This window comes from Cydia pomonella, chromosome 22 (genome assembly GCF_033807575.1).
Source record: "Cydia pomonella isolate Wapato2018A chromosome 22, ilCydPomo1, whole genome shotgun sequence".
NCBI classification, from domain to species: domain Eukaryota; kingdom Metazoa; phylum Arthropoda; class Insecta; order Lepidoptera; family Tortricidae; genus Cydia; species Cydia pomonella.
In genome coordinates this window covers 2,129,980-2,357,689 of record NC_084724.1, presented here as the reverse complement: position 1 = coordinate 2,357,689, position 227,710 = coordinate 2,129,980, and the positions used below count along the sequence as shown (strand labels likewise).

At 38.4% G+C, this 227,710-nt stretch overlaps 7 protein-coding genes and 1 long non-coding RNA gene across 22 annotated transcripts in view; 5 read left to right on the top strand and 3 right to left on the bottom strand.

The window, feature by feature from the left end:
* The window catches only part of LOC133530042 (uncharacterized), a 10,643-nt gene extending 4,667 nt beyond the window's left edge, over positions 1-5,976 (bottom strand). Inside the window, exon 1 of the long non-coding RNA XR_009801251.1 lies at positions 5,397-5,976. This is a non-coding gene — a long non-coding RNA (uncharacterized LOC133530042). The remainder of the gene's footprint in view (positions 1-5,396) is intronic.
* A 10,634-nt stretch (positions 5,977-16,610) lies between these two features.
* On the bottom strand, positions 16,611-19,171 carry LOC133530310 (uncharacterized). Its single transcript, XM_061868205.1, has 2 exons — positions 18,887-19,171; positions 16,611-18,081 (listed from the first exon to the last, which is right to left on the bottom strand). Exons 1-2 carry the CDS (start codon positions 19,007-19,009, stop codon positions 17,332-17,334), a joined length of 873 nt encoding a protein of 290 aa, XP_061724189.1. The 5' UTR covers positions 19,010-19,171; the 3' UTR covers positions 16,611-17,331.
* Positions 19,172-22,756: 3,585 nt separating this feature from the next.
* LOC133530325 (oxysterol-binding protein-related protein 6-like) lies at positions 22,757-129,433 on the top strand. 12 transcript variants are annotated; one of them, XM_061868230.1, is made up of 25 exons: positions 22,757-23,112; positions 50,996-51,079; positions 62,539-62,686; positions 65,205-65,334; positions 67,569-67,789; positions 68,660-68,757; positions 75,322-75,414; positions 77,868-77,992; positions 79,155-79,292; positions 81,239-81,320; positions 85,305-85,340; positions 90,294-90,466; positions 91,629-91,743; positions 92,728-92,816; positions 95,508-95,645; positions 98,162-98,258; positions 99,612-99,817; positions 102,724-102,936; positions 104,125-104,295; positions 106,259-106,372; positions 109,745-109,874; positions 114,799-114,913; positions 115,219-115,341; positions 116,499-116,613; positions 117,862-129,433. In XM_061868230.1, the coding sequence occupies exons 2-24, from the start codon at positions 51,037-51,039 to the stop codon at positions 116,593-116,595; spliced, it is 2,895 nt and encodes a 964-aa protein (XP_061724214.1). In that variant the 5' UTR covers positions 22,757-23,112; positions 50,996-51,036; the 3' UTR covers positions 116,596-116,613; positions 117,862-129,433. The 12 variants fall into 12 exon arrangements, with proteins under 12 accessions (XP_061724214.1, XP_061724207.1, XP_061724204.1 ...); XM_061868223.1 differs by lacking the exons at positions 104,125-104,295; positions 106,259-106,372; positions 109,745-109,874; ... (2 more) ...; positions 116,499-116,613; positions 117,862-129,433 and adding an exon at positions 69,431-72,574 and having other exon boundaries at positions 95,520-95,645; positions 102,724-104,001; XM_061868220.1 differs by lacking the exons at positions 104,125-104,295; positions 106,259-106,372; positions 109,745-109,874; ... (2 more) ...; positions 116,499-116,613; positions 117,862-129,433 and adding an exon at positions 69,431-72,574 and having other exon boundaries at positions 98,162-98,252; positions 102,724-104,001.
* Positions 129,434-130,617: 1,184 nt separating this feature from the next.
* On the top strand, positions 130,618-158,196 carry LOC133530326 (probable aminopeptidase NPEPL1). Of its 2 annotated transcripts, XM_061868232.1 has the most exons (12): positions 130,618-130,724; positions 137,267-137,430; positions 138,331-138,519; positions 139,123-139,288; positions 140,295-140,464; positions 143,943-144,170; positions 146,058-146,203; positions 146,299-146,363; positions 146,931-147,022; positions 150,423-150,599; positions 154,027-154,137; positions 155,594-158,196. In XM_061868232.1, exons 1-12 carry the CDS (start codon positions 130,658-130,660, stop codon positions 155,696-155,698), a joined length of 1,680 nt encoding a protein of 559 aa, XP_061724216.1. In that variant the 5' UTR covers positions 130,618-130,657; the 3' UTR covers positions 155,699-158,196. The 2 variants fall into 2 exon arrangements, with proteins under 2 accessions (XP_061724216.1, XP_061724215.1); XM_061868231.1 differs by lacking the exons at positions 130,618-130,724; positions 137,267-137,430; positions 138,331-138,519; ... (2 more) ...; positions 154,027-154,137; positions 155,594-158,196 and adding an exon at positions 141,145-142,337 and having other exon boundaries at positions 150,423-150,946.
* Positions 158,197-163,217: 5,021 nt separating this feature from the next.
* On the bottom strand, positions 163,218-207,543 carry LOC133530339 (coactosin-like protein). 2 transcript variants are annotated; one of them, XM_061868249.1, is made up of 5 exons: positions 207,210-207,543; positions 171,209-171,291; positions 169,376-169,486; positions 168,215-168,344; positions 163,218-163,879 (listed from the first exon to the last, which is right to left on the bottom strand). In XM_061868249.1, the coding sequence occupies exons 1-5, from the start codon at positions 207,282-207,284 to the stop codon at positions 163,763-163,765; spliced, it is 516 nt and encodes a 171-aa protein (XP_061724233.1). In that variant the 5' UTR covers positions 207,285-207,543; the 3' UTR covers positions 163,218-163,762. The 2 variants fall into 2 exon arrangements, with proteins under 2 accessions (XP_061724233.1, XP_061724231.1); XM_061868247.1 differs by lacking the exon at positions 207,210-207,543 and adding an exon at positions 175,137-175,564.
* LOC133530330 (origin recognition complex subunit 5) lies at positions 164,036-165,609 on the top strand. The gene has a single exon (XM_061868237.1). It carries the CDS (start codon positions 164,165-164,167, stop codon positions 165,551-165,553), a length of 1,389 nt encoding a protein of 462 aa, XP_061724221.1. The 5' UTR covers positions 164,036-164,164; the 3' UTR covers positions 165,554-165,609.
* A 270-nt stretch (positions 207,544-207,813) lies between the features above and the next one.
* On the top strand, positions 207,814-208,781 carry LOC133530335 (EKC/KEOPS complex subunit TP53RK). Its single transcript, XM_061868244.1, has one exon. It carries the CDS (start codon positions 208,026-208,028, stop codon positions 208,746-208,748), a length of 723 nt encoding a protein of 240 aa, XP_061724228.1. The 5' UTR covers positions 207,814-208,025; the 3' UTR covers positions 208,749-208,781.
* A 2,559-nt stretch (positions 208,782-211,340) lies between these two features.
* LOC133530329 (zinc finger protein 782-like) lies at positions 211,341-222,000 on the top strand. Of its 2 annotated transcripts, none has more exons than XM_061868234.1 (6): positions 211,341-211,634; positions 211,786-211,915; positions 213,729-213,794; positions 214,909-214,965; positions 215,548-215,610; positions 220,172-222,000. In XM_061868234.1, the coding sequence occupies exons 1-6, from the start codon at positions 211,506-211,508 to the stop codon at positions 221,134-221,136; spliced, it is 1,410 nt and encodes a 469-aa protein (XP_061724218.1). In that variant the 5' UTR covers positions 211,341-211,505; the 3' UTR covers positions 221,137-222,000. The 2 variants fall into 2 exon arrangements, with proteins under 2 accessions (XP_061724218.1, XP_061724219.1); XM_061868235.1 differs by lacking the exon at positions 220,172-222,000 and adding an exon at positions 217,320-218,392 and having other exon boundaries at positions 211,353-211,634.
* The last annotated feature ends 5,710 nt before the right edge of the window (positions 222,001-227,710 follow it).

Here is a 227,710-nt window from a genome sequence, read left to right as displayed (position 1 = left end):
GATTATATCGAGAAAAATTTTGTTCACTTAGGGGCTTGAAACTTCTTTTTTTTTATACCACGACGGTGGCAAACAAGCATACGGCCCGCCTGATGGTAAGCAGTCACCGTAGCCTATGGACGCCTGCAACATCAGAGGCATTACATCCGCGTTGCCGACCCTTTAAAAACCTGTACACTCCTTTTTTGAAGAACCCCATACTGTAGCCCCTCGGGAAAACCTCGGCAGGAAGCTCATTCCACAGCCGATGCGTTCGCCGGAAGAAATTGCTCTTAAACCGCACAGATTCAGACCTAAATCTACCAAAACGACCTATGCTATGCGCCCAAAAACCTATAATGCCATTCCTGAACAAATTGCCACTATATCAAATGATAATTCATTTTATAATAAATTAAAAAAAGCGGCCAAGTGCGAGTCGGACTCGCCCATGAAGGGTTCCGTACCATTTATGACGTATTAAAAAAAAAACTACTTACTAGATCTGGTTCAAACCAATTTTCGTTGGAAGTTTGCATGTTAATGTATATCATATATTTTTTTTAGATTTTTCATTCTGTTATTTTAGAAGTTACAGGGGGGGGACACATTTTTTCACTTTGGAAGTGTCTCTCGCGCAAACTATTCAGTTTAGAAAAAAATTATATTAGAAACCTCAATATCATTTTTAAAGACCTATCCATAGATACCCCACACGTATGGGTTTGATGAAAAAAGATTTTTTGAGTTTCAGTTCTAAGTATGGGGAACCCCCAAAATTTATTGTTTTTTTTCTATTTTTGTGTAAACATCATAATGCGGTTTATAGAATACATCTACTTACCAAGTTTGAACAGTATAGCTTTTATAGTTTCGGAAAAAAGTGGCTGTGACAGAATCGTACAGACAGACGGACATGACGAATCTATAAGGGTTCCGTTTTTTGCCATTTGGCTACGGAACCCTAAAAATGGCTAATTGACAACGCCTTTTATGACATTGATGAAATATTGCAAATGTAGAACATGGTAAAATATTATATTTAGTTTTTAAATTGTAACTTTATTGAACACATTATGTGAATATTTTTATATTATTATCTAGGTGTTAGTATTAACTAAAATCCGCTTAATTTCATTTCACTAATTGTAATTTTGACATGTAATGTATGTGTACAGTCAACCAATTTAAATCCTAGGCCACTATAGAACCTTTTCGCATTAACAACTCTATACATGACATGCATCACTCAATAAGCACTGTCGTAGAAGTAATTATGACATGGTTCTATAGTGGCCTAGGAATCAAATTGGTTGACCGTACATTATTAATAATAAATATGAATATGTATGTTGTTTAATTTCAAACGTTCAAAAAAACAATATTAATTGCTTTAGTATGTATTTAGTGTTAGTTAAGTACATTACTATTTACCCTATATAACAGGGTTCGTGTGAACACTGGCTGTAAAATGATTTTTGTACCTGCCTAAGACCATATGTAGCATATGGGTATTAATGCAATAAATGAATTATTAATTATAACATTCAAGAATTAATCAAGTCTTTTGAGTTATTTCTGCCTCGCACTGCTAAACTGTGGAATGAACTGTCGCCTGCGGTATTTCCGGACCGATACGACCTTCTAACCTTCAAGAAAAGAGCGTACTCCCATCTTAAAGGCCGGCAACGCACTTACAACCCCTCTGGTGTTGCAGGTGTCCATGGGCGGCGGTAATCGCTTACCATCAGGTGATCCGTCTGCTCGTTTGCCTCCTCTACCATAAAAAAAAAAGTCTATTGTTATGTTATGGTAAAAACATAACAATAGACTTGATTTTAAAGAAATAAAGAAAGTCTTGGAGTATTTAACATCTGTAGATGCCTTTAAGAGTTTATATACTCCTCTGACAAAAACCTTGCCCAATGGTCATATGTATTGTATGGACAGCCGTTTATCTGACATGGCTATTTGTACATTACGTACAAATAATACATTTAAATAAAAAATAAAAAAAATAAAAATAAAAATCATTTATTTCAGACCGATAAGATCCATAAACGACATTTGACGTGCCCCTCCCCCGCAAAAATCAGCAGACTGTTTTGTACAGAAAATTACAAACAAGGCGTCTCCAGGTGCAAGTACAAAGTGATATAATAATATGCAATGCACTGTGGTATATGGCGTGTTACGTCAAAAATAAAAATGCCGTGTTACGTCAAAAATAAAAATACCGTTTTACGTCAAAAATAAAAATGCCATGTTACGTTATAAATAAAAATGCCGTGTTACGTCATAAATAAAAATGCCGTGTTTCGTCAAAAATAAAAATGCCGTGTTACGTCAAAAATAAAAAATATCATGTCATTATTATCCTAATTAGTAATTGTTTAGGCATTTACTATGTCTAGACTGCAATCATGGGTAAACAGCTACTTATCTGTACCTATATGCATGATTGTAGTCTAGACAGTAATAGATTAACTAAACTATTAATCATTATTCAGTTATCACTCCTGAAACAGTAACTATCTATAACCTACAATCTTCTTATCAGTTGTTTACTCAATTTTCTGTGATTTGTTTTTGTGTTATTGTCGTACAAGTGCATCTTTATCACTTACAAATGCAATAGATATTAGAGATAAATGCATGTGTTTAATTATTTGATATCTATAATCTTATTGACTTTAGCTTTTCGTAACTCTAAAGGAGGCCAATTATATGTATTAAACATGTTAGGTATAACATAATTTAAAAACGATTATGAAAATTAAGTATAAACTAAATAAATAAATAAATATTATAGGACATTATTACACAAATTGACTAAGTCCCACAGTAAGCTCAATAAGGCTTGTGTTGAGGGTACTTAGACAACGATATATATAATATATAAATATTTATAAATACTTAAATACATAGAAAACACCCATGACTCAGGAACACATATTCATGCTCATCACGCGAATAAATGCCTTTACCAGGATTTGAACCCGGGACCATCAGCTTCGTAGGCAGGGTCACTACCCACTAGGCCAAACCGGTCGTCAGGTGTCGTGTCATTTTCAATATCAGTAATAGACCTATGGCCATGTTTTTAGGGTTCCGTACCAAAAATGTACAAAAGGAACCCTTATGGTACGACTCTGTCCGTCCGTTTGTCACATCGCTAAATATCTCGAGAATTACTAATTAGGATAATAATGACATGATATTTTTTATTTTTGACGTAACACGGCATTTTTATTTTTGACGAAACACGGCATTTTTATTTATGACGTAACACGGCATTTTTATTTATAACGTAACACGGCATTTTTATTTTTGAGCTTTTTCAAATGATAGCCAGTAAGTAGATAGTCACTAGACTTTGAAATTTTGCCCCCTCTTCATATTGGGCGTTTTCCATAGTTAATAAAGATAAAATAATAATTCTTTTCATGTGTCTTTGTTAGCATTGTTTAGGGGTCATCCATTAATTACATCACACTATTGTTTTGGTTTTTTGACCCTCCCCCCTCCTTGTCACACTTGGTCACATTTGGCAAACCCCTACCCCCCTGGTGTGACGTCACATTTTTGGCATTTTTTTTCAACAAAATCGGCGAATCGAATTACATATACTATTAATATTTTATCCAAATATTGTTGACAGAAGAAATATTAGTAATTATAACACAAAACAAAGAAAATTAACCATATGCGAATCGGTCCGCGCGATCTCGCCAACTATTACATAAACCCTAGAGGTTTTCAATAGTGGCTTTTTGTGTTAAACCTTGTTTCAAAATTAATAGTTAATAATAAAAATAAAAATAAACTACATAAGCTATCGATTTGAAATTTGGAATCGTTATAAGGGGTCATCCATTCATTACATCACACGTTTAGGGAGAGGGAGGGGGTCAAGAAAATGTGACATGTTGTGACAAGAGGGTAGGGGGACTCACAAACTTTGTGACGTCACTTTAACTACATCAGTATTAGTTTAATTTTTTTATTCGCTGTACAGTTAAATAACGAGTTTTTGGAACGATAATCGTTTTATGCGGTTAATTGTCTTTGTTTTGTGTTATAATTATATTAATAGTATATGTAATTCGATTCGCCAATTTCATTGAAAAAAATGCCAAAAATGTGACGTCACACCAGGGGGGTAGGGGTTTGCCAAATGTGACCAAGTGTGACAAGGAGGGGGAGGGTCAAAAAACCAAAAAAATAGTGTGATGTAATTAATGGATGACCCCTAAACAATGCTAACAAATACACATGAAAAGAATTATTATTTTATCTTTATTAACTATGGAAAACGCCCAATATGAAGAGGGGGCAAAATTTCAAAGTCTAGTGACTATCTACTGGCTATCATTTGAAAAAGCTCAAATTGTATATTTCAAAACATTTTCTCATAGTGCAATATTTATGAGAACACCTATTTTCCATGTCCATAGTTTCGCCATGTCCGTCTGTCTGTCTGTCTGTCTTTCTGTCAGAGGCTTTGCTCCGTGGTCGTTAGTGCTAGAAAGCTGAAATTTGGCATGGATATATAAATCAAATAAAGCCGACAAAGTCGTACAATAAAATCTAAAATTTTTTTTTTTTAGGGTACCTCTACACGTAAAGTGGGGGTAATTTTTTTTTACTTCAACCCTACAGTGTGGGATATCGTTGGAAAGGTCTTTCAAAACTAATAGGGGTCTTCATCAAACATTTTTTGATAAAGTGAATATAATCGGAGATAATCGCTCCGAAAGTTATGGCGTTAAATAAATATATTTTCTTTCTTTCTTTCAATTTATTTCTTGAAAAGTAGGTAACATAACTGGCTTAACACTACAGAACATGTTCATCGCCTCTTCATGCCAGGACCAAGTTTCTACGATTGTTTTTTACATGTTTCGTATAAATTATATGTACAAAAGTCGCGACAAAAAAACAGGATGAAAATATACAAAACAACAAAAAAAGACAAAAAACAAAACAAAAGACAGGATGAAAAAAAAAAATAGTAGCCGAGATAAAAGACACATTATACCTAATATATCTCAATTTAGAGAAGAATGTCTGCGCCGCGCTCTTTTACGAATAGCTCACGTGCAAGTCGCCGGCAGCAAAAGTCAGTGGTTGTCAAACTTTTGTTGAGTAGACATAATAAATTTGCCAAACCTGTTACAAAATGTTGTGCGGCCGCTGTGTGTAGCAGTGTACACTGCTAAATTGGTTTTTTTTTTGTGCTGGTGTGCCGAACAGAGTTACCATAAACTAGGTAAAGACCGCAGATCTTTATGGAAATGTACGTGTACGTTGCTGGCGACTTCCAGCGCTGATCTTCCGATAAGACCATCCGGTGAAACAAACACGACAGGTAAAAATAATAACAACAAAATGAATATCTGCATTGTGGTACTTACTAAGGCTACTTTATCTCCACCCTTCTTCAGCTGGTCAAATAAAAACTGTGGGTACGACAAGCGGACTGGAATTTGGCGTTCCTCCAGCCCGTAAACAATATTGTTGTGTATAGACATAGCCATTTTCCTTTATTTAATATACTTCGGCCAGTGGACAGATGTGAACTAGCCTAACCGAGTAAATTTAATTAAAGATTTAATACTTTACACTTGCTTATATAGACTGATTTCGATAAAAATATCGATATATCGGATAACGCTGGATAAGTTTAGCAAAGTATGGAAAAGTATAACAGATAAGGATAGCAACTGTAGCGTATGCACTCAGATTGGGACACAGGGTGGTTTAAATTGAACAATTATTTAGTATTTATGTACCGTTGGACCCACGCATATAGTCTCTCCTTAATAAATATTTCTATTTTATTTTGTGTCCGCTACTGTTGTATAATATGTCTATTTTTTTTTTATCTGCTAGGTTAAGTCCTTCATTTTGATATGCTACTTCCGGTTCGGAAAGAAACGTTAACCTCAGCCCGGAGAAGAACCGGCGTAAGAAACTCGGTGCGGTGTGGATGTATTTCACAATTATTACAACAATACATATTTTTCATCAACACTACTGAACTTTTAACCTATATGCAGTTAATATTTTACTTTTATAATATTTTCATGTCATTCTCTCTCCTCTCTCCTTTTGTGGTTTTTAACCTTCCGAACGCCAAGAAAACCGTAACTAACTAAAGGCATCGTAACTATGTGCCAACAGCACCACGAACAACTAGTTACCACCGCGAGTGTTTAAAGTGACGTTTCAAAATAACCTAAATGAATTAGGATACATTTTCATAACGCAAAAAGACATTTTTAATTTTTTTATTTTAATGTTCATTACATGCGTGGCATCTCGCCAGTACTTAGTTGGAGACGTACTATAAACTCAATAGTGGGCAGAGTACGAGCCCAATTCCAAAGAATAACCGCAAATCGATGTACAGTTTAGCTCTTTGGCACACGCATACTAGAGGTCAAAACAAAATGTTAAATCTTAAAAAACCAAGTGCTGAGTCATATTTTTTTCTATGGTAAAACCAAACTGAAACTTATCGCGTGTGGTATCATATGAAAGGATTTTTTGTGGCGATTCGATAAATATAATATATCATTTTTTCAGCCATTTTTTTATAAAACAAAAATAATTTCCAAAAATAAACAAGTTTGGGCCCTTCAGATACGATATGGCTGATTTTTTTTGTACAATATTCCTCAAATGATGTGATATCTTCCTATTTAACCACAATAAAGCAATTTTGAAAATAATTTCATTTAATATCTTTAAAAAAAAAAAAACAATATTACTAAGTGACAAAGTTCTACTTCAGTACCTATTTTACGAGATTTATGGAACAACTGCAGATATGGTACATATTAATCATAGAATACGTAATATCCATGTATCCAACGGGGAACACCTTTTTAGGGTTCCGTAGCCAAATGGCATAAAACGGAACCCTTATAGTTTCGCCATGTCCGTCTGTCTGTCTGTCTGTCTGTCTGTCCGAGGCTTTGCTCCGTGGTCGTTAGTGCTAGAAAGCTGAAATTTGGCATGGATATATAAATCAATAAAGCCGACAAAGTCGTACAATAAAATCTAAAAATTTTTTTTTTTTAGGGTACCTCCCCTACACGTAAAGTGGGGGTGAAATTTTTTTTTCGCTTCAATTCTAGAGTGTGGGGTATCGTTGGAAAGGTCTTTCAAAACTAATAGGGGTTTTCAAGAAACATTTTTTGATAAAGTGAATATATTCGGAGATAATCGCTCCGAAAGAAAAAAAAAATGTGTCCCCCCCCCTCTAACTTTTGAACCATAGGTCCAAAAAATATGAAAAAAATCGTGGAAGTAGAACTTAAGAAAGACATTAAATGAAAATTATAGCGGACATGATCAGTTTAGTTGTTTTTGAGTTATCGCAAAAAGTTTTCCCTTCATAGTAAAAAGCCTTATTTTAATTAGGTACTGATTATGCAAATTTGCCTATTTGTTTATCTCAGGTGAAAGGTAGCGTTTCATCCCTTGGTTAACAATTTACTATACTTTAAGCTCCAGTTTAGCTTATTGTGCCTGTAGACTATAGATGGTGAAAGGGGTGCAGGGAAGAAGAGTAGCAGGAGAAAAACAAGTAGGTATACGAAAATGAAATAGCTATAGCGGCCGCGAGGGACAGCGTCTGTGTGTGACAGTGGTCAGTTAGCAACTGATTTGGCTTCGATACAGGTACGTATGCATCTATGTATGTATATATAACGTTGCATGTCGCTCGTGCTCACTATTCAATGCGTAAGTATAGATTTATTTATATAAGAAGTACATCATCATACAAAATAGGTAAGTAAAAAAGGTATATATAGATATAAGTATAGGTAAGTATTAGTTTTAAGTTTCTTTTTCAGATTCTGTCATCTACAATCTCCCGCCCAGTACTGCTTCGGCAGTACTCACACTGGTAGGAGTACAATGCGAGCTGCTGGTCTCACTAACACTCGGGATTTTGTTTTTACATGGACTGTCTTCACTCGCCAGTCGTCCGTCCTTTATATTAGTTGTAGCTAAGCGCGCCGCTGATAGCGATGATATGCGCTTTCTAATTCCGAACGCGGTATAGATAATCTTTTCATTGATGAAATTTTATTTTTGCATGCGATAAAGGACACGCACACATCTCTGTTCGCATTCACAAGCCTCCAGTATGCAACAGCTGCGAAGGCGGTCGGCGCTGCATCACAAAACAAATGAAGTTCCAGAATGCAAGTTGTCTCTTTCGCACTCGTTATAAAATTCGCAGACGTAGTAAAATACCATCTTGGTATGTTGAGGTGCACAACACCCTTTAGGTCGGTGATCCAGTGTTTAAATTCAATAAATAGTTCCTCAGATATTTTATCGTCCCACGATAGGGCGGTCTTCCAGATAGACTTTAGTAATATTTTTCCTTTTATTGTTACAGGTGCCAATATACCAAATATATCATAAATTGACATGGTGATGCGTAAAATTTCTCGCTTAGTCGGCGTTTTCTTGAATTTCAGGATGTCTTCGGGTATATTTTTAAAAGACACATCGACTGCCAAAGTATCATGCGCTGGATCCCATAATAATCCCAAGGTTCGCTGAGTTTTATTTTCGCCATCCACCAACAAACTTCCTCCGTTAGTACTTAATTGATCTTTAGGTAAGTGTGACAAAACATTTTTGTTGTTACTTGTCCATCCACGTATCTCAAATCCTCCGAATTTATGCACCGTAGAAACAACGTCAATAATATTTATCGCTTCGCTTTCTGTGGGCAGCGAGTCTATGAAATCGTCTACGTAATGACTATGCATAATAGCTCGGACGGCGTTAGTCTTTGTTTCGGAGAATTGTTGAGCATTCTTATCTCTTATAAATTGTGCAATAAATGGGCTGCAATTTCCTCCAAATAAAAGTGACGTCATAATATATTGTTTTATTGGTTGATCTTGACTGTCGCGCCATAAAAATCTTAAGGCGTGTTGATCTTCTTCATTTTCCCTCTTTTTTGAAGTTACGCAGACACTTTCTAAGTTAAAATAATTTCTCACTGTTTCGTGCAATAACACATCTGCGTTGTAATTATCAGCGGGCTCGCTCGCATCAATAAATAAAACTGACGATTCATCACAACAGGTTTGCTCGGCCGGCGACAACACGGCTGACGCACATGTACTTACAGGGGCGGCGCGCGCGCCGGGCAGGCCGCGGTTATCGTAGGTAAGGCGGCCAGCTTCATCAACAATAGGTGATGCGCCTGATTTGCCAAGAGGGAGCGAGCGATAATGATGCGCACGCGAGGGAGAGTGAGACACGAATAGGATGTCGCTTGCAGTGCGTTTCTTTGACGAGTCTTGATTTATAGGGCCGTGCACACACCATCCTAAAACAGTTAACGTAGCACAAGGTTCGTTCCATTTACGCGAAATTATTTTTAGAGGCATAATTAGGTGATAATAATCTTGTCCAATCAATAGTTCCGGTTTCACATCCGTATTTTGATAATAGTAGTTAATTAATTCACTTAAGTGTTCGTAGTTTTTAATGTTTATTTTAGATAATTTTTGCACTGGTATATTCAGCTCCGACATTTTTCGAGCACGTAATTCAAAACATTCATTGTCCACGTTTGATATTTTTAAGTCCACTAGTTCCGATTTGCACAAGATTTCTCCAGAGTTCCAAGCACCACGTAAACGCAAATTTTGAGTTTTTCCAGTCAACCCCACTCGATTTACCACGTTTTCCGAAATCAATGAAATTGCCGCACCGTCGTCTAAAAAGGCGTGCGTTGTGATCACACCCTTAGGACCGTGAACATTGACACGAACAACTTTTAAAAGTACTTTGTTGTTATTATCACTAACGTTCGCCACAATACTGTTCTCAGACGCGGGCTCACTTTCGGGCTGTGAGGATTGGGAATCGTCTTCAGGCTCCACCTGGTCCAAATCCTTGTCTTCAGCGATAACATCAACGGCATGAACTTGCTTCGGGGTTTGTTTGTTGATAGGGTAATGAAGTAGTGCATGGTGTGGCTGTGCGCAACCGTCCTTGTCGCACATCGGCGCTCGGCAGGTTTCCTTATCATGATCAGCTGATAAGCATTTAAAACAAATCCCATTATTTCTCACAAAGTTCCATCGCTCTTTGCGTAATGATTTTTTAAATAGCCTGCAATTAATTAGGCTGTGAAAAGATAACTTGCAAAACTTGCATTTTTCTGTTTGTCGACTTGTCGTACAAACTGCATGTTGTTTAAATCCACTTTTATCAATACTGTAATTTATTTGCTGCATGTTTAGTAAACTGATACCAGATTCAGTAATTTTTGTAGCTTCTTCTGAGAGGAACTGTGATAATAATTCCAACTTTGTTAGCTTGATGTCGATTTTTATTTCTTTTTGTTTATAATAATAATCAGACCACTTAGTGAGTAAGGCCGTCGGTAACTTTGATAAGACGATTGTACAAATACTGACGCCTTTTAGGTACTCATCTCGGTTGAGCGTTTTTACTGCTGCCATGAAGTTTTTAATTTTTATTGAAAATTTCACAATGTCTCCAATATAATCTTGAGGCAAAGCAGGTAACTTCTTGATATCATTCATGATTTTATTTATGATTAATTCTGGGTTTCCAAATTGCAGTTGGAGGGTTGCCATGATGGTGTCGGGCGACGAACCGCTGGTAAGTAACGCCACTACTGCTTCTCGTGCCGCGCCGACGAGGCACTTCCTCAAACGCCACATATTTTCTTTAGCACTGTAATTACAGAGTTCTGTAGATTCATCAAAGGATTGTTTGAAGTTTAGCCACTCCATAGCATCACCAGAGAAGGTAGGTAGTTCTCGCGGTGTACTCAAACGACTGATTAAATTATTATTTTGTTTGCAGGTGGAAGCTGTGAGATCCTTGAGGGCCTGCGCCAGCATAGACACGGTGGCTTCTGAATCGTTGGCGGCAAGCGCCGGCGGGCGGCCAGTGACGTCACCCTCCTCGCGAGCCTGTTGAAGCACTTGTTGACCTTGGTCGATCCACTTCTCAATTCCACTTCCATTATCCTTCTTTTCAGACTTCGACGACATGTGACTGTATTTTTCTTCCAAGGCTGCTAGATCTGCCGCTAATTTCTTTTGAACTAATTCCGACTGTATGCGAGCTAACTGTTCAGCAGCTTTTATTTTTAAATTTTTGCGTTCATCTAATAATAAACTCTTAAACGACGGAGATTTCTTCGACTTCGAGCGATTGCTACAGCGTGAACCGGATGGGTGTTGGGGCTCTTTATCAGCCGGGCTCAAAAACATTGTTGAAGTACCCTCTTCTGGCTCGGGTGCTACGTAAGTCTTGTCGAATTCCTTAACGTTTTTCTTCGAGTTTTCATCGGTAGACTCCTTAGTGAGTTGCTTCACATCACTTTCCTCCTTGTCCGCCTGTTTCATATCGCGTTCATGCTTTTCACGTTCTTTTTTAACGTTTCTGCGGGTGTTCACCATCTTGCGCGGCGGTCATAAAATTTCCAGATCCGGTTCGAAGACCACTTTGTAGACTATAGATGGTGAAAGGGGTGCAGGGAAGAAGAGTAGCAGGAGAAAAACAAGTAGGTATACGAAAATGAAATAGCTATAGCGGCCGCGAGGGACAGCGTCTGTGTGTGACAGTGGTCAGTTAGCAACTGATTTGGGTTCGATACAGGTACGTATGCATCTATGTATGTATATATAACGTTGCATGTCGCTCGTGCTCACTATTCAATGCGTAAGTATAGATTTATTTATATAAGAAGTACATCATCATACAAAATAGGTAAGTAAAAAAAAGGTATATATAGATATAAGTATAGGTAAGTATTAGTTTTAAGTTTCTTTTTCAGGTTTTGCCGTCTACAGTGCCGGAAGAGTAACTACGGAACCCTACACTGAGCGTGGCCCGACATGCTCTTGGCCGGTTATTAACCATTTATAGAGCCGCAGACCTAAAGGCAGGCCCAAGCTCAGATGGTTGGACGACGTATACCAGGATATCAGGACCTTAGGAGTGACAAGTTGGAGAAGGAAAGCCACTAATAGATCAGACTGGAGAGATTTGCTTGACTAGGCTAAGGCACCCGCGGCTGTAATGCCTCACACCACACCATGATGATGACTTCCCTACTAAAGCTTTTTAGGGTTCCGTAGCCAAATGGCATAAAACGGAACCCTTATAGTTTCGCCATGTCCGTCTGTCTGTCTGTCTGTCTGTCTGTCTGTCTGTCCGAGGCTTTGCTCCGTGGTCGTTAGTGCTAGAAAGCTGAAATTTGGCATGGATATATAAATCAATAAAGCCGACAAAGTCGTACAATAAAATATATAAAAAATTTTTTTTTTTAGGGTACCTCCCCTACACGTAAAGTGGGCGTGAATATTTTTTTTTTTTTCGCTTCAACCCTAGAGTGTGGGGTATCGTTGGAAAGGTCTTTCAAAACTAATAGGGGTTTTCAAGAAACATTTTTTGATAAAGTGAATATATTCGGAGATAATCGCTCCGAAAGAAAAAAAAAATGTGTCCCCCTCCTCTAACTTTTGAACCATAGGTCCAAAAAATATGAAAAAAATCGTGGAAGTAGAGCTTAAGAAAGACATTAAATGAAAACTATAGCGGACATGATCAGTTTAGCTGTTTTTGAGTTATCGCAAAAAGTTTTCCCTTCATAGTAAAAAGACTTACTTTAATTAGATACTGATTATGTAAATTTGCCTATATGTTTAACTCGCGTGAAAGGTACCGTTTCATCCCTTGGTTAACAATTTACTATACTTTAAGCTCCAGTTTAGCTTATTGTGACGGAAGAGTAACTACGGAACCCTGCACTGAGCGTGGCCCGACATGCTCTTGGCCGGTTTTACTTTTTTTTTACAAGCTTTTATTTACTTTCACCTGACCGTTGTCTGTTTGTACTTAATCAAATCTTGCAAGTTAAATTTGACCCACTTCCCGGTTTTCGATGAAGCTGAAAATTTGCATACATATGTAAGTCGGGTGACAATGCAATATTATGGTACCATCGAGATGATCTGATGATGGAGACAGGAGGTGGCCATAGGAACTCTGTGATAAAACAACGTAACCTAATTGTGTTTGGGGTTTTTAGAATGTGTCGATGAGTATTAGTTACTTGTGGAAAGAAAAGTACAGTCAGCGATAAAAGCTTGTACCAAAAATGAAATTTTTGCCAAAAACTTTTATTAAGAACTGCGTGTGCCCAACGTATTAACTGTACATCGATTCGCGTTTGAGAGCGGTGAATGAAAGATTATTGTTGATTTTGGATAAATTAAAAATACAGCGTCCTACACTACACCTACTTATATAGATAAGGAGGTAAAATGTTTCTTTTTGTCACTGAAAAGCAACATTTCATTCAATTCTTTATTTCATTAACAATACAGTATTGTGTTTGAGTTTTGTTACATGCTAACTTACATTAGGTAGTCGTACAGTCACGTCTCAAAATATCGATACGAAAAAAGTGCCAAAAATATATATACACTACCTTAATATATGGGTCATAAAGTCGTGTATACATATTTTTGACCCTTTTTTCGTATCGATATTTTCAGACGTCACCGTACAGTACAATACATTAGGAACGTATACTAAAAAAATACAAACATATGAAAAAAAGCTATACACTAAAACTACAGCTATCACTAACAAATGTCAAAAGGCTAGAGTACAGTCAGCATCAAAAGTAGCGGATCAATAACGCTTCATAAGTATCTACCATTCTGTAACAGCTTAACAAAAAGTGATGTGTTTAATATAGAACAACTAAGACTGTAAAAGAACGTTTGAACGCGAATTCTAGAAATTTATCTATATTTGGAAAAGTTATCCGGAATATCAGATACTTTTGGCGCGTTGTTTTGTTTGCTACTTTTGATGCTGACTGTACAATAATGAATATTAAGAAATATATAAAATTAGGAAAACACGTCAATAATTCATGGCATTTACGATGTCAATTAAAGCCTGACCAGTGATATATGATCACGCGCCATATTGCGGAATTTCATTGGAACTAAATGTTTCATACTAAACTGTACTGTCACCCTATACATGAAAATAACAGCGCCCTCTTGACAATGATCATATATTTCTGGTCGGGCTTTACATACAATCCAAAAATATAGGCAAAATAAATTTAAAAGAATGGATATAACATATTATAGGTTTATGTTCTTGAAATATTTCATTAATACTATAATAACCGGCCAAGAGCATGTCGGGCCACGCTCAGTGTAGGGTTCCGTAGTTACTCTTCCGTCACAATAAGCTAAACTGGAGCCTAAAGTATAGTAAATTGTTAACCAAGGGGTGAAACGGTACCTTTCACCCGAGTTAAAGAAATAGACAAATTTGCATAATCAGTACCTAATTAAAGTAAGTCTTTTTACTATGAAGGGAAAACTTTTTGCGATAACTCAAAAATAGCTAAACTGATCATATCCGCTATAGTTTTCATTTAATGTCTTTCTTAAGCTCTACTTCCACAATTTTTTTCATATTTTTTGGACCTATGGTTCAAAAGTTAGAGGGGGGGGGACACATTTTTTTTTTCTTTCGGAGCGATTATCTCCGAATATATTCACTTTATCAAAAAATGTTTCTTGAAAACCCATATAAGTTTTGAAAGACCTTTCCAACGATACCCCACACTCTAGGGTTAAAGCGAAAAAAAAAATTCACCCCCACTTTACGTGTAGGGGAGGTACCCTAAAAAAATTAAATTTTTAGATTTTATTTTACGACTTTGTCGGCTTTATTGATTTATATATCCATGCCAAATTGCAGCTTTCTAGCACTAACGACCACGGAGCAAAGCCTCGGACAGACAGACAGACAGACAGACAGACTGACATGGCGAAACTATAAGGGTTCCTAGTTGACTACGGAACCCTAAAAACAGCCTTCTAACAGCAAAGTCCTTAACTTAGTTTTAAATTCCACGTGTGATGTGATAATTTTTAGATGAACTGGAAGCATTTTGTACCTATGCCTTAAAAGCCTAATATTGCGTAGACTGCTACTTTAAGATTAGGACCACATTAAGACTAATTGTTGTTTAAAGGTTTTTTTATGGTAGAGCAGGCAAACGAGCAGACGGATCACCTGATGGTAAGCGATTACCGCCGCCCATGGACACCTGCAACACCAGAGGGGTTGTACGTGCGTTGCCGGCCTTTAAGATGAGAGTACGCTCTTTTCTTGAAGGTTTTAAAGTCGTATCGGTCCGGAAATACCGCAGGCGACAGTTCATTCCACAGTTTAGCTGTGCGAGGCACAAAGTTCCTGAAGAAACGCACAGTTGAGGACTGCCAACCATCTAAGTGGTGAGGATGGAAATGTTGTCGCGTAGTGCGATGGCGAAAATAAGCGGCAGGGATTAATCCGAACAATTCCTCAGACCACTCCCCGTTGTACATGCGATAGAAAATGCAGAGCGAGGCCACATCTCTACGCAGCGCCAAGACGTCAAGCCGATCCGAAATACACTGGCAGTCGACAATTCGAGTCGCTCTTCGTTGGATGCGGTCCAGAGGGAGAAGCTGATACTGGGGTGCCCCTGCCCATAGATGAGAGCAGTAATATATGTGCGGGCGCACCTGCGCCTTAAAAAGCTGTAGGCGTTGGGCCGGTGTGAAATACTGCCTCGATCTGTTGAGCACACAGGTTATTTTTCCTCAAACATAATTATATTGACACCGCAGTCATTACCCGCCCGCTCCTGTTTCCCACGCTCCCCTAAATACTGGTGATAAAACAACGTTCTAATAAATTAGGTTCATACTAATAAACAATTGTACCTGCCTATTTTATTAATATGACACTGATTTGGACTCCCTTTAGAAACGTAAAGTATAATTATATATCATAACCTTTGTAACAGTACCCCTAGTGTAAATAAATTCGATTTCCAAACGTGACGTACGCGTTTGCGTTTAGTCTCATTTTGTATTGGATTTCGAAACAGCGCGCCAAGCGGGACGTTTTGGAAACTCAAAATCCTATACAAAATGAGACTTAACGCAAACGCGTTCGTCACGTTATGATGCCGATCAAAGTTACACTAGGGGTACAGAACTTATTGCTTGACTGACTAAATACTTACAAAGGATGCATTTTGTTCACTGTTTTATATTACTTTAAGCTATTTTGTAAGATATTGTTTTTTTTCTTTATTAATTTGTAGAAAACTTTGTATATATACATATACATGTATTATTTTTATAAAGTTTTTTTTTTCTTTTGTTAAATTTTTCCCTTAGTCAATTTTACTTATATACGAATATTATATTTTATATAACTACATGACTATCTTTATTTGTCTTTATGTTTTACTTTTGACTCTCAATTGCTCAAAGGTTGACTGGAAGAGATCCCTTATAGGGACAAGTTCGCCTTTGTACATTGCCAACATTATTATTTTTTCCTTTTATTGTATCTTTATCTGTCCCTTATGCACAATAAAGTGTTTACATACATACATACATACTATTAAGAACTATTTTTACATTATCTCAAATTAATATTAAAGAGATGGATAGAACACATAGAGGTTACGGAAAAGGAAGCGAACGAATGATTTTTGCAAGCTCTTCTTATACCTTCATTTCATTTATTCAACATTAAAAGTCATGTGCATTACAGAAGATGTTAGTTGGATGTAGTCAGTACATGACACCCGGGTAGGGCATACTGATGTTTACGCGGGCTCGTGACAAATTTAATTGTAAATATATGTCGCGTGAGACATATTAGTTAGTTAGTTAGTGCTTCTGGGCATTTTCCGCAAATCGACAACCATTGTTCCTATTTTGCGTGAAACGAGGTAGCGCTACTCTAACCACCCCAGCTCCTCCACGAAGCCTAGCAAAGTTTTCAGGTTGCTAATTGCCTCTCCTAGTGTGCACGGATTCCCTAGGTATTTGTTCCTGTATACTTCTACCTGTTTGCAGTCTAGGAGAATATGTTTTGTTGTTTCTTCTTCTTCCATGCACGCTCTGCACATGGGGCTGTCTGTTTTACCCATATTGTGTAGGTGTTTGTTAAGTGTGTTATTATTACTATTTTACGTAGTTGATGTCTAGGTGTTTTCAGTAGTATTTTGGTGAGTTTGTGGTTCAGGAGGTAACCCATGGAGTTTACGGAAAAAGAAGCGTATGAATGATTTTTGCAGCCTCTCATACATAAGAGTGTACGTACTGATGTTTACGCAGGCTCCATATTGTCGCGGTGGATTCAAGTCAGCTTCGAACATATGCGTTGTTTAATATACTAAGGGTATTTTGCGAGTTTGATATTTACATATTTGTGACAAATTTAGTTGTAAATGAATGTCTCGCCTGACATATTAGGGCGATTGGTTATTGTAACTGTTACTATTCCACCAGCTGCAGCATTGAAAAAAAATGTTACATTTGACATATCAGGGCAATTGGTTAGTGTAACTGTTGTTATTGAACCAGCTCCAGCATTGAAAATAAATGCAACGTTTGACATATTAGCGCAGTTGGTTATTGTAATTGTTATAATTGCACCAGGTTGATCATTAAATATAAAATTAACATTGGACATGTCAGGGCAATTGGTTATTGTAACTGATCTTGTTCCACCAGGTCCATTAGGGTAATGAAAATTAACATTTCGCATATTAGGGCTATTGGTTATTGTAACTGTTCTTAATAGCTGTATAGGCTGAGAATATGTTACACCAAGTGCAGACTGTGACCAATCTCCAATCTGGCGGCAGTGTACATTGGGGGTTGATAATAATAATATAAGGAAAATATAATAAAGATAATGAGCAATTGGCAGTGTTCTAGATTTTGCGTGGGTATCCATCTTGATTTTCTCGGGACTACAATGCTCAGTGTAAACTGGAGGGTCACCGGAGCCTGGCTGTAGATCTGTGTAAAGTGATTCATGTTGCTGGTGTGATGGTGATAAGGCTTCGCGTACATCTTCATGAGATATGGCTGTTATAATGCTCTCATGCGGTGCGCCGACCACGTCGGCTTCAGTCACGCCCGGGTGCTGCGGCAGCAGGATTTCTAGCTCCGCTGGGACCCCCTGCGGAACGGAAATATTTAACTCTTATAAGACATAAGTGTGTCACTTTAAAATAAAGTTCAAAATCAGGCGAGAAATGGGGAAAAAACTTATAAAGGCTTAATAAATCGTTTGTAACTTCATTTAGAATACTAATTCACTTTTATTTAAAGTAGCCTGCCGTGGTATCAGTTAATGCATCCCTGAATTTCATCCACTAATCTTGCTTAGGGATATCTATCTTTGAAGGAGAGCTAGTCCCGGAAAAGGTAAGTAACTATACAAGTATAGAATTGTGTGAGCATGAAAAAGGCATCCAAAGAAATTCCCCTCATTGGGCGCGATTTGCCGATATCGGCTTCTTTTGTTTATTTTTTAACGAATGGAACTGTCTTCTGACATTCCCATAACCCACAGGGGAAATTGAGCCTTAAATAGGCGAGCTGAGCGTTTGATGTTCTCTAACTACCAGGCGTGTGTCGACCACGCGCGTCGAATGATAGTTACAACAGTTCTTTCAAGTCATATGGTTGGGCTTAGTTAGAAAAACAGTTGAAGAAATATGTTTTACCGTATTTTTATTAATTAAATCCTAAATTTGTACTTTACATAATAAGGCTGGTATTTAAACATAAAATACATAAAATTTGCCTGACTAATAAAGAATTTATTATAAAACAAACTCTTTATCTCACGAGCGTCTAGTGATAACATACTGATTGCATTAAAACACTAAATGACGCAACATCCTCAAAATTAATATTAAACATATATACTTAAGTATAAAAGAAATTAAGACACCAGACAATACTCGTAATGTACTTACTAAGGCGTCTTTATTTCCTCCCTTCTTCAGCTGGTCAAATAAAGACTGTGGGTACGACAAGCGAGCTGGAAATTGGCGTTCCTCCAGCCCGTAAACAATATTATTGTATATAGATACAGCCATATTCCTTTATTTAATATACTTCGGCCAGGGGACAGACGTGAACTAACCTGAGTAAATTACACTACCACTTGAATTGCTTATATAGACTAATTTCGATAAAAATATCATTACAGCCGATTAACGCGGGATAAGTAAGATAGCAACTGTAGCGTGTGCACTCAGTTTTTTAGGGTTCCGTAGTCAACTAGGAACCCTTATAGTTTCGCCATGTCCGTCTGTCTGTCTGTCTGTCTGTCTGTCCGAGGCTTTGCTCCGTGGTCGTTAGTGCTAGAAAGCTGAAATTTGGAATGGATATATAAATCAACAAAACCGACAAAGTCGTACAATAAAATCTAAAAATTAAATTTTTTTTAGTGTACCTCCCCTACACGTAAAGTGGGGGTGAAATTTTTTTTTCGCTTCAACCCTAGAGTGTAGGGTATCGTTGGAAAGGTCTTTCAAAACTAATAGGGGTTTTCAAAAAACATTTTTTGATAAAGTGAATATATTCGGGATAATCGCTCTGAAAGAAAAAAAAAATGTGTCCCCCCCCCCCCTCTAACTTTTGAACCATAGGTCCAAAAAATATGAAAAAAATCGTGGAAGTAGAGCTTAAGAAAAACATTAAATGAAAACTATAGCGGACATGATCAGTTTAGCTGTTTTTGAGTTATCGCAAAAAGTTTTCCCTTCATAGTAAAAAGACTTTAATTAGGTACTGATTATGCAAATTTGCCTATTTGTTTAACTCGGTTGAAAGGTACCGTTTCATCCCTTGGTTAACAATTTACTATACTTTAAGCTCCAGTTTAACTTATTGTGACGGAAGAGTAACTACGGAACCCTACACTGAGCGTGGCCCGACATGCTCTTGGCCGGTTATTTTTATGATAGAGGAGGCAAACGAGCAGACGAATCACCTGATGGTAAGCGATTGCACCTGCAGTCTATCACATCTTAATGGAATGTGTTCGCAACGAATCAGTTCGCCGAGGGATTGAGGATGTTAACTTTTTTAAGATTGGTGGATGTAATTATATATTATCCCAGCCGCTGTCGGAGTCTGCAAACTTAATTTATAAGTTGGTAAATGTAGGCTTAAGTAGACGATGAGATTTATGTAGTACATAGTGTACATGCATAGCGACATCGTCACTCAGTGACAAAGCTCTTTCAATAAAGAAAAAACCGGCCAAGAGCATGTCGGGCCACGCTCAGTGTAGGGTTCCGTAGTTACTCTTCCGTCACAATAAGCTAAACTGGAGCTTAAAGTATAGTAAATTGTTAACCAAGGGATGAAACGGTACCTTTCACCCGAGTTAAACAAATAGGCAAATTTGCATAATCAGTACCTAATTAAAGTAAGTCTTTTTACTATGAAGGGAAAACTTTTTGCGATAACTCAAAAACAGCTAAACTGATCATGTCCGCTTAGTTTTCATTTAATGTCTTTCTTAAGCTCTACTTCCACGATTTTTTTCATATTTTTTGGACCTATGGTTCAAAAGTTAGAGGGGGGGGACACATTTTTTTTTCTTTCGGAGCGATTATCTCCGAATATATTCACTTTATCAAAAAATGTTTCTTAAAAACCCCTATTAGTTTTGAAAGACCTTTCCAACGATACCCCACACTCTACGGTTGAAGCGAAAAAAAAATTTCACACCCACTTTACGTGTAGGGAGGTACCCTAAAAAAAATTAAATTTTTAGATTTTATTGTACGACTTTGTCGGCTTTATTGATTTATATATCCATGCCAAATTTCAGCTTTCTAGCACTAACGACCACGGAGCAAAGCCTCGGACAGACAGACAGACAGACAGACAGACGGACATGGCGAAACTATAAGGGTTCCTAGTTGACTACGGAACCCTAAAAAAACGTAGAGGAACAGTCTGTGTAAATTAGTATGCAAATGTTATTTGATATTTTTTACAGATTTTTGAAATTGTTATTAAGTTTTCAAATGAAATTATTTTTAAGTTGCCTTCATGGATTTGCATGCTGTTAGTACACAGCTGTAAACGTAAAAACAAACCTAACTACTGTTTAATTAGTACTTACATTCTGTAAACGTTACCCTTTATTGGCAAATAAATTATTGATTGTTTGTTTAAAAAAAGTATCATTAATCGCCTACCAAATGTAAATAGCAAAAAGTAACAATGTAAATGAATTTTTCTTTAGGCGCTTAGCAAGTGAGGACCACACAAAACTTACAGAAGTAAATTATAAATAAATAATAAATAAATAAATATTATAGGACTTTATTACACAAATCGACTAAGTCCCACAGTAAGCTCAATAAGGCTTGTGTTGAGGGTACTTAGACAACGATATATATTTAATTATAGGCTATAGGAAGTAAAGTGTGTTAAATGAAGACATATTATGAGTAAGTTTGCACTACTTTCCTATAATATAACGATATTGCTCCTACACTTATATGGTATGGACTAAACTAATATACCTATTGTATTTGAATGTTGACATTAAAAAGTTTTTGGCAAAAATTTCTTGTATCTATGTAAGGCAAAAATGACTTACATATGTATGCAAATTTTCAGCTTAATCGGAAACCGGGAAGTGGATCAAATTTAACTTGCAAGATTTGATTACAAACAGACAACGGTCAGGTGAAAGTAAATAAGTTTTTGCCAAAAATTTCATTTTTGGTACAAGCTTTTATCGGTGACTGTACTTTTCTTTCCACAAGTAACTAATGCTCATCGAGACAATTCTAAAAACCCCAAACACAATTAGGTTACGTTGTTTTATCACAGAGTTCCGATGTCCACCTCTTGTCTCCATCATCAGATCATCTCGATGGTACCATAATATTGCATTGTCACCCGACTTACATATGTATGCAAATTTTCAGCTTCATCGGAAACCGGGAAGTGGGTCAAATTTAACTTGCAAGATTTGATTACAAACAGACAACGGTCAGGTGAAAGTAAATAAAAGCTTGTAATAAAATCTTCCTCGTGTGATACGTTAAAAATATTTCTTTTAATGGCAAAATGTGTTTAATTTCGGCTCGATTCGAAGAATGATTAAGATAAGACACGTTTAAGATCTTGGAAAGATCGATAACTAAACGACATGTCAAAATTGACGCTTATTTCGATTCCGCTGTGATCCCAATAAGATCTAATTACGATATTTCTAACGTCATAGTCACATAGGTTGTCCGAATCGAGCTGCTTCTGTCAATTATACGATATACAAACGATATCGAAATGAGAACTTATCTAAACCAGAACTTGTAGTTACCGTATCTCATTCTTCGAATAGAGCCGTTTGTTATATGATTACGCGGTTCATGTAGAGACGTTTCATTTAATGGATGGCTTATCATAATTACCCTGTATTTTACCATTTTAGTCCATTTTAGTTGTAGTAAAATACAACGTAAATTAATCGCGCCCATCCTGCGCCCATACGCCCGACCCGCGCACGCCCGCTGCGGGCCCGCGTGTCATGCTCCAACCCGCTCCCGCCGTGTGTGCATCAGGTTAGCTAGGAATTAGAATAGGCACAGTTGCTTATCATGCTCATGAACATATACTTACTTAACTCTTTGTCATGGACACACCGGCTCTAGAAAACCGGCGAGGGTTTGGTTTGTGTGGACGCATTAGCCCCAACTGACCTTATTTATTTTCATAGAAACTTACCTTGCTAGACTGGAAAAAGTAGATAAAGATTCTTTTCAATAAATTTATATAATTTTCTCTCTTTTTTTTAATACATGATACCGACACTTTTTGTAATGATGCAACCCGAACAAGTGAAGGTCTTTTTTTACGTTACAGCAACACCAATGAAACGTCAAAGTGTCGCAATGACGCAAGCCGACTGACACACGGGAAAAATCCTTCACGATCTTTACCTCATCTTTCAAAATGGTGTGTCTATCTCGCGCGTTTCCATCCAAATTTTATCAATTATTACGAAAATGAACTATTAACTCTTTAACAAACACGCGAAGTTTGCATTACACAATTTAAATTGCTAGTGAAATTACGTTTTGAATTGTGCGAATGTGTTTTTCTAGTCATTATTTTAGAGTCAGTTCGAACTGTGATGATTGTGATTTGATTATTTAGAGCGCCTTACGTAAGTATTTAGCATAATACTGTTATTAAACATTAATTACAACTACTTCACAGTAAATTAAGGCATTGATGTTCTCCGTTGTTTCGCTTTTTTTTTTAAATTGTGTTGAGCGACACCCCTTTTTAGGTATATTGAGTCAATGTTTACGTTCAAATTGACGAAATAGTTACAGTTTGTAGCCTTGTAGGTGGTTGTATGACTGGTTCCGTAGCGCGCAAGGTTGGCGAGTCATTTTCCATGCTATTCTGCATTAAATGAACTAAGAAGCCATACATCTATTAGAAATATTTTTAATACGCGAACATCTGTAGCGGAAGTGATCGGGAATGGATAAATTTATACCTTATCTTGATCGGATTATGATTGATTTTTCTTGGGCTCAGTTTTGTTTTAAATGTTTCTAGTATTTAATTTAGAGTGATGGACAGTTCCAAGGCCAGAATGATAATAATTCTAGATTTTTATCGTGATGTAAACCATACATTAATGCCATAATGTATTGAGTGTAAACTATATTATTTTCATGATGATTGGTATATATTTGACCTTGGTATAATCTGGTGGAAAGTTAAAGCGAGATACATGATGAAACATTAAATTTGTTAGTTACAAAAACTTTCTTACTGTAATATAACCTAAACTCTTCCAATCTGATACACATATTTATTATATAAAAAATAAATATTTGGGGACCATCTTACACAGATTGATCTAGCCCCAAACTAAGCAAATCTTCTACTATGGGTACTAGGTGACAATATACATACATATATAGATAAATACATACATAGAAAACATCCATGACTCAGAAACAAATATCTGAGCTCATCACACAAATAAATGCCTACCTGGATTCAAACCTGGGACCATCAGCTTCATAGGCAGGGTCACTACCCACTAGGCCAGACCAGTCGTCAATTAAATTAATAATTTGGATGTAGCCACTCAAGCAAGCGACAAATGGTGAATTCTTCTGCAAACCTTATTATCCCTAATGAAGGATAACAGGAATGCATCATCAAGCATAGTTAAAGGACCTGTATAGATTTGTCTTAACTTCTTAAATAAATTAATTCCATTGTGTCATAAAGTTTAAACATGTAAATTGTATTTAATTTTATATTAGTTAATTCATATAGCATATGCATCACACTTTCATGGAAGTAACTTAAATAGAGAAGCCGCATGAGAGATATACTCCAAGCCGCCAAAAAGCTTAAATGGGAGTGGGCAGGATACGTAATAAGATACAATGACAACAGATAAATAAATATTATAGGACATTATTACACAAATTGACTAATCCCACAGTAAGCTCAATAAGGCTTGTGTTGAGGGACTTAGACAGCGATATATATATATAATATATAAATATTTATAAATACTTAAATACACAGATGGATCCAAAAAGCCACATCCTGGTACCCAAGAAACATTAAGTTCCTTATGTATGTATTTTTTTTTCAATTCATGTGATCTCTATCTCTGCAAACATATTGTCACATTACCTTGAAATATTAATAGTTTCGGGTTGAATACTGACTCATTAGTATTTGTCGTTGAAACCTAAGACACATAAGCTAATTTTAAATGTATCTAAGGCTGCATTTCCACTGTAGTGGAAATAAATAAATATTCAGCAACAATCATACACAGATCGACCTAGCCCTGACTAAGCAAAGCTTGTATAGTTGTTAGATTTGTAGCTGGCCCTCAGCGGCTTATCTTTTGTCCATTGTTAACTAAAACGGCGCATGCCACTACCTGCAAAAAAAGGGGGCCGGTCACTTTAACCGGTTATTTAATTACAACTCCTATGGTAATTGAAATAAGATTCAAAATGAACAAATGGAATAATAATTTGCGAATTCTTGTGTGGTCCCTATACGGTTACTGAGTGCCGGCGAGTCGAACGCTACCAAACCAGCCTAGAATGTGTCCTCGATATGCGTAACAAAGGCGCGTTATCGGAGAACACACCTACACTGGTTTTTTGAGTGTTAGACTAGCCCGCGCTCAGGTGGCAATTAGAATTATAAGACCCTTTTTTTGCAGGTAGTGACACGCGCCGTTTTAGTTAACAATGGACAAAAGATAAGCCGTTGAGGGCCAGCTACAAATCTAACAACTATACTATGGGTACTAGGCGACAATATATATATGTAATATATAATACAAAAAGCCACGTCCTGGTACCCAAAAAACATTGCAAGGGCACAGAAGCGACCAATAGCCCCAATAGCGTGACAAGCTGGCTGACTTTGGGGAATAACATGGAACAGACAGGCTACTGACAAACGGAATTGGAATAAGATGGGGGAGGCCTTTGCCCAACAATAAGGGGATTCTTTGTGTAATACCTTTGTATTACTAGGCTAAATAAATAAATATATGTACATATATAAACATATACTGATGTACATAGAAACAGGGACCAGATAACCCATTCCTCGATAAAACCCTTTCTATATATGTATACCCGCATAGTAATATTGCTTTCCCGCTCGTTTACTAGCATTGCCCGCCGGCACATGAGCGGGACAGCAATATAATTACCCGCGTGTGATAGAGATAGGTACAGGCTGGTCAGTGGTCAATATACGAAATTATTCGTGCTTGGCGTCTTTACTTACTTCCCTACCTGTCATTCAATTTTGCCCCCAAAATCCGTTGTCTGAATATCATATTATAGTTCTTTTTAGGGTTCCGTAGTCAACTAGGAACTAAGAACTATCTGTCTGTCTGTCTGTCTGTCCGAGGCTTTGCTCCGTGGTGGTTAGTGCTAGAATGCTGAAATTCGGCATGGATATATAAATCAATAAAGCCGACAAAGTCGTACAATAAGATCTAAAAATTTAATTTTTTTGAGGGTACCTCCCCTACACGTAAAGTGGGGGTGATTATTTTTTTGTGCTTCAACCCTACAGTGTGGGGTATCGTTATAAAGGTCTTTCAAAACTAATAGGGGTATTCAACAAATATTTTTTGATAAAGTGAATATATTCGGAGATAATCGCTTCGAAAGAAAAAAAATGTGTCCCCCCCCCCCCCCCCTCTAACTTCTGAACCATAGGTCCAAAAAATATGAAAAAAATCGTGGAAGTAGAGCTTAAGAAAGACATTAAATGAAAACTATAGCGGACATGATCAGTTTAGCTGTTTTTGAGTTATCGCAAAAAGTTCCTTCATAGTAAAAACACTTACTTTAATTAGGTACTGATTATGCAAATTTGCCTATATGTTTAACTCGCGTGAAAGGTACCGTTTCATCGCTTGGTTAACAATTAACTATACTTTAAGCTCCAGTTTAGCTTATTGTGACGGAAGAGTAACTACGGAACCCTACACTGAGCGTGGCCCGACATGCTCTTGGCCGGTTTTTTTTAGCATTAGAAAGAAATTATGTGTTTTCGTGTCTTTTTATTAGATTTAGATTTATTTATTACACAACATACGATTGCATTACAAATTACATTCATGTCAATTTATATGAATCGAACTCTTGTCAAACTCTTTTGAAAAATATAACAGCAGTTATAAATCATATAAGATTATTGACATCCTTTTTCTTCCATAAGTAATATAAACTAATTTATAAAAAGCGTTTTTGTATAATTTTCAATAAAAAGACGTTAAGATTGTTTACCTTTTTTTAATGCTAAAAAAACGAAGTATAAGTCAGTCTAAAGTGCCATTATTTTATGGCATTACCACACATATAGCACTGCTAGTAAATAGGTATTATAACGTAAACACGGCACACAAAACCGATGGAGCGGTGATTCAACGTTACGTCATCGTGATGTCATTACTGTTGGTGATTATACCGTGTAACTGGCTTCTCGTACTTGCTAATATACGACTCTGTAAGTACTTCGTTTTTTTTTAAAAAAAAAGGTAAACAATCTTGATGTGTCTTTTGATTGAAGTAAGATAAATTGTAAGTACCGCGAAGATGCTTTGTTGCTTTTTCCGCATCGTACGGTTTTTTTATGGTAGACGAGGCAAACGAGCAGACGGATCACCTGATGGTAAGCGATTGCCGCCGCCCATGGACACCTGCAACACCAGAGGGGTTGTAAGTGCGTTGCCGGCCTTTAAGATGGGAGTATCGCTCATCGCCTCCCGGCTCATACTTTGTCAGATGATAGTTTGATATATATTCATGCCGAATTTCAGCTTTCTAGCACTAACGACCAGGGAGCAAAGCCTCGGACAGACAGACAGACGGACATGGCGAAACTATAAGGGTTCCTAGTTGACTACGGAACCCTAAAAAACCGTCAGTCGGTTCTATCGCGGTGGAATGACCGTCAGCTGTAAAATGAAAAATGAAATGGCGTACATAGGCTACGGAGACTGCTATCATCCGGCGGGCCGTATGCTTGTTTACCACCGACGTAATATAAAAAAAAATGAACATGTAAAAAATATGCGCCTTACCACTTTATGTGCGGCAAAGTATGCGTAATGTGTAAATTGCATAATCCGTTGATGGCTTTTCAGGCGTTTACGCGTGATGAAATGCTACATGCAAAGTTTCATGATTTGTTATTGCTATCATAAAAGGTATAGCGCTTATTGTTTACATGTTCATGCGACCAGTTGATGTTTTTACCACCGCGATATAACCGGCTGACGTGTTTCGGTGGCTGCCATTCCTCAACCCACTAACGGGGCGGCAGCTGACGTCCACGAGGGTTCATCATACCTAGCCGTTAACCACTACACGAGTTTTCAGCCGGGAGGCGATTGGTCATGGAAATTGTTCCTGGCTCGCGGTCTATTGCTCGTCTTGGCCGTCCGGCCGGCGTCCAGATGCGCGTGCGACAGAGACAGGAACAGGCGACTCAATGTTCAATTCATCGTTACCGTATAAGACATTCTATTTTGGCTCTAAAATAAGATTGCATCAAAAATTGCGCGCATCGCTGTCCTATGATCAAGTTCTACCAGCAACACTTAACTGATCAGATATGAACCTTATGTGGTTACAATAAGGTTCAGCAATTGGCAACGAAGTGCGGACAATCGTTCTAAGAAATAAACCAAACATAAATGATAGTCTGATAAAGATTCTATCGAATAATCAAACTGATAAGATTTGTTGAGAAAACGCTAGTGAATCATATAACAGTGTGATGTTAATAAAACAATAACACACATTGTGTGTTAAATATTTTAAAATGATTGTGACAATGTAATTAAGTTGTGTTAATATGAGATTTAAAATATTGAGTTTAGGTGAGGTTTTGGCATATGTTTGTGTTGTGTGCCACGTGTTTTGTGTTTTTATAACACTAAGGTAATATATAGGCTGAGAAGGGCAAGTCCAGTAAGTACCTAGACTTGGCTAACGAGATAACCGCCATGTGGGATATTGATATATTCAACGATCATTGTCCCGAGTCTCGACCTACCTTGAGAGACTCGCTAGATGGTTGGATCAAGGGTCAGATGCAGAAGGCGGTGATCTTGGACACGGCGCGGATAGTCCGCCAGTTCCTCACTCTGCGGCCCTAATCACCGGCAGCTTGGGCCCTGCCCCGCTACTGGCGGCACCCTAGGTTAGGTTTTTTATAATGTGTTTATGTATTTTTGTATTGTTTTTAAAGCGTTTTTATATTTAAAAAAAAAACTAAACTAAGAGCCAAACCAAATAAAGAGATAAGGTAATATTTTATCTGAAGGATGATTTATATTTTGATATTTGTTGCTGAAGTAGGTACCTACGCTAGAGAATTGTTCTAATAATATTTTTATTGTACAGTCACGTCTGAAAATATCAGTACGAAAAATGTGCCAAAAATATGTATACACTACCTTAATATATGGGCAATTAAGACGCTTTTTTCGTATCGAGTTTTTCAGACGTGACCTTACCTACATGCCCATTTCTGCGGGTGAGATACCCTTTATTATCTTTCTCAGTATTTACCACCATATTTGTGACCGCGGCCGGCAAAATGTCCCGCTCTATCGCTCGACATAAGGACGTCTTGTCAGGTTATTCATATAAAGATACAAGCAAATCTTGTCCTACAATACAATACTAGACAATGTTACGCTTAAATAATAAAATCCTAAAGCTAGGACTCATTAGCGTACCTAAGTGCTAATAGTACCATGAACTTCGGACCCGGAACGTGTGGTTACTTTAAGAATAAATAACTTCTTATAATTAAGAATAACAATATTATACCGGAGTCACTGTTCTTTGAAAAGTCTAAACCAAGTATTCGATAAGATTACCAGCCTCTTTTTTTTAACCGACTTCAAAAAAGGAGGAGTTTCTCAATTCGTCAGAATCTTTTTTTATGTGTGTTCCCCGATTACCCGAAGACGCCTGAACCGATTTGGAAAATTATTTTATGTTTAAAAGGGTATACTTCCCATATCCCATTTAAATTTTATCGAAATCTGTCGTGCTGTTTTTGAAAAATCATCAGATATCTAAAAATTTTATACATCGATCATATTTTCGTTTACTCCGAAACCTTGCTGTTAGATCAGTGCGTTTAGTTGGCCTACCCATATTATTAAAAAAAAAACATAAAAATATATCTACTTTTCACTAAAAATATTAAAATACATTTGTTTAGATAAAAAAACTCCCTTAAAAAACACCCAGGGACTAAAAAGCAAAAAAATATTGGTATTTACATAAGATTTCCTGATGTGTTTGAAGTCGATGCCAAGCCAAATAGGTACCCCGCTATTAGCCATTATTGGCGCGGTCACGGAAGTTTTGTTATTAAAATTGTTGCGTCTTACTAAATTTAACAAGAAGTAGATTGAATTAGGAAGAAATCCATAGAATTTGATTCCCATCGGCTTACCTGGACCTTGTTTTCTTGATTTTCTTCAGTTCTCGTAGAAAAAGTTATCAAAATGAAACTTGGATTAATAAATAAATAAATATTGTAGGAAATTATTACACAAATTGACTAAGCCCTACAGTAAGCTCAATAAGGCTTGAGTTGTGGGTACTTAGACAACGACCCATATAATATATAAATACATAGAAAACACCCATGACTCAGGAACAAATATCCGTGTGCATCACAAATGCCCTTGTACCGAGGATGCAGTCACAGCTCTTTCCTCTCTAATAGTTCAAAAAGTAGATAAGAAACGGAAATGCTTAACTGTATTCCTCGACTTAAAAAAGGCCTTCGATACGGTTTCTATTCCCACTCTTATAAGTGTCTGTGAACCTAGCATATCAAGTGTTAGCATCTCAAGTTTTCTTGAGAGTTCTAGTAGCATCCCTAATAGTTCTATAGTTCTAGGTAGTTTTTTTAAATAGTTCTACTTATTTACGCGAAAAAAATGAAAATTGAAAATGAGATGCTAACTTCCCATTTTGACACACTAGCATCCCAGCCGTTATCCACTCCACAGCCTCAAAATAGCATTTAAATGGAAGCTAGTAACATTTCTAGGCGATCTATAATGAGTTCTAGTCAAAACTGTAAAAAAATTTTTTTTCATATATGTATGGGATACGAACATCAAACAAAATTGTAGGTTTCTTCTAACTAAAACTAAGTTCGAGCTGAAATCCAAGGTTTGACAGCCAGCATCTCAGGAGTTCTGGATAGCCAGCTCCCTAGTGCATTAGAATACATACAGTTCTATCTTCTAGAACGAAATTTGACAGAGTTTTGATAGAAATTGTCCGAAAATAGTCTTGAAATCCAGTAAATGCTAAGTTCTGAGCATCGCATCCCAGCCGATGCAGATCTGATACCCAACATCTCAGCAGTTCTAGATAGCCCGCTCCCTAGTGCATTAGAAAACACACAGTTTTATCTTCTAGAATGAAAATTGAAAAAGTTCCGAAGGATTTTTGTTCGAAATAGTCTAAAAATCGAGTAAATGTTAAGTTTTGAGCTAGCATCCCAGCCCATCCAGGTCTGATACCTGGCATCTAACCAGTTATAGATAGCCAGCTCCCTAGTGCATTAGAATACATACAGTTCTATCTTCTACAACAAAATTTGACGGAGTTTTGATAGAAAATGTCTGAAAATAGTCTTGAAATCCAGTAAATACTAAGTTCCGAGCATCGCATCCCACCCGATGCAAATCTGATACCCAGCATCTCAGCAGTTCTGGATAGCCCGCTCCCTAGTGCATTAGAAGACATACAGGTTTATCTTCTAGAATGAAAATTGAAAAAGTTCCGAAGGATTTTTGTTCGAAATAGTCTAAAAATCGAGTAAATATTAACTTTTGAGGTAGCACCCCAGCGAAAGCTGGTCTGATACATAGCATCTCAGGAGTTCTAGATAGACAGCTTCCTAGTGCACTAGAATATACAGAGTTTTATCTTCTAGAACGAAATTTCACCGTATTTTGACAGACTTAGTCCGATACTACTCTGAAATTCGTGAAATTGCTAAGTTCTGGGCTTAGCATCCCAGCGAATGCAAGTCTAATACCCAGGATCTCAGCAGTTTTGGATAGCTAGCTTCCCAGTTCATTAGCATCCACACAGTTCTATCTTCTAGAACGAAATTTAGCAGAGTTTTGATAGACTATGTCCGAAAATAGTATCGATATCGAGATATGGCAAAGTTCTGAGCTTAGCATCCCAGCCAATGCAGGTCTGGTACCCGGCATCTCAGCAGTTCTGGATAGCCAACTCCCTAGTGAACTAAAATACACACAGTTCTATCTTCTAGAACTAAGTTTGGCAGAGTTTTGAAAGACTATGTCCGATAATGGTATCGAAATCGATGTAATGCTAAGTTCTGAGCTTAGCATCCCAACGAAAGCTGGTCTGATACCTAGCATCTCAGAAGTTCTAGATAGACAGCTTCCTAGTGCACTAGAATATACACAGTTTTATCTTCTAGAACGAAATTTGGCAGAGTTTTGATGGATTAATTATGTCCGAAAATTGTATCGATATCGAGATATTGCAAAGTTTTGAGCTTAGCATCCCAGACAATGCAGGTCTGGTACCCGGCATCTCAGAAGTTCTGGATAACCAGCTCCTTAGTGAACCAAAATACACACAGTTCTATCTTCTAGAACTAACTTTGGCAGAGTTTTGATAGATTATGTCCGAAAATAGTATCGATATCGAGATATTGCTATGTTCTGAGCTTAGCATCCCAGCGAAAGCTGGTCTGATACCTAGCATCTCAGGAGTTCTAGATAGCTAGCTTCCTGTTGCACTAGAATACAGACAGTTTTATCTTCTATAACGAAATTTCACCGTGTTTTGACAGACTTAGTCCGATACTACTCTGAAATTCGTGAAATTGCTGAGGTCTGGGCTTAGCATCCCAGAGAATGCATGTCTAGTACCCAGGATCTCAGCAGTTCTAGATAGCCAGCTCCCCAGTACATTAGCATCCACACAGTTCTATCTTCTAGAACTAAATTTGGCAGATTTTTGATAGACTATGTCCGAAAATAGTATCGATATCGAGATATTGCAAAGTTCTGAGCTTAGCATCCCAGCCAATGCAGGTCTGGTACCCGGCATCTCAGCAGTTCTGGATAGCCAACTCCCTAGTGAACTAAAATACACACAGTTCTATCTTCTAGAACTAAGTTTGGCAGAGTTTTGAAAGACTATGTCCGATAATGGTATCGAAATCGATGTAATGCTAAGTTCTGAGCTTAGCATCCCAACGAAAGCTGGTCTGATACCTAGCATCTCAGAAGTTCTAGATAGACAGCTTCCTAGTGCACTAGAATATACACAGTTTTATCTTCTAGAACGAAATTTGGCAGAGTTTTGATGGATTAATTATGTCCGAAAATAGTATCGATATCGAGATATTGCAAAGTTTTGAGCTTAGCATCCCAGACAATGCAGGTCTGGTACCCGGCATCTCAGAAGTTCTGGATAGCCAGCTCCTTAGTGAACCAAAATACACACAGTTCTATCTTCTAGAACTAACTTTGGCAGAGTTTTGATAGATTATGTCCGAATATAGTATCGATATCGAGATATTGCTAAGTTCTGAGCTTAGCATCCCAGCGAAAGCTGGTCTGATACCTAGCATCTCAGGAGTTCTAGATAGCTAGCTTCCTGTTGCACTAGAATACAGACAGTTTTATCTTCTATAACGAAATTTCACCGTGTTTTGACAGACTTAGTCCGATACTACTCTGAAATTCGTGAAATTGCTGAGGTCTGGGCTTAGCATCCCAGAGAATGCATGTCTAGTACCCAGGATCTCAGCAGTTCTAGATAGCCAGCTCCCCAGTTCATTAGCATCCACACAGTTCTATCTTCTAGAACTAAATTTGGCAGATTTTTGATAGACTATGTCCGAAAATAGTATCGATATCGAGATATTGCAAAGTTCTGAGCTTAGCATCCCAGCCAATGCAGGTCTGGTACCCGGCATCTCAGCAGTTCTGGATAGCCAACTCCCTAGTGAACTAAAATACACACAGTTCTATCTTCTAGAACTAAGTTTGGCAGAGTTTTGAAAGACTATGTCCGATAATGGTATCGAAATCGATGTAATGCTAAGTTCTGAGCTTAGCATCCCAACGAAAGCTGGTCTGATACCTAGCATCTCAGAAGTTCTAGATAGACAGCTTCCTAGTGCACTAGAATATACACAGTTTTATCTTCTAGAACGAAATTTGGCAGAGTTTTGATGGATTAATTATGTCCGAAAATAGTATCGATATCGAGATATTGCAAAGTTTTGAGCTTAGCATCCCAGACAATGCAGGTCTGGTACCCGGCATCTCAGAAGTTCTGGATAGCCAGCTCCTTAGTGAACCAAAATACACACAGTTCTATCTTCTAGAACTAACTTTGGCAGAGTTTTGATAGATTATGTCCGAAAATAGTATCGATATCGAGATATTGCTAAGTTCTGAGCTTAGCATCCCAGCGAAAGCTGGTCTGATACCTAGCATCTCAGGAGTTCTAGATAGCTAGCTTCCTGTTGCACTAGAATACAGACAGTTTTATCTTCTATAACGAAATTTCACCGTGTTTTGACAGACTTAGTCCGATACTACTCTGAAATTCGTGAAATTGCTGAGGTCTGGGCTTAGCATCCCAGAGAATGCATGTCTAGTACCCAGGATCTCAGCAGTTCTAGATAGCCAGCTCCCCAGTTCATTAGCATCCACACAGTTCTATCTTCTAGAACTAAATTTGGCAGATTTTTGATAGACTATGTCCGAAAATAGTATCGATATCGAGATATTGCAAAGTTCTGAGCTTAGCATCCCAGCCAATGCAGGTCTGGTACCCGGCATCTCAGCAGTTCTGGATAGCCAACTCCCTAGTGAACTAAAATACACACAGTTCTATCTTCTAGAACTAAGTTTGGCAGAGTTTTTAAAGACTGTCCGATAATGGTATCGAAATCGATATAATGCTAAGTTCTGAGCTTAACATCCCAACGAAAGCTGGTCTGATACTTAGCATCTCAGAAGTTCTAGATAGACAGCTTCCTAGTGCACTAGAATACACACAGTTTTATCTTCTAGAACGAAATTTGGCAGAGTTTTGATGGATTATGTCCGAAAATAGTATCAATATCGAGATATTGCAAAGTTTTGAGCTTAGCATCCCAGCTAATGCAGGTCTGGTACCCGGCATCTCAGGAGTTCTGGATAGCCAGCTCGTTAGTGAACCAAAATACACGCAGTTCTATCTTCTAGAACTAATTTTGGCAGGGTTTTAATAGATTATGACCGAAAATAGTATCGATATCGAGATATTGCTAAGTTCTGAGCTTAGCATCCCAGCGAAAGCTGGTCTGATACCTAGCATCTCAGGAGTTCTAAATAGCCAGCTTTCTAGTGCACTAGAATACACACAGTTTTATCTTCTAGAACGAAATTTACCCTGAAATTCGTGAAATTGCTAAGTTCTGGGCTTAGCATCCCAGAGAATGCATGTCTAATACCCAGGATCTCAGCAGTTCTAGATAGCCAGCTCCCTAGTACATTACTATCCACACAGTTCTGTCTTCTAGAACGAAATTTGGCAGAGTTTTGATAGACTATGTCCGAAAATAGTATCGATATCGAGATATTGCAAAGTTCTGAGCTTAGCATCCCAGCCATTGCAGGTCTGGTACGCGGCATCTCAGCAGTTCTGGATAGCCAACTCCCTAGTGAACTAAAATACACACAGTTCTATCTTCTAGAACTAACTTTGGCAGAGTTTTGAAAGACTATGTCCGATAATGGTATCGAAATCGATGTAATGCTAAGTTCTGAGCTTAGCATCCCAGCTAAAGCTGGTCTGATATCTAACATCTCAAGAGTTCTAGATAGCCAGCTTCCTAGTGCACTTGAATACACACAGTTATATCTTCTAGAACGAAATTTCACCGTTTTTTGACAGACATAGTCCGATACTATTCTGAAATTCGTGAAATTGCTAAGTTCTGGGCTTAGCATCCCAGCGAATGCAAGTCAAATACCCAGGACCTCAGCAGTTCTAGATAGTCAACTCCCTAACATATTAGCATCCACACAGTTCTGTCTTCTAGAACGAAATTTGGCAGAGTTTTGATAGACTATGTCCGAAAATAGTATCGATATCAAGATATTGCAAAGTTCTGAGCTTAGCATCCCAGCCAATGCAGGTCTGGTACCTGGCATCTCAGCAGTTCTGGATAGCCAGCTCCTTAGTGAACTAAAATACATAAAGTTCTATCTTCTAGATCTAAATTTGGTAGAGTTTTGAAAGACTATATCTGAAAATGGTACAGAAATCGAGGTAATGCTAAGTTCTGAGCTAAGCATCCCAGCGAAAGCTGGTCTGATATCTAACATCTCAAGAGTTCTAGATAGCCAGCTTCCTAATGCACTTGAATACACACAGTTCTGTCTTCTAGAACGAAATTTGGCTGAGTTTTGATAGACTATGTCCGAAAAAAGTGTCGATATCGAGATATTGCAAAGTTCTGAGCTTAGCATCCCAGCCAATGCAGGCCTGGTACCCGGCATCTCAGCAGTTCTGGATAGCCAGCTTCCTAATGCACTTGAATACACACAGTTCTATCTTCTAGAACTAAAGTTGGCAGAGTTTTGATAGACTTTGTCCGAAAATAGTATCGATATCGAGATATTGCTTAGTTCTGAGTTTATGATCCCAGCCAATGCAGGTCTGATACCTGGTATCTCAGCAGTTCTGAAAAGCCAGTACTCTAGTAAACTAAAATACACGTAGTTCTTTCTTCTAGAACGAAATTTGATATAGTCCTGATTGACAATGTCCGAAACTACTAAGTTCTGAGCTTCCCAGCCAATGCAAGTCTGATGCCTAAAATCTTAGCAGTTCTCAATAGCCAGCTCTCTAATGCACTAGAATCCATAAAGTTCTATCTTCTAGAACGAAATTTGTAGAGTTTTGATCGACTAGGTCCGAAAATAGTATTGTTATCGAGATATTACTAAGTTCTGATCTTATCGTCCCAGCGAAAGCTGGTCTGATACCCAGCATCTCAGCAGTTCTAGTTAGCGATATTCCCGGTGTACTAGAACACACACAGTTTTATTTTCTAGAACGAAAGGACCATGGGCAACTTTGTATGGAACTTCGCCCCAAAACCAACACAGCTAAGAGTTAGGTCGTTAAATAGGTCTTTAAATCTACTTCATTTCGTTCTATAGGCATCAAGTTGAATTCCATTGCAGAACTAAGATATTCATATGTTAGTCACTGTGAATACAATCTAACAGAAAACGGGTTACCTACTCAGAGAATACCGGTCATTAATCATTAGGATACCTAGGATATTTTGTAGTTACTCATTGGTTTTATTAACACAATTACTATTTACAGCAAGTTGTTATAAATAATAAATAAATAAAATATTATAGGACATTATTACATAAATTGACTAAGTCCCACAGTAAGCTCAATAAGGCTTGTATGGAGGGTACGTAGACAACGATATATGTAATATATAAATATTTATAAATACTTAAATACATAGAAAACACCCATGACTCAGGAACAAATATCCATGCTCATCACACGAATAAATGCCCTTACCAGGATTTGAACTCGGGACCATTAGCTTCGTAGGCAGGGTCACTTCACTACCCACTAGGCCAAACCGGTCGTCTCAGTCTGTTAGCCTGTTATGTCAGCTGTTTGCCAACATCGAGGACATGTGGCTTGAATATTATTAAATGCAACCTACAAATAAAACAATAAAAACTCAGTAGTAATAAAACAATATAAGTCAATATCGTAATGCATAGTAGAATGTGTATTTACCTCAATATGAGCATGTTCTTGTAGGTATTCTGCATTTCGAGGTTGTGCTTATGGTAATCTGTCTTCTAAAATATATCGACGCACTTGCAAAACCGAACGAGGACATAATACACAATAGCGTCCTTCTAATACCATAGTTATATATTATTAAACGGCAGGTGACATAGCTATTATAATTGAACACTTGAACATAGAACATAGGTACTCATATGTACCTAGAGTAGATAAAAGAGTTTTTGAACGGTTTTATATAGTAATAAAACATGATATTCCAAAAAAAATACAAGTTAACCTAACGAATGTAGTATACGCCATATTCGGTAAGAATACCTTCGATATTCATAAATTTTGTTTTAACTACCCACCAGAATTATTATATCTACAGAATTTTCATAGCTCGTATTCACGCTGACAAACATATGAATATCTCAGTTCTGCAATGGAATTCCATTATAGTGCCTATAGAATGAAATAAAGTAGATTTACAGTACATATGGTGCTAATTCAAAAGTATTTATTTAATATTGGTAATAATAATAATGTCAACTTACATAACTAGCACAAATAACATAAAAAAAGAAATTAAAATTACAACATATTAATTAAAATACATTAGCTACTCCACATATAAATAAAGTATAAAGTAAAAATACAAAGTTATACAAACACAAAAATCTTAACCTAAACTGAACTAAATCCTAAATCTAACAGACATACAAAAACTATCCGCACAACTCGCCCCGCGCCCCTCCAGATGCAAAGGAGCCCATCACGCTCGCTGCGTTGCCACGTTGAACGGCGATGGACAACCTCTGCATCAAAAACGACCCGGAGCGAGGGTCATGACCACACTCCCGCATGCGTCTGCCCACTTCACCAATAAATGTCTTGGCCTCATCACACCATGCTGCTAATTTACTGCACTAGTGCGAAAATTAGCATATTACGTTACTATGTCAAACATTTAAAGAGCCATATGTACTGTAAAACGTTGTACGATACATGTGCGAATAGGTAATTCGCAACTCGTGTCGATTTAAAACACTCCCTTGGGTCGTGTTTTAATTTATCGCCACTCGTTTCGAATTTCCTATTATTCGCACTTGTATCGTAATGTACTATTGAAGACCTAATTAATGGCCCAACTCTCATGATTGTTGGTTTTGGGGCAATTTTGACGCAAGGTCCTTTCACCGAGTTTTAACAGACTAAGTTCGAAACTACTCCAAGCCAATGCAGATCTGATACCCAGCGTCTCGAGAGTTCTGATAAGCCCACTTCCTAGTGCATTAGAAAACTTACAGTTTCATTTCATCTTCTAAAGAGAAAATTGAGAAAGTTCTGAACGATTTTTATTCGAGTTAGTCTAAAAATCAAGTAAACGCTAAAGTTCTGAGCTAGCATCCCAGCCAATGCTGGTCTGATACCTAGCGTCTCAGCAGTTCTGGATAGCCAGCTCTTTTGTACACTAGACTCCACACAGTTCTATCTTCAAGAACGAAATTTGGCAGAGTTTTGATAGACAAATTAGACAATGTCCGAAAATAGTATCGATATCGAGATATTGCTAAGTTCTGAGCTTAGCATCCCAGCCAATGCAGGTCTGATACCTAACATCTCAGCAGTTCTAGATAGCCAGCTTCCTAGTGCACTAGAATACTTACAGTTTTACCTTCTAGAAAGAAATTTCACCGTGTTTTGACAGATTTAGTCCAAAACTACTCGGAAAATCGTGAAATAGCTAAGTTTTGAGCTAGCATTCTATCCAAAGCTGGTCTGATACCCAGTATCTCAGCAGTTCTAGATCGCCAACTTTCTAGTGTACTAGAACACACATAGTTTTATGTTCTAGTACGAAATTTCATCGAGTTTTGACAGACTAAGTTCGAAACTACTCTGAAATTCGAGAAATTGTTGAGTGATACCTAACATCCATAATGATAATAGCCAGCTCTCTAGTGCACCAGAATCCGTAAAGTTCTATTGTCTAGAATGAAATTTCGCATAGTTTCGACACACTATGTCCGAAAATAGTATCGTTTTGGAGATATTGCTAAGTTCTGAGCTTAGCATCCCAGGCAGTGCAGGTCTGATACCCAGCTTCTCAGCAGTTCTGGATAGCCAGCTCTCTAGTGAACTAAAAACACACAGTTCTACCTTCTAGAACTAAATTTGGCAGAGTTTTGAAAGACTATGTCCGAAAATTGTATCGAAATCGAGAAATGCCTAAGTTCTGAGCTAGCATCCCAGCCAATGCCGGTCTGATACTTAGTATCACAGCAGTTCTGGATAGATAGCTTCCAAGTGCACTAGAATCCACATAGTTTTATCTTCTAGAAGAAAATTTCACCGAGTTTTGATAGACTTAGTCCGAAACTACTCTGAAAATCGTGAAATTGCTAAGTTTTGAGCTAGCATCCAAGCCAATGCAGGTCTGATAGCTAGCATCTGAACACTTACGGATAGCCAGCTCCTTAGTGAACTAGAGTACTTACAGTTTTATTTTCTAGACTGAAATTTTATACAGTTTTGATAGACTATGTCCGTAACTACACTGAAAATCCAGCATCCGAAAATAGTATGGAAATCGAAATATTACTTATTTCTGAGCTTAGCATCCTAGCCACTGCAGGTCTGATACCTAGCATCTCAGCAGTTACAGATAGCCAAATCTCTTGTGCACTATAATATATACAGTTCTAACTTCCAGAACAAAATTTGATAGAGTGTGTCCGAAAATAGTATCGATATCGAGATATTGTTAAGTTCTGAGCTTAGCATCCCAGCCAATGCAAGTCTGATACCTAGAGCATCTCAGCAGTTCTGGATAGCCAGCTTCCTAGTGCATATATATCATATATCATTTGAAAACAAAAATACTTTTATTTACGTAAAAAGAGTTAAAACTAAATCTCTTAAAAGAATATTTGTGTGATTTGTGTGAAATATTTAAAAACCTATTCTTTCTCGTTTGCGCTTTATTCTTGCAAATAATGTCCTAGACTTTGGAGAATGTCTGAAAATAAGTTTTTCATTTTAAATTTAAATATATATTTTAATATATGATGAAAAACGCTCCAAAATTGGTTAAGCAGTTTTTAAGATACAAGTTTCAGAAGTTGGCTTACTTTTATTCGTATGGAAGTTTTTGTCTTTATAAGTCCAAAGAGCGTGTAATTAGTAAATTTTATAATAATTTGTTTTTTGTTCACTTGTTAGAATAGAATAGATTTTGAACTAATGCTACGGATTCCACTCACGTGTTTTTAGTCACTCGCGCGACATGTTTCGGACTTCGGCGAGTGACTAAAAACACACGAGTGAAATCCGTAGAATTAGTTTAATGTTAGTATAACTCACGACAGTTAATTTCGGAAATAGATTTTATTTGTATGATTCTACACTGACATATTACCTAAAACGAATGATTTACACATAACAATGAGCAAAACCAGAAAATATAAGTCAATATAAGTCTATGTAAGTTACGCGTTACATGTTACACGTTTTGGTATTTGTAAGTAGTCACTTTAAAAAATCTTCATGTCAATAAAACTAGGCCAACTTCTGGAACATATATTTTAATAAAAAGCGGCCAGTGCAAGTCGGACTCGCCCATGAAGGGTTCCGTACCATTTATGACGTATTAAAAAAAACTACTTACTAGATCTCGTTCAAACCAATTTTCCGTGGAAGTTTGCATGGTAATGTATATCATTTTTTTTTCTATTCGGTTTAGAAAAAAATCATATCAGAAACCTCAATATCATTTTTAAAGACCTATCCATAGATACCCCACACGTATGGGTTTGATGAAAAAAGATTTTTCGAGTTTCAGTTGTAAGTATGGGGAACCCCCAAAATTTATTGTTTTTTTTTTCTATTTTTATGTAAAAAATATTAATGCTGTTCATAGAATACATCTACATACCAAGTTTGAACAGTATAGCTCTTATAGTTTCGGAAAAAAGTGGCTGTGAAATAATCGGACAGACAGACGGACATGACGAATCTATAAGGGTTCCGTTTTTTGCCATTTGGCTACGGAACCCTAAAAAGTACTTAAATGATTTTGATGCGGTTTTCAGTTTTCGATAAGAAATATGTTTGACTTTATAATAAAGTACTTATTAGTAGATATTTACCAACGTGGAAGACACTTTTTGAAAAATAAAGCGTCAAAAAGTTTTGTTTTTATTTGAATACTTTAATACTAAATTTCTTTAAAAATATGTTGTGTATATTTTTTTTACATAAAACAAAGCTATTTTCTTTCGATTGACACAAAATGTATCTTAATCGAATGATTTGTGAAGCTTGTAGATTTTTTTTTTCTTTTTTTGAACAGACCTCACTTTACCTTGGCTCCCAAGGGACGAAATTACGGGTGCTTAAAAGAAAATCGTTTTATTAGGTCTCCACTATCATCGTGTAAAGTGGCTTGCTTCCATTTCAAAATGTAGCTTTTTGACAAAAAAGCTCGATAGCCAGTAAGATTATAAGTTCCGAGTTCTATAATTATAAGCATAGATGCAATTACTAATTTTGTTATTTCGCACGTCATGTACATTACGCAGTTTCTACCTGTGGAAACTTGTAATTACATAACTTAATGCTTCTATTTCGAAACCTATTTTGTTACTCTAACTGTAAATTTTCCTATGAAATAAAATAAAAATCGAGTAAATGCTAAGTTTTGGGCTTATAACGTTCAGAACTGCTGAAGTGCTATCAGACGGAGTGGTATCAGACCTGCATTAGCTGGGATGCCAAGCTCTAATCTTTCAATAGGGAGTATTACTGCAATGTTCTGCCGCCAGAATGCAGCACTAGCACCTTTCGCAAACCATAGAGTAACTACATAGAGTACTATGCCTTAAGCTGTGTAATGACGAGTTTTCACAGATAATAAAATATGACATTGACGTATCACCGGGAAACGCGAAAATTCAAATTCTAGAACTCTTGAGATGCTAGGTATCAGACCAGCTTTCGCTGGGATGCTAAGCTCAGAACTTAGCATTACCTCGATTTCTATACCATTTTCAGACATAGTCTTTCAAAACTCTGCCAAATTTAGTTCTAGAAGATAGAACTGTGTGTATTTTAGTTCACTAGGGAGCTGGCTATCCAGAACTGCTGAGATGCCGGGTACCAGACCTGCATTTGCTGGGATGCTAAGCTCAGAACTTTGCAATATCTCGATATCGATACTATTTTCGGAGATAGTCTATCAAAACTCTTCCAAATTACGTTCTAGAAGACAGAACTGTGTGGATAGTAATGAACTAGGGAGCTATCTATCTAGAACTGCTGAGATATTGGGTATTAGACTTGCATTCGCTGGGATGCTAAGCTCAGAACTTAGTATTACCTCGATTTCTATACCATTTTCGGACATAGTCTATCAAAACTCTGCCAAATTTCGTTCTAGAAGACAGAACTGTGTGGATGCTAATGTACTAGGGAGTTGACTATCTAGAACTGCTGAGGTCCTGTGTATTAGACTTGCATTCGCTGGGATGCTAAGCCAAGAACTTAGCAATTTCACGAATTTCAGAGTAGTAGCGGACTAAGTCTGTCAAAACACGGTGAAATTTCGTTCTAGAAGATAAAACTGTGTGTATTCTAGTGCACTAGGAAGCTGGCTATCTAGAACTCTTGAGATGCTAGGTATCAGACCAGCTTTCGCTGGGATGCTAAGCTCAGAACTTAGCATTACCTCGATTTCTATACCATTTTCAGACATAGTCTTTCAAAACTCTACCAAATTTAGTTCTAGAAGATAGAACTGTGTGTATTTTAGTTCACTAGGGAGCTGGCTATCCAGAATTGCTGAGATGCCGGGTACCAGACCTGCATTGGCTGGGATGCTAAGCTCAGAACTTTGCAATATCTCGATATCGATACAATTTTCGGACATAGTCTTACAAAACTCTACCAAATTTAGTTCTAGAAGATAGAACTGTGTGTATTTTAGTTCACTAGGAAGCTGGCTATCTAGAACTGCTGGGATATCAGACCAGCACTGGCTGGGATGCTAGCTCAAAAACTAAGCAATTTCATTATTTTCCGAGTAATTTCGGACTAAGTCTGTCAAAACACGGTGAAATTTTGTTCTAGAAGATAAAACTGTGTGTATTCTAGTGCATTAAGAAACTGGCTATATAGAACTCCTGAGATGCTAGGTATCAGACTAGCTTTCACTGGGATGCTAAGCTCCGAACTTAGTATTACCTCGATTTCGATTCCTATATCGGACAGTCCTCCAAAACTCGGCCAAATTTAGTTCTACAAGATAGAACTGTGTGTATTTTAGTTCACTAGGGAGCTGGCTATCCAGAACTGCTGAGATGCCGGGTACCAGACCTGCATTGGCTGGGATGCTAAGCTCAGAACTTAGCATTACCTCGATATCGATACTATTTTGCGGACATAGTCTATCAAAACTCTGCCAAATTTCGTTCTAGAAGACAGAACTGTGTGTATTCAAGTGCTTTAGGAAGCTGGCTATCTAGAACTTCTGAGATGCTAGGTGTCAGACCAGCTTTCGCTGGGATGCTAAGCTCAGAACTTAGCATTACCTCGATTTCTATACCATTTTCAGATATAGTATTCCAAAACTCGGCCAAATTTAGTTCTAGAAGATAGAACTGTGTGTATTTTAGTTCACTAGGGAGCTGGCTATCCAGAACTGCTGAGATGCCGGGTACCAGACCTGCATTGGCTGGGATGCTACGCTCAGAACTTCGCATTACCTCGATATCGATACTATTTTCGGACATAGTCTATCAAAACTCTGCCAAATTTCGTTCTAGAAGACAGAACTGTGTGGATAGTAATGAACTAGGGAGCTATCTATCTAGAACTGCAGAGATTTTGGGTATTAGACTTGCATTCGCTGGGATGCTAAGCTCAGAACTTAGCATTCACTCGGCTCCATAAAATTAAAAAATCATTCATGGGTAATTGTGTGAGATTTTATAATAAACTTCCAAACCATATTACTGAGTTATCAATTAATAAGTTTAAGAATCATGTAAAGCGTAAACTTATTTCTAAAGCTTATTATACCACACAAGACTACATGAATGATAAAACAACGTGGGATTTGAACAATTGTGATTCGAAATGATTAATTATTTATTATATTTGAATAATGATGATGAAATGGATATTCCAATGCATGTATATCCTTTGTTGTTTTTATTATAAATTTTTTGACATTTAGAATTTATTCTAGAGACAATCTAGACTAGTATTTTTTATACATTTTTTTTTGTATGACTATATTTTGTGAAATTTTTAGTATTAAATTTGATCTATGAATTATATTCATTAGTATTATATATGAAATAATATTTACAACATCAATAAATTGCTCTGATAATTAGCTTAAGATAATTATATGTAATACTATCTTACTATTCATAAGTGCTTGTTGCTAGGCCTACATGAATAAAGTATATTTGAATTGAATTGAATTACCTCGACTTCTATACCATTTTCGGACATAGTCTATCAAAACTCTGCCAAATTTCGTTCTAGAAGACAGAACTGTGTGGATGCTAATATACTAGGGAGTTGACTATCTAGAACTGCTGAGGTCCTGTGTATTAGACTTGCATTCGCTGGGATGCTAAGCCCAGAACTTAGCAATTTCACGAATTTCAGAGTAGTATCGGACTAAGTCTGTCAAAACACGGTGAAATTTCGTTCTAGAAGATAAAACTGTGTGTATTCTAGTTCACTAGGAAGCTGGCTATCTAGAACTGCTGGTATGCTGGGTATCAGACCAGCACTGGCTGGGATGCTGGCTCAAAAACTAAGCAATTTCATTATTTTCCGAGTCATTTTGGACTATGTCTGTCAAAACACGGTGAAATTTTGTTCTAGAAGATAAAACTGTGTGTATTCTAGTGCATTAGGAAACTGGCTATATAGAACTCCTGAGATGCTAGGTATCAGACTAGCTTTCACTGGGATGCTAAGCTCCGAACTTAGTATTACCTCGATTTCGATACCTATATCGGACAATCTTCCAAAACTAGGCCAAATTTAGTTCTAGAAGATAGAACTGTGTGTATTTTAGTTCACTAGGGAGCTGGCTACCCAGAACTGCTGAGATGCCAGGTACCAGACCTGCATTGGCTGGGATGCTAAGCTCAGAACTTTGCAATATCTTGATATCGATACTATTTTCGGACATAGTCTATCAAAACTCTACCAAATTTCGTTCTAGAAGACAGAACTGTGTGGATAGTAATGAACTAGGGAGCTGGCTATCTAGAACTGCTGAGATCCTGGGTATTAGACATGCATTCTCTGGGATGCTAAGCCCAGAACTTAGCAATTTCACGAATTTCAGAGTAGTATCGGACTAAGTCTGTCAAAACACGGTGAAATTTCGTTCTAGAAGATAGAACTGTGTGTATTTTGGTTCACTAAGGAGCTGGCTATCCAGAACTCCTGAGATGCCGGGTACCAGACCTGCATTGGCTGGGATGCTGAGCCCAAAACTTTGCAATATCTCGATATTGATACTATTTTCGAACATAATGCATCAAAACTCTGCCAAATTTCGTTCTAGAAGATAGAACTGTGTGTATTTTGGTTCACTAAGGAGCTGGCTATCCAGAACTTCTGAGATGCCGGGTACCAGACCTGCATTGGCTGGGATGCTGAGCCCAAAACTTTGCAATATCTCGATATTGATACTATTTTCGGACATAATCCATCAAAACTCTGCCAAATTTCGTTCTAGAAGATAAAACTGTGTGAATTCTAGTGCACTAAGAAGCTGTCTATCTAGAACTTCTGAGATGCTAGGTATCAGACTAGCTTTCGTTGGGATGCTAAGCTCAAAACTTAGCATTACATCGATTTCGATACCATTATCGGACATAGTCTTTCAAAACTCTGCCAAACTTTGTTCTAGAAGATAGAACTGTGTGTATTTTAGTTCACTAGGGAGTTGGCTATCCAGAACTGCTGAGATGCCGGGTACCAGACCTGCATTGGCTGGGATGCTAAGCTCAGAACTTTGCAATATCTCGATATCGATACTATTTTCGGACATAGTCTATCAAAACTCTGCTAAATTTCGTTCTAGAAGATAGAACTCTGTGGATGCTAATGAACTGGGGAGCTAGCTATCCAAAACTGCTGAGATCCTGGGTATTAAACTTGCATTCGTTGGGATGCTAAGCCCAGAACTTAGCAATTTCACGAATTTCAGAGTAGTATCGGACTAAGTCTGTCAAAAAACGGTGAAATTTCGTTCTAGAAGATAAAACTCTGTATATTCTAGTGCACTAGAAAGCTGTCTATCTAGAACTCCTGAGATGATATGTATCAGACCAGCTTTCGCTGGGATGCTAGCTCAAAACTTAACATTTACTCGATTTTTAGACTATTTCGAACAAAAATCCTTCGGAACTTTTTCAATTTTCATTCTAGAAGATAAAACTGTGTGTTTTCTAATGCATTAGGGAGCGGGCTATCTAGAACTGCTGATATGCTGGGTATTAGATCTGCATCGGCTGGGATGCGATGCTCAGAGCTTAGCATTTACTGGATTTCAAGACTATTTTCGGAAAATTTCTATCAAAACTCTGTCAAATTTCGTTCTAGAAGATAGAACTGTATGTATTCTAATGCACTAGGGAGCTGGCTATCCAGAACTCCTGAGATGCTGGCTGTCAAACCTTGGATTTCAGCTCGAACTTAGTTTTAGTTAGAAGAAACCTACAATTTTGTTTGATGTTCGTATCCCATACATATATGAAAAAAAAATTTTTTACAGTTTTGACTAGAACTCATTATAGATCGCCTAGAAATGTTACTAGCTTCCATTTAAATGCTATTTTGAGGCTGTGGAGTGGATAACGGCTGGGATGCTAGTGTGTCAAAATGGGAAGTTAGCATCTCATTTTCAATTTTCATTTTTTTCGCGTAAATAAGTAGAACTATTAAAAAAAACTACCTAGAACTATAGAACTATTAGGGATGCTACTAGAACTCTCAAGAAAACTTGAGATGCTAGCACTTGATATGCTAGGTTCACAGACACCTCTTATAAACACTCTGGAAGGTATAGGAATTAGAGATATACCGCTCTCTTTACTGAGTTCTTACCTTCGAAACCGAAAACAGAAAGTAAAAGTCGGGAAATATATAAGTGACGAGTGTGACGTAAAATTCGGAGTTCCGCAAGGGAGTGTTCTAGGCCCAACGCTCTTTTTAATCTACATAAACCAGCTCTGTGACATGCCTATTGATAATGGCTCTATCTTTTCATACGCGGACGATACAGCTGTTGTGTTTTATGGAGATAATTGGGAAGAAGTGCGTACATCAGCGGAAATCGGCCTTAGTAAGATTGCTCGCTGGCTACAAGCCAACCTCCTTACTTTAAATAGAGAAAAAACTAACTACATTTGTTTCACCAAAGATTGTAGAACTCAACCTGACCCGTTTTTCACACTTAGAATCCATAATTGTAATGACATAGATTCATCAATTTGCTCTTGCCCTCCTATTGAAAAAGTGGAACACGTAAAATATTTAGGAGTTATGATGGACCAGAGACTTACCTGGCACTCTCATACGGAGCTAATGATGTCCCGAATTCGGAAACTTATTTGGACCTTTAAATTCTTAAGATACGCTGCGTCCTCAAACCTCTTAAATCAGATTTATATTGTCCTAGCTCAGTCGATCCTCTCTTACTGTGTTTCAGTATGGGGTGGAGCCACTAAAACAAAATTTTTACAACTTGAAAGAGCTCAAAGAGCACTGCTAAAAGTCATGTACTTTAAGCCTTATAGGTTTCCAACCGTTGATCTATATGATCTATGTGGACTTTTATCTGTAAGAAAATTATATGTGCTTAATGTAATCTTACGGATACATAAGTTTACGTTTTATTACCCTGACTCTAATACCTCTAGAAGGAAAAAAACTAACATAATCCCTATTCCACCTACAAAGTCTGCCTTTGCTAAAAGACAGTACATTGTTCAATCAGCAAAATTGTACAACTTTTTAAATAATGAAATATATATATATCCCTCCACCTACAGAGAATGTAAAATTAAAATAAAAAACTGGTTAAATACTAAAAACTATGTTGATATGGAAAATCTACTTAAATCATAATCTAATATAAATCAATCAATGCACCATTCCCTTAACACACACACACACATACTCACACACACAAAACACACACACACACACACACGCACACACACATGCGCGCAAAACACTTAAAAGTGGCTCTTATACTTGAAGATTTAAAATTACATTAGTTACTTTGCTACTCGCATCTTAGTTTAGTATTACACAGTTTACTTACATATTAATTATTTAGTTTATACTTTGTAGCCATCATAGTTTTGCTTTTAGCTTCTAGGTAATCACTAAGGAAGAGCGGTGTTCCTTAACACAGGTATATCTATACTTAAAAAGGGACACCAACCTGTATTTTGTTAAATATGCTTGTGAGAGAATAAATCATTTTTCATTTTCATTTTCATTTGTACCAGGATTTGAACCCGGGACCATCGGCTTCATAGTTCATAGGCAGGGTCACTACCCACTGGGCCAGACAAGACGGAACTGGCTAAAGTATATGTGTGAGGACCCGTATCAAATCATAAACTCAAAGCTTTACGTAAACGGATATGATAATCTGTAAAAACTTCGCAAAAAAAAATGGCAGCGAAATTTATTTACCAGTACAAAACAGCAACACTTAACTGTCCATAGGTGGACCTTATGCCTTTTGTAATAAGGTCCACCGATGGATAGTTAACAGCATGAGCGATGGTACAGTACAGTCAGCTGCAAAAATATGTATCGAGAGAATCGTCTCATAAATATGGTACTACGCTCTTATTAAACTGTAATAAGATGCTATGGGACATATTTTTGAGTAAGATGTGTACAACCATATTTTTACACTTGACTGTACAAAGGCTTCTATTTTTGTAGTAAAGTTAAAAGAGCCTTAAAAGAGGAAGGTACCATAGAGCGTCGTAAATAAGGTGGTTTGACCTACAAGGACAGCTTGAAACATTTTAACCTTCACCCCTAACAGTAGGGTTCCAGCCCAACCCTAACGCCCTTTCTAAGAAACCCCGCCCTACTAGATAAACACAATTTTACATTTAAGTATAATATTATTTAAGTACACTGGCGTGATCGTAAACTTTAAGGGATCTCTAAGGGGGTTCACTCATGGTACGATTAATCGCTTCGATCAATCTGATGAAAATCGCGACGATCTGTCGTTTCGAGAATGCCAGTCAACACACGGAGGAATTGGTCGTTACTACGCGCAATCGAAGGATGCAGTGCTCATACACTGAGCAATTGGTCGTTACGATCGATGCGCGATCGAAGGATGCAGACACGGAACAATTGGTCGTTATGATCGATGTGCGATCGAAGGATGCCATGCGTGCGGCGCCTGCGTCAAGAATGAGACGAAAAACAAATCGTTGATCGCAAAGAGCCATACAATGTCGATTTATCGTTACGATATTCATGATTGCACTGGTTTTTGTTGCGATTTCCGATATCGTCTCCGATTAAGTCAATCGTTAACATCAATCCGTCGTTGATCGGTCAGTACCATGAGAAACTGAAATTTTGCCCATATCTTTCGTATAGTCAAATAATTTAATGTACGGTCGAGGAAATTGATTCTTTAGCAATTTGCGGTTCAAGTAAATTTGGTTGTACATACTTATGCTATGCGCTTTCCAGTGTAAAGTGAACCACAACCTGCTAAAGAATTAATTTCCTCGACTGTACCATTTCGTACCTTCTCACAGTGACAATCAATATGAAAGTCGCTAGGGACCTCATACTATTATCACGCCGACAAGGTACGAAATGGTGCTGAAATTAAATTTCCTGACCGTATGTGTTGTTTCAAGACCATCATAGAAGGGAAAGTAGAAGGAAGGAGAAATAGAGGAAAGCCAAGAAGGGCATACATGGATCAAGTGAAGGAGAAAGTGAACGTCGTGTCGTATCACGCCGTCAAGGAAGAGGCCAATGAAAGGCATGCCTGGAGATTGCTTCACCGACAAGAGCGCAGCTCTTAAATTTATGATGATGATGTGTTGATGGTCAAAAATCGTAAGTCCAAACCACGCCCTCGGTCGCGTCGAATAAAGCAGAAAACTAAATACTTGACTAAAAATTGCCCAGGATCCCTTATACACGAGAAGTTAAAGGTCTCCAGACATTTTACACATGTGAAATACATATATGGGACAAACAAAAACTTCTACTAAAAAAACTTTCCTAATGCCTGCTGTCCTGACTTTATTATGCGCTTCTCTACTAACTATAACGCATGGTCTCCACATGAAATTTAGATAAAACCAACAAATATTTTGACAAAGTCTTTATCTAAAGTCCGAAGACTCGAGTCCTTTTAAGTTGCGCTTAAAAAATAAAGGACTCAAGTCTGGACTTAAGACTCTGATTTATTTTAAGCGCAGAGTTACGTAAAGTTGAGTCAAGTCCTTCAAATTTAGACTCAAATGATTTTATTCCCTTGCTTTATCTTATACGTATGGCTTGGAAAAAATCTTGGGCGATAATTAAGTATTATATTTTTGTTTGCAGCGCAACTAAAATGGCTGGTGACAGACTCATGTAGCGGAGACATGTCTCAAGTGAAACACTCCGACACGGCGGCCGCGGACAAGCGTAAGTATAAGACCACACTTAAAGTCACATCAGAAAATCGATTATGGGTCAATTTTTATCATTTGTCATGCCTGTCACGTTCTAACAAGTATGTAAGGGCGAAAGTGACGGGCATAGTGACAAGTGATAAAAATGGAGCCATGCTGCCACCGCAGGGGTACACAATATATGTGATTCTAAGGCTAAGCGTATGCCGAGACGCAGCGACTCTAAAAATTACGACTCCATTAAAAGTTACGTCTCTGATATCTTCAAGCACTGTAAATACCATTTGCGGCTCTTTCACATTCCGAAAACTGGTGATTTCTGCGGTTGGCTTTCTTCTCAAAAGTTTACTAACCCCTGTCGTAGGACGCGCAACGCAAATTTGACAGCTGCATTAGGCTAAGAGTGTGCCGAGACGCAGGCGACGCAGCTCCACGTAGCGCAGGGCAAAGCAGATTTAGTAAAGTATGCAACGTCCTTGCGCCGCACCGTGCATAGCTAAAGGGCGTTCCATACTTTACAAAATCTGACCTGCCCTGCGCTGCGTGGAACTGCGTCGCCTTACGCCAGGGGTCAGTAAACTTTTGAGAAGAAAGCCAACCGCAGAAACCAACAGTTTTAGGAATGTGAAAGAGTCGCAAATGGTATTTTACAGTGCTCGAAGATATCAGAGGACGTAATTTTTAGAGTCGCTGGAAGAGTCCCAATCGTAGGTACCTCCAAAGAGCCGCTTGCTACTACCGTACAGAAACTTCCTACAAAACCGAAGTTTGGACGAATCATGTTGTCCCTTTCGGTTATTTAGGGTTCTCAAACATGTAATTATCTTATCTGTGGTTGTACACGCAAAGGAACGTCAAGTTTTCTAAATCTAATAATTGCTCGGAGCAATGCTGAGCCGAACGTAGCCGAGAATGACCGAACGCTCTAATTTCCTCCCCCTGCTATGATTGGGTGGTTTTACGATACCTAGAACAAACTGGTGGATTAACTAAAAATCTTTAAAAAAAATAAGGCACGTAAATAAGACTGTAGGTACGACATAGTTGACTTTAGCCCTCAGCTGTGTCAAGGTAAAAACAATAATAAAACGAGTTAATTAATTAGCGTTTAAATTGCTGTCAGAAGTTATTATGCTGTCATTGTTTTAACGACAAACCTTTGACGCCATCATTGTCATATTCACAATTTAATTTGTATTTTATTTAATGTGTCTTTTTCTACTCCAGTACCATAATCTGTCAATTATTTCAGACAGCAAAAAAATTTGGCTGCCACAGAACATCGACATCTGATGATTAGCCAAAATGTTTTTTAAAGTGATAACTTCTAAAGCTGCACTTTTTGTGATGAGGAAAAACAGGTCACGTGACCGACAGATTCGTCAGATTTAAAATTCGTAAGACGGACACGTGACCTGGGGCTCGAGTAGCAGTACTGAGAGTTCCGCTATTTGACGCTAGATGTAGACTACGAAAATAATAGTATTTTTGGTAACAAAACCGTTGTATGGTGTTAGCACTCTTGGTCTTCTTATTTTTTTTTGCCCTTATCGACCACGACCAGTGAAACCTGGGCTACAAGTACAACCGCGAAAATCGAAGTTCGTCAATTGCGGGCATTTTTCTCTGTCACTCTAATTACATCTTAGTGAGAGTAAAAGAGAAAGATCCCCGCAATTTACGAATTTCGGTTTTCGCGGTAGGCCCCCTGATCGAAAAACTGTTACAATGTCATTGAAGCCAGTAGACCGCTGCACTGGCGCGGCGTAGGAGAGGAAGTATCCTCCTCTCTTTCTACCGCGCGGTGAAAATGTATGCCTGCGCCTGCTGTTTCGTTTAGGTAGCGCAGGGCGCTTGCAATGAATATTGTATTTGTACCACATATAAATGATAGTACTTTTATACTGATAATTAAAGCAATTCGTGCATAATTATTCCCTAACCATTCCAAAATATCAAAAATGCACAACGTTAATATTCAAGTTTTCACTTCTGCCGGCACTCCCGGAGTGCAACCCGTTGTTTTTTTTATACCATGACGGTGGCAAACAAGCATACGGCCCGCCTGATGGTAAGCAATCACCGTAGCCTATGGCCGTTGGCATGCACGTTGCAGACCCTTTAAAAATCTGTATACTCCTTTTTTTGCCTTTTTTGAAGAACCTCATACTGTAGACCCTCGGGAAAACCTCGGCAGGAAGCTCATTCCACAACCGGAGAGTCCGCGGGAGGAAGTTCCTCTTAAAACGCACAGTGCGCGACCGCTTAGGTTCTAGGGTGTAAGGATGAACACCCTGCCGACGGCGAGCGGTGCGGTGATAGAAAGTAGCCGTGGGCATCATGTCAAACAATTCTTCAGAGCACAGCCCATTGTACAAGTGGTAGAACACACACAAGGAGGCAAAGTCTCTTCTTAGACTTAAAGTTCAATACCGCTTGTGAGTTTGGGATCGTCGACGATTCGTAGAGCGCGCCGTTGGAATGAGTCGAAGAGCCCAAGCTGGCATCCAGGTGCTCCTGCCCAAAGGTGACAGAAATACTCTATATAGGGTCTGATTTGCGTTTTATAAAGCAGCAGTCTTTGCCCTGGAGTAAAGTATCGCTTCACTTTATTGAGCACACCGTTTTTTTTTGTTTTTGCGATTTCTGGTCCTGCAGTGAAAGTTGTTCAGTATGTCCTGTATATTCTCCTCGTACAGTCGCCATCAGATATATCGGAGCGGCCAAGGTGCTCAGAAATATCTGAACACGTCTCTATTGTCAGGATGTTGGAGTGCGTGTTCAGATATTTTTCAGCACCTCGCCCGCTCTGATGTATCTGTTGGCGCCTGTACTAAAATTTGCTTGAGAATTGATAAAACAGTAAAACGCCCTATTTACGTACTTTTTCCACTCGTCAACTATAATCCACTTAATTATTACTACTCTTCTAAAGTTGCATTTTTAGCGTTGCCAGAATTTTTCATTTCTTGAAATGACCCCAATGTACTGTGAATCAGTGCGCCGCGTTTTGATTTAAAAAAAAATTAACATTTCAGTGAAAGAATAAGGATCACAGTCAAATGGCGTTCTAAAAGTTTTAATCATGTGTCGAAAGATGGCAGTCAATTTACGTGACTACAAAGTTTTCTTTGACAATACACCTCTATTTTAAATTCTCTTTGGTATGGACTGACGTTTATTTGACATGTTTATTTGTACGTTACGTACAAATAGCCATACATTTGACGTGCCCCTCCCCCGCAAAAATCGGCAGACTGTTTTGTACAGAAAATTACAGACAAGGCGTCTACAGTTGTTAAATCCTCCAAGCACAGAAATGCATGGTTAAATCTTTCGAGCACCTCGTCATACACCGTGTATATGACCTAGTTTAAGTTGACGTGACTGTAAAATCGAATTCCTAGGTTTTCTGGCCAGTCCCCAGCACTACTGTTCACATTTTAGTGCTAAACAATTTCCTGTCATTATTCTATAAACCTACTTTGAATTGCTTTACAATGAAATTAAATAGTCGATAGTGGGTTCTCGTTTGTGGTATGACAGGTGCCTTGAGCCATAAACTCCATACTTATCTTATTCAGTCAGCTGTAATAATATGTTACACAACGGAGGCCTCATAAATATCTGACACGATTTGCAGAGCTATAAGAGCGTGTCATATATTTTAGCGGTGTACCAAGAGTAACATATTATTGCAGGTGACTGTACCACGATGTGTGATGGGTGGCTACTGGTAACTACTCGTAATATTATCGTAATATTATCTAGCGATTTCACCATCATGAAAGAAACCTTTAGTAAAATTTCCGAATGGCTGCAAGATCATAACCTAGTACTAAATACAAATAAAACACACATAATACAATTTAGGCCATACCAGAAACATTCTATCGACTTAAAACCACTGTTAGAGGGACTTAAAATCAACGAAACGACAGACGCCACCCTACTTGGATTGACAATCGATTCACACCTCGACTGGAAAAAACATGCAGCCAAGGTCAAAGCAAAACTATCCTCGTTCCTCTATGCATTAAGTATACTAAGGGCTAACACTCATACAGAATGTGCACTCTCCGCTTATCATGCATACGCTCAAGCCTGCTTACGCTACGGTGTCATGCTATGGGGAAATAGCACCGACGCACATGACATATTTTTAACGCAGAAAAAATGTATTCGCATACTTGCAAATATTCCTCAACTCGTAAGCTGCAAGCCACACTTTATTAACTTAAAAATTCTTACTTTACCGTCTTTATATATTCTGGAAATAACCACTTTTGTCAGGAACAACCTTCATTTATTTAAATTTTATAATAGCGTACGTCGGAATGATAAACTCATCCCTCCAGAACCGATACTAAATATCTACAAAAAAGGCCCATATTACAGCTCAATATTAATATATAACCAAATACCAATTAATGTACGAAATACCACAACTAATAACTTATTTACTACAAAATTAAAAAGGCTATTAATTCAGAAAGCCTACTATTCTGTTGCAGAGTTCCTGGAGGATAAGTACCTATAATGTAAGAATTGTTATCACCCCATTACATTTGTTTTAAGAACTAGCTTTAAGAATAATTTTTAAGTATATACTTGCTATACCCTGTCCGGGTCCATGTGATACTCTAATCTTTTGTAACAACATATGTACCATGGTTTGCAATAAAGGAAAAAAAAAAAAAAAAACAAAATATTACCAAAGCGAGTATTTTCTCAGTAATGCTAATATTGACTGGACTCAACCATTTGCTGCGTCCTGCAACACCGGCGACGCTGCTGTATGTGTCCCGTCTACATTACCTTACGAAGGTCGAGGACATTGTAAAGTATGTGAGGGTAAAGTCCGGACTCGTCGTGAGGGTCGCGCAGTTCGAATCTCGACACAATGCGAATTTTAATTCGTTTGTGGTGAGCGTTACGACTGATCGTCTAGCGACCTTCAGCAAGGAGGTGTTTGCCCGAAGGTCAAGTTTCGGCGGTTCCGAGGTCGGCTCCCTGACACTGCAGGGTTGTGTAATGCATCGCAACCATAATGTGATTTATAGTATTTAGTTTTAAAATATATTGTTATAATATGTATGTTAGTTTTAAGGTATTCATTTATGGCCCACTAGTTGCCTTCAAATCCTGAAATAAAGATTTTCATTTCATTTCATTTAATAAAAAGTCAAGGTTTTTTCGTGTTTAATACTGTAAAATGGATAATATTAACATCATTCATACGGCCTATCCTTATCAATGGCTGGGAGGCCTGGTCTCTACTAAAAGAAGAAAGTCAGCTGCTGGTAGCGATGAGGAAATTTTTACGTAAGATCCTGGGACCTATTCAGAGAGATCGAGGAGTTAGTGGCCGAGCCAATATCATCGGCGAAACGAACGCCCCCAGACTTCGCTGGTTCGGTCACCTACTCCGAATGGGAGAGGATCGGGCTGTGAAGAGGACGTTCTGGGGACGGCCGACTGATAGCCGTCCGGTGGGCCGGCGTAGGTATCGCTGGGAAGACAGTGTGGCGACAGATCTGCTTCAGCTTCGCGTCAGTAACTGGCAGGAAGTTGCGATTGGGACAGGTGGCACGCTCTCGTTTCGGAGACCAAGATTCTTTTTGGATCATTGAGCCAAAATAGTTAGTTTAGGGCTATCTTTTGATAGTAAATTACCAATTACCTTACCAGTAACTTACCCAATGTTATAGTTCGTGTCATTCACGAAGACGCGTGCCTTGACACTGACACTATACTGACAAATATGCACGTCATCGTGGATAACATGAACTAGACCAATCTTACTATTACTACTAGAAATATTACCGCTTCGTAAATTCTACACAAATGCTTTATACTTGTTGAAGTGAAAACTTCTTTAGCGGCGCTGTGCACTTTTTGTGATGGGGAAAAAATGTTAAACTCGCGACAGGTCACGTGACCGACAGATTCGACAGATTGAAAATTCGTAAGACGGCCCCTGACCTGATCGAAAAACTGTTACAAGATCATTAAAGCCAGTAGACCGCCGACGCGACTTGAATATTATCGTTGTGCATTTTTAATGTTACGAGTAAATAATTGTAATAGTTCTGAAGTGTTAAAAATTTTATGCAATATAAATTGTCATGTTTGTGTACGATAGCGCGAATATTGTATTTTAGCATATAAATGACAGTACTTTTATACTGATACTTAAAGCAATTCGTGCAAAATTATTCCCTAACCATTCCAAAATATCAAAAATGCACAACGTTAATATTCAAGTTTTCACTTCTGCCGGCACTCCCGGAGTGTAACCCGTTCTTTTTTGCAGCAGGGCTAAGATGGTCGGCTCTTTATCATTTGTCACCATGCCTGTCACGTTCTAACAAGTATCTAAGCGTGAAAGTGACGGGCATAGTGACAAGTGATAAAAATAGAACCATGATGCCACCGCAGATCAAGTTCGCTAAGTCCGATATAAAATTAAATTTTTGCATTGATTTAATCACAAAAATATATAATTCAATAAATAACGAAGATCACAGTCCAATTATCCGGAACTCTGAAACAGAATATCTGTAATGAACACAATTAAATTTTGATTTAAACCCTCCTGCTTCGTAGGCCCCTGCCTACTTGGCTAGGAACTTGGCTAGGAGACCATTATTACTAAGTATTATATTCCTTTTCCTACTCCTCTACTGTTATCTGTCATTTATGCATTCATTAACACGAATATAAGAACATACATAAAAGGTTTCAAGAAAAGTCCATATTGTCTATTCCTCATAAAAGCTCTTTTGCTTTTAATCGCTATAACGTTACTGCGATTAATGGCTACCAACCTAACTAAACCAAAACGAATACAGTTTTAAACTAAGTGCATTGCTGCCAACTTACAAAATATTCATTTGGTTGCATAGTAAAAATAATTACTTCATAAGTCAGAAGTACGCATGCGACACCCGTAATATAGCAACACCCATAGACTACGAAGACCGCTTAGCGTTGCTTGTTAGTCTCCGTAGGCTACGGTGGCCAAAATTGAGAAAAACCTGTCCAAAATTTAATTTAGCAAGTAGCAAGTACCAGGGCCTCATGAGTCACGAGGTGTCGCTGACCGGCCGGCCGCGGCCCGGGGCGGGCCGAGCGCGTCTTGGCTATATACTTTTGCTGTAATTTGTTTACCTAAATTAAGATTTATTTTTGTTGACTCGTAGGAAAAATATTGTATGCAACGTTGTATAAGTAGGTCAAAAAATGCTCGTGGCGTATTCCTTTACAGTAACTCACGCCACTCGCCTTTTTTGACCCTTCTTATACAACTGTTGCATAAAATACTATTTCGGGTACATAACAATAATATTATACCTATAGGGAGCGTGCATGAACTGTAGGAGGCAGCACAGGAGCTGTCAGATTTTTGGCGCGAGGCGTAAATGTGATGTTTATTGTTCCGATGTAGCCCACAAGATGGCAGAACCTACTATGCACAAGAAAACACTTGACGTGTAAATGTGCATGTTTATGGTTCCGATTCAGACCACAAGATGGCAGACCCTCCAACGCGCACGGTCCCTATAGATATGGCATACTCTAACATGAAAAGCTAGAAAAATGCTTCCAACGTCACGGCAGCACACACTCACAATATGTTTATTATTTAAACAAGGAAAGGCATAATTTTAAAAGAATACTGAAGTAAAAAAGAGACTACTAGTGTTTGTCACTTTCGCGTCATAGTTGAAGTCCAACGACTAAGAGCAAACTGTACAATTTGTCACAAGTGCTTCAATTTTGGAGCGCGTATAACTTATCTCGCTCGAAATGATGCCGTCATACCTTTGGCCTATGCTCTATTAGATGACGCCACTTTTTGACATTTAACAAATTTAACTTAACACATATCAGTAAAAGAATAAGGATCAAATTCAAATGGCGTTCTAAAAACTCACTTCACAAACCACTTCACTTTGGACTTCAAAGTCTGGAGCATCGACGCAAGGTTGCCAGCCTAACGATCTTTTATAGGATACATTTCGGAGAGTGTGCTGAGGAATTGCACAACCTTATTCCTCCGTCCCCATTTCACCATCGGACTACCAGACAATCGGCACTTCGGCATCGCTTCATGGTAGGTATTCCACAAATACGCACGAAGCGTTTCGCTTCAACATTCCTTATGCGAACTGCCAAGGAGTGGAATGCCCTGCCCGAGTCTGTGTTTCCGTATGAGTACAATCTGAATCTCTTCAAGGCTAGAGTAAATAGGTATCTCATAGGCAAGCGTGCTCCACCGTAGACCGCATCATCACTTACCATCAGGTGTGATCGTGGTCAAACGCCTGCCTATCCTCCATAAAAAAAAAAAAAAAAAAAAAAAAAAAAAAAAAAAAAAAAAAAAAAAAAAAATTTAATCATGTGTTGAGAGATGGCGGTAAATTTACTGTGGCTACAAAGTTTACTTTGAAAATCGACCTCTATTTCATATTATCTTTGGACTAATGTACGATTCCCACCCACCGGCTGGAGTCGGGCCGCGACGGAGCGCATTTTCAATGTGCCTATACATTAAGTATGGCAGAAACGAGGGGATCCGTCCGGAGCCGTCCGCGTCCGCGAGCAGCCGACCGGCTTGCGGCGGAATCGTACTTCATATTATGGCCGTGCTACAAATTAAATATTTCGGTCAGGAGTGTTGTTAATGTAAACGCTAAACGTCCAACAAGCTGACCTACATAAAATTAACAATTTGATTTGAATAAATTAACATAACAATTGCGTTAACAGATCAATTCGACCGTCACAATTGTTACATGATTACCATTCAATAAAGACTGGCTAGCAAAAATTAATTTATAATTACGAGTTCAAAACGGCCACATCTGGCACAGAAGACAATCCTTTTTCATCGCGACAATGCCCCAGCACACTCGTCAGCATTCGCAACAGCCAAATTAGTAGAATTGCGTTACGAAATACTGCCCCACCCACCTTATTATCCAGATTTGGCCCCATGTGATTTTTTTTTATTCCCAAACGTGAAGAAATGGCTCGGTGGGAAAAGATTTTCAAATGAGGAAGCCATAGCTGAAACTGAAGCATGTTTTTCAGGGTTTGAAAAAAAAAATATTTTTTGGAGGGGTTGAAAAAACTGGAACATCGTTGGATGAAGTGTATGGAGTTGAAAGGAGATTATATAGAGAAATAAAACTAAAAAAGCGGCCAAGTGCGAGTCGGACTCGCGCATGAAGGGTTCCGTACCATTTAAGACGTATTAAAAAAAATCTATTTACTAGATCTCGTTCAACATTTTACCACTTTGGAAGTGTCTCTCGCGCAAACTATTCAGTTTAGAAAAAAATGATATTAGAAACCTCAGTATCATTTTTGAAGACCTATCCGTAGATACCCCACACGTATGGGTTTGATGAAAAAAGATTTTTTGAGTTTCAGTTCTAAGTATGGGGAACCCCCAAAATTTATTGTTTTTTTTCTATATTTGTGTAAACATCTTAATGCGGTTCATAGAATACATCCACTTACAAAGTTTGAACAGTATAGCTCTTATAGTTTCGGAAAAAAGTGGTTGTGATCGGACAGACAGACGGACATGACGAATCTATAAGGGTTCCGTTTTTTGCCATTTGGCTACGGAACCCTAAAAAGGTGATAAAGTTTCTTTTTTTTGCAAAAAGTCACTGACTTATCAAACCACCCTCGCACAACAGCACCTCGAAAGAATGAGTGAAGATCGTGCAGTGAAGAGTGGGTCGACCGCCTGGAAGCCGTCCTGTAGGTCATCCTAAGTATCGGTGGACGGATAGAGTGGAGGCAGATCTCCGTGAGCTCGGCGTCAGTGAAAACTGGCGTGAAGCAGCTCAAGACCGGGTAAAATGGCGTGCTCTTGTGTTGGAGGCCAAGACTCAATGGGTCATTGCGCCAAACTAGTTAGATATTTAACAGAAGTTTATAAAAAGTAAAGAAACCCGCGGGATTTCATCTGTATTATCATATGAGAACTAAATTTTTTGCCGTTCATCTAAATACCTGGTACGTGTCGCCTCGGTCGCTCGGTTATAACTATTTATTGTAATATGGTGGTGTATAGGTGATAATCTTAACTACATTTTTTTACTAAATTAAACTTGTCTAAAACAATAAAAATTAAAATAGTACATTACGATACAAGTGCGAAAAATAGGAAATTCGAAACGAGTGGCGATAAATTAAAACACGACCGAAGGGAGTGTTTTAAATCGACACGAGTTGCGAATTACCTATTCGCACATGTATCGTACAACGTTTTACAGTACATATGGCCCTTTAAATGTTCGACACAGTAACGTAATATGCTACTTCTCGCACTAGTGCTATAAAGTAGCCCCATATGTACTGTAAAATTATATATAAACTTGAACATGTAAAAAAAACAAAAGTTAGTCACCGGGCGAGATTCGAACCCGTAACACTCGTTTAGCAGTCCGCGTTTTAACCCGCTGGACCAGACGAACAGTGGCCGGCAACACGAAATTAGCGACCATATTCTGCGTCGTAAGAAAAACGCATGAAAACTCGAAAACACGCGTTTTCCCAAACATAAGACTAATCTAGATAGATTGTATACCCCCAAAAACCCCCATATACCAAATTTCAGCGAAATCGTTAGAGCCGTTTCCGAGATCACAGAAATATATATATACAAGAATTGCTCGTTTAAAGGTATAAGATAAGATATATAAAATAGTTCAGTTCTCGCCGTCTTATTATAAACATACACGTATGGTGCGGTGTGTTCCCCAGTAGATGTAATCAGCATTTACGTACCTCCAAATCCTCAAAAGCATAACGTAGGTATCGTGTGTAGTAGTAATTTTACGACAGTAAAGATCTAAATTGTAAGTCATGTCACGCGTCAGCCATCAAATCGCCCTTGAATACTAAGTGACTGATTTAATATGACATGATATTATTTCATATGGTTATTTGTATGTAAAACTGTTAAATAATATCACGTAATAGGTACGACATTGTAATACGTTAACTGCATACGAGTACCAAGAAATAATAAAACCCGGTCATGTCGAAAAAAAATCATTTTAAAAACGGTTGGATGGTTGGATTTTTTAATGATTTCACAATTTTTCGAATGAATGTCTGCAAAAAATAGCAGTATGATAGATTTTTTGCCCCTACTCTATATAGATAATAACTTAAATACATAAAAACAAATATAACGTTCATAACTCATGAACAAATCATCACGCTGATCACTTAAATAAATGCCCTTAGCTGGTTTTGAACTGAGGAGTTCCAGCTTGGGGCAGTTTAACTACATTTTAAACGTACTTCCTAACGCTACATTTTTTGTTAAAAAATATGCTGCCGGTCATAAGTTCAGCTTCACTCAATGATTTAGGATAGGTTTATCCTTATTGAGATATCATGTGTGTGGAACCAAGAATAACCTCATACATTACATTCCAGCGGACCGCAGACGCGGCGCGGCGGGCCGAGCGGCGGCGTTGCGGCGCGCGCCGTCCGACTCCGACTGCTCCGGCGAGACCGCCTCGCTGTCCGCCGACAGTGGCGAGCGCCGCCCGCCGCCGCCGCCGCCGAGGGGGAAGACTAGGAAGTGAGTCTATATGCCATATTAGAAATAAAATACCGGCCAAGAGCATCTCGGGCCACGCTCAGTGTAGGGTTCCGTAGTTACTCTTCTGTCACAATAAGCTAAACTGGAGCTTAAAGTATAGTAAATTGTTAACCAAGGGATGAAACGGTACCTTTCATGCGAGTTAAACAAATAGGCGAATTTGCATAATCTGTACCTAATTAAAGTAAGTCTTTTTACTATGAAGGGGAAACTTTTTGCGATAACTCAAAAACAGCTAAACTGATCATGTCCGCTATAGTTTTCATTTAATGTCTTTCTTAAGTTCTATTTCTACGATTTTTTTCATATTTTTTGGAACTATGGTTCAAAAGTTAGAGGGGGGGGGACACATTTTTTTTTCTTTCGGAGCGATTATCTCCTAATATATTCACTTTATCAAAAAATGTTTGTTAAAGACCCCTATTAGTTTTGAAAGACCTTTCCAACGATACCCCACACTGTAGGGTTGAAGCAAAAAAAAAAATTCACCCCCACTTTACGTGTAGGGGAGGTACCCTCAAAAAAAAAAATTTTAGATTTTATTGTACGACTTTGTCGGCTTTATTGATTTATATATCCATGCCGAATTTCAGCTTTCTAGCACTAACGACCACGGAGCAAAGCCTCGGACAGACAGACAGACAGACAGACAGACAGACGGACATGGCGAAACTATAAGGGTTCCTAGTTGACTACGGAACCCTAAAAAATAGGCGTCTTGTTCCAACTCCTTCACCTTCTATATGAATCCCTTCCGGAAATACGATATGGCGAAAGAGATGGTGCTGGCATCGCTTCGAGTGATGGCGCCATAACCTTTGGGTTATGCTCGGTATGATGGCGCCACTTTTTGATATTTAACAAATTTAACACATATCAGTGAAAGAAAAAGTCAAATGGCGTTCTAAAAGTATAAATCGTGTGTCTTTGACAATCCACCTCTATTTGCTATGGTATAGACAGCTGCACCATCTCTTCGTTATCTACTTTGACCATAGCAAGTGAGTCAACAAAATATTTAAAGCCTGACCAGTAATATATGTTTACGCGCCATATTGCGGAATTTCATTGGAACTAATTTTTTCATACTAAACTGAACTGTCACCCTATACATGAGAATAACAGCGCCCTCTTGACAATGATCATATATTTCTAGTCGGGCTTTACATGGTTCTGGAAGGGTAAGAGAGTGAAAATTTGCTGTATGGTCTGATCTGAAATGGATGACAAACATACTAAATCTTGAAAAAAGGCTGTAAAAAGAGTGAGATACCCTCAGAGTCAGAGTAAGACAGCACGCCGACAGCAGCGAGCGCCGCCCGCCGCCGCCGAGGGAAAAATCTAAAAGTGACTCATCAAAATGTACACGGCTCTAGGTTTAGAGAGCTGAAATTTTGTGTGTTTAGACATAACATGAATGAAGAAAACGGCTCTAGCTCCCAAGCGACAGGTTAACAGATAAAAAGACAAGTACTACTCCTTGCACAGCAGCATAGAGAAATAAGTAAGCATAGAGTGCTCACTCCATACAACAGTTTTCATACCAAAACGCTTATTATTTTTGTAGTTGACATTTAGCGTCAAGTAGCAGATTTATCAGTTCTGCTACTTGACAATAGATGTCGCGACGAACGAAAAGTCTAATGCTCAAAAATTTTCGGCTAATATAACCGGATTAACCGTTTTCAACTCCTGCTTGTAATATTACTTGTAAATTGTTGAGCAATACACTTTTCGTGAGTCGCTACCCACGTGACATCTAGTGTCAAGTAGCGACTATGAAAATAAGTTTTTGGCATAAATTTCATTTTTGGTACAAGCTTTTATCGCTGACTGTACTTTTATTTCCACAGGCCACTAATAATCATCGAGCCGATTCTAAAAACCCCGTACACAATTAGGTTGCGTTGTTTTATCACAGAGTTCCTACGCCCACCTCCTGTCTCCATCATCAGATCAGCTAGATGGTACCATAATATTGCATTGTCATCCGACTTACATATGTATGCAAATTTTCAGCATCATCGGAAACCGGGAAGTTGGTCAAATTTAACTTGCAAGATTTGATCCGTACATACATAGGTACATTGTTTTGGTAAGAAAACTGATGCATGGAGTGAGCACTATATGCTTTGACTGGATATCTTTCGATACCTCCCTGGCGGGAAGTATGAGTGGCCGTGTCCGCCGTTAGGCGTACGGCTGTAGTGGGTTGCTCTCCACCGATGTGGAGAGGTCATAACACGTCCATTTGTGAACGTGTGTGCTGCTGGTGATGGCCAGCTCTTCGCTACTTATTGTTACCCAACCCCACGACCCCTGGTGATACCGTTTGATACCGGGGCCAGGTTTCGGGGCCGCGGTGAAGGCAACCGGTAGCTAAGATGGCGTGGGCGGCGTGCTCACTCTTGGCTTACTTATTTCTCTATGACGGCAGCCATGTGTAAACAGCTTATCTTATATGTAACTCATAACATAAATTAATGTTTTATTGCAGCCGCAGACGCGGCAGCGAATGGGAGGTGCTCGAAGGTCTAAAAGACGGGCAGCGCTTCGAGCGGCGGCCGGAGGTCTTCAACGGGTTCCTGCACAAGAAGAGGAAATGGCCTTTGAAAGGATGGCACAAGGTATGTTAAGCTTACCTTTAACATCGTCAGACTGTACCTTATCGTTCAAGCACTGGTGAGTCTGAGATTAGCGAGAGAAGTGGCTGTATTTGCACTTCTTCTATCACTATTATTGTTAGAAACACGGAGATCCTTAGGCGTGCCGATGTCGCTGGAATAGAGGCCTACCTAATGAGACGACCCATTCCCATAAAAGTGATGCTAAGTCCGAATTCGATAGTCTGCCGAAACGAAACTAACTTGCCGAAAGTACAAAAAAGAACGCCACTTCCGGTGCGAAAAAGGGGATTTAACCCATCTGATACCGCAATAATAGTTATGGCAGCAGAAATTAACTGATAGACACAGAAAAGCGAAATCTGTCAGTAATCTGTGCTTGGCAGACGCTCTCAAAGGTGATCATCGATACCCATCTGATACCACCATGAAACCAATTCCAGTCGGTAGGTATGTACAATTATTCCAGAAATATATAAGTCTGCCAATGCTTTTCCTGACGAAACATCTTGACAGGCGAGATTATCTAAGCATGGTCACATCGGTACCCCTAGATATACCCATCTGATACCACCATGAAACCAATTCCAGTCGATAGATATGAACCTCATTTCAGGAATATACAAAATACGGGTCCCACGGATGTTGCTTACATATTGTCGTCTGTCAAGGTGTACCACAGTACAATTATAACCTTAATGCTAGGTATAAAAAGTTTAGTTCTGTTTTATGAACAGTTTCATAATTGTTACATTTTTAGGGTTCCGTAGTCAACCTTTATAGGGACCGTGCGCGTTGTGGGTCTGCCATCTTGTGGCCTGAATCGGAACAATAAACATTTACATTTACACGTCACGTGTTTTCTTGTGCATAGTAGATTCTGCCATCTTGTGGGCTACATGGGAACAATAAACATCACATTTACGCCTCGCGCCAAAAATCTGACGGCTCCTGTGCTGCCTCCTACAGTTCATGCACGCTCCCTATAGTTTCGCCATGTCCGTCTGTCTGTCCGAGGCATTGCTCAGTGGTCGTTAGTGCTAGAAAGCTGAAATTTGGCATGGATATATACATCAATAAAGCCGACAAAGTCGTACAATAAAATCAAAAAAAATATTTTTTTTAGGGTACCTCCCCTTTACGTAAAGTGGGGGTGTTTTTTTTGCTTCAGCATTACAGTTTGGGGTATCGTTGGAAAGGTCTTTCAAAACTAATAGGGGTCTTCAACAAACATTTTTTTATAAAATGAATATGTTCGGAGATAATCGCTCCGAAAGAAAAAAAAATGTGTCCCCCCCCCTCTAACTTTTGAACCATAGGTCCAAAAAATATGAAAAAAATCGTGGAAGCAGAGCCTAAGAAAGACGTTATACGAAAACTATAGCGGACATGATCTGTTTCGCTGTTTTTGAGTTATTACAAAAAGTTTACCCTTCATAGTAAAAAAACGTACATCCACAGTTCATCCCTTGGTTAGCAATCTACTATACTTTAAGCTTCATTTTAGCTTATTGTGACGGGAAAGTAACTACGGAACCCTACTCTGAGCATGGCCCGACATGCTCTTGGCCGGTATTTGTATAATGACATCAGGTTCCTTATCTTCTATAACAACGTAAAGGCCGTCATACAAACAGTCCAGTTTTCCACCGGTTTCGTTACGCACTAACACTATATCACCGCACTTATATGCCACTGGATTAAGTTTTTGTCGTGTCCACTTTTACGGTCTATTTTCACTTTTAACAGGTTTTCGCGCGCATCTTTTTGTGCCACTTGTAAGCGGTAATTTAATTCTAAACTATAGTTATATACATTATACAATGGTTCTACAAGATTACTTAATCTACTTGGAATTTCACAAGGTTTTCCGAACACTAGTTCGAATGGGGCATATTTGGTTGCTGTGTGAACTGTATTGTTGTAACAAAAACACCAAATGGTAAGCCAATGACTTCATGTCAGATTACAAGGCGTAAGGTCTACGAAAAACCACCAGGAACCTAGGAACTCGAATAAAATACTCCTCAACACAGGTTTACGAGCATCAGCGAATTTAAAATGGCCAGAAACGTCTTTTGCCTCGGCCAAAAGTAAATCAATAATCTTTCGCTAACGTTTTGTTGCACTTTAAGCGGAGACTATAAATTAGAGATTAAAGAAATCTATCTCTATGTTACATTACATACATCGACCACATTATGAATCGAGTAACAGCGAATTAATTTGGTTCCCAGCGTTTCTTCGTGGTAGACGGCGGTATTCTGGTGTACGCGCGCTCGCCCACCGACGTGGCGCGCGGCCGCCTGCACGGCTCGCTGGACGTCGGCCTGTCCGTCATCTCGGCCAAGCCGCGGAGGCGGCGCATAGACATCGATGCCGACGAGTTCATATACCATCTCAGGGCGAAGACTCCTGATGTGTTTAGGACATGGTTGAACGTGTTAAAGGCGCATCGGTAAGTGATTTTCTCTTAAGCTAGCCTCTTGTTCCTAAACGGCCTCGCTTGCTGTTTAACTCGGACTCGGCCGGCAATTCCCTAGTAATTGTTACATCCTTACGGTAGGATATCAAATCCCGGCCACAATTTATTACACTACATTACAAATACTCTATATTACACACATAAATAATAGAAAACAGCTACTAAAACAGAGGTAACAACAGCCGATCTTATCGCTAAAAAGCGATCTCTTCCAGACAACCTTTAGGTAGCGGAAATTAATAAATTTACACATGTTGGTAGGTGTTGCAAATGTAAATGCAATGAAAGTAACCTATCACAAAATACACAGAAAATATATTACCATGCAAATAAAAAAAAATACAAATGCATACACACACACATACATAAATATATTGTATTTTCCCACTGCTATAAGCATCTTACCCTTTTATAGATATATTCGGCTTTTTCTCATTTTCAATTTCGATTAACTAAAGTTACTTTGGTAATTATATAAAATGAACTAGACTAAAATATTAGTATAGAACCGAAGTTATAAATAATGAAGCATTAGATAAATAGTTTAATACTGAAAACTGCATGTATCAACTTAGGTATAAACCTGAATGTCATATTTAATATATAAAAATATAATTTAGTTTTTCGTTGACTTGCATGACATTTATATGTACTTCTGGTCTCCCGCGATACAGGCCTAGCCTAGTGCGGGGACTCCTGGAAACTCTGTTGTCAATCTAGTTATGCACCAACTCTTAAAAACAACCGCTGTATACTTTTTCTGTGTCCTTTCTTGTGCAATAAACATATTTTTTATCTTTATCTTATCTTTATCTTCAAAATAAAAAATAATGACCGTTTTAGGTTATACCGGCAGCACCTCCTGACGTTCGGCGCGCGCGAGTCGGTGCCGAAGATCCACGCGCCGCTCGACGACCTGCCGCCCACCGACACCTCGTCTCGTGAGTACTTTACTTAATGCCGTGTGTGACGTGCTTTCGTGAACCGTTCTGTTAACATACATGATTAAATCTTGAATTATTCTGGTGAAGTGTTCCAATTTTAACTGTCGCAAGTCATACTGTGGCGTCTCATATGTCACTGTTAATATGCCACATAATTTTAACAGATGGCGTTAGCAATTCCTACATCGCGCTTACGGAGTTCCGTACGTCAGTTACTAATGTTGTTTTTAACAGTAACGTTTCATGAAAACTAATTAGAGTATTTTGAGCTTGTTTTAAGATAAGGATTATGGATTTTGATAGTTTAAGCATGCTTTCAAGATTTGTATTTGAATTGTCTTGCTCAAATGTTTGATATTTACGAACGTTAACTAACGTTTTTAATTTAGGTCTATTAAGAGAATTTAATGATCTTACAAATAAATCTAGGGTCAATCAACTTATTTTTTGCTGTTCTGTCCAGACAAAGTATGTTAGAAAAAATCCCTATCATTTACTTCTTAAATGATTAGTAAACTAAAATTACCAAAAAATGCCTGTTTGATGTTACCATTTTAAAATGTGAATCAGGCGTTGTCATCATGGGAACTAGGTGCACAAAAAAAGTTGATTCGCACATATATTACCAGTCAGGATAAATAGTTTATGAGATAGGTTTTTATTTCCGTAGGCACATCCCGGTCCAGTTCAGAATCCTTCTCAAGCCTGACCCGATCCCAAACCAATCCCAAAAACTCGCTCGCCTTATGCGGAATAACTTCTTCGATCTATGAAAATAAGACACAATGGAAAACAGATAGCATTATACCTTACGAAAGTTCAGATTTCTTAAACTCTAAAACTTTGGAAATAGTTCCAAATAAAAGTGGCGGTCTCTCTTCTACGCACTGTATTGAAAAAAGAGAAAATATACAAAGTGATAGAACAGTATCTAAAGCTTTGAGTATAGATGAACAACACATGCATAGTACGGATCTAGATTTGAATACTCTTAATAGTTACAATATAGAGGAGTCTATGTGGGAATTGAAAAATAATAAGTCTAAATTACAAGCCTTAAGTAATGAAAGTGCGAAGAAAAAAGCAAATTCTAAATCAAGAGATGAAAAACAACAGTTAAATATAGACGATTTAAGTACACATAATGTCAATGAAAATTCACCCTTATGGTTTGATAATAAAGATCAAACTGCACTGTTCTGTTTTCCGCGTAAACGTCAAAACAGAGCTAGAAATGAAGAGGAGTGGACTATGCAGAGAAGTAGAAAGTCTACTAATCTAGTCAAACATAGGAATGTCGGGGAAGAACCACCTTTGACTAAACCGTTATTAAGACAAATGTTACTATGTAAATATAAACGTAGTTTTGGAACTCGCAATGTACAAGATAAAAGTATTATTTGTGATTCGGCCAATGATGATGATAATAAAACTGAGAAGTCTACACAAGATGACATTACTGCATCGGAGTTTGATCGTATTTGTGAAAAGCTAATATTTAATCTATTTGATGATGACAATATCAATACATATAGAGAGGAAAAATCTAGCATTTATGTCAACCTTGTGGTAAAAGAACTTTATGATCTCAAATTGAATGAGAGCGAAAAACATCCCATTAAAATTTTATTCAAATCACTTTTACAATATTTTATGAAAAATACAGAAGGTAAATTTAAAAATAGTATTAAAAGAGATGTAGCCATCAATAAACCATCTATAACATATTTCACTAGAGATAAAGAAATTTCTAACATTAATAATAATCCCAAAGAAACGGGATCTTGTAAATGTACACAGTACTCACAAGATATTGAAAAAATAATAAATAGCACCATATACGCTTGTTCAAAGGACCATACCATGCACGGTCGGTTGTTGAAAGGTAGAAGCATAGAAACCGACATTGCTATAACAAAAGCGCTGATTGATAACCTTGATACATCAACCAAATTTAGTCACATAACAATTGAAGATATTAATGTAAACCAAACTGATTCTGCAGAACTACCACTGTTACAACAATATTTCAAACGTATCTTGAGTGAAACCGCGATACCGAAGGCTGTAGCAAAAGATTTCCTAAACGCATATCTAGATGTACTTAATCATCAGAGCAGAAGTGAGACAAGTACTGAATCTAGTGATTTTTCAAGAGCTTCAAATTTTGAATGTGATCCAATTTGTGATATCCAAACTGAATGTGTACAAAAGAAAATTTCTAAAAGTGTATCTGCTCGTAAAAACGCAATAGTTGGTGATACTATAGATATTGCTGCAGGTGAAGGGCCAATACACTTAAAGGATATTCTTAATAGAATGCTTGGTTTCTTCTATAATAAACTTGATGAACATGAGAATGAAAATACTCATAATAATCCTGAAGAAAATACAGACACACATGAACGTGAACTAAAAGGCGAAGACCTGAAATCCAATGCCGTTATTTCTGGGACACTAAATGAGCATAAAATAGTAATAGACCTTTCAAAATATGACATTGACAATATTTATCTGACTAACAACACATTAGGACCCACATGTATAACAATCAATTTAAAAGAAAAAAAGCTGGATACTAACGAACCGAAGCTTAAAAATTTGAGTTCGAAATCATGTAACGAAAATTCAGCTGGAACATCTGACAAAATAGAATCTGTGTCAAAGAATACAGGCCGCACATACTTGAAGTCTGACAATATTTTAAAAGATGAAAATACTGAACTTTCTCAAGCACCTAATGACGAAGATGTACAAACACGTTCTACTTCCAGTGGAGCGACGTCTAAAGCTAACTTACATGTGGATAGTGATAATAGCCTTGATATGCCTACAAATAATAATAATACATGTAGAGAATTGCCTATTTCAAATTATAAAGAAAATACTCAATGTTTCTTTCTTTCTTCTATCAAAGAAGACGTGCCTATAATACTTGATAAAATAAAGAACATTAAAGATTCGCGCAGTTTTGTACCAGGCCGCTTTTCCCCACAATATTTAAAGCGCAAAACTCAAAATGAGGATTTCATCTTACGTATTCTGGAACACTTGATAGTCCTTTCTAAGGATTTTCCCGATATCAATAAAGATATCGACAGGGTTTATATGAAAATAAAGAAGACTTGTAAAAAAGAGACTAATGATCTTCTGGGACTTGGTCTTCTTGGTAGAATTTATAGAAAAGAAAATAGCCAAAAATCAATAAACGATGATCAGATAGATTCATCGATATCTAACCAAATTAAAAATATTCATGGAAAAGCAGTTGAAATCGCAGTTAATACAAGCTTTATATTTCCTAATTTAAAAATGACCGAAGACAAAGCTCTTAGCGCGATTTTTGCTGAAGCATTGGCTAATATTGCCGTTCAAACTCTGTCAATAGACGACGAAGTTAAAGAAGAATTAAGGACTGATGTGAAAGAAGAATGGTTTAAAAGTCTAACTCAAGAATATGTTAAGAATAGTGCAATTAAATGCATGCTGAAAAAGTACCACCACATACCTCAAAGTTTAAGGATAGCTCATCCGATCAGAGCGAGGATTCCAGAAAGATTCTCAATGTCAAATTCTTCAACAATGTTTAATGAACTATCAAACTTATCCCCTCCTCTTACTGCCTCAAGTCGCTCGCAGAAAAAGAAAGAACAACGTATTTGGGAGAGTAATATAGAACAGTTGTATACACGTACGAAATTGAAACTGGGACGATCTGAGTCTATGACTGATTCTAGAGATAATATAGGTAATATTATGAGCGATGATTTGAAAACTCTCTACAGGTGTACTAGTGAGCGCTCCATTTGTTCTGGTTAGTTTTCTTAAATCTGTTTGTTGATTTATTTAATAGGGGTTTTGTGAAGAAAATGTTATTATTATTTATTAATTATTATTAAAAAATAATATAAGAAAAGTAATTGGTGATAGTGTAGTTGTAGTATACTTGTTTTTTAATTAAGTAAATAATAAAATATGGTTTGTTGAAAAGATTGAGTACAACATATGTACTTACACGAAAAAATAATGAAGTAGATTTGTTAGTTTTAAATAAGCTATTAGAGAAATCATTCATTGTTAAATATTAACATTTAAAATAGGTATTCTTAGTAGATGTTCAAGAAAGTAGTTACTTGTTAAACGTAGCTATTTAGAAGCGAAGAGAGAAGTAGTTTGTTAACTAGTATTTAGAAAAGATTAGTACTTGTTCCTAAATTGTATGTAATATGAATGATTTTTGTATGTACGTTCATAAGCATTAAAAAATATGGTATAGTTCAGTGGCTTAAGTTATTAGCTAAAATAGTTATTTTAGTAGGTAGTTACAATTGTTAAGGAAAATTTAAAAGTTTCTTTAAAATTGTAAATGTATCTTCTGTATTTTTAGGCATGCTATTTTGGCATATGAAAGTAAATATTTGATTTTGGTCCCTGACGCGTTGAGTTAAAAGATGATGTACTAACTTACAGTGGCTACCAGATATTGGCAAAGAGAATTTGAAATAGAGGTGGATCGTCAAAGAAAACTTTGTAGCCACAGTAAATTTACTGCCATCTTTCGATACATGATTAAAACTTCATTTATTTCATTCGTTCATTTGACTTTGATCCTTATGCTTTCACTGATATGTGTTTAATTTGTTAAATATCAAAAAATAGCGCCGTCTAATAAATCAAAGGTATGGCGTCATCGTTTCGAGCGATGGCGCCACAACGTTTAGGTTTTGTCCGGTAAGGTAGCGCCACATTTTGATATTTAACTTTAACACATTTCAGTGAAAGAATAAGGATCAAAGTCAAATAGCGTTCTAAAAGTTTTAATCATGTGTCTAAAAATGGCAGTGAATTTACTGTGGCTACAAAATTTTCTTTGACGATCCACCTCTATTTCAAATTCTCTTTTATATTGGCTAGGTGCGAGCGAAGTCGGTGGAGAGAGAGAACTGGCGCTGATTGTCACAAACACACGTATTCTTATGGAGTACATTAATACTAGTGGCGGCTGTTGGAACTAATTTTACTTCATAAGATTTAACGTAGAAATCGCCCACAAAATGAGGGCGCCCACAGCACCAGCACCTAGCGAATATCGAAGCGGCTAAGGACTAAGGTGTTCACAGAAAAAACTTGTATTAATATTTTCGAGATCACTAAGCGTATGTTTTTTTACCAATCATCTTTTGACTCAATATCGTCAAGTCTTCTAGTACAAGGCTTGGAACCGGTTTTAGAAATAGCTGTAAATACCGGTTTGTTTCGGTTTTACTAGAACTTTCATAAGAACGCGAACGTTTTAAGAACTTTATTGTAACCTAAATAAACCGGTTTATTCCACGTTGACGTAACGGCTGCCCGGCCTGGTGGTGTGCTGCGTAAACAAAGACACTGATATATGAAGAAACCGGTTTTTATTGTTCTAAACCGGTTAATCTGACAAGAACTTTATAGAAACATTCTTCTAAAAACCGGTTAAATAGGTTTTGCGCCAAGTACAGTCAAGGTATTAAATATCGACACGGACCAAGTGCCAAAAATATGTATACACTACTTTAATGTATAATGTATAAGCGATAAGGTCGTGTATACATATTTTAGGCACTTCGCCCGTGTCGATATTTAATACTTTTAATGTACATGATAATGGTTTGTAAATTTAACCGGTTTCCGAGCCTTGCTAGTAAACCTTCCACGCTTTTAGCTGGCAATTCGTAAACTTTATTGCCAAGATGTAAGGTTCAAAATTGCCAGTTAAAAGTGATACTGTTAGAACATAGATATTTCAATTTCCCCCTATATTTCCATATTTGTATGTAGTTTTAAACTAACTATCCTCTGTTTCTTTCCCTTCTGCACCGCTCCATAAGGAGTGTTATGGATTGATTAAAATTACAACACTCGTGAGCAATTCAAACGGGTTACTTTGTATCGAAACTTCTTTTAGCTTTGCTTGTAAAATGGACTGTTTTGTGGTAGCAGAATTTTCAAACTCAAACTTCATTTTTGATAGATACCAATGGCGTCACAAATATTCGTAGGGAACCCGGAGCTAATTTTGCTTTCCTTTTCTCCGTGAACCGATCGTGAAAGTATTCAACGGGCTGAAATTAGACAAGCCAGTGGGAATCGAGTTCTTTGCACGAGCCGCCACTGATAGCTACCACATGCCCATACACCGCTAAATTCAAAGCACGAATTTGCGTCAGTATTTACAGGTTTTCCTAATACAACTACTGGTTCTGTGAGACCTCTTTATATTTCCGCTGTTATTTATTATTATAACTTAAAACTAAATAAATGTACAGCACCGCCATTTTGAAAAAAAACTTAAAAACTGAATTCTATTTAATCATCGAGCTTACAAAATTTAACGAGAATCGGTTGAGAACTGCGACCTGTAGAGGATAACATCCAGACATACGAGCATTTTTGCCCAAGTTGAACTTTGCTAACGCTCGGTCAATAAAATCTTTGGGTCATACTAATTAAGGGACGTCCGTAAAATCACTAAATTGGCATACGAAAATCAATCCATACAACTCCAAACAGTGTGTTTTTCCATAGGGCTGATTAGCCCTAACGGTGGCCCCATCCGCGGCCCGCAGGCCGGGTTCGTGTCGGGCACCCCTGGCGGCCGACTGGCGGGCTGGATCGTCGGTAAGTTGGACTCGGCAATGTTCGCAATTGGAGGGCTTTAACACTTAACGGTCATGAGGGTGTCTGATATTATGCAAAATTGAACCCTATCGCTTTTCAATAAAGTTAAAAATCATAGTGAGAAATATATTCCCTGTCATAAAGACGTAAGACGAAAGGGGACGGAATCAAGTGACAGCTTGTCCATACAATGGTAGTCCCCATTTTCCTCTCTGAATATTGACATTATGGAATAGTTATTTGTGCAACAAGAGAGGAAAGTTGATTTTTCTTGATTTGACTCAAATACACGAGATGTAAAATAACTTTGCTCTCGTGTGACACATACAACTTTTTACCTCAGTATTGAGAACATATTAAAAATTAAAAAAATTCAATATCAAGTAAAGTTAACCACATTTATGACGAAAGCTTGTCTCACTCACTGAAGTGACGAAAGTATGCTTGTTCGAGCTGATGAGGTGAAAAATAACTTAAGTCATAGCTTTAAGGCAAGGCATATTTGGTCAATTTTTGGTACGGTCAAGGAATTTAAGTTCACTATAGGTAAAAAACTTAAGTAAGTCACCTGCTGTATGTGGTTGTGACGTGTTCGAATAGACAATACATGTTTAAAAGACACACACTAACAAAACATATGTCTATTCGAACACGTCACAACTACATACAACAGGTGACTTACTTAAGTTTTTTACCTATACCATTTTTTTTTAATACCACGACGGTGGCAAACAAGCCTATGGACGCCTGCAACACCAGAGGCATTACATGCGCGTTGCCGACCCTTTAAAAACCTGCACCTTTTTTGAAGAACCCCATACTGTAGCCCCTCGGGAAAACCTCGGCAGGAAGCTCATTCCACAGCCGAAGCGTTCACGGAAGGAAATTCCTCTTAAACCGCAACCATTTCGTACCTTGTCACATTGATTGTCACGATATGGTACGAACATTAAATTAACTGACTGTATTTTCGAATCGCTCATCTAACGGGGTATTTTTTGTGACTGGATGAAATGTTGAATTAGCGTGTCTACTAAAATACATAATGCTGGCGCTACATGCTTGGCAAACAACGGCCAACAGCAACCAACAAACAAAAAACACAAACGGGTGGATAGACGCCACTTTTTGATATTTAACAAATTTACCACATATCAGTGAAAGAATAAGGATCAAAGTCAAATGGCGTTCTAAAAGTTATAATCATGTGTCGAAAGATGGCAGTAAATTTACTGTGGCTGCAAAGTTTTCTTTGACAATCCACTCTATCTAAAATTCCCTCCCAAGTCTATTCCAAATTCTCTTTGAATTTGTACTCAAATCAAAGGGGTGTTCGATAAACTGGCACGGTCGCCAAGCCTGTTTGTAGCAAACACCAAACATGTGGAGCTGGCATAACGTTCGTTCAAATGAAAAGTGACTCAAAAATTGACGTAAGCCTGGCCTTAATTAAACGCTTAACCTATCTGCTCTTCGATCGGAGATGTGCAAAGAATGAATATGTCCTCATTATCATAGCTCGTTCGTTCATCTTAAACAACTCTGGTAGAAAAATAGCCCAAGAGCATCCGCTAGCTGGTGTGGTTGCACGGAGCGGGTGAGCGGGTTAACGTAAAAATACGGCGTGCAGCGTGGTAAGGCGTGCGGCGTGCATGTTAAACAAATTCAAACGTAGGAGCGGCCTTAGTGCACGCTGCTCACATCACTTGTGAGCCTGACGCCACGCTGCACGCCCCGCCGAACGCTCCGCTTCGAGCGTCCGATCAGGCTTTACACTAACAATAACTGACGCGGACACGTACACAACATCAGCGAAGTGCAAACGCCTACGCTAACGGACGCACTAAATGGTAAGCTATAGGTATCCCAACACTCTTGCTATATAGTACTAGATGAGTTATAGGAAATGCTTGCGTATTTATGCCAATATGATAAATGCCAATTTCAATGTTTAATATTTATTTATTTATTTTGCATGAATCTGCATTATTATTAACAAGTGTTGTGTCTTGCATGATTGTTAGTTGTATCTAGAAATGGAATAAATTGACATGTACGATGAGATTAAACTTTTTTTTTAATTTTATGACTCCACTGTAATAAAACATTGTGCCGAATTATTCTACTTTGGATACGGCTTTTGTTTATGGGGTAAATGATTGGTCCTTTAAACGATTGTCATTTTATACACACAAAATAACTTTGAATAGTCGTGAGGGTTTTCAAACACTTGTACTTATGTACAATTGGGAAGACATGATAATCAATTTTATTCGAATTAAATGTACAGTCAGCAATACTATTAGCTTAACAACTTTGCATACAATTTATATGCAGGGGGGTACCTTTTCTTTGCAGCTGACTGTACCTACGTCTAAAGAATGTCCATCCTCGAATGAACATCCTTGGAACACAAAGTGTGTCAGAATAAGTAATCTTTATTTTTGTCCCAGAATCTGGTGGTCCACTGGAGAGCGCGTCTCGAGAGCTAGGACAAGCCCAGCTGTCCGTCCAGCAACTCCAGCGCTTGCTGGACGCAATGCTGGAAATACAGAACATGCACCATCACGATACAGATGTGAGTAGACATCTTCCAGAATCCGGTGGTCCATTGGAAAGCGCGTCTCGAGAGCTGAGGCAAGCCCAGCTGTCCGTCCAGCAATTCCAGCGCTTGCTGTTCGCCAAGCTGGAAATACAGAACATGACACAGACACACATTTGAGTAGTTAGATATCATCTAGAATCCGTCTGCCCACTAGAGAGCGCTTCTCGAGAGCTGGGGCAAACAGATTGACCATGCTGGAAATACAGAACATACACCATCACGACACAGATGTGACTAGATAGATTTCTCCCAGAATCCTTCGGTTTATTGGAGAACGCATCTCGAGAGCTGGCACAAGCCCAGCTGTCCGTCCAGCAATTCCAGCGCTTGCTGGTCGCCATGCTGAAAAATCAAAACATGCACAATCATGACACAGATGTCAGTAGACATATGTATATCTAAATCCAGCAACTCCAGTGCTTTCTGGATGCCATGTTGGAAGTACAGAATAATACGGCCTCGCACCATTATGATCAGTGATCGGAACTATGGGAGTAAAACTTTGACAAAACTTGTTAAGCGGACATAAAATAGTGCATACAACCCTAAAAATATTCATGTCCATAGGGATAGGAATACTATAGTACTTACAGCCATAAAAATATTTACATTCATAGATATTCGAATATGTTTAAGGCTATAAGCACTCTTTTTACGTCCGCTTGATAAGTTTTGTTAAAGTTTTACTCCCATAGTTCCGATCACTGATTATGATATGGCCTCGCATATTTCCAGCTTTAGTAGTAATGTAATTGTTGTTTTCCTAATTAGCATTGTTATGTAATTCATTTAGAAAAATCGTCATTCTGTGTTTATTTCAGGGGCAGTTATTAAGTGACATAAGAAGGTGTATTGTAAAGAAAATTGAAGAACATAATAGGAAAATGTGACTATAGTTATATGTTAGTATCCTATTTTCTGTGGTTCAGATATAGTTTTAATGCGTTGTAGTAGAACTTATATTTGTAATGATTTCCATGCCAGACCAATTTAGGTTTTCCCAGGGGTTTTTTAGTGTTTGTATTTTTTGATAATTTAAATATATACTATATAGTTCAAGTTTCAAACAACTCGGTAACCAAAGACAAATTTTGTAGAATAAAAAATAGACTTAAGACTTATGTTTCGCTTAAAGCAGGTGTCACTAGAGGGCGCTTCGCCGAACGTGAAGAAGGATCGGCGCAAGTTCGGGCTCCGCAAAAAGAAGTCCAACAGCAAATGTGCTTCGGTGGAACTGGCGCCGCCCCACGTAGACGGATCTAGCTCGCATATGGTATGTACAAACTTCTCACTATTCTCAGTACAGAAACGATCCAGGCATATTCCTTATGGCTAAGTTTCATTGGTCGATAACTCAGTCCATATAAAGGTATGACGACTAGTGAAACTCATAAGTCGATAGTTCGGTCGATATACAGCATGCGGGTGACTCCCCGCAGGCGGTAAGGTGGTATGACGACTAGTGAAACTCATAAGTCGATAGCTCGGTCGATATACAGCATGCGGGTGACTCCCCGCAGGCGGTAAGGTGGTATGACGACTAGTGAAACTCATAAGTCGATAGTTCGGTCGATATACAGCATGCGGGTGACTCCCCGCAGGCGGTAAGGTGGTATGACGACTAGTGAAACTCATAAGTCGATAGTTCGGTCGATATACAGCATGCGGGTGACTCCCCGCAGGCGGTAAGGTGGTATGACGACTAGTGAAACTCATAAGTCGATAGCTCGGTCGATATACAGCATGCGGGTGACTCCCCGCAGGCGGTAAGGTGGTATGACGACTAGTGAAACTCATAAGTCGATAGCTCGGTCGATATACAGCATGCGGGTGACTCCCCGCAGGCGGTAAGGTGGTATGACGACTAGTGAAACTCATAAGTCGATAGTTCGGTCGATATACAGCATGCGGGTGACTCCCCGCAGGCGGTAAGGTGGTATGACGACTAGTGAAACTCATAAGTCGATAGTTCGGTCGATATACAGCATGCGGGTGACTCCCCGCAGGCGGTAAGGTGGTATGACGACTAGTGAAACTCATAAGTCGATAGTTCGGTCGATATACAGCATGCGGGTGACTCCCCGCAGGCGGTAAGGTGGTATGACGACTAGTGAAACTCATAAGTCGATAGCTCGGTCGATATACAGCATGCGGGTGACTCCCCGCAGGCGGTAAGGTGGTATGACGACTAGTGAAACTCATAAGTCGATAGTTCGGTCGATATACAGCATGCGGGTGACTCCCCGCAGGCGGTAAGGTGGTATGACGACTAGTGAAACTCATAAGTCGATAGCTCGGTCGATATACAGCATGCGGGTGACTCCCCGCAGGCGGTAAGGTGGTATGACGACTAGTGAAACTCATAAGTCGATAGTTCGGTCGATATACAGCATGCGGGTGACTCCCCGCAGGCGGTAAGGTGGTATGACGACTAGTGAAACTCATAAGTCGATAGCTCGGTCGATATACAGCATGCGGGTGACTCCCCGCAGGCGGTAAGGTGGTATGACGACTAGTGAAACTCACAAGTCGATAGCTCGGTCGATATACAGCATGCGGGTGACTCCCCGCAGGCGGTAAGGTGGTATGACGACTAGTGAAACTCATAAGTCGATAGTTCGGTCGATATACAGCATGCGGGTGACTCCCCGCAGGCGGTAAGGTGGTATGACGACTAGTGAAACTCATAAGTCGATAGCTCGGTCGATATACAGCATGCGGGTGACTCCCCGCAGGCGGTAAGGTGGTATGACGACTAGTGAAACTCATAAGTCGATAGTTCGGTCGATATACAGCATGCGGGTGACTCCCCGCAGGCGGTAAGGTGGTATGACGACTAGAGAAACTCATAAGTCGATAGCTCGGTCGATATACAGCATGCGGGTGACTCCCCGCAGGCGGTAAGGTGGTATGACGACTAGTGAAACTCATAAGTCGATAGCTCGGTCGATATACAGCATGCGGGTGACTCCCCGCAGGCGGTAAGGTGGTATGACGACTAGTGAAACTCATAAGTCGATAGTTCGGTCGATATACAGCATGCGGGTGACTCCCCGCAGGCGGTAAGGTGGTATGACGACTAGTGAAACTCATAAGTCGATAGCTCGGTCGATATACAGCATGCGGGTGACTCCCCGCAGGCGGTAAGGTGGTTACATAGTTACATACAGGTCGACCTAATAAAAGCCTGTTAAAATACCCTAATATGTTCTCCAACAGGCCCTCTCAGCCCTCACAGCGCCGCCGTCGCCGGGCGGAGGCGCCTCCTCCGTGCCCAACTCGGCCGCCAGCCTTCCCATGGGTAACACTTTCTTGTTACTATACATCTGAACAGATCCTGAACTATAAAAGCGACAGGTGACAATAGGGTTACTGTAATGTTCTGCCGCCAGAGTGCGGCACTAGCAACTTTCGTAAACCATAGAGTAATTTATACTGTGCCTGTAACTGTTGACAAGTTTTCAAAGATAATAAAATATGACATTGATACATCGGTGTGTTTACATAGGGCCTACCGGGACACGCGAAAATCGAATTTAGCTAGCCTCTTCATTCGAATATGCAAGAGTGATAGAGAGGTTAGATAATGAAATTTCGATTTTCTTGTTTAGCGGTAGACTCTCAGATTGTGATGGATTGTGGTAGTGGCGCTACGCAGAGTTTCGCGTAATATTCCCTATTATCTGTGAATATTTGCAATAAGCAGTTTGCATGAACTGTAGGAGGCAGCACAGGAGCCGTCAGATTTTTGGCGCGAGGCGTAAATGTGATGTTTATTGTTCCGATGTAGCCCACAAGATGGCAGCACTTACTATGCACAAGAAAACACGTGACGTGTAAATGTACATGTTTATGGGTACGATTCAGGCCACAAGATGGCAGACCCTCCAACGCGCACGGTCCGTATAAATGATATTGTTCGATTTTTAAAAACAAGGTTTTCTTTTCTCCTAATGTGTCCGATCATAAAGCAGAATTTAAAAGTACTCGTACAAGGAGAAATAACAATGAATAAATATAATTAGAGTCGGACCAAGCCGAGTTGGCAACGATTTTGATAGCCCAAACGGTGCAAGTACGCTACGCTACGCTACGAACTTAACTTGGTCTGACTTTAAGTACCTACTTAAGCCAGACGCAGAGGGAATATATTTCCCACCTTATTTTGAACTTTATTTCAAAATGATAGGGTTCAATGTTGCATAATACCTGACACCTTTATGTATTAATATATTTAGTTTTGTTTCGTTGAAACCACTTGTCCTTAAAGCGCTGACTTTTTGTGGTCATTTCGAGACAGTGAAGGTTACTGAACGCGCCTGGAAAGTTTTTTTTCCAGAAAAACAAAATAATATCGTGTTTTAAAAGACAATAAATGCCGCTTGTCATTTGTCGCTTTTATACAACGAACCTAATTAACCTTTTAACCGCCGTAGTCTGATATATAAGACATACAGTATCCAGCTTATTTCGCTGCCGTCTGATTAATAAGACGAAACTTCGTTTAACTTCGTACCGGCGGCGACACGAGCACACTCGATGAAAAATTATAAGCGGTTAAAAGGTTAATAGACGCCAATGCAAATATGCACATAGATTTTAATCCAATAAGTTATTGTTGGATGCGTGTGATCTTTGCATTCGTTATAATTGTAACTGGTAAAAAAAAAAACTTAGGGGTTTTGTTGTCAATTCCTGCTTTAAAAAATGTTAACTTCTATACTTCGTTTTTTAGCATTAGAAAGAACTCCGCAGACGTAGGTACGTGTGTTTAGGTAAGCATGAAGTTTGTATCAGGCTCTTTAATCGTTAATAATAATGGAATTCTACATGACATTAAAGCTCTCCAAGGGGCCTCTACGTGTTGGTTCTAAATCCCCACGCAAACCTATCAAAAGACCGGGATTTATAAGCCCGTGAAATCCAAGGAAATACAAATAATGAATTTATCTAATGTAGCATTATTAATCCTCATAATTTACTTCAAAATTTTACCGCAAAAAGTGCCCGATTTGGAACCTCATGCTAACTTCTCCGAAGTTCTTCCAAATACTAAAAAAAACGAAGTTTAATATTTATATTAAAACCCCCCTGAAAGATAGATTGTAGTGTTCCTTAATGTTAGACGTGGAAGTGGTAGATGCTTCGTAACGCTTTTTGGGTATTAAAATATGCACTAAAACAAAATTTATGAATTTAGAAACAATTTTTTTTAAATCCATTTGTCAAATTACCCTTTTTTTATAATATCTACCCTTAATCTCGAGCTCTTTTCATCTTAATAGAAGACGAAAAGGGTGCCATTGGGTTTGATATTTGTGTGATCTAGGGCCCGGAATTTTGCGTGCGACTACTGACATATTTAACCTTTTAACCGTATCTTCGTACCGGCGGCGACACGACCACGCTCGATGAAAAATTCTAAGTGGTTAAAAGGTTAAGGGAGAGAGCATCGCTTTTTATCGTTATATCGATATTATCAGTATATTACTCTATCAATGCGGTTAATTTATCAAAATAATGTAACACTTGCGAGGAAATAATATAATAATATAATAAGGTTTTCGTAATTATACTCATTTCAATATAGCAAATGAAGCGGATTAAACTTTTCGATATTTCGAACTTTTTTTCATCATCGACCGTTGAAAATACGTATCATCAGAAAGCTTGAGGTATTATTTAATAGACACAAATAACCAGACATAGAATTTTTTGTGGCAAAATAAAGTGATTGACAAAATCAAATATCGACATGTCTATTATCGATGTTACCTTAGCGTTATAGATATTTTTAACATTGTATAAAAAGATCGATATTTTCTTTGATACATATATTCTACTGATTACGTTTTTATTTTTAAATACTTAATATATCTAATAAAGAAATTATGGTTCTATTTGTAATTGATTTGCATTCTTGAAATTTCCCGGTAAAATACAGCAAGTAGAATTTACATCTTTTAATTCTCTAAAGACTTATCGATGTTATTATTTGTCGAAGTTTCATTTTCTCAAGCACTCGTTTTTGCCACAAAAACTTCTATGTCTGCAAATAACAAATAATGACGATTTATTAACTTATAGAAACGGGACTTAATCGCGCATTAAGATCCCATCGATAAACAGTGGTGTTATCTCTCTAAGACTTGTAAAATATCGCATCCAAAATTCTGGGCCCTAGACTGAACTATGCAGATTTAAAAGGAAGCATCCAATAGTGCATATTTTAACACCCGGACATTTTGTGTTTGTTAATAGTGAACACAAAAATACCTACAATCCCAATCCCGAACCCGTCCCCGAAGAACCCGCCCAAAATGATCTGAACGCGAGGTGACTCAAGATTTGTACTCGAATAGTTTTGTTCTTGTAATTGTTTTTAAATTATAACGAAATCGTGTAAGTTATTTTTTGTCCAAATAAAATTTGAAGTTCATCCTTGTTTTAGTAAATTGAGTAATTTTGAAATTATGTCTTGTCAAGGATTCTACGAAATCGGTAAGTTCTCAGGTCGCATGGTTGATACTGAGATCGCCCGTCAAGTTCTCAGGCTTGGTGCACGAATGGGTAGTTCAGAATGATTGCTTTCCAAAAATGTACGAAAGATGAACAGTCATCTGTAAACTGTATTGCAGACAAATAAGGGCCATGATTTAGCATCGTCTGACTCAATTTATTAACTTACGGTGTGAATATGATGCTTTCCTTGTGTAAAAGCATTTCTCCAAATGTCACACTTTCCAAAAGTGTAGAATAAATCCAGTTTTCTAATAAAAAAATGCGTCGGGATTTTTTAAATAATATTGTTAATATTAATGACGAGCATAATATAAATTCACGTAGACTACTTTAGCATAATCTATAATGTAATTTTATATTATGAGAATAAATATCTAAATCTAAGTTGTTAAATGTGGACATTTTTGAAAAGTGGACATTTCGATAAACTTGATAAATCGGGAAAGTGGACATATTTTGCTTTTCATTTAAGTCCAATAAATACCTAGGCAATAGTGCTTTTGCGAAAGTGATTATTCTGAATTAAAACCCACAAATTTTCGGGCATGTCAAGCTAATGTCATGAATGGCTTGGCTACTGTCACTTTGCTAGGTCAAAAAATGTGAGCATATTTGCTAACAATTCTAAATGCTAGGAATAATCATACATATCGAGACATTGAAAAGATTCTCGAATATCATGTTTAGCATCGTTCAGACTTTTGTGTGATCCATGTTACGCTCAATTTCACAAACTCTAATGTACTTTTCTGTTAACTTACAGCGTTTCTTTCAACATTTCTGGCCTCTACTTTAGTTCGTAAGACCTTTTTATTTTTATTTCACCCCTCTTTCGATCCTTTTACACTTCTCCACCATTGTACATATTTATGCCAATATTATAAATAGTATTTTGTGTGGATTGCCAGACTGACCGATTCAATGTTTTGTGTCATCATATAAATACTACTTTTACACACTTCATCTCTTTTTCACGTGTTGACTAGCAATAGAGATAATTAATGGTGGCCAATCTCATTTTCTGCTTTTAACATACTATACCAAAGCGGGTCCCTTCTGGGTGAGATTGGCTCAAGAACGGGATAAGTGGCGTACTCGACGAGAGGCCTATGGTCGGATAATGGGCTGATATGTTATACCAAAGCCATTACTAAAGGAACCTATAATAATATGGACCTGGACCTATAATAATATGGAATACCTATATAAAGATGGACAAAAACCCGAGATCTTACATAGATTTCGATTTCTTTATTTCACGATGAAAATTACACTATAAATTCTATTCATGTCTGTTTATATAATGTACCGTCAAGATATTTTATTTATTTGCCACTTCGTTCCTTGTCACAGTGACAATAACATGGGATTGAAGATGCGAAATAGCAGAGAAGTCAAATTGCTTTAATGTACGATACTTATGGAAAGTTCCATGATCGTAAGGTATCTTATATTGTGGCTATTTCATACAAGATATTACTTATTACACGATTCACAATCGCTACATCGGTTTGCTTCAGCGAAAGGGTTCCAATGTACAAACAATCCGAGACATGTTTTGTTTTTGCTTGATATTTCCGAATTTCGACTTGTTATTTATCGCTTTTTATTCATTTTTTTAGAAAACTTTTTATGTCTGGTACCTTTAATTGTGTTAATTTGATAGTTCATTGAATTCTAGTGTGTGATACATAATTGTTCTAATAAACAAATTTAATAAAAGAATTACATATTAATTAGAGATCGCTTTTTAGCGATAAGACCGCCTGTTGTTTACCTATTCTTTATGTGTTGTATTATTTGTACTGTTTCTGTATTGAGGTGTGCAATAAAGAGTATTTGTATTGTATTGTATTGTACATCTATAATTTTTTCATTTTGTTATTAAGTATTCCGTTTCATGAAAAAAGTTATTCGTCGATTTGCTGCCCGTATTACTTCACATTACAAATATGTAATCAGTATTTTATAGTTATACTGGTGGTGATCAAATACGACTGAATTGGGCATGTCACTCATGTCTGCCAAATGATAATGAATTATCGGGAAAAATTCCTCTGGAGTGGCAACCTAACTCGGATCATAGACCCGGCAATAACTTCTTGAAGGAGGGGAGCATAAGGCATGATCTTTGCCGAGCAGTGGGATATGACAGGATCCAAATAAAATTCTCTTCTGGGATCTTGCCCGTTATTAGCATACCCGCCTACAATTTAGGAGGGATTTAAATCTCGGGTCAGAGGTGTAGGGTTAGAGCCGGCGTAGCTTTATTTGACGTTCATAAGCGCATTGTAATATGCTTACTTGAAAATAAACTATCTTTAGTCTACGTTCGAATAGGCCTGCTAGTGTTTTTCTTTTCTACGACGTATTTTCCGTATTGGTACACTTTTTGAGATGAAGTCATAGCGACCTTGATCGTATAATCTCGCTAGCCCATTATCTACTGATAACATATCTATTGATCTACTCTCCGTCATACAAGTATTGCAAGCTATTTTCAATCTTATCACAATGCAATAAATATGTTAGTCACATGCAACATTCTGATTTTTAGACGGATATCAAATTAGAGATGAGCGAATTTTCGAAGCTGTATTCATAATTTAGTTATTTTCCTATACATTATATTATATGAAACTGTACCTACAAATGCGACTAAATTATTTTATTAGAAATGAATCAGTTCTACTTTTAAGTAAAATCTTACATGCTTTTTACCTGTTTTTTTTTTTTTTCATTGCAATAAACTATTTTAGTATATTCATTTTCTCTAAAAGATACACATTACACAGTGCAACACTATTATCTAATCTCGCTTGAATCTGTTATTATAATTTACGCTCTATTTAAACGTTTTAAAGTCTAAATTGCTATAAATATAGATGATATAATTTTAGTCAGGCCTTGTGATGTTATTCATTGTTTTGCCCCTACGATTAGCGGTAGTGAACAATTTTAATAACGTGAAGTGTCTACATATTTTAAATTGATTATCGATAAATAATTGTGATTAAACATGTCAAGTGACAGTGGTGGTGTTGGCTATATAATACCAATAGCCAAAATTTTGTGTCAGTATATTTTCGAGTTCTTAAGGGAATGTGAAGAACAGAATTTAAGTGAGTTATTCAATTATGGTAATATTCATTAATATATTGTTCTGATTGTCTCCGTAATGCCTCTATTGTCGGCATTTTACTCAATTGTCCAGATTTCAAATTTTGTGGGAGATCTGATTTAAATTCCTGATAATGAAGTAATACTGAATGAAACTTTCTGAAGTCATTGAATAGTATTGCTAAAATCTAAGTGCACTATACCTAAAAATCTTCCTAAAAGTCAGTTTAAAGCCTGTAGATATTCTTCATGTCCTTGACAATGAGCAAACCAAGTCCTGAATGTGGTGTGATTAGAATTGGTAACATCTAGGTCACCGGTGTTCCATTGCAGCCAACACCGTGACCTCCCGGCATTGCGTGCAAGGTACATTGGTAAAGTAGTATAAATGACAAACCATTCATAAACCTTAAGGCTTTATAACAAGGTTTATTTTTGATCAGGTTCATTGTGTAAAGAGTATTGTAGTGTAGCAACACAATAACCTACCAATAATATACCTTAAATCGATGGTTGAAGGGTTATGAATGGTCAAATAATTGTGCGTAGTGGCACTAGTGAGTAGTGTAGCGCGGGTATAGCCTCACTGAAGATAGAATTTAGATTAATAATATAACCACTATTGTGGAAAGCTGCATTTCCTTTTATAGAAAAGCATTTTTTTACGCTTTCCCAAAATGTTCCCTTGGCACAAGTAATTATAGTTCGTTTTTAATATTAGAAAGAAGGTAAGCGATCTTGACGTGTCTTAAGACTTTTTTTTTTAAAGTGTTATTAAATAACACTTTTTTTTAAAAAAGTCGCAACAAATATGTAACAATTATAAATTATATAGGATTATTTACATTCTTTTGCTTCCATAAGTAATATAAATAAACTAGTTTTTAAAAAGTTGTTTTCAGTATTTTCATTAAAAAGACATGTCAAGATTGTTTACCTTTTTTTATGCTAAAAAAAACGAACTATAGGAGGTTGTACATTTTTGGAAAGCATGCTTTTTCGGGATTGTGGTTCTAAATCGAACTCGTAATATAATGATGCTTTAAAACTCTATGTTATCGTCAGAGTATTAATAGAAACTAGAAATAAACTTATAGATAATCTCTAAAACATCGGCACTGAACATAATTAGTTCATGTTTAGATTTTTAAAGCCACATCTCGGTTGTAACTGTTTGTAGATTAGAAAAGAATAAAATAAAAGTCGCTCTTTATTATATAAATTTCTGTCAAGTTCACATATAAATTTTTATATATAATTACAACACATTGGCAAATATAGCTTTATTTGCATTAAATATGTTTTTAAAAGTATAGCTTCTTGTATAAGTATACCAACCAAACAACCATTATGATCATTTCATTGAAACCTGCATGATTTTCTTTTGTTTATTGCGTCACTAGTTTAGAGGTTATATTGTTCCTGTTTTTCAGAGAACATACTAGTTCGATAATCAGATAGCATAATACTGTTGATTTCTTTCGTTTATCTTTCAAAAATCAGTAAAGTTATACGTAAAAAATATACAGCTTTTTAATTCATGTAGATAGAGTTTGCTTGACTCATTTAATTGCAAACAGGTATGAATGACCTAAACGCTTGGCTTCTATAGCGTTTGAACTTTACTGCAGACCAGTAAAAAAGTATTTTTAATTTCTGGTCAGGTTTGCTTTATATAGCAAGGTAAAGGTCGTAGGGTAAATTCTACAACGGGGTCACTTTGAAAATGGCAAATGTCTACTGGTTAAACTAGAAGCTTTTACTAATGTAGCAACAGTAAGCAGGATGCCTTGGTCAGCATTACAGTGGCGTGTTGCTAAAGTATGAAGAGACTCTGTTTTTATAGATGTTTGTCATTTTCAAAATTATCCCGCGTTCGAAATTACCCCAATGCACCTTAGACAGAATATTATAGTGACAGCGAAATTGGCTAGATATATCGTAACAACTTTGTTACCTTCTTTATAAATAAGGATATATGGCCACTTTGGCCGACACTATCTATATGATAAGTACTGACTGTACTTACGGACAAGTATCTCATTCTTCATTAAAACAAACCAAACACTAAAAATGTGTGCGGAAATATAAATATACTAAGGGCCACTTGCACCATTCCACTAACCCGGAGTTAACCTGTTAAACCGTTAACCCAATGTCAAATTGTACTGGTAACCATGGTCACTCCCGATTTAACCGGTTAACCCCGGGTTAGTTATTGGTGCAAGTGGTTCTTAAGGGTTAAGTAATTGCAACGAAGGGTAAAAAAGGGTATTTTTCCTTATATGCAATACATTATGATTATTTAATGAGGCGGCGAAGAATTTCACTCGGGGCGCTAAACATTTAAATACGCCTCTGTATGTATACGACGTCTCATTATCATGTCTAATCAAGCGATAAATGTGAACTTTCTTGAGCTCAAATATACATACTACATGTACATAATATGTCAAATAATGTAAAAACAAACGCCAAAAATACATTTCTATAGCCTCATTAAAATCAAATAACACCTATCATAAAAACTGCACCAATAAAATACCAAGTACCAATTAGAAGTGTTAACTTTTTATTTGTGAAACATTATGGAAAGCTTTATAGCATACTTATTTATCAAATCCCCTTCTAGCATGCGCAGCGGCTCGCCCGCAATCCCTACCCGGTGCGGAAGCCCTAGGCGTGGGCACCGGCGGAGGCCCAACATCATTGACGAGTTTAACACCAGACCACCAGTTGAGAGAAGACTTCACTATACTCGCTAAAGATTTGGTGACCAATTTGAAGACTGTTGTGTCCACTTTGGTAAGATTGATATATATATACATAAACATTTATATTATCATATGTCATACTCTCAACACATCCCAAAATCTCCTAATGTACATTTTTGAAAAGCACTTGTATCTTATCTTATTAAAATCTATCAATTGCACTCTTTAAAAAAAATATCTAGTATTTCTTAACTTACCTACGTGGATCGTTTTAACTAACCTAACCTAACCCGATGAAAAAAACTACTCCAATTAGTTAAAAGTTCAAACCAATGGTCTGCAGACATAGAAAAGTTGCGATTTATCATCTGACATGGTGGCTGTTAATTTTCAGCCATTATACATATACGAGAATAGGCGAATCCACACAGAACGAGCCGCCTCGTGAGGTAATTGTCCCGTGAACAGCTCGGTCTATGTAGACGTGCCTCGGGAGAAGCAAACGTACTAGCCGCAATGCCTCGGGCGAGCACGTCTCCACAGACCAAGCCGCCTCGTGCATCAATTTCCACGCGAGGCAGCACGTTCTGTGGTCCACACAGCCTATCGAAGCATGAGCTAGCAATTAATAACAAAAATTTATGAATTCCTTTTTAAGAATATACACAGTGTTTTTATTGAATTCCGTTAACTTCGGGGTATTGGTAAGTACGTACGTTTAGGGAAACTAAATGCCATAATTAATTTTCAAAAAAAAAAATTGATTTTTTTAAAAATTTTTTGTTATTAAACGTAATTAAATGTCGCATATAGCGTTGTTGTTGCACGGGCATTACATTTATCTCAATAAAACAATTCAAAACTGTGACATGTCAATGTCATTTCGATCATCGATCGTCCTAGATAGTACTTACGTTTAGTAGCAAATGTATTAACCCGTACTAAACACTAATCAATATGTGAACGGGCCCTAAGGTAAGTGCACACACTCTTAAGGGCTTTATAAGATAAAAATAAAATATTTATTATCTCCGAAATGGAGTTAATTAGAATACCGGTGTCTTTGAGAAAGTTACTTAACTTAAGCTCAGGAATGCACCCTTGAAATTAAAGCAAATAAAAAAAACACGGTGTATATGGGTTACATTTTTTTTCAACATCAATGGAGTATATGGGAAAGGGAATCTGCCAATCCACTGATAGACGATTTAGTCAGCTTAGAACTCCATTTGAACCCTGTTGCCTCATCGTAGGTGGTGGAGCGTGGGCGGCTGCGCGCCGCCGTGGAGGCGGCCGAGGCGCCGGCGGCGGGCGGCGTGGTGGCCGCGCTGCGCACCAACCTCAGCTCCGCGCTGCAGCAGAATTCTGGTGAGCGCTGTTTAAACTGTTATTTGTAATTATACTCTCGGTAACTATCTTTTATATGCCACGTTTCAATTGCAGACGTTATCCCGCTGTCTAACAAAGTAAATAAGTCAATCTCATGGGCACGATTATTATTTTTTAGAGTTTAGTTTATTTATCTCTCAATACAATGTTCAAAGTTAATGTAAAAGGCACTATACGATCACTATACGATAAGCAATTACTTATTGTATAGTGATCGTCGGATACAATGTGAAATTTAATATTATTACAATACAATATAATGTTATAGAGGTAGTTATATACAATGGTATATAAGTCTATCATATAATATTTGCCATAACAAAATGTCAAAAATAATAAATATAAATAATGATACTACAGACCATTACATATGTAGTATTAGCAAACGGGATCCAACCTCACAGAAAAAAGATTGAAAATCTAATCTTAGTGTTTTAACATGATGTGGGTCATTCTGCTTTTTCATGAACATCTTTTGCCAGAAAAAAGTATGATAAATATTGAATTCGTGTATAAAGATTGTATACCCAAGTACTAGTACCTGAATCAAATAATAGAAAATTCACCAAGATTCATATATTAACATTTATTATAATGTAAAAATAAACAGAATACTTATATCTTTCTCCGTCACAAAACAGAAGATAAAAGTAATGGTACCTTATTCTAAAATATGCATTTTACGAAAAAGTTTCAAAAAGTTATGTACGGTCATGTCTGAAAATATCCCTTACATTAAGGTAGTGTATACATATTTTTGGCACATTTTTCGTACCGATATTTTCAGACGTGACTGTACCACATCAAAAAAATAGAATGGCCGAAATAATAATTTGAATGAGATTTAGTGTGAATTTCGGGACCAAATTTGCAGAACTAGGTCCATTTCTTGCGCAACCAATGACTATTTGCTAGTAATAAACACGTTAACAGCAAGTACCTATAAAATAATGACGTATGAAGTGTTGAACACAGAACTGCGCTCCCGACTGTCGCGGATTCACGACGCGTCAGACCTCGCCGAGATATCGTCCGTCAACAACTCGGATCAAGTAAGTATACCATCTATGTAAACATTCCTTTGTATTTTTGGGCATTAAAACATTTCATTGGAACTAATTTTTTCATACTAAACTGAACTGCCACTCTATAAATAAATATAATAAATAAATATTATAGGACATTATTACACAAATTGACTAAGTCCCACAGTAAGCTCAATAAGGCTTGTGTTGAGGGCACTTAGACAACGATATAATTATATAATATATAAATATTTATACATACTTAAATACATAGAAAACACCCATGACTCAGGAACAAATATCCATACTCATCACACGAATAAATGCCCTTACCAGGATTTGAACCCGGGACCATCAGCTTCGTAGGCAGGGTCACTACCCACTAGGCTTAACCGGTCGTCTATACATGAGAATAACAGCGCCCTCTTGACAATTATCATATATTTCTGTTCTATAAGTTACTCTATGTTTTACGATATGTGTTAGTGCTACACTTTGCAGTAATAACCCCTATTGGTACCTGCAATGAAATTTAAATTACTCTTAAATGGAACAGAGGTGGTTTTGTTTTCTTTCGTCGATTTTTTATAGAATAGAATAGAATAGAATATTTTTTTATTCGTAGACACAAACAAGACACATTAAATTACATGATATAACAAAAACAAAGGAAGTATAAAGTGCCACGAAATGGCCTCATCGCAGCATGTTGCTGGTGGCTTCCAGCGCTGATCTTCCGATGAGACCATCAAGTGAGAAAAATCACGAAAGGTAACAGACAAGAAGGAAAAAGACAAAATAATATAGAGTGAACAAATTGAAAAATATATTTATAGGTAGCATCACAGCAAAACTTTTTTTATACTACGTCGGTGGCAAACAAGCATACGGCCTGCCTGATGGTAAGCAGTCTCCGTAGCCTATGTACACCTGCAACTCCAGAGGAGTTACATGCGCGTTGCCGACCCTAACCCCACCCCCCTCGTTGAGCTCTGGCAACCTTACTCACTGGCAGGAACACAACACTATGAGTAGGGTCAAGTGTTATTTGGCTGCGGTTTTCTATAAGGTGGAGGTACTTCCCCAGATGGGCTCTGCTCTAGATCTGGAATGACATATGCTGTGCTGTGCCCTACCACACAAGGCGAGATGACATTCACATTGCCCATACCTCTCTTTTGGACGTAGTTTAAGGACATACCCGGGTCCAAAAACTGTAAAACAAACCTAAATGCACTGGCTAACTCCAACAAAGTCATACTTAGATGGGTACCAGGGCACTCCGACATTAACGGAAACGAAGAAGCGGACGAACTTGCTAGAAAGGGCGCAGACACACCCCTGGTCGGCCCAGAACCGTTCTGTGGAATCACAAAACGGGATGCATATTCTCTGCTCAGCAACTTAGAAAAAACAAGAGCAATCGATTGGTGGAAGTTCGTCAAAGGACAAGAACACTCGAAAGCTCTAATCAAAGAGTTCAACAGCAAATTTGCTAAGGAGCTTCTAGAGCTCAAAAGACACAAAGCCTGCGCGGTGACCAGAATATTGACTGGACACTGTAAGTTGAACAAACACATGTTTCAAATTGGGAAGAAACAAGATGCGACATGCAGGTTCTGCAAGGAGTCAGAGGAGACTGCAATGCACATTCTCTGTTCCTGTGGACCAGTAATGTAAAAAAGAAGTACCCACTTAGGGCGACACGTATTGCAACCCAGAACATTACGGCCCAAAGAATCTGGAATTTCCTGGATTCAACAGGCATTAGTAATGAACTTTAAAGGGCTGTCACAATTGGGACCGTGCGAAGTGCGTGGTGGGGGTAAGTAAAGCGATCCCAGCGCATAAGGTGGTAAAAATTTGAACTAACTGCGGATAGCGTCTTTAACATTTCGTACAATTATATGGCTCGAAATGAAACTTTGATTTACGATTACTCCTGAAATATTCATTTAAATTGTATGGTGTAAGGGACCATTGTAATCTGTATGAAATGCTTAATATAACTAACGTATTTATTTTGATAATTGTTAATAATGTATCCATGTAAATAGCTTTGCAAATGCCACATATTACGTGATCTTTTTCTAGAAGTTAAGAATGGATATAGTAAGTTATCCTTAAAAGATAGACATTTCACATCGCGGAATTTTTTGTAGACCTATGAATGAGAAACAACCCCACCATACATTGTGTTGTTATAGCTCAAACGGATTAGGCAGCGTTTTCGATTAAAGCTCCTAGCCAGCGTGATTTTTTCCGACAACATCGTTATATTTCAAACAATTTACACAAAACCTTAACAAGTTATATACTTAAGCCTTCCTCAAGAATCACTCTATTGATAGATGAAAGTCGTATTAAAATCCGTTCAGTAGTTTTTAGTTTTGGAGTAGTTTTATAAGATGTAGTGAATTGACGTTTTCCCCTAAAATTGCGGACACTAGGTTGCGTGACAGTCGTGCACGCTCCCAATAGATCACTGCCTGGTCGACGTGGGACTCAAAGGCCCGCAAACCTAAATAATAATAAATAGGTAGCATTAATTAATTCCGAAAAAAAACATCGGTTTTTTAGTGGTAGATATAAGTACAGGACCACCCTGATGATCAGGAAAACCCTGTTAAAATCGTTTGGGTTCGTCTTGAGCACGCTGTAATATTTTGTATGTACTCGTAACTTCCTGAACTTGAACAACAAGTAATGTAATTAAAGTCCACCTTGCAGCAGGCGACGCGGCCGTTCCCCCAATCTCTAAGCTACAGCTCTTCCTGCGTGTCGGCTTCCGAGTTCTTCGACGCTGAGGAACATGACGACGAACTGAAACCAGCTGAGATTATCACCACTGATGAGGTGAGTTAATATTTAACCCTTTACCAGGCTGACAGTTCAAAAATGACAATCGAATGTCAGTCTTACTCATCGAAAATAGAACACATGTTTGAAGAGCCGCATGTGGGAAATATATATCCCTTAACCTGGTAAAGGGTTAAAGTAATAACCGGCCAAGAGCATGTCGGGCCACGCTCAGTGTAGGGTTCCGTAGTTACTCTTCCGTCACAATAAGCTAAACTGGAGCTTAAAGTATAGTAAATTGTTAACCAAGGGATGAAACGGTACCTTTCACCCGAGCTAAACAAATAGGCAAATTTGCATAATCAGTACCTAATTAAAGTAAGTCTTTTTACTATGAAGGGAAAACTTTTTGCGATAACTCAAAAACAGCTAAACTGATCATATCCGCTATAGTCTTTCTTAAGCTCTACTTCCACGATTTTTTTCATATTTTTTGGACCTATGGTTCAAAAGTTAGAGGGGGGGGGGACACATTTTTTTTTTCTTTCGGAGCGATTATCTCCGAATTTATTCACTTTATCAAAAAATGTTTCTTGAAAACCCCTATTAGTTTTGAAAGACCTTTCAAACGATACCCCACACTCTAGGGTTGAAGCGAAAAAAAAAAATTCACCCCCACTTTACGTGTAGGGGAGGTACCCTAAAAAAAATTAAATTTTTATATTTTATTGTACGACTTTGTCGGCTTTATTGATTTATATATCCATGCCAAATTTCAGCTTTCTAGCACTAACGACCACGGAGCAAAGCCTCGGACAGACAGACAGACAGACAGACGGACATGGCGAAACTATAAGGGTTCCGTTTTATGCCATTTGGCAACGGAACCCTAAAAATGACGACTATTTCTCATAGGTTATTCCTTTATATTTAGATGTATTCATTATACATGTAAAATAACTTTCTCATCTCTCCTAATCGGAAAGTTCACGTTTCACAGGCTGATGGCCAGGTGGAAAATTGCATTTCCCACCTTAGGGTAGAAAGTAATTTTTTTTTAATTTGTACTTCGAGCAATGGCTAACAGCCATATTATTCAGTTAAAAGCTTTCATATTAGCTTCCGAATTTTCATACCAAGTATTATCGAAATTAAATTGCATTGCAATATTTAAATGTATGAAATAAACATAAATATTTGTTAATGAAGCAATTTAAATCACGAAGAATGTTAAAAATATTATCATTACATTACATTCATTCTTTCATTCAGTTCCACTTTTTTTAAGGCGCGTATGCATTAAGGCCGTTTTAGACACATCCGTATTAAACATCGGATTGTCTATGGTCTTAGATTTTTTCCCGATCAAAGTGCAAATGGCGCCAATTCCTGCAGTCATAAATCATAACCTACATTTCTTGTTTGAGTTTCCTCATAGTCGAAATGAAAAGTAGAGTGTTTAACTCGGGTAAAAGTAACCCACGAACTATTGTCGCTCTCGCGGTGATATGGTTCACTTTTCACCCTTGGTTAACAATCTACTATTTACCCCCCTTTTCACCAGAACAAACTGTATGTCATGTTCCCGGTTATGAGCTGTTCATGTTTCAACTTTCTTAGCTCAGTTTACAATCAAATGTCTAATTTAATTTTTCACCTTGCGCCCATGTGACGGTAGCGAAACGGCCATATATTTTGACTAAGGAGTAGAGTTTGTGAAGTTAGGGCTTGTAGAGTTAGAAGCTTGGCTCTACAAGAGATCTGATAACTTTTTGCCAGTGCGAGCCTTATGGTGTAGCCATGGCATCATTTTACATTTTACATAGAAGCGGTGGTGGCCGAGTGGATATGACGTCCGACTTTCAATCCGGAGGTCGTTGGTTCAAGTCCTGGCTCGTACCAATGAGTTTTTCGGAACTTATGTACGAAATATCATTTGATATTTACCACTAGCTTTTCGGTGAAGGAAAACATCTTGAGGAAACCTGCATACATCTGCGAAGAAATTCAAATGTTTATGTGAAGTCCCCAATCCGCATTGGGCTAGCGTGGGGACTATAGCCCGAGCCCTCTCGCGCATGAGAGGAGGCCTGTGCCCAGCAGTGGGACGTATATAGGCTGAATTATTATTATTATATCTCCTTGGATTTCACGGGCCTATAAATCCCGGTCTTTTGATAGGCTTGCGTGGGGATATAGATCCAACACGTAGAGGCCCCTTGGAGAGCCTTAATGTCATGTAGAACGCCTGCTGGAACCCGTTCACAGGCGCAACAATAGACACCCATGAACCGGTCGCAGCAGGCATTGGGACTATTGTAGTAAAAATGAACAGTATAACGTTCTATGGATTGAAGTTTGGGAGGACAGTGAGACTGGGTTATTGCAAAGACGCCCGGACACCTGCCATAACAATGTTTCCACTCGAGGCAGGCGAATTATTATCATTTTACATGAAAATGTTTTTGATGGGATAGAATTGTCTCGAGTATTAGTTGCCTGTGGTAAAAAAGTACAGTCAGCTACGAAAACGATATTTTTGGCAAAAACTTATTCTAATAAAACTGTTTCAGGCGGGTGTGATAGAGCTGGACGGGGATTCCTCCTCAGAAGCGGGGTCGCTAAGCAGCGAGGAGGGCTCGGCCAGCTCCGACAACTCTGATGGTGCGAGTGAGTCCGCTTATCTGTGTTGTGGCTTATATATTCTAACACGAGCTCAACGAGGCTGCGGAGTGTTGGGGTTGGCAACGCGCATGTCCTCCAGAGTAGCTGGCGTACATAGGCTACGGAGACTGCTTACCATCATGCCGGTATGCTTGATTGCCACCGACGTAGTATAAAAAAATTGTCTGAACAATCCAAGAGGCTAATTCATATAGGGACCGTGCGCGTTGAAGGACCGGGGGTCTGACATCTTGTGGTAAACATGTACACTTCACGTCAAAGCAAATGCTGCCATCTACCGTTCTCGTACGTTTTCTTGTGCATAGTTTCTGCCACCTCGTGCGCTGCATTTCAAGCATCAACTACACTTTACACCTCGCGTCAAAAATCTGTCGTCTCCTATGCTGCCCCCTACACTTTATGCACGCTTCTTATTAGAGTTAGACCAAGCTAACTCAGCAGCGATCGATAAAAAGTTGTTTTTATTATTGTTATTTTTTAATTCATTTATTCATGAAAACCAGTTATTGAAAATCAGTATATGACAACACCACACGAAAAAGGATTAAATAGTCTTGATAATTGTGAATTATTCTACCATTACCCGATTGTGAACATTTAAGTCATAAAGATGCGGGACACAAATATGAGGGTCATAAGATTAGTAGGCCTATTTCTATTAGATTTTCTGTGAAATTAATACCTTGGTTTCAACTACTAGTATATTTTCTAATAGTGCATCAACATGTAGTGACAGCTTAGAAACATTGGTGCAAGTATTAATAATAATAATTTATATTTTTTTATTTTTTGTGTTTATATATATTTTGTATTGTTTTGTAAGTGTTTTTATATTTTACTTTCATATTCATATTATAAATGACCTAGCCTAAGACCAAAAATAAATAGAGGGAATAATAATAATAAATATTACAAGGACATTATTACCCAAATTGACTAAGTCCCACGGTAAGCTCAATAAGGCTTGTGTTGAGGGTACTTAGACAACGATATATATAATATACAAATACTTAAATACATAGAAAACACCCATGACTCGGGAACAAATATCCGTGCTCATCACACGAATAATTGCCCTTACCAGGATTTGAACCCGGGACCATCCGCTTCATAGGCAGGGTCACTACCCACTAGGCCAGACCGGTCGTCAAAGAAGCATTAAGATGTTTCATTTCACTTACCGTCATATTAATAATTTTAAGGGTATTTTAGTTTTAATTTAGTTTGCTATTTAGCAGAGGTTGTGCAATAAAGAGGATTTGTATTGTATTGTATTAATCATTCTTCATTTTATTAATCGTAACGTAGAATGCACTACAGTAAACTTTAATTTTCCAGCATCAGCTGTAATCCCAGCAGAAAGGACCCCACTCCAGAACGGGTCCGGGCCGCTCACCATCTACACCCGTCGCTCCCGCCTGCCGTGCCCGAGACCCACGCCGGCCTCGCCGAGCCTATGGAACCTGCTCTACAAGAATATTGGGAAGGATCTCAGTCAAATATCTATGCCGGTCACTATTAATGAACCTCTTAATATGCTGCAGGTTAGTGCTAAATTTAGTAAATTTCACTTTTAAGTAATACCTGACGGAGTCGGGCCGCGTCGGAGCGTATTTAAAATTTGTACGGCTGCAAGCAGGTCGGCTCCTCGCGGATGCAGACGGCTCCGGACGGACTCCATGGCGTCTGAAGCAACCCGAAAGATTTTGACCACGCATTTCTAAGGCCAAAATAAACAAAAGTGGTATATGAGCATAAGTAAATTTGGCAAAAAAAAAAACATTTTTGTCTTTTTTTTTTCTTTTTTTTTATGTGATTGTACATAAAATGTAAATGTTATTGGTAAAACTGGCACTTACAATAGATAGATACATTCTTTATTCATAGCCACAACATGCATGGCATTGGCATTACAATAAAAACATGCAAACTTAATTTTATAAAAACATTTTTTAGTTAATTAATACGCCATGTGTCGTGGCACAGAAAAGGCCCTGACTCAGCATGATGATGCAGCAAGCCACGTCGCTGGTATTCTGCCAGTACCTTACACAAAAATGTGCAACGCTTTTTAAACACCTAAGTTGGTACAAGAAATAAAGAAAAACTACTGTGCAATTTGTTTGTACCGTGTACTTTATAAGTATTATGTGAGTGAGTGTATATATGTGCGTGTGAGCGCGTTTTTTCTTTCTTATGGACTTTTGGTAAATTGTGATGAGGATAAAAAGGTAAAAACGCTTTTGGCAAAGTATTTAGTTATAGGAGCATGAAGCGAAAAGGAGTTTTACTTTAAAAATCGCTTTGCTCTTTGATTGACGAATTGGTGCTGGTATATTATTCCAGCATTTTGTTGCGCGGTACCGAAAACAACCTCTAAAAGCGGCAGTCCGGTACTGGGGGACCTGTAACACTGTCGCTCGCGAGGCTCTCATTTGGTGATGAATGCTACTTTTTGCAAACCATAGGAGTTTGTTACAGAGATAAGACGGCTGCTTGGATTGAATAGTATCAAAGAGCAGGCAAGCGAACGTGAGTTCTTGGCGAGCGGCCATTTTTAACATACCCGCATTATTCAAAAAAGGCGTGACATGAGTACGAGGAGGGATTTTAAAACAAAATCTGGTACAAGCATTCTGCACTCTTTGGATAAGACGCCACGATCGTGCTAGAAGGCAAGAACCATAAGCTGCAAGGCAATAATTAAGTTTTGATAAAACAAGAGCTACACAAAGTCGCATTCGCAGGGCGACATTAAGAAAATTTTGAATATTATATAGAACTTTTAAACGGTATAAACAAATTCTAACAATGTCTATTACATTCCTCTCGAAACGCAGATTTGTATCTAGCAACAGTCCAAGATTTTTTGCTTCGTCGACGCGATCTACTTTCACATCCTTAATCCTAGTGTTTGGTTGTTTTGAAATGATGGCTTTAGTTTGATTTAAAGATCCAAGTACCATGTATTTGACGACCGGTCTGGCCTAGTGGGTAGTGACCCTGCCTATGAAGCTAATGGTCCCGGGTTCAAATCCTGGTAAATCCTGGTATTTTATTTAAGTATTTGTGTGATGAACACGAATATTTGTTTCTGAGTCATGGGTGGTTCTATGTATTTAAGTATTTATAATTATGTATTATATATATCGTTGTCTAGGTACCTACAACACAAGCCTTATTGAGCTTACTGTGGGACACAGTCAATTTGTGTAATAATGTCCTATAATATTTATTTATTTAGACTTGATAGGATTAAGGACCAGGCAATTTGCAGAGGACCACTCTGAGAGTCGTTTCAGATCATCATTTAACTTCATAACAGCGGTATCGAAATCTCGAGGATGAAACGATATAAAAACCTGCAGATCACCAGCGTAAAGATGGTATTTACAGAATTTGATGCAATTGATGATGTCGCTGCTGTACAAAATGAATAAAAGTGGCCTCAATATTGATCCTTGAGGAACTCCCCTTTCCATTAGAATTGGATCAGACACCAAGCAAGAACTATCCTTTTTTGGCAATTTAACTATTTGCTTGCGACCGTTAAAATAACTTTGGAACCACCGTATGGTTTTCTCGTCAAATCCATAGTATCTTAATTTAGAAATCAAAAATTTATACAGTCGAATGCCCTAGAAAAATCCAACAAAACCAAAATTGTTCCATATCCAACGTCCCGTGCAGCCAGGACCTCATCTATAACATCAAGGAGCGCTGTAGTAGTGCCTCGTTTTTTCCTAAACCCTGACTGCTTTTCGGGTAGTATATTATTGAAATCAAGATACTTTGAAACCTGATCATAAACTACTTTTTCCAGTATTTTAGATAAATAAGGCAAAATACTGATTGGACGCAAGTCTTTGACACTGAATTTTTAGACAATCGAATGAGCTAAGCGCAACCTACCTACGTTTTCTCTAAGCGCTTCGACGTTTTTTGAACCCTCATTATACTTGGGTTTGGATTGTATATATGTATGTATGTATATACTTTATTGTACATAGAAATAAAAACACGAAAAACACAGTTACAGAGTAAATTAAATACAACAAAGGCGAACTTATCCCTGTATGGGATCTGTTCCAGTTGACCTTTGAGGAAATGAGTATAACAGAAGTAACGGTGAATGAATGACAAACATAAACAAAAGTGTTCCAGATAAACAAAATTCTCGGGATATGATGTCAATAGTGGACCTCATGGGCTTAACGTGAAAAATGTATTCACTGTTCATTACTTTTCTGTTATACAGTTCTTGTAGTAACGAAACGGCCAAGCCACATATTTTAACTAAGGTGTAAAGTTAGTGAAGCTGTTAGAAGCTTGGCTCTACATGAGATCTGATAACATTTTGACAGTGCGAGCCTTACGGTTTCATCTTGGCAACATTTTACATGAAATTGTTTCAGTGAGATCAATATTTACCTGAAACCTTTGTCCACAGCGCCTCTGCGAAGAGTTGGAATACTCGGAACTCCTCGATTCAGCGTCATCCTGCAACAATGAACTGGAGCGCATGTCGCTTATAGCGGCGTTCGCCGTGAGCGCGTACGCGGCGTCTGCGCACCGCGCCGCCTCCAAGCCCTTCAACCCGCTGCTGGCCGAGACCTACGAGTACGGCAGGGGCGAGAGGGACTTCCGGTTCATTGCTGAACAGGTACGTCCGCGCACCGCGCCGCCTCCAAGCCCTTCAACCCGCTGCTGGCCGAGACCTACGAGTACGGCAGGGGCGAGAGGGACTTCCGGTTCATTGCTGAACAGGTACGTCCGCGCACCGCGCCGCCTCCAAGCCCTTCAACCCGCTGCTGGCCGAGACCTACGAGTACGGCAGGGGCGAGAGGGACTTCCGGTTCATTGCTGAACAGGTACGTCCGCGCACCGCGCCGCCTCCAAGCCCTTCAACCCGCTGCTGGCCGAGACCTACGAGTACGGCAGGGGCGAGAGGGACTTCCGGTTCATTGCTGAACAGGTACGTCCGCGCACCGCGCCGCCTCCAAGCCCTTCAACCCGCTGCTGGCCGAGACCTACGAGTACGGCAGGGGCGAGAGGGACTTCCGGTTCATTGCTGAACAGGTACGTCCGCGCACCGCGCCGCCTCCAAGCCCTTCAACCCGCTGCTGGCCGAGACCTACGAGTACGGCAGGGGCGAGAGGGACTTCCGGTTCATTGCTGAACAGGTACGTCCGGCACCGCGCCGCCTCCAAGCCCTTCAACCTGCTGCTGGCCGAGACCTACGAGTACGGCAGGGGCGAGAGGGACTTCCGGTTCATTGCTGAACAGGTACGTCCGCGCACCGCGCCGCCTCCAAGCCCTTCAACCCGCTGCTGGCCGAGACCTACGAGTACGGCAGGGGCGAGAGGGACTTCCGGTTCATTGCTGAACAGGTACGTCCGCGCACCGCGCCGCCTCCAAGCCCTTCAACCCGCTGCTGGCCGAGACCTACGAGTACGGCAGGGGCGAGAGGGACTTCCGGTTCATTGCTGAACAGGTACGTCCGCGCACCGCGCCGCCTCCAAGCCCTTCAACCCGCTGCTGGCCGAGACCTACGAGTACGGCAGGGGCGAGAGGGACTTCCGGTTCATTGCTGAACAGGTACGTCCGCGCACCGCGCCGCCTCCAAGCCCTTCAACCCGCTGCTGGCCGAGACCTACGAGTACGGCAGGGGCGACTCACTCATACCTACTACTGCCTACTAACTCATTTATACCTACTCGGTTGTTATGAATTAGTGATACAATTCACTATCCATAACTCCCGCGGGAACAATATAGGGTTTTGCCCTCCTGCATGAAATAAGATCTTTTTCTAGCAAATGTGATGAATAAGAATAACATTCGTTTCCCAGGTGTCCCATCACCCGCCGATCTCGGCCTGCCACGCGGAGTCCCCGCGCTGGACCTTCTGGCAGGAGGCGCGCATCAAGACCAAGTTCTGGGGCAAGTCCATGGAGTTCCAGCCCACGGGCCGCGTGCACGTGCGCCTCCAGCCTTCTGGCGACCACTACAGCTGGAACAAGGTTGGTTACGGAGACTGCTTACCATCAGGCGGGCCGTATGCTTGTTTGCCACTGACGTAGTGTAACAAAACAACGGGTTGAACTCCGGGAGTGCCGGCAGAAGCGAAAACTTGAATATTAACGTTGTGCATTTTTGATATGTTGGAATGGTTAGGGAATGATTTTGCACGAATTGCTTTAATTATCAGTATAAAAGTACTATCATTTATGTGGTAAATTACAATATTCATTTATTGCGCTATCGTACACACACATGACAATTTATATTACATTAAAATTTTAACACTTCAGAACTATTATAATTATTTAACATTAAAAAGTTTATCTCTCAGAAAAATCAACTTCCATCCACAATATCAACGACTCTACTCTACTGGCTTCAATGACATTGTAACAGTTTTTCGATCAGGTCACGTGTCCGTCTTACGAATTTTCAATCTGTCGAATCTGTCGGTCACGTGACCTGTCGTGAGTTTAACATTTTTTTCCCCATCACAAAAAGTGCACAGCGCCGCTAAAGTTTACACTTCAAAAAAATTGTAGACTTATTGTTGTCACCCACCGGTGCCGGTGGGTGACAATGAACCTGACAAAATTTCGTACATAGGTTATCTTTGGTATGCTAAAACGTGTTAATAATTTCGTCGCATTGCGTATGTTCTGTCCCTCACGGGCGCGCATGGCCCATCTACAAAAAAAATACATCTATGGTATATTGTTGTTGTAGCCCATTTACAAAAAAGCGGCCAAGTGCGAGTCGGACTCGCCCATGAAGGGTTCCGTACCATTTATGACGTATTAAAAAAACTACTTACTAGATCTGGTTCAAACTAATTTTCGTTGGAAGTTTGCATGGTAATGTATATCATATATTTTTTTTAGATTTTTCATTCCGTTATTTTAGAAGTTACAGGGGGGGGACACACTTTTTTTCACTTTGGAAGTGTCTCTCGCGCAAACTATTCAGTTTAGAAAAAAATGATATTAGAAACCTAAATATCATTTTTGAAGACCTATCCTTAGATACCCCACACGAATGGGTTTGATGAAAAAAAAAAATTTTTTTTAATTTTTATGACGTATTAAAAAAAACTACTTACTAGATCTCGTTCGAACCAATTTTCGGTGGAAGTTTGCATGGCAATGTATATCATATATTTTTTTTAGATTTTTCATTCTGTTATTTTAGAAGTTACGGGGGGGGGGGGGACACACTTTTTACCACTTTGGAAGTGTCTCTCGCGCAAACTATTCAGTTTAGAAAAAAATGATATTAGAAACCTCAATATCATTTTTAAAGACCTATTCATAGATACCCCACACGTATGGGTTTGATGAAAAAAGATTTTTTGAGTTTCAGTTCTAAGTATGGGGAACCCCCAAAATTTATTGTTTTTTTTTCTATTTTTGTGTAAACATCATAATGCGGTTCATAGAATACATCTACTTAACAAGTTTGAACAGTATAGCTTTTATAGTTTCGGAAAAAAGTGGCTGTGACAGAATCGGACAGACAGACGGACATGACGAATCTATAAGGGTTCCGTTTTTTGCCATTTGGCTACGGAACCATAAAAACGGTTGTCTGTAATGTAAAGTCGGTTTACTGACAATAGTTGAACGTGAAAATACTGATGGAATGGTTTCATTTTTCAAAAGAAAATTTTAATTTTATCTGTTTGATAGATATTTTGTATGGATATAGAGGAGGTAAATGGAAATTACAATTGAATTGATCAAGTTACATTTATTTGTACGCATAAATACAATTGCTGCCGAACGCGGAGGCCGATTGTGCCTCTTTGTCGCTCGTTGCGCTCTCGCTTGCACTTCAAGCCTTAAATGGAACGCCTCAGAGCGAGGTAACGCCGCATGCGTCATGTTTTTTCGTGCGTGCAGCCGGCTCCATCGAATTATAAGACGTTGTCACGTCAAAAATCGTATAACTATGGTATTGTTTTAGGTGACGACGTGCGTTCACAACTTGTTCGGCGGGCAGCGCTGGGTCGACCAGTACGGGGACATGCACATCGTGTGCCACGGCACTGATATTACATGCAAACTACAGTTTATAAAGGTATGTTCCGTTTCTACATTAATAAGCGTGATTTTGGCATTTTCCTTGAAGATTGCGGCGCGTTAAAAATATATAGCTAATAGGGAGTATTACTGCAATGTTCCGCCAGAGTGCAGCACTAGCACCTATCGTAAACCATAGAGTAACTTATAAATAATAATAATTCAGCCTATATACGTCCCACTGCTGGGCACAGGCCTCCTCTCATGAGCGAGAGGGCTCGGGCTACAGTCCCCACGCTAGCCCAATGCGGATTGGGGACTTCACATACACCTTTGAATTTCTTCGCAGATGCATGCAGGTTTCCTCACGATGTTTTCCTTCACCGAAAAGCTAGTCGTAAATATCGAATGATATTTCGTACATAAGTTCCGAAAAACTCATGGTACGAGCCAGGATTTGAACCCGCGACCTCCGGGGTGAAAGTCGGACGTCATATCCACTCGGCCACCACCGCTTATATCTTAGAGTAACTTATACATGCCTTAAACTGTTTTTTGACAAGTTTTCACAGATAATAAAATATGACATTGATGCATCACACGGTTTGTATACAAAGGGCCTGCCGGGAAACCGCGAAATTTATCTGCCTTTTCATCGCTCGAATTTGTAAGAGTAATAGAGAGGTTACTTAACAAAATTTCGATTTTCTTGTTTCATGGTAGACCCACAGATTGTAATGGATTGTGGCAGTGCCCCCTACGCAGAGTTTCGCGTAATATTGTAATCTAAAGTATATAATATAATAAGTTGTTGGCAAAATTTTCATTTTTGGTACAAGCTTTTATCGCTGACTGTACTTTTCTTTCCACAAGTAACTAATACTCATCGGGACAATTCAAAAAACCCCAAACACGTTGTTTTATCACAGGGTTCCTATGGCCACCTCCTGTCTCCATCATCAGATCATCTCGATGGTACCATAATATTGCATTGTCACCCAACTTACATATGTATGCAAATTTTCAGCTTCATCGGAAACCGGGAAGTGGGTCAAATTTAACTTGCAAGATTTGATTACAAACAGACAACGGTCAGGTGAAAGTAAATAAAAGCTTGTAAAATAGTATGAGCTCCTAAAACGCCTGACAAAATTATAATACTGCCATAGTACAACCTTTGGAAAACTGCAACCAAATATACCTTTCTATACCTTGTACATTTTGTGAAATAAAGTATTTTGTATATAATTGTTGTTGTAGTTTTGTGGGCCTTCTTGAATGGCACATCGACCAAGCACTGATCTATTAAATATTAATATTGTGGGCAGCATTAAATATTAATGTTGTAATCTTACAGAGGTCTACCTAGCTCTAAACTAAGCAAAGCTTGTACTATATGTACTATGCGACGATATACATACGTATATATATAAATACATAGAAAACACCCATGACTCAGTAACACATGTCTGTGTTCATGACACGAATAAATGCCCTTATCGGGATTCGAACCCGGGTCAGTATTGTGGCGGCCCTTTAAAGTTCATTACTTCTACTTCTTCGTGTAAAGGGATCAATGGGCCGTAATTTTCTGTGCCTCATACCTCATAGGACACCTCGGTCAATGGCGATCAATAGTACATTACTATAGAGGCCGGGAAACGTAGGGTTGCAGGCCAAGTCCGGATAGAGATACGCGGCCGGCAACCCCGTTTCGCGCCGAGATATGTATAGTGCTTTTCTCAAACTTGCAATTAAAACAAAAAATTGTAGTCAATTTGTTTTGTGGCGACCTACTCGGCTCGCCACTCTACCAGCGGTGTACAACCTTACGCGGGTAAGTCCGCGCGCCTGCGCGATGCTTACCGCCGTTGCTTAGCAACGAATATGCACAACAAATCACCGTACCAAGCTAACTGAAGCTAGTTGATGGTTGGATGCCAAGACGTTGTGTCACAATTTGACGTTAAAAAACAAAAGAAGGTTGCTTTACAGTCCTAGGTGTGTAAGGCAGTATGAAATTCCTTTACTTTGTTCACTCATCGCACCTGATATGTAGTATTTCCGGACCTAATTTGACGTAAGTCATGTCATCATTTCATAGCAAGTTTGAGAAAATATATGAAACAAACGCGTTCTTACGCACACAGTCTAAGCTCGTGTAGGTGAACGCGTACCGTGCTTGTGTGAGTGAGATAAGACATGCTAGGGTTGCCGCCATTTTGCCTTAATTTATTCCTTCGTAGTGCGTTCGCAATATGAGATGACCTTGTAATAGCGGCGTCGAATTAATTTTGTGTGCTTGTAATTAATTATAAACAAAAACTTTTTTAACTCTATTTTCTGAGAATATTATAAGGGTGCTGATTAAACTATTTTATTTTTAATAAGTAGCATTATTTACTACTACTTAATATTATAAAAGTGAAAGTTTGCGAGTACGTGAGGATGTGTGACAAAAAGACGAATTCGTTTATTCGGCTTTCTCATTTTCCCGTTGCTTAAAAAATGTAAAGACTAATAAAGTGGCCAAAAAAACCTGTGGAAGGAAAGGAAGAAGGAAAGAAAAATTAAGCAGTTTTAATAACAGAAAGTATTATGAGTTGTATAGCCAACGGAAAACTGAATCTTTGCCAATAGCTTATAACCGTACACAGCACAACACACGCCCATTACAAAAGTATTTGTAAATATTTGTTTAATATTTGAGTATTTTACGTGGCCTCCGCTCAGCGCACCGCGTCGTCGCGTCTTTGCCAGCCGGTGACTGTGAGGTAACTGAGAGTTTCAGCGGGAGGCAGGCGAGCGGCCATACTGTACGCCCAGTAATCTTTATTATACCTATACTGTGCTCATTTGAAAGTAGCACCGGTAGCGGAGAAGATAAGGAGTGGTAGGTTAGCGTGGTATGGGCATTTAATGAGGAGGGATGAATGCCATATAGGAAAAAGAATGTTAGGAATGAATGTTGATGGACGGAGAGCGGATGGTAGACCCAAAAAACGATGGATGGATTGTGTGAAAGAGGATATGAGAAAGAAAGGAGTGAGTGCTGAGGTGACGAAAGATAGAGGAGAATGGAAGAGAAGAACATGTTGTGCCGACCCCACATAACGTGGGATAAGGGCAGGAGGAAGAAGACTGTGCTCATAGGGTTGCAATACGTGCCGCCCTATCCACTATGTTTTTCTTTTTAACATTAGTGGTCCGCAGGAACAGAGAATGTGCATTGCAGTCTCCTCTGACTCCTGGCAGAACCTGCATGTCGCATCTCGTTTCTTTCCAATTTGAAACATGTGTTTGTTCAAGTGTTCCTTCAATATTCTTGTCACCGCGCAGGTTTTGTGTTTGAGCCCTAGTACGCTCCTTAGCAGTTTTGCTATTAAACCTTTTGATTAGAGCTTGATGATAAAGTTACGGTAACTTCCAGGCGAGCTCCTGGTCGTCGAGTCGGCACGAGGTGCGCGGGGTGGTGGCGGCGGGCGGGCAGGCGCGCGTGCGGCTGCAGGGCCGCTGGTCCGAGGGGCTGCAGGCCGGGGAGCGCACGCTGTGGCGGCCAGGTAACTTACTCCTGCTCATTCATACGCTCCTGGTCGTCCAGTCACGAGCTGCAGGCCGGGAACGGATGCTTTGGAGACTAGGTAACTTACTCCTGCTTATTCATAAGCTCCTGGTCGTCCAGTCACGAGCTGCAGGCCGGGAACGGATGCTTTGGAGACTAGGTAACTTACTCCTGCTTATTCATAAGCTCCTGGTCGTCCAGTCACGAGCTGCAGGCCGGGAACGGATGCTTTGGAGATTAGGTAACTTACTCCTGCTTATTCATAAGCTCCTGGTCGTCCAGTCACGAGCTGCAGGCCGGGAACGGATGCTTTGGAGACTAGGTAACTTACTCCTGCTTATTCATAAGCTCCTGGTCGTCCAGTCACGAGCTGCAGGCCGGGAACGGATGCTTTGGAGACTAGGTAACTTACTCCTGCTTATTCATAAGCTCCTGGTCGTCCAGTCACGAGCTGCAGGCCGGGAACGGATGCTTTGGAGATTAGGTAACTTACTCCTGCTTATTCATAAGCTCCTGGTCGTCCAGTCACGAGCTGCAGGCCGGGAACGGATGCTTTGGAGACTAGGTAACTTACTCCTGCTTATTCATAAGCTCCTGGTCGTCCAGTCACGAGCTGCAGGCCGGGAACGGATGCTTTGGAGACTAGGTAACTTACTCCTGCTTATTCATAAGCTCCTGGTCGTCCAGTCACGAGCTGCAGGCCGGGAACGGATGCTTTGGAGACTAGGTAACTTACTCCTGCTTATTCATAAGCTCCTGGTCGTCCAGTCACGAGCTGCAGGCCGGGAACGGATGCTTTGGAGACTAGGTAACTTACTCCTGCTTATTCATACGCTCCTGGTCGTCCAGTCACGAGGTGCAGGCCGGGAACGGATGCTTTGGAGACTAGGTAACTTACTCCTGCTTATTCATACGCTCCTGGTCGTCCAGTCACGAGGTGCAGGCCGGGAACGGATGCTTTGGAGACTAGGTAACTTACTCCTGCTTATTCATACGCTCCTGGTCGTCCAGTCACGAGGTGCAGGCCGGGAACGGATGCTTTGGAGACCAGGTAACTTACTCCTGCTCATTCATACGCTCCTGGTCGTCCAGTCACGAGGTGCAGGCCGGGAACAGATGCTTTGGAGACCAGGTAACTTACTCCTGCTCATTCATACGCTCCTGGTCGTCCAGTCACGAGGTGCAGGCCGGGAACAGATGCTTTGGAGACCAGGTAACTTACTCCTGCTCATTCATACGCTCCTGGTCGTCCAGTCACGAGGTGCAGGCCGGGAACAGATGCTTTGGAGACCAGGTAACTTACTCCTGCTCATTCATACGCTCCTGGTCGTCCAGTCACGAGGTGCAGGCCGGGAACAGATGCTTTGGAGACCAGGTAACTTACTCCTGCTCATTCATACGCTCCTGGTCGTCCAGTCACGAGGTGCAGGCCGGGAACAGATGCTTTGGAGACCAGGTAACTTACTCCTGCTCATTCATACGCTCCTGGTCGTCCAGTCACGAGGTGCAGGCCGGGAACAGATGCTTTGGAGACCAGGTAACTTACTCCTGCTCATTCATACGCTCCTGGTCGTCCAGTCACGAGGTGCAGGCCGGGAACAGATGCTTTGGAGACCAGGTAACTTACTCCTGCTCATTCATACGCTCCTGGTCGTCCAGTCACGAGGTGCAGGCCGGGAACAGATGCTTTGGAGACCAGGTAACTTACTCCTGCTCATTCATACGCTCCTGGTCGTCCAGTCACGAGGTGCAGGCCGGGAACAGATGCTTTGGAGACCAGGTAACTTACTCCTGCTCATTCATACGCTCCTGGTCGTCCAGTCACGAGGTGCAGGCCGGGAACAGATGCTTTGGAGACCAGGTAACTTACTCCTGCTCATTCATACGCTCCTGGTCGTCCAGTCACGAGGTGCAGGCCGGGAACAGATGCTTTGGAGACCAGGTAACTTACTCCTGCTCATTCATACGCTCCTGGTCGTCCAGTCACGAGGTGCAGGCCGGGAACAGATGCTTTGGAGACCAGGTAACTTACTCCTGCTCATTCATACGCTCCTGGTCGTCCAGTCACGTGGTGCAGGCCGGGAACAGATGCTTTGGAGACCAGGTAACTTACTCCTGCTCATTCATACGCTCCTGGTCGTCCAGTCACGAGGTGCAGGCCGGGAACAGATGCTTTGGAGACCAGGTAACTTACTCCTGCTCATTCATACGCTCCTGGTCGTCCAGTCACGAGGTGCAGGCCGGGAACAGATGCTTTGGAGACCAGGTAACTTACTCCTGCTCATTCATACGCTCCTGGTCGTCCAGTCACGAGGTGCAGGCCGGGAACAGATGCTTTGGAGACCAGGTAACTTACTCCTGCTCATTCATACGCTCCTGGTCGTCCAGTCACGAGGTGCAGACCGGGAACAGATGCTTTGGAGACCAGGTAACTTACTCCTGCTCATTCATACGCTCCTGGTCATCCAGTCACGAGGTGCAGGCCGGGAACAGATGCTTTGGAGACCAGGTAACTTACTCCTGCTCATTCATACGCTCCTGGTCGTCCAGTCACGAGGTGCAGGCCGGGAACAGATGCTTTGGAGACCAGGTAACTTACTCCTGCTCATTCATACGCTCCTGGTCGTCCAGTCACGAGGTGCAGGCCGGGAACAGATGCTTTGGAGACCAGGTAACTTACTCCTGCTCATTCATACGCTCCTGGTCGTCCAGTCACGAGGTGCAGGCCGGGAACAGATGCTTTGGAGACCAGGTAACTTACTCCTGCTCATTCATACGCTCCTGGTCGTCCAGTCACGTGGTGCAGGCCGGGAACAGATGCTTTGGAGACCAGGTAACTTACTCCTGCTCATTCATACGCTCCTGGTCGTCCAGTCACGAGGTGCAGGCCGGGAACAGATGCTTTGGAGACCAGGTAACTTACTCCTGCTCATTCATACGCTCCTGGTCGTCCAGTCACGAGGTGCAGGCCGGGAACAGATGCTTTGGAGACCAGGTAACTTACTCCTGCTCATTCATACGCTCCTGGTCGTCCAGTCACGAGGTGCAGGCCGGGAACAGATGCTTTGGAGACCAGGTAACTTACTCCTGCTCATTCATACGCTCCTGGTCGTCCAGTCACGAGGTGCAGACCGGGAACAGATGCTTTGGAGACCAGGTAACTTACTCCTGCTCATTCATACGCTCCTGGTCATCCAGTCACGAGGTGCAGGCCGGGAACAGATGCTTTGGAGACCAGGTAACTTACTCCTGCTCATTCATACGCTCCTGGTCGTCCAGTCACGAGGTGCAGGCCGGGAACAGATGCTTTGGAGACCAGGTAACTTACTCCTGCTCATTCATACGCTCCTGGTCGTCCAGTCACGAGGTGCAGGCCGGGAACAGATGCTTTGGAGACCAGGTAACTTACTCCTGCTCATTCATACGCTCCTGGTCGTCCAGTCACGAGGTGCAGGCCGGGAACAGATGCTTTGGAGACCAGGTAACTTACTCCTGCTCATTCATACGCTCCTGGTCGTCCAGTCACGTGGTGCAGGCCGGAAACAGATGCTTTGGAGACCAGGTAACTTACTCCTGCTCATTCATACGCTCCTGGTCGTCCAGTCACGAGGTGCAGGCCGGGAACAGATGCTTTGGAGACCAGGTAACTTACTCCTGCTCATTCATACGCTCCTGGTCGTCCAGTCACGAAGTGCAGGCCGGGAACAGATGCTTTGGAGACCAGGTAACTTACTCCTGCTTATTCATAAGCTCCTGGTCTTCGAGCCACGAGGAGCAGGGTGGGGAACGAACGCTTTGCAGACCAGGTAAACTTTACTCCTGCTTATTTATTTACTTCCCCAGCCTCAAATCATTTATCACTCTGTGACTTGATGTGTCGAAGAAAAATGTTCTCTGACCGTTTGGAGCAGGTACTGCCCCCTACAGTTCACGAACGCTCCCTATGATATAGTAAGGGAATCTCTCTCTTAGAGAATGTCATTGTATGTTGTTTACTACCGAAAGCGTGCCTCTAATGTTTGCTGTTTATGCTCATAATCTATTTCGGAGAAAATACATTTGGGCAGTCTAGGATAGCTGTCCTTTTGGCTGCCTAAAACGATAGCTTTATTAGACAGATTAGGTTTTAAACCCAAAAATCCTGAGCCTTTTAAGAGAGGTATGAGCATTGTGAATGTCGTCTCCCTTTGTGTGGTAGGGCACAGCCAGTGGATGTCATTCCAGATCTAGAGAAGAGCACAACTGGGAGGTACTTTTCTTACAGAAAACAGCAGCCAAATAACACTAGACCCTACTCATAGTGTTGTGTTCCTGCCGGTGAGTAAGGTTGCTAGAGCACGAGGGGGGGTCGGGTTTAGGGTCGGCAACGCGCATGTAACTCCTCTAGAGTTGCAGGCGTACATAGGCTACGGAGACTGCTTACCATCAGGCAGGCCGTATGCTTGTTTGCCACCGACGTAGTATTATAAAAAAAAAAAGCCTGAATTAGCTCCACTATATGAATTCAAAAAGGTGAAGAAGAGAAAGATGCTAGCTCGTCAGAATAAGTCCTGCAACACCGTCGACGCTGCTGTATGTCCCGTACTACCTTACGAAAGTCCAGGAGATCGTAAAGTATGTACGAGTCAAGTCCGGATTCGCCCTGAGGGTCGGAATCTCGACACAATGCGAATTTCAATTCTTTTGTGGTAAGCATTCCGAATGAACCTTTCACCAAGGAGGAGTTTTGGTCGAAGGGTGTCAAGTTCTGGCGGTTCCGAGGCTGGCTCCCTGACACTGCGGAGTTGCGAAATGCATCGCAGCTATAGTATGTGTTTTATAATATATATGCTATTTTAAGATATTTATCTATGGGCCCATAGTTGCCTGAAAATAAAGATTTTTCATTTCATTTCATTATACAATACGTTGTATGATTTCAGGGCCCATGCCGCCCGACTACGAGCTGTATTACGGCTTCACGCGCTTCGCTATGGAGCTGAATGAGCTAGAACCGGGGATGCGCGACGTGCTGCCCTCTACTGACACTAGATTGAGGTGATATATGTGTCATAAAAAGGAACTATCAGTTCCTTTTCGAAGAATGATAAGAATGCCAAATGATATTTCTTTCTAAAGTGAAAATGCTACATAAATAAATATGCATCAACTGACATCGTGTGTTGGCAAGGAACATTCATCTATGGACGGACACTCTGCGGTTAAACAGAGAAACAGTGACGTTTGCTCTGACAAGAGCTAATAGCAAATATTACTGTTTCTCTGTTTCTTAACAACACATGATGTCAGTCGATGTTTTAAAAAAACACCGTGTAACAATGAGTTATCATTTTTGGTTGTAGACCTGACCAGCGAGCCCTAGAAGAGGGAGACGTGGATGCAGCAGAACAGTTTAAGCATGAACTAGAGCAAGCGCAGAGAGAGCGGCGCCGTGACGGCGTCGAGCACAGTCCGCTGTGGTTCAGGTATGATCAAATCTTTTTTGACGACCGATCTGGCCTAGTGGGTAGTGACCCTGCCTATGAAACCGACGGTCCCGGGTTCGAATAAGAATCACCCATTTCCCAGAGGGGAAGGTAGAGGATTTCCACTTGCTATGAACCTGACATACCTCTTTCGCTTTCTTCACTTTCATAACATTCCTCATACACGCTCGCCGGTTTAGGGTGCTCTTGACCTGGTCTTCAGGATTTCCCCGATTTTATCAGAGAAAGTCCGAGGTCTACTCCTTCCAGCTCCCTCGTCTACTTCTCTCTTATACACTTAGTTAGCCTTCTTTCACTCATTCTTTCCACGTGTCTAAAACATCTCAACATTCCTTTCTCAATTTTTGTCACTACATCTTCTAGTCCACACTTTTCCCTTATCACACTGTCAACAAATAACAAATAAACTGGAAAAAAAACAATGGGTTGCACTCCGGGAGTGCCGGCAGAAGTGAAAACTTGAATATTAATGTTGAATATTAATTTTGCACGAATTGCTTTAATTATCAGTATAAAAGTACTATAATTTATGTGGTAAAATACAATATTCATTTATTACGCTATCGTACACAAACATGACAATTTATATTACATTAAAAATGTAACACTTCAGAATTATTACAATTATTTAACATTAAAAATGCACAACGTTAATATTAAAGTCGCGCCGGCGGTCTACTGGCTTCAATGATCTTGTAACAGTTCTTCGATCAGGTCACGTGTCCGTCTTACGAATTTTCAATCTGTCGAATCTGTCGGTCACGTGACCTGTCGTGAGTTTAACATTTTTTCGCCATCACAAAAAGTGCACAGCGCCGCTAAAGAAGTTTTCACTTCAAAAAAACATTATTGTGACCAATCTGGAAAATAATATTCAAATAATCAACGTTATCCTTCGAGCATGGCGACTGGATGTGGATGTATGTTGGCTAATGAGAGCGTTATTTGATAAATTGATAGTAACGTTCTATTATTATGCGTATGTGCAAAAGATGTGGCTTTACGGCTTGCTGTTATGGGGTTAGAACACTCGATATTTATTTTGTTCTTAGAACCGTTCACATTTCATCTAGTTTTTTTTAGTCTGTTATGAAATAAACATGTCTAATAAAGTAATAATATATGTGTTTTTACAGAAAAACGATAGAAGACGGTGAAGAGACGTGGGTGTTCACGGGGGAATACTGGAAGGCGCGCGAGGCCGGCTTCACCGACACGCCGCGGCTGTGGTGACCGCACTTATACATATATGTCAGTACTACTAACTTCATTATTTCACAATTACTTGTAGGAATACTCTACGAAGGTATATTATATAGAGTCTGGCTAACCAAATATTGTTGACAGATATTTCCTTGTTGTATCACCAATTGTCTATGATTAAAAAAAAGCTAAAAGTCTGTTGTCAATTTATGTCATTCATTTAAATTTTTCGCGGTTTATAAGGGGTTTATTTCAGTTTATTTTAAATAATATTAATAATGACTATACCGAGAGAGGTCCGCAAACTAATATTTAACCTCGTAAATAATTACGTCAATCTGCGCAGTCGACGTAAGCGTTGTACAACGAAAGACTGCAATGTTTACAAGTCGTAAACAATTGAGTAGGTTGGTGCTCTATTAATATTTTGATACTTTAAGTACTAGCTTTAACATTTGCCTATAACTTTGATTAAGTACGTGAATTTCTTAAAACCTAAATCTCATGAACAGGACAAGTGTGTAAAGAAACGGATAAACTAGAAGTTCTGGAAAATATCAATAAAATCAAAACATTGAACGTAACGAGTTACTGAAACCAATATTTAGAAGAAATCTGTGGAGTGACTGGTCAGTAGTAATTTGATTTAAAATATATAAACATATCTTGGCGAAACATGTCTATACATATATGTCTTTGCACTTTACATAGTGCACGTCAACGTATATTTCACTCATTTCCTTAGGTACCTTACGTATGCACAGAAAATCAAAAATATTTTTTAGTATCAAAACTATAATTCCTACTACACAAAGTGTGACCAGCCCAAGATTTTTTGAATTTCCCGCCAAAAATGTGTGTAATATTTCAGTAGCCAGACTCTATGAATGCACAGTTTATAGCACCTGTGTTTAATCCATTTATAATATGTTTGTCGAGTCTGATTTTAGAACAGTTCACTGATGGTGCACTGGATGACGGATTCGGGCAAACTGTTCCATAAATCCCTCCTTCCTTCCGTTCCTGTGGAATGATTATAAAATAGTACATTACGATACAAGTGCGATAAATAGGAAATTCGAAACGAGTGGCGATAAATTAAAACACGACCGATGGGAGTGTTTTAAATCGACACGAGTTGCGAATTACCTATTCACACATGTATCGTACAACGTTTTACAGTACATATGGCCCTTTATATGTTCGACACAGTAACGTAATATGCTACTTCTCGCACTAGTGCTATAAAGTAGCCCCATATGTACTGTAATACATATTTACATATTTTTGTTCCAGCGTGTGCCGCAGTGCGAGGTGCTCTGCTAGGTTGTGTGCTTCGCTTAGCGTTCAATTAGAGCTTTACACGACTATAGCCTTTGTCGTCAATAATACTTCTACTCTATGTCTACTGTAAGGCCGAGACTTTAGAGGCGAGAATTGTGTTTGGTTTAAAAGAGGGTCTACTTTGTACTTTTGTCACTTATCACTCTTTTTGTATCACATTGTATGAAAAACTCTCACCCATCAGATGATGACGCTGCGTCATTATAACAGAGATTCGAGTTCCGTTTTTTAGTTATCACGTATTCTTCATAGTTGTTTCTATATATTTGTTTAAGACAATAATTCGTTCATGTGACATCTAAGCCTTTGACAAGAATGGACTTTGCAAATATATCAAATGTATTTTTTATCGCTTTCGAATAAATGTATTCATTTTGTTACTTTAATTACTACAAATGTATTTAAACCTTACTCCGTTGGCTCAGCATTCCAAAATGAGACTTGGCCTCCGACACAAGATAGCGCCACTTTTTTCGGCTCAACTTTTCGCCAATTGTTGACTCGAAGTTCTCGAAGCGATACCTGGGGCGTCCCATAAGACGATAGGCCGTCTATTTAAACCTGCAGTGGCAGCATGGTTCCATTTTTATCACTTGTCACTATGCCCGTCACTTTCACGCTTACATACTTGTTAGAGCGTGACAGGCATGGTGACAAATGATAAAGAGCCGACCATCTTAGCCCAACTGGTCGGAAATTTTCTAAAAGTAGACCCTCAAAAGTTCTAGGTACTATACTAACACATGTTTAGTATTAAATGTTATTTTGTTTTAAAAATACGAATACTTTCGTAGTTAATTTCAATTAGGTAACTACATATATAATATTATCATGAGTTTAACTTTAAAAAGGCCTGTTTCACACTAACTAAAGTATCGGATAGCTAATGAACAAATAAATTAACTTCCTGCAAAACTTAACACTTATCTACCAGTTAGATTTTTTGAAGATTGTGGAACGCCAACGATCACTTTATTCGTCAGATAAGTCGCAAGTAGCTTATCCAGGACTTTACTTGGACATTGTGAAACAGACCCTTAGAATATGACATGCGACCTAACTAAGGCGAATGTAGACGAAGATGTACTGCATACCCACGCATTTGGTGTGCACTGGCCTTAAGGGAGCGCTAAAAATTCTCTTCAGAAAAGAGTTGAGAGTATTATCGTTAATATAATGGACAAAAGAAAATCTTACTTTATTAATAAAATTAACTTCGTTGTATAAATAGTATTAAGTGGGGTAAGTCTATCACCGGGGCAAGATAAACACTTGTAAGGAATCCTCATACAGTTTTTCTTGCCCCGAGCAAAATAAACTATGTACGTCTTACCCCACCTGACCTTATACATATATTTTACTATTTTGTTATCAAAAGGTTCTATACAATGGTACTAAGTTTTTTCATATTTTTTTTAATTTTCCCAAGTTATGATATATTGTTTTTATAGTATCGTGGCTGTGAAAAAGTTTCCATTAAAATGATAAAAGGTGTAATTATTGTATATTTTAATTTGTATAGTTCATACTGGAGGTATCTCGTAGAGTTGTCGGAAAGAGTAGGCATATTAATAGGAATGTTATCTCGCTTACACTTATGCGTATATAAATGAAAATATGCTTGTTTTAATGTGAATGAAAGTATTTAATAACACTTTTTGTTTTGGAGTACCGATTATAAAATGTTATGTATATTATAAATACTATTAAAAACGTGTCTATAAATACTGTGGACATTTAAATATGTATATCGTCAACGGGGGTGAATAAGGATGGTTGACTACCAACACAAACTGTATCATACAAAATCTTCTATTAATATATTCAATCGAATAATACAATTTGTGTGGGTATTTTATAAGAAATAGTATGGTAAATCACATTTTTAGTTTTGTCCCCATTCACCCCAGCCATCCCTATTCACCCCGGTTGGTATGTACTTATGGTAAAGACCCGGTTTAATATCATTTATAATGTAAATGATCATGTAATATGGAGATCGAACATGTTATGTATAGATAGATAGTCATGATATACTTGGTTTTATATGACACACATAAAACAAATAAAATCATCACTTATGGTACTCTTAACTTAAAATCCTAATAAACCTAGATGTCTTTAAAAAGACTATCTAGACCCATTTTAGGGTCAATATGAACAAGTACATTTTCATTAAAAAAATCTTCTTTGCCTTGATGTTACTTATAGTAATTAATGAAATGTTAATATAAATGTTACACTTTAGCAAAGAGAATTTGAAATAGAAGTGGATTGTCAAAGTAAACTTTGTAGCCACAGTAAATTTACTGTAATCTTTCATTAAAACTTTTAGAACGCCGTTTGACTTTGATCCTTAATCTTTCAATGATATGTGTTAAGTTTGTTAAATATCAAAAACTAAAAAGTGGCGCCATCTAATAGATAATAGGCCAAAGGTGTGGCGGCATACCTCTAAAGATGCCGCCATACCTTTGAATATGGAACAAAGTCAAATGGCGTGCTGAAAGTTTTAATCATGAGTCGAATCATGACAGTAAATTTACTGTGGCTACAAAGTTCACTTTGACAATCCGCCTCTATTCCAAATTCTCTTTGACATTAGACGTCAGTAACATAGTATTTTATCACATGAAGTATATAAAAAAGACTGACTGTCTGAAAATTCTTAAACCTGTTCCACTAAATTGACAATTGCCAAGACTACATTTCTGGATTAAAAAGTCGAATGGAACGAGAGTTGAAGTGAAAAAAAAAACTTAGAATTGTGTTAAGGTAAAAGTACTAGTGCTCGACGCTGCACTAGTTACCGACATGGGCACTTCATGTCATAGAAATATAGGTTAAATTTGAACAACGAAGATTTTTCTGTATTCAAACTTAATCCTTGTCACTTTGACATAAATAAATAAATATTATAAATATTATAGGACATTATTACACAAATCGACCAAGTCCCACAGTAAGCTCAATAAGGCTTGTGTTGAGGGTACTTAGACAACGATATATATAATATATAAATATTTATAAATACATAGAAAACACCCATGACTCAGGAACAAATATCCATGCTCATCACACAAATAAATGCCCTTACCAGGATTTGAACCCGGGACCATCAGCTTCGTAGGCAGGGTCACTACCCACTAGGCCAAACCGGTCGTCAAAAGTCGTCAAAGGTCGACATAAAGTGCCCATGTCGAGTACTAGTGCAGCGTCGAGCACTAGTACTTTTACCTTAGTGCTACGTAAATGTGTTCGCCATGAACCAATTAGAAAAATTGGTTCCTGATCACCGATTAAATTCCATCGTGTATATATCGATGCTATTTTTCTCAAGGTAGAAGTAGACGACAATTTGTCAATTTAGTGTACATATTTATGTCACTGTATCGTTAAAATACGTCACGTTCATTTTCACGTAACATTTAATATTGTTATCGTCAATTATTGATAATAGGCGATATTAGATGAAGTGGCACTTCGAAATTTATGCACAATGTGACTAAAATTTAAAAAAATGGCGTACGGTATTGTAGCCTTAGTACTTTATTTTATTTTAATTATCAAATTTACCCTTGAAATTTATTGCTACAAAAAAATGGCAAACTATACAAGGTGCCCTTGAGCATTGCGAGAGATTTTAACGGTGCATTCCTGATGGCAACAGATGCAAAAAATGTTATATGACTTTTTGTGAAATTAGACAAAAAAAATCCCCTTTTTTTGAACACCCTGTACATAAAACGTAATTTTTATTAACAAACACATAACCTAAAATTAACTAAAAAGTTTTTTTTTTTCATTTGGGGGTAACCTCTCGAATACATTTTTCATTTTTCGATGTCAATCAATAGGTATGTCCAGACTACACCTCAAAGTGGCAATACCGCAATCAAAAATGTGTTATGTACCGACTTATGGCGAAAGAATTATTTCGAAAAACATTTAATTCTCTGAAACTAGGCCTAATCCAGAAAATTTTATATGACATTTTAGTTTCTAAATATTACCAAGAATGCTTAGTTAAAATGTCTCGCAATGCGGGCACCTTGTACAGTCAAAAGATTTAATGTGTGACCCATTTCGTACCTTGTCCCAGTGACAATAGTACGAGGTCTCTAGCGACTTCCATGTTGTTTGTCACTGTGGCAAGGTACGAAATAGGTCACACATTAAATCTTTTGAGTGTACAATAATGTATGCTTTAAGGTCTGGAGATATTTTAACTAATGAGATTGCCCTTAAACCTTTAAGGCAGAGGGAATATATTTCGAACTTTGTTTCAAAGTGAAAGGGTTAAATTTTGCATAATTTCTGACGCAATTGTCGGACTGATTAAAGTAACTGAACAGAGAAACATTAACTATTATTTCGCGCAGATCCATTCAAAGAATATTTTGCAGCTCCATCTATGAACTGAAACAGTAATTTGACATGTTCTCAAAAAGTATTATACAATTTATACATTAGTTAAAACTACCTCTCAGTTAAAATATTTTGCATTATTCGAAATGAAATAAAGGTAAATCTGGTTATTAAAATAAGGTTAAAATTTAAATTGAATGACAAGTTGTCTGGTGCGTTGAGTCTTTTAAAATCTTCGCTTGCCTCGTATGTACATAAGTCTTGTTCTTGACTATTTGGAACCCAAAAACTGTTAAAGTATTGTACTGTTTAACCGAGATGGTTCGTTGCTATACTCTGTATCTTTAGGTATTTAAATAAAAGTAAACAAAATCTACCCTCAAACGGCTCCTTAATGCCATTGAGTGTAGATGAAAACATTACATGATCAAATAATGTAGGTTAAAGTCAGGTCGTTCAGTGACAGATCCGGGCGTTTTTGTGTTTGGTTGGTTAACCAATAAATGTTATAACTACCCGAAAATGTAGAAATTGTTTGTTTACTTGGCTTCAAAGTTAAGGGACTGGTTTATATGCTCTGTAGGTAAAACATAAATTTGATCGGAATGGATATAGATCACGCATCGTCTTGAGTTAAGCGGTAAATCAACAATAACGCAGTTTTTTTATGGGTCAAATTTCTTTGTCCGTTATTTTGTTTTGTTCCCGAAAAATGTGACGGAGTGTAGCTTTTTGTATTAGATGAAATTTAGTTTTTAATTTTCCTCATGGTAAAATTTTCCTCGTTTTTTTAATTTATTTGATAAAATACAAGCGTGACAATGCTCCAAAACAAAACAAAGAAAACAATTTTGAGCCAAATATACAATTAGGTTTTGTACCTATCTTATTAATGTATTTGTAATGTATATATGTATTTTAATTAGTATTTGATTTTGGTTTTAGTTTTGTAAGTATTTTTTTAATATGTATTGTCATAATCTTATGATCATTTAATGATAATTGCCTAGCAGTTATTTTCTTTCACTTAAGTCAAGAGGTGGAGGTCTTACAGTATTTTTTGTATATACATTAGTATAAATTGTTTAGTAAATTTTATTTTTTTAATAGTTTATTTTGACTACTTATTTAATAACATAAACACTAATTCTTTGACATTATTTAAACATACCTTTCCTTTGGCACACAAATAAATATTTGAAGACAATCTTATCCAGATCGATCTTGCCCCAAACATGGGTACTAGGCGACGATTTACAGACGTATATAGATAAATACATAGGTACTTATATACATAGAAAATATCCATGACTAAGGAACAAATATCTGTGTTCATCACACAAATAAATACCCTTACCGGGATTGAACCCGGGACCATCGGCTTCATAGGCAGGGACACTACCCACTAGGCCAGATTGGTCGTCAAAGAGAGAAGAGTTCCTAGAATATCAGTTTTTGGGCTCCAAAACTATAAAATAGGTGTTGTTATTATTAGAATAGTGTATGTTATAGATTTATAGGCATCGGATCTAGGGTATTGAAATGTATAATTTAGTATTATCTTTTTTTTTATTAACGGGCAGTTTTATACAGTATTCTAAACCGGTCACATAGTGGGGGTAGAACATATAAAAAACATGAAGTGTTAAAAATGGAGTAAAAAACGAAACAAGAGCTTTATACAACCTTGCGAAAATAATAATTAGAGTATGTACAGTACGCCTCTATTGCCAAGGCGTTAGAGTACGTGTTCAGATATTTTTGAGCACCTCGACCGCTCCGATATATCTGATGGCGCGTGTACTAACAAATGTGTGGCGAGCGGTTACGTTCCTTTGATGGTTCTGTATACGGTGTTTTTTTTAAACTCCGTTAACTTCATGGTATGGCTAAGTATATGTACGGAAACTTCATTGGTTATTTTATTTACTTTTCGTAAAAAGTAAAATTTGCGTTGTAACACGGGCATTATATTTAAATCCACAAAACAATTGAAAACTATGACATATCAATGATATTTCGAATGTCGATCGTCCGAGATAGTACTTGCGTTTAGTAGCAAATGTATAAACTCGTACTAAACACTAATCAATCCTTAAACAGGCGCTAAGGTACACGCTCGTAGGGGCCCTATCATGTAGAAATAAATCAATGATTATCTCCAAAATGGAGTTAATTAGAATTCCGGTTTCATTGAGAAACTTACTTAATTTAAGCTCAGAAATGCACCCAAAATTAACTTAAAAAAAACACGTTGTATAAAGTTGTTAAGGTGGGGTCTTGTAATTGCAACTAAAAATATTGAAGTCATAACTTCATCATCTGATAATTCTATATATATATAGGGAAATATGTTTTTCTGTAAAATTATGCATAAGTCAAATTTTATGTAGATTTTATACTACTGTCATAACAAAGAAAAACTCTGAAGAATAAAGAGCTATTGCCAATAGTTCTGACAAAGGCAGCAATAGTTGCAATTACCCCTCCTGACCAGTAATTGCAACTAATCGTTTAATCTCCACATTTTTCTATGTGTATTGTCTATGTGTGTATTTTAAACACAAAGACTAAGAGAATCTTCATAGGATTGTGACACATATCTCCTTGTAACTACGACCAATTTCGCATAAACATACTTTTTTGCCGTGGGTCTGGTAATTGCAACTAATTTCTCAAAAATAGTGATGGGAACCTTACCGCAATTTTATCGACAGTCATGTAGTGTCTGCCATCGACACGCCAAGAAGACCATGGTAGCAGAAATAAAACTCAGGGATAAACTGTTATTTTTAAAATCATATATTTTTTATGCAATGTTTTTTAGTTGTTAAACAGACTAAAAAATAATAGCTATATTTTTATTAATCATCATAAAATAGTTTACTTATGCTTAATCAAACAGCCTTTTTACTTTTATCAGACTACTAAATAATTAGTAATGTTACGTAGTTACGTTTCCTAGCTTCAGGCTTTTTTCCTGGCAACCTCTACGGACTGTGGTTTTTTGACACTTAATCTGTGTCGCCTTTTAAAACCCCGAAACCATTCTTTGCCAGGGTAATCATCTTTGAAACGAGTTATGAGTCCGTTCCTTTGTATATAAGCACATATTAATTGTTTAATCTCCTTTGATGTAAGCGGAAACTCACACTTTTCCATTTCGTGAATAAGAGCAGCCACTCTGCTTTCCCAAGCTGTAGATAATTCAGTAGGCCTGCCAGGCGTCGTTTTTTTGGCACCACGCGTTCCGTATACACGGTGAATTATAGTTGATCTTGGTATATTATATCTTTCTGAAGCTTGATAGCTGTTCATTTTTTTGTTTTGTACATTTTCGATTGCTTCCATTAAGTCATTAAGAGAATATTTTGCTTTTTTTTTACGTGCTGACATCTAAAAAAATATTTTTTATAATATATTAAAAACCAGTTGTATGAATCAAGTAAGTATAGTGCCTAGTTTCATCAAATTCCATTCGATCATTAAGCGGTAGAAACATAGAAAATAGCAAACAGGCGATACTTATTTATTTATTTAACCATTCGTTGTACACAATAAACTTATGAACAAAAACTACATGTAGAAAAACGACACAGCAGGCCCTGCTTATTTCTACAAAAAAACCTGTTACAGCAGAACTAAGTAAGTGAAAAGGCAATAAAAGATACGCGGATATAAATAAAAAGGCGGATAAATATGTATACATACCGGCACAATTAGCGGAATCTTTGTACCCCAAAATAATGTACACCCGGTCCGTCATGGGTAAGAAGAACAAAATTTAACAATATTACCAATTTTGGATCTTTTTTTTGTGAAACTGTTCATATCAGCTAATTGCATATTTTTAAATTTCCATGCTTTTAATAAAAATAAGCAAAATCATACAACAAATTTAATATTAAACCATGGACATATTAATTTGGTACGTTGTATCTGATAACATTTTCATGAAAAATAAACGTAATTATCTTGTAACCACCCTTTTCTTAAGTTACGCTAAATGTGCCGGTGTGTTATGTTATTAGTGATTGTACCGATATATTCGTGTTCACTGCCACATCACTAGCTTTTTCAAATTTCATACAAAAATTGGCAGCTAATTGTAACTAACCTAAAAATTGCAAAATAGTTGCATTTACCAGACTTTGCATTTTTTGTCTGGTAAATGTAACTACAGAGAAAACTCGGAAAATATTCATCGTAGAATAAAACAAATACAAACAAAATGACTTACCGTGATTAGTTACAACTTTTCTTGTGAAAAAACTTGCGAGGAACCACTAAAAACTATTTTTTAGAATAAAAATGCGCACCGTGTCCATCCGACGCCAGCAGACTCAAAATGGCGGATGACAAAAAGCTTTATAACTCCCACAATTCTTGAGCTTGCAGCGCCATCTACATTTTTGAGGTAGAACTTTTAGTATTAAATTGAACGAGTCTGTCGTTTTACAATAAAGTAACCCTAGAGGGAGTTATTGAAGTTAGTTGCATTTACCGAATAGTTGCAATTACAAGACCCCACCTTACTCTGTTTCGTTTCCATACTCCTGGGTTCTTGGCCAACGTGTCAATCGTTAACGCACCGTAGTATAGCCATCTCTCTCTATCACTCTTCCATATTAGTGCGACAGTGACAGTTGCATTTCGTTCGCTACGGAGCGTAAACGATTGGAACGTTGGCTACGCACTCTGTCGATATACATAAATTGTATACCCCTACGTGCTATGTCACATGATTGACAATAAACTTAGGTTGAATTGTTGTATTTTAATGTTATTTACATGATGTTATATCACTTATCGCATGTTTGCGATACAATACATACAATGCTTAAATTTTGCTATTTTAGCACACTACTTCGCTATTTAATTATAAAAAAAATATATGTATTCGTTTTATTACTAGGCACGTCTACACTGGCCGCTTTGTGCGCGAGGAGATTGCCTCGCGCGTATGCTCGCTCTGTGTGGACCTATTTAGCCTATCGCCTATTTAGTAAAAATGTACGTTTTAAGTGGAATATCACTTTTAGGCAGACCAAGATAACTCTGCACCGATTTTTATAGCACGCGTGTTATTTAAACGTCATAATTTCATATAATTTTGACGTTTAAAATAACACTTGCAGACCTTACAGTCTTGCACGTGTGTGCTATAAAAATTGCTCTAGAGTTATCTTGGTCTGATTCAAAATATTTTTTTCTTAACTTTTTTTTACATCAATGACATCTCTGGTCTTAAATGCTATAAAAAACAGATGACTATTAATTTTATATTACAATAGTTAAAATTTACATCATTTATGTTTTACTTGAATGTATTTAACTTTTTGAACGCCATTTATGAGTTCTGTCAGTAGAAAAAAGTGGCAAAAAATTTAGTCGCGATCGGTTATCGTCCGACAGAAAATTCCAATTTCCCGCCTTTTTCTACTGACAAAGTTGTTTGACAGATTATCTCAACAATCCGATTATGTACTAAATACTAATAAAAACTTTGCCAAACCCGTGTTAATTAGGTGTGATTAATTTGTGATGTTTGTTTTAAGTTAGTTGAGACAGCAATTATTGTTAAAGTGCCTTTGTGAATTGTTTTATTTAAAAATAGAATATTATGGTGTATACTATGGTACGAGTAATATTATAATTTGTTTGAAATAGACACAATTAATATTTGACGACCTGTCTGGCCTAGTGGGTAGTGACCCTGCCTATGAAGCTGATGGTCCCGGGTTCAAATCCTGGTAAGGGCATTTATTCGTGTGATGAGCATGGATATTTGTTCCTGAGTCATGGGTGTTTTCTATGTATTTAAGTATTTATATATTATGTATATCGTTGTCTAAGTACCCTCAACACAAGCCTTATTGAGCTTACTGTGGGACTTAGTCAATTTGTGTAATAATGTCCTGTAATATTTATTTATTTATAATAATTATTAGGGGGTGTTACAGAAGAAAGAAAGAAGTTCTGCCGCCAGAGAGCAGCACTAACACATATTCTAAACCATAGAGTAACTTATACATACTATGCCTTAAACAGTTTTTTGGGAATTGTTCACAAATTCATGCGGCGGTTTGTTTACAGAGACCTACCATCGCAACGCGAACATCGAAATGTCTTTATCCGCCTCTCAATCGCTCGAATATGCAAGAGTGATAGAGGCGGATAACTTAATTTCGATTTTCGTGTTTCGCGGTAGGTCCTCAGTGTGAGTGGCGCCCCCTATGCAGAGTTTTGCGTAATATCGTATAGGAACCGATCATGCCACTCCATATTTAATTATAGGCTTGAAATAATTGTGATATTTAAGGCCACAAACTTTTTATTTATATGTAATAATTTACCTACCAATAATTAAATAATACCGGTGCCATAGTTACACTATGTATAAAAACCTACTATTATATAAATAAACTAAGTATAGACTTCACTCTCGATGTGTAGATTATCTGTTCAGATATTAATGCAGTTTTAAACTTATAATGTACATAGGATTGTCCGGCATATAGCTTAAATGAAATAAACATTACTAATACATAAAGACAATATTCTTACACATTTTGCGTTTGTTGAATCCGTTTAAAGGAAAGTTTGCGAATCGTTTAAAGTCGTCGCAAACCATAATTCAGAATATACCCAAATACATTTTACCATTAGTATCATATTTTATTTAATACCAGGGCGGCTACCGGGAAAATCGAAATTCGTCAATTGCGGGCATTTTTCTCTGTCACTCTGATTACGTCTTACTAAGAGTAAAAGAGAAAGATCCCCGCAATTTGCGAATTTCGGTTTTCGCGGTAGGCCCCCAGTTGCGGTGTCTTGATTTTCCGAATAATACATTGTTATATTCATATTCACTTGTTTTAAAACAATATTACAACTTTATTACAAGTATTACATCGCCATGACATAATTTTCGCACTATGAAATGAATAGTTTTTTTAAATGATAAATGCCTATACAGATACCGCAGCTACTATAGTGTCAAAAAAATTGTAAAAATGCTTCTATTATATTAATAATTAATAATAATAACTGTAAGTTAAACAAGACAGCAAATTTATTGTGCTACAGTTACATTTTGTTATGTGATTTTGTTCTAAGTATAGCTTGGTGAAATTATTAAAGGAAATTCGATTATTTTTGTAGTTTCAGTGGTAATGGCCACCCCTTTATCCCCTCATTTAATTCTAAAATTAAGATGACCGAAATGGAGAATGGCAATTTGAAAGAAAGAAGTTATAATAATAATTCAGTTCAATGCTTCCCTAGGAATAAAACCCGAGACTTTATCAGTAAATTGGTTTTACTAATAAATAACTTATGACTTATCCAACCAAATTTGTGAGTAAATAGGAACAAAAAAACGAATAGCCTTTCTACGCCCTTTCTTTTGGGTGCTACTCAAACAGTAGTATAGTATAAAAACTATACTGTGTGTTGGGTGCTAGTACTATAGTAAAAAAAAGTCAGTATGATTCACTGTGTTATGTTTCCTTACATTTGAACGTTTGATCATTTTTGCACCAAAAATCATAAAATGTATCAAAGAGCTTATAATCACTACGGTAAATGAATGGGGTTGGCAACTGTCAAAGGTTTGCATAGATGGCGCCATCATAGCTTGCCCCTGTCTCTAGTTCTATGAGATTTGGCTTAAAGTACTGGAATCCAGGTCACAAAATTCCAAAAAAAAAACAAGAATTTGACACAATTCTAGGGATTGACAGGGCAAGCTATGATGGCGCCATCTGTTTAATACTTCGATCGGCCAACCCCATTACAAAAAGTTCTAAATAAGTGGAAATAAAAAATAACGCTACAACCGTATAACGGAACGTGAGTTGTTCGTTCGGAAATCTTGTTATAACTGCATGCACATCGGGCAATCTTCAATCACCCTTTATTTACATACATAAACGAACATTATGCAGTTGGAAATAATATACAAAAATAGAATATCATTCCATTTTTGGGTTAATAATATCCATGCTACATAATGGGATTAATTTATATTTTTCATTTTATTACTCACTTATGATGTTTTTGTATACAGTTTTTATGTTTCTGAACGTCATCAATTGGCTTTCAAATCAAATGAATTCAATGATTTGGCAAGTTGATAGGAGAAAGAAATTTTAGAATAGCTTTGCTTTGTTATATACTCTTTCTTTTCTTCGTCACGCTGCACGTTTTTGTATAATAGAAACAACACTCATGCAGTAAATCAGTGAATAATTGAACGCGAAGGACTAACGGTAAGCTTAGCTTCTCAATCGTTTTAAAGTTAGCGCGTCTGTTCGTTTTTGACTATTTTCATTATGTTTGTTTTGATAATTGACATGTTTTAGTTATGTAAGTAATCATGTTAATCTTAAGAACATTTAGTGCATATATAAGTGCGTTTAAACAGCATCCGGCTCTAGTGTCAGGTGAACGAACTTTTTATAATTATTTATTGAACGACTATTTTTAGAATATCTAACGGTCGTATTCTGTGCTCCAGGCGTTATTTACTTTCGCTTATTCAAATTAAACACCAATGTTACAAAGAGTTCATGGAAATGGGATACTGAACTGTTAAATAAAATAATATATAAGTAACATTACTTTTCATTGAGTTCAACAGCATTAAATATTCTGTTGACTAGGCATAACGATTAGGTTAGGTATTTGATTGGAATAAACAAGTTTTTGGCAACCATCTCTTCGAATTTTTACTTAAAATAAACTGTTTCAAAATTAAAAACATTGAGATTTGAGCCAATACTTTGTTGTATTTGCCAAATATTGCTGTTGGCATGTAAGGTCAATGACCCTCAAACATGCTAATATGTGACCTTTTCAACCAGTAGGGTACTTGGTGTTGGTTGTCAATAAGGCACAAATTCCATAAAGCTTTAATATGAAATCAACCTTATTGACAACCAAAAAGGTACCTCTAGTTGAAAACGTCACATATGGACACTCTAAAGGATACAAAGTAGAGACTCATATTATATTTGAGAAATAATATTAGTAAGCTTAGTATGTATGTATGTATTGTACATAAGAGATACGTAAATACAATTTTTTTTAAATGTTGGCAATGTTCAAAGGTGAACTTATCCCTATAAGGGATCTATTCCAGTCAACCTTTGAGCAATTAAGAGTCAAAAGTAAAACATGAATATATATATTTATTTATATATACATTATCAAAATTAAATAAGAAATACTTAGTACTCAACCAGAACACAAGTCATTGGAGAGCCATAACTTATGCAAGTTTATCTTAAGTGATGCTACCGACTGTGACTGTCTAAGGGATAATGGCAATGTGTTCCACAGCTGTACAGCACACACTGTGAAGGACTTAGAATATGACCAAGTCTTGTTAAGAGAGTCAGGTTGATTAGTTTAGGGTTTGGGAGTGTACAGGTTTTTAAAGGGTCGGCAACGCGCATGTAACACCTCTGGACTTGCAGGCGTCCATATGCTACGGTGCTTACCATCAGGAGGGCCGTATGCTTGTTTGCCACCAATGTAGTATTAAAAAAGTAAGGTTAAAACAATTTAAAACCTGAACTATTAATTGAATCAATTGTTACACAAACCAGCAATCAAAAATTGGTTTAAGACGAAAGTGGATGCAAGGCCTCCATACAAACTCCTTTTCATACAAACATAATGCTCATTTTCCTCTATGGATATTAACATTACATAAATATTTTGACACAATTACTTGTATATCAAACAGCTGTGCCCCTACATTTGTTTTTTTTGTATTTTTAATTATTATAAGATGGAGCATTTTAAAATACATGTAACGTCAAATTATGTACATATATTTTCCATAATGTCCATATCCATGGAAAATGGGGACTTTGTATGGAGTAGCGGCTGTCCCTTTTCCTCTTAAGCTGTATTGATTTTGTTTTTGTACTAAACTAACAACTACTACTACTAGTACTGGTTGGATGAATAGGGTTGTTTCCATCTACAAATCTTAGGGCAGAAATGTATCCCAATAAATTCTTTTGGATTATAAGAACATGTTAAACTACCTTTAGGGGACCTGTAATGATCATATTTTTGTAAATATTGAATTTAAAATATCTTTTAAATTCAATATTTACAAAAATATGATGATAATATTGAATTTAAACTCGAAACGTCATTGAAGATTCTGATGACGTCACAACTCTCGGATTAACACTGTTGCGAGGTAGGCGATAAACAACAAATGACAAATGTCAGTTGACAGTTCGTATCTTCTACGTGCGTATGTAGTTATGTGTCAAACTGTAAACTGTGACGTCACACAATTTTCAAAGAGCGTTTTGGGCGCGAAAGCATCTGCCATAATATATTTTGTTAATTTAACATACTTATTTAAAGCCGTTTCTAGTATAAAAGTTGAATTTTAGGGCAACTTTTAGTTAATGTAGAACGTAATACAAGCGTTTCAAAGAATTGGAAACAACCCTATTGTTGCAATGGCTTCCCTTTGGCACACTTCAATCATTTTTAAGTGTAAGCATTGTTAATCTGTAGCCCTTACATAAGAATTTAATCAATTTATTTGCTATACATATCTGCAAAATAAACAAAGTATTTAAGCAATGAATTCAGATTATCGTGAGTGAGATTTATCTCTGATAGCAACAAACCATTTACTAACTTGCTTGCACATTGTTATACCTTATTGTTCTTAAACAATGCCATATTAAAATAAAACATAAAGAAGTCAATACGCGCGTCCACACAGAGCGAGCATACGCGCGAGGCAATCTCCTTGCGCACAAAACGGCCAGTGTAGATGTGCCTCGGCCAAGGCAGCGCTCGGGCTAGGAAAAAGCGCGCGCCGTTTGAGCCTATTCATTAATAAATTATAGTAGTTTTTTATGATTGACTGAGATATATTATCTTTCAAGACGTATTTTTACTGACAGCATAATATAACAACTGACACATGAGTTTTACTTGGTAATAATTACATGAGACTAGACAAATTGATATGAATAAACTGTAATAAAATTTAAAAATCGTATTGTGTATTAAGGAAATATCAGAACAGTACGATTTTCAAGTTCTTATATAAATTGTATGTTGTATGAGTTGTATAAATTACATTGTTCATGGTAAACAACTTATGTATTGATGTTTTAATGTTCCTATTGTATTATACTTGTGTATTTTATAGTTTCACGAATAAATGATTCTGATTCTTAATATGACAATATAAGTACTTATCATGGTGCTAAGCTAAATATTAATTATCTTCAGAAATAGGCATATCTACTTAAAATAGCATAACCATATGTGCCCGCGATCGGCAAAACATTGCAATGTGTCTATATATGTATCTTTATACAAATAACCTTTTTGCCAGCCGCGGTCACGTATAAAGACATTGGAAAACCTACTGTTGCGTTTTGTAGCACTGTTATATTGTGTTTGTATCTGTTTTTGTCCCAAAATAACTTGTAACCAATATGTTACGAATGTATAATCAGCTGCAGAGAGGTGACCCCCCTGCATAGACCATGAATACCTATTTAGTATGGATTGGGCATGAGTGGTGACCTGACAGAACGGGATAATCTTATGTATCTTTCAGTAGGAGTAGCAGAGAAAGCGTTACAATTGTTTGTCCTTGACAGTTTAATTTTCTTTATTTAAATTTTAGCACGGTTTATGGTGGGCAACAAATAACCCGACCAAATTACGTAGGTTGTTTTTAGTATGTTGTCAGGAATGATAAAACTTTTTTTTTTTAATTTTGTCGCTTTGCGTATGTTCTGTGCCTCACAGGCGCACGCGGTATAGCACATCTATACGATCCTACCATCTATGGCATAGACTGATTGTATGCGGGGTTGCATGGGGGTAGGGAGGGGTCACCTCTGTCTGCAGCTGGTTGTACATAAATATATTGTATTAGTATGGTTGTACATAAGTATAATGTACAACAACTTATATTCCAACAATGATAAGGTATCAACAGCTGTGGTTACAGCTGTAATGATATCAGATAACAAATATAATTAACGTAGTACTCTAATAGATAATGCAGTCTTTACTGGGATTTGGAGCAAACGCTACTGTTTCCAACTTTCCATTTGCAGTTCATGATAGTTTGTTCTTTCATCAGATATTAGGTATGTGAAAAGACAAATAATTTAAACAGGTTATGGGTCATTCTACAAAAATCTTGGACAGATTCTTGCCTCGCGTTTTGGGCTGTAGGGCTCGTATATAACTTCAATAATTAGAGCCATCAGCATGTGCATTCGAGCCATCCGCCACAAATGGAAGCCAGCAGCGAAATTATTCGGTTTCGATGATGGTGGGGGCTTCCACACTCCGACTGACAGACTGACTTCTGAACTTGATCATAGTTAATTTTGTTGTATCCGATATTTATTTATTTAATTTCTATTGTTATAATCTGTTGTTATTTGCTGAATAAATGTTTTCCCTTTTAAGTTCTACAAAAATCTCATTTCCCTGACCACACATATTAGGAAAATCTCATTTCCCTGACCGTACATATTCGCAAATTCCCAGGATATTCCGCTTTATTTGCATCTCATGTTTGGTGACCGTATAACTCGTGCCAAGTTCCATCTACCACCAAAATAGCTAAGGGGAATGTCCTGAGAATTTGCGAATAGGTACCTATATTAATTTCTGTATGTATTAACAATGGTCTTGTAAGTTCTGATTTGTAATACTAAAATTTTTTTTTTTTTTGACGACCGGTTTGGCCTAGTGGGTAGTGACCCTGCCTACGAAGCTGATGGTCCCGGGTTCAAATCCTGGTAAGGGCATTTATTCGTGTGATGAGCATGGATATTTGTTCCTGAGTCATGGGTGTTTTCTATGTATTTAAGTATTTATATATTATATATATCGTTGTCTAAGTACCCTCAACACAAGCCTTATTGAGCTTACTGTGGGACTTAGTCAATTTGTGTAATAATGTCCTGTAATATTTATTTATTTATTTATTTATGAGCATTGCCTGAAATAAATGATATATTTATATTTCTGTGCCCTTACAGGATGTCACATGTATACCTATATGTTCCATTCCATCCATGCTTTTAATGTGATATGCAATAAACTATTCTGTTCTATTTATTTATTAACACGCTTTTATTAGGTCGACCTGTATGTAACTATGTAATGGAATCTAAGGTAACTAATTTAACCGTCTTCCAAGGATCGTAGCGTCATGAAAATTGGCAGCTGTATGTAGTTCTGATGGCAATACAATAATATGGTACTGTCGAACTGATCTGATGATGGAGCCGGAAGATATGAACTGGAACTTCATGATGGAACATCGTATCATAGCTGTGTTTGGATTTGTTAGAAAAGTCTTGTAATGAACTTTGGCCACAATTAGGTTTCAAGGTCTGATGATGAAGCCAGAAGATAGGCACTGGCATTCCATGATGGAATATCGTATCATAGTCGTGTGTGCACTTGTGAGAAAGGTCACGTAATGGACTTTGAACACGATCAGGTTTCAAGGTTATAACCTATTATATTGCGTGCATTTATAAAAGCGTGTTTTTCTAGTGTTTTTTAAACTTAATTTATTTATATTTATAGCCAGGGCAATGGGATTCCAGGGGAATAAGAATAGAACGACCCTTATATTGCATAGACATTAGAACATATCCCGATGTTTCGAGTTTTTTTCACCTGGATTATTCTGGATGTATTATAAGTTCATTATACGCGATGTAATCCGTTTAAATTGTTTTATTCTATTTTTTGACCACCGGTCTGGCCTAGTGGATAGTGACCCGGCCTATGAACCCGATGGCCCTGGGTTCGAATCCCCGTAAGGGCATTTATTCGTGTGTGTTCCTGAGTATATTTTATATTTACCGTTATCTTGAGTACTCACAATACAAGCCTTCTTGAGCTTATGTGATTTTTTCCAACATTTCCTTCGTTTTTAGGGTTCCGTAGCCAAATGGCATAAAACGGAACCCTTATAGTTTCGCCATGTCCGTCTGTCTGTCTGTCTGTCTGTCCGAGGCTTTGCTCCGTGGTCGTTAGTGCTATAAAGCTGAAATTTAGCATGGATATATAAATCAATAAACCCGACAAAGTCGTACAATAAAATCTAAAAATTTAATTTTTTTTAGGGTACCTCTCCTACACGTAAAGTGGGGGTGAAATTTTTTTTTCGCTTCAACCCTAGAGTGTGGGGTATCGTTGGAAAGGTCTTTCAAAACTAATAGGGGTTTTCAAGAAACATTTGATAAAGTGAATATATTCGGAGATAATCGCTCCGAAAGAAAAAAAAAATGTGTCCCCCCCCCCCCTCTAACTTTTGAACCATAGGTCCAAAAAATATGAAAAAAATTGTGGAAGTAGAGCTTAAGAAAGACATTAAATGAAAACTATAGCGGACATGATCAGTTTAGCTGTTTTTGAGTTATCGCAAAAAGTTTTCCCTTCATAGTAAAAAAGACCTACTTTAATTAGGTACTGATTATGCAAATTTGCCTATTTGTTTGACTCGGGTGAAAGGTACCGTTTCATCCCTTGGTAAACAATTTACTATACTTTAAGCTCCAGTTTAGCTTATTGTGACGGAAGAGTAACTACGGAACCCTACACTGAGCGTGGCCCGACATGCTCTTGGCCGGTAATTTCATAGAGAATTTGAAATAGAGGTGGATTGTCAAAGTAAACTTTGTAGCCACAGTAAATTTACTGCCATCTTTCGATACAGATACGAATGCTCTGTCGCACTTGTAAATCCGTACGTGTGACAGGGAGGCAACACATCGAACGTGGTTCGCGGTAGGCCCTCTGTTTTCCTAGAGGTCTTAAGTTTCAAATCTTGCCCGAGGTGGTGAATTATTCTTTATTTTTTTATGTGATTGTTGTTTCTGCTTAGTACAAAATGTATTAAAACTGATTTGTGAAGTCAGTTAACAAACATGTTAAATCTTTTCCACAGTTCGCATTATGTCGAACTCGGCGGTCAGCGTCAAGTTCCGCTGGGGCCTCTCGGCCTCAGACCCTGAGGAACAACCCACCCTCATAGTGGGTCAGGTGGCCCATCTTAACGCGCTGACTTGGCATGATGTGCGGTGCAAGCTTGAACCACGAGTTACTGAAGAGGTTGGTATTTTTAGCCCATTTATACTAGGTGGGGCCTATCGGCTTCAGACCATGAGGAACAACCCACCCTTGTGGGTCAGGTGGCGCTGGTGGTCACATGGCATGATGTGCGGTGCAAGCTTGAACCACGAGTTACTGAAGAGGTTGGTATTTTAGCGCATATATACTAGGTTGGAGCCTCTCGGCCTCAGACCCTGAGGAACAACCCACCCTCATAGCGAGTCAGGTGGCCTATCTCAACGCTCTGAGGGCCTACCGCGAACCACGTTCGACGTGCTGCCTCTCTGTCATACTTACGTACGAATTTACAAGTGCGACAGAGAGGCAACAGGTCAAAAGTGGATCGCGGTAGGCCCTCTGACATGGCACGATTTGCGGTGCAAGCTTGAACCACGAGTTACTAAAGGGGTTGATATTTTTAGCCCATAATATTTAGGCCTCAGACCCTGAAGAACAAGCCATTTCCATAGTGGGACATGGCATGATCTGAGTCACTAAATATATTGGTAACTTTAGCCTATATTATTTAGGCCTCATGAGATCTTCGAGCAACACCGGGAAGGGAGTCGGCATTCGCACTGTTTCCCCTTTGCCGAAGCACATGCCCAACTGGGCATAGCCCGGTGCGTGTTGTGATTCGTCCGTACAGAAAAAGAGATCGTGGTGTGCAAGATTTGTCTTTGACGTGTGTCGTCATTACAGATTGGATTTTATATATAGTGAGTTAGAAGTGCGACTGTGTGCATGTTCCCCCCCGTAAATAATGGAAGAACGATTGTACGGTAACATATTGCTTGGGCTCCTCCCTTTCAACATGTCAGAAGCCGGTGTTGCTCGAAGACTGAGACAGATGTTCAAGTAATCTAGCTTTAGAACGTCTAACATGTACATATATTTCAGGCATGGAAACGCGGTCTCTCCTGCGTCTCCACGTCCCCCGGCGAATGCGTGGAGCTGTGGCCCCGCGGCGCCGGCCTCGCGTCGTTGCCAGCTCGCCGCTCGCGACACGCCGCTCCGTCTCGCTCGCACGCGCTCGCTAAACTTGTGCGCTCGTGGCATAGGACGCCGAGGGAACATGAATACGTTGTGGTATGTACAATGCTCATTGCAAGTTGCAATAAGTTTTAGGCTAAGAAAATGATAAAGATTTTTAAAGCATACGGCCCGCCCGATGCTGAGCTTAACGAGGGGGGGGGGGGGGGTTGGCCTACTTCTCTGGAGTTGCAGGCGTACGTAGGCTACGGAGACTGCTTGCCATCAGGCGGGCCGTAGGCTTTTTTGCCACCGACGTAGTATAAAAAAAACAACGGGTTGAACTCCGGGAGTGCCGGCAGAAGTGAAAACTTGAATATTAATGTTGTGCATTTTTGATATTTTGGAATGGTTAGAGAATAATTTGCACGAATTGCTTTAATTATCAGTATAAAAGTATTATCATTTACGTGATAAAATACAATATTCATTTATTGCGCTATCGTACACTAACATGACAATTTATATTAGGTACATAAAAAATATACACTTTAGAACTATTACAATTATTTCATTCTAACAGTTTTTCGATCAGGTCACGGGTCCGTCTTACGAATTTTGAATCTGTCGGTCACGTGACCTGCCGCGAGTTTAGCATTTCTTCAAAAAGTGCACAGCGCCGCTAAAGAAGTTTTCGCTTCAAAAAAATTAAAATTGCAGCTGATCTGTCGCAAACGCGACGTGTACGCGAGCGCCGTGGCGGTGGCGCGCTGCTACCCGCAGTACAGCGCGCGCTCGGGGCCCGGCCCGCTCGGCGCCGCCGCCGACGCGCCGCTCGCCCGGACCGTGTACGTCGAGATACAGCTCGCCGGCGAGGACCAGAGGGGTGAGGATCATATGTGCCATGGGATCAAACTTGTTATGCTACACACACACACTGCACACACATACCCCCTTATTCATAAACGTCTACTAAAGTTGACGAGCCGTTAATAATCCTTTGTCCCTTTCCGACGTATTGGTATGATGGAAAGGGACAAACGATTATTAGCGGCATCGTAACTTTAGTACACGTTTATGAATAATGGGGATGGCGGTTAAACTTATTACACCCTTCTCTTTGCCAAGCAGCTGAAACAAGATTCTTTTTCTCAAACTTGCTATGAAATGATTACATGACTTACGTCAAATTAGGTCCGGAAATACTACATATCAGGTGCGATGAGTGAAGATGATATGTAAAGGAATTTCATACTGCCTTACACACCTAGGACTGTATAGCAACCTTCTTTTGTTTTTTAACGTCAAATTGTGACACAACGTCTTGGTATCCAACCATCAACTAGCTTCAGTTAGCTTGGTACGGTGATTTGTTGTGCATATTCGTTGTTAAGCAACGGCGGTGGCGCATCGCGCAGGCGCGCGGACTTAGCGCGTAAGGTTGTACACCGCTGATACAGTGGCGAGTCGAGGAGGTCGCCACAAAACAATTTAACTACAATTTTTTGTTTTTATTGCAAGTTTGAGAAAAGCACTATACATATCTCGGCGCGAAACGGGGTTGCCGGCCGCGTATCTCTATCCGGCTTCGCTACGCTCAGCCGTATATATCTACTTGGCCTGCAACCCTACGTTTCCCGGCCTCTTTGTCAGCGATTGTCAGCGTGTAAAGTTGTTTCTGAGCTCGACTTTACTCCCAGTACTTGAAATGGCCCACGACACGAAGTTATAGAGATTTTCTGTGACATAAATATTACGGGTATATGACACAAGCGAGCTAGTTGCCTAAAATAAAGATTTTCATTTCATAAGTATGAATAGTATGATATCCAAAAAGTTGGTGATCCCTAACAATTTTTTGAGTAGTTCCCTTATCACTAATTTCTTTTCAGAAGGCGAACTTGAAGACGAAGGCATTGGCCCACTTGATCCCTCCCTGCTAGACAACACGTTGTCCACTGAAGAGCTAGCTGCCATCCAGGCGGCTGCGGATTCTACCCGCCTCGCTGCTAAAATTGCGGATACACCGTGTAATATCATGAATGTGGATAAATTCATCGAGGTTAGTGTCGCTAGAACCTTCCCTGCTAGACAACACGTCCAGTGAAGAGCTAGCTGCCATCCAGGCGGCTGCGGATTCTACCCGCCTCGCTGCTAAAATTGCGGATACACCGTGTAATATCATGAATGTGGATAAATTCATCGAGGTTAGTGTTGCTAGATCCCTCCCTAGACAAACGTTGTCCAGTGAAGAGCTAGCTGCCATCCAGGCGGCTGCGGATTCTACCCGCCTCGCTGCTAAAATTGCGGACACACCGTGTAATATCATGAACGTGGATAAATACATCGAGGTTAGTGTCGATAGAAACTTCCCTGCTAGACAACACGTCCAGTGAAGAGCTAGCTGCCATCCAGGCGGCTGCGGATTCTACCCGCCTCGCTGCTAAAATTGCGGACACACCGTGTAATATCATGAACGTGGATAAATTCATCGAGGTTAGTGTCGCTAGAAACTTCCCTGCTAGACAACACGTCCAGTGAAGAGCTAGCTGCCATCCAGGCGGCTGCGGATTCTACCCGCCTTGCTGCTAAAATCCCAGATACGCCGTGTAATATCATGAACGTGGATAAATTCATCGAAGTTAGTGTCGCTAGATCCCTCCATAGGCAACACGTCCAGTGAAGAGTTGGCTGCCATCCAGGCGTCAGCGGATTCTACCCGTCTCGCTGCTAAAATTGCGGACACACCGTGTAATATCATGAACGTGGATAAATTAATCGAGGTTAGTGTTGCTAGATCCCTCCCTAGACAAACGTTGTCCAGTGAAGAGCTAGCTGCCATCCAGGCGTCTGCGGATTCTACCCGTCTCGCTGCTAAAATTGCGGACACACCGTGTAATATCATGAACGTGGATAAATTCATCGAGGTTAGTGTTGCTATATCCCTCCCTAGACAAACGTTGTCCAGTGAAGAGCTAGCTGCCATCCAGGCGGCTGCGGATTCTACCCGCCTCGCTGCTAAAATTGCGGATACACCGTGTAATATCATGAACGTGGATAAATTAATCGAGGTTAGTGTTGCTAGATCCCTCCCTAGACAAACGTTGTCCAGTGAAGAGCTAGCTGCCATCCAGGCGGCTGCGGATTCTACCCGCCTCGCTGCTAAAATTGCGGATACACCATGTAATATCATGAACGTGGATAAATTAATCGAGGTTAGTGTTGCTAGATCCCTCCCTAGACAAACGTTGTCCAGTGAAGAGCTAGCTGCCATCCAGGCGTCTGCGGATTCTACCCGTCTCGCTGCTAAAATTGCGGACACACCGTGTAATATCATGAACGTGGATAAATTCATCGAGGTTAGTGTTGCTATATCCCTCCCTAGACAAACGTTGTCCAGTGAAGAGCTAGCTGCCATCCAGGCGGCTGCGGATTCTACCCGCCTCGCTGCTAAAATTGCGGATACACCGTGTAATATCATGAACGTGGATAAATTAATCGAGGTTAGTGTTGCTAGATCCCTCCCTAGACAAACGTTGTCCAGTGAAGAGCTAGCTGCCATCCAGGCGGCTGCGGATTCTACCCGCCTCGCTGCTAAAATTGCGGATACACCATGTAATATCATGAACGTGGATAAATTAATCGAGGTTAGTGTTGCTAGATCCCTCCCTAGACAAACGTTGTCCAGTGAAGAGCTAGCTGCCATCCAGGCGGCTGCGGATTCTACCCGCCTCGCTGCTAAAATTGCGGATACACCATGTAATATCATGAACGTGGATAAATTAATCGAGGTTAGTGTTGCTAGATCCCTCCCTAGACAAACGTTGTCCAGTGAAGAGCTAGCTGCCATCCAGGCGGCTGCGGATTCTACCCGCCTCGCTGCTAAAATTGCGGACACACCGTGGAATATCATGAATGTGGATAAATTCATCGAGGTTAGTGTCGCTAGATCCCTCCCTATAGTCTGTATCTTTAGGTATTTAAAAAAAGGTAAACAAACAATTTGTATATTTTCGGGTAGTTTTAATATTTATTGGTTAACCAACCAAATACAAAACCGCCTGGATCTGTCACTGAACGACCTGACTTTAAACCTATATTATTTGATCATGTAATGTTTTCATCTACCCTCAACTGCCTTAAGGAGCCATTTGAGGGTAGATTTTGTTTAGCTTTTTTTAAATACCTAAAGATACAGACTATAGACAACACGTTGTCAAGTGAAGAGCTGGCTGCCATCCAGGCGGCTGCAGATTCTACGCGCTTGGATTCTATACAATACCTAATGAAATATTTAACATAAAACTAATGCACTAAAAATTACACAAAATATTAAATTCACCACGAATTCCGGGCGCAAAAGGACCACCGGTCTGGCCTAGTGGGTAGTGACCCTGCCTATGAAGCCGATGGTCTCGGGGTTCAAATCCTGGTAAGGGCATTTATTCGTGTGATGAGCATGGATATTTGTTCCTGAGTCATGGGTGTTTTCTATGTATTTAAGTATTTATAAACATTTATATATTATATATATCGTTGTCTAAGTAAGTACCCTCAACACAAGCCTTATTGAGCTTACTGTGGGACTTAGTCAATTTGTGTAATAATGTCCTATAATATTTATTTATTTATTATTATTTATTTGCTTTGCGTCAGCACGTTTGCTGCGCACGTAAGTTGCACAGACAGTTTGATCGATGTTTCATTTGCCGAATATTCATTTGACCGAACGCGTTTAAACAAAAAAACTGTTACATTTTTCAAACTTTTGAAAAAAGCATCCTGTAAAACCCATTGTGTTAGATTACGTTAGATTGGTGACCCTTCTAAAAATTCAACGGTTTTTTGACAGAACGCGTTCGGTCAAAAGAAAATTTCGGGATTTTAATAGCCGGATTTAACATTTTCGGGCATGAGATCAGTAACTCCACAGCAGATTTTTTAGCAGGAACAGCTGCTGAGATAGCCGCTCTTAGAAAGCGGGAAAAGTAAGCGTGCTTGGCAAGTTATTTTTTGTACCTCTCGCGATGGAAACCACCGGGTGTCGGTACTCAGAGGTACGGTCCTGCTTTAGGGACCTGAACCCCGCTCCGGGTTATTCCTGGTGGTTATCCATCACGATTCAACGCGAAAACACAGCGAGCGTGTTGGGTACTTTTAATAAATAATAAAATATACTATAGGACATTATTACACAAATTGACTAAGTCCCACAGTAAGCTCAATAAGGCTTGTGTTGAGGGTACTTACTTAGACAACGATATATATAATATATAAATGTTTATAAATACTTAAATACATAGAAAACACCCATGACTCAGGAACAAATATCCATGCTCATCACACGAATAAATGCCCTTACCAGGATTTGAACCCCGAGACCATCGGCTTCATAGGCAGGGTCACTACCCACTAGGCCAAACCAAATGATACAAGTTATATTGAATTAATTTTCCTTTTCAACACACAGCTTTGCGTAGAGCTAGCTTCGCAGGCCTTACCGACTGGGCTAGCTTTACTTATTGATTGTATATTTTCAGGAAGCCTGCCATGTAGCCAAAGAGCTGGACCTCCCCGAACCTACCATTATCCGCGGTGAGGAACTCAAGGCGCGCGGCATGGGCGGCCTGCACGGCGTCGGCCGCGCCGCCCGCTGCCCGCCCGCCCTGGTGGCCCTGTCCTACACCGTGCCCGGGGTCGACAAGAGTGTGGCCTGGGTCGGCAAGGGCATCGTCTATGACACTGGCGGTCTTAGCATCAAGGCAAGGGTGAGTCAAATTCAGGTTTTTTTTTATATTTATCTTGCTTTATGAGCCCAGCTGTAGTTGTGTTCAAAATTTGAAGCTTCTGTGTTTGTTAGAAGTACCTTAGAATTTTGATGATCGGTGAGTGAGTCAGCCGCTAATTGCCCGCCTGATTTAATATCCTTGTCTTTCAACGTGCCGGGGGTTGGTAAGTGTGTGGCTTGGGTCGGAAAAGGTATTGTTTATGACACTGGCGGTCTTAGCATCAAGGCAAGGGTGAGTCAAATTCAGATTTTTAATGTTTTCCTTGTTTTATGAGCCAAACACTAGTTGTGTTCCAAATTTGAAGCTTCTGTGTTTGTTAGAAGTACCTTAGAATTTTGATGATTAGTGAGTGAGTCAGTGTATACTCAAAGTATAGGCATGTACGGCGTCGGCCGCACCGCTAATTGCCAGCCCGCTTTAGTGTCCTGTCTTACAACGTGTAAGTTGATAAAAGTGTGGCTTGGGGGCGGCAAAGGCATCGTTTACGACACTGGCAGTCTTAGCATTAAGGCTAGGGTGAGTTAATTATTATTTTTTTTATGGTAGAGGAGGCAAACGAGCAGACGGATCACCTGATGGTAAGCGATTACCGCTTCCCATGTACACCTGCAACACCAGAGGGGTTGTAAGTGCGTTGCCGGCATTTAAGATGGGAGTACGCTCTTTTCTTGAAGGTTTGAAGGTCGTATCGGTCCGGAAATACCGCAGGCAACAGTTCATTCCACAGTTTTCTAAGTGGTGAGGATGGAAATGTTAAATCGAATAAAATGACTGAAATACCGCTTTGTATACTAGTTGTCTGAAATTTTAAGCTTGTGCGTCTGTCGCAAGTGCCTTAGAATTTTGATGACTGGGGAAATTTAATAGGAAGTCAATGTTAACTTGCGGCTTAATCGAGTTTTGATAAAAGTGTAGTTTGGGTTAAGTGCACAACAAAATTTAAGTTACTATTGTACTTACAATCAAAATGTTTTTGTTGTTTTTTTTTTTACTCTACACCGGACACCATGGAACAATTTTCGGAGACATTTAAACGTATGTTATAAATGTTGGTGGGAAAAGCGTTGGTGTACTAGAGGTAACACATGTAACACACATTGCGGATGTCCCGGACCCCGGCTCGTGCCAGGGATTTATGTCCTAATATTATTTAATAGTACCAGGGCGACCGAGCTTTGCTCGGTTATAAGTATTTATTGTTATATGGTGGTGTATAGGTGATAATCTTAACTACATTATTTACTAAATTAAACTTGTCTAAAACAATAAAAAAAAAAAATTATATATAAACTTGAACATATAAAAAAAAAACAAAAGTTAGTCACCGGGCGAGATTCGAACCCGTATCACTCGTTTAGCAGTCCGCGTCTTAACCCGCTGGACCAGACGGACAGTGGCCGGCGACACGAAATTAGCGACCATATTCTGGGTCGAAAGAAAAACGCATGAAAACTCGAAAACACGCGTTTTCCCAAACATAAGACTAATCTAGGTCGATTGTTTACCCCCAAAAACCCCCATATACCAAATTTCAGCAAAATCGTTAGAGCCGTTTCCGAGATCCCGGAAATATATATATATATATATACAAGAATTGCTCGTTTAAAGGTATAAGATTTACCAGTTGCTCGTTAAAGGAAAACACCGTGAATACATAGGTGTATGTGAAGTCCTGACCCGGCTTTGGGCCAGCATGGGTAGCTCAATTCATCTCATGCGCGTACCAAGTATAGATCGTGTCATTCACGACGACGCGTGTCTTGACTATTGTCATTTATGGTTAGATTTGACAAAACTGCGGGGATTCATGGATGACACATACTATAGTGATGATTTTTTATTGTTACAATAAATATTTGTTGTCAGACCTCCATGGTGGGCATGAAGGGCGACTGCGCGGGCGCGGCGGCCGTGCTGGGAGCCTTCGCGGCGGCCGTGCAAGCCAAGCCCACCGTGAACCTGCACGCCGTGCTTTGCTTGGCTGAAAATGCCGTCGGCCCTGATGCTACTAGGTACGTTAATCACTTCAAATTCTAATCATTTTCTAAAAATCTTCCCTTTTGGACTCTGATGGGGCAATATAGTCACATTGTTTTGTTATTTACAGACCTGACGATATCCACCAGCTGTATTCGGGCCGCACCGTGGAAATCAACAACACCGATGCTGAAGGTAAAACGTCTATTAACAAGTTTATATATATATAGTTTATGCAACCTTTGCAAACGTCTATTAAATGTTCCCTCTCTCACGCAAATGTCAAAATGAATTAGTGAAGTACATTGGTGCTACTTTACCGCACTAGTGCGATAATTAGCACATTACGTAACTATGTCGACAATTCAAAGGACCAGTACTGTAAAACGTTGTGTGATACATGTGCGAATATGTAATTGACACTTAAATTAATAAATAAATATAAATATTATAGGACATTATTACACAAATTGGCTATGTCCCACAGTAAGCTCAATAAGGCTTGTGTTGAGGGTACTTAGACAACGATATATATAATATATAAATATTTATAAATACTTAAATACATAGAAAACATCCATGACTCAGGAACAAATATCCATGCTCATCACACGAATAAATGCCCTTACCAGGATTTGAACCCGGGACCATCAGCTTCGTAGGCAGGGTCACTATCCACTAGGCCAAACTGGTCGTCAAAATGTAATGTACTTGTATTGTAATGTAGTATTGTGAAATAGTGTAATAATCAGTATTCCCCAGGCCGGCTCGTGCTGAGCGACGGCGTGGTGTACGCGCAGCGGGACCTGAAGGCCGACACCATCGTGGACGTGGCCACGCTCACCGGAGCACAGGCACGTGTTATTTTATTTTATTTTATTCGTTTAAATTACATTTGCAACTTACAGCTAACACCATAGCGTCACAAACTCAGTCACTATATATAATTACCACATTCACTCCTCTCAAACATTCTCTTACATTCATTAATTAAGCTCGCCATCCCTGAAGTGAACAAATCGCAATACGGAGCCGAGCTAAGCATGGAGTTTATCATGAAGAGCGTGTGCCGCAACGGTGAGTATCGGTACAGGCTGTGCGCGCGCCGCCGGCGCCCTTATAGCGGTGCCAGGTCGTTGCTTTAATAAAACAGTACCTGGGCGACCGAGCTTTGCTCGGTTATAACTATTTATTGTAATATGGTGGTGTATAGGTGATAATCTTAACTACATTTTTTTTACTAAATTAAACTTGTCTAAAACAATAAAAATTAAAAAAATTATATATAAACTTGAACATATATAAAAAAAAAACAAAAGATAGTCACCAGGTGAGATTCGAACCCGTAACACTCGTTTCTAGCCGTCCGCGTCTTAACCCGCTGGACCAGACGGACAGTGGCCGGCAACACGAAATTAGCGACCATATTCTGCGTCGAAAGAAAAACGCATGAAAACTCGAAAACACGCGTTTTCCCAAACATAAGACTAATCTAGATCGATTGTATACCCCCAAAAACCCCCATATATTAAATTTCAGCGAAATCGTTACAGCCGTTTCCGAGATCACAGAAATATATATATATATATATATACAAGAATTGCTCGTTTAAACTTTAAAGGTATAAGATTTATTTCAGACCATGACTCCAAACAGTATTAGTTTTTCTCACTCTAAAAATTATGTCTTTCCCGTCACGGAACAATGGTGTTCCGGACCTTTGGGAGGCGTGCGCGGAGCCGAAGCCAACACGTAGAGGCCCTTTTGACACTTTAATGAAATGTAAGGGGTACACCTAGCGGATGTTGCCCTTGCCCGTGTCATGGGACGCACGCAGAGGCAGCACCCGCCAGGGTGTAAGGACTATTTGAGAGTTGATGGAATCTAAAATGAACTGGGCTATTGGGTGAAAGCGATGGACTAAAATTATATTATCATTGTACGAAAAAAAAAATATTTTTTTCTATTTTTGATTATCATAAGAGTTAGGAGGCAGAAACAAATACATAATATTAATATTATCAAAGAGAATTTGAAATAGGGGTGGGTTGTTAGAGTAACTTTGTAGCCACAGTAAATTTACTGCCAACTTTCGACACATGATTAAAACTTTTAGAACGCCATTTGACTTTGATCCTTATTCTTTCACTGATATGTGTTAAATTTATTATATCAAAAAAGTGGCGCCATCTAATAGATCAAAGGCCAAAGGTACGGCGGCATGGTTTCAAACGATGCCGCCATATTAACCTTTAGCCTATGCCCAGTAAGATGGCGCCACTTTTTGATATTTAACAAACTTACCACATATCAGTAAAAGAATTAGGATCAAAGTCAAATGGCGTTCTAAAAGTTCATGTGTCAGTAAATTTACTGTGGCTACAAAGTTTTCTTTGACAATCCACCTCTATTTCAAATTGTCTTTGATATTATAAATATTAAAGTAACTCTGTCTGTCTATATGTTATCTTTTATGTATGGATTTTATTTGAGGTCCGAGGACATAGGATAGTTTTTATTTTACAAGTCATTATCATCCCACGCAGACACCAGAAATTAGTTAACTGCCGATCGGTCTGGCCTAGTGGGTAGTGACCCTGCCTGTGAAGCCGATGGTCCTGGTTTCGAATCCCGGTACAGTCATTTATTTGTGTCATCAACACAGATGTTTGTTCCTGAGTCATGGGTGTTTTCTATGTATACAAGGTGACCAAAAAAATGTACATTCCCGTTACCAGGGAAGTTTCGCGAAAACAAAATTTACCCTCCCATAGATAGATAGGTTATATATTGAATATTTATTTATTTTTATTTATATATATATGTATGCATTATTTTATGGTTATTTTTCTATCTATATATATATATATATATATATATATATATATATATATATATATATAGATATAATATATATTATATTGGTTTATATTTGTATCAATGTGTATTCAAAACGTGCATTTCATTCATTTCAGTGATTGTACACTTTTGTTTGTGTTTGTCATTCATTCACCGTTACTTCTGTTTTACTCATTTCCTCAAAGGTTAACTGGAAGAGATCCCATACAGGGATACGTTCGCCTTTGTTGTATTTAATTTACTCTGTAACTGTGTTTTTCGTGTTTTTATTTCTATGTACAATAAAGTATATACATACATACATAACGGACCAGCTAAAATGTATGAAACAGCCAGAAATTTTTTTCGCTATTTCGGGGTTGGTCCCATAGTAAAAGTTGCTCAGTATAATCCCAAAACCACCCTGGCAACGGGAATGCACATATTTTTTGGCCACCTTGTATAAGTATGATTTATTATTTACATTTTATTTATATATTATCATTTTTTTGCTATAATTTTACAATTAAGTCGTGGCAAACTTTAACGTTTGATGGCAAGATGCGGCCATTTTTTAAACAGGAAAAAAAAACATCTTAATCTATTTAACCTGACATCACATGTCACTTATGCTACCTGTATGCTATGAAGTGTTGATTTAAAATTGGACATTACCTATAATTGGACAAACATCTACCCTTAATGTTATGTAAGCTACAGATTATTTTTTCTCTGATGTATTGTCTGTTGGTGATCCTAAATGAATTAAAAAAAAAAAAAGCGCGGTGCCTCCCAACACAGGCAATAGGGTTGTTTCCAATTTTTTGAAACGCTTGTATTACGTTCTATATCAACTAAAAGTTGCCCTAAAATTCAACTTTTATACTATAAACGGCTTTAAATATGTTAAATTAACAAAATATATTTTGACAGATGCTTTCGCGCCCAAAACGCTCTTTGAAAATAGTGTGACGTCACAGTTTACGGTTTGACACATAACTACATACACACGTAGAAGATACGAACTGTCAACTGACATTTGTCATTTGTTGTTTATCGCCTAACTGTCAACAGTGTCAATCCGAGAGTTGTGACGTCATCAGAATCTTCAAATACGTTTCGAGTTTGGTCACGTGACGTGTGCCAAAAGATATTTTAAATTAAATATTTACAAAAATATGGTCATTACAGGTCCCCTAAAAGTAGTTTAACATGTTCTTATAATCCAAAAGAATTTATTGGGATACAATTCTGCCCTAAGATTTGTAGATGGAAACAACCCTATTCTTTGCTTACCGGGCGGCTCCATCCCCATCATGGCCATGTGTATTTAATTGATATAATCTTTTTGGCGAACCGCGAGTTCTCAATTCGTAGCGAACTACTAGTTTACTTACATATAAGTGCTGACGGCAGGGCACCGCGACGGGCAAGTACCACGCCGCGCTGCTGTCCAACAGCGCCAGGCTGGAGCGGCGCTGCGTGGCGGCGGGGCTGCGCGCCGGGGACTTGGCGCACGCGCTGCCCTTCGCGCCCGAGCTGCACTTCACCGAGTTCAGCTCCTGCGTCGCCGACATGAAGAATAGCGTCGCGGTGAGTACCACAAGTACCACCCGCGCTGCTGTCCAACAGCGCCAGGCTGGAGCGGCGCTGCGTGGCGGCGGGGCTGCGCGCCGGGGACTTGGCGCACGCGCTGCCCTTCGCGCCCGAGCTGCACTTCACCGAGTTCAGCTCCTGCGTCGCCGACATGAAGAATAGCGTCGCGGTGAGTACCACAAGTACCACCCGCGCTGCTGTCCAACAGCGCCGGGCTGGAGCGGCGCTGCGTGGCGGCGGGGCTGCGCGCCGGGGACTTGGCGCACGCGCTGCCCTTCGCGCCCGAGCTGCACTTCACCGAGTTCAGCTCCTGCGTCGCCGACATGAAGAATAGCGTCGCGGTGAGTACCACAAGTACCACCCGCGCTGCTGTGCAACAGCGCCGGGCTGGAGCGGCGCTGCGTGGCGGCGGGGCTGCGCGCCGGGGACTTGGCGCACGCGCTGCCCTTCGCGCCCGAGCTGCACTTCACCGAGTTCAGCTCCTGCGTCGCCGACATGAAGAATAGCGTCGCGGTGAGTACCACAAGTACCACCCGCGCTGCTGTCCAACAGCGCCAGGCTGGAGCGGCGCTGCGTGGCGGCGGGGCTGCGCGCCGGGGACTTGGCGCACGCGCTGCCCTTCGCGCCCGAGCTGCACTTCACCGAGTTCAGCTCCTGCGTCGCCGACATGAAGAATAGCGTCGCGGTGAGTACCACAAGTACCACCCGCGCTGCTGTGCAACAGCGCCGGGCTGGAGCGGCGCTGCGTGGCGGCGGGGCTGCGCGCCGGGGACTTGGCGCACGCGCTGCCCTTCGCGCCCGAGCTGCACTTCACCGAGTTCAGCTCCTGCGTCGCCGACATGAAGAATAGCGTCGCGGTGAGTACCACAAGTACCACCCGCGCTGCTGTCCAACAGCGCCGGGCTGGAGCGGCGCTGCGTGGCGGCGGGGCTGCGCGCCGGGGACTTGGCGCACGCGCTGCCCTTCGCGCCCGAGCTGCACTTCACCGAGTTCAGCTCCTGCGTCGCCGACATGAAGAATAGCGTCGCGGTGAGTACCACAAGTACCACCCGCGCTGCTGTGCAACAGCGCCGGGCTGGAGCGGCGCTGCGTGGCGGCGGGGCTGCGCGCCGGGGACTTGGCGCACGCGCTGCCCTTCGCGCCCGAGCTGCACTTCACCGAGTTCAGCTCCTGCGTCGCCGACATGAAGAATAGCGTCGCGGTGAGTACCACAAGTACCACCCGCGCTGCTGTCCAACAGCGCCAGGCTGGAGCGGCGCTGCGTGGCGGCGGGGCTGCGCGCCGGGGACTTGGCGCACGCGCTGCCCTTCGCGCCCGAGCTGCACTTCACCGAGTTCAGCTCCTGCGTCGCCGACATGAAGAATAGCGTCGCGGTGAGTACCACAAGTACCACCCGCGCTGCTGTGCAACAGCGCCGGGCTGGAGCGGCGCTGCGTGGCGGCGGGGCTGCGCGCCGGGGACTTGGCGCACGCGCTGCCCTTCGCGCCCGAGCTGCACTTCACCGAGTTCAGCTCCTGCGTCGCCGACATGAAGAATAGCGTCGCGGTGAGTACCACAAGTACCACCCGCGCTGCTGTGCAACAGCGCCGGGCTGGAGCGGCGCTGCGTGGCGGCGGGGCTGCGCGCCGGGGACTTGGCGCACGCGCTGCCCTTCGCGCCCGAGCTGCACTTCACCGAGTTCAGCTCCTGCGTCGCCGACATGAAGAATAGCGTCGCGGTGAGTACCACAAGTACCACCCGCGCTGCTGTGCAACAGCGCCGGGCTGGAGCGGCGCTGCGTGGCGGCGGGGCTGCGCGCCGGGGACTTGGCGCACGCGCTGCCCTTCGCGCCCGAGCTGCACTTCACCGAGTTCAGCTCCTGCGTCGCCGACATGAAGAATAGCGTCGCGGTGAGTATCACAACTACCACAAAAAATAAGTTTTCATTTCTTTCGAAATCCGGCAGACCGGAATGGTGATAAAAGATTGAAGACTGATAGCCGTGTGTCTTATAATTTTATCTATAGTGCAGATGTTGTTTGACGATCAGTTTGGCCTAGTGGGTAGTGACCCTGCCTACGAAGCCGATGGTCCCATGTTCAAATCCTGGTAAGGGCATTTAATCGTGTGATGAGCATGGATATTTGTTCCTGAGTCATGGGTGTTTTCTATGTATTTAAGTATTTATATAAATATTTATATATTATATATATCGTTGTCTAAGTACCCTGAACACAAGCCTTATTGAGCTTACTGTGGGACTTAGTCAATTTGTGTAATAATGTTTTATAATATTATTATTATAATATTAATGTAGAAGTAAAGAATCAAAAGTCGATGAAAACCGCGAGGGTCTGTATTGACTGGAGTCATATATATAAAACCTATATGGCATATTAACAGCTGTTGGATCTTCGAATATAATAATATATAAAAAGAGGCAAATAATGTAATATAAAAAAGTGCAAAAGCGCTCAAAAACAATAAACTAGCCTCTAAATTAGCGTTGAAAAATACGAAAAGACTCGTTTTTTCAAGTTTCTTTCGAAAAAAACAATGCAAATTTCAGTTGCAATACTTCCGAAAAAAACGAATAAAGCGGAATTTTTATTTTATTTTATACGAATTTAATTGGGAATTTGAACAGGAAGGTTAAGGTTGCACGTCCAATGTGTTAGTTTCTCGCATTTTATATATTTGACACTGTTATCACTCATCAGTGGCGTTGTGTGTGACGTATTTAATTTTTCTGAATAAAACAGGAAAAAAAATCCCCTTCGGCCGCGTACGCAACCAGAGCTTCGTAACCAGATGCGATCGAAAACTATTTCTGCCTTGTACGAAACCGGTTGCGATCAAAAACTAATTCCGTCCTTACTAGTTATCAGTTACGATCGAACACTTTTCTTTGTTGTACGAAACCTTTCGACCGTTGATAAAGTCAGCTAAGATTATATTTATACACCTTGTTATACAGTATAAGTACTGTACACGTTATATATCTAGTCAAAAATCAGAACACAAAAATTGTACCAGTTGATAATATTCAAATACTTTGTTGGCAAATACAATGTAACCTTGTTCCTTAAAAGACACTGGCTTAAGAGACATGGAGCACTGACATTCAGGATAAGAAATTATCATGAGTATCATGACAAAATATTTGAAAAAAAAACCTATAGCTGGCCCAGACATTGGTTTCGTATAAGAACGAGAAGTGTTCGATCGTAACTGGTTACGGGTAAGACGAAATTAGTTTTTGATCGCAACCGGTTTCGTACAAGGCAGAAATAGTTTTAGATCGCATCTGGTTACGAAGCTCTGGTTGCGTACGCGGCCGAAGGGAAAAAATCAGGAAAAAGTTCCCGAAAAAAACATTTGATTTCTCCGGAATTTTATTCCCTACTCTAAATAGTCGTAGTTGATGAAATGATCGTGCACCCAGGACCGCAACAACGCGCAGCCGTCGTGCGCCGGGCTGTTCGTGCTGGCGCAGCTCGGGTTCGACTTCCCCGGCGCCTGGCTGCACGTCGACATGGCGGCGCCGGCACACTCCGTACGTATACATCTTATTCATAGATGCCGGGTTCAGATATGTCTGATATGTCCTTACTCATCAGAACGGTAACCGATTTCATAAATCTCTAGATACAGAATCGCAGAAATTTGAACTTAAAATAGAAGGTGAGGGGTAAAACAAGGATGCACATATTAATACTAAAATATTATATACAGTGAAACCTGGATAACTGAAACTTTAAGGGCTAATTTGTCTCACTTAAAGAGGTATTACACTTACCCGGGGTCTCAGTTAGGCGGGTATAAATAAATGTTTGTCTCATTTACAGAGGGATTTTATTTCAATAGAGGTGAAAATAGAGGTTATTTCAGTTATGGAGGTGGTGAATTAGTAAGTTATTTTGTAAACATGATCAATGAGTTGTAATTTTTAACAATAAAAATAAGGTAAAATAATCATTGTTTTCCAGAACATTGAGTGAACTTTTATGAATAGTGAAATTTTAAAATCTATTCAAGTAATTTTTTTCCAATTTAATTTTCAATGATTTTACATAGGAATTTGTCACATTATTGCGTCTTATTGCGTCTCACCATTTTAATAAATGGAAATTAATTTTTGGTTTTCATGTTACTCATCAATATTTTGGCTTTCGGTTCTATAATTTTAACTATTTAAATTAAGTTAATAAAACTTGAAAACCTTTAGACACAATTAACCAAATGCGGAATTTATGATAAAAGTAAGAATTAGTAAATAACAATTGAGTAAAATTATTCTTGCAAATACCCGCGAGCATTGCGAGAGATTTTAACGGTGCATTCCTGATGCCAACAGAAACAAAAAATGTTATATGACTTTTTTCTTCCTTTTTTTTGAACACTCCTGTACATAAAACGTAATTTTTATTGATAACCATATAACCAAAAATTAACTACAAAGTTTTTGGGGGTAGTCTCTCGAACACATTTTTTTAATTTTTCGATGTCAATCAATAGGTATGTCCAGACTAGACCTCAAAGTGGCAATACCGCAGTCAAAAATGTGTTTTGTACCGACTTATGGCGAAAGAATAATTTCGAAAAACATTTAATTCTCTCTGAAACTAGGCCTAATCCAGAAAATTTTATGACATTTTAGTTTCTAAATATTACCAGGAATGCTTAGTTAAAATGACTCGCAATGCTCACGGGCACCTTGTATAGTCTCATTAAAAGAGGTAAATACCCTCTTTGTCTCAATTATAGAGGTAAATGTGAATATAAAATCCAAAATACTAATCTCAGTTATAGAGGTTTGTTTTGTCTAAGGTTTCTCACTTATCCAGGTTCCACTGTAATTAAAATAATCAAAGAATTAAATTTCAACAAATCTATTTGATCTATAATTTAATTATATGAATAAATAAACTATCTATGTAATTTAATTTAGTTTATATGGATTTTAGGATAATTAGTAACACGGTTTTATAATAAAATGCGAATATGTCCAGGGCGAGCGGGCCACCGGGTACGGCGTGGCGCTTCTCACGGTGCTGTTCGGCGCCTGCACGCACAACAAGCTGCTGCGCGCGCTCTGCCCGCCCGACTCCTGCTAACACCCCCCTCACCCCCCCCCCCCTTTATATTTAGGTATTTTAAAAAAGTAAACAAAATCTACCCTCGAATGACTCAAGCCAGTCGAGGGTAGATGAAAACATTACATGATCAAATAATGTAGGTTGAAGTCAGGTTTTGTATTTGGTTGGTTAACCAATAAATGTTATAACTACCCGAAAATGTACAAATTGTTTGTTTACTTTTATTTAAATACCTAAAGATACCCCTTATTCATAAACGTCTACTAAAGTCGACGAGCCGTTAATAATCGTTTGTCCCTTTCCGACGTATTGGTATGATGGAAAGGGACAAACGATTATTAGCGGCTTGTTAACTTTAGTAGGCGTTTATGAATAAGGGGGATAGAGTATAGTCATGTCTCGGACCCTCTTATTAAGACGAAAATGAAGGACCCGTGCGAAATCGCCTATTCATACTAACGTAGTCCTCATTTCCCTCTCTGGATATTATGGTTTTCGGAGTCAATATCCAGGGAGGAAAATGGGGACTACGTATGTAAGGAGAAGCGGCCGTCCTCTTTCCTCTTAATGCTTTTGTGACACTCCTTGAGACTCGTCCTACTAGAGCCCACGGTCCTTACTATAGTACTTATTCAATTCGATGAAATTTAAATCGTATCCGATTGAAACAGAGTTGCATTTGATTTGTTTCGTTCAATTAACAAAACAATATAAAGTCTTATTTCGTACACTATAATAAACGAAATTTACAGTAAACTTTGAGGCCACAGTAAACTTTGTGGCCACAGTAAACTTTGTAGCCACAGTAAACTTTGTGGCCACAGTAAACTTTGTGGCCACAGTAACCTTTGTGGCCACAGTAAACTTTGTGGCCACAGTAAACTTTGTAGCCACAGTAAACTTTGTAGCCGCAGTAAACTTGAAAGTCTGCGCACAGATAATAACGAGTATAATGGAAAAGAATTGTAAGTTACTCTTGTTTTTTGTTAACATTTTCTTTCAAAAACATCACTTTTGACCTTTTTAAGTAGCCGGCTCTGCTAATTATAATAATATATACAGTCATATTTTCAGCCAAAATAACCTTACATTTGAGTAAATGTGTAAAAAACACATATATTAATAATAACTATAATAAGACTTCTATACTTATAACTCTTTAATAATAAAGACAAATAAATATGTATTTCTTTAAAAATACATATTTTAGACGAATTGAGAGGCAAATTTATATTGTTTTGATCGTTTTCCCTAAACTATTTCTGTACAAACCTCATGTATGCGATGTTTACACATAATGTTGTATTTGACATAATAAATTCATTTAATTTTTTATTTAGAACATATTCATTAGCTTTTAATGACTTGTACAATGTTACAATGATACTTCAATTATAAATTATAATACATCGGCGTTAACACATTCACCGCTGAGCTACGTCGTACACGATAACATGGGTTTCCCGGTATGTAGCGAAAATGCTTCGTGTAAGAAAAACGACAACGTGACGTGATTAGCGCCGAATGGAATAAAGTATAAGATGATTTGCCGTTATATTTGAAACCCTGTTAGTTATAATTTTAATATTTGTAAGCACTAACTTGCATTTATGTCATTTTCACTCTTAATAACACGTTTATTATTTCACTTCCAAACTAAAGAGAATTTGAAATAGAGGTGGATTGTCAAAGAAAATTTTGTAGCCACAGTAAATTTACTGCTGTCTTTCGACGCATGATTAAAACTTTTAGAACGCCATTGGACTTTGATCCTTATTATTTCACTGATATGAGTTAAATTTGTTAAATATCAAAAAGTGGCGCCAAAGTTTTTTTGACAAAAAGCTAAAAAATTACTATTCACGGTTCATAATTACAACACAATATCTTGCGACACACTTCTCGTACACCCTTGTGTATTAAGCCTTATTTTTTTTATTTTGTCTCGTATTCTCCAAATTTTTTTTCAAAATAATCGTTATTGTAAGAATATACGAAGCGCAATTTCGGGAATAAATTTTGTATTATATTTATATGGCGTTGTGATCTTTACATTATTCAACGACTCGCGAAGGTCCAAAAATCACTCAGTGTTATTGGGCCCAAAATATACAACAAAATTTAAACTAATGACATTAAATTGACTGAAAGCGACTCATTATTCGCTAAAAAACTTAAATGTTTACTACTAGACCAAGCATGTTATTCTGTCGATGATTTTATGAAGGAGATAATTAAAAAAAAAAATATTGTAAGAACTATTAAGGAACCGTAAACTTTCATTGTTAATTTTTATATAGAATTATGTATAACTGTGACCTGTCTTTTTACCAATAAAGAAACTAAACTAAACTAAAAACATTGAAAAACTGAATGACCATTATATACTTATTTTAAGATTTCCGTACCCAAAGGGTAAAACGGGACCCTATTACTAAGACTCCGCTGTCCGTCTGTCACCAGGCTGTATCTCATGAACCGTGATAGCTAGACAGTTGAAACTTTCACAGATTGCCGCTATAACAACAAATACTAAAAAGCGACCAAGGGCGAGTCGGACTCGCCCATGAAGGGTTCCGTACCATTTATGACGTATTAAAAAAAAACTACTTACTAGATCTCGTTGAAACCAATTTTCGGTGGAAGTTTGCATGGTAATGTACATCATATATTTTTTTTTGTTTATTATTCTCTTATTTTAGAAATTACAGGGGGGGGGCACATTTTACGAATTTGGAAGCGTCTCTCGCGCAAACTATTCAGTTTAGAAAAAAAATATATTAGAAATCTCAATATCATTTTTGAAGACCTATCCATAGATACCCCACACGTATGGGTTTGATGAAAAATGATTTTTTGAGTTTCAGTTCTATTTAAGTATAGGGAGTTCATAGAATACATCTACTTACCAAGTTTGAACAGTATAGCTTTTATAGTTTCGGAAAAAAGTCGCTGTGACATAAACGGACAGACGAATCTATAAGGGTTCCGTTTTTTGCCATTTGGCTACGGAGCCCTAAAAAGTACGGAACCCGGCTCGCACTTCCGGTTTTTTTTTTAGAATCGTGTGTAGATTTTTATAAGCTTTTTTGTCGTATAGATGTATTTACTTAGTATACTACTCTGGTGGATCACACCTTTGTTGTAAATACATAATAAATTGACTATAAACATTATAATAAAATAACTGTTGCCATTAGTATAACAATTAAATAGCCAATTGTAAGTGACTTCCTTAGATTATGCATAGGCAAAGAGAATTTTAAATAGAGGTGGATTGTCAAAGAAAACTTTTTAGCCACAGTAAAGTAACTGCCATCTTTGAACGCCATTTAACTTTGATCCTTATTTTTTCACCGATGTTTTAAATTTGTTAAATATCAAAAAGTGGCGCCGACCGTCAAAACATTACACAGGAACTAAACGATCGGCCGCCGACATACAATAAAATAAAATTTAAGGAAGTCACAACTAAATATAAGTCGACACGATAATACGATGCAATAATTTAGAAGTAAGCACTAAATGTGTTCGATAGAGCCAAATCAGTAAGCCAATATATCAAATTGAGGGTAATTTCTAGGGATTGCAATCCGGTCCGGCGGATCCGGTAATCCGGCCGGATCCGGCACTTTTCAGGAGCTACCGGATCCGGACCGGATCCGGTATAATAAAAAAACGCCTACATACAGCACGCGCTGTGCGTTTCAGATGAGGAAAAGGCAACGGTTACGAGGTATGAAGTTGAACAGAACAAAAAACGAATGAAAAAGTTTAAATTTAGTAAGATAAAAATATATTTATTATGACGATGACTGGGAACAGAAGAGTATTTCTTCTTCTTTCATGTTGGTGGCACGATATGACGATTACATAAATACTGTAATAGAAGGAAAAATGAAAGGATGGAGATGCCATGGAAGGCATTTGTAATTTATGCTAAAGAGAAGGTTAACGTCGTGTCATAATGTTGTGATAGGAGATTAACCGACTACAGTTGGGCTCATCAATATGTGTGAATGAAGAATATATGATAATATTGATAATCTTTTGTTTTCTCCGATATATGTATATATATGATAAAATATAGATTCTTTTCTATTCAAATTTAAGAGAATCTTTTGTCTTTACAATTTCATCCAATCTTATGCAATTTCCTTCATCTCCTGGTACATGCTACTCTACGTCTAGCCAATTCTTTATTTGATCTATGTAACTTTTCTTAGGGAGTCCCTTTCCGCGATGGTTTTCAATCATACATTCTATTATTTTTCGCATGAGATCGTCGTGTCGTGTGTTGTTCCTAATAATTTGACCAATATACTTTTCCATAAATTAAAAAAAGGACAATTTTTTTAAGTCATACAGTCTACTACTTTTTCGGACAAATAAATTAGAGCAAGATAATACTAGAGCGCATTTAATATCATAATTAGTTAAAAGTAAAATATCTTCGTTAAAAGTAATAAATAATAGTAAGCGTAGGAGTTTAAAATAGAGTTCCGGTTACTCTGGTTATAATATTAGCGGAAAATCGTTGAGCATTAGACTTTTTGTCGAGTAGCAGTACTGAGAGTTCCGCTACTCGATGCTAGATGTCGACTACGAAAATAATAAGCGTTTTGGTACCAAAACTGATGTATGGAGTGACCACTCTATGTACTTCTTATTTCTCTATGCTAGAATGGATGTCAACGTTAGAGTTTGTGAGTCGGTATGGGGCCCAATACATTCCACGACTCTTCTCTTTCCGTACAGACTCTACAAAGAATTCAATCAAAGAACAGTTACGAAAACTTGTCCTTTCAAGGAGCTCCAATTCTCACCCCACATCCCATCATCAGGTTTTGGATACTAATCAAATTTATAGTTGTAAACGAAAATTTGAGCACTTTAGAATGGTTAAATATAATAAATTACCGATTTAAAATTTTGTTTTTAAAATGATATTGACATTGTGACACTTTTTACTACCAAGTTCTATTTTATTGTTAAGAAGTTATTTATTAACTTCAAATTATAGATTTAGGAATACGTATTACGCAAAAAACTAGAAAAATATGTCATTTAATTAACTTTTATATTCGTATACCAAACCGGATCCGGTCCGGCCGGATCCGGCCGGACTACGGCCAAAATCCGTCCGGATCCGGCCGGATTGAAAACCAATCCGGTTTGCAATCCCTAGTAATTTCATATTTTATAATAAGTCCAGCATTTGTGAAAGGTTTTTGCTAAATAAATGTTTGAAAACGTATTAGTCTTTTAATTTGTTGACACAAACCTACCGCGTTGCCTACCGCGAAAATTCGCAAATTCCGGGGATCTTTCTCTTTTACTCACACTAAGACGTGATTAGAGTGACAGAGAAAAATGCCGGCAATTGATGATTCTATTTTCGCGGTTATAGCCCAGTGGTTCCCAAAGTTGCTTTGACCCACCTAACGAAAACTGCCATTTTGGGGCATGACTCTTGAACGTCAGAAAGGGGGCATAACATAGGTGACGCTCAAGAGTTCCTTGAGTTTCAGGGCCCACTTAACCCAGAATGCATTTATTCGTTAAACATAGGTACATTGTATTGGCGAGATAACCCTAAAGCGCCAATAACATCCAAACTTACCGATATCGGGCCCGAAATCAGTTCCGATATGAGGCCTTATAATCGTTTTCCGTTTCACGAAATATCAGCACATCGTTCACAATATTTGAAATATAAATAGTTATTTGTTTTACAAGGGGGCAAAGTTCTTCGAGAAGTGGAATCTTGAGCGTTGCGAGGGTTTCAAGGCACGAGGGTTAAACAAACTTTGCCTCCGAGTGAAACACAACATTTTTACACCACACCAACGCGAGGAAAATACTAACTATGAAATACCAAAAAAAAAACAAATCAAATCCAAATGAACATAGGTATTTAAAAATGTATCATCCAAAATCATCATTTAAAAGTCAATTCTACCAGCTGACATAAGGTAACGACTCAAAATTTGCATCTGGGGCTGGGGCTATTGCCCATGTGGATAAAATGCAACTTTTTCATTAGTTTTTGAACAATCAAGAGGGCATGTACCAGTTGGTGTGGTCAAAAAATTCTTTCGTCTGTTTGATATTTTTGCATATATTTGGTGAAACGGAAAAATACTCTTGCTCGGGCCCGAAATCGGGTCTGATATCATGCCTGATAAAGTGTGGATGTAATTGGCACTTAAAACAAAAATAAATACTCCTGGTATTTTTTGTGGATTTTTTATGATTATTGTATCAATTAGCCAATACAAAAAAAAACAAAAAAATAGAGAGCCAGTGGTGTTGTAACACCTGTAGGGCTAAGATGATCTGCTCTTTATAATTTGTCAACATGCCTGTCACGTTCTAACAAGTTTGTAAGTGCGAAAGTGACGGGTATAGTCACAAGCGATAAAAATGGAACCATGCTGCCACCGCTGGTCGGGCTAAGCTGGTTTTAAAGCGTACTCCACTTTTTCGACTATATCTACGAAACAACAAGAAACCTACCGAATACGAGAGAGTGTTATTTCTGTTTCGTGTCGGTAAAATTCCCAATATAGTATATTTCATAAAGCTGAGGTTTAGTGACAGCTGTCATCTAGCTATCTATATTAAATTATATGTCATCTACAAGCTATGGGAAAAATACTATAGGGCATTCCTTTTCTATTAACTTGCGTGATAATTACTTACCTATAAAAACCGTGCGTGCCATCTCGCGACCTGAATCGAAAGCAACTCACGCTTCTATGCAGGTGCTGCCCCCTACACTTCACGCTGGCTCTATTTCGCATAATGTTAACGGCACCAATCATGGGACATTTAAGAGAAAATTTGAAGTATTTTTGACATTTCACCGACACCTGTAAAATTTCTACCGCTTTATGCGTTAAAAGTTAAATATCCTATTCGTCCTTTATGTTTTCTATGTATTTAATAATAGCTGCTGCAATTGGTTTCATAATTATTAAAAATTTAAAACGTTTTTTTTCTCCAGCTATGGGATGTATGGGGCCATTAATTTACAAACTAACAGATCACAGTGAAAAAATAAACTTAAGCAGCTCTGTTGCTTTTTTTATGGTAAAAATGTTCCCAGCGTTTAAAAACTGCTGGTAAATATTTATTTTACAGGATTTGTCTATACCACCAAACACTGGTGCCAATCCCATCATAGGGGCGTTTACTATCTGCAACTGGCAGGGGGGTCTGCCATCTAGTAGCTTAAATCTAAAAATGGAAAGTTAACTATGAAACTTAGTCTATGTCTACCAGTTCATGAACACTCTCTATACACACACACACAAGCTGTTAACTTTTATCTACGGGACCTTTTGTTTTAGATTCTGGGCGGCTACCGGGAAAATCGTAATTCGTCAATTGCGGACATTTTTCTCTGTCACTCTAATTACGTCTTAGGGAGAGTAAAAGAGAAAGATCCCCGCAATTGGCGAATTTCGGTTTTCGCGGTAGGCCCCCTGAGACCCAGGTTTGTAGGAAAGGATGCGTTTCGAAATAAAATACGTTATTTTGTTGGTTAATTGTATTTACTTCAGTTGATTTACCAATAATAATGATATAACACTAATCAATGTATAGGTATAAAAGCCCATAAATCCGAATTTTGTATACAATGTAAAATTTTGACATGTTCAGTACATACAAAGTAGACAAAAAATAAATGCACTTCCGCGCCTTCTACATGGCAACTTTTACTATTTTTTGGCAAGTATCTTATTATAATAAATACCAAATAATTGCACGTTACTCGTATATTAAACACGACCCCTAAGCGATCGACGTGGTTACTAATTTCAAAAATAATTACCTTAAAAAAATAGACTATTATCATGTGAAATAAATAAATGTTTATATATAGATGACTAATTAAATTTTATAAAAACAAAAGCACATGACTACTTCAGGAAATAAAACTTCGAGCCGATGATACCCTCGATTTAATTAAATAGAAAAAACTTGCCCAGCTTTTTATTAGATTAATGAAAAAATACCGCAAAGGAAATAAAACGCGGTTTTTTTTCTTAACCGGTTGAGTGGCTATTGTGCGGCTCATAAGTCCCTTATCCCGGTTCCGTAGTTGGCACCGCCTGCCCTGTTCAGGGCGTCCTTGAATTGATCGATGTCTATTTCGGCTTGACTCTCCAGCTGTAGCTCCACTGCGAAATTCTGGAATAAAATACAGTGATATCATTATTCTATGAAAGATATCTAGGAACATAACTTCATGCCTGATCGTTGTGCAAAATGCATACAAGATGGCGCTTGCTATGCTTCACACAGTATAATCGTCATTGGTAGACCGCACCCATCTGCACCGAGTTCATTTCGATACGCTAAACTAACGAACGAAACGCACTAGTGGCAACGACCCGCACGAACTTCACTTCATTATCTGTCAAAGTCATGGCGCGTATCAGCTAACCGTCTAGTTTTTATTTTTATTGTTATAAAATGGAGGAAATATACAAAAAAGTTCCGTGCAGAGAGAACCAGTTAAGTGAACTGTTTAACCTCCTCGGCGACTACGACGAGCCTTTACCATGTGCGCTATTTATCTCCGGAAGTATGGCCACAGGGAAGAGTCTGTGCGTGAACACAGCCCTCCGTCATTTGGGCTATAAACAAATCATTATCAACTGTATTGAGTGTTATTCTCCTAAAATAATTTACGAGAGCATCTTATGTGATCTCAGCGAAGACGAGGCGGACACGAAATGTGATTCTTTACAGGAACTTGTTAACGGTTTGAATCGCGTCGGGAAGAAACAAATCCGCCATGAACCGATCGTATTAATGTTTGATAAGGCTGAGAGGCTTCGTACTATGGACCATAGCATAATGAGCGCGTTCCTTAGACTGCGAGAACTCTGTAACCTCAATGTTTGTACAATTTTCATTTCACATATAATTTATGACAATTTCTACTTTAAAATGGGCGCTCGAGAGCCAATCACGCTATATTTCAACAATTATAATAAAGAAGAACTCTTCAAGATCATATTTCTGTATCACAAATCATTTATACACCATTTGTTAACCAGTTACGATGTGCATAAAGATGTTCAGGTTGAGTTAGAGAAACCGGAGCTATTTGCAAACTTTCTAAACGCTTTTTTGAGCGTATTCTACCGTCCGTGTCGAGATCTGATCGAATTACAACACATGGCTCGAGTAAACTTTGTTAAATACTGTGAACCAATCATTAAAAACGAAATACAAGCACATGATCTACCGAAATTATGGAGGCATATATCACCAATATTAAAGACTAGTTTGGAATTGTTATATTTACGTATAAGCTCGTCAGCTCCAAACGAACCTTCTCCAGGAAAAGAAAACAATGACTGGGTGCAAAAGACATACAATTTTGAAAACACATTAAAAGAAGAACTTACATCAACAAAAACATTCGCTCAAAGCTTCGAGCTGCCATACTACGCTAAATACCTTCTCATAGCTGCTTATCTAGCTAGCTATAACCCTCCTAAAGAAGACAAGCGTCTGTTCATGAAGAATCATGGAAAACAAAGAAAAAGGATGCAGCAAGTGAAAGCTAAAGCGAAAATTGCAGAGAAACTGAATACACAGCTCGGACCAAAGGTGTTCACTTTAGACAGACTATTGGCCATTTTCTACGCGATTTTAGAGGAAAAGATTGGTCTCACGAGTAACTTATTAGCTCAAATAGCTACGCTTGTTGAGTTGAAACTGATTGCCGGTAGTAAAGAAATCGATCTCGATACAGCCAAGTATAAATGCATTGTGGGTTATGATTTCATTTCAGCTGTGGCCCAAACTGTTGGTTTTAATGTTAGGAAGTATTTGTACGATTTTATGTAACCTGTTTGAATTATTAAATACTAATTTATTTTTTGAATAAATGTTTTGTCATAAAATGTATATATTATTTTTAGAGTAAGGTTGCCAGAGCTCAACGAGGGTGCGGAGAGTTAGGGTCGGCAACACACACCGTAGGCTACGGACACTGCTAACCACCAGACAGCTCTGGTTTTTAGGGTTCCGTAGCCAAATGGCAAAACGGAACCTTTATAGATTCGTCATGTCCGTCTGTCTGTCCGATTATGTCACAGCCACTTTTTTTTAATCTGATCATCTGCTGATGCTGAGCCTTATAGCGCCATCTACATTGACTGTCAAAAACACAGACCCGAATTTGTCCTTGACTTTGCTCGCTTATGCAATCAATGTATTGTTGCCTAATTCATTTGATTTTTAGATATTGAATAGGCAATCGAACTCTTTTTTTACGGTTCCGTACCCAAAGGGTCAAACGGGACCCTATTACTGAGACTTCGCTGTCCGTCCGTCCGTCCGTCTGTCACCAGGCTGTATCTCATGAACCGTGATAGTTAGACAGTCGAAATTTTCACAGATGATGTATTTCTGTTGCCGCTATAACAACAAATACTAAAAACAGAATAAAATAAATATTTAAAGGGGGCTCCGATACAACAAACATAATTTTTTTGCCGTTTTTATAAATAATGGTACGGAACCCTTCGTGCGCGAGTGCGACTCGCACCTGCCCGGTTTTTTTTGTTATATCTAGGCGGGGTTCCACTAGTGCGCGGCACATACCCACTAAGTACAAAAATGCTTGTGCCGCACAGTACCGGGTAGCACGATAGTCATATCAAGATAAGTTAACGTCATAATTTCATAGACGTTTGACGTTTAAAATAACACTTACACTGTCTGGGCTATCAAAATCGCTGCCAACTTATCGTGGTATAACTCTAACAATGTTTGCGTACGCTTGAAATTTTTAGAAACGACTAATAATGGTCAACATATAATTTATTTTCAGAAAGAAATTAACTTTTTTCACCACACCAACTGGTAAAGGCCCTCTTGATTGTTCAAAAACTAATGAGAAATTTGCATTTTATCCACATGTGGGCAAAGTAATCAGATACAAATTTTGAGTTGTTTCCTTATGTTAGCTAGTAGAATTGACTTATGAATGATAATTTTATTATTACATTCATTTGGATTTGATTTAATTTGAATATTTTGGTATTTTATGGTTAATAGTTTCTTCGCGTTGGTGTGGTGAAAAAATTTGTGTTTCACTCGGAGGCAAAGTTTCTTTAACCCTCGTGCAATATTGAAACGAGCGGTTAAACAACATTTTTGCCCCCTTGTAAAACAAATAACTATAGTTTGCTGAATTATATGAACATCAGATAACGTTTACATGTGATAAACGCCATGTGTATGATGCACTCACCGTGCTCGATAACGATAACATCTTTATTGAAACAACAGGACGCCTGCAATCGTGCCGACATCTAATCTTTGACTAAAATGTTTATCTAGAAGGGGAAATACCGACTAAACTGAAGAAATTTTGCTTTAAATATACTTATTACCTATTTATAGCTATATAATTGTATGACTTAGTTTGTTGCATTAAAAGGAAACATCGACAAATTATGTCTATTAGCTATAGGTATTTCATTTGTACTCTACTTCCGGTTTTCCGCTATGGCGCACTCAATTTATACTAAATAGTTCAGCGATGTCACTCACGAATTCGAGCCAATCGTGCAATCTAACGCATCTAGTTACGACCAATCACACGCGTGATGCGAACTCAACAACCAATCGCGTTGTGGTGTTAGACTGCACGATTGACACCGCTGTACTGGCCCCATTCTTATTGCCCGTAAGGGGACGGGCCTTTGAGATATAGGTCAATGCTAATAGCTGTATTTTTTTTGTATTACAATATTTAGCAACGAAAACTAGATACATATATATATATATATATATAAATTGATATTATATTATTTCAGAACATCGTTTTAAAAGCGTAATTTGGTTTGAATGGCGGCAGCTATATAGTTCGTGTCATCCACGATGACGCGCAGATTTGTCAAATCTGACCTTTAATAACATGGCATTATGAGTCAAGGCACGCGTCTTCCTGAATGACACGATCTATAAATTCTTGTGACGTAAGAACTTAAAGAGTATAGGGTGGCAATTATAAGTAGGTACATACCGAAATGATGTCCTTGATAATGGCCTTGTTGGTGGACATCTTGGCTCGGTTGATGACTGACACGATGGGGCCCATGCGAGAGAGAGGGAGAGAGATATACTCATTGAGATGATGGCCTTGTCGGTTGACATCTTGGCTCGGTAGATGACTGACACGTTGGGGCCTATGAGAGAGAGAGAGGAAGAGAGCTATACACAGAGATGATGTCCTTGATGATCGCCTTATCAGTGGACATCTTGACTCGGTTGATGATGATGACGGACACGTTGGGGCCCACCGTCTTAGAGAGAGATCTACTTACAGAGATGATGGCCTTGTCGGTGGATATCTTGGCTCGGTTGATGACTGACACGTTGGGGCCCACCATGTTAGAGAGAGATACAGAGATGATGGCCTTGTCGGTGGACATCTTGGCTCGGTTGATGACGGACACGTTGGGGGCAACCATGTTAGAGAGAGAGAGATCTACTCACAGAGATGATGTCCTTGATGATCGCCTTGTCGGTGGACATCTTGGCTCGGTTGATGACGGACACGTTGGGGCCCACCCAGGTCACGAGAAGGAACTTCTTGCGTTTAGACATCTCGTCGCCCATTTGCAACCTGCAGACGTTATAGAAATTTTAGGGCTTTCGTAGACTGTTGTGTTGAATTATAAGGTATAAGAGGGGTAAAACTGTAGAAACACGAACAGACAAAATATTAGGTGTTTGACGAAACCTAACCAGAGCACATTATTATGATACTTACCCATTATTCGAAATTAATACTTTTTTATGGAGGATAATAGCCATGGGCGTAGGCAGGTACAGGCAGGGGGGGCACCTGCCCCCTCCTGGAGCTCAAATGTTACATACAATGTATGCCCCTCTGCGGCCTAAACCCCTCGCCCCCTAGGCCTCCGGCAATATAACTTCCCCCCACACCCACCCACCCCCCAGTTCACAGGCTGGCTATGCCCTTGATGGTATGGTAAGTGATGGTCTACGGTGGACCACGCGCTTACCTATGAGATACCAATTTGCTTACGATATACCTACTTCGGGCTTATTACGTCTTCAGGGCCCTAAAATCTCCAGGGAGCCAGTACAGTCAGCTGCAGAGATGGTTGTAAACAAATTTATATGCAGGGGGGTCAGTTAAGACTGCAGCTGACACGTACACAGGACCAGGAAGGGGGTCTCAATAAATAGGGCTGATGCGCGCGGAAGGAGACCATACATCAACCTTAGTGCATTTTGACAAGTTTTACGGTGACCGATGACGATAGGCGTGGCGTTCCTTTCTTTTCTTCGACCTAGCATATTACACCAGATGTGATTGAATTTACCTGACGTAGCCGTAAGCGCGCTCTTCATGGTTGAAGTGAGTGCGGAATTCGGTGAAGTCGCTCCCGCGGGCTGAGCACACGATGCGAGTGCCTTCAAACTTGAACGCCTTACCCGACGCAACTAGAAGTTACCTGAACCAACTAGAACTTACCTGAGGTAGCCGAAAGCGCGCTCGTCGTCCTTGAAGTGAGTGCGGAATTCGGTGAAGTCGCTCCCGCGGGCTGAACACACGATGCGAGTGCCTTCAAACTTGAACGCCTTACCCGACGCAACTAGAAGTTACCTGAACCAACTAGAACTTACCTGAGGTAGCCGAAAGCGCGCTCGTCGTCCTTGAAGTGAGTGCGGAATTCGGTGAAGTCGCTCCCGCGGGCTGAGCACACGATGCGAGTGCCTTCAAACTTGAACACCGCCCTAGAAAAGATTCGAGGTTTAGTCAGATTTACTAAGCAGAAGAAATCGAAAAAGACAACTGATGTAGATGGAGATGTACGGCTCCGCACCAGTATTGGTCGAAACGTTAATGCAATAGACCATTACAAATTGAACCGTAAACTGTAAACGTCTGTTAAATTACGTTTAGGGTTCAATTTGTAATGGTTAATGGTTGCAATTGACGTTCGGCCAACACTGCTCCGTACAATGCGATAACTTTTGTTATCAAAAGTTTACATTTAACAAATTAGATACCAAAAGATGTTTATGGCGCAGTACACTGCTATCTATTTTCGTTGTCCTTATTTTCTATTTTAAATATTTTTTTAAAGATTTATTGCCTAAATCAGAGTCAAAGTTTTTTATTCTTATCGGCGTGACTAATCTGACCACGTTTCGTCTTAGTTGTTGTGACTCATAGCCAGTTACAGGGCGGGTGAAATCAATAAAATTTAACAGAGGGACATGGGTTACTTGCTGTTACCTGAGACGTAAGAAAATGCTAAAATAGTAGCTTACGACCGGTTTGGCCTAGTGGCTAGTGACCCTGGCTACGAAGTACCCTACGTAACACTGATGATCCCGGGTTCAAATCCTGGTAAGGGCATTTATTCGTGTGATGAGCATGGATATTTGTTCCTGAGTCATGGTTGTTTTCTATGTATTTATATATTATATATATCGTTGTCTAAGTACCCTCAACACAAGCCTTATTGAGCTTACTGTGGGACTTAGTCAATTTGTGTACGAGTAATAAAGTCCTATAATATTTATTTATTTATTATTTATATCTTACTGCTTTTTCGTGACTCGTGTAATTATCATTAAAATTGAGATTTATAAAAAGTAAACTGAAGTATACCGGCAGGTCTCCTTACCTGTACCCCTAGTGTAAATAAATTCGATTTCGAAACGTGACGTACGCGTTTGCGTTTAGTCTCTATTTTGTATGTGATTTAGAAAGAGCGCGCCAAGCGGGACGTTTTGGAAACTCAAAATCCTATACAAAATGAGACTTAACGCAAACGCGTTCGTCACGTTATGATGTCGATTAATTTTACACTAGGGGTACTGAACTTATCCCACTTTCGAATTTACCTCAATCCACCTTAGGCACCATAGATGATAGGATCGTATAGGTGGGTGAGCCGTCGGCGCGGATGGTGTCATTAGACCATGTTTTGTCAGTACTTGGTACCCGCCACTCGGTGGGCGAGCCGTCGGCGCGGATGGTGTCTTTAGACCATGGTTTGTCGGTACTTGGTAAACACCACTCGGTGGGCGAACCGTCAGCCCGGATGGTGTCTTTAGATCATGGTTTGTCGGTACTTGGTACTCACCACTCGGTGCGCGAGACGTGGGCATGGATGGTGTCTTGAGACCATATTTTGTCGGTACTTGGTACCCGCCACTCGGTGGGCGAGCCGTCGACGCGGATGGTGTCTTTAGACCATGGTTTGTCGGTACTTGGTAGCTTGGTACTCGCCACTCGGTGGGCGGACCGTCGACGCGATGGTTCTTTAGACCATGGTTTGTCGGTACTTGGTACCCGCCACCCGGTGGGCGAGACATGGGCACGGATGGTGTCTTTAGACTATGCATGGTATGTCGGTGTCGGTACTTGGTACTCACCACTCGGTGGGAGAGACGTGGGCATGGATGGTGTCTTTAGATCATGTTTCGTCGGTACTTGGTACTCACCACTCGGTGGGGGAACCGTCGGCGCGCACGTCCTCGTAGGCGGCGCGGATGGTGTCCTTGTCCAGCCCTGTGGTCATCGTTACCTGGACAAACGAAACGACGCGTAAATATTCGTACATTTTCTTTTTAAACTGCGATAAAACCAGCAGCCAGCTAAGCAGCAGGAGGTCGATGAAAATGAACATAATCATAATAATTTATTTATAAAACCAATTTAATGTAAATAATTAGTAGTATTTACTACAATATGTGATAGCTATTACAACCAGTGCCAAATGTGGCGATGGCGAAGATGGACCATTTAAATTTAAAAAAAAGTATTACAAATTGTACATTAGATACAATGTTTTTCAAATTTGGGAATATTCTCTTATTTCTGCTAAGAATCACGAGCTCATTGGATTCTGATAGGACCATTTTTTTATAGACTAACGGTAACGCAATTCAGGGAACGAAATATGTATGGAGTAGAAGTAACATATCAATTCCGAAATAATAAATAAAATAAGTGTAGTGTACCTACAACTTTTAATAAAAAATACCCCTCACTTAGTTTGGACTAGTTAGGAGGTGAAACTATCAAAAGTCCCCGGCCATAGCCCTTGTGCCGGCGGGGAGGGGGGGGTTTGAAGGTCCCATCTATTACATTATTTACTTAAAACTATAATTTATACTTAATATTATTAAATTTGGAGGAACTCATTTAAAGAATAAAACACCTGTTTTTTGAGCCATGTATATAGTTGCGTTTTGAATGGATTTAGAGGTAGGGGTTTGATATTTTCAGGAAGGGTATTAAATATTTTCATACATAATTAATAACTATTTTTCATAAAAAGCGAACTATTCGGAATGAAATCTAGCACGAGCTTGTTAAGTAGGATATCTTGTGTTTCTATGGTAAAATCCATGGCTTTTTTAAATAGATTTGGGTATTTTTTTACAAAAACTGCCGCCTCGAATATACATGGTAGTGTCAAAATTTCATGTTTTTCGAATAAAGGTTTACATGACTTCCATTAGTCCAAACAAAGTTACGAAGTCAAAAATTGTGTTTCAAGCATTTCCCTCAATACTTTTTTTGATCAATCATTGCCTGGCCTATCATATTCGGACATCTTAAGAAAATACATGAGTTACGTTCCTGTTATAATAAGAATTTAGAATAAGAAAATTGGTGAAAACGACGCTACCATCCAACCACGCACAATGGTTACAATTATAACATCAACATCATCAACATCAACATCAACATTTAACAAACCTTATGTAAGCCAAATCACGAAAATGTATGCAATTAATACAAAAAATTCACCAATTCGTCTCGCTTTCCACTATCCCTTGCCGTCGGCAATTGTGAAAGTCCTATTCCCTCATAAGTCTTATCTTTCTTTAGTATTCCGTTGCAATGTGACCTTTATGACATAAAAAATAAGGTTGCTTTTAAAACAATCAAATTGTACAAGATACTGGGTAATAAAAGTTATTAACTAACTTTTGTGATTTACATGATGTCTTGCCTGTATTTAAAGTTGCTTTATGAAGTGAATCTTAAGATATATGAAATAAGGTTTATTTTAGAATAGTAAGGTACAGTAATATACGACGTATGTACAGTAATCGGTGGTTTTCGTAATTAATGGTCGTTAATCTTTCATCTTGGGTTAAAATATGATTCTGCTAGAGACTGAATTGGATTAAGAAACTGGGATTCCATAATAGAGATGCTTCTAATATTCGGTATACGGCCACTTTGTCGAACATTCTGGCCTAGGGGCTTAGGTCTATAAATCCAGGCCTGTCCATTCCTTAATATAATTAAGAGCATAAATTATGTCATAATATCATAGACCGTTATCACGAAAATCCCGTGTTCTATCATATTCCTGTATCTATGATTTATCTATCATAGAAATAGTAATTCGACCTCATCAAAAATCGATTGAATCTCACTTCACGCAGTGAGATATTTTGCAATTATGTTACTAATAGCCTGCCAGAATTTGAGTTAAACTTTCACAATTGAGATAGATCTAGATTTAGTCAAAAAATGCACAGTCTGACAAATACTTCAATTTAGCGAAATTGAGAATAGTTAACCCTTTTAGATATATTAAATTTCTTATAATCAATAAATAAATAAATCATATAAAATATAAAAAGTTAACCCTTTTCCATAAGTAGTACGATTTATCGATCACATACTTGTCAATATAATTTCAACCTTTGAGTTCCGATTTAAGGTTTAAATTAAATTGGACTTTCGCCAAACGTGAATCATCGTCAAGTGAATCAACAAAACTTTACTATTTGGCATATATTTAGATACTTTGGGAAAATCTTCTACATTAGTGAGCCATAGGTTATTAATTAACTTAGGGCCTGTTCCATACAATGTGCAAGTATTGGAGAGCAAATTTAAAAAATAAATTAACTGTCAGACAAAATTTCTTGGAAAACTTAGAACTATCTACCAGATAAGCTTATTTGAAGATTGTGAAACGTCAACGAACACTTCATTGATCAGACAAGTGGCAAGTAGCTTATTCAGGACTTTACTTAGACATTGTGAAACAAGCAAGAATAATTAAATAGTTAAGTAAAGAGGAAATATTAACAAAATATACCTATACAATTAAGTAAGTTATTTACGTACCATAAAACTACCCAACTATAGTCCAATACTGCAACTATGGTCCACAAGTTCAAAAGGAAATTAAGTATCTATACCAATGTTCCTTTTGGTTTACTCCTAGTTTTACCTTCCATTTATAAACATACTTTGCCTTAGAACTACAAAAATATAGTAAAATACACACCTGAACGAGAAAAATTGAGTTTATTTGTGGACCATAGTTGGGAGCTTTGGACTATAGTTGGGTGGTTTTACGGTACCTACGTTAGCCGGCTATCTGATTTCTTCAAACTTGACCAAAAATGACTACCCTACATGATCCCCTCCCATTGTATATTTTCCTGCTATTCCTACACATAAATTATAGGAATATAACGTGGTAATAAGGCCTGAATTGAATTGTGAATTTTTATTAATAGGTATGGTTAGTTAAAATACACTTTGTGATAACTTCAGAAATGTAAATATCTAGGTAATATGGTTAATATTTACGCGTCTATAGTTTTTTTTACTAAAACTATAAGCAAGTAACCTAGGATAAATTATCCAAATGAACCTTACGATAATACCTACGATTAAAGAACACATATAGGTATCACAATACTTTTTCACGGTTAATTGAGTAGTTTTCCATCTTATAGCAACGAATTTAGCAGACCATTAGTTATATAAGAGTTTTTCTGTTAGATGCGCGTATACCTACGTCTTATATTTTTATTAAGTAGATTTCTTATGCACAAGGAACCCCAAAAGATTTTAACAATGTACTTATTTCTGATCACATTTAAAAACTTAAGTGACATATATTTTTTCTGGAATTCACTTGGTTACCTGGTTCTATTTTCCTTTAAAATTTATTTGTAGTTTTACATGTAGGTATGTAAATAATGTAAAATGTATAATTGTTGGTGCAATAAAGAATATTTACTTAGATACTTTTTTTTTAGACTACGTCGGTGGCAAACAAGCATACGGCCCGCCTGATGGTAAGCAGTCTCCGTAGGCTATGTACGCCTGCAACTCCAGAGGAGTTACATGCGCGTTGCCGACCCTAAACCCGCCCCCCCTCGTTGAGCTACATCTTGAGTATACTTACTTACATCTTGGTATTTTTACTTAGTGCAAAACGCCTCTTTGATGGCAATGATGACATTATGGGGCGTATTCTAAAACAAAACTTTTTTGGCGAAATTTACAAAAATTTTTTCCTTCTTTTGGCCTCAAAAATGCGTGGTTAAAAAGTTAAAATCTTTCGGGTTACTCATGTTACACCGTTTATACAAAAAAAAATACCTTGGAAGATGACGAAAACTCAGAGTGGCAAGACTCCACCTCCTTAAGATCTTCAGCTGAAAAAGAATCATCTTTTTCTTCCTTCACAATAGCATAAAGTTCTTCAAGACGATTCTTTAACACTTTAACTTCGACTTTCAACTTCTTCCTATCCACGGCTAACTCTTCTAAGGCAGCTACTTTATCGGAAAGTACAGCTACATTCTTACGGATTTCGTCTACGTTTTTGGTCAACACGTCAAATTTAGTTTCAATATTATTTTGGTGCTCAGTCAATTTCCGAATCTCGTCCTGGAGCGACCCCTCCATGTGAATGTCGCTCATTTTGCCGGTTAAAGGTGCATTATATGAAAAATAATTTGTTTACAGTAAATGCTGCAGATTTTTGACAACAAGTGATGTTTGTCGGCTTTTGACTTGACGCATTTTCGGCCAATGTTTTTATGCGTCGCAATATATTAACCTGTACAAAGTATGCAATGTCGATGTAATGAAAAGAGACAGGTATGTATAGAAAAACAATATAAAAATATATTGGCTGAGCTAATATTAAAGGGTCTAGCAGGGTAAGGAAGGAGAAGTGGCCCCTGTTACGAATATCGGATTTTTATAATGTCATTTGTTGGCTATCTCATAATACAGAAATACTATGGAAGGTAATGGCAAGGAACAGAATCTCCTTAGCTTAGGCAGAACTGTTGCAAAAGTGTCCAGCTGTCAGCTATAATAATAGTTCCAAATCTCTCCAGAGTAGCGCTAGAGTAGCTAAGAACTATAGACCGCGAGCCAGGAACAATTTCCATGACCAATCGCCTCCCGGCTAAAAACTCGTGTAGTGGTTAACGGCTAGGTATGATGAACTCTCGTGGACGTCAGCGTCCGCTCCGTTGGTAGGTTGAGGAATGGCAGTCACCAAAACACGTAAAACAAAACAAAATTGTCATCGCCTCCCGTTTGATACTTTGTCAAATGATAGTTCAGATGCTGTTGTTAATTAAAAAAATCGTCAGCCGGTTATATAGCGGTGGTAAGAACATCAGCTGGTCGCATGAACATGTAAAAAATAAGCGCTATACCTTTTATTTTAATGATACGATACGTATTGTTGACTGACATGCAACTGACATGTCAGTAATTAAGTGTCTGTGTGTTGTGAAAAGTTTTTTGCAGTGAGTTTGTTGACATACTTCATTTTGTGTTGTATATAAATATTTACTTATACGTAGTCTATTCTTTCAGCTAGCTGTCTGTTTAAAATATTGAAAATAAACAAATCCATTCGACTGCGTAGTTTAGCTATAATATGTGTTGTGTCTAAGGCTTTATTTTATAGGTCGAATGACCGGTTCATGTAATTTCATTTGCATAAGTAATACATACATTCTTTCAAACCCCGAAAGTGAGCAGCCCGGCCAAAAATATATGATCCTTGACAATAATCGGGCGCCGTCGAGCGTAAAGGGCGCTGTATTACTCATGTATAGGATGACAGTTCAGTTTAGTATGAAAAAATTCATTCCAATGAAATTCCGCAATATGGCGCCTGATTATATATATTACTGGTCAGGCTTTATTGTACTACTATATACTACTTTTAGTGTGGGTGGGGGTAGGTGTGTGTAAACACCTCGTAAACGTGAGTTTCTATTCCATTACAGTTATCTCACACTTAGGCCGGTAACACACGTCCGGAATATCTCTCTGAATTCATAATCAAAGATGGTAAAAAAAAACTTTAATACATAAATCAAATAACTATCACATTAAAAATTACATGAATATGAACTAAAACGAAACAAAACTTAGTCAAACAACTCGTCCCGCGCCCTTCCGGATGCAAATGTGCCCATCACGCTCACCGCATTGCCACGCTGGATCGCGATAGACAGCCTCTGCATCAGGAAAGACCCGGAACGAGGGTCACGAGGGGGATGATTCATAATCCGAATCTGGATTCTTAATTTAGAAAACTTTGCCTCACACGTGTCTTTGAACATTCCGATTGATCAGTTGTCTCATGAACGTCTGTCTCACTCTCTCCCACGAATATCAATGGCAAATTGATAATCTGATTCCAGCGTGTGTGTTCTTGTTCATACATAAAGTATGGAAAGAGGTGCGGTGCGTCAGGAATTCATAATCTTAATTTTATTCTTCTTACAGATCTATCTGAGATATTCATAATCTAAAAGAATCTGATTATTTTATGGGATTCCGGGCTTTCTAAATTACACTCTATTCTCTATTATTAATTTTATTATTTTCTTTTCTCTGTCACTCTAATTACGTCTTAGTCAGAGTAAAAGAGAAAGATCCCGCAATTTGCGAATTTCGGTTTTCGCGGTAGGCCCCCTGAATTTAGAGAGACATTCCGGACGTGCGTGGCCGGCCTTAATGTTGACTAAGGACGATCACGGACAGACGGATAATATCGAAACTATAACAGGACAGGCAGAGATAGCGACCTGCTGACTACGGAACCCTAAAAGCTCTGTAACTTACACTAACCCCACAATTTAGGCATCACGAACCCTTTCAGTCTGTCAGTATTGATTTCTTAGAACTGATTTATCCTTAGCTTTGAAACCTACCCTCTGCCGCGAGGGGCAGCCGAAACTCGAGGGTTCGTCAAGTAGGGTGGTTGTCGAAACTGAAAAATGTTTCTGCCGGATGGGTGGTAAAGTTTTCTTGTTCCGCTTTGAGAGCAGGCTACCCATTACAGAAATATGTATATTATATGCATAATAACTGCTTATGACTGGACCGTATGGACATAAAAGAATATATATAAAATCCTATATTGATATTTTTTTCAAAAACTAAATATAGAAAGAAATAATTTAGAATTCTCGAAACTGATAACAAAATGTAATCAGGATCGGTTGAGGAATGGGTAGTATAATGTACAAAGCGGACAGACGAAATCAATTCTACATTAATTTAGGTAGCTACGGGTATTTACCCCGAATGACCACTGCAAAATAATATAAAATATCCTTGTTCGTCTTCCTCGTTTGATTTTCCCGAATAGTATTTCATTTCAATTCAAACAACTAAGTTAAATACGTGAAAAATGATGAGTGAAAAAGATTTACTAATGAAGTATACTTCATTAGTAAATCTTTTTAGGGTTCCGAAGCCAAATGGCAAAAAACGGAACCCTTATGGATTCGTCATGTCTGTCTGTCTGTCCGCTTATGTCAGAGCCACTTTTTTCCGAAACTATAAGAACTATACTATTGAAACTTGGTAAGTATGTAGATGTATTCTGTGAACCGCATTAAGATTTTCACACAAAAATAGAAAAAAAAAACAATAAATTTTGGGGGTTCCCCATACTTAGATTAGAACTGAAACTCAAAAAATGTTTTTTTTTTGATGATGACTGGTGTATTTAGTTTAACAATACATACATAGGTAAATATAGACCCGGACAAAATGCCAAAAATATATACACACTACCTTAATGCATAGGAAGGTCATGTATACATATTTTTGGCTCTTTGTTCGTGTGCCTAATTGTATCATCTATACCCAGTCTATACCACATGTTTTTGCACCGCCTACAACTTGTCTACTTTGCTTAAAAGTTAACTGGTAGAGAATGCCTTATGGCATTAAGTTCGCCTTTTGTACAGTGTGTTTTCTTATCAGATCAGATCAGATCAGATCAGCTATCAGATACGAGTTTGAGTAAGTATAACGACGATATGCAATAAGATTAAATAAATAAATAATACATACAACGACTTGACGGCCACTGGTAATGCACTGGTCCAGTAGTTCCAAAACCAACTCAAATCAATGTATTTTTTTAGGCAACAAACAGATTATACAAATCAAATCAAATCATTTATTTGCTAAAATACAGTCCGGTGGATCTTAAATACATTTTTACGATAGTGTATTCAGCCTGCTATTGGGCATGCAAATATTATACAAAAATTATCTTAACCTAAGCATGCAGCATGCATGAATTACATTACAGTAAATTTAATAGAGATATGGCTTATAATCGAAATATTCTTTAATTGAGTAAAATGCGTTTTTTATTAAAAAGTCTAACAAATATATCTTAAATTGAGGCATGTCTGATTCTATTATTTTGTCAGGTAACTTATTAAGTTATTAATACACAATGTATTCGCCATGCCAAATACACTTTTTTCACGCAAGGCTGTGTTTGACTTTGTGCACGTAATTTTGTGTCGTTGACGAATACTATTAAAGACGAATACTATTTTTTATACAAAAAATATGTAATTATAAGCAATATTATTGTATCTCCTTGGATTTCACGGGCCTATAAATCCCGGTCTTTTGATAGGCTTGCGTGGGGATATAGATCCAACACGTAGAGGCCCCTTGGAGAGCTTTAATGTCATGTAGAACGCCTGCTGGAACCCGTTCACAGGCGCAACAATAGACACCCATGAACCGGTCGCAGCAGGCATTGGGACTATTGTAGTAAAAGTGAACAGTATAACGGTCTATGGATTGAAGTTTGGGAGGACAATGAGACTGGGTTATTAAGCAATATTATTATTATTATTAATCAATTTATACTAACATACAAATACAAATGCAAACCGCCACATGCTTCGTTAAAACACAAATTTGATCCGCACAAGCATCTTCACAAACTTATTGTACCTTAACACCTTATTATTAATGTATTTAAGTTAAACGAGACGATCTGTCTGGTCTAGAGGGTAATAGTGATGCTGCCTATGAAGCCAATGGCCTCGGGTTCGAATCCCGGTAAGGGCATTTATTTGTGCGATGAACACAGATAATTGTTCCTGAGTCATGGGTGTTTTCTGTTTACAGTACAGTACAGTCGCCATCAGATATATCGGAGCGGCCGAGGTGCTCGCAAATATCTGAATACGCCTCTATTGTCAAGGCGTTAGAGTGCGTGTTCAGATATTTTTGAGCACCCCGGCCGCTCCGATATATCTGATGGCGACTCTACAAGCTTTGCTTAGTTTGGAGCTAGGTCGATCTTTCTAAGACTGTCTACATTTTTTTTATATAAGTTAAAGTTTAAAATTGCATCGTCCGACCTCGAACCCCGCGCTGGCAGCGCGCCAGGCCAGAGTTGGCTAAGTGGGGTCAGGTTATATTTAGCCAGGATTACGGTCTAGACTTCACAACATGTAAGGACGAGGAACACGATTAGAAAATGGAAATACCTTGTAGGAAACTGTAGCGTTCGGGCATTCTCGGGCCCGTTCAGCTCAACAGTGCTACGAGCAATTATTAACGCCCGGTAATTAACGGTACTAACGGTTGGCAAAACTTGACGTTACGTGCCCAACCACAGATAAGAAAATGACTTCAATTTTGACTACCCTAAATAGCCGAAAGGGATAGTGCCATACATTATAAAGGGACAACATGATTCGTCCCTGAATCGCTCTCCTCGCTGAAGTTTCCTTTCTACCACGCGAAAACCGAAATTCGCAAATTGCGGGGATCTCTTGCTCTTTTACTCTCACTAAGACGTAATTAGAGTGACAGAGAAAAATGCCCGCAATTGACGAAATTCGATTTTCGCGGTTACTGCTCTGTACGGTTAGTATTATTTATTCTGTGGTCCTACCAAGTACCAACCTAACTTAGTAAGCGCTTATTACATCTACGCGGTCGCCTGCCACTTTTTCGAGGGAGGCCGGTCAACGGGTGCTTCCAATCTAGTCAGCATATTAGATCATTGATCGCTCTATTTACAGGCCCTCCATTTGACATAAATTAATATGATAACATCACGGCGATTCGATTGGGCAACGCTCGTAATTCATAATAAAATCGAATTGAGGGCGCAGATAGGCCAAATCTAACTTGCATTGTGACTTCAAAATGATTGTTTGGCCCTATGGTTGACTGGTAGATAATGCCATTTGTCATTAAGTGCGTTGTTTATACATTGTTGTATATATTTTGTGCAATAAAGTTTAAATAAATAAATAAGTTGTAAGAGTTATTAGTCGGGTCAACATTTTGAACCTACTATCTCTAGAGTCACGAATCTATCGGTAAGCTATCAGCGCTCGAACTTGGCCTAATTATTTTTATAAACAACATTCTGAAGTCATATCTAAAAACATCATTGTTTTTCACAAGCAAATGTTACGTAAATCATATATTTAAGTAAAGTTACGTGAAAATGGTAACATACTAATATATATCTAAACATAAAACTAATTAAAAACTAAACCTATATATAAATGTAAACAAAATATGAATAAAATAACTACCTACCTACTGACTACCGGGCCGCCCTCGATGCAAAGGTGCCCATCACGCTCGCTGTTTTGCCTCGTTGGATTGCGATGATAGCCTTTGCATCAGGAAAATCCTGGAGCGGGGGTCAAGGCCCCTTTCTAGCAGGCGACGACTAACTAAAAACCGGGCAAGTGCGAGTCGGACTCGCGCACGAAGGGTTCCGTACCATTATAAAAACGGCAAAAAAATATGTTTGTTGTATGGGAGCCTCCCTTAAATATTTATTTTATTCTGTTTTTAGTATTTGTTGTTATAGCGGCAACAGAAATACATCATCTGTGAAAATTTCAACTGTCTAGCTATCACGGTTCATGAGATACAGCCTGGTGGCAGACGGACAGACGGACGGACGGACGGACAGCGAAGTCTCAATAATAGGGTCCCGTTTGAACCTTTGGGTACGGAACCCTAAAAAAGGTAACTTTTACGTTTAATTGTTAAAACTAAGAAGTAAAAACAAACTACATAGTAACCGTCAAGTCAAAATTTATTTTTTGATACATAATTTTATTGTCGATTTTCTTTGTATATCTGTCAAATACTTCTAATGTGCGTAAATTAACGAAGAAAACACGGTGTATAAACTGTTGACTAAATCAAGATTAAGTACCCACAAAAATTGTAAATTACGAAGAAATTAAGGTATATTGGTTTGTTTACATTGATTACAATGCAAATGTCTATTTTGACGACCTGTGGATAATAGTGACACTGCCTATGAAGCCGATGGTCCTGGGTTCAAATCATGGTAAGTGCATTTATTCGTGTGATGAGCACGAATATTTGTTCCTGAGTCATGGGTGTTTCCTATGTATTTCAGTTTTTAGGGTTCCGTAGCCAAATGGCATAAAACGGAACCCTTATAGTTTCGCCATGTCCGTCTGTCTGTCTGTCTGTCTGTCTGTCTGTCTGTCTGTCTGTCTGTCCGAGGCTTTGCTCCGTGGTCGTTAGTGCTAGAAAGCTGAAAATTGGCATGGATATATAAATCAATAAAGCCAACAAAGTCGTACAATAAAATCTAAAAATTTAATTTTTTTTAGGGTACCTCCCCTACACGTAAAGTGGAGTGAATTTTTTTTTTCGCTTCAACCCTAGAGTGTGGGGTATCGTTGGAAAGGTCTTTCAAAACTAATAGGGGTTTTCAAGAAACATTTTTTGATATAGTGAATATATTCGGAGATAATCGCTCCGAAAGAAAAAAAAAATGTGTCCCCCCCCCTCTAACTTTTGAACCATAGGTCCAAAAAATATGAAAAAAATCGTGGAAGTAGAGCTTAAGAAAGACATTAAATGAAAACTATAGCGGACATGATCAGTTTAGCTGTTTTTGAGTTATCGCAAAAAGTTTTCCCTTCATAGTAAAAAGACTTACTTTAATTAGGTACTGATTATGCAAATTTGCCTATTTGTTTAACTCGGGTGAAAGGTACCGTTTCATCCCTTGATTAACAATTTACTATACTTTAAGCTCCAGTTTAGCTTATTGTGACGGAAGAGTAACTACGGAACCCTACACTGAGCGTGGCCCGACATGCTCTTGGCCGGTTATTGTTATATATATATCGTTGTCTGAGTACCCACAACACAAGCCTTATTGAGCTTACTGTGGGACTTAGTCAATTTGTGTTATAATGTCCTATAATATTTATTTATTTATTTATTGAACTCCACTTTACGTGGAAGAAAGTATATGAGGAAACTTTTAATAAGAAATCAGAAATCATTGCATTTATTCGTGATAAACTATAATATACTCGTACAAAAGTATGGCGTAACACAAAAAAATTAAATATACAATAAATAGTTTACCACGAAATGGTCCGGCCTCAGCATAAATGCTAACCCAAAAGTCAGCGCTGATCTTCCGGCTAGACCATACAAACAGTCTTTAATTTTTTTTTGTATGTATGTATGTATGAGAGTAATAAATCGTAGTTCTCTCAGCGAGATCCTCGCCGGAAATCGGACATGTGCGGATAGACAATGAGTTCTTTGTTCCGAGGGGCATCGAACCTCGGACGCTGCTCTAAAAGTGCGGTTGGGTTTTTCATTTTTGAAAGATTTTGATTGGCCTTCGCCTTGTTGTGGATTTTTGTCCACGCAGATCATAAACCCTGTAGTTATTATGCTTTGAAAATTAGCAAATAATGGCAGTATTAAGATAAACTGTTTTGTTACAACTAATGTTTTACCTGTGAAAATATAATTGCGTAATAATAGTAAATCGATTTTATAATTACATTCAAATTTAGAACATCTAGTCCCGACCAGCGATTTTTTGCAGTAAAAATTTGTACAGTAAAATTAATATAATAACAAAACGATAAGACGTAGACCGGCAATTCTCCGTTCTAATGCAGTCCTCTCTTAGGATTAAACTATTTAATTACTAAATATTACTTTTATAGATCAGTTTTTTTTCGCAAATTTAAGAGGAAATGACTGCCGCTTCTTCAAACCAAAGTAAGCCCCTTCCTCTCTGTCAATTGCGGGCATTTATCTGTCATTCTAATTACGGCTTAGTGAGAGTAAAAGAGAAAAATCCCCGCAATTTGCGATTTCGGTTTTCGCGGTGGACCCCCTGCGATCCTAAGTTCGCCTTTCGACTGCCGACTAACAATAGCATAGAAACAGTAAATTGCTTCATTCGATCGAGTAACGGACATGCATAGGTACCTAATTCACGATGCATTTCGTTAACTTATGATCTCATTTCATAAGAAGATCTCTATATTCGAATCAACTATGCGTAATTAGAGATCTTCTAATACTGGTTTGTCTAAGTAAACTGGTTGATGCTTGATCTATAAGATCTATAGATCGTAATTAGCGACGGCGCACGCGACGAAGCGAGCGGATTCGAAAGCGAAATTCCAGCAACTGTCACACTAGGGCTGTCAACAACTGGGAGACTGGTTCGAACTTACAAATTTATGTCATTTGATCTCACTTTGACATCATTCACCTGCTCGTCTCTCTCGGATTTCTTTTTTTATGGTTAAAATTAATTTTTTTTTTTACTTATTCTCGCTCGTATTCTATATAAGTACTATTGTTGTGAGCGAGTTGCATGCCTCTCTCATGGAACAGATCTCAAAATTCTGCTAGCGCTTATTAAAAAGAATCAATAATTCTAATATACACAAAGGTATTTTAACGTTTGAATTTGCCCTTTTTAGGGTTCCGTAGCCAAATGGCAAAAAACGGAACCCTTATAGATTCGTCATGTCCGTCTGTCTGTCCGTTTATGTCACAGCCACTTTTTCCGAAACTATAAGAGCTATACTGTTCAACTTGGTAAGTAGATGTATTCTATGAACCGCATTAAGATTTTTACACAAAAATAGATAAAATACAATAAATTTTGGGGGTTCCCCATACTTGAAATGAAACTCAAAAAATCTTTTTTCATCAAACCCATACGTGTGGCGTATCCATGGATAGGTCTTCAAAAATGATAGTGAGGTTTCTAATATAATTTTTTTCTAAACTGAATAGTTTGCGCGAGAGATACTTCCAAAGTGGTAAAATGTGTGTGTCCCCCCCCCTGTAACTTCTAAAATAACAGAATGAAAAAAAATATATATATACATTACCATGCAAACTTCCACCGAAAATTGGATTGAACGAGTTCTAGTAAGTAGTTTTTTTTTTAATACGTCATAAATGGTCCAATCCTTCATCTGCGAGTCCGACTCGCACTTGGCCGCTTTTTAAAACCTGTTTAATTTTGTATATTTAGTTGGCACTTTTTTTATTTATTGAACTTTATTATGATTAATCAAAGATGGAAAAAGATTTACCACAATCATAAATAAGGGTTGAAAATTCGCGATAAAATAGCTTGCAACCATCAAAAATTTGATATTTTGGAAGACCTTCATCTGAAAAAGCGCCCTAGCGGCGAAATTAAGCATCAGCCCTCATTGATTAGGTACTTAAAGGCTTCACAAACATTGTAACAAATGGCATGCGAATTGGACTAACGAATTCAATCGATCGATCAAATGCCGCAGTGTATCGTAATCGCATGCGATTGTCGGTGATTTATTGAGTTCATAAATATTAAACGAGCACTAGAAAAAACCGACATATTTAAAAAAAGCGGCCAAGTGCGAGTCGGACTCGCGCATGAACCCGTACCATACGGAACCCGTACCATTTATGACGTATTAAAAAAAATCTACTTGCTAGATTCTTGTTCAACATTTTACCACTTTGGACACACATTTTACCACTTTGGAAGTGTCTCTCACGCAAACTATTCAGTTTAGAAAAAAATGATATTAGAAACTTCAATATCATTTTTGAAGAGCTATCCGTAGATACCCCACACGTATGGGTTTGATGAAAAAAGATTTTTTGAGTTTCAGTTCTAAGTATGGGGAGCCCCCAAAATTTATTGTTTTTTTTCTATTTTTGTGTGAACATCTTAATGCGGTTCTTAGAATACATCCACTTACTAAGTTTGAACAGTATAGCTCTTATAGTTTCGGAAAAAAGTGGCTGTGACATAATCGGACAGACTGACGGACATGACGAATCTATAAGGGTTCCGTTTTTTGCCATTTGGCTACGGAACGCTAAAAAGGCAGGCGCGGCACGTTGTCATCTCATCACCCATTAGTTCAATTACTATTAGAGTCAGACCAAGCTAACTTGACAGCAATTTTAATAGAACAGATTGAGCAAGTTAATTTAAACGTCATAATTTCATAAAAGTTTGTTCCCGTTCCCCCGTTCTCGGCAATACTAAATATCTGTAGTACCTATGTGGATGAAAAGTATTAGGTTAATATCTAGAACATAGGTATTATTTGCATGTTCAGTTCATTTCAAATTTGGCAAACCCCTCCCCCCTGGTGTGACGTTACATTTTTGGAAATTTTGTTTTTAACGAAATCGACAAATCGAGTTAGGTAATATTAATATATTACCCAAATATTTTTGATAAAAGTAGTATTACTAATTTTATAACACAAAACCGTTTAGGAGAGAAAATTAAACGAATAAAACTATTAATGTTCCAAAAACTCGTTATAAATAACTGTACAGGGAATAAAAAAAAAATATCGGATACTGATTAAGTGACGTCACAAAGTTGGTGACTTCCCCCTCCCCCTAGTCACAACGTATCACACTTTCTTGACCCCCTCCCTCCCCCTAAACGTGTGATGTAATTAATAGATGATCCCTAAGCAGTTTTCGATATATTACATAAAGGTAGATGAACTTAGACGGCATAGCGCACTTCGCCCCCCTCTCCTTAGTAGTTCCGGCAACATGTATAGAATAGAATAGAATAGAAAAACGTTTATTGCAAAACCATCTACAAACAGCACCACATTAGAAAACAAAAAAAGTAAGAAAGAAGATCTAATACACTAAACAGTTATAACTACTTGTAACTTATACTAACATGCAAAAGTTACAGTGATGATGCTGTAATAGAGGCTACAATTGGACACCACTCAGCATATGCTCTAACATATATATGCTACAGCGCTGGTCTTCCGTGGAGCCCAGGGCAAGAAGATAGCTCGGAACAGTAAAGGCAGTGTCAGACAGTGATTTAGCAAGTATTAATATTTAACACAAGTTATGTCACGTTAATATTCAATAATAAATATAAGAAATAAATATTTTGAGCATAGGCAACCCTATTTACAGTCTGCATAGCGCACATTTCCACCCATAAACTTTTTGCGACAGCGTCACCGAGTGTTATGTTAGAAACCAACTTAAAATAGCAAGTCGCAATTCCAAAAAAAACATCTTCAACTTTTTCTTTTGTAGCAACTGAAAATACCTAGTATTCAAGCGTTACGCTTAATTAAAAAAATAACTGTAAAAAAGAAAAAGAAGTGCGCTCTCCAAATTTGAAATAAGATTTTTAGCGTTTCGTTGGTTCGGAAATGGTGACAAACGGAAGAATAAAACCGTAACTTGATATGATAATAAAAATATTAAGTATAATCTGTCAAACAACTTTGTCAGTAGAAAAAGGCGCGAAATTCAATTTTTCCCGACGACGATAACCCTTCGCACCTCCATTTTTTAAATTTGCCGCTTTTTTCTACTGACGGAAATGACTTGACAGTGTACGGTCACTTCTGAAAATATCGATACGGACAAAGTGCCAAAAATATGTATACACCACTCTAATATATGGGCCATAAAGTCGTGTATACATATTTTTGGCACTCCGATAGTGTCGATGTGTTTAGACGTGACTGTACAAATAGCCAAGCGGTGGATGACTTCAGGAAAAAAATAAAATGCGCGTCCGACTCGCACTTGACCGGGTTTCTTTCTTTTTTTCTAGGTATTTGAACGTTTTATTTATGACGACGCGTGGGCTGAATGTGTCTTCCGTGGTCTTAAAAAGTACGTTTATAGGTTTTTTATGCAATGAGTTTAGTATGCGTCGAAACATTATGATATTGGACACGCATTTCCGAAATTAGATGAGTAGCAAGGGGTCACAATTCAAAGCATTAGAAATACACTTAATCATTGTGGTGGTGGTTATACATAAACAAGTAAGTGAGAACGTCACATAAAGCAAAACTCTATGTAATTAAAAAATCTATATTTTAAGCATTGACATATGTATCTAAAGACGGGCCTTACGGGCACTGAGAATGGCCCCCTGGCCCCATTCTTATTGTCCATAAGGCCCGTCCTTAGATTTATATGTCAATGATTTTAAGGTTAATTTTGGTTTAATAAGATTTACAAAATTGTAAATAAGTGGCTATAATTATTTATATATTACCCTCTATAAGCCATGCGTTTCATGAAACGGCCCAAGATTTTTTTCCTATTACTATATCAATATATGGGAACGGCCAAGGCGTTCACAAATATCTGAACAAAGTCTATTATACAGACGTTACAGTGCATGCTCAGATATTTTGAGTATCTTGCCCGCTCATATACATAACTAATATGTATGTATTTTATCATTTATTCGTCTATATTGTCTATAAATAAACCGTTGCGTTATGCTACTAATAAAAACACCAAAACGTAGGTACCTGGGCTATAACCGCGAAATTCGAGGTTCGTCAATTGCGGGCATGTTTCTCTGTCACTCTAATTACGTCTTAGTGAGTGTAAAAGCGAAAAATCCCCGCAATTTGCGAAATTCGGTTTTCGCGGTAACTCCCCTGTATTTACGTAATACAATACATAAAACCGCTACAATAATGGACACTACTACATTTTCCTATCACTGTTGCTGTTATCGAGTCATAACATTAACATAGTCAAGTGTTTGGCGCATGATTTTGTGTGTGTAGCCGGCGTGGAAACATTATCATATAAAGTCTGTATATTGACATAATCAGCTATCTAGATATACTGGCAAGTCTATAGGTACGATATAAATGCGTGTGTCCATTATGTTTTTTTTGTTATTATTTGGTGTTTTTAGAATCCCAATAAGGCTTATTTGCGACTGGTAAATATCAAATGATTTTTCGTACATAAGTTCCGAAAAACTCATTGGTACGAGCCGGGGTTTGAACCCGCGACCTCCGGATTGCAAAATTTGCAAATCGCACGCTCTTACCGCTAGGCCACCAGCTTTTCTATCATTTATATCTTATCACAAATAACAGATGAGGGTATATATTCCTTATAACGTATCTTAGACCATTATAGTTTCGTCATATTCGTCTATCTGTCCGTCCGTGACATTGTTCAGTGATATGACCAGGAGTAATAAGATAGGATATCTTTCGATACCTCCCTAGCGGGAGGTATGAGTGGCCGTGTCTGCCGTTGGGCTGCGACGGCTGTAGCGGGTCGCTCCCCACCGATGTGGGGAGGTCATTCCACGTCTTTTTGTGGACGTGTGTACTGCTGATGATGGCCATTGAGACCCGAGTGGCGTAGAGACCTATGCGTGGGAGTGAAGAAGCACGACGTGTGGCTGGAAAACTTGAGGCATAAAAGGAACAGGCGTCGCGCTGGTGGCGTGGTCTCATATCCAGAGGCACAACATACACATACATGAGACTTATTCGGCAAGAAGTGCCGTGCAGCGATAGACTTGTATAGTCATAAGCGGAAATGGGTACGTCCTTTGGACCCGGGTACGTCCCTAAACTACGTCCAAAAGAGAGGTATGGGCATTGTGAATGTCATCTCGCTTTGTGTGGTAGGGCACGGCACAGCGGATGTTATTCCAGATCTAGAGCAGAGCCCAACTGGGGAAGTACCTCCACCTTACAGAAAACCGCAGCTAAATAACACTAGACCCTAGTCATAGTGTTGTGTTCCTGCCGGTGAGTAAGGTTGCCAGAGCTCAACGAGGGGGAGGGGGGTTTAGGGTCGGCAACGCGCATGTAACTCCTCTGGAGTTACAGGCGTACATAGGCTACGGAAACTGCTTACCATCAGGCGGGCCGTATGCTTGTTTGCCACCGACGTAGTATTAAAAAAAATGCATTGGCCGCCTCAACCGCTATTGACACAGCGTTGCAACAATCATCCGTCAGGGATGCAGTGGCCATTGATTGATTGTGTGCTACTGGTGATGTCCAGCTCTTCGCTACCTGAGTAATAAGAAGCTGTTATTGGCCATGGGCATTATACATACAATCGACCTTTATTCGGCCTCGTTTTCCCCTAGAACATTGGCAAAACATGACTAATTGCAGGCCATTGCTAATTTTAGCCATAAGGATAAACGCTATTTGTTACCGAGGTGAACGACACTCGAGATAAACATGTTATTGACTGCGTGTAATCCTGTAAACTGTGGGGCGAAGTCATTCCTCAAAAATCTCATTCCCCTGTAAGGGCGTAGCCAGCCAGTAAACTAGGGGGGGAGGTAAGTTGATATCACCGGAGGCCAAGAGGAGGGGGCTCTATAATTGAGCTGCCTGTACCTGCCTACCCCCATATTCCCCTGGCTATACCTATTCGCAAATTCCCAGGAGATTCTGTTAAGCAGCTTTCGTCGTAGATGGAACTTGGCACGGATAACGCAGTCACCAAAAATGAGATGCTAATAAAGTACAATCTCCTGGGAATTTGCAAGTAAGTATGGCCAGGGGAATGAGCTTTTTCAGGATCTCGGCGGCAATAATCTATTCTTACCGGCTTGCCTAATTTGAGCACCTTGTCCTGCAGATATCAGAAAAGGCCCAAATTTGTTTCGGATTGTCTACTAAGTGTATCAGGATTGCTTGATGCGCCGCAACTGATAAATAAAACAAGTGATAATCCAGTCAATACCTTGATTTCACGATTACCAAGGTAAGGTAAGGTAAGGTTCATGGTAGGTACAGTCAGCATCAAAAGTAGCGGATCAAACAAGGTTTCAAAAATATCTACCATTCTGTAACAGCTTAACAAAATGTGGTGGTTCTATATGTAGAACAATTAAGACGGTAAAAGATATACTTTTGAATGTAAATTTTAGAGATTTATCTATATTTGGAAAAGGTATCCGGAATATCAGATACTTTTGGCGCGTTGTTTCATCCGCTACTATTGATGCTGACTGTACAAGTTTAAATATAAAGTTATAATTTTCTTTAAAATAAGAATATCCTATTCCGGGTATATCTACTCATAAACTATTAATTCAATTCAATTCAATACATTTATTTCAGGTCAAATAGGCCCATATAGTTTGTTAGTAATTACATTATACTATATTAAATTACACATTTACATTAATTAGTCTTCCTACAACTAAGGTTAGTAAACACATGACATAACATACTATTTCTACATACAGTATATTGGCTTGCCTGTCAGTACATGTATCATATGGCAATGATTGATGTACTCACAGTCAAACCTTGACGCAAATACCCTCAGGATGATGTTAGAGCTGTCCCGCACCCTACGCGACAGGGATGTGCACCGCTTCCGCATTGTGGTGTAGAAACAGTCTACCCTAGCTTCAGCAAACATCCCCGATGCGCTGCAGTAGCGAGGCAGCCCCATCATCATCCTGAAGGCATTGTTGTACTGTACACGGAGAGCGTTGTACCGTTTCTGGGTATACGAGATCCACAGGCTGCTCGTGTAAAAAATTGTGCAAAAGGCTCTAAATAGAGTTACCTTAACTTCGGCAGAGCAACGAGCAAACCTGCGGGCCACCATATTTGCCCTAACAGACAACGCCCTCCGTTCTCGCTCTATATCGGCATCATCTTTCAAGTCAGAGGTTACCACATGGCCAAGATACTTAAAAGATTCTACCCTATCCAAAGGAGTACCATATAAGCGAATAGGCGGCACAGGTGGCAGGTGCTTACCTCTGACTTGAAAGACCATGCATTCGCTCTTTTTTACATTATATATTAGGCCATGGCTGCTAGCAAATTGCTCACAGATGCCAAGCAGCTGCCCAAGGCCACACGGAGAGGCACTCAACAGCACCATGTCGTCAGCGTAGCTTAAGTTGTTGAGACATACGTCATCAATGTGGCAGCCGACATGAGTGCTGCTGAGCTCCTCTATTAATGCATTTATATACAGGTTGAAGAGCTTGGGTGAGGAGACACCCCCTTGCCTCACCCCGCACTCCAACCTGTATGGATCCGAATATGCGTTTGACCATCTCACCACGTTGACCTGGTTAACATACCAGAACTTAAAAAGGTGGTAAAGTTCAGTAGGCATATCGATCTTTTTTAGTTTCTGCCATAATATATCATAATTAACCAGGTCGAACGCTTTAGAGAGGTCAAGAAAACACGCATACACAGCCGTGTTTCGATCCGTATAATACCTGACAGTCTGCTTTAGGCACAAGATAGCTGTTTCGGTTGATAGGCCCGGTCTGAAACCGAATTGGTTGTGATGTAGATTTAGGTATTTGTCAAGCTGAGTGCTGAGCAGACTGTCAAGTACTTTAGCGATCACAGTTGCCAATGAAATCGGCCTATAGTTGTTTCTATCACTAATATCGCCATTTTTGTTTTTAACTATTGGCACAACTACAGTTTTCATGAGAGCATCCGGCAAGTGAGAATGACTTATGCAAAGGTTAAATAATAAGGCCAGTACTCTAGGCAGGTGAGAGCCAGCATACTTAAGGTGTTCTATGCTAAGGCCGTCGTGTCCAGGTGATTTTCCCCGAGCCATTGATTTAATTACTGCATGAACGTCTTTCGCATTAAATCGAGCTATAATTTCCTGCCCACGCGGCCATTCATCACCATTTGACGGCATTGCCACCAAAGGTGACGATACAGTGAAATGAGATTTAAATATGCTGGCTATACTGTTATGATCGCTAATGCCATTAATACTTGCCGGAAGGCCAGGTTTGCCATTCAGCCTCTTAGTTGATTTCCAAAAGCTACGAAAATCCTGATTTCCATGATGACTTGCCAAGATGTCCATTTTTATTTGTTCGCTATGGTTTTGACACCACTTCAAACGCTGTTTAAAAACATTCCGACTACTTTGCATGTCATCATAAACACGTCCGGCTTTAGGTTTTCCATACCAAACCCAAGACTTAAATTTATCCCTAGCCTCCAAATGCGCCGCACGGACATATTTGTTCCATCCAATTACTACTGGTTTCTTTTTAAAGGCGCGTTTTAAAGAATAACAACTAGCGGCGGCATCACTCAAAACCTCTATTATATTAACATATAGTGCATCTATAAGTTTTTTATGGCCGTTGTCATCACAACAACGGCCAAATTAATATGCGGATAGATTTACATATTTTTTTACTGACGTGATACAGATAATGATAAAATCTGTAGGTACAGCTTTTACAAATTCTGTCAATGCCAATCGTTGTTAACTATACTCTGGCAAGCAGGGTCAGCAGAAAAAGGCGCGAAATTCCAAATTTGTATGGAATTGATATTTTGCACTTACATTTTTCAAATTTGCTTTTTCGCTGACCCATTATAAATCCATCCATCCATCCCGTATCACCCTATAGGGACCGTGCGCGTTGGAGGGTCTGCCATTTTGTGGCCTGAATAGGAACCATAAACATGCACATGTACACGTCACGTGTTTTCTTGTGCATAGTAGATTCTGCCATCTTGTGGGCTACATCGGAACAAAAAACATCACATTAACGCCTCGCGCCAGAAATCTGACGGCTCCTGTGCTGCCTCCTACAGTTCATGCACGCTCCCTATACCCGCGTTGCCCCGTTTAAACATTCTTCCATTTAAAATTTAAATATAGAACTGTCTCTTTTTTTCATAGTAAGCGCAATTAGCCATAAACTGACGCATGAAAACGGCCGAAAAACACTCAAAATGTATAATTAAAAGTAAAATCGTCAGCAAATTCCTTTTTTAAACTCCGCGAGGTCAACGTTCGCGCGCGTCATGTGTTTATTTAGATCTGTCGAATGTTGACCTTGCCAACATGGCGGCTACCTCGGAGATCTGACAGTTCGCGTTTGACTGAACTTTCTTTGTGTCAGGGTCATCACTTGAAGTGCTCCCGGGGACCTAGACAAATGCCAAACGAAGATAAACGTATCGGGATGACAGATATGTACTACGAAAAGTCACGTATTTCCATACATTATTTATCTTTCGATTGGCGTTTTCTATCAATTGTCGCATTAGCTAGGCCCCCTGGTATTAGTAAACGTTACCGTACAGACGCCGTCTTGCATTAGAGTTAGCTGTCTGCACTCGTATCGACTTTGTGGGAATAAAATGTGAAAATACCAATACAATAAAATTGTATAACCACCATATTATTATTTTTATAGGGGTTTGACGTTTTTGGTCTCTGCAAGATCTGTTCCATGTTTGAATTTTAATATAAATTCCATACTTTGAATAAGGAAATTTTATTTTTAGGTTTTAGGTAGTCACGTCTAAAAATATCGATACGGATAAAGTGCCATAAATATGTATACCATATATTAAGATAGTCAATGTTTTTAGACGTGGCTGTACACATCTCACACATCGCTGCGGGCATATGATGGACGTTGTTAACCACGTGGCAATGTATATGATCACCACGCGATAGAAAGAGACAGTCATTATCATCATTCTTCTGTAGAATTTTTTGAGATCTTATATTAAATAGTGAAAGGCCAACGAAATATTGGAAAGTGACAAAACAGAAGATAGCTAATACACTTAAGGATGTGACGTTCCCGGGATTTTTTTTCGGGGTGGAAATATTGCTGGAAGTAAAAATATAAACAAAAAAAAAAACAATTAAAAAGGAAACCAGCTCACATTGTCAAGTAATGAGATCTTGAGTTGGGTTAAAATTTGACAGGCGTGACCCATAAGTAATTTTTAATGAGTTTAAGTACCGGCAGGTACGTTGACCTAATGGATAAAATGAAAGCATTTTGATAGGATCGCCTGCCCTTTGCATATGAAATCAGGGAAAATCAGGAAGTTGTTATTTTAAAATAGGAATATAAAAAACAGAGTTTTTGTAGATAGACGGTTTTGAGTCTGGGAATTACATACACCATGGCATTAGAATCAGACCCGGCTAACTCGACATCTTTGATTAATATTAACGTCATAATTTCTTAGACATTTGACGTCAAAAATAACACTTGCACAGTCTGTAACAACACTTAAAAAACCCGTGTTTAAAATAACACTTGCACAGTCTGCAACAAAAATTAAAGCACCGTGTTTAAAATATCACTTGCACAGTCTGTGCTATCAGATTTAGCTTGGTCTGACTCTAGTTAATTACTGTGTTCCTTATTTTATTGGAAAAGCAGGGATAATATACGGAATTAGTTATGTTCTTGTGTGTGAATAAATAATAATTGAATTAAGTTAAGTTAAAATTTGATAACAATTACATATATAAGTTACGTATAGGGCTGCCATCCGTCCAGGTTTTCCCGGATTTGTCCTAGATTGGAGGCCGTCCGGGGGCAGTCCGGGGGGGTGTCAAGAAGTGTCCGGGGAAAACCCGGACACTTTTCATGTAAGGAAGCACTTTAAAACTACATTTAAAGGTCTTGTTTTTTAAAAATATTATTTTCGGACTCGTCCGGGGAAAAAATTCGATTTACGCCAAATGTCCGGGTTTTTTTAATCTTTGTCCGGGTTTGGCGAAATTCGAGATTGCAGCCCTAGTTACGTACCTACACAATATGACCCCCTTAAAAAATATTTCTAAATTTTGACCCTGGAGGTTCAATTTTTGCCACATGAACAGTTTGGTTTTGCCCACGAGTCCATCAAGAGTAAATTCTATCTAAGCTTGTTGGTGTAACTGGTGGTGGTGATCGAAGAGCTGGCGGCTTCCTCGCACAATACAACGAGGAAATGCCGCCAAAACCTTTGGTACAATGCCTCAAAGACCCATTTTAGATTTAAGCTAGTTATAGTAACACCACTGTATACATCCATTATGTTATTTATGTATTTATGGGTAAATTATTTCATATGATTTTAGTTTATTTTAATTTTAACGGGTACGTAGGTAAAACATAAATGGATTCCCGAAACAACCTATGGACGTGGATTACCATAAACTTATAATGTAATAGTTATTTCAATTTCAATCCAGCTATCACAATAACGGGACCAACGACGGATTTAGACTAACGTCATTTGTTTATCCTTCTAACACGTAGTGCGTTAAAATACTATATTTAGTGCGATGATTTGTACATTTTGTGCGCCATTGCCGAGCTTCGACGAATCATTTCGAAGCTAATTTTATACTTTTAAAGTTGGAGGGTTGGTTTAAAATACGTTTTATGGAATGTAAAGAAAATCATTTCTTGTCGCATCACATCGAAACCATTGAGTAACTGTTCGAAATTTAAATATGTTTGCCTTCCAATTTTATACCTTATTCTTATTTGTTCATTTGTGTTATTTCTGATATAAGATTTATTCGTTGTTATCCTGTTAAAAATATTGCAGGGTGTCTACGATGATTTGTGAGGCAGCAATCTGCGACTCGTAAAGATAATATCATAGAATGACTTTTAGTCAGAAAAGTAGCATTAAAACTCTCGAAAAGAGATTTTAAACCATGTTTATTTAGTAAAAGTGGTACAATATGCTCAACATTTTTAGCTCTCGCAGTGTTTCAGAGCATTATATACATCCTTTAATAATCCTTTTTAGGGTTCCGTACCAAAAAGGTAAAAAGGAACCCTTATGGCGCGACTCCGAAACTTGTCCAGCCAGACGCGTTGTAAGTGTTTGTTTTTTGTTTTATTAACTATGGAAAATGTCCAATTATACCTATCTTTGTTCTTAATTTCTCGTTTTTTTTTCAAAGTATTTTTACTTGATTATCAATGCTGTTCACAAAGTCATGTGAAACTCGATGATATGACTCGTTTCACTTGACTTTTCCCAAATTGGCACCGACCACCGATGAAGGCCGCCTCTCCTTATAGGGCTTGATCTCTCGGAAAGTATTATCTGTGCCTTGGGCGTGGAAACCATATAAAGTTTATGTCCGTCCTAATTCTGTAAAAGGTTTTGCCAAATGCGTATTTACACCTATATGCGTAAAATATACAAATGGTTTCTTTTTATTGCGACAAAACCAAGTGATATTAATATTACTCTGTACCTATAATGTTTATCGATGCGTAAATCGAGAGCAATACTGACATAACTGGATCCGATGTAGTTTTCATCTCCCACACATTTGAAAATGGAATAACGATTCTGTTAAAATTGCTCAATCAGTTTTTGACGGTGTTTTTTTATGGCTCAATGGATTTGATGTGGGTGTTCGAAATGATTACAGATTTGTACGATTCTCACTGACTGGGATGAGTAGTGCACCTTACGTGTCAAAGTAATTTGAAGCATGATCGGTGTAACACGAGGACCCCGGAAGATTTGAACAGTGTATTCCTTTTTTTTATTATTAGGAAAAGGTAGGCTTTTGACCACAATCTCACCTGATGGTAAGTGCCGATGCAGTCTAGGATGGAACATGCTTACCTAAAAGATGTCTATTCACTCTCGATTTAAAAAGATCCAAATTATAGTGGACTGGGAACAGATTTGCAGGAAGTGAATTTCACTCCTTAGACGTTCGCATGATAACATTTAAAGGCTAAAATGTCATATAAATGTTTCAGAGTTAAATAGCAAAAAAAAATCTTATTGTTACTTAGTGCTAAATGCCTTTTTGATGGCGATGATATCCTTTTTGATAAATGTCAAAAAGAGACAAGTAAAGTAACACTTCGCAAAAACTAGGTTTTACGAAAAAAATAACATTTTAAGTGCCAGTTTTACCAATAATATTTACTTTTCATGTACAATACATTATTTATTTATTTAAACTTTATTGCACAATATAACAAATAAAGTACAAATGGCGAACTTAATGCCTACAGGCATTCTCTACCAGTCAACCATCCGGCTAAACAGAAACAGTAGTACGTGCAGGCATTAAACAAAAAAAAAAACAGAATAAGTAACAAGCAAAATAGCGATAAATAATATATACTAACTGTAAAAAACTTACATAAATATACATACATATATATTAATTTATGTACCCAGTGCAAAAAATACTATGACTGAAAAACATTCAAAAATTAGGAAAAAAAATTTTTTTTTACTTTATCTCATAACATACTTTTCGTTTTTTGGCCTCAGAAGTGAGTGGTTAAAATCTTTCAAGTTCCTCGTGCTACATCGTGTATAGGAATCCCTAGTACGTAACTATTATATAATTTATAGTGATCTATTTTTATACTTTGGGAAGCCATTTCCGTTAGTAGAAAAAGGCGACAAAATTTAAAAAATGCTGGCGCAAAGGGTTTGTCTTCTCGTAGAAAAATTATATTTCGCGCCTTTTTCTACTGACAAAATGGATTTGGTGTACCACAATACTAAACACCCCACCAAAGAGCATATAATCACTACGTTTTAAGAGACGGGACTTCCATACTAGCGAGTGGAATCCCTTTGTTTCGCAAATCATTACCAAAATGTACGACAAAGAACTGTCAAAGAACCATAGTACCAACATAAGCAATTTAAATAGTGTAGTACGCTACACGCTTGCGTTTCTTATCGATATCGATAAAATGGGGAGGGTTGAAATATAGACTCTTGTCTACAAATTTTGTACTCGAAATCAAGTTAGGATCGAGTCCACATTTAAGTTGTATGTTATATGTATTGTGGATAGTTCTATGAGTGGACTAATACGTGGTCGAGCTTAATGTGGACTCGATTTTTTTTTAGAACACCTTGTTGTTCTTCAAACAAGAACAACAAGGATCAAAGTAGCACTTTTTTTTCCTTCTAGGAGGGACCACTTTTTTCCTCTTTTTGCATACTTCTTAGGTTAAATTATTTAATTTAATTACCATTAATTAAATTTATTTATTTATTTGTACCATAATAATTTCCTCATAGGTGATGAAAAGCAGTATGTAAATTTATCACGAGGTAGCAAAAATATTTCCACCTTAGGGTGGTATTCCACCTATCCAATTTCTTGGTCCAATGTCATTGCGTCTCACTCTGTCATTAATCAAAATGTGAGACGCAATACACATTGGACAAAGAAATTGCATAGGTGGAATACCACCCATAGGCGTTAACACTTGAATCCCTCACTACGCTAGGATTCTATTTTAGAATACCTCGTTACACTCAGATTGTAATTCTAAAATCCTTCACTATTTTTTTTCTTAATTTTTTTTTATTAAAAGCACTATTTCAAAATGGTCTGCAGATACATGTTTCAATAAATGTAACTTTTCTATGGGAAGATGTATCAGGTCTTCGTTCCCAACAAATTTAACCCACTGCCTGCATCTGAAAACATACAGCCTTGGTTATGTACAGTTTATATTCCAAGTGTTTGCTAATGAGATGATCAACTGATTATTTAGCGCTAATATGCATCTATAAATCAAATCAAATATGTTAAATAATGACCATTAATGCATAGATGATAGATAATTTTCCACTGAAAATCTTCCACGAATTAATTTTGTGTCATATTGCATGCAAGTTCTCAGGAAATTTCACATATTTTATTTAACTACTTACACTGATATACAAATAAACAGTTTTGACGACCGGTTTGGCCTAGTGGGTAGTGACCCTACCTACGAAGCTGATGGTCCCGGGTTTAAATCCTGGTAAGGGCATGTATTTGTGTGATGAGCATGGATATTTGTTCCTGAGTCATGGGTGTTTTATATGTATTTAAGTATTTATAAATATTTATATATTATATATATCGTTGTCTAAGTACCCTCAACACAAGCCTTATTGAGCTTACTGTGGGACTTAGTCAATTTCTGTAATAATGTCCTATAATATTTATTTATTTATTTAATTATCGATAGTTTTAGTACATCCCTAGTTCATAACTAAAAATAATATAAAATATCAAATTTTCGATGTGTTTAAAGCCTGCTGCACCAAAATAAGGTCAAAAGTATCTAAAGCAATACGTACCGGTCTTTATCCAAGGGAAATTTCGCCATAAAATCCCTTTTTTCGTGATTTTCTCGAGTGGCTTGCTTGCCACATATTTCACACTTAGTAAACCGTTTTCTCGGTGGCATTGTAACAAACTCGTTCTTTACTCTGATCACGGTTCACTATTTTCGATATTTTCACTAAATAATAAAGAAATTGCACGAAATACCCGAACAAAACATTGAAGCCTTCATAACAAACAAAACAATTAGGCTGACAGTTGACTTGATGTAAACTTGACAGAATAAATAGCACTGACGTTTTATTTTTCTTCGTTGGCAAAGATTTGCGAAACAAGTTCCATACAAAACTTATTTTGTTCCTAGTTGCGTCAGCCTGCACCCCACATCCAAACCTTGGCTGTAAATTAAAAACGTTTATAAAAAATGAATGGAGTGACGCGTAGGTGTGGGTCAATGACCGCGTTAATCCATCAGTTAGACTTCGGCAGATGAATCCATTTCAGATAAGTCGCCATCTTGGATTTCTATATGTTTGTAATCTCCGTGTCTCTACTCTCTAGGCAGAACATAATCATTATTAATGTTTAAATACTAAAAAAATATGATGACTGAATTGAAAATATTTTAGGTAATTATTTAAGTTGGATTCGGACCTCCAGAAAATTGGCTTAATTATGCTGGTTTCGTTATTATTTTTTATCCTCCTCCCCAGATTATTTTGTATATTTTATAACCAATGGCGTAAAATATTTAACCATAGTGGACTTCACGAGAGAAAAAACAAATATACATTCGTTAAAGCCTGTGTTGAAGTTGTAAAAGAAAAAGGATAACATATTTTTTTGTAAATTCCCAACTGAAATAAAAAGGAGGAAAATGTTAAGTACATTTTATTAATTCGCTTGTAAACTCACTGGGGCGATAATCTGTCATACTCTCATAATAATCTTAACCAGGTATTTAGGCAGTTTTAATTAAAACATGGGAGCCGATCCGTTAGCGTGAGACAATGCCGCGCCCGTTAGGTCAAAGTTCGGGTGTGAACCTGCGAGGGTCATGTCGCATGTAACGAGTCAACGTATCTGTAAACAGTATGTATTGTTAATGAAGTCCCCAAATAACTCTGGGATAGCGTAGGAATAGAAGACTCCACGGATCTTCCTCGCGTTGTCCCGGCATTTGGCGGGGAGAACGTCGCCAATTTAAGGACACCTAAAGCTAATTTTTTTTTACGCCGCACCTTTACAGGCGGGACACATTTTTTAAGTACTTGAGACTCAAATAAGAAAAAACGGGATATATATTAGGTTCGTTAACTTTGATTGTAATTGTCCACAGAAATGACCTTTTTTATAAGGTATTCGGACTCGTTCGCGTCTTTCCTGTAGACATCGTAAATTTAATGGAATCTAAAACAATTTTTTGCGCGCACCTTTACAGGCGGGATACATTTTTTCAGTACTTGAGACTCAAATAAGAAAAACGGGATATCTATGTATTTGAGTTGTTAACTTTGATTGTAATTGTCCACAGAAATGACCTTTTTCTAAAATGTGTTTTACCCACACTAGTGGTATATGCAGCGCAGATACTAGTGGGATATGTAGATGACTGCGTAGAAGTCGTTAAAAATTGAACCCCACTTACAAACAATCCTTTCATAGTGGAGCTGTACAGCATTTGAAGAATATACGTCTCATAGATCCAATATCAACTGTTATGTCGCTCGCAACGCCCAAGATTCCACTATTCGAGTTACTCGGTAACGCTCGTGGTTCTATGTTGAAATCTTTCACTTGCTCGGTTATTAATATTGACGCGAGGGGTTAAACAACAACTTTGCCCCCTTTTAAAAGAAATAACTAATTGAATAATAAAATGAATAATAAAATGGCATTCAGAAAACAGCTGAGCTAGTAATGCAACTGATTTGCATCAATAAAATTATCGACGCATTTTTCAGTGCGTGGTTAGAATGTGACGAAAGAAAATAAACTGTTTAGGCATGTATTGTTACATAAGTGCTATAAGTGGCTGATCTCATATAATATGTGACCTGCACTGTATAAAACTACCCGTAAATATTATTCTGTCATTATAGAGAGGGGACTAATTTATTTAAAGGTAGATTATTTAAGTTAGAGGTCGGAGGGATAAATGAGAGAGCCTTTTGGCCAAAAGTGGAATACACAATTAGGGTGGCCAGATGTCCCGTATTTTACGGGTTGTCCCGTATTTCAGGCACGAATTTTTCATTGTCCCGTAATTTGGCGAAACCAATACGGCGGCTTAGTCGACCTTGTTAAGTTAATATTTGTAAGGGTTCTGAAGCCAGACAGTTTCGTTTCATTAATGGCAGAGTTTGAGCAGAATTATGACGATTGAGTTAAGCAGTCATGACCTTGACTAGTTGTGGCCAACTGGCCAACAAGGTAACGGTCCGCATGGAAATATGTTACTATTACTACTTACCTACCCTACCCTAACTACCTCTCTTTTTCATTTTCTTTGCGTGTTAGCCTTTCGTGTGCCACGAGTACTTATTTTTTTTTTATATTTGCCGGAACGCGGATCCGCGTATGAGGAATTCACCAAACCAAGACTTACTTAATTTAATATTTATTACCTATAATTTATACATTTTTAGCTTGACGAATATAAATTAAGTGAAAACTATCAGGAAATATTTTTCAATTTTTTTTTTACAATTACTAGTTAGCAAGTTACCAACACTTTTCTTTATGAATAAAACACTCAAATATAAAATAAAGAGATGATGTGGCACTTAGGTATATACCACATATCTAGATTATGCGTCATTGTAGGTCTGTGTTATAAACATGAACACAAATGGACTTTTGTCACGCATTTCAGGAAAAAACCGAAGCCATCGAGTGAAAAGCCCTTATACAAAACGTGACCTATCGCGGCCTACGAAATGCGTGAAAAATTACAGCCTCTTGTTTACCTAGTGATGTTGACAACTTATAACTTCCATGGAAGAAATTCACGAGTTCTATCACACTTTTTAGTGTATAAGATCATTAAAAAAAATCTTATATGACCCCGCTCCGGGCTAATGTTTTTGGGAATGGATAATTTTGTTTAGATGGACCAAGCCATTAAGTGTCAAATTTCACTTTGTTCTGTCAAAGTACGTAACAGAGTTAGTCATTTTGGTAGCTGTATTAGGCTGCATTTCCACTGAGATAATAGGAGACGATCAGGAACCAGTCAATGTCAGTCTTGATTGGGATCCACTGGCAAAAACAATGTGTTTAATTTTATTACAAAAATGGGAATTAGCAGATGGGTCAAAATTATTTTCGTTGTCATGTTTTTTGTCCCCAATAAATGTGAAGAAGTGTAGCTTTTTTATGAGAAATTATATTTCTCGTAAATTATAATCTACAGCTAGAAAGACATGTAACAGCACTCGACTTTTTTATTTATTTGACAGAAGACACAAATACAGATACCTATACCTATGTTAATTTCAAAGTATATTTACTAGCTTTTCCTTCATATTATTAATTACTTAATGGTGTTTTCCTCCCTTTACTTTTCTTGCTCCACTGTGTAGGTTTTACTTTAGTCGCCAGCCTTGCCTTATTATGTTTGGTTTAATTAATTTTTTTGCCACTATAATAGGTAAAAGAACCTCATTCCGAACGGAACAACGCATGTATATATTATATCCGGGAAAAGAATACAGCTTACCTACTTAAAAATACGTCTAAACTATTATTTTTAAGTTTCCCGTTTTAAGCAATATTAACAGCAATATTTCCTTCTTAATCCTATCCCGGAAAAAATCCCGGGAACAATACATCACTAGCCTAGTAGCCACTCGACAGACTATTGAATTTACGGCATTTGCAATCAAAAATGCCGTTTTTACTTCGTGGCGTTGGTGTTGGCAAACGAACCAAAAAAACGTTAGCGTGATTTGAATTATGTTCTTCGTGTCATATTGATTTAACATTCTCTGAGTGATCAACTGAAACAAGCTCGAATTCCTATATATGTCGCTTCAGACATCTTTAGGTTTTATTTTAATCAAAGGCTTAACGACTTGTTCGAAATAAACTTATAAAATTTTATAGAAACGGGACTTAATCGCATATTGAGTTTTATATTTACCTCCAACGTTTCGAGTGCGGAGTTGTCCCCGTGGTCTCGGAGAAGACTGGCTAAAGTTGACATCAACATCTAGCCGCGCGAGTTTTTCGAACTACCCACACTTAAGCACACGATTAAGTCCCGGTTCTATGAAATGTAATAATGTGAAAGTTTAAATCAGTTGACAAAATTGCTTACCCTAAGCTCGCCGTAAAGGATTATATGAAAATTGTATCATGGGCGTTTAATAATTCAAGATTTAATACGGAATAAGTTTTAGTCAGACTAAACTAACTCGGCAGCGACTTTGATAGCACATACTGTGCAAGTGTTATTTAAACGTCATAAATTTCAAAGAAGAGTGACTTTTAAATAACACTTGCACAGTCTATGATATCAAAAGCGCTGCCAATTTAGCTTGATCTGACTAGTGACATTTTCAGTATTTGAAATTTCTGCTCGCTCTAATTTCTTCGTATTACAATTTCTATATATTATTATTAGGTATTGGAGTTAGTGGGCCTTAGAGGGCCACGTCGACCAGGCAGTGATCTATTGTGGCAGCCATTTAAAGTTCATTACTAATGCCCGTTGGATCCAAGAAATTCCAGATTCTTTGGGGCGAAATGTTCTGTACCTCATAGGGTTGCAATACGGGCGGCACGTATTAGAACCATAAACGAGTGAAGCACGGAAAGTACAGATATTATATATGTATATTGTTGTCCAAGTACCCACACAAAGGGCTGGTGGCCTAGCGGTAAGAACGTGCGACCAGCAAACCGGAGGTCGCGGGTTCCTACCCCGGCTCGTACCAATGAGTTTTTCGGAACTTATGTACGAAATATCATTTGATATTTACCAGTCGCTTTTCGGTGAAGGAAAACATCGCGAGGAAACCGGACTAATCCCAACAAGGCCTAGTTTAACCTCTGGGTTGGTAGGTCAGATGGCAGTCGCTTTCGTAAACGCCTACGCTAAATCTTGGGATTAGTTGTCAAGCGAACCACTGGCTCCCATGAGCCGTGGCAAAATGCCGGGACAACGCAAGGAAGAAGAGTTGTCCAAGTACCCACAACACAGGCCTTATTGAGCTTACTGTGGGACTTTAGTCAATTTGTATAATAATGTCCTATAATATTTATTTAAGGAAAACCTACGTATTTGTGGTATTATCTTGAGATATAGTACCTATAGTATATCATCCAGCTCTGCTATCACAATGTCTCACTATCGGATTATTTTCTCAAGTGTTTGTGATACAACACCCACGATAATCGGTTAGGAACTGCAGTCATTTTGATTTTTGCAGGTAAGAGACAGAACACTAAACAAAAACAACTTAAACAAGGCTATAAGCTATAACCGAGAAAATCGAAATTCATCAATTGCGGGCATTTTTCTCTGTCACTCTAATTACGTCTTAGTAAACGAGAAAGATCCCCGCAATTTGCGAATTTCGGTTTTCGCGGTAGGCCCCCAGATGTCACGATTCAATCGAACAATGAGGGGGTACCGCGAACACCGAAGTTTGCAATTTGCGGGCATCTTTCTATTTTACTCCAATTAAGGCGTAATTAGGGTGACAAAGAAAGATGCCCGAAATTTGCCTATATATCCATTAAAACAGAGGGCCTACTGCGTACCACGTTCGACGTGTTGCCTCCGTCACACTTAAGTATGTACGAATTTACAAGTGCGACAGGGAGGCAACACGTTCAACGTGGCAGGTCCTCAGATGTTTTCTAAGCCCGTTTCAAAAAACCGACACGCATGAACGTCGTACCTACCGTAAACGGGAACAGCACTTACGACTGTTTGATCGGTAGCTAGATTCTAGCTTAAGACTTGTGTGACGTGTAACATTGACATGAATTTCAATTAGATATACCTACTTAAGAATAAATTATTATTTATTATCGTTATTGTTAAATTGTGTTATTTAAATAAATATGTCACCACGGTCTTTGAAATATAATTAATATGAGAATAAATTAATTAACCCGAATGATAAAAAGGCAGGATGTTTCCGAAATTTATGTGTATAGTTTAGGGTGGTTTAGGCGTAAACCGTAGGCATGTCCATTTCTTATAAAACCGCGAAAATCGAAGTTCGTCAATTGCGGGGATTTTTCTCTGTCACTCTAATTACATCTTAATGAGAGTAAAAGAGAAAGATCCCCGCAATTTACGAATTTCGGTTTTCGCGGTAGGCCCTGTAACCCAAACGGTACGTTTGGTAACTAGTAACTACACTAACTACGCGGATGCTTCGAAATTTCGTAGAATATCATTTCGGCGAACATATTTTTTTTACTTAAAGCCGTGTGACATATCTTGTTCATATAATTAATTTCCTTTTCTCTTTTTTACGTGGTCTTTGAATGGTGGGTTGTAGGATGAAAAAAGTTTGTACAGCAAAGTTTGCTCATCTCATAAGCAAGCTCTTATGCGTTTAATGCTCGCAACGACTTGACTTTTGTTGTTTAATCTTTCACTAGCTCGGGTCTAATACAAGCACCAGAGGTAAACAATAACTAACTAGGGGAGGAGGAAAAAAAGGGGGGAGGCCTTTGCCCAACAGTGGGACACAGTGGGTTCTGAATAATAATAAATTAACTTTTTCACAATAGCCCAGTTTCATGAACCACCCAAATTTCTACATTACATTAAAGCTCTCCGTACGTGTTGGATCTACGTCCTCACGCAAGCCTACCAAAAGACCGGGATTATAGGTCCGTGAAATCCAAAATGGAGATACAATAATTAAATAAATAGGTATAGGTACGTATAGCTTGTATTTCTGTTCAAATTTTAGTCTAATCAGAAAATCTTCAACCATTAACTGCCGAATGTTCTTATTTATTTTTATGTCTTTATTTAATCAATAATTAAAGCCAGATAACTTGTAAAACATTTCCACTGTAATCATTATTTTTGTTTACCCTCACCTTTAACACTTAAGCGTAGGTATATAATTTATTTCAAGTACTTTGTGCTGACATCATACACATGTAATGGAAACTGCTCAATTAAAAGAAAGGGAACAGCAATTTCCCGCCAACTTCATCCTCTTTAAGTGCATTCAGGACATAGCATTCCTGCATTCATGAACCCACAATAAACCTAACTACCAGCGCCAGACGATTCTATAGGACATCTCCCCTCTAGACCTAAAAATGTCTACCTACCGCGTATACAGTGACAGACAATATTCCGCCTTTTACCTCCAAAGTCTGTAAAATAAATAAAAAACTCACTTTTTTCGGCCCATTTTGGACGATGGTCTCGTATTCTAATCCCTCAGCAGACATCATGTTGGTAACACAATTCATTCACAGAATCACAAAAAAATAAAAATAAAAGTATCGCTACTTTTATAAATTAAAGCACTCGTTTTATGACTGTTTAAATTGTTTGCTGATGTAGAACTCTCACTGTGTTTAAATGAATCACTGTCTGTTAAAGGATTTGTAGGGATTGGTCTGAATGAAATAATTTGTAGTGCCGGCCGGCACTGTTCCGATATCACGCCCACAGCCTCCCGGAGCTCCACGAATACAGCAACGTATCTCGGGCGTTTCTATAGTAGAAAGTATATCCATAACTATAAAATACCTACTTGATTAAATGTAAAGTGCGGCTTGCATGTGACGATTCTGTCTTTCTCACGCTTATTTTTTTATGAAACGCTGCAAGTTTTAACTTGAGTGCGCTTTAAAATATTTTGGATCATAAAAGTTATTTATCAACAACAAACTGTGTTGATATCTGTTTAATTATAATGTCATCAATGAAATAATTAAGTTAAATTATGAGACTTCCAATACAGAAAGTAACAAACGCAACTTTGACAGTTATAACAGACAGATACCTACTATTTTTTTGGTGGATGTGGTCCTGTCAAATTGTAAACAAATAATTATTTAATTTTATTACTCTTTTGCAACATCTCAAGCAGTCTAGGTCTAAATATAGGTATTTAAGGGGCCATTGCCACTGTTGAAGTAAAATTGGAGGACAATCGTGTTGACCAGTTTTTAGGTTAAGTAATATTTCACCAAAAACATCGAAACATGTGTGAAGATTTAAAGATATTGAAGCAAGGAGCTGAAGCGAAGCTGTACATCTGTAATTACCTTGGCAAACCTACGCTAATCAAGGAAAGGTTCGAGAAGAAATATCGGCAACCTGAACTTGATGTCTCTATAACAAAGGAGCGAATAAAAAATGAAGCTAGAGCTATAGTTCGCTGTAAAGCAGCCGATGTCAAAACTCCAGCGTTGTATTTAGTAGATTTTGAGCGTAGACGCATATACATGCAACATTTTATGCACAGCATCACAGTGAAAGACTTCATAATAAACATTTTTACGAAACATCTTCAGTATGGCTCGGGCGATGGACCAAATAGCCTTGACAAACTTGCCAGACTAATCGGGCAAACTGTGCGTAAGCTACATGAAAACAACATTATTCATGGAGATTTAACTACATCAAATATGTTATTAGTTGATAAAAATTCAAATTCCAATGATTCTAATTGGTTAGATGTAGATAATGTGGAATTAGTCATGATTGATTTTGGATTATCATCCTTCGATACAAGTGCGGAAGATAAGGGGGTGGACTTGTATGTCCTGGAGAGGGCACTGATCAGCACCCATAATGACTACCCGGAGATATTCAGCAAAATCTTGGAAGCATATAAAAATCACAGCAAAAATAACATAAAGGAGATTATCAGCAAGTTTGAAGAAGTGAGGGCAAGAGGAAGGAAGAGGACAATGGTAGGATAGTTGGTTGTAAATAAAAAGTTTTATATATTTAAATGCATTTTATTTTGAAACTGTATCACAAAATCCAGACGAACAGCACTTTAACCTATTGAACGCCAAGACCACCCAAAAGCGTCATTACTAGATGTGCCCACAGTGCCAAGGACAGCTATAGGTGTTATGATGGATGCTGTCAAAGTAACCTTCACACATTCAAGTAAGGTTTACATTAGCTCCCTTGAGCCTGGGACCTTAGTGTTTGAGTGATGTTTGTGTTTATGACATAAGCCCTACCCTCTGAAGTTGTGAACTCTTGTAGTGTGAATCAATTTAAAAACAATCTTGACAAACTATCTAAGTAGTGAAATCATGCTAAGTGAACTCTGATTTAGACATACCAGCATCAGCTGCCTGTCTAAAACTAAATAATAATAATAAGAAAGCATTCAAAGGGCTAATCATTATTTGAATATAACAAAACAGGCCACAAAATAAAGTTGCAACTCAAAGACAGATAAGAACTAAAATGTAGAATTGACCATCATCATGAAACTAAGACCATTTTAGACTTTTTTATTAGATTAAAGTTTAAACCTATTAATCATCATAAAACAAACTTCTAAAGAACTCCTTAAACAGTACAGTTAGTTTAACAGTTAATAATAATCAACTAAAATTAAATATTTATTGAATCCCTGAGCATAGAGGTCTAGCATAAAATAAAAAATATTTGAGCAGAATTTCTGAAACTCGAAATCAAATTTTTGTATATATTGATAGGTGTTCTTTAAACCAATTAATGCTTACATACCTAAAAATCAACATTTAAGAGCTTCAGAAATAATTATTGTTCTACTAACTAAATGAAAATCTTACAACCTAAGCCACAAGGTCCAGCAAAAAAAAAAAATATATATATATTTGAGAAGAATATCTAAAAATCAGAATCTGTCTCTGACTCCTCACTGTTATCAGTCGTCCAATCTTCAGAATCTGAGTTCAAATCTTTTTCATACCTCCCAATTATATCATCAATGATGTCATCAAATTTGCATATCATGTCAAAGTACTCATTCTCAGTGTGTTTTACAAGATCCACCCACTTCTGATACTCAGCGATAGGATATTCAGAATACGATTTCATCCAGGTTTTTCTTTTGTCATCCACTGATGCACAGTCATGACTGTCTGCAAGCCTTTTCCTGATATCTTCCCAGACATATTCAAGTGGATTAAGATCTGCATGAATTGGAGGCAAGCGCAAGACAGTGTGCCCAATGCCTTTCAGTGCTTCATCAACAGCGTAAACCGGTTCAGAATGAGTCTTACTAATAAGCTCTAGCAGAAATATCTTCTGTAAATCCTCCTCAAATTCAATATTATGTATCTTCAACCAGTTCTGCATATCAGTTTTAGTTGTAAACATATCTTTTGGTTTTTTGTGCTTTTGAATGCTGTGGTGCCTCGGACTGCTAATACAAATCACAGAATTGGGTTCAAACTTATCCTGTAAATTCTCAGTCACCCATTTTTGAAATTTAGGGGTGTTCACTTCACTGAAATGATCACCAAATTCATAGTCAGCTTTAATAGTAGTGAAGGAACCATTCATCAAACCATTTTTAGCACCAGCGTGAACTATTACCAAGCGTTCCGTTTTCGAAATTTTAGCTGGTAAGTCAATTCTAAGGCAACGATCACGATTCTTGGCCACATCACTAGCCTCCATGTAAGTTTCATGCATGAAATATATGTTCCGATTTTCAGCTCTGCATTCCCGGATTTGTCTCAAATATCGAATACGCTTATTACCAAGAGTATGTTTCTCGACAAGAATGTGCCTGCGTGATGGCGACTGACATCGTATATAACGATAACCGAGCTCATGTAAAAGCTTTTTCAAATATTTGGGTTCGAACACGAGCCCATTCTCTTCTAACATTTCAGCTAACTCACCGAGCGTCGGCACTTCCTTTTCGGTCTCATAATATTCAAAGACCTTCTTTCTGACGACTCCTGCATTAATGCTGTTTACAATATTTTTTCTACTTCTAGAGTTCCTTTGTTCACAGGATTTTCTTTTCTCTTTCAAGGTTTTTTCGATGTTGTTTTCCATGTTTACAAGATAGCCTCCGTTCGGTACTTTTTTTCCTAATTATTATTATAGGTATAGGTCTCAATCACACCGAAGCGTCAACGCAATTTTTAACAAAAAGGCAAGAGTAATAACACGTGGGTAAGAATAAGAAAATAATATTAAGAACATGAAATATATAAATTCCCGCTGGCTGGCAGCCTGGCAATGATATAGTCCAACGTCAAAAACGAATTAAACCGGAGCGTTCAAATACTGCCAATATGAAAATATTTCCAATACCGACCGGATTCGTGATTTTGGTCACAGTATAAATTAATGTAAGGTTTATAGTGAATAAGGGCTGTATACTGTGGTTATATCAATAAAATGCACTAAGTATTTGTAGAAAATATAAATCACGTTATCCTCAATTAGTATAGAATTGGGGATAATAACGCAAACAGTAAAGTAAGTATATGGATAACGTGATTTACTAAATCTCAACTGTTTTTAAACGCATCCTTGCTGCTGTCAAAATATTGAGGTTTATTATTATATTTATATATTTTTTATATTGGCTTATTGCATTGATTGCTGAAACTGCTATGCAACAATTTTACTAGATTTTATAGCTTATTGTATTTGTTAACTGTTGTATTTGTAACAATAACAACTGGAATATAGGTTAAGTCGTTGCCGCGATGGACGTGGCGCATTCGTGTCGCTGCTGCCTGCGGTGTCCGCCGGACAAGGACCTGACGACGCCATACATACATCTCGGTAAAACAGAGATTTACGTTGAGATGTTGAAAGACTGCTTCGATTTACAGGTAAACATTACAACTTAAATTCATTGTGTTTTCAAAGTAAGCAGCAGTTTTACGTAATGTACGGTCAGCATCTATAACTTGGTATAATAATAATCAATTTTGATTCCTGATGATAGTTTTTAACCTAATCTAGAAACAATTAAACATGTAGCTAACGCTGGGCGGCTTGGGCTCGTGCGGCATCTGCTCCATGTGCGTGGGCCGCCTGCGAGACGCGAGCGACTTCAAGCTGCAAGTGCAGCGCAGCCAGGCGGAGCTGCAGGCAGCTGTGTTTATAAAAGGTCAGCACATTTTTAGTTTAAATTAGGCAGTTCCATAATTTACATTTGAACTGTAGACAACTTTTTAATACTTTTCATTAGTTCTTTATATTGAGTAATAGATTATATTTGGGCAGCAGAAGTCAATGGATATACTTTACTATACAGATTATATAAGGGTGTGATTGGTAATAAGGTCATTCAGAGAAGTCTCTCTCTTCCAAGTTATATAATATATCCTATATGGTGACGGGGTCAGCTTTCCATGTCTTTCGCTTCCACTTTGCCCTATCCTTAATTTTGTTTTTGGATACTTTGCACTCAATCATATCTTGGGGTCAGCTTTCCATGTCTTTCACTTCCACTTTGCCCTATCCTTAATTTTGTTTTTGGATACTTTGCACTCAATCATATCTTTTAGCACTATATCCTTCCATCTTGTTTTTTGTTTAGCCTCTATGACGGGGATGGTAAATCGTAGTACTAAAATTCCAACATAGTCTAGTGGTCTCCTTATGTGACCATTCCATTGCAGCCTACACTTCTACATTTTGTCGGCAATGTCATGCACACACAGGCTGCTCACACATACTCGTTGCGGATTTTGTCGAGCCTGGTAACAACACACATCCCCCTCAGCATGTAGTAAAGTAGGAAATGAATACTCACTACCTTTTTACTATGAATGCCTGGCATATAAAACTTGAATTACTGTCTACATTCTATCTATGGTACAAAAATTCAAGACAGCCTAGAGCAGTTCAGGGGGCCTAGCCAAAATGGCAATTGTACATTGATAAACACCTATTAGGTGGGTCCACACAGAGCGAGCATACGGGCGATCATCATTCGGTTTGATTGATATTTTCCAAAATTTTAATTATTATCAGTTATTATAATTCTTAGTCCTAATTCTTATAATGAACAAAAAATATAAAAAAGTAAATGAAGAGGAATAGTTATATGGTTAATATACATCAAATTATGTAAAAATGTTTACAGAGAGGAAAATGGGGATCAGGTTTATATGGAGAAGCAATCCCCTTTCCTCTTAAGGTCTAAGATGATGCATTGTATGTACAGAGTGTGACAATCAAAGGGTTAATTGTTATAAGAGATAAGAGTAACAGATGCTTGGTCAGGGTTGATAAATTTTTTTAACAGATTTGATGTATTTATTCATTAAAGTTTATTTTTCAAGTAGACATATTACAATGCGCTTATGTTATTATGAAACTTAGAACGTCAAATTAAGCTACGCCAGCAGTAAGTTGTGCGTGCTCGTTCACTGAAAAGATCACTCCATACTAGTACAAGCTCACAAATGTACTAGTTCGATCTTTCAGTACATTTAGTACAGTAGTACACGGTACACCGAGAGATACTGAACATAATAATGTAACAGAGCGGTTTGTGCAGACATTTTGTAAAGTAGTACAAATAAATTTGTTATATCGCTTAATCCCGTGCAGTTGCAACGGAGTGACGGCTATGTGTTGTCTCGCTTATAATAGCCGAGAGCCGTTCGGTCGTCTTCGCACGCGAACAGCGTTATTTCGGTCGGATCACTCGGATCCCTTCGTTTCCGCTCCTCGTTCCGTTTTGCATGTAGTGTACTAAAATGTACTAAGAGCGGAATCATTAGGGAATAGTTCGGTCTAGTACAGAGAAGGGAATTGCGTCTTTTTAACTTGGAAGAACTTTTTTTTTTTTTGTTTTTTTATCTTCATAAGATTTAAGGGAAGAAACTCACCGGGACACATCTTTTCAATACATTATATCTTATAATTAACATGCTGCATCTTATAATTAAACTGTTGCTTATCTTGTCCAGAGGAGCCTGTCAAGATTGAGATAGCCGTAGATATCCTAGAAGATGACTCTGAGTATGATGTGTTAGGTAAGTTTACTTTTCTAATTATTATTTGAATCTTTTTTTAATAATGGCTGTTACTTCTTAGTGAATTTATTTGGATCAATTTGTCGACTTTAGGTAAATAATAGACAGCAAATGAAATACTATTTATTAAATACTTTGTTGTTAACTTTATGTTATAGCAGGAGATACGTTATAAGGAATATTATATATGTGTGATAAGAAATAAATAATAGAGAATATTTACATTGACACCTTGCAAGTAGGTTGCCTAGTAAAATTGAGTACTTATGGACAGAAAAATCTTTTTTTTTTGGTATTTAATCGTATATTATATCAATTGAAAGCTTACTTTTTATATAATCTAACTGTATCTAAACGACTTTTGTCTAAAATCTAGGCAACCATGGACTTGGACCAACTTTTTAATAAGGTACTCTATTACCGTTAGATTATATGTAAAATAAGCTTTAATTTGATATAATATATGATTAAATAGCAAAAAAAAGTAAAAAAAAACAACAGGTTGCACTCCGGGAGTGCCGGCAGAAGTGAAAACTTGAATATTAACGCTGTACATTTTTGATATTTTGGAATGGTTAGGCAATAATTTTGCACGAATTGCTTTAATTATCAGTATAAAGTACTATCATTTATGTGGTAAAATACAATAGTCATTTATTGCGCTATCGTACACACACATGACAATTTGTATTACATAAAAAAATTTAACATTTCAGAACTGTTACAATTTTTTAACATTAAAAAGTTTATCTCTCAGAAAAATCAACTTCCATCCATAATTTCAACGACTCAACAACGATCAGGTCACGTGTCCGTCTTACGAATTTTCAATCTGACGAATCTGACGATCACGTGACCTGTCGCAAGTTTGACATTTTTTTCCCCATCCCCATCACAAAAAGTGCACAGCGCCGCTAAAGAAGTTTTCACTTCAAAAACTTGTAAAATAATTTGGAGACGGCAGCGCATAATGCAAACCCAAAACTGTTTCTTTAAATCTTGTGAAAGGCGCGGTTGTTTCAAGTTCGGCAAGCCGTAGGGATTGTGTTGCGTGGACACACCCCCATTGATGTGTAGTAGTAATGTGTAGTGTTAATTTAATTTTTGTCTTCAGATGATGAGCCCATACAGAAAACAGAGATCAACGAACACGAGACAGGGGATATTTTGGGTAAGTGAATTTTGAAATAGAAAACGTACTAAGCAAAGACATTTCAAATTCAAAGAACAAATTTGTGGTTAATTCCTATTATAGGTGCATAAGTAACTGTCCAACACGAACATACCCGAATATTTACCGAAGGCAACCTGTTCTGACCTTGAACCTCAAACAATAACAAAAGAAAAGTCAAGATGAGGTGAGGGCAAAAAAAAAACAAAACAAAAGTGGCACAAACAAATTGTATTGTATATTATCCCATACATTTCATTCATGAGAAAATAAATAAGGTCTGGCGGGTCTGGGATCTTGCTCTAATACTACAATCAACTCACTTTAACACATTCACTGCCGGGAACCCACCTGGTGGGCGCTCGTGAACTTTGTTCAGATGCCGGACAACCCGCTATGCGGGTTGTTTTGTACGCAGCTATAGACCACCGGTTTCTGGGGTAGTGCGCCGTTTTTTGTCTGGCAGTGAATGTGTTAAAGGTTAATCGTATAAGCACGATTAACCTGTCAAAGCGACTTCTTTACGGCAAGCGATAAAGTGGGACTTTTTGCTTGCGATACAAATAGTGGTTTTCTTTATAGATGAAGATCCTCTGCTCAAACCGGAGACTTCGGATAATGTGAAGATGGAGAACATGATAAAGGGTGAGTACTCACATTTACACTTTTTGACGACCGGTCTGGCCTAGTGGGCAGTGACCCTGCCTATGAAGCCGATGGTCCTGGGTTCGAATCCCGGTAAGGGAATTTACTTGTGTGATGAACTCGGATATTTGTTCCCGAGTTATGGATGTTTTCTATGTATTTAAGTATTTATATATTACATATATTTTCATTTTTCATATATCGAGTTCTGAGTACCCACGAAACAAGTCTTCATAAGCTTGTATGTCCCATAATACATATAATTTTTACAAGCTTTTATTTAACTTGCAATGTACCTATGTACGGGTCAAATCTTGCAAGTTAAATTTGACTCTTCCTGGTTTCCGATGAAGCTGAAAATTTGCATACGTCGTCGTAAGTCGGGTGACAATGCAATATTATGGTACCATCGAGCTGATCTGATGATGGAGACAGGAGGTGGACATATGAACTCTGTGATAAAACAACGCAAACCTAATTGTGTTTGGAGTTTTCAGAATTGTCTCGATGAGTATTAGTTGCTTGTGGAAAGAAAAGTACAGTCAGCGATAAAAGCTTACCCAAAAATGAATTTTTTGCCAAAACTTATTTTACACTAAGGGCATCCGTTAGCTGGCGCGGGTGCACTTCGCGGGCGCACGCACGCGGGTGCCATTGTAGGTAAAATCCGTCGCACGCGTCCGCGCCAGTTAGCGGCGCTCATACAATTTTTCGTTAACCCGCTCACCCGCCCCGTACAGCCACGTCATCTAGCGGATGCCTTAAGATTTAATTCGTTTTAGGATTTCTCTATTAACCCCTCTGTTTAATGGAAAAATAAATAAATAAAATTTAAGCTTGGTCCCGATTACAACTGTCCCTTTCTGTGCGCATTTTCTTAATCTGACGGTTACAATGTGAAAATCGGGTTACGAATGTAACCATCAGATTAAATATTAGCACCAACGTGGGCCAAATCCACAATCTACGGTTTTTCGAACTGCCCCCAAACCCCAACCAACCATCCAACATAGAAGGCGCGAGTAAAATATTAACTGTAAAACATGATACAAAATCATCATTTAAAAATCATTCAAAACCATCATTTAAAAGTCACTAGACTTAAATCGACCGGGATATGGACCGACCTCGGTCTACCCTACTTCACAACCCAACTTTGCCACCCACCCGCTATCTCCAACCACCCGTGAACAAGATGCATTTAACTGCGTCGAAATATCTGGAGCTCAAAAATAATATAAAAGGTAATCACGGCTTATATCCCGGTCGATTTAAGTCTGGTGAAACTGACCGCGAATCATTCAAAACTGTGTTAACCTTTTGACCGCCACTGTCGGATCTGAAAGACTTGCCAAGGACGCCAACGGCGGCTACAGCCGACAGTTTCGCCAATGCAATAGGGACTAACGCGGGTCTCCGTAAAGTTCAATTTCGTTTAAATAATCGTGATCGCCTGCGTCCGGGGCACGGCATGTTCCTTCGTCGTCTGGCGTTCAAGAGGTTAAAAATCAATTCTACCAGCCAACATAAGGAAACACCTCAGAATTTACTTCAAATTACTTTGTGGATAAAATGCAACTTTCTCATCAGTTTTCGACCAGTCAAGAGAGCATACGAGATGGTGCGGTGAATAATTAATTCGTTGCTATCCCCCTCCATGCTTGGAAGCTATTCTTACAAAAAAATCAACAATGAATATGATATTGCAGCGGCGCACGCGGGGGAGCCGCCGTCCCCGCGCCGGCCGGGGCCCGCCGGCCCCCCGCGCGCCCGGCGCGGGGGGCCCCCGCCATGCCACTCCAACAAGACATCCACCACACGCTACCAATGCCATGACTGCGGAAGGACCTCTACAACGAAAACTCTTCTGAAAAAACACATAAATAAAATGCATACTGGCAACACTTATAAATGTGGTTACTGTCCCTACAATTTTAAGTACAGATCTACATTGAGAGAGCATGAAATGACACATACAGGGGAGAAGCCTTTCCAATGCGGCTACTGCGATTATAAAACTAGAGTAAACTCCAACTTAAAGTCTCACGTCATGATACACACAGGGGAAAAGCCATTCAAATGCGACATATGCGTTTATAAGTGCACGCGGAAAACGGTATTGAAAAGACATATGATGACGCACACTGGGGAGAAGCCTTACGCGTGTAAGTACTGCGATTATAAGTGCAGCGATCAAACCAACATGAGAACTCATGAGATGGCCCACACCGGGGAAAAGCCTTTCCAATGTATATATTGCACGTATAAGTGCCGACGCAGAAGTGATTTAAATATTCACCTAAGGAGACACACGGGAGAAAAGCCCTTTAAATGTAGGATCTGCGAGTACAATTGTGCGCATAAAACTAGTTTACAAGCACACTTTAAAGTGAAACACCCCGATGAACAGCCTTAGTGTATCACAGAATAGATAATACTACGTGCTGAATAACTGTCTAACAGAACCGATTTCTAACAACGGATTCCTAACACATGAAACGCATGACGCGTTTTCTTGCTTGCTTATTTAAACTAAGCCTTAATCACTGCTCGATATATTCGTGAGCCGACGATTAGGTGAAATAAAACTAAATTATTTGTGTGATAGATAGAGCATTTGTCGGGTGTGGGATATGTGATGCTGATGTGTGTTTCCCGATGCCGTGCCAATATGTGTGTGCGTTTAGTGGCGAGAAGTTGCTGGCAATGACGTTTTAAAAAAGTGTTTTACGTTTAGTCTATATGTTTTAGTTTATAAGAATATAAACAAGTTCGAACAGTATATTTGTTTGTTTTATTTCTTTTTTTTTTGGTATTCCATGTATGATTTGAGCAATGAGAATTGGGTACTTGACACATGTTGAATATTATATTTATATTCGATTCCTTACATTTTATTGAAAAATAAATTGTATGACAACTATACACATAAACGCAATATTTCAGGGTCAAAATGGCAATTTCCTTGATCTTCCATACATTTAGCACAGACTTATATGATGTGACGTCACATCACATTATCATTTTGTTAGAGGCGTTTCAATCGTCGAGTGCGAGCGTCAGAATTTAACTCTCATTTCTGATCTTTGTGTTGCTTAAATGCCATGAGTCCCATATAGACATTTGATCCTCAGGAAAATCAAGATCTTTTGACATTATTTACAAAAAACTGTCAAGTAGCCAATTTGCTGTCTGTAGTAGGACAGTGCTCTTTTAAATATGCGAGCTTGCTAAAGTTAGATCAAGCTTTGTTACAGTCTTGCTTGCCATTCGTGCAAGTAGCATGGCGGCAAAAAAACCTATACTTTTATTTACAACTACATTACTCATGTCGAGTGTCGACTAGATTTTTTTTGTGTCCATTAAGGATCAAATGCATATAAATTGAATTACACACACAACGTATCAGCATTCCGATACAACGAGGAAATGCCGCCAGCATCCTTGGTACAATGCCTCAAGGGCCTATTTTAGATATAAGCTAGTTACGAGTATAGTAATTCTCTGTATCCATCTATCATCATGTGTATCCATTATGTATATTATTATTGTAATTAAATCTGAAAAAAAAAACATTATCATCAGTCAACTATAGTTCGTTTTTTTTGCATTAGAAAAAAGGTAAACAATCTTGACATGTCTTTTTATAAAAAAATATTGAAAAACGCTTTAAAAATATATATATTGCTTGTGAAAGCAAAATATTGTAAACAATCGTTTATGATTTATAATTGTTTTACGTATTTACTGTGGTGGATTTTTCAAAAGTGTTATACATTATTTCGGCGACAGTTTTCGGTTGCGTCGCATGCTCCGGTGTAGGATTCGGCAGATTACCATGGAATCACCGAATTACCACACTAATGCTATCGTTACGCCAAAAACGCTGAAAATTGTGTTCAAAGCATGAAAATCGGTACGATTGATCTTAAGATCGATTGGCCTTAAGGCCATTTGAATCAATTTAACCCGTAGAACCAAAAATAAATGGAGAGTAGTTATGACGTCATCTTTTTTTTAATGGGAATAAATAATGTTCAGAAACCTGTGGTATCAAATGAAAGGGTTTGTTAAACCCATTATGAAATATATCACATCATTACATTTCATTAATTTATTGGAATTAAAATATATATATACATACTTAACATAATAAATAAGTTCTTGGGTTGGGTTATACAATTAGGTTGCGTCGCTTTATCACAGAGCTCTTATGACCACCTCCTGTCTCCATCATCAGATCAACTCGATAATACCATCCCCGACATCCATTGTCACCCGACTTGCATATGTATACAAATTTTCAGCTTCATGGAAAACCGGGAAGCGGGTCAAATTTAAATAATTATAGGGCAACTACAAAATATGTTGCATTATAAAAAAAAACTCAAGCTAAACTTACACGGTATATGTTTTGTATTAAACAGCGCGTGATCATATATTACTGGACAGGCTTTAGACAGTTGTCATATTTAAAGAATTAAGGCTTTATTTAATTTAGCGTACTTAGAATTAGTTTATTAAAGTATTCGTGTTTTTAATTGGTCTTCTTTGCATCCAGGTTCGGACTCCGTGCCTGCCAACGCCAGAGAGCCCGCAATTCGTCTAGTGAAGCTCGAGCGACTCCGCAGCGATGAGGGACATACAACTGTTCACTCTGAAAAGAAATCATACGCCTGTGAACACTGCAGCAAAAGTTTCTCAAGCAAGTCTAATTTAAACAAACATAAGCAACAGGCACACTTCATTTCCAAACAATTTGCTTGTCATTTTTGTAGTTCTACATTCCAAACGAAATTGCTTTTATTGGAGCACGAGAAAAGCGAACATGGTGTTACGAAATTCATGTGTGCCGAATGTGAGTATACAACAGTTGACAAGAAAAGGTTGCAAACTCATTTGAAGAGACACACAGCCGAAAAACATTGGAGCTGCCCTCACTGCAGTTATACAAGTCACCACAGAGGTCATTTTCAGGAACATGAAAAGATACACGAAAAGAAGCCTTACAGCTGTAGCGACTGTGACTATAAATGCTGTCGTAAACAAGAACTAAGACGTCATCAGTTGATGCACACAGGTGAAAAACCATACACCTGTAGCTACTGTGACTACAAGTGTAGGGATAAAAGTAACCTACGACGTCACCAGATGAAACATACTGAGACGAAACCTTTTGAATGTAGCCAATGCGATTATAAATGCAGTCGCAAAGAGAGCTTGCAAACACACGAGAAGACACATACCGACGAAAAGCCGTTTAAATGCAAAGACTGTGATTTCAAATGTAAAAATAAAGCGAACCTAAGACGTCATCAATTAACTCACACTGGGACAAAACCTTATCAATGTAGCCACTGCGATTATCAATGTATTCAGAAACGACGACTACTGGAACACCAAAGGGTTCACACAGGTGAGAAACTTGGCAAGAACTACAACTGCAGTCATTGCGAGTACAGGTGTAGACGAAATGACCAATTACGAAAGCACGAAAAGATACAACATCATATAACATTAATTTGATCGCAAAAAGGAGTTCTTTATCAAGTCGTAATGCGCTAATTATCGCACTAGTGTACTATAAATACCATATCGAGGCGATATCTTATTCTAGTTAATATTTCTATTCTAGTTAAATCAAAGGATAAAACTCTTGGCAGTTCAGTTTCTACGAAACATGGCGTCGTACAGCGCCATCTGCAGCTTTCAAACTAGAAGGCACGATTTCTTTTTAGACTACACATATTATACAATTAATGAATCTAAAAATAATATACTATTCAAGTTGTTTCTATGTCTATCTCTAAGCTTTATCTTTGAATGAGTAAAATACCAATAATTATACACGAGGAACCCGAAATATTTTAACCACGAGGCCAAAGAAAGGAAGAAATGTTACATGAGTTTATGTAAATTTCGCCAAAAAAAATGTCTGATTTTTCACGTGTCGCTTAAAATTAATTTTTACTTTTTATTTCATAAAACCTAGTTTTTGTAAAGTGTTATTTGTTACTTTTTTACATCTATCAATAAGGTTATTTAGACTACGCCAACATGGCATCGTCGCCATCCAAAAGGCGTTTTGCACTAAGTAACAATATTATTGGTATTAACTCTAAAAGTAAGCAAATTCCAGAAAAAATATATGCTATTTTATTCTTAAAATACACTGGATACTGGATGGATAGGAATTTGAGTTCCTCGTGTTACAGCGTGTACGTAGGTATATAAGTGTGATAGAAACCTTATTTTTACTTTTGTATTCTAGTTCAATGAAATACCTTCAATATGTTAATACCATGTCTTGAATTTATTAATAGTTTATTTAAATTATATGAATATATACGTACTGTAAAATAAAAGTATGACTAAAGTGTAAAATATGTATGTTTGTGTTTGTTATTCCGCCCTATGTCAAAAAGAGTTTAAAATTTTTCTTAAAGTGCGGTTCTCCGCGACGTAAGCTTGTATATGTTACGGGCAACTTGATTAACCGGGCAGTATAAATAATGACTGGTCATTATGAATAATTCCCATGAGCGTCGGACAAAGTGATAAATTTATTACTGTGGAAAATCCATATTAATAAAGCTTACTTGGCTGATTTACACGCTGGTGTATTCATTCACGGACAGTCGCAATTCTAAAAAGATTGCACACCAGCGTCCGCGAAGTAACCTTGAATACCTTTGTCACTAGAATAAAGGCGGTAAATTTGAAAATTTGTATGATTGATCTTCCGTGCAAATTTTGACATACTTACCCGTAAACGTAACCCCTGCCTTATTGTAGCAATAAGATAGAAATTAGAAATGTTAATTTGCCAAAACACGTTACAATTAGGTCTTAAAACAGTTTTAGTATTAGTATTCAGTCGACATAAAGCCAACATGCAAAATGTTTGTAATTTACATTTACTACTAGAGTACATCAGGTACATGCATAAAATTTTAATAATCCTAATAAAAACAATGACATAATGTAAATAAAAATAAATGAGATTAAAATAGAAATACTAAGCTAAACTAAAATAGATTGGTAGGTATGTCAAAGCTATGTCATAAACAGATAATGAAAAATTACAATTTGAAATCTAAATAGTCCTTAACAGTATAAAAGCAATTGTCTTGTAGCCATTAAGTCAGTTTTATCCTAAATTCATTTCCACGCAACATTCTCAATTCATGAGGGAGCTTATTATACAAAACAATACACATGTTATACGCATTTTTCCTATAGATATCGCTTTTACATGCTGGCTGGTATATCATATTTTTATACTGGGCTCGTAGCTCTCTTGCAAACATGTCTTCTCGCTTTTTAAAATATCCTGGGTGGCTTTTAGTAAATAGGCATGCCTTTAAAATGTACATACAGGCTAAGGGGAGAATTTTAAACTTTTGGAATAGAGGTCTGCAACTAGCTAGGGAAGCAAACTTCAGTGATATTCTAGCCACAGTCAAGGTACTTATTAAATATCGTCACGAAATATTTGAAAAAAAATATGTATATACAATTACAAGACCTTATCCATTAAGGTAGCGTGTACATATTATTGTCACATTGTCCGTTCCGATATTTAGTTCTGTAAGAAATTTGATTAGACGGGTCCACACAGAGCGAGCAGAGGTAATTTCCTCACGCACAAAACGGCCAATGTAGACGTGCCTCGGCCGCTTTGTGCGTGAGGATATCGCCTCGTGCGTATGCTGGCTCTGTGTGGACCCGCCTATTTAAGTATGTTGTTTTTGACTTTTACCTCCGCCAGTTCCAGGCATAGCACCAAAAACCTCTCTCAAGTCCTAGATGTTCTGACTTTTCATATATTTTGTAGGTTTAAACAAATAATTTTTTTTTGGTATAAACTTTTATCGCTGACAGTACTTTTCTTCCCACAGGCAACTAATACTCATCGAGACAATTCTGTAAATTTTATGTGAACCTGTGTTGTGAACAATAAAGTGATTACTATTACTACTGCAATTCTAACAACCCCAAACACATGTTCTCATGGTTTTTTATCAGAGTTCTCATGGTCTCATCGTCATGGTTATTTGTCTCTATCAGATCAGCTCCATATGGCGACCGGTTTGGCCTAGTGGGTAGCAGTGGCGGATCTTTCAAAGAACTCGATTCCCACCGGCTTGTCTAATTTCAGCCCGTTGAGTGCTTTCACGATCGGTTCATGGAGAAAAGGAAAGCAAAATTAGCTCCGGGTTCCCTAAGAATATTTCTGACGCGCCGCCACTGGTGGGTAGTGACCCTGCCTACGAAGCTGATGGTCCCGGGTTCAAATCCTGGTAAGGGCATGTATTCGTGTGATGAGCATGGATATTTTCGACCCTTGCACAGTCAACGTTTGCAACACATGGTCTGTGCTCATCCGGCAAGAACTGCTCTATTGTCAAAAAGCGTTCTCGGTATGGCTCCCAGAGTGTACAACAAACTACCTGAACATATAAGGAGAATGTGTGATATAACTATATTTAAAAAATCTGTTAAAGAATTTTTGTCCAGGATGGCTTTCTACTCCTGTAATGAATTTCTTACTGGAAACTTTGACTAAACTATTATTATATTATTTGGAAATTGTATTATTTATTTGTTTACTCTTATTATTTTATAGTGATATTGCTGGAAGTTTTAATTAATTGTTAGTTAAAATTGTTGTTAAGTGTTAATTGTATTTTGTGGACATCTAATTCTGTTTTTAATTTAGTGCATGTTGCATGCTAATTGATATTATCAATGAAACCTAATTTCGTATGCCCTTGGGTACGACATAATGAAACAAGCAAATGTATAACCATCATATGCAATATCATGTTGTATACACCTATGTTCGACGAATAAAGTATTTGTATTTGTATTTGTTCCTGAGTCATGGGTGTTTTCTATGTATTTATAAATATTTATAATATTATATATATCGTTGTCTAAGTACCCTCAACACAAGCCTTATTGAGCTTACTGTGGGACTTAGTCAATTTGTGTAATAATGTCCTATAATATTTATTTATTTTATATGTCATCATTCTTAATATTACATTGTTTTCCGATTTACATATATGTGCGAAATATCAGCTCGATCGGGAAGTGGGTAAAATTTTGCTTTCGACATTTGACTCACACTGGGCAAATTAAATAAAAGCTTATAATAAAAACCGCATGTGCGTGGGACGAGGTATCTTTTCTGTCAACGCGACATCACGACCACGGGACTCCAGAGGAACGCAAGTTTCTTAATAGTTTATACTTTGCTTTTTTAAATAATATACTTAAACAAATAATTAAAGGTGGAAGAGATCGCTCTTTAGTGATAAGACCGCCTGTTGTCTGCCTCTACATTGAATGAATTGTTTATTTTCTTGTATCTTTTTACTAGAGATCTATCTACCACGTGATTCGGTCATCCATCGAATGAGGAACAAAATTTTATATTTTTTTGAGTTATACACCGTGTTTTTTTTTATTTGCGTTAATTTCGAGGGTGCATTCCTGAGCTTAAATTAAGTAACTTTCTCAAAGATACCGATATTCTAACTAACTCCATTTTGGAGATAATCAATCATATTTTTTTATATTATAAGGCCCTTACAAGCGTGTACTTGCCTTAGGGCTTGTTTACTTATTAATTAGTGTTTAGTGCGAGTTCGTACATTTGCTACTAAACGTACGTACTATCTCGGACGATCGATGTTAGAAATGACATTGATATATCACAGTTTCCAATTGTTTGGTTGAGTTAAATGCAATGCCCGTGTTACAACAACGCTATATGCAACATTTAGTTACTTTTAATAAAAATAAAAATAGTAAAAAAAAAAAAATTTTTTTTTTTTTTTTTAATCAACTATGCCATTTAGTTTCCTTAAACGTACTTACCGAAACCCCGGAGTTAATGCAATTCAATAAAAACACAGTGTATAAGTTTGCTTTGATTAGGTACAGTCAGCGTCAAATACTTCGTAGCAGTCAAAGTGGCCAAATAGTTCGGTACACCATACTAAATATATGGTGTACCGAACTATTTGGCTACTTTGGATGCTACAAAGTATTTGATGCTGACTGTACATGATTCCAAGGTGACAATGGTACATAAGGGAAATAATTAAACAATCTAGTCTTTAAGATAGATAGTTATCGGGAGCAGTCCAAAACATATCCGTGGTAAATACCTACCCAGTTTTCGAAAGTATTTAACTTTGATGTAAATTACCATGTTAGTTTGAAATCGAATAAAGCCAAATATCATCAAATAGTTAAGAATGCATAGTAAAATATAAAAAAAAACAAACCGATATATTTTATTCAAATGTATATTTACAATATTATAAAAATATTAAATCATTGCACAGGACGAACATGCTTCTAAATTTATATACTTATTTATATAAATAATAACAATCATATTTTAGCAATAGGTAAGTATAAATAACATTAATAAATATTTTAACGTGAAAAACCTTTTTCTGGAATACCTAGGTTTATTTAAATTTTCAACCATAAGGTAAATATAAATTAATACGTAGGAATCTTATATCTTAAGTGTCTTATGCTAATCTTCAGGCCCTTGCACTTTATCGATTAAAATAGCAATTTAATTACAATAATATTAAGTAAAAAAAATATAAAAACACTGTCAAACGCTAGAAAAATAATTAAACGAAGTTGTATTTTAGAACTAACAAATATTTCAACAAAACATAACAGTGCATAGTTTAATTATTATCGCTAAACAATGTTTTAAAATTCGTTCTTAATAAGTACAAAAATACATTGTTTGTTATTTTATATAAACACACACATCACAACTTGGTCCCCGTTACACATTATTGCCGTTTCGGTTGAATTCCCCACGACCTCCCCCTAGTTCCCCTGTACCATTGCGACTACCAACGGTAGTCCTACTCTACCTAAGAACTTTAGGTACATGAACGAATATGATACGCGTGAGGGCACAGGATGACAGAAATGCCGCTGAAGTGTATAAATAAAAAATAAAATAAAAAAAATAAAAATTGTTTATTTCAGACATATGTGTCCATATAAGTATTAGTAAAACTTAAAAGACTAGGTTAGTTAATTTACATACTAAGTATAATGAAAACAAAAATGCAAAAAAAAAACTGGCAGAGGGCCTAAGATGACGGCCGGGGGTGGAGGGGGACCTCTATAAAACATCGCTAAGGCAACCTGAGGGTTTTTCCATCTCCCGGCGTGGAGGTTGAGGGACCAGTGTGTGGTGTCGCACTGCATACTACCTTCGAGGGGGGGCTTTGGGTCCACGGAGGGGACAGCCTCGGCTGTGGGCAGCAGGCGGTGTTTGCGGTGGAATGCTTACTGCGTCCGAGTCACCGCCACCATTGCTGCGAGACGGACCGTGGGTTTAATCGTATTTGGCCCCTTGGCCACGAGTCCAACATATCCGTCCTAGTTCCCCGGCCAGGCGGAATACCTAAATGCATTACTCCACGTAAAAAAAGGGGGTTTGAAGGGGCATGTGCTCGGGAACAAACACGACATACTACGTTCTGCTGGGGTGGTTAAAACGCACTCTCAAGTACAAAAACTGCACCCCGTGGCGCGCTGCAAATGCGACACTGCGCGCGCGAACTTGGGCAAGGACATGCCAGCCTCCATTGCCACGCAGCAGCGAATCTAAAAATGTACTACCAGTAAACTAATAGTCAAATTACAAAGACCACCACGAATGCAATACGAAACCAATAACCAGAGGGCCTACCGCGAACCACGTTCGACGTGTTGCCTCCCTGTCATACTTACGTATATATTTACAAGTGGGACAGAGAGGCAACACGTCGAACGTGGTTCGCGGTAGGCCATCTGTACACTCCTTTTCTAATGAACCTCGTACAAAAGCCCCTCGATAAAACCTCGGCAGAGAACTCATTTCACAGCGGAGCCTGAATAGCCCACACCTGACAAATGCTCTATTATTGAGAAGAGATTAACGTTCCCAACTAGTGGAACCCACCAGCATGTTTCGATAGGTGTTTTGATAAATTATGCTTATACCGAGTAGCGTAGTTACAGTGGTCACACTTATAAGGTTTGTCCCCGCTGTTTGTGTGTA

Coding starts and splice junctions, on each gene's coding strand:
- LOC133530329 (XM_061868234.1), top strand. CDS start 211,506: ATGGACGTGGCGCATTCGTGTCGCTGCTGCCTGCGGTGTCCGCCGGAC. Junction 213,795..214,908: donor CTCTGAGTATGATGTGTTAG/GTAAGTTTACTT, acceptor TTTTGTCTTCAG/ATGATGAGCCCATACAGAAA. Junction 215,611..220,171: donor GATGGAGAACATGATAAAGG/GTGAGTACTCAC, acceptor CTTTGCATCCAG/GTTCGGACTCCGTGCCTGCC.
- LOC133530335 (XM_061868244.1), top strand. CDS start 208,026: ATGTGTGAAGATTTAAAGATATTGAAGCAAGGAGCTGAAGCGAAGCTG.
- LOC133530330 (XM_061868237.1), top strand. CDS start 164,165: ATGGAGGAAATATACAAAAAAGTTCCGTGCAGAGAGAACCAGTTAAGT.
- LOC133530325 (XM_061868218.1), top strand. CDS start 51,037: ATGTCTCAAGTGAAACACTCCGACACGGCGGCCGCGGACAAGC. Junction 62,687..65,204: donor CCGAGGGGGAAGACTAGGAA/GTGAGTCTATAT, acceptor GTTTTATTGCAG/CCGCAGACGCGGCAGCGAAT. Junction 68,758..69,430: donor GCCCACCGACACCTCGTCTC/GTGAGTACTTTA, acceptor TTATTTCCGTAG/GCACATCCCGGTCCAGTTCA.
- LOC133530310 (XM_061868205.1), bottom strand. CDS start 19,009: ATGGCTGTATCTATATACAATAATATTGTTTACGGGCTGGAGGAACGC. Junction 18,082..18,886: donor GAGGAAATAAAGACGCCTTA/GTAAGTACATTA, acceptor TCCGTTCCGCAG/GGGGTCCCAGCGGAGCTAGA.
- LOC133530326 (XM_061868231.1), top strand. CDS start 141,162: ATGAACGTGGATAAATTAATCGAGGTTAGTGTTGCTAGATCCCTCCCT. Junction 142,338..143,942: donor ATGTGGATAAATTCATCGAG/GTTAGTGTCGCT, acceptor GTATATTTTCAG/GAAGCCTGCCATGTAGCCAA. Junction 147,023..150,422: donor CCACGCTCACCGGAGCACAG/GCACGTGTTATT, acceptor TGCTGACGGCAG/GGCACCGCGACGGGCAAGTA.
- LOC133530339 (XM_061868247.1), bottom strand. CDS start 175,460: ATGAGCGACATTCACATGGAGGGGTCGCTCCAGGACGAGATTCGGAAA. Junction 168,345..169,375: donor CGCGCTTTCGGCTACCTCAG/GTAAGTTCTAGT, acceptor TAACGTCTGCAG/GTTGCAAATGGGCGACGAGA. Junction 163,880..168,214: donor TCATCAAGGACATCATCTCT/GTGAGTAGATCT, acceptor ATTTTATTCCAG/AATTTCGCAGTGGAGCTACA.